Genomic DNA, 245,413 nt, shown 5'->3' with positions numbered 1-245,413 from the left:
TTTAAATAGTCTTTTTCGGGGAGAGGTGCCCATGGGTGTTGCACGTGGTTGTCAGAGAACGACTTTGCAGAACTAGTTCTCTCTTTCCTTCTTTACATAGATTCCCAGGCTCCAACCCAGGCTTCTGCAGCAAGCTCTTGACTCACTGTGTTAGTTACAGTTAACATCGCTGTGATGAAACATTGTGACCAAAAGCAACTCTGGGAGGAAAGGGTTTAATTTGGTTTACATATCCTGAATCACAGTCCACTGAGGGAAGCCAGTGCAGGAACTCAGTCCAGGCAGGAACATGAAGGCAGGAACTGGTGCAGAGGCCATGGAGGAAAGCTGCTTGCGGGCTCGCTCAGCCTGTCCAAGAAGTGCCCGCCTACTCACAACCTACCAAACCCTCCACATCAACCACTAATTAAGAAAATGTCCTACCAGAAAAACTGAGCCCTCGAGGTCCTGAAGAGAATGATACACCAACCAAGGACAATGCATGGAGAGGACCTAAAACCCCAGCTCAGAGGTAACCCATAGACTCAGTCTCCAAGTGGGGTCCCTAGTAAGGGGAGCAGGGGCTTTCTCTGGCATGAACTCAGTGGCAGGCTCTCTGATCACCTCCCTCTCGGGGAAGAGTGTGTGCAGCCTTGCCAGGCTATGGAGGAGGACAATGTAGCCAGTCCTGATGAGACCTGATAGGCTAGGGTCAGGTAGAAGGAGAGGAGGTCCTCCCCTATCAGTGGACTAGGGGAGGGGCATAGGGGGAGAAGAGGGAGGGTAGGATTGGGAGGAGATGAGGGAGGGGGCTACAGCTGAGATACAAATTGAATACATTGTAATAAATGATGATAATAATAATAATAATAAAACAATTTTGTAAAAGAAAAAAAGAATGTCCTACAGGCTTGCCCACAGCCTGATCTTATGGAAACATTTTCTCAGCTGATGCTCCCTCCCCTCAGATGACTCTAGCTTGTGTCAAGTTGACACAAAACTAGCCAGTGCACCCCATGGGCCATCTCAGATAGTTTTCTTACAGTACAGACACCTAGCTAACACATCCACTGAACAAAGTCTCCACGAGGCTCAACATTAGGGGGGGTCTTGTCTTTCCCCTCCTCTCTGGGAGCTGGTCATTGTCACAAACAGGCTGGAAGCCATTGCGCACAACTGGATGCACAAGAGAACCCCATTCGGTAAAAGAAGTCCTGAGCAGGCTCAGCTGCCCCAGGTGGAGCCTCAGGCAACTCTAGGACTCCAAGATGTGGATGGGTAGAAAAGGAGATGCATTGCATGTGGGCTTCCTTCTGATGAGCAGAAGCCAGCAAGGTATCTTCCCCAGCATCCTCAGATTTGTAAAAATTTAATTAATTAATGGCTATCAGGCTTTGTACAGGCCAGGGAACCTCTTGGCTTGGGAGCCTGTGACCCCCAACCTTTGTGAGGCTCTCAGCCTCTCAGGGGGTGCTTGTGGGACACCATGGGGTCCATAGAGATCTCCTAAGCTCTGTATCCTGTAAGCCAACACCCTCCAAGTAAATCACCCTTAACAGCAGCGCGACGCAGCATAAAGTTTACGGAGGGTGCACATAAATTTGGGACTGGAAATAGCAGAGTTTCCTGTGGTGACAGGCAGCAGGCCCGGCGTGTTTCTATGCCCCTCACCCCAGCCACGGGGCTGCAGCAGCAGCAGGGAACAGAAGGAGTGTCCGAGGAAGGAGAGGGCACCCGGTACCTGGCTGCATCTGAGTCCAAACTCCAACACTGCTTTTGGTGTTGTGGAGTCCGCTTGATAAACTGGAGGCAGCTCCCTCCAAACCCAGGCAGACACCTTCTCTCTAGAGGTTTTGGTGAACTACTGGGAAGGGGTAATGGGAGGAGAAAGGAAGAGAATATACTTTTGTTCTCTCGCCTTCTACAGAGTTCCACTTTAGGATCTTGCTTGGGGACCAACGACCTCTAAAGGGATGCACTAAAGCTGACATCCTTGGGTGCTTTGATTCTGATGTCAGCCTGGCCTTTCCCTATAGGTTTGCTTCAAGAGCTGCATTTTCAGCTCATCACTGTGGTATCTGTGAGCGCAAGGGACCATGGAGTCTGCAGGGCTGAGGGCATCTCATAAAGGCCCAAGCCCCAGACTTAGGTTCTGGCCTCCCCATTTCTTAGCTGGATAGCCTGAGCAAGTTTCGTGAGCTGTGATTTGGGGGTGACCGCCCTTACTGTGATGTTGGGGTAACAGGCCTTACCGTATGTCACTGTATGGAACCAGATCTGGCTGAAAAGGTAGTAGTATTGTTATAAAGAAAGAAAATCCCCAATCGTTCAATTTTACCAGTGACGACTCGGGAGCTAGATGCTGGGGTGGGACACTTGCTTGCTGAGAGAGACAGGGAAAAACCCAGCTGACCCTCCTACTCCACCGGTGCCCCGGAAGGAAAAAGCCCTTTCTCCTTCTCCACACTGTCTTAAATACCTACACCTACACAAAGGCCCAGAGCAGCCCTGCTCACAACAACCCAAGTGGCCATCTACTGAGGAATGGAAAAACAATGTGATAGAATGTTAGTCAGCAGCAACAACAACAAAAAAATCAGGAATCAGCACGTAGTGTGCTGTCAATGAGTCTTGATGTACTAAGGAGTGAGTACAAATGGCCACAGGCAGTATGATCCTATTAAATGAAATGTCCAGGGGAGATAAATGTACAGAGACAAAAGGTAACTTAGCGGATGCTGAAAGGCACAGCGAGGACAGCGAGAGCTAAGAGTAGAGGGTTTTGTTTTCCCTGGGATAATGAAAATGTTCTGAAATGAATGAGGGTGTTGGTGGCATGGGTCACTGAACATTTAAAATGCCACTAGAGTCTATAATTTCTAAGTATTCTTGACCACAATCTGTTTTTGTTTCTTTGATATAGGGTCTCCCTGTGTTTCCGGGCTGGTCTCTAACTCCTAGGCGAAAGCCATCCTCCTGCATCAGCTTTCTGAGTAGCTGAGTGTAAGGTGTGTACCACCATGATCTATTTTTATGGGCTGAACTGTGTTCTCCTAATTCATATTCTGAAGTCCTAATACTCAACACGTGACTTCATTTTAATATAGGACCTTTTACGGGGAGTTCTTAAATGAGAATGACGCTCTTAGGGTAAGCCTCGTTCTGTCTGGGGTCCAGATGGCAGGAGGCTAGGGTGCACTGACAGACACCAGAGATGTCTGCACAGAGAGGAAATGTCATCAAAACACTGAGACTGCCCTGACCATTTTGAGACAGGAGGAAACATTTGGGCACAAACCAAACCTTTGGCCTACAAGCATTTTGTGCTTATATTTCAAGGCATCCCCACTTGTGCTCTTTGATTGGCAGTTCCCAAAATAACTCATCCACATTGCGTGTTACCTTCTTCAATCACAAATAGCCTGGAATCGGTCGGTATAAAAGCAGCTAAGGGGCCAGAGCGATGGCCCGGCAGTTAAGAGTGTAGACTGCTCTTGCAGAGGCCCTGAGTTTGGTTCCCAGCACCCACATGGTCTACAAGCGCCTGTAAGTCCAGCTCTAGGAGACCCAGCACCTTCTTCTTCTATAGACATCTGCATACATGTACACATATGCACACATGTACATAATTCAAAATTAAATTGATCTGTAAAAATTCTGAGTTTTAAAAAATGTTTCTAAAGGCAGGTCATGTTTCTTAACACTTGAAAAGTTAGCTTTTATGAAAACATTATAATTATTGTTATCATTTATATGACTGTTTTGTATCATGCTGAGGGTCAGACCTGCCTGTGAGGTCAACAGCCCCCTCTGGACCTCCTTCATCAAAATATGAAAGTATTTTAAGTTTCTGAGGGGTCTCTCCCCTCAAATCCAGAAAAGGGAGATTCTCTAAATTTCGAGGGAAACGAGAATTACTGAGAAGTAAAATTTTGAAGTATTCGGTAGCAACAATTCTCAACATAAAAATTCCTCCAGCTGAATCTCACCAAGTAAGTCATTATGCTGGGACCCTTGATCCCATTCAACTAAAAAATTCATTCAACTAAAATTTTCATTAAGTTTTGGAGCTTAATGAAAAAATAATGTGGAAATAGGTTTAAAAATTTTTGGAAAAAAATCACACGAATCTATTTTGGACTGTACTTTTAAAAGTTGAAACTTCTAAGGAATTACAATAATTAACTTCATTTTCTGGCTTTGCAGGGGGAGACTTGAGAGGTAAAATTTAACCACAGTGAGCAAAGGGAGATGTGACCCACATTTGAACAGAGCTTCAAGGTTTGATTCTCGGGGAAAAGCGTGTTCTACAGGGAAATGGGAGCCGATTTAGACCCAGCTGATTCTGACACGCCGTTAATAAGTTCTTGTCGTAACACTCTGGCTCTTAGCTATAGTTTCTCCTGGTTCCTCGTCATTGTTTACTTGACTGGGTTGAGAATCACCATGGAAACACACATCTGAGCAAGCCTATGGGAGAGCCTTTTCAGAGGTAGCCGAGGAGGGAAGATCCACTCTGAATACGGGAGCGCCCTGCTATGGCCCAGGGTTCTGAGCTGAATGAAAAGGAGAAAGCCGGCTGTCCGCTACCCTACTGCGGACAACCAGCTCCTCCGTGGTTTCTCCCCCATGATGGGCACATCCCTCCCTAAATCATGAGCCAAATAAAACCTCCATTAAGTTGCATTTGCTCCGGGATCTTGTCAGAGCAATTAGAGAAATAACTAATACATAAGCCAGATATTAAAAATGAAGAAGAGCCACTTCCTTGACATTCAAGTCTATGCGACAATAGGGAGCTGGAACTCTTGTGTTTGGTAATTTTCCCAGTGTCACTTAAAAAAGGCAGTAAGCCCACATGTTTCTGGGTTCAGAGCCTGGTCTGTAACTGTGAATGTGCATGGTATTCCAAGACTTGGTCCTGATTCCTGTTTCCCTTTGACATAAGTTTTTAGTGCCCTCATACTAGGTGTGGTGTATTCTCGTGAACCCACTGCTATGTGCTTGGCCATACCTCTTGTCTCGTCAATACAATGCCAGAGATCATGACGCAGAAATCCTGGAAGAGGATGAGAGGCTCGGCTTGATGTGGTTACTCTGCTGATAGCTTTACAAGTACGAATTCCTTAGGGAGCTGTACCCCTCTTCCTGGGCCCTGGGACAAGGGTCCCCAGTCATACCTGGATTTGATCTGAAGCTTGTAGCCACATCCTAAAGGCAAGCCAGAAAGCAGTCAAGAGCAGAGGGTAGAGGCTCACCTACAGACTCGTGGTGGAAAGGGGCACACCTACAATTCAAAGCCATGGAGGGTGAATCTTTTCTGTGAGCAGAAGGTTACTAACTACCACAGCTGCTGTTTAATACTCTGAAAGCATGGTCCTCGAACACTTACATCCAAGTGTTCAGCTTGCTGCACAAACATGATGCCCTGTGTTTGAGCCTTAGCACCCACATTAAAAAAGAAAAAAAGTATCTGTAATCTCAGCACCGGGAAAGTGGCCCTAGGAGGATCCTTAAGGCTTGCTGGCCAGTCAGCCCACCTGAAGCAGCAAGCTCCAGGTTCAGTGATAAACTCTGACAAAAATAAAGTGCAGACGGCAGGGTGTGGTGGAGCGCGCCTGTGATCCCAGTACTCAGGAGACAGAGGCAGGAGGATCTCTGTGAGTTTGAGGCCAGCCTGGTCTACAAAGTGAGTCCAGGACAGCCAGGGCTACGCAGAGAAACCTTGTCTTGAGAAAAGAAAAAAGAAAACAAGATAGATAGATAGATAGATAGATAGATAGATAGATAGATAGAGCTGGAGAGATGGCTCGGGGTCTTCCTGCAGAGGACCCTGGGAATCCAACTCCCTCACACAAACACATGCAGGCAAAGCATCAATGCACACAAAATAAAAATAAATACATTTGAAAAAGAATAGCATGACATAAACAAACAAAGTGCAGGGAGATTGAGGAAGACCGCTGGCATTGATCTCCAGCCTCTACACATTCACACCTGCATGGGTACCCACAAACACACACCCACACAAAGTGAACATGCCACGAAGGAGCTCACTCGCAAACACTGACCAAGCAGTTTGATTAGACAACTCTGCATGAGACATGAAATTTAAGAATGTGTTAAAGCAGAGCGGTGTGGTGGCCTCTAATCCCAGCGCTTAGGAAGCTGAGACAGGATTGGAATGAATATAGAAGCAGTTCCAGGTCTAGATCTTGAGAGAATCTTGCTGCTATTCATTAAAACATGCAAAGACACACACTGGCTACAACGTTGGGAAAATGGGAATAGCAAAACTGTCCGTCCGCAGGAGGAAAGTTAACGGAAGAGTGAGGTTTCTGCGATCCTAGGCGTCACTTGTTATGAAGAAGTTGAAAGCCTGCAGCCAGGGCAAGTTCTCTGAGAAGCATTGTTATCAGGTGAAAGGCTGAGGTGTGCTGAGGTGTTATGGAGTCCCGTTTGGGCAACTTCAGAAGGGGCCACAGAGACACCAACAAAATGGATCTACCCTGATCGACAGCTCCCTCGGGAGCATCTAGCCCCTGGGGCAAATGTGATAACCCAGGACCTCTGGGCCTGAAGGTGGTTGTCTTAGGGTCACAGTCGCTAGGGTAAAATACTGTGACTAAGGCAACTAGGGGAGGAAAGGGTTCATTTGGCTTACGTGCCCTGAATCGCAGTCCACTAAGGGAGGCCAAGGCAGGAACTCAAGCAGGGTAGGGACCCGGAGGCAGGAGCATCTGCTGTGGAAGCCATGGAGGGGTGCTGCTTACTGGCTTGCGCCCCATGGTTTACTCAGCCTGCTTTCTTATAGAATCCAATTATCAAGCCGGGGTGTCCTCACCTACAATGAGGGGGGGCCCTTCCATATTGGTCAGTAATTAAGAAAGAGCCCCATGGGCTTGCTACAGCCAGATCTTACAGAGGCATTTTCTCAATCGGAGTCATCTCGGTCAAGTTGACATAAAACTAGCCAGCCCAGTAGTTTGGGTTTTAAGAAAGAAAGTGAGTACATGGCGATGCTGTTAACAGGGATGGAACACCCAAAGGAGGAACAGGAAAGACAGACTTCCAGATGGGTGACCCGTGAGGCACCTCCAGAGCCTAGAGGCTGTGTCCTCTCACACCTCGATACACTGACAGTGAGGACTTAGAAAAGTGAGCTCTGGAGTGCCTGGCTCCCCGGGGAAGGTCCCTGAGGATGGCTAGGATGGCCTCTTACCCCACCCTTGAGAAGGGAGTCAGGGATCTTAGGGGCGGGGAGAGGAGGTACATAAATTAGTTACATCTATGCAAAGAGCTCCCGAGGGAGAGGGGGATCTAAAGCGTGGCCTTTCCAGAGACAGGACACTGGACACCGCTCTCCACGGTGACACTGTTGAAAGAAAAGTTGAGGTGGGGACAGAAGAGGGTCAGATGAGAGTTGCCAATGTAGCTTTTGACCTTCCATCTATAGATCCCCGAACTTTTCATCTATAAAGCCCGTGCCTGTGCCCTGCATGTCTCTGACCCTCTGGGACTCTCCTGGATGTCAGGCTCATCACGATCAGCAGGATATTGGTTCCTTGAAGATCCTGTTCCAGCCGGGCCCAAGCCCCTTGCAGCCTCAGCTGCAGCAGAAGGACGGCAGCTGGGCACCCCACCTGGCAGAGCACGAGTCAGGTGCTTCCTGAATCCCCAAGGCCAGCTTCACAGCCACTCCCAGGAGACTTATCACGGGCCACTAGCCCGTCATCCCAGGGACTTGTTCAGGAGTACCACCCTGAGCCTGCCTGGCCTGACCTGGCTTGACTGGTTTCTCTAAAAGCTGAGGGGTGTCACATTGCTCATCCCTAGCAAGGGAAGACTCTCAGTGAGACAGTTGCTTCCTCAGATCAAGGCTAAGGACAAGAAAGAGCCTTGCAGGTTGAGCCCACGAGGGCTGGTAGGACCTGGACCACAAATGTGTCTCATGGAATATTTTCCTGTAGAAGGAAGGTGAGAGGACACAGGGGTAAGCACGCTGCTAGGCACCGAGGTTTGAGCCTCCCTCCCCTCCAAAAGCTGAACTCCTAACCCCAGTGTGACATCATCAAAAGGTGTGTACGTTGGAAGGTGATTGGGCCACAAACACAGAGCCCTCATTACAAGCAAGAGCTTAATGCAGCGGGCTGCTGTGATCTCCCTCATCTCTGCCATGCGAAAACACCACAGCAAGAAGATGGCTGCTGGACTGAAAAGATGGCTCAGCGGTCAAAGGCACTGGCTTCTCTCCCAGGTTCGATTCCCAGCATCACATGGCAGCTTACAACCGCCCGTGACTCCAGCCCTGGGAAGCCTAATGCCCGCTTTTAGCCTCTACAGACACAAGGTCTATACATACTGCACAGACAGACATGCAGGCGGAAGGTCTCCTGCATGGTCTCACTCATGTGAATGTTTTTGGTCCCCAGCTGGTAGCCCTGTCTGGGGAGGCTTAGGAGGTGTGGCCCTGCTAAGACATACGTCACTGGGCTTTGAGGTTTACAAGACATAGCACCATTCCCAGCTTTCTCTCTGTTTCCTGCTTGCTGTTGGCGATGTAAACTCTCAGTTCTACCTGCTACCAGGCTGCCAAGTTCCCCCCGCCCCCTCCATGATGGACTCTTATCCCTCTAGAGCCATAAGCCCAAATAAATGGTTCATTCTGTAAGTTGTCACGGCCATGGCGCCTTACTGCAGCAATAAAAGAACCGATGCCACCATACATGGAATATAAAAATAAAAAAACTAAAATAAAGAAGGTAGCTGCCTGTGGACCATCTCAGGGGCAGGGACTCACAGACACCAGATCGGTTGATGCCTCAATCTTGGATTTCCCAGAACAATGAGAAATAAACATTCCACTGTTTGTGAGTCACTTAGTCGAAGACACATGATCAGAGACAATTCCTGGCCTCCTGTTCAAAAAAAAAAAAAAAAAAACAAAACAAAAACCAGACAAACAAACAAACAAACAAAAAACAAAACAAAACAGAAACAAAACAGAAAAAGCCTGAATCAGTAAGTCTAGGAAAGGCCCAGGCCAGTCTTCATGAAGGTTCACTTAGGTGATGCCAAGACAGGGCTGAGGTCTTTGGTTTTAGGTTAGCTTGCTTGTCCTCTCTTCAGTCAAGGTCGGGGAAAGGTCAGGGGTCAGTACAAGAAAACATACTTTAGTTTAGACATTAGCAGTCTTTCCTTCTTTGAGAGGGCTCAGAACAAGTTCTCATTGTCTCTGTGACCTATGACCCCAAGCACAGTCCACAGAAGGAGAGGGAGATATGGGAACCAGGTAGGGGGCTGGGGGCTAGAGGTGGACAGTGGGACATTCGGCCATGGAGCAGTCCCTAAGCTGGGGGTATCTGGGGCTGGATGGACCCCAGGACCAGGACTACAGACCAGCTGCCAGAGCCACATCTGGAGTCAAGATTGTCCTGGGCAAGTCTTACATGCTGGCACAGTGCAGCTAACATCTCAGTGGCACCCTGTGCCTGAGGGAGCTGCAGGCGATTCGTGTATCCACATGTAACACACACACATGCGCGCGTGCACGCACACGCGACCTCCTCTCCCATTAAGCCTAAAGCTAGGAGTGCCTCTCGGCCCAGCTAAGGTGGCTCTCCACAGGCTCCCCATCAACATGGGAGTCTCCGGCATCAGGTGCTCCTGATGTCGTGGCCCAGTTTATTGCTTTCATTGGAGACCACAGCAATCCTGACACAGCAAAGGGGTGACAGAATTTTTACCAGACGAAAATCTCCAGAAAGTCTACTTTTAAGCGCCAGATCCAGCATCGTGGTTCCAATGAATTCAGGAAACAAAAACAAAACAAAACAAAATCTACGATTTATTTGAATCTCTGAGTCTCAGAACTTCTGGCCAAAAATGTGCCCTTTGATTTTTTCATCCCTTTAATTTGAAGCATTCTCTAAATGCATTTCCATTTTAGAAAGAAATAAAAAGCCTTATGTTGACATGTATTGAAGGAACTCAGATGGCAATTGAAGATTCTAGTTCTTGGATTGAGTTTAATGTAATATCTGGGGGTCTAAAACGTGCAAAGTTCCCATCCTGGGCGAACTTGAAGCTCTAGGACACAGACTAACATCCACACCAGACTAACACAGCACCAGATGACGAGCAGCCAGGTGCAGGTGCTCTTAGAAGGCAGCCGTTACTTGGTGTTAGGTCCTGAAGGATGGGTGAGCCTTTGAGGACAGAGCCCAGCATGACTGCGGGTGTGGGGCATTTTATGGAGCCATGAACCAGGGTAGGATGATGGGACAGAGAACAGAACTCTCTTGAAATAGCCCGTTGGAGGAGATGACTCGGGTGAGTTCAAAGAAAGAGTGTAGAGGCAGCGAGTCACGTGGTAAAACATGGCCACGTCTACCCTGCAGTTGGGTTAAGAAGCAGGGGCTGGGTGAGGCGGGTCCTTTAAACACAGGTCTCTTTCCAGTAGTGAGGATAGGAAAGAGAATGATGTATCGAAACTTGCAATTGTGGATGATTATTCTCCATAAAGGGTGAGGTTGGAAACGGAAGGGCAGGCTGCCAACACGTATCAAATTTCTGCCACACGCCAGGCATTTTTCTCGGTGCTGTTCGCAGATGTCTTTATGGGTATCTCTTGCCCCCTCCTCTCTATTACCTTGCTCTTTCTCTTGCTGATGTCATCCCCACCCCGCCTCCACCCCACCCCACCCCCACCCCTGCAAACTGTCTGCTTCTGCTTTCATGTCCTATGCGTATGACTTTTTTTTTTGTTTAATTTTCCTCAAAAGCCCGTTTTACCAGACGAGGACCCTGAAGCTAAGTAAGAGGCTTGGCGAGGTCAAATAGATTGCCCAGAGTCACACAGCTAGCTGGTGACAGAATTGTGCTTTGAATCCCAAATCTGTATGCATTCTAAGCCCTCACTTTCTGTGTAGCAAGACAGGAGAGGATACAGCTCCCTAGATCTGCAGGCACCTCAGTCATTACCCATCTGGGAGTCCCTCTTTTCTTGGGGTAATCCCTGTTAATAGCATCGCCATGTACTCAGTGACCTGCGCCCAAGTCTCTAAATCAGATTCCTTGTCAGTAAAACAGGGGTTCTAACAACAGTAATAATCATGACTAATAAGGGAGGCAGAGACAGGTGGATCTCTGAGTTCACGGCCAGCCTGGTCTATAGATTGAGTTCCAGGATAGCCAGGGCTACACAGAGAAATCCTGTCTTGAAAAACAGAAACAAAACAACAGAAAAAGACTAATGAGAATGATGTGATGCTCTGTTCCCCAAGACGGTGAGAATGAGCCCAGAGGGTGTTCACGAAATGCTCAGCCCTGAAACTGACACTTGACCCACAATGTCTACAGATCCACAGAGAGAACGCTGCTTCTAGACAGGGTCAGAGGAGTACGGCTGGGGACTTGCCTAAAGGTGGAGTTGGCAAGCGCTTTCTAGAAAGCAAGTATTCTCGGGGTTTTGGGTCAACCAGTGTTCAACATTGCCAGTGTTGGGAGAAACCAGTTTTGGATAGGACAGAACCTAATGGGTGTGGCTGCGTTTCTAGCAACCTTTAACGCACAACAGAAAGCAAGCCAACGGTGTCTTTTTCTGGCTTTTGCTCTCTGTTTCGCAGATCCAAGTCTGTTTAGCTCATGGATTTTTCTCAGCCGTGAGAAACACTGGTTGGCACGTGGGTAGATACTCCATAAATACAAAAAAAAAAAAAAAAAAAAAAAAAGGCCAGTGGGCCAAGAATGCTAAACTCAATCCTCAGCATGGAAAGGAACAAAAGTAAAGAATGACCAGTGAGAGAAAACAAGCAAGAAAAGGCAGCCGGAAAGGGGACAGAATTAGGGGCTCACCTGGGGATTCTGCTAGGGGTCAACAGGATGCAGGCTCCACCCTACGGTTTTTAAGCGAAGAGAGACGTGATGTAACAACTTACGGACTTACTGGAAAGGCTGGCAGGGGCTACCAGCTGAGCCACCCTGCTAGCGAGCGGAGCAGGGTCCTCTTGCACAGACCAGGAAGGTGAGATACAGAAAACCACTGCTACAGAAAACCACTGCTATAAAACCGTGACTGCAAAGTAAGGCCGCAGGGTAGCCAGGAAGCCCGGAATAGCGTGGGTTGCCACCGCCACCTTTGCCTGCCTGTTGGAACGTAGAGTTCAGCCACTGACAGCTCACCAACCGACTCTGGACATCCAGGAAGCTGGAGACAAGACAGCACTGGCTTCGTGACCTTGCTTCCCAGCAGGGCCTAAGCACAGGCGGTAGGGACCTGGCATATACCTCTCTTCTGCCTTCCAAACTTTCCACAGATACATCTGATCCATACAGTCTAGTTCACAGCTGTGATCTAAACAGGAAGGCGGTCTGGGAGACGCAGTTTTCATTGTCCTGCACACAGCATCAGGGGAGGCATGCGAGAGAGAGCTGTGACAGCCTACATGTCCTGGCGATGAGCTGCTACAAAACAATCCCAAACCTCACAGCTAGAATCCTAAACCTCACAGCTAGAATCCTCAGCCTTTTCTTTTGTTTAGACACTTGAAGTTTGGGCAGGGCTCGGTGGGAGCAGCTTGTCCCTGCTTTGCCATGAGTCAGCTGGGATGTTTGAACATGGGTTCCACTGTGTAAGCCAGCCCACAGGCCACCTGGGAGCCCAAGTCCTCCCCCACAGTCCCAGCTGGATTCTTGCTCAGCAGAGATCCACAGCCTCCTCTGTGCTGCCCCCAGCTGCTGCCCTGGGGAGCAGAGGCTGATGGTCCCCAGGAGCCTCTCTGAACTACAGATTTCTGAGCAAAAGAAGCAACTTGCTTCTATTTCTGCCATGAAGTTTTGGGGGTGCTCTGTGTTGTAGAAAAAGATTACCCAAAAGCAGAGGCTAGGGAGGGTGGAAAACTGATGGGATAATCAATGGGAAACAAAGCAAAGGAGTCACATTTGGGAGATGGTGACCCTGGGTGAGCATAGTCTCTGCCCTGGCACCCTCACATCCAGGCTTTCCAGCTCCCTAACTAAGATGCTTTTGTCGGCTTCACACTAGAGTCCAACCTCTGGCTAACTCCTAGAAGCCTGCCACTGTTACAGGCACTGCTACCCAGGCACCGTCTCCTGCAGAAACCGTCTCTCCACAATTTCTGCTCATGGCTTAAAAGGCTTAGATTTTAAAGTTGTTATTAACAGACAAAAAAGGCTGACCTACTTGAGGCCCCGATTTCCATGCGAGGTTCAGGACAACTCTGGTGATTTCACATGGCACGCACGGAGTTGTGCCGGTTTGTACTGCACAGTTTGAGAGGGTGGCATTCACATTGGAGTCATTATCTTTTTTGCATATTTATTGTAGCAATTTCCTGGCAGATGGCAGCAAAGCATGTTGAGGCAGGGTCTCCCTTTCTATTTGCATAGAGCTGATTGATAGCAAGTGGCAGGAGGCACAGGTATAAAGCTACTGTTTGACAGATCATAGGTGAGGGGCAGGGCCAGGGGCTGGGGGTAGGGCGGGGAGGAGAATTAGGGTCAGTGAAGGCCCTCTGCCCACATAAGATGGGCACCCGGGAGAGGAGTGTTGAGATTTGTCATATACAAAGCTCAGCCTTCGGCTGGCAAGGTTACAGAGGAGACAGGGCAAATCTCACACAGGAGGCCTGCTAAGGATGCGGTCCAGCAGCCACAGGTTTGCTTCTAAGGGTAGAGACCTAAGGGGTTATCGAGGCATGATGGCAAACACCCAAATCCTAGCGCTTGGGAGCCTGAGGCAGGAAGATCTTGAGTTTGGGGTCGGCCTGGGAAGCAGGCAGGTCTGCCTTTAATAAATCAACAGCGACCCTATGAAGGGAGATGCGAGGGAGCAAACAAAGGAGGAAGTAAAAATGTTCTGATTCTTATGGGAAGAAGTGGAAGGGGGAAGGGGATGGGAAAAGAAGCCCAATGAAAGCTGACTGCTATGGCTGTGTTCTACTGAAGGGCAGGGTTCTGTTACAACTACAAATGCCACACTGCTTCAGAAATTCTGTATTAGTCGTGAGCAAATATCATAATTCAGAGCAACAGTGCAGCTTCTGACTGTCAAAGTAGATTACATGACCCTCCCCCCCTTTTTTAAAAAAAATTTTTCAAACGAATGGTAGACTGTGAAACCTTTATGGTGGGAACAAGGCTCTCCATTTTGCATTTGCTTTGGAAAACAGAATCTCAGCCAAGCATAGCGTTTTGTTTCATCTATGTATCTTCCAAGGTCCCCTTTGGCTGCACGCATGCTGCTTTTGTTCTTGGCTTGCTGTTTTAAGTACAGCTCTGCTCCGTTTCAATTCTCCCCCTACTATTCAAAACACAGGAACTGTTTGAATCAGAGCAGACAAATACGGACAGAACGAAGCATCGCTTTCCTGCCCTCCAACATGGTGAGGTCATGGCTTAGCGATAGTAAAGACAATGATTAATGCCTTGCATTTTCACTTAGAGACCTTCAGGAATGTACAAACAAATATTTTCTGATATTCGGAGGTTGAGAGGAGGAAGGTGAAGTGCCTTGAAAGGCTTTTGCTGATTACTCTCTGTTTCCTCCTCCACTTTCTAATTGTCTCACAAGGATGCTTTGCTGGAGCTGCCCATGTTTTAAAATCAAGAAGTCTATCAAAGTAGAAAAAAAATCAATGCATTTTATGTAAAAGATGAGGGCAAATTATCATTCAGTTTTTAACAGTCCTCCCTCCATCACTTTGTCGTGCTTGATGTAATATGGCTAATTTACCAGAGAGCATTGTTCTTCATTCCCTAATTCTCTAGGCAACTGTTGTCGTGTGCTAACCATTTCCTCATTCACTCTCAACAGACCTTCAGCTTCAGTTAGGGTGGCTGGGGTTCTAGTGCCCCCATCTCCAGAGGCTTGCCATCCCTCCTGCTATCTTGAAATGCTCACTTGGGGGGGTGCTAAAAAAAATGAAAGGATTTCATTTGTGACAGGCTTCTGTGAATCCGTTTGTAAACACATGTAAAAGAAAAAAAAATCTCTGTGCTGTTTCCCCACAGTATTGCATGTGTGCTTTTCATTAAAAACACTATCTGAATAATACTCATTTCATTCGCTCTTGCTCCCAATTAGCTACCCATTGATTATTACACAGCAAGCACTGTGTAATTAACTAAAGGGAAAATATCCAGAACAAAACAACCAGAACACCTTGTGATTTGGGATGGTAACTTTCATGAATTTACATGTTGTATGATGCAGCAAGTGAAAGGGCGTGGCTAGCAGGCGAAGAAGAAGAATACCCCATCAAGAAATACTGAGTTAGTAGAAGCTCTTTGCCAGCGATTCTTGGACTCTCATACTCTCTATTCCCAGTGGCTCTTCAGCAGAGACCCTGGCACCAACATCCTGCCTGGAAACGTGTTTTTCGGGCTGGAGAGGTAGCTCAAGGAGTGAGGTGCTTGCTATGCATTCATGAGAAGGTGAATTTGGATCTCTAGGCCCCGTGTAAATTTGGAGGCAAAAGCATCCATCTGTAATCCTAGCATTTGCAGAAGATGGGAGGCAGAGGCAGGTGAATCTCTGGAGACTCCCAGGCCTGGTGTACAGTGACACCGCCTCTCCAACAAGGTGGCAGGTAAGGACTAATACTCAGGGTTGTCTTCTGACCTCCACATGCATGCTATGGTATGTACTTATACACACAGACACACACACACACAGACACCCCCCCCAACCAACTAATCCACCAACAAAACATTAAAAGCACCTTACCCCCTGTCCTTGAGAGTTAGTGCAGCTTTGCCTGGATCCATTTACTGACCAGCTTCCATGTTCAAATCATGGGAAGCAGGCGTCACCTTGAAAGGGAGCATTGCTGCTCCTATCACACAATACCTAAGGCTCTCTACTGCGCATTGGCTGGCTGAGTTCCTCCAGGAAGCCTCCCCTGCCGGCCCCTGATGAGCTGATGCCTCTCCTGCAGTCAGTCCCATCTATAGAGAGCTAGTTGCAACCAGCCCTCTGGGTCTCTGTCTTCACTGGGCTGTGAATATAAACAGTGTGTCTCCGAGTTTCCGGGACACATGATCTAGCTCACAATGAACATTCATCCAAAGCAAGAGATAATAACTAGTCCTCACGGGTACCCACCATCATCTCTGTCTCTATCAAAAGAGCGCTGACCCAAGGTCCCTCCCCTCGCAGCACAGGCTTCTTCCCCGTCGTCTCCATCCCTCCTGCTCTTACGTGCAACATCCTGGCCAAGAAGGCTGAACCCATCTCTATTTCAGGAGGCTCTAGTCCTTTCTTGCCTTTTCCTTTCATTAAGCTAACTCTTTTTCTCTTGCCTTTTCTCCCATTCAGCCATGAGGGTGTTCTTGGCTGAGTAGGAAGGAAATCAGAAACACCTCAGGAGCGTGTGTGTGTGTGTGTGTGTGTGTGTGTGTGTGTGTGTTGGGGGAGGGGAGCAGGGATACCTTTCTCATGTTCAGTCTCCACCACTTCATCCAGCGCTTCTCACATAGGCCAGAAGGACCTTGGTCATGAGAGCTGCAACAGGGGCACTGCAAGCCACAGGCTGGGGACACTGCCCATCTGGGTGGTTTGAAGCAGCATTTTATAGATGAAAAAACAGAGAAGGTTATCTTGGGCAGCGGAATATCAAGTTTCCATAAAGTTATCAAATTCCAGGGGGACCCCCCCTTGAGTGCATTGTCGACTGTACCTCATCGGTGCAGCCAGCTTGCCTGTTCCAAGAAGTCTGACTTTGTCCCTGTGGGTGCTGAGCGGGACCTAGGGAACTGTGCAGCATCACTGGTTGTGTCCGGTTCAGGCTGTGGACTGAGCCTTTGCAGTTGTCTTGAAGACCGATGACTGCACCGTGGTGCTGAGGCAGTGTTGCGGACCTCCCTCACGCTCAGCAGGCTTTTAGATAAGAGAGTGTCATTTGGAGGCAAACCTCACCCCACTGGGTGTGGGGCAACCATCCTTCTAACCATCCACCTGTGCCTCAGCCAGCGGCTCATCATTGTTCCAGGTGAAGGAGAGTCCGTTCAAAGTGCCAGGCCGAGTCTGGTCTCGAGGAACGAGCCCTGAGCCTGCCACGGAAAACCCAGTGAAAGAGGAGTCGTGCCGCTGAACGCTGGGGGTGTGACACGCGCAGCGACAGTGACACGAGTTCTGAGGGCTCCAGCGAGGAAAGCATTGTTCTGGCTGTTCGGGCCAGCAGCCGTTTGTCAAGCATTGCATTCTCACGGGACAGGTCCTACAAAATCACAAACCACTTATTTATATTTCAACCTTTAGAATTGTGTGCGCGCACACACATCAGAATGAACTGAGGATCTCAGGCATGGAAGGCAAGCATCCTACCACTCAGCTATAGGCTCCCACTTTTAATTTAAAATAAGGATATCCTGGTCTCCAAGCCTTCCCCATGGGACCCTGCGTATTTTGCATAGTGTGTAAAAATGAGGAATGGTTTGGATTTTGGTCATAAAACTTCTCAGAATATTGACATAAACACCAGTTATGAAGATTCATTTGATATTTAAGAGATAGTAAAGGCATTATTTTTCATTACGTTCTGTGGAGTTAGAATCTACATTTGAGCATTTAAAAAAAAATTAAACACAGATAATGATGCTGAGCTGCTTTTTCCCCCTCCAGGATCAAAGGCAATCTCCTTCCTTCCCTCCCTCTTCATCTTCCCTCCAGAAAGTGTATTTCTGACATTAGCCTAGCTGAATCCCACAGCGTAAGATACAGTGGGAAGAAAGCCAACAAAAGCCACCCGAATCTATTAAAATATCTCTCGGAACAAACTGACCAGATACCATTTTACTCAAATATAGCTTGTTAGGAAACGCCTGACCCATGCTATTTCTTGTTCTGCGTCACAGCCAACAAAAGAGGCGTCATCCCTTCTGCAGGGAAGCTGTGGTGCTTTTCCTCCTCGGCACGCTGCTGAGAATCTTACCTTCCCATGAAAGAGCCATTCCAATTACTATGACAGATGCTGTTCCAGCCCCACAGGAAACTGTAGACAAAAATTCCGTGGTTCTGGTGATCTTAAAAAAACAAACAAACAAAAACAAAAAACAAAAAACAACAACAAAACCCTCAGCGACAGAAGGGTTCCTGCTGTCTCCAGGTGAGTAAAACGCCCCCAGGCGCCTGGAAATCTTGAGACATGTGGAGGGTTTAGAGGGATCATGGTTGCCCCTGACTTTTCCCATGGAAATGCCTGTTGTCACCATGGCAAGGCCTTGGGAGTCCACTGAGCTGATGCTCTGACACACGGGAGCTGGCCACTACCACAGTCCTCACAATTCCTTCAGTCCTGCAGCCAGAATGTGTGGTGAGTGAGCCTTTCCACCGACATTTACTCCTGAGCTATGGAAACAGACTTCTCCAGTCAGCTTCCTATTTGATTTTTTTAAGAGCGGAAATAGTTTATCGGGAAGGCAACCAGCGTGAGTGAGCCTCTGCCAGTTGGAGGCTCTGCTAGAGAGTAAGTACTTCTGTCCCCCTTCTGAGTTACTAAAGAGAAGCAGTGACGACAAAGAAACCCAAACAAACAAATATTTTCACCTGCCTGACAGTAAATGGTATTTTTCTTTGTAGTAAGAGAGCTTTCTGGTAAGCAACTTCAGTCCCTGATCCCAAGGGCCATCACTTGTGAAGCAGAGGCTCATGGGTGGGAAGTGAGACTCCCTAGAGGGGACCTCAGTTAGGGCTAGCTAGCTCTCAAAAGCAGTTGGACTCTTAGAAAAACCTGATTTCCTTCTGAATGCATTTCTTCTTCTAGTCTTCAATGCTGCACACACATTCTGGGAAGTTCCAGGGCTCTGATCTTGGAAGTGTGCCCTCTGGCCGACCTATGTCCTTAGTTTTCCTTTATATACAAAAATCTACAGTAAGCTCACTTGATGAAATTAAAAGTTACATGAAATTAAGAGCAAATGTTATTTTTTCCTCAAAGAACTTCTGCTTAAAATGTTTCTTTTTTCAGATTTTTCAGTGAAAAAGCAAAATTTCTCTTATTTGATAATTACCTAATGGGAAGTGAGGTTAGAAAATAAAAGTTCTCTTTATTTAAAGAAATTTAGAGACAGTCACAGTGGTGCACTCCTATAATCCCAGCATTCAGGAAAGCAGAGGCAGGTGAATCTCACTTTCGAGGCCAGCCTGGTCTACTAAGCAAGTCCAAGACAGCCATAGCTACACAGAGAAACCCCTCTTAAAAAAAAAAAAATCTAGAACCTGTTAATGACTAGCCTGATGTCGTAAAAAGTGTACCTAATAAGTCTTTGAAATTCTGTCAATGGTATTCATAGCCAAAATAATAAGTTTTGATTAAAAAATGTTTTACCTTGTTTTCCCCCTAAATGCTAAAAAATCTTTTCTAAAGATCAATGTTCTCTCAGCAACAATAACATTTACCCTTAGGTGGCTCCGTAGGGCACCAGTGGCCCTCGGAACCTTAACAGGTTAGGGTGTGAGGAGCTGGGAGCTCCTCCTTGTCTGTACCTCATCTCCACAGACACGCTGGCCCGCAGGGTACCGTGGCAGACCCTGGCCTGGATGGCTGCCCACTGCCCCTTCCACCAGAGCTCTGTCTGCTGCTCCCCAACTTCACAGTGGCAGCAGAGCGAGGGAGACTATGGTCTCCTCCACAGAACGAGACACAGTCGATTCCAGTTACAGACGGTGCCGGAGAAACCACGGTGGTCAGGTCTGCCCCGTTTCGCTTTAACACCCCGAGCCTGCCAGAATATTGCTCTGCTTTTCATGGGGGAGGGGCTCCAGATGTTCTGAGTGTTTCTGTCATTTGGAAATCGCTGCGCGATGGCCCAACTCACCAGGTGACTCCGCACCATCTGGTGGGGGACAGAGATGGTCACAGAACGCCTAGGGTGCCTTCTGTGATGTACACAAATGAACAAAAAAAAATTTTTTTTTCAAATGTAAAATGCTCTCTTTTTAATTACTAAATTAAGAAAGTTAAACAATTTAAAAATGTAAACTCACAAATAAATCATTAACAAAAAAGGAATTAAGACTTCAGAGTTGCTATTCAGTATTAAAAAACTCAATAGAAATAGGAATTGACTTGTTGTTAAACATATGTAATTCAAGGTTGGTACAAACAGCAACTAAAAATGTAATACTTTTTTTTTTTTGTGCACCCCCATGAAATGTATAGTGCATAGTTATCGATGGAGGACTCCTGATGCGGAGAGTCATTCATTAGCAGTACAGGACATTAGAACACTTACTTTACAATGGGGACAGGTACCCCCCCACCCTTGCCTTCCCCGTAATTTTTAGTTGCATGAGAAAGTTTAGTAGGTTGTCATGACTACAACGCTATGGGTTCAGACCATTTAAATGTGGTTACAAGGTTTATTAAATAAAAGAACATTTGAAACACTTCAGCATTCATATTTGTACAGGGAGTTAGTTAGTGCGGCCTCCGTCTCGCAGCTCGAGTGGTCGGGACTGGCTGGCTGCCTGCTTAAACGCGCTCACTCCTGAAACGCCATTTCAGGAACCAATCACAGTACGTTGGAGCAAAAATTGGGTACTAAAGCCTGTGAACTCAGCTCAGGTACCTGAAGAAAAGAAGTCACGTGAACAACAATCTACAGGTATGATCAGGAACCGAAAAAGCACAATCCAAACGAAAGGGGAGGAAAAAAAAATCATGCTTTGTAGAAGTAAAAAAAAAAAAAAAAAAAAAAAAATTGAGGCCACCGGCTTTCAGAATGACCCCAGTGCTTTGATGGCAGGTTTCTGCAGCAATCCTCACGCTGGTCCTGTAGCTACATGGCCTAGGCTGGCCACAGTCTCCATGGTAGCACCCACACGGTGTATGTACAGGGACGTATGTTTTTATAGATATATATATATTCATATGTATAAAAAAGAAAAAAAAACCCGAACACCTGTCCTGATGTTTTGTTTTGTTTTTTGTTTTTTTTTGTTAAAACATGAAAAAAAATTTTATTGTTTTAGACAAAGAGGCCACTTTTGGAAAATAATACTTTTTTTTTTTTTAGTTGAATCAGGTGAAGACAGAGTTAAAATCACATAGGATTTGCCATTTTTTTTTCTTTTTTAAAAAAGGAAAGCAGTGGGATTGTTGGCACGGGAGCAGCTATTTACACTCAACAGAGGTTTGGCCTTTGACATAACATCGATACAATGCATTCCCAAGTCTGAGAAGTAACACGGTTCAGTCTCGGATGGTTCACAGAGGAGGTTCGGACAGGGGGGGACAAGTGTCATTAATGAGGGCCGTGGAAGTTCGTCAGCTTCGGTCACATGCAATCTGATCCCGGACGGTTCTGGCTGCTGGGGGCAGCTGGCTACGGAAGCTAATGGGGAGGGGTGGGGAGGCCTCTGGAGAGGTCTCTGAAGCGCAGGCTCTCACAGGTTCTCGCCGGGCTGGTACTGGGGCTCTGTGGCGGTAAAGTAGTCCTCCAGGAAGCCCTGCAAGTACTCGAAGGTGGGGCGCTCCTCTGGGTCCTTCTTCCAGCAGTGAATCATGAGCTCGTGCAGGGAGATGGGGCAGTCCTGCGGGCAGGGCATCCGGTAGCCTCTCTCCACCTGCTCCAGCACCTCCCGGTTGTTCATGCCTGCAAAGACAACGGGGCGGTCAGAGTGGGCACTCCTGGCCTCAGGCCCTCACCACAAAGTGTAAGGGGGCGTTAAGTCCGTCCTCTCGGGAGGGGAACCCCTGCCTCTAATCGGGTATCGCACCTCGCAGAAAGAATGGAACAAAGGAGTGAAGACCTCTCGGATGCAAGAGCCCAGGCGGTGAAGCTCAAAGCACTGCAGGTGAAAGAAGGCAGGCACAAAAGGCAACACATGGTATGGTTTCACTTCTGTAAGACTCCTGAAAGGCGAAGACTGCATGACAGAAAGCAGATCAGTGGTTGCCAAGGGGGAGGGGCACTGGTGAAAGGTCAGGGGGAGCCGAGAGGTGAGAAAAGCAATGTGTCGAATGCCCATACTTCCTGTGAAGGGCAAACAGCAAATATTTTTGTGTGTTGTCTGTGTGGGCTACATGCAAGTTTCTTTCATTCTTTTTTTTTTTTTTTAAGCCACTGAATGGATTTAAAACAAAACCAGGTTGGGAGCCAGGCATGGCCCGTGAGCTGTGTTCAGTGAGTGTGTAGGTTCTCGTAATCAAAACTCAGGAGTGCACTTTAAAATCACATTTGTTATGTGTGGACTGTATCTCAGTAGAACAGATAAAGACAGGAATAGGGGAAGAAGGTTTAGTGGTTACTAAGGTGTCCTGCTCTTGCAGAGAATCCAAGTCCAGTTCCCAGCGTGCACACAGGAGCTGACACCTCTGCACTTGCACGCATATATCCTCACAAAAACACAACTGAATCAAGTGTGTGCGTGCACACACACGCACACACCATGGATGGAGAGCAAAGGTCCTCTCTGGGCAGCTTCTACGAGCTCCATCTGTGAGTTTCATAGTTGTCCTGGGCACGGTGCCTGGGATCAGGGCTTGGCATCTGTCCTAGTGACCCCCACAGTGCTCTGAGGGTTGGGAACTATGACGGGGAGGCCCGGCGTCTCCAGGGCCTTTGCTTCTGAATGACCTCCATCAGGCCATCTATCATCTGAGACCTTCCTGGCCCTCTGCGGGAGCTGTCTAAGGCTGGCATTCAGGCTGGGCGGCAGTAACAGAAGACGTAGTGGGAGGCTGAGTGCAGCCTGCAGAGTGCCGGCATTCTTGACAGCACAGGAAATAGCACGCTTTCCCTTCTCAATTACTTCCAGGTACTCTCTTCCTTCCCTGCCTGCCTTCTTTCCTTCCTTTCCTTTTCCCTTTCTGTGCCAGGACCTTCTGAGCCTGTCATCTGGAATCTTCCCTTAATTTCTGACTGTCACTCTAGAGAACCCACATAGAGGCCACGCAGTCATCTTTAGCTCTGGCGGGGGGAAGGGTGGGGGGGTGACCATCTGGTGGAGATCCCGTCGCTCGGCCAGAGGTGCTGAGTCTGGAGCACATTCCCGTCTCCCTCAGTAGGGAACACTCGGGCTTCTGGGCTGATAGGTAATTCTCTTCATTGTATGTAACCTTTGAAGCTGGGCCTATCCTGGGTCTTCCTGGATGACAGCTATTTCAGTCACTTGTTTGTCCAAACTCCTGCGGGATGCTTTCCTATTCTCTGACCTTACAATTTCTGGAGGTGATTAAAATCTACGCATTCTTTTGGCTGTGTTTGAAGAAGACCTTCAATATGACCAAATAACTTCACTCAAGTCCGACCAGCCTTGGGAGAGGTCAGAGGTCAGAGCCCAGTGTGGGAGTGCCTTCTGTTGGGTGTGCCCTGCAGCTACTGGGCTCAGATCCTCCTGCAGAGCCAGGACCTAGGGTGGAGAGCCGGAGGCGAGAAGAGGCACAGGGACTTGCATCCCTTTCCTGGGTAGACAGGGGGTAAGGGACAGAGGACAGCATTTCCTTCGTCACGGTTCCAAACCCCAAGAAGCTCAGGAAATCAGAAAGCTTTTGTAGTTCACTTGGCAGCATAACAGATCTGAACTTGGCCACAAACCCTCCCCGATGTGAATCGTGATGGCTCGTCATTCCTCCTGGGTCCTGTCCCGGACTCTCCTCCCACGTTACATAACACATGGCTGTGCCTTACTGACTTTAAAAAAAAAAGTCCGATTCCAATGTGTGTCTGTTCCCGAGGGTTGGCGTGGGGGTTGGCTGAGAAGCTGGAACCCAATGACAGCCGCCCAGGAAGCTCACAGGATCTGGATGAGAATGTAGTCACACACGGGACTGACATTCTCTCAAGCGATCCTTTGCTGCACAACTCAGCAGCTCAAACTCTCAGTTTCACGCTGTTCCTGGAACTATGCACTTGGGACTGCAAGAACCTCCCCTGTCCTGGAACCTGCCAGGGGCCCCTGGAACTGGAGAAAAGATCCCTAGAGGCTTGAAGCTTAGAGGTGTGACAGGCCTCCATGGGAGCAGCTACAACCATCCTTCAATACAGCCCAGGGCTTTAACCTAACACCAGAACAGCACTACAGAATTCAATTAACCACTTTCCCATGATTCCTCGGATCTTAGGTCAGTAAATGTTTTATTTCATTAAAAACCAAACTCCTCAAATGGAAATATTTCCTTTCTTTAAACTTTTAATTCAGTCTCTGCCAGTGGAAAGTTTAACTGGCCATTTGGGTCAAGCCTATTTTTCCAGTGCTCCACCCAAGACTTAGACATAGCAGATGTGACAACCTGATTCAACCAGTCACATTTGCTGAGGTGGCCTCCTTTCTGGGTGGCTGTAGCCACGGACAGAGCCATACCTCAGTCAATAACAGGATGATGACTGGGTGGGACCTGGAGGGCCACACTGTCGGCTCTGATGTACACTCCTAGTTTTGCTACCTCCCTACCGGCAGCACCCGACCCCATCCCATTCCTCCTTTCTCTTCGTGGGCTCTCTCTCCAGCCCTCGAAAGGTCTGGGGAGCATAAGAACAGAAACTGAGTGAACAGAAACATACCAACAGCAGCTCTGCCAGAAAAGTAGGCTGTTAGACACTGCAATTGGCTGAGGGTGACAAGTGGAATGGGACTAGCTCCCTTCCAGCCAGCCCGAGGCCTGAATACACAAGCTGTCCTACAGGCCTGCCTCCTCCTCAACAAACCTCTGCAACAGTCCAGATGTTCCTACTCAGCAAGGATTCAGGTAGTTTTCGTTTCATAAACAGTATCTCAATTCAATGTACTATGGCAATATTAAAAAACAAAACCAAACCCATTACCCAGTTTGGTTTCAACCCTGTTCTGTGCTCCCACAGCTCAGGAGAGTGGCATGCCTCTGCTCTGTCCTTGTGGGGAGATCACTCTGGAGGGCCACTCTCACAGGATCTAGCTAGGCTGAGCTCACAGAAGATCTCTATAACCTGCTGCTCCGAGGTCTTCCTTCAAATCTTCCTTTTGCGTTTTCAAATGTGGTCATGGCTACTGCATCTCCAGGCCTGAGCACTGCAGCTGAGATTCTCTGGCCAAGTGGGTTATACTCCCTTCCTGACATCATGATTTATTCTTCCTGGGTCATTTTGCTGGCTTCCTTCTCAAACACAAGCAGTGGAGTTTCTAACTCTTCCTTTCAAATCCTGACTTTGTGCAGCTGCCAACGTAGATTCTCATGTGTACATACTTTTTCCTTTTGGTCCTTGCCTCTCCTTATCTTTTAAGCATCTCCTCTGGGCTGTGCGTGAGCTCAGCAGACCCTCCCCACTTCTCTTTTTGCTTCTTGAGGGAAGGAATAAAAATCGCTTTCATCGGTACACCACCGAAATAGATGAAAGAGATGACTGCACTTCCAGCAGGGGACCTGATTTGCTTCAGCCTCAGTGTCTCCTTTTGTCGAGAAAACACCCTGGCCATCACCCTACAGTCAGTTGCTTGGGACAAGGTCTTAGGAAAGAAGTATTAATGCTTTACCACTTTCCATCTGTGCAGCTTCTCAATGGGGACCTCAGAGCGGCCATATCTGTAGTTAGGGGTTTGTTTTTCATTCACGATGGCACATGGATTGAACCATGACTGGGGAAATCTGGATTTTTGCACTGTGTAAATAAATGTTATAACAATGGGAATGACACTCAGGTCATCTGATATCAAATTTCTTTTGCAAACTGAGTTTTTCACTCAAAGGGGCGGATACTATGTCGTGCATGGGTGTGGCCTGCTGTCTGAGGCCCCTTGCTTCTCTGCATAAGCTCTCTTAAAAACCCATCTGTCTGCTCGCTGTGGGGAGCTGCCACACGGGTGCCGAGAGGAAGAACGGCGGAGTTAATGGTGCTTGCTCAGCCCCAGAGCCTGCACTGCGCCATCGAATGTGCTTGTGTTATCAGATTATCAAGGGTTTTCCTCATCTTATAGGAGCAAGCAGGAGGGTTTGAGGGACGCTGGCCAGAGAGTACAGATGGAAATAAAGGGCTGACCCTGGAAGATACCGTAATTGCTAGTTTTGTTTACTGTTGCCCATCTTACTAACCACCTGGGGCTGCTGTTTTTATTAAAACCACTATATTAATAAAATCAGAAATGACGGCTGGGGGAACTACATCGCACAAAGGTTATTTGAAGCTGATAATCCAATATTATACTTTTTGGGCTTTTCTTTTCTCCTTTTCTTTTTCTTTATTTTTGGAGACAAGGTCTTGCTATGCACCCCAGGCTGATCTCAAGCGAATCCTCCTGCCCCCATCTTCCAAGTGCTGGGATTACAGGCCTGAGCCTGTTATAAGGAACATCTCTGTTCCAGAAGAGAAGTGAAAAAGAGGGTGAAGGTATCATCCTGGAAGGCAGGGGCCCAGCCTACACGGCTAAGACCGGACAGCAGCAACACACTGGGCTCAAGATGCACTGGGAGCCAAATGTCCCTTCCCAGGGCCAGCTGGCTTCACACACATTCCCATCCTCTCTCGTGCTCTGATCAGCCCTACTGGCCAAGAGACACCTTGTAGGGGCAGTGACAGCATGCCAGGCTCTCTGAAGGAACACCTTAAACTGAAGGGCGTTGACCCTGGGGATCACAGGCAGGCAGGCATGGCAGAGGACCGGGTGTACTCTGCTAAGGTTGGTGTTTTCAGGCTGTTTCTCATTCCGCCTCTACCAGGAGAGCCCATACTTTCCTACTTGAGAGAGAACCTGTCCCTATCAGCAGCCTGAACACAAGATCCCTGTCTGTATGGTGGAGGCTCACACAGAGGGAGGGGTGGAGCAGGAGCTTTGCTCTTCACAGTTGGCCTCTCTTACCTCTCCCAGTCATTACCAAGTGACTAGATACACTCAAGAAAGTCAAGCAGCTGACACTTGCTGAAGTCGCTTCAAATGCATGGATAGATGGTTTTGCTTAAGGGAACATTCCTCCTCTGCCAGACACTGGCAGCAAGTGTTCACCATGGCACAGCATGGCCAGGACTGCCTATCAGGTTACTGGAATATGGTATTTGAACACAGGGTCAACTTCCAAGAACTTTGAGGACAGATGGTACCTTGTGCGTAGGAACATTCATACCATGTCAGCCATGCACGAAGATAACTGAATACAATTACAAAGGCTTTGCAGGCTAGGGACCAACTTTAAAAATGTTTTAAAAACCTATGGAGGTTTTTTTTTTTTTTTAATTTCTCCCTCCTTTTATTCACCCACTACTTTATTTGCTTATACAGAGTCTACTTTGGGCAGACACCACCAGGAATCACAGAGCATTGGCACAGGCCTCTCAAGGAAGGCAGGGCTACTAGGAATTCCAGACTGAAGAACATATTGGCATATTGATGCGTGCCTTTAATCCCAGCACTTGGGGGATGGAGGCAGACGGGTAGAGAGTCTGGGGTTGGCTTGGCCACAACAGCCAGTTCTAGGCTAACACGGTGAGACCCTGTCACAAACAGATTTCTTGGTGTGTCCAAGATAGACTGTGAAGAGAGGGAGACAGCAGAGACGCCATTAAGCCAGACCCTCCCTTCACTCTTCTCCTCATCACCACTCACCTCCCAATTAAGAATAAACGCTCTCATCTACAAAACCCTCCTATGCCTAAGGCTCAGGGGACATTGTGGAAGAGGGAACAGAAAGATTTTAGGAGCCAGGGGATGGGGATTTCTACGAAGCTGTGTCTCCTGGTAACATCAGAAGCTATCCTTGCGAAGTCTCACCAACGTCACAGTCCAAACATGAACTGAACAAGGAGGACACCAATGGACATGCCAACTGCGTGGGGCCTGAACCCTACACAAAGAACTACAGGCAACCGAGTAAAGTTGGGAACGAGAGAGTTGGCCCTCCCAAGGGAAGAGCACACCAGCTGGTTGTCTAGTGCTAAATGGTCAGCCCTGAAAACATAACACAAGCAACACCGTATGGACTCAACAGGCTATATTTAGAGATATGTATGTATATGCAAATACACATGTGCATGGGGTAACAATTAAAAAAGTGGCCATGAATAGCAGGAGTGGGGCAGGGCAAGTGGGAGGGCTCAGAGGGAGGAAACACAAAAGAGAAATGTACTAGAATACAATCTCAGAATTAAACAACAGCAGTGGAAGGAGGAAAAGAATACTTGCTTACGAGACCCCACTGCAGGAGCAGGAAGGACCTCCTGCTCCATGGAGCTCTGCAGGTGTGCACAGTCGCCCTAGGGACCCACCTGGTCCAAGTCTAGCATCCACCAGAGTTATACAGAGAGCACCTCCCAGTGACTCGTCCATTGTCATTATTTCCCACTCAATACTACCAGCTGAGAGTGAATATATTCTACTGGTTTTTATGTTGTGTTTTTTCCAAGAAAAACATTCCCGAGGGCAGAAGTCTGCACACCGCTTCGCTGCTATAATCCTTGTGTCTAGAACAGCCCTCAACACATACTAGGCATTCGATGAGTATCTGCCGACTGAATGAAGGAAAAGCCAATAAGGCATTGTATGAGACGCAGCCTTCTGGAGTTATCCGGAGGGCAAGGGAAGGGAAGCCCTGGGCATCCTGAACCAGGACCAGAGTGAGATAACGCATCTGTTTTCCAGGATAACATTTCTCCTGGTGACAGTGACAGAATGGTGGTGGAAGAGGGGAGGAAGGGAGAGACCAGGGGCAGGAAGTTCCATCAGGAGGTCACTACCCAGAGGTGACAGCTTGATATAGGTGGTGGACGTGAAGGCAGAGGGGAAAAGAATTTGAGAAAGGTTCTGGAGGTGAAACAGCAGGCTAAAAGGCGAAGCTATCATCTTATTCACCAAGCCAGGATACAGCTCTGGCATCGGCACTACCATTTTTCCTGTACAACAGACACCTCAATATAAAAGCAGTTCTAATCTCCAGGCAAAGGATGGCTTCAAACCCTGCAGGCAGAATGCAGGCTGGACTGTACCAATGACAAGTGCTACCGGCCGGGGCTGCAGCAGTTGTGGCAGCAAACGGAGCTGTGCATTATAATGGTGACCATCTTTGTTACACAACTGGAAGCAGCCCTCCTTACTTGGTGCTTCCCTGTAATCTCAGCACATTTCAGCATTCCTCTTAAGGGTTTAAGGCTCTTGCTCAGTGTCAATGTGTCCTTCTGTCCTTCCGTTGTCTCCAGTCAGTGCAGGGAGTACCATCTTACCTACGCACAGCGTTCACTGCTAATTTGCCCTTGCTAAGCGGCCCTTCATCTGGCCTTGTGTCTCACATTACATTCTTAGCTCTTCTCTGAGGCTCACTTCTGGACTGACTTGCATGCTGGGCAGAAATGTGTGGGAAGCTTCTGCAAAGCTCACTTACTCTCTCTCTCTCACTTCACTGTCACTAACCAGCCAGAGCACCCTCCCTTTATGACAATGGTGACAAAGGACCATTCTCAGGTATGAAAGAACTCAGAAAAGTTTACCACCACCTACCATTCTCGAGAAGAGAACTATTTGAAAATACATTCTAGGCAACTGAGAAATGATGTGTCGAAGTGCAGGATGGAAGTTAACAGAGACCAGGGCTCTGTCCTGGACTCCTACCAGCAGGGAACAAGAGATCCAGTGCAGGAGGGTTGAGGTGAGGTGACCCTCAGTACACAGTGACTGACTGGCTGGACCACACCAACAACCACCGTGACATCTGGATGATGCTAAATGAGAAGGTTTGTGCCCTGGAATTGCTGTCCTCTAAACCTGCAAGTGCAATCCATTTGCAGAAGTTTCTCCCTCGAGAAGGGTTTTCTGCCACATTCAGAAGTCCAACTAAATATGATTATAGCAGAGTTAAAAAAAAGAAAAAAGCAAAGCAAGCAGGTCTGTGGCTACGAGAACAAGTGTGGGAATGGCGTCGGTGGCTCTCGACCCTCCCTCCCTGACACAGCTGCTTGGGCTATCCGCGTCTCCTCATGGCAGCAGAGAGGCCCCGCACAACTGGCTCCACCTTCTAAGAGGGTCAAGCACTTCACCTCGCACACCTCTTCGGGGAACCTCCCTACAGCTCCTTAAACTGGGCCGAAGCTCAGCCACCTTTGCAGGCGCCAGGCAGGCCTCGGCCTCCTCACTGTGAGCAGCCCTTGCTCCCCGTGGTCTGTTACTCGATTTCTCCCTTCCCTGTGGCCTGTGCGGATGGGTGCAGTTAGGGAGGGGTACACACACTGTCTACTGGGCCCAGTTCTCACTTACACTTCCTTTGCTCTCTTCGTGGTACTCTCAGGGAAGGGGCTAGCTCTGCCCCTGCTCCTGCTGCAGGATGAGAACTGGGGTTTGGGGCACACAGGGTGCACATTTAAGTAACCTACCCTCAGTAAGTATCTCATGCCTACCCTCTCTGACAGCAAGTTCCTTGTTCGGAGGACTCCATTATTTATCGGTTCACTGCTTTCCCTCCAGCACAAACAGTTCCTGCTCAGGACAGGGACTCGTCAGTGCCACCTGAGAGCTGAATGGCTTATTTGTACTATTTCCCAAGGGAACGCAGGTCACACCAAACAATGCCGAGTGAATGGATCCAGTCTAACTTGTAAACCCAGGTTATTTTCTCTGTGCTAAATCTCAACCTGACAAAACCTTGGGTCTCCAGATATATCTGCCTCCCTCTTCTGAGGCCCCACCTCCGGCTCTTTGTTTTGGCTTCCGTGTGTCACCCAGGAACAAAAAGCAGTCTGTGTTACTGGAAGGGAAGGCTTTACCAAAATGCAAAACATTAACCTTTTCCCGTGATTGCTTTTTAACACACCGGGTGTCTATAAACCTGGGGAGATTCAGGAAGAAATTAGTTCAAAATGTAGACGATAATAATTTTTTTTTTTTTTAAGAAAGTGCCTTCTCATCTTTAAAACCTGGAATGGCATATTTTCATCCTTGAGAAGCAATTCAAAAGCTCCGGTGCTGGGCCCCGCCCCCTCCGGGCCGCCCTTTCTTCTCCGCTGGTTGACTATTCCCACTTGTGCATGCTGGTAGCCGCCGCTGCTGTAGCATTAATAAAGCAGACTCACACACCCACCTCCCAACGCTGCTGCGGGGGCTTCGGAGGCTGGCACATTGTTAATTCTGCCTCATTGCCAACCCTGCTCCCTCAGAGGTCTCGAGACTGTAGTAGCCTAGACGGAGAGGCTCCTTAAGAACACTCCTCTGTTCTCTGACGATGACCAGAAACAATCAGACGAAATGAACAAAGGGATTACAAATTAATCGGCTCTTGCTGGCTCCTCTGACTGCAAAGATATGATTACAAGCCAGGGATTTGCAAGAGACCTACATTCCTCATTAATCTCTGCTATCGTTTCTATCACTGCGGGCTTCTTTCTTTTTCTTTCTTTCTTTCTTCCTCTCGCTCTCTCTTTCTTTAATTTTAGCTCCCTTTTAAGGCAGGGGATGAAGAGAGTGAGCCAGCTATGCTCTTGCTTTGCTCAGCAGTAACTAGAAAATATGCCCTTAACATTTCACAAAGCAGACTGTCCCTGCACTGAAGCTAGCAAAGCGTAAAGGTGAGGTGTCCCCTATGTCTCCGTCTGGCTAACTTAATGAATTTAAGCATGGCTAACCTTAACCCGTGGCTTTTTCCAGAGAAGCAGTACCTGATTATCCAGAACAACTGCGGGGTCCCAGGGACTCCAGTTCCTTTATAACACACGCCCTTTTGCTCTGCCCATTCAGCAACAGGCAGAGAGCGGTGGCTCTAAGCTGCCTTTCATGTCCCTCTGCTCCGGGGGCCATTTGGAGCTGGAGTCTCAGAGAGAACAGGTTCTGGCATCTGCCCGCCACATTTGCTCTGTGGGTCAGTGCCGCAGCATGATCAAAAAGCCGCAGCAGGAACTTTTCTCCCTCTCCTTCCCAGACATGCCTACAAACAGCCCTCGGGCACAGGCTCCGCCAGTGACACATGCTCCAGGAGCCACGACACCTGCACCCACTGACACAGGACAAATTCCATGACCCGTGGGACAGGAACTATTCAAACCAGCTACTCGGCCCATTAAAGTTGCTGCACAGGTCATGGTAATCCCGGGTTCTGCATTCCTCTGGCTAAATACCTTGGCGGAAGGCTGGCGCACAGGGCTCGGGAAGGAACTGGGCAGGGCCCCCACAGAGCGAAGTCAAAAGAGGACCTACTAGACACCCACTGCCCAGGCCTGTGCTCTTACCTGGGTATGGCACTCTTCCTTTGGTGACCAGCTCTGTGAGTAAGATTCCAAAAGACCACACGTCAGACTTGATTGTGAACCTCCCATACAGGGCAGCTTCCGGGGCTGTCCATTTGATGGGAAACTTTGCACCTGCGGAGGGAAGAGCTGGTTAACCATGAGGTGGAGAGCCTATGCTGGTGAGGAGGGGAGGGAGAGAGAGTACCAGCAAGTCCTCTTTAGGGGGACAGGCTGAGAGGGAGGACAGGAAGGGGGTGGGGAGGAACAGCCAGGTGCTGAGGTGATGTATGCCCTGGGCCTGGCTCGGTGACTTTAAGCAGGGAGGTGTGGCCTTACTGATGACAGTGACTCACTGAGGGTGGGCTCTGAGGTTTCAGTAGCCCATGTCAGGCCCAGTGGCTCTCTTCCTGTTGCCTGTAGACTTGGTGGTAGAACTCTCAGCTACTTCTCCAGCACCGTGTTGGCCTGGGCACCGCTATAATCTCCCCACCATAAACTCTCCACCATGATGCTAATGGCCTAAACCTCCGAAACTGTAAAGCCAGCCTCAATTGAATGCTTTCTGCTGTAAGAGTTGCCATGGTCACCATGTCTCTCACGGCAATAGAACAGTGACCAAGACAGCATGTATGTCTATATGGATGCACACATATATCTTTGAAATAGGCTGTATTTTAATAAATACACCCAGGGTCAGATCACCACACTCTTCTCCTGTGTCCTCTAGTACATAAAATCATTGACTGGACTTATGAGGCACCACAAATCCACAAAATTCCAGTGTCTCCTGGAGGGGGGAGGTGAATGGATGCAGCATGCCTGTGACACTGCAGTGGGCTTTATTTCCTGAGTTTCCTACACATACTGTAGGGAAATGAGCCTGCCTATGGCTATGTCTTGCTTCCCTCTACTTTTTCTCTCTAGAGTAGCCATTTTTTAATCCCTGGAAAGTTTTTATTCTGTACTCTATGAACACGTTCATCTCTTCCTATCTCTTAGCAGACAGGGTTCAAGTGAGTGATTAAGACAGGGCTTACCTCAGTGACTGTATGAGTCTGGTGACTAAGTATTCAAATATATGGGCCTATGGGGGCCATTCTTATTCAGATCAACACACACACACACACACACACACACACACACACACACACGGCAAAGGCTGTAGAACTACATCTTTCAAATGTCTCTGATCATCAGGAGACTCCTCTCCTCTCCACATCTAAAGGGTGGGGTCCACCTTGCTCATCATATTGCTGGAGTGATGAGCACAGATGAAGATGGACCCAGAAGCCTGTGTTTTTATATTAGGGTCAGCAACGAGAAAGCAGTTCCAGGCATTTTCTTGGACAGACCAAAGGAAGAATACAAGGATTCTGTTATTAGTTATGCAAAGAGGGACATGCTTAAAGCATACTAATTATGCTTAGGACTGCTAGAAAGCATACAAAGGCTGATAGAAATAAGAACTGTCACAGCATCATCTATGAAAAGTCACTGTGCAAAAGTGGCAAGTGATTAAAATCTTTAAATGATGGCGGTTTTAATAGCCAGAGGTGATAAATTACACCAATTACATTTTTGTTTTAAATACAGTACACCATAACAACCTTAGCAAATACACCCTGGCACTTGCCAGCAATGTAGTTTTCTTCTCTTATCTCTTTCATGCCAGTGTGAAATCAAAACTGAAAAACAAAAAAAAAAAAAACAAAACAAAAGACAACCCTGCAATTTCCCTCTGCGGCATCTCACATTAACACTGAGGCGGGCAAACAGTTCCGTCATTTCCTTTGGCTCTCTGCATTCCATTTAAAGAATTCTTGTCTCCATCTTCCCGTAAGTGCTGGTGGCTGCCCGCACAATCTGGGATTCTCTGAGCAGTCATTTTGTTTTAAGTTTCTTTCACGGCATTCTTCATACAGCCTTCTGTCCTTGGGCATTCTGTCCGTGCTGCTTGGACTCCAAGCCACTAGGCTTAGGGTGACAGGCTTTCCTCAGTGTCAAGAGCAAACTGCCCTGGACCAAAATTCTGCTGCCTCTGCCTTTCATGTGGCAGGATTAAAGGTGTGCACCACCACACCCAGGTTTTTTTTTTTTTTCAGAAAACTTAAAAAAGATGTATGATAGTTTCTCTTTCAAGACAAAAGGTTAAATTCAAGCAATGACAAGCTAGCAATGGAGAGAACGAACCAACGTTTCTTTTCCTACTCCTCTTGTTACTTCTGTTTTCTCCTTGTTTTAGCTTCCTGCCTCCAGAGGGCACAAACTTACCGGCCCCAGAGTGTGGCTTGGAAGGGCACCAGGCAGTTGTTTGTGCCCGGTGTCCGTTCACATGGCTGTAGAGGACGCAGGTGTGAAACCCATGTCTGAGGAGGGCATGTCCGAAGTCATCCAGCAACACAGCACACAGTCCCACAGGGATTCTGCTGGGGCTGCAGGAAGTGCTTAACGTGGGCCAAGTTAGAGGGGCTGGAGGGTTGGAAGGAGGCAACTCCCGCAGAGAGGACAGTCCACTGCCACCCTGTGGCTAACCCCTGCCTCTCTGCTCTTGCTCAATGGACTTCCTCCACCTGATCAGTAACACCTGGGCAGGTTTCCCAGCTCCATGCTGCCACAGCAGCCTGTGTTTGGAGTTGTTATGGCTTCAAGTGTGACAAGTACACGGATTGTCAGAAGTGTGCCCCGTGACGGTGCTCTCCCTGGACTCTCCCTGCTCTCTCCACGTCTTCTGGGCAACTGTGTCTCCAGCTCAGAGCCTGGGATGTCAGGCACACAGGACTCCTGAGAGAATCAACAGGATAACAGAAGCTGGCGATAGAGCAGCCTTCCAGCTTACCCCTCCGTCTGACTAGCCACAGTTTCTTATGGGTAATTTATTTGGTTTCTTGTCTCTGGGGTGTCTTCTCTTTGTTCATGGTGACAGTACCACTGTCATGTCTGTCATCATCTGGATGACAGTTTAAGGGCCTAACAACTGCTACCTACAACAGAAAAACATCTGTTGCACACTAATAAAAATTAAAATTAAAAACTTAAAAACTTGCAAAATCCACATTTTAATACTAAACACTGAGTACTGAGAACCCTTGTGGGTCTGGGTGAATCTGAGAGATGTAGAGGGGGGCCTCAGCTCTGCTTTGAGAGGAACAGGGGCCAGGTCCAGGGGTGCTGCTGCGACGGGCACTGGTTTTAATAGCAGGAAGACCAGGTAGCAGGAGTCCTTGCAGGACGGGCAGCAATCATTCCCACCTCAGCGGGCGCTGGCTCTTTTCATCTGAAGCAGGGCTTATAATCACCTATGCGTCAAGTCAGAGAAAAAGGAGTGGTGGGCTTCATTCAGTTATTCAGGTTTGTCCCTGAGAACATTTAAACAAAATCCCCATGTCACCATTGCTGAGCTGGCCCGCTCTCTACTGCCAGCATGCCTGCAGTTTTCCCCATACTGTGCTCTATCCGCGGCAGCAAACACGACCTCCTTCCTGTCTCTCTCCAATGTCCAAGTGTTGCAGAGGCCTCGGTGTTCCAGACTCTTCTCTCTCTCCACTGTTCTTTTGGAAATATGTCCTCTTGTTACTTACTATGCCTGTTGTCTGTGGGAGGGGGATGGGCACATTCAGATGTTTCTCATTCGAATTCTTGGTTCTTCATTTCCAAATATCTGCGGGACAAGGCTTCTAGGGTCTCTTGGTTTATCTAAAATATAGCAACTGTAAACTGGATTTACTGTTCACGATATCATCTTACTATGCGTAAGATTATTAAGAGATTTCCTGTAGACGGCAGAAAAATTTCACCAAATGACTGAGTTATAAATAAATTTCTTTCAATTCTAAGATACAAACAGAATTCCCCCTCATATTTTGTTTGTTTGTGTATTTTTTACTATCCACTTTCTGGGAGTTGATTGCTACGTTGCCTTCAGGCTTCAGGACAGAAAACTTAACCTGGGACTTTTCTTCCTTTTGTTATTTCTAGATTTAATCCATGTCTTGCTTTTAATCCAGTACCTTGCTTCCACTCATTGGCATGTCTCTCAACATCACCCTTTCCCGTTTCAGCTCACTGCAGAAGATTCCGGTCATCACTTCTGCTGAGTCCCCCTGCCTTGGTACACAGCCTTCAGTTGAGTGCCCCTCCAATTAATCCTTTTAAACTGCAGTTTCCTGTTCCACCTTCTTCAGCCATATGGGAGGGTCCCCACTGAATTAAAATCAAAATCCACCATCTGGTTTCCAGGGACCCACATAGCCATTCGGTTCTATTGCAAACACACAGTTAATCCAGTTCAGTTTGCTTTTCACTCCTGTGGCAGGTACCACACACCTGGCACGATTACACCTCCTTCTGTTGAATTAGCTTGTTTGAAATGCCATCCTTCCCTCCATTTGCCCAGCTACAGCCTTCTCTCTCTTGAAGACTCCTTCCTGTGGTCTTCCAGGAGAGCTGAACCAAAGCAACAACTGCATTCTGGGTCCCTACCATTATTAAACAGATGACAGGTCCTTGCTAAGTGTGCCACATGTCTGACACGCAAGTTATAGGTGCAAACGACGTTTCCGCTCTTCAGCCGAGAGAGCGACACATTGAAGAACACATGTAATGGGATCTGTATGAAAGGTGTCTGGCTCCAGAATCAAGAGTGCTTAGTATTCTGGTATGTGTGTGTGTTAAAGAATGAATTTAATGGAAATTTAAAAAAATGAAAAACAAACAAACAAACAAACAAACAAACAAAAAACACAAAAGGAGCTTCAGAGTTAGGTGGACCTGGGCTCTCTCAGGCTGAGTTTTCTTGAAAGCCCAAGCGTCAGTTTTGTGTCTGTAACTTGGGATGGCAGGGGGTATAATGGACTCAGCAGAGTGCCTGGTTCCTGAGAGCAAGCCGAGAGCTAAATGCAGCGACTACTGTGCTTGGATTGCATGTGCAAAGCATTGAGCTGCACTGACAAAGGCCCTCAGCACCACTCACCCTAGAAACCTCCAAAGAAGAAAAATGAAGAGAAGCCCCTCACTCATCCACCAACCACTGAGCATCTCGAGTGTCCACCGAGTCCCCAAGCACAGTCAGCGTAAGGCACCCTGGGTTCATCGCGAGTAGGGCACCTCCTGGAGGAGATTTGTAAAGCAGGATGAATGCGGCTCCTAAGCTGAACCTACAAGAGAGCTAAACTGTGGTACTGGCTTGAAGGGGATGGCACAGGAGATGCAGGGACTGAGTAAGCAAACTGGGAAAGCGAACTTCAGGGAGGGGTGGCAACGGAGAAGGGGTCAGTGTGACCCACGGCTTTCCCTGAGGCAGAAGGACCACTCAAGCCTGACCGGACTATCGCATGTGGCGACAACTCTGGAATTTTGGTTTCTTTAAGAACAAAGAAATATTATAAGGATATGTTTTTGTTTTAATTCCAGGTGTGGGGCTATGGGGCTGTTTTGCGGAAGCTGACGACGATTTACCTTGTGCTCTAGCAGAGGTGTGGTCTTGCCAGCTTCAGATAGTTTCTGGGAGTGTGTGACGTTTGGCGTTCTGGGAACTTTTCGGAGGGTTTGTAAATGCTAACACCCTGAGAGACAGGGTTGGTGGTTGGTGGTTGTTCGAGGGTGGGGAGTGGAGGTGGTGGTGGTTACAGTTTACTAGTAATTGTGCTCACAGAAGAAACAAAAGGAAAGACATTAGATTCAGGGATCTCTCTCTCACCCTTCTATCCTTTCTCTCCTATCAAGTGATAGGAGGTGAGAATAGGGGATGGGAGAGAGGGTGGGAAAAAGAAGAACCCACAAAGTGGCAAAGACTGGTTATAATCACATGTCACCAGCTCTTAGTGGAGCCCGGGACGGTTAGATCTTTCTTTCTTTCTTTCTTTCTTTCTTTCTTTCTTTCTTTCTTTCTTTCTTTCTTTCTTTCTTTCTTTCTTTCTTTCTTTTTCTTTTTTCTTTTTTTTGGTGCCAGTTCCACTGCGCTGTCTCAGAGAGAACTAAAGAACCAGGACATCGGGGAAAGCAAGGCCAGTGCAGAGCAAAGGATGCCAGATGGATCCACAGAGCATGGCCTTTGTCCTAACGACATTTCCAAGAAGAGCTTTAACAACAGATCCTGCTTTTCTAAACCAAAGAACCACCCAAAGAGCCTCTTTAACTACAAAGCCACAAACCCTGCAAATTATTATATACAATATTAAATAACGTGCAGTACTTGGGCTGTAAAGTTACCCTAGAGAATAAAAGAGATCACAAGCTACGCCTGTAACAGGAAGCTGATTACATGGTGAAGGGAGCAAGATGTCTAGGGTAGGATATCCTGTGTTAAGAGCTAGAGCAAAGCTGACCTGACCCAGAACTTTGTGGTGATTCAAATGCAATAACTATTTCCAACCCAGTGAAACTTGGCAGAGGAAAACTCCTAATTCTCACAACAGGCCAAGGGATGACATTCAAATTTCCCAAATGCTTCTGAAGTAATAGACGGAGTGTTTCCAGTTACCCCTGGTAATGCAGTCTGTTAAACTTCCACTTTAAGTTCACAGGGTTTAGTGTCATGTTTTCAGAATAAACATAAACGAACATCCAGTGGCACAATGGACTGGGATAATGTTGCACCGGAAATTTCAGCTTGCCGGTGGTAGGGAGTCTGGCAAAGAGCGTGACAGGGATTAAGGAAGAGTGCTGTGTCGTCAGGGACCTTGGGAGAGCAGGCAAGAGTGAAACCAATAGAGCCAGGGGCCAGAAGTTGGGCCTGAACATACTTTGAAACTACGGTCTGATTAACTAGGCACAGATCCAAGGTCTGGTTGGGATAAATCCACGGAAGGAATATTCGAGCTGAAAGGGTGTACAGGCTCCCAGGGGAGCTGAACAGTGAGCATGGATAGAGAGGTTATCTTGGCAGGGCCATCACCGGGTTAAGAATGCAGCCCAGCACAGACAGACTGAGCCGCCCTCAGAGGGGCCTCGCCCGCTGTGCTAGGCAGTGTCACCGGCACGGGTGTGGGGATACAGCGTGGGGAAGCTCATCGTGCTGGGGTTTGGTTGTGAGTTTAGAAAGATGTCCAAGAAGTTGTGCATGTACAGAAGACAAGCACAACTTGAGGTTGCTTTTCAAACTGTCCTCTGCTTTCCATCTGGCACAGTGTCTATGCTTTTGGGATCCCGGGAAGACTGGTGTGTTGGGCCAGGTACCCTTTTTTGGTCAGGAGAAAAAGGCTAGCTGCTGCAGGCAGTCTGCACATGTACTGTGTACTGCCTGTCCTTGGTTATCCAGATGAAGCAAATGCAGGTTCCTTCTGCCAGCAGGCCGAGCACATCGAGGAAGCCAAAAGACATTTCTGATGTTTGATGGCAGGCTGAAGTTCCTATTTACACACTTTAAAATCACAGAGGGTGGCCATCTGCTTCCTTACTCATGATCACCAAGAAACACGGGCTATGTGGACCAAGGTCTTGCTCCTGAGCATTCATACACAACTGTCAGCCAGCTCTGCCGAAAACAGCACAAAGGAGATGCCCTTCTGAGCACAAAGCAGGATGACCGGTGGGCTGGGCAGATAGAGGGAGGTGCTCAGGTGACCTGTGCTGGCACAGGCCCATCTGCATTCCCTGGGCCAACTCAAGAGAGCTAGCCAAGGATGCAAGTGGCAGAAATCAGTTCCCCTCCAACCTGCAAGCATTTTTAATCTTAAAAAGGACTAGGGAGAAATGAGTGATTTAAAGTCCCCTTTCTTTCATTTCATCTGGCTTTCAACACATCCCTGCTAGGAGGGAATGATGCTCCCAACTGTTCATCTCCATTTCCCAGCATCCGTCCTGCTCCCCTGACTACTAATCTGGGCTGAAGCTTCAGCAGATAAACAAAGCAGTCCCTCCCAGAAATGCCAGTGGTAGGAAGCCTCGAGACCAAGGCGGCAGAATACAAATGAAGATGACTTCTGCCTGGTGACAGAGGTTCCGCCAAACTCTGGCCCTGGAAGGTTCAGGGAGGCAGCCTGGCTCAGTTCTGCTCATCAGGATCAGCACACAGCCTCTGGCAGCTCTGGGGAGGACAAACTCCCCACGTGGGCCTAGGGGGTGGTATGGCCTGGTCATTTCACTGCAGCCTTTCAAGGGAACAAGGCAGTTTGATGCTTACTATCAAAACAATAGCTTGCATCGGGAAGGGGCTTGCTTTTTGTTAAAAGATGGTTCATGTCTTTAGCAAGGAAAAGAATAGAATTAAATTCAACAATTAACAGGGCTTTATCCTTCCCCCACCCTCTTTTTCTGCTGACATTTGCTGTTCAGGTCACAGCACACAGTGTGGGAATGGCGATGCTGCTGTTGACAGAGAACAAGAAATTCATACGCTGACGCTGACGGGGAGAAGAGGGAGGGCATCTCATGGTGAGATCAGCCTTGATCTGCCACTGGTTTGCAGGGGCCTCTGAAGCAGCTGATTAATAATTCTGCAGGAACCCTTGAGCTGGAACTGAGTCTAATCATCCCTGGTCGTGGTAACAAAGGAAGGACAGGAACTGAATTCACAGTTCTGCATTGTGAAGCTGGAAATCTGAAAGAAGCAGGGACCAGGTCCTTGCTGACTGTGTTTGTCAACCTAGCTGCCTGCCTGTTTGTGCTAAATGGGTACTGTGCTTTTTGAATCCAAAATCCGATTATATTTAATTAGCAGGGGCATCTGGGATTTCTAATACACAAAGAGTTATTAAAGTAACAAATCTTTCTAAAATATGTTCTCCAAGAAAGAATGTGTTAATTTATGCAGTAACAATTTTTAACGTGAAATAATGAACATGAAAACTGTAACAATTATGAATTCTTTGTAGTCTAATTTATATGTGAATTTTACTCCAGACAATAATCTATTCAATTTAAATGCTCAATACTGGGAGTATTTGAGCACACACATTTTTCTTCTACTTAATACCCAAAGTTTGGAATGCCCTTGTTTTGTTCATATATTCTAGAGACTCAAAGACTACACTGTCTTCACATTTGCTTCCTAGGCGATCATTTGGTTACAGCTTTTGGAACAAGTCAACCAACCAATCAAATCCACAGAGAGAAATTCCATGCTCTTGCTCTTCAGGATAAGTCAAATGGGGGAGGAGCCCAGGCAGAGCGCAGCCAGAAAGGCCCTGTGCAGCATGGGTTGCGTGTGCCACCTGTGGGTGGTGTTCTAAGTATGACCATTTGCCCCTACAGGATCAGCTGTAAAACTTGTTCATGCTACTGCCAATGGCAACAAGTTGTGTCTATTCCCGGATGGTAACGATTCTACCTATTTAAGGCAGGCTCTGAGGTTAACTTAGCCAAGGTTCCAGAGAAGATCAGCAATGATGCCAGGACTCATACTAAGATAACCTGACTTCATAGGTCATATTGATAGCCAGCTCATTCCTTGCCATCTTTTGGAGCAAAGCAGGAAATAGAGAAAGGAGGAGGGAAGTCCGTGGAAGAGAAAAGCGCTGTGGGGAAGAATGAGAAGTAAAGGGAACCAGACAGCTTTTGTCTTTTCCAATCCCCACAGCCACCTGAAAGGTGATTCACAGATGAGGATGCCAAGGCCCAGAGAAGCCTCAGATCTAGGACAAAGACAGAGCTAGCCTCTGAACACAAGCATTTCTAGCTTGGCAGCTCCTGACCATCTCCAGAGACAAGCTCACAGTGTGCAGCAAATACCTACAGAGCAAACAACCCTCTCTGGGGGTTTTTGCAGCAATTACAGTACCTGACTTCCGGGAAGCCTGTGCGTAAGTCTGAGGAGAGTGAGGAGAAGGGCAGTGGTCGCAGCTATTTCCACTGCTATACACAAACAGAGACACTCGGTGTGTGTTCTGTGCACCTGAGGGCTGTATTCCAGTCTTTAGGACAATGTCCCCACAGAGGAACAGCAAGACCTGTTTTACTGATGTCTAGGAGGATTGCTACCCGGGGTCCTTGTAAGCACCCATGTGCACATGTGTTCATGTGTGAAGCTGCTGAGCACACCCACCTGCTGTCAGATACAATAATTATATATATTCTAAATATAAATGAAAACCTATGCATGCACCTTGGGGCCATGGATAGTTCTGTTCTCTCTCTCTCCATAGCTCTGGCTGTCCTGGAATTCACTAGATAGACCAGGCTGGCCTTAAACTCAGAGCTCTGTCTGCCTCTGTCTTCCTAGTGATGGGATTAAAGGTATGCACCACCACAACCAGCCATGAACAGTTCTTAATAGGAGGAAAGAATGAAGTTCTGCCCAAGACAGGAGGATGGCAAAGGTTAGTTGCGTCATAGCTGAGTTCAAGACAGAGCCACGTAGATAGAACTAGAATGATGATTGTCCAGATAAAATATAAATGATGATATGTATACACAGACACACATACACACACACACATGCATCTATCCATCTATCTATCTATCCATCTATCTATCTATCTACCTACCTACCTACCTACCTATCAATCATCCATCCATCTTGTGGGCCACATGAAGAGTGAGACTGGGGGAACTGGCCTGGAGCTAGAATAAGGTTGAGAATGTTCAAAGCCTGAAAATCTCAATTTTAAGACCTGTAAGAGTAAGGATCGCTCTTTCCCTGTTCTGTGTCTGCATGCCCAGTGCACAGTCTTGTAACTACCTCTGCCTTTCTCGAGGTAGTCACATAGCCTGGTAACAAGGTCATGCCCAGCTGGCACCTGGAATTCCTCTCCATGCAAACTGAAGCAATCCTAGCACCTCAGCCCCAGCCAATGATGGACACTCACCAGAAAACCCCTATATAGCCCTTGTTCTCTGCCAATAAAAAGAGCTGCGTTACTGAAAGGGCTGCATCATCACTGCCCAATTAAACAGGTATCCTGCTGACCCACATGCCCAGCTAGGCTTTATTCCTTTGAGCCTAGCACCTGTATGCCTGGATGCCCGCAAGGGAAGAAGTGAACCTCTGAGCTCCAGAATGATGTTACCTGCCATCTATCTACCTATCTGTCATCTGCCTACCTGTGTGTACATATATATGCATGGCTTTGTAAGTTCCTTTCTTTTATTGATTACTAACAGTTCTTCCTCTTTAAAGTGTTTTTAATATAATAAAAACCCTTTCTGTGGAAGACATGCCAATCACAAAAAATCAGGATTATAAAAACAATTCTTTGTATTTTACCACCCTCAAAGAACTTTTTATAGACTACCTCCTTAATTCTCATACTACTCACATAAGGCAGTTACTGTTACCATCTACTCTTCAGAGAATAAAGGTGAGGCCCGAAGAGGTAGCTGGTTTGCTTGAGGATACCCTACTTGTCATCGACAGAGGGGGTTTAAGCCTGGGGGCTCTTGGCTTCTAACCTAGGTAAGCAATGCAGGTGCATTCACCTTTTAAATCCGTATCACCTGTCTGTGAGGCAGTAGCGGCCACTGCCAATCTAGGCCTAGCCAGGAGACAGAAGGATGTGCGTCTCCTGTCCTGTGTAACAGCTCCAGGTGGAATCAGCCCTGTTGTTTCTCAGCAGTGATGGGCTAGCCCTGGTGGGTGTGCTCAGCGGAACATGAGTCTGCTGTAAGAAAGCAGAACTGTCACAGGAGACAAGAGTCTCGGGACACAGGGATGGGGAAAGAGGCAGAACAAAAGAGCATGCTATGGCCACGTCATGAAGTGGCGGGTTATGAAAGAAGGAATCTGTAGGGCCATGCTCATTGACTTTCCTTACAGGCAGAGCGAATCTGCAGCGGCAGAGAGAGAACAGAGCCCTCTCTGGGGGCAGCTGCTGATTAGGGTGGAATGAAATGGTCTTCACAGGCATGTCTTCCCCTGTGAGGTGGTTTCAAGACCATATACCCATGTAAAGATGTATTCAGGTGAACACCAGATTTGTCTATTTTATTGGATGAATGAAAGAAGAAGAGGAAGAGGAGGAGGAGGGGGAGGGAGAGGGGGAGGGGGAGAGGGAGGGGGAGGAGGAGGAGGAGGAGGAGGAGGAGGAGGAGGAGGAGGAGGAGGAGGAGGAGGAGAAGAAATCAAGTGTCCACAAGAGCAAGTTGTTGTTAGTCAGGTCTACCTGATCGTGCCAGGTTCAAGTCCACTTTAGCCAGCCCTCAGCTACTTGAGAACTTAGAAGGAAGACCAAGTCTTTGGGGAGTTTTCCCACCCGTTCTCATTTTCTGTGAGAAAGGCCAGGTGGCCTGAGGCCTGTAACAGGGGAGCAAAGAAACTGCAGCTGACAGGAAAGCCTGGTGCAGAAGCAGCAGCTTGCTACCTCGATGCTCTGGGCCCAGGTGGGGGCTATGGTAACTACTGGAAGGATCCTAGGAGCAGAGATAGGGAGGGGAGGTGTCAGCAAAGCTCCGGGAAGGTGCAGGTGACACAGGCGGAGGCTGAGAGTTAGAGGACATTGCTGTGCAGCGGATCGGGGGAGGTAGCGCAGCTGGCCTCTCGGGGCTCAGAGGCCAGTGTGGATGGCTCGAATGCGACAAACTGCAGCTCACACTCGCTCTGTGAAGTTAAGATCTCCCAGACTTTCTCTCTTAGCTGACGCTGCCAGCTCTGCCCTAACCACAACCCACAACTGCCTCCTAGGAAGGGTCTGTGGCGTCTCCTCGCATGGAGACTGGGTCTCTGCAGTGCAACTGCAGCCTACCCGTTTGTTCATTCTCCAGCAGCCCAGTCCTGTGTAAGGCAACAAGAACAGTAGAAAGGGACACGAACCAGTTCCCACGAGCTGGGGCTGGCTCAAGCCTCCAAGTGCTCTCCAGTAACTGCAAAACACACGAAGCTGGTAAGATGCATCCTCACTTAAGAAGTAAGTTCTCTGCTCATGGAAGGACCAGACAGCTTGCCCAGGGCCCCAGGTCAGCAGACGGTATCACTGGGCTTTGCTGCCTGACTTTAATGTTCCTGTGTTCTTCCTCATGCTAGCCGCTCTCCTTACGTGCCCTTCGGTTTCCCCTATCTTTCCCTTCTCCATCCTTTCTTCCTTTGAGGTGGAGTCTTGCTGTTTTGCCCAGGGTAGTCTCAAACTCCTGGGCTAAAGAGACCTCCCCTCCTCAGCTCCCAGAGCAGCTGAGACTATACTGTGCGGGCCTTCACTATGGTGGGTGTCGTCATAACAACATTTTGCCAAGTTCCTGTTATAAACAAGGCATTCAGATGCCCGATATGGATTCTTTAAGTGACTCTGGATGGACAGAACTTAGGGCGGAGCTCCTAACTCAACCGGAACTGGGCCCAACTGTGAGCTGTCCAGGCAATTGTGAGGAATCCCAAGTGATTCTAGTTGCTTCTAGGATGCTGACAAGTGGAGGCTTCCCTTCACAGGCATCGGGCCTGGTCCTCGGCTCCTCTTTGACCTGGGGCTTCTGCTCAGAAACCAGGGTAGGGAGGGGCTGAGTGTGGGGCTTGTGGGAAGCAACGCCACATAAAAGGCCTATAACAGGGCTCTACACTGCTGTGGTGTTTGTGCCCTGTGTGTGTTTGTGTATGTGCGCGCGCACGCGTGCAGTGACAGACATTTCAGAGCACCCTCAGATGGGAAACTCACAACTGTTTTGCAAACAATTGTCACTCGTGGTCCTAAAATAGCTACGTTTGGCACATGTTCCAGAACACTGCCTGCACTCCCATAATCACGACGCGGCACGGCTGTGGCCTGCGGGTGACATAAAACCCGACTTGCAAATATTATTAGGCACATGGACCAGCTGTCTAGAGGAGCTTATTAATCCCCGGCAGGAGTGTCGGCACACAGCACACATGCCATCTGCAGAATACGTTGGCAAATACATGCCGGACCTTTCCATCTACCAGAAAGGCCAGGGCGGGGCAGACCCAGTGCCGAACCTGTAGGAACAGCTGGGCTGTCCAAGGCTGGCAAATGAAAGGCTCTCTGGCATGGACACATGTGCATTTGAGAGGTTGCCCCTTGAGGCTTTTTCCATAAAATAAAGGGGAAAATGGGACTTATGAGTAATTCTTTCCGGTTTTACATTCTGCTCTCAGATTCACTGATTTAGTGAGAGACGGCGGGCACAGCTCAAGAGCGTGCCTGATCAGGCGGACTGCACTGTTTTTAAAGCCTCGTCTTCCACTTGTGAGTTTTGGGATTTGCACGCTAACCCCGAGTCTATTTCCTGCCTCTTGCAGGCCAGGCAGGTCCAGGGCCACACGTTTGCTGCCCTTTCCTGGCCCTCAAGACAGCACAGGTTGCCCACATCTCCTTCCATACTGGAGTTCATCCGATTCTTGCTACTTATCCCTGCCCAGTGTTTGGTACGCATCTGAAGGCGTTGGGTAAAGGAAAGAAACAAGACACGATGTTCTAAAAGGGAAGGATGGAATCTTCTGCTTGGAAACTAAGTCAAGGCAGTGTTGAACAAAGGATTAAGGCCCGTCCTTGGGAAGGGGTTCAGACAGCAGTCTGCATGTGATGGAGCGGGAAGGCAGGGCAGAAAGGCAGTCGTGACGGGGAGTGGGAAGGAAGGCTGCATGGGCAGGCTGAGAGGGTCCTGGACAGAAGAGGGTCCAGTGTGTGAGAGGTGCCAGTCACCCAAGGCCACAGTCTCAGGCACCTTAGTGAACCTGCATGGCCTACAGGCCCAGGCCACGCCAACAGTACCTCTGTAAGCATCTGCCGGTCCACCTTCTCACTTACAGGTGGATCAAGGGTGTTAACCACACACTCTGCAGAATAAGTGGTTAAGAGCGACAAAACCGCTTTTCATTGCTTCCTCTGCTACTGCGGCTTTCTCACACACAGGAGGAAGCTCCTGGGCTTCCCTGGAGCCATTTTCTAAATCAAATATCCAGCCATCAACCTTCTCATGCTCTCCTTCAGGACCGAAGCTCTGCTCACACTCGCTCAGACCCTCTCGGCATGCCCTGTCACCAAAACCATGTCTGTGTTCCTCTCTGCTGAGAGATACAGCCTGCTTCTGTGCCCCCTAACTTCATGACCCCTACATGATCCCACATGGAGGCTTGCTGCATGGGCATAAGGCTTCAGGACAAAACATACCACACATTGGAAGAATTCAAACAGCTGAACTGTTTACACAACATACAACTGGGCATTTGGATAGTATCTACAGCCAGGCAGGATCCTAGTTTAACATTTTCTATTGTCACTCATTGCACGTGCATTCTGAGTCAAATAAATAGAGGAAAGAATTGGCATGAAATAATAAAAAAAAAAAATCAAAAGAAAGAGAACCAAAAAAGATTGCAGAAATGAGTGAAATGAAATGGGTATTAGTCATCAGAAAACTGTAGATAGCACTATCCTGTAATATATCCCAGTTACTGCTCGGCCTGGCTCAGGGTGACTAGGCTTTGGTTAACATCACCAGTGAAACTTACTCTCTGCCTGAGCTCCAGGCGTTAAGCCCACAGAAGCCTCCATAGTTGCTGGTCCCTCACTTAGCTCCACATCTGGACACTGCCATGTGACCATCCAGGAAGGCAGAACACATCTGGGGAATGCCTTCCTGGCAGCTGGTACTCTAGTGACAGTCATCCCGGTGGGCTGGCTGCTGGTTTGGTATGCGTTTTACCTAAGACTTGACGTCTACGAACTTTCGCAGGAGGTGGGTGGATGGAAGTAGACAGGGAAAGAAAGCAGGGCTTTTCAAGGGACCACCATCAACCAGCACCCTCTACCCCCAACCACTTCTTTTCCTCTTCACTGCTCTGCTCTCAAGGCAAGAGGCTGCATCGAGGGCCCAGGCTCAGGCTGGGCCTGGTTGGGCCCTGGGAGGCAGCTGCAGACTGAGGTCTCAGCCTCCGTGTGCCTCTGCAGGCTTTCTACTAGGTGGCACCCTCGATCTGGCGCTACCCCTCCTGTTGTGTTCTCCAAGCTTTGGCTCCCTGATGTTTGTTAGTTCTGAGGCATCGCACTATGTTCCAGTTTTCCCAAAGCCTGCCTGCTCCTTTGTAAAAGACTGTTATTACAGCCTCTCCCTGGAGTGCCGTCTGACTTCTGCTGGGACATGGCTGCCTGGGAATGAGCTATACCTTGTTTTCCCACAGCCTCCTTTTTCCAAAAGAAGAGCACTGTGGGCCTGAACACTTGCAGAAAAGGCAGGCAGGCCATGGGGGTTGGCACTCACCAAACCATTGCTGCACCTGTCTACTGGGCCCAGTAGTCCCCCACCTGAGAACTGTCAGACTCTTGCCAGATCAGAGGAAAAAGCAGGCAGCTGGAGGAAATGGAGGTGAGGAGGGAGGCTGGGCAGTGCAGAGATGCAATCAGGAGCCAGCGTCCTGGAAGCGCCCACCTTGTCTGGCTGTGTATTCATTGTCTTCGATCAACCGAGCCAATCCAAAGTCAGCAATCTTGCAAATTAGTCCATTTCCCACTAGAATGTTTGCTGATCGAAGATCTCTGTGGATGTAATTCATGCGCTCAATGTAAGCCATTCCTGCAGCAACCTGTGGAGACGCAGGGGAGGGGGCACAGCTGTTACACCATAACCCCTCAAGTGTCCATGCTGACATAGCCATAGCCTGAGTCAGGGCACCCTGTGGCCTACCTGTGCTGCCATGTCCACAAGATTTGGCAATTTCAGAGCTCTTCCTTCACCGTCTTTTAAGAAATCAAGCAAACTTCCTATGAGTGAGACATAAAGCAATTTCAGTTTACTCAGAAAGGCAAAAATTCCCAGTAGTGGCCATATTTGATTTCCTTATGTAAGTAAAAGGTAGTGAAGGGGATGATGCTATCAAAGGAAAAGGAAAGCTTTGTACAGGAAACAGAAACAAATTCCATGTTTTAAGAAGCAAGTTTTAGCTTCTGAAAATAAACTGCATTTGTTTTGTTGCTGAAGACAAGGAATTTAGTAAAACTAAGAAGAAATGAACTCCATCTCCCTTTTAATGTCATAAGAAACATCATGTTCCATAATGATCCATCCTCCATGATCCAGTCACCCTGCACAGTGGAGTGATGTGGGGAAGGACAGCTCAGGTGAGCACTGTGAGACGTACTGTTACAGCAGCTAACAGTTACTTGCTGAAAATGCACATTTTCGGGCTTTATCTACCGAATCAGAAACTCCAAAGTCAGACCTGGTGTTTGTAGAGGACCTCCAGGGGACCCTGGTGCTAGGGAGTTTCAGGATCACCGACAAAATTTTTTAAGTATCTGAGAAACATGGGTGGGGCAGGCGAGTCCTAATTAGATCACAGCCAGCCTCGCCTCTGCCTCAGACATCCCAGACTGAACAGGCACAGCTTCAGAGCCACACTTGTAAGGCTGCATGAGGCTCAGAACTGACACCAAGGCGGAGTTAATCATTTGCAGGAGCTGGGGGCACATGATGGCCATCAGCAAGTTTTTTTTTTTATGCTTTAATCATAAAGTTATTTACAAAATAACGCTGGATCCAAAGGGCAAACAATCTGCCAGGAAAAAATTCCAATTATATTTTAAAAGAAAGTACATGGAGAAGAAAAATCACACTGCTGTCTTCTGGTGTGCAATGTGCGGCCTTTTAAGGCTGTTTCTTGTTTGGCTCATTTATTTTTCCAAAACAAAGTGATCTCTGGCTTCATCCCCAACAATGCTGGTTTGATTATAATGATGTACACACGCACACGTGTGCACCAATACATGCGTGCCCGCAGGGGGGTGGGGATGATTGCGCGTCCTTTCTTCACCTGACATTTAAGGAGAAAGCTGGGGGGGGGAAAGAAGTTGAGGTGGGGAGTAAACTCGACTCAGCAACCATCTGCTACCGATTATTTAGCGCTGAAAAGGGAAATTTAACAGAAGCCACTGGTTCAAAATGGCAGGTCTCGCAGCCCTCTACGTCAGCTCTGGTATAGAACGGATGCTCTTGTTATGCAGAGGAACATTCCTGGTATGTAATGTGCAGAAGGGCAAGTATGTCTCTCAAGAACAAGGGGCAAACTCAGCGTTCCCCCCGCTTTTTTTAAGTGCTGTCCTGATGAAAATCCCTGGCCCACGTAGAGACTGGGGGTTAAAGCAAGTGGACAGCTCTGCTCTCTCTCTCAAGAGTCCCTGCAAGCCAATGTGAGGAGGAAGGAGAAGTGCTGGCCAACCTTTGTTCATGTATTCCGTGACGATGTAAATGGGCTCCTCAGACACGACTGCGTAGAGCTGCACCAGCTTGTCATGTTTCAGCTTCTTCATGATCTGTGCTTCCTCCAGGAAGGATTCCGGGGACATGGTGCCTGGCTTAAGAGTCTTTATGGCTACTTTTGTGTTTCCATTCCAGGTCCCTACAAATACCCCACAGTATTAAGTCAGTCCAAAGAGAGTCTCTTCGTGGTAAAATATAAGTCTGACCAGCAACTTTGCGCATAAAATCTGACTTTAAGTTTTAAAAACCTTAAACAATTCTAATGAGCAAAGACAATTGATTGCAAGGACTCTGTCAAGTATTTTAAGAGGAAAAATGAGTTTACTTATAGCTAATTAATAATTCGCTAAATTTTTCCATTTGATACATATCACTCTTTTTATGGCTTATGCATGTAATTGTGAATTTACACTAAAAAGCTCTGGGCTCTTATCTAAGTGATGGAAGTCCAGGATTTGGAACTGGCTCGGGTATCCAATAGCTATCCCTTAGGTAACAGGGAAAGCCTGGAAGAAAGCAGATTAAATCCCATCATAGAGGGTGTGCCCCTGCAGAATATGGCCACACACTAAGGATGCTTGGAACAGGCTTTCAACTGTCTGCACTGGATGGCATACTTGACAAGTCCTGCAGAAGTCAAGCTAAGTGTGCTCATAAGCACAGGCAAGGAGCACACTGTCTCCTTGCCCGTACTTCCCCGGCTAAGGTAAATCCCTCAGGCTTCCTTTGAGTCAGCCACAAGAATAATGGCTTCTATCATATGGGCTGGGAAAGCAAATGGCATCAAGGAAAGAAGAGAAGCATTCAAATACACTGTGTTTAAATACTTCTTTAAACGTCTAGCTGACTCAAAGGAAAGGCCTGGTTTCAGGCCATTATCAGTTGGCTCATCTGTAAAATACAGGCATGAATGCAGTTTTTTACTCTCTTTTGATTCTTAAATTAAAAGACAAAATTTTGGCTTGTTCCATCTCTAGCCAATGGCTTTGAAGGATGATTTTAACAAGGGAAACTCAAAATCTGCTAATTGAGATTATATTGCTTACAATTTGAAAGAGAATACAGGTTCAAAGGGAGAGTTACTCAGGTTTCACCTGTGACTTTCAGATCTATGGAGTCTGTGTCTTGAAGCATTTCTTATTATTCTGTTAAAACATACAATTACAACATGCACACTACAGGGGAGAACCCATGACAGAACCAGTGGCTTAAAGAGTTTGTTCAGCTCACAAAATCCCTGCCACTCAGTGTAAACTGGAATTCTGACAGCTTTTAAGTGGCCTCCGTGACTTAACTGTTACCATTTCCCACCTTAAGCACAGTGTGATCTTCCCTCTCACAGCCTGGCTAACTGCACAGGCTTCTGTCCCAGCACTTATGCCTTGGTGCTCTGTGTAATGATCGGAAGTTACAAAAGTCTGAAGATCAAATTTCTTTTAGAGTGCGATTCATCCTGAGTGTGTGATCTGATTAAATTCCTTAGGACTTACAACTTCAATTATAAGTTGGGTGGATAAAAAGGGAAATGTTATGTAAGTAGATTTTATAATACCTGAGCTAAAGTCTAGACAGGGATGTGGATTCCCTATTCTAGTGCATACTGGATAAAAGCTGATACGTTAGCATATCCGTGTACCTCCATTATCCATTTGTACATCTGTTTGTGTCTTCGTGGTACCCACTACCTGCTGTGCTTTAGGCATTTTAATTACATTAACTCTGTTAATGTGGATCAGACCTAAAGACCACATATTCTGTTTGTATCCCTTTAGACTCTAAGGAAGGGAGACTCCGATACACTTTGCTATCTTTTTAGGGATGAACATTTTTTTGGGAGAGGGTTTAAGTTTATGGATTGTCTGTAAGCAAAGTTGCAACTGTCCCAGAGGGTTATAAAAGCCATCTCAGCTGGCATGACTGACAACTAAATGAGAAAGTGTGTCTGGTGATCTAAGAGCTACAAGGGATTTTAAACATGTTTGATATAATCCTGAAAATAATCCAGTGAAGCAGCTATTACTCTGATTTTACAGATGAGGAACTGGGGCTCAGACGTATTAAACAGGTCCTGTATTTATGCTTACGGGTAAGGGTTTAGACCCATGCTTGGTGTGCAGAAAGCCCATGACCTTCCTCTACAGCAGCTCTCACACAGCACCTTACCGTCCCGTTTCACAGGAAGAGAGAGCACCACATTCACTTCATGCTGGCTTCCTGTTCTTGCAGGTGTTTAGTGAGCCACATGACATAGGACAGATGAACACAGCAAGGTGCCACCGGATTCTGCAAACCTGGATGGCCTGAGCCCATCTAGTGACACAGGTTAAGGGTCTTTGTCCCAGTGGTCACAAATGTTCAACACTGTCCCTTTCATTGGCTTTGAGATGCAGCCAAAACAGAACGTGCCCTCTGCCTTACCAAGCCACACTTCAGCGAAACACCCCTGCCCCAGCTTCTTCTCCAGAAACAACGAGTGGCGTGCAACTTCCCAAGCATCTTTAGCCAATCCGTAAGTTTGTGGGGTACAACTCGATGAAACCACAGTTAAGTTAAAACACAAACCATCAGCTTTCTCTACAGGAAAGGGAATTAATAAAGAAAACAGTCCTTATAATCCATAACCATGCATGCACTAGGAAAGATGGAAGGTGACCTGCCCCGAGGGGAACACTTAGCAAATACTTGCAGCTGGCAATGAAGGGTAAGGAAGGCACTCTCATTAGGTTGGAACACTCCTTCCACCAGCCAGAGCACAACCAGTGCCATCTGCCACTCTTGCTCATGTCTATCTCTTTTTTAGAAGTTCCAAATTTTTATATATAAAAATAAAAATTGAGTAATTCAAACTCTGTTTTCCTGGTCATAAAAAAAAAAATCTTTATTTTCACCTTCCATCTTTGATGTTTGGGATTTCCCAAACAAGGAAGCTAATCAAAGAGAAATTGAGTGTCAGCATACCCATCCATACTTCCCCAAACTGCCCATTTCCCAGTCTCTTGATCAACTGCAGGGATTCTCGAGGGATTTCCCAGACATCTTTGGTTTTGACAGACAGATCGGTAAGCCTTGGCATCCCTTTGTGACAGGGAACAACCAGGCGGCAGCAGAGACCTGCGGCTCTCTCTGAAGGAACGGGGCAGCAGCGGTGAAGGAGAGAAGAGCAGAGTAAGTAAGGACAGCGTGCCAAGGCAGGCGGCGTGGCGTCGGCGAGCGCTGCGTACACCACAGAAGATCCGACGCACACAAGCAAACATATTCATGAGGACATTCAACGGTGGAGTCTGCTGTTGCCCCAGGCGTGTTCCATGTATACAGATGCAGCCTGCTTTGGCTTCTGTGTACTTTAGTCTAATGAACTGGTATAACCTGGTCTCAAGTTCTGAAAACGCCCTTGCTAACTAATCTCAAAAACACATATAAAAATTAAAAATAAATAAATAAATAAATGACTGTCTCTTTCCATTCTGGTATCTAGATAGCTTAGGGGTTGAGAGAATCTTCCTGGTGCAAATATGTTTAGCATGTGACTGCAGTACAGGAGCTGTCCACTGAACTCTGGTTTGTGAGCACCAGTGGATCTTAAGAATACACCTGATGGGGGGGGGGATGCTGAATTTTCTTTAGTGACTGCTTTGTCCTCTGGACTCTATTCTACCAGTCCTGTGTGCCTGCATTGCTTCTTTGCAATTTTCCACTAAAAACAAACAAAAACAAAAATACGACCTTTTAAACAGTTTCCCATGTATAATTCAGGAGTCTGGATTCAAAGAAGGAACGGAAATTAACAGCATTCACAGAAACTTGGTGACATGAAAGACTAGGGAAACAGTAGCTATTGTTCAGGTTACTGAGATGCTGGTCCTCCCCTCCCCCCGCCTTCCTTTTTGAAAAGAATATAGCTTTGAGAATCTAGCAAAGGTAAGGGGAGACGGACTAAATGCCAACAGCCGGTAAACAGGCACACAAGGATGGGAGCCACACAGGGCCTGGACCGGTGGATGGACAACCCCCCCTCCCCCAGGTCCCTGGAAGCCCCTCGGATCCAAAGCACAAACTGTGGCTGACTCTTTTCTGGGAACCCTTATTTTTCACTCTTTTCTTTCTGATTGGAATCTAGTTCTGAGATGTTTAGGCAGGAAATTATTTATGTGTCAGTATTTCAAAGGCATTCTATGTGCAAGAGAGAAAGAGGGAAGAGGAAAAGCCAATATAAAAACAAATCTAACTCAAGATGGATTTTTTTCCCTGAGATTAAAAACTGTCTATTGCTCTTCATACCCGCCCTCTCCGTCAGCTTTATGATGTTATTAAGGCGCCCTTTCCAGCACACTATTTTCAAATGATCCAGGCCCTGGGGACCCCGCTGATGTTTGCCTGTAATGAAATATAGTTCAGCATTTGAAAAATCCTTATAACACACAGGCGTTTTGTGTATATCACTGATGCTCAAGGAGACTTTCTGCTCCATTTCTCTCAGTATTTCATTAGAATCCACACAGAGCAGGAGAGCTAACACCCGGATCGCTGGCTACTCGGCTACTGTTATTTTTTTTCAATTGCCAGAATCAATACATAGGCATTCTAATTGTTATTTTTTAAAAAAACACATTTTTGTGTGTGTGCTAAAAATAGCAAATATTTTTCACTGGTGAGGTAAAAAGGCTGGGTTTGGTTGCTGCTATCTGTAATTCCAGCATTCAGGGGGTTGACTGAGGAGGACTGCTCTAACTGTGAAAGATCACCTTGGGCTACCTAGTGAATGCTGGGATACCTAGGGCTACAAGTGAGACATTACTTTAAAAAAAATAAATAAATAAAGGAGGGGTCAGGTACACAGGCATTGTATAGCAGGACACACGTTAACAAGGAAAGCAAGTGTCACATATTGAACAAGTGCACACAAAGCTGCATACTTAAATAAAATGCATGTGAATACACATAGATCCAGTAATACCCAATAATTAAGTTGCCAAGAACAACAAAAGAATGGTATCACTTGACAAGAAGACAGTGTCTAATCTTTGTTTAAAGTCATCACACTAGCTGGGTGCAGTGGTGCACACCTTTAATCTCAGCAATCAGGAGAAAGAGGCACATGGATCTGTGCCTTTGAGGCTACCAGGCCTACACAGTAAAACCCTGTCTCAAAAATAAAATAAAACAAAAAGAGTCAACACAATAGAGGTAAGAGAGCTGTGGCCACGTGCAGGAAAGCCTGGGTGGAAAGCGGCACTTGGGAGACGGAATGCAGATTTACCCCTGCAGATAAATGATCATGAAAGGCAGGGATGTACGGGCAGCGCCATTGCAGTGCAACTGTCACACGAGGTTCCTTAAGGGGTCTCCCTGGGAGCCCGCCCGGTGACAACTCCTCTCTTTCTTTCCTCTCGGGGTTCTGCATTACACAGGAAACAAACTTGCAAGGACTTTCCTCATGAAAATAAAAAACTCAAATACAAGTTTCAAGATTTAACCTACTGCCTTCCACTTGGGGGAGCTTCTGAAAAAAACCACGAGAAATAGTATCTGTGGAAGTACAGCAGAGGGGACCACCGACTCACGTCTGTCAGAACGGGCACAGGGACGGCATTACCTAGAGACGTTTACGTCATTTGCCGTACCTCCTTCTCTTCCCTTCCCAGCTCTGGGCCCCCCCACCCCCCACTCCTTTCAGCTTCCAAACGGGGAGGGTGGTTATGGTTACCTGAGTAATGCTGTACAAGCTGCTGAAGCGTTTCAAACTGGGCCCGGGTTGTGATGTAGTATCCGCCATTGTCAAGCTTGCGAATTTTATAATGTTTGACATGGTCTCCTTTCATATCATCCCAGTCTCGTATGGAAAGTGAGTAGGCGCCTGGTAAACAGGCAGAATGTTAGTAGTGCCAGCATCGCTGAGAACCAGTCCGTTTTGTAGGTCTCCCTTATTTGACTATTCTGATTAATAATCATGAAAAAGACGCATGCATGCACACATACACACATATGTGCATACACGTGTGCGCGCACACACACACGCACACACATAGACACAGAGAGGGCCTCAAACATACCCATCGTCTCCATGCAGTAACAGGACAAAGACAACTCTTGTCCTGCCTGTGTTAGAAGATGTTAGCAATGACATGACTTTGTTCTTGGAGCTAAAGCTTCTTCGTTTTTCTACATGTACCCTTTCAGATTCTTGTGTTATCTGACACAGCACAGACCAAATGCCCCTGGGAAGGATGAGGAGCAGACTCCAGGTGAGCTTGCCGCCTGATTTCATTTCCCATGAGGTACCTGGGAGGCAGGGATGGTGGAGGGTAGGAGGCAGGGATGGTGGGGGAAGAGGCGGGGCGGGGGTGGGAAGCAGGGATGTGGGAGCAGAGGGGGTGAGGGCAGAAATGGTTGAAGGGTGGGAGGCAGGTATAGGGGGCACAGAGATGGGTTTGGGGCAGAGATGGTTGAAGGGTGGGAGGTAGGGGTGGGGGAGCAACAGGTAGTAGCAGGGAGGGAGGCGGGGTGGGAGTTTAAGGGGGGGAGGAGGCTCAAATGATAGAGGAACAGATGTCGAGCACAAAATGGAAGTCTGTCCTCTACAAGGAATCTCCAAAGTTCTGCTTTCCAATACTTCACAGGGACAGGCCACAGGACAGTGTGGCACATCAAGCCAGAGGCCACCATTCATTCCCTGCCCTTTTCACATGCTCTAGTGAATTATTAAACCAAAGGAAGAGGAAGTCCTCTGTTAATGAAACAAAATGGAATGAAAGGGGAAAAAATTAAGCCAGTGGTGGTGGCGGCATACTCCTTTAATCCCAGCACTCAGGAGGCAGAAGCAACCTGATCTCTGAGCCAGCTTGATCTACAGAGTGAGCTCCAGGACAGCTAGGGCTGCACAGAGAAACCTTGTCTCAAAAAAAAAAAAAAAAAAAAAAAAAAAAAAAGAAGGAAAGGAAGGCAAAAGACTGCCCCTTCGGAGTCACTGTACTCTAAGAGGACCTGAGCCTAAGCAGGGAACCGGCTGGCCTCTGCATCTGGAGGAGTCTCCCTGAGCCCTGAGCGTCTGTTGGGGCTTCCTGCGGTCGAGCAGGACTGCCTCATGCCAGGAGGGGCTGTGCCTGGCAAGGCCCTTGCACATCATGGCTAAGCCTTCCAATCCCAAAGACTAGTCCTCAGATTCCAACAGACTGGATTTGTCCTTTCCCTAGCTTACCTTTGGTGGTTTCGCTCTCTCGGATAAGAAAGGTACCTCTTGGGTTTCCAAAGGACAGAAGCTGTCTCTCAGCATCTTTGCGGCCGAGTTTTCCAAAGTACCACCTTAGAGGGAGATGCAGGCAAGAGAACAAATAAGACATGAGCAACGTAGTGTGTCCTCCACAAATGGCTTTGCCCCAGTGATGCCTCCCACCCCAACTGTTTCTCCCCCAGCGTCATCCATTTGTTTTCAGTGTATTTTTGATTCTACCCTCTCTCCATCTCTTTCGTTCTAAACTACCTACCTACCAACCTAAGTCAGGCTTAAATTGTGGGTTGTTTTCCTTCCCTCTAGACGACAGGAATTTATGTGTGAAAAGTGGCACCTGCATGCACAAGAAGAGAAACCTGCCACCTTGTTTGAAATGTCAACGGCAGGAGATGCTCCCACAGCTCAGCTCTAAGACCCTTGATTTCTGAGCACAACTACAATGCCTGGGAAATACCAAGACACAGCCCTCGCACAGAGAAAGATCGCCAACCAAGCATCATGTTTTAAAAAGGAACCCACCAAGGACGGATCGAGAAGGAAGTTGGATAACATTTCTACTCAATCTCTGATCTGAGGTGACAGTTGTCCTTGGAAGCCTGGTTTGCTTTTCTCTTCCTGTTCAGCAGGTGTGAGGACTCAAATTATTGAAAAGCATTTACCAAGCACCTGGCCGGGGATCTGTGGCAGGGCTTCTCTTTCACACAGCTGTAGGGAGGGTTTACTGTACACGTGAGATCTGTGCAGTTAATGGGCATGTCCGTAATGAGCCGGGGGTGTAGGCATTTTAACATTCCCTGGCAGCGAACTGATAGCACTTTTGTGCCTCAGTAGGAAGCCTCACAGGCCACCTCAGAATCGTCACGTGTCTTTTGTCTCCTCACCTGTGCTGCTGAGCCCTAACCAATGCCTGGTGGTTGGTCCACATCTCAGCACTGGGTTGTGTATGAGTAGTTAAGTGTGCCAAGAGCCCAAGGGAAGAGTTCTGGAGCATCCCAATAGAATCTGTGTGCAGGAGCAACTTTTAGGATATTTATCTATGGAAGCAACTGGTTTTAAGGAAGAGGTTTCAATTCAGCACCCCTGAATGTAGCTAGTAGGCCAATTTAGCACCCCTGAACATAGCTAGTAGGCTCATCAGATCCTAAGTGAAAGAATTTCACTGAAGAAAAAAATCCCACCACCACAGTTCTTCAGTGGCTCAAGAAGCACCAAAATTCCCTACAATCCCAGGCTAGCAAAAGCTGATGTAAAGGATACGACACCGATTATCCAAAAAAAAAAAAAAAAAAAAAAAAGTCTATCTTGGTTTGTATCAGTAACTCAGTTAAAATGCTGTGCGAAAGAATGGTGGAAGGGAGCTTGTAGACCAAGGGATTACACCTAACCCAGTAGTACTTTAACATAATGCTGATTAATTGCATATGCACAAACCATAGGCTTTACTGAAAAAATCCTACTCTCTACAGCCCAGTATTAAAAAAACCTTATCACTATAAATATGCAGCAAATGAGTTCTCAGTTAAATCAAAATAATGTTACTCTGTAGTAAGTTTTAAATTCTCAAAAGACACGGAAGATAATCTACAGGAAGATATCTACAAATCTGTCCTAAAAATTCAGTACAAATACATGTATTTACTGATAATGAAACACATTAATAAGGAGGGTGGAAAACAGCTCTAAGCCACCGAGTGCTGGAGAAGTAGAGACAGATCTCCTTAGTGTGGGGAGTACAAAAGAATTAAAGAGGATTGACTGATAGGACCGGGGATTTGGCCAGGGCGAATCATCTAATCCTCCTTGCCGGGCCTCCACGAATCCACAGGAGAATTAAAAGTGAGAGCTGCAGGTTGTGGGAGGCTGACTTTCTCCTTTCCCTTTTTGGTGAAGCAAGTCCCCCCTGGCGCTCAGGCGGAGGCCAAGATGCTGATGCTTGGGACCTCACCCATCCTTCTCCTTTTCCAAGAGTTCCTACAAGTGTCTCCGACTCCGGTAGGAGAAATTACAATGATCAGTCATCCTTAGAAAGTCCGGAGTCTCTGAGCACTTTCCTAAACTGTCTCCAGTGGGAGAGTGGGGTCAAATAACTGCTAGTCAGCGCCTGTCAGCCACAGAAACAACTGAGACCTCACTCAAAGAAAATATCGCTTGAAACCCACAGCTGCAGTATTTTCCAGGTTGTGGGGGCTTGCTCTATGTGAAATACTTTTACCTGGGGCCAAAAGGTATGCCTGCTCAGCGCTCTCAATATTTCTGATTATCAAGAAGGCTCCTGGCTTAACCTTTAATAATTATTTGCCTCCTCAGGGCTCCCGGAGCCGACTGCCGGCACACCACAGGCTCTCAATAAAACATGCCGCAGCTGGGGCCTCACCACGTTAGTTTTTAATCTAGAGAAAGTTATTGGGTTTTTATTTAGGCTACTCATATAAAGCTCCGAAGTAAGAAAACGGGTAGGCTGAGAGGAAAAATATGAAGTTAAAAACAGTGTATTCCATAGAATTGACCAAAATCCGAGCAACAGAGAGGCACTATATTTTCTCAGCCTTTAATAACTGGCAGATTTCTTCTCTCTCCTGTGCCAGGTCGCTGGCATTTTGGTGTGACAATTAACTTTTAAAAGCAGGCAGTTGGAGAAAACAATGATGACAACAACAACATACTCCTCTGCCTGAATGGAGTCAACAGGAGCCACGTAATTGCTAGGAATGTAACCAGTTTCCCCCGTTGTCAAGGAGCGGGCTTCCCACCAGTCTCCTTCCCTGCAAAGGAAAAGGAGAAGAGACATGAGTGCAGCATCCAATTCAGCATTCTGCAGTCCAATTCTGTGCAGTACAGAGTCCTTGTTGCCTCATCCCTTTGCCACACAACTTCCACAGTCTGTCTTCTCTTCCTCAAACTTACAACGTAGGCCCTAAGAAGGCCGAACGGTTTCCAACCCAAACCGCCGCCGTGAGTTCAAGCCAGGGCTGCCTCTTGCCTTCCGGTGAAATTATGCAGTTAGCCCACAGAGTGCTATCCTAACGTGCATGAGGCTCTAGGTTTGATACCCAGCACCACATAAGCCACGGGTGGAAATCCCAACAGGAGGTAGAGGCAGGAGGACTGGAAATTCAGTCATCATCAAGAGATTCTAAAACAAAATTTCCCTTGTGGGGCTCCCGGGAGGATGCACTTGCAGAAGCATTTTTCTGGGTAGGAGGCAAACCTGAATGAGCGTGTGTGGAAGGACTCATACCAGCCTCAGCTTACTTTGGGGAAATGCAGGATTGTTTGGGGGAAGGGAAGCTGGTTAGGAGGCCCAGTGCGGGATGGACACACGCTTAGTGTATCTATCTTGTTCGCTGTGGGAAGGCATGGCCTTCGGTGGGTAGAATGATCAAGGACACCGTAGGGCAGGCTTTCCTCAGACACTTTCAGCTGGAGATTATTCTAACAAACATTCACAGCTTTCGCTGTCTGAATCGGATGGAAGGGTGGGCAGCTGTGTAGCCAGGCAGCAGGAGCAGCAAAGTTCTCAGGGAGCGGGAGGCAGGGCACTCTCAACACTCAGCTTAAAGCCACTGCCCGTAAAACAGCCAGCCATATGCCTGGGTTCACTCGGGTTTTCATACAACAAAGAGCCAAAGTGGAGCGTGAGCTTCCTCCCAGTAACAAAGGGTGGGCCAAAGGTCATGTGTGACTTGGGCTAAATGAAGGTCTCTCCACCAATGAGGTCAGGAGTATGAGGGCAGGGGAGGACAGGGCTGCTAGCCAGCACATCAGGCCCCTTAGCCTCAAACCTTCACAGACCATCATCTCATTTTCTCCCCCGACCCCCATTTTTCCTTAGAGGTGGCAAGAGAAACCTCAAGCCTTTAATTAAAATCACCTTTTGGCTGGGCTGCTCACGCTCTCAGGGAAGAAAATGTACTGGCTTTGGGCTTATGTATAAGCATGTGTGTGTCTGTATGTGGAAGGTGCAGAGGAGCAGAGGTGCCCTTGGATGCCGGAGGCCTCTGATCTCCTAGAGCTGCAGACGGTTGTGTGACCTCTCTGATGTGGATGCTGGATACCAAACTGGGGTCTCCTGGAAGAGCAGCACTCGCACCTAACTGCTGAGCCATCTCTGTAGTTCTAAGGGATTAAACAACTTATTCCTTGGCTGGATGAGGTGGAGCAACATTTAGTCCCGGCAGGTGGAAAGTGGAGGCAGGTGATTATGAGTTCAAAGCCAGCCTGGTCCACACAGTAGGTTCCAGGCCAGCCAGGACTACACAGTGAGACACAGACAGACAGACAAAACAACAAACAAACGTATTCCTTAGCATCTTTCCTTTTGAACCCTATTAAAGAAACAGATAAACATGAGAGAGACATTGAGGTTCTCTTACCCAGAAAAACCCTTTAACCATAATCACATTCTATCCACATTCTTATTTGAAACATTTATACATATCAAAGAATTTACATAGATAAAGGTACCCAAGGAATGTAAGAGCCGTGTCATTTACCACATACATGGAAATTTATCCCAGCTACAATCTGTACATGCGTCCCTCCGCCTTGCAGTACAACTCATGACTGGGTGCTCTGTGGCGGAATGCTTGCCCAGTGAGCACAAGGCCCTGGCTCCCATCCCCAGCACCACAAGAGAAAACAAGAAGGTCACATTTTAAGTTGGCACGGTCCCCATTTCTAGCCTCACAGAAACGTGTGTGGTCGTAAGCCTAGCATGTAAGTGCGTGTGTGGAAGTTTGGAAACGCTCCTTCATTTTAATAGTGACAGTGTTTACTGCTCTGAAATTCCACTAGATGGAGACATTTCATCATTTAAAAAATAAATAGCCATCAGCTCCTCACTGCAACCTGTCTCCCAACCTGGGAAATGCTCCAAAAGGGCGAAGAAAAATTAAGTGCTCAATATACCGCAGGCTTATTTTCTAACGCATGAGAACCTTCATCAAGTTAGTTCTAATTGAACTAAAGAAAAGAAAGGCTAGCACCAATTTCAGGTGGTCTGGGAATGTCATGGGTGGGGGGGGCGGCGGTACATCTTGCTGCAAACTGTGACTCGGCATTAATGCAGCAGTTTCAGCTTTACGGTAGTACCGGCGGCCGGCTGTCTTGTTTTGGTTTAGGCATCTAAACAGTCAATCACGCGTTAGCACACAATAGTCAGAACTACAAACCCTGTGAGTTTGTAGTTCTTCTCAAGAAGGACACCGCCAGCCTGGACTTCCGTTTCTGGGCCAGGCAGGGTGTAGGAGTGACACACGAGTGACAAAGACTCAACGCATACAAGGCAGAGTCACATCCTGTGGCGTCTCTCTCCTCGGGCCTCATGGAGTGAAGACTCGGAACATCTCCCGGAAGTTGTTGGGCAAACAAACACATAGACGCTGTTGAATGCACTGGCAGCGCCAGTTCACCTCCACATACTTTCTGTACATCGTGCTGGTGTGGGGAGATCTCTAACACACCCCTTTCGCTACTGTTGAGCTACTGTAGTTAATCGGTGTTAGTGTGTGTGTGTGTGTGTGTGTGTGTGTGTGGCGTGAATGTATGGTGTGTTTGTGTGCATGTGGTGTGTGCGTGTTGCATGTGTGTATGTGTAGTGTGGTATGTGTGTATGTATGTATGGTGTGTGTGGTGTGTGTGTTTCTGTGTAGTGTGTTTCTGTGTACTGTGTGTGTATCTATGTGTGGTGTTATGCATACAGCAACGCATGGCAATGTGTGTGTGTGCGTGTCTGCAGAGCCCGGAGGTTGATAGGGGTGTCTTCCTCAGTTGCTTTCCACCGTGTTTTCAAGACAGGGTCTCTCACTGAACCTGAAGCTAGCTGACCGAGTGAGCCTCGCTGACCAGCGACTCCTTCTGATCATCTCTGGGTTACAGGTACTGCTGTCACATTCAGCTTTCGCCATGGACACCGTGGACTAGACAAAGTTCCTGACCGTGGACTAGACAAAGTTCCTGGGCCTTTCCTGCTGGGGACTGGACCAAGCTCCAGGCCTGACCTGCCTAGCTCTCTCCCCTGTCTCTAACGCTGCACTTCTTTAAACCGTTCTCGCAGTTCATCTGTTTTACTAACTCATACAGACTCCTCTTCCCCCATTCCTGCCTCTAATCCTAGAGTTCCTCACAGAGCCATGGTTCCAGGTGCCGGGCGGGAGGCAAGATGCTTCAGAGACCAGATGGAGGCAGGAAGTGGCTTTGCCAGGAGCAGCCAGCCTTGACCTGTCCAGGCAGGGAGTTCTGTATTCTTCCTGCGTTTGGCAACTGTACTTCTTACTCTGAGAGAGACTCTTTGTAACAACTTTTATCACATGCTTGGGTAATCAAAAAAATATTTTTAAGCTGGGCATGATCCTTTAATCCAAGCACTAGGGAGGCAGAGGCAGGTGGATCTCTGAGTTCCAGGACAGCCAGGACTACACAGAGAAACTCTATCTTGAAAAAAAAACAAAACAACAAAATTTTTTTTTCCTGATTATGACAGAAAAGAACTTTCAGATTCTATCTATGTAAAATATTGATTGCATTTTAAGGGCATGGTATTTCAAGATGGTTAAATTACTTGTTACAAAGTGTGAAAACAGGGAATGAATAGGTGAGCTTAAACCTATTTAAGCTTAAACCTATTTAAGCACCTATTCAGTGCGGAGTGAGCTCAAGCCTGCGAAGGTCCTTAATATGTTATGCTGAGAACTACCAACAGGTCAGCAAGGACGCCCTCCGCTCCTGTCTGCACTGGGGAGGGCCCTTCTGAGCACATCTGCCCCTGTACATGCTCTGTGGATGAGGGCCTCTCGATGGGAGGGAGGGTCAGGAGGGGGACATACGGGAGGAGGGGTGGCAGCTGCCCCAGGGAGAGCAGAGCTGCATCCTTCTCCTGTCAGTGCTGAGAGCCAGGCTGAGGGCGGTGGGGGAGGGAGGCCTCGTGCCATCTGCTCTGTGCTGTTGCTTTGTTTCCTTGCCTGGTTTCCCTTCCCTGTTATTATCCGTGACTCCAGGATATCGGTTTGCTGTACAAACCTTACTTTTCTTTTCTATAACCTTGAAAAGGGGGCCCTTAAGTGGCATGGAGGACGAAGGACTCCACTCTAAAGGAAAAGCCCCTCTCCAATGCTCCCCTCTATGAAGACGGGGTCAGAGGACCACAGGGTACCAGAAACACTAAAAGCTATGCATTCAGATAAAAATACAGAGTGGGGCAGGCGGCACCCTTCCCTTAAACATTTCTCTAAAATTCACCTTGTTGATATTGTAGAGGCTTTCCGTAACAAAGGGAGATGCAGGGATTGGCTTTGCCAGTGACTGACAAGGCCATGCCCTGCACCCGGGACACACAGGCCTGCATCAGGAGTGTGCACACACGCCCAGAATTACACTTGCCTCTTTCTACCCCTTCTACTTCTTACTTCCAAGGACTCACAGAGTTCCAAACTTCTAGTCGACCTTGCCATTTAAAGCATATTGTACAAACTGGGGAAGGTTTACACAAAACCCGATCAATAGACTCCAACAAGCAGCATTCAACTGAGACTCAAACTAACAATAAGCAATCATAAGTGGGAAGAGATCAAAGCCAAATCCCCCTCTCTCCGACTCTCCAGCCAACTTCCTCAATCTTCCACTGTCACTTAGATCCTTCGGCTGCCTTTGATGGCAGCATCTGGGCCTGTCCAAGGTCACACCTGACAACCAGACTCAAGACTTCTGAACCCTCCGTCTCACCCACCTGCCAGGACTGTGCATGGGGGCAGTTCCCTAACCTGTGCCCTGCGGCTCTCAGATGTCCAGTACCGACTGCGGTACATACCTCAGACAGTTGTTGTGAGGAGTGAGTGACGGCAGCTGTAACTTAGCACATGGCCCGTACATAGGAGCTTTCAATAAATGGCAGCTGCTTACTATTTTAAGAAATTCCATTGTCTGCAGGAGGCCTCTAGTGAGGGAGGCTTGGTTTGTGAGACTGCAGTAAAAAATGTTACATTTTTGAAAAATTGTGGTAAGATACATGTAACATACATGTATTATTTTTTACATTTTTAAGTGGGAAGTCCCAAGGCAATACGTCAGTAATTACAGTGCGGTACAACCATGGCCAGGCACGGTTATATGCACTTTGTACACATATTCTAATAGATTAAAAAAAACGAGACACAGCCACTCTTCTGTTGGTGATGACAGTGCTCCTGATTTTAAAAGTCCCTGGCATTATGTAGACAGCGCCTGCTGACACTGAGTTTCTAGCGTCTGCAGAGGTATTAGGGTTTGCTGTTGAGAGCTGGTATGTTCTCAGCGCACAGTGCTGAGAGCCGGGGGCACCCTCAGGAAGGGCAGGAAGTCCAGGAAGACAGTCTTCCGGTTACAAGGAGTTTCCTGGGGCCACACCCTCTGCTTCCCAGGGGCTCAGGGCTGTGTTAACTTCTTACCTCCTTCCCTATGTTTGTCTTTTTAGAGGGAAATAGAAAGCCAAGCTTCAGATGTTTTAACTACGATGAAGTCAGCCCAAGGAGAAGCAATCAGCCTGGGTGGTGAGAGCAGAACCCCTGACATGCCTAGCCCCGGGTGGCGGTGTTTCCCAGTGACAGGGAGCATACAGCAACACACCTGAGGTGCTAAGGCAGGATGCTACCATCTTCTTGGGAGCCTGGATTTTCCAACACTTCCCTTACCCATGCACACTGCCTAGGTGTAAGAGACCTAATGTTACAGCAGCTAGAGAAACCTGACCCACAGCTGCTCTTCCCCTACAAATAACAAGGTGGGGCTTGAAGGGAGAGTTTTACTTTCACCCCGAAGTTTGCCTGCTCCAGTTTAAGAGTTCCTAGTGGTCACATTTAAGACGCACTCTGCTATCTTCTCACAGAACACAAACACACTCATATTTTCACTCGGGGAACCACCTCCACAGGCTTCATGGTTATGGAGTGGGGGATCTCGTTGCTGACCTGAAGGGTGACGCCTCTGCCCGTGCCCACAGCTCAAAGCAGAGAGCAGCCAAGCTGTGTGCCAGCCATTTGAGAATGATTTGGAGGTAGAGAGACGGGATGGGGGTCAGTCAGGAACCAGTGCTCTTATGACTTTTATTAAAATGCAAAAACATGGACCCAGGGGCTGGAGAGCTGCTCAGGGGCTAAGGGTCCTTGCTCACAAATTTGTATCCCAGTAGGATGTCACAACCCAGAATGCTTTCTCAAGCCTATGACCCTAGTACTGTGTGTGTGTGTGTGTGTGGAGGGCATGTGTGTGATAGGACTGCTAGGGCTTGTTGGCTGCCAGCCAAGCTGAAACCCGGGCATTTCAGGTTCAAGGAGAGACCGGCCTCAAGGTGACAGAGGAGGACACCTGATGGCTTCCTCTGACATTGATGTGCACTCTGCTTTAGCATACAGGGCCCTGCAACACTGCTGCACTTTGTCACCAATTCACTCAGGTTGTATTGCCGTGAGCTAGAGAACTCAGTAAGCACCCTTTCCTTATCCTCAGATATCTGTCGTCTCTGCCACAAGAGACTTTCCCCCCAAAACCGGTGTGCTTCACCTCCCCTGATCCCAAACTTACGAGCTGTTCAATATTTGAAATTTTTCTCCTTTGTGAAAACTCAGGTCATCTTCCGTCCGTGCTTCATAGTCGTAAAGAGCCACGAATAGTGTCACTCCTGTCAAAACAAAGATGGAGATTATCACACAGAAAATCAATACTAAGAAATCACATCTTTGCTAAAGGCTCATCCTTTAAAATCTACATTTAGTTGCCATTTATAAACACATCGAGGTTTTGTAATTAATATGGGGGCATGGCTGGCTTTATAACATGGACTTGTGTCGGGGGGTGGGGAATGGGGGGATTATGATAAATGCCTAGAACCGAGCGATGTCTCGTTGGGCAACTTTGGGTGAGTACTGGGGAAGCAGCAGGGTTCTGACTGGCTTGGATCTGCAGCAAAGACTGACACCCTTTGTCCCCCCTCCCATCTCCCCTGTGCTAAGGCCCGGGAAAAATGTATCACTCTTTCAACTCAAGCGCATGCAGCACAGCAGTGAATGAAACAGGAAGGCCTGCTCTGTGTCCTGGTGATTTAGAGACGTCTCTGTAATGTCGTCCTCAACTCCCCCCATCCCAACCCCCCATGGAAGATGCGCTGCCCTTGGCACCTGCAGCTGTGGTAATGGTTGTCAGCTTGTCAGCTCTGAGGTCGTACTGCTAACACTCCCTGCCCCCTTCGAGCTCCACACTCTCTACTTACTTCTGTCCTCTCAACTGCTGACTCTCAGGGGCCCTTCCCCCATCCTACAAGTTTTCTATCGATCGCGAAAGTCCGCCCAGCATTCCGCTCAGTCTAGGGCCTACCCCGGGTGGCAGGCAGAATCCTGGGGAGGTCACAGCGCCTGCTGCCTTGGTTCTCATGCCCCTGTGCAGCCTCCCTCCCTCATGAACGTAATGGCTTGATTCAGACTAACACAACATATAAAGGGGACGGATGTCCCCAGCGCGACACATCTCTTCAGAGGACAGTGGCTTCTCTGCTGTTACGACCTTGCAGGTGCCACGCTGGCACAACACCCGTGACAGCAAACTGACCCCTGACCAGGAACTGGAACCTACCAACTCCACCTGAGGTAGAAAACAGTTCACTCAATCAAACCCTGCAGCCAGCGCACCCTGACCTCATCCCACCCCGAGTCGGAAGACCAGGCGGTCACTCCCAGATTCAGACCCACAGAAACACAGGTAACAAACATTGAGAACGTGGATGTGTATTGTGTAAGCTGCTAAGCGATGTGGCTGTTACTTGGTGCTTGTAACTGAGGGGAGCCTTTCATTTCTCTGTAGCCTGGCTTCTCATTTTGATTTGCACTCACTTCAAAGAGCCTGCCACCATGGCTCATTAGAGCGTGGCTTCCTCTCTCCCCAGCGCCACACTGCTGTGGAGATTGTCACGTGCAGGGAGGGACAAGCGCTTAAGGGTGGAACTTCTCTTCCACTTGTCTCGGGGCAGTCCTGGAGCAGGGCTCACTCAGTACTGTCTTCCCTTCTGAAGGTTTCTCTGCCGGAGTGGAGGAGTCTGACTTAGAGCAAACTGCGGTGCCTCCACGGCGCTGCCTACTCTGGCGTCATATTCCAGTAACAGAGGTCTCTTCTTTTAGTGTGAAAACAGAACCGAGCCATCTTTTTGTGTGGAAGACAGACACATCAAGTCAGACCTTCTACCCTCTAACTGGAGGAAGCAAAAGAGGCTGGAGAAAACGCAGACAGTGCAGACACTGCTCGTGGCCTTAGGGGACTGAAGGCAATGGCTGCCAGAAAGCCCAGGACACACAATGCAACCAACCAAACCACCCAAGGAAGGAGTATCATCTGCTAACATCCTGGGGCTCTGCTCTTTGAAAATGTATTTTGATATGTATGTGCTTTTGCCTGTGTATGTGTATGTGTGTGTTGTGTCAGAGCCTGTGGGGGCCAGCAGAGGACACTGGATACCTTTGAACTGGAGTTACAAGTGGTTGTGAGCCGACTGATGGAGGTGCTGGAAACAGAAGCTGGGTCCTCTGTAAAAGCAGTAAGGGCTCCTAACTCCTAAGCTCCTCTCCAGCTCCAGTTTTAAACTTCAGATCTTACAAGGAGTCAGACAGCCTCTTCTACCAAGACTATCCATGACTGTGGTACTTACTCACATGTCTGACCATGTAGCCCAGGCTGTGACCTTAATGAATGGGACAAGTACTCTTGGGCCTCACAGCCAGTCTTCACTGAATGACTGAAGAGGGATGACGCTCATGTTTGCTGAATTAAAGTTAGCAAACACAAAACACTCAGCACCTCTCACAGTGGAGGGGAGCGTGTGTGCTGAGTACACGTTTGGCTTTCCTTTCTCTTCTGTATCTTCGAAGGACAAAGGGCCCCAGACTGCCTGTCTGCTTCCTTTCCAGGCACCTGGGTGGGGGCGCAGGACACAGAGGTTTGGTGAGGCTCTCATGTAAGGTTGGATGTAAGGGTGAGCTAGCATCATTGTGGCACACAGGTAAACACAGTTGTTTTGTTCTATGGGGCAGACACTGACAGGGCAGTGCAGGGAAAAAGTGTCCGAAGGCCTCAGGTCAGGATCCTCTTCCACTCCCACTGTGTATGCTGGACGCAAAGAGCACCACTAAAGCCTCAGCAACGCCAGCTCTCTGCCTAAAGAGGCACAGGGGGTTGTCAGAGCGGACACGAGGCATCTGTCCCCAGAAGAGTGAAGAGAGGCTACATTCTTTTAAACTTTTGTAATAAACAATTTTGGAACAAATAATGCCAAATATCTGGTTGCTATGGTTCACACACTGAGAGAGGATTTGGAAGACTACAAATACACGAGACAATTTACAAGAACTGCAGGAAACATATGTATGTGAATGTATGCCAGATATGTTACGGAGCATTAGCTAAGTCAGCAAATAGATACGGCAGTGAAACCTAGCCCTGTGGCATGAAAGAAAAGGAAACCCAGGGGGAGGAAGGGAAGAGAGAGAATATGAAACGTCTTGGCACATAAAACTCAACTATAAAACACATAGCTGGGTGTGCTATTTCATGGTTGTAATCCCAACACTCACTAAAGCAGGAGAATTGTTAATAGTCTGAGGACAGCCTGGGCTACAAAGTGACAGCCTGCCTCAAAAATCACACACAAACACAAAACAACACACATACATAGATCATAATCAAACAGAAATGAATGAGAGGCTTGAGGGCTGCTCAGGCTGAAACACTGAGAAGTAGAGGCAAATGGTAAGAACATGATGCCAAATAGCCACACCGGCCAGGAAGTGGCTGTCAGGCTGAGGAGGGGGAAGATGACGGACCCCAGAAGTGAGGGAGGGGGGCACTCCCCAGCCAGGCCTGAGGCCTCTGCTGTAAGGACCCGGGTGGTGCTCAGGCGGCCCTGCTTTTAAGAGGCCACACTGGGTGTTCAGGGTGGCCAGGGTAGGGCCTTGGCTTAAGGCAGAGAAGGACGCTGCAGGAGACTAACGGTGCAGAACTCTCAGGGGTGTCCCCAAAGCCAGGCACACTGACCTTGGATACTCAACGTGGGTCTTTTGTTTTGAATGGTACGTGATGGATGAAGTTGACTAAGACTCCTCTGTTAAAATGTTAGTCAGAGTGAGTCAGCCGGAGCAGATACATAATTGCCAAAATAATTAAGAACACGGCCAAAGAGCTGGCCAGATGGCTCAGTGGGTAAAGGCATTTGCTGCCCAGGCCTGACCCACATGAAAGGAAAGAATCAGCTCCTGGAAGTTGTCCTCCGACCACCACACTCGGCGGCACACCTCCTCTCACCCCACCCACACAACCAGCAGCGGCTCCAAAAGCTCTGGTGCTCTTGGCTCCTCTCCCTGCTAGTGGCTTACCTGTCCCTCCTCTTGTACGAAGGGTCCCAGTGTGAGAGGAGGAGTTCACACCCCCAAAGACAGTGAGTCCCTGGCCCCCGGTGGCGTGGAAGTTGTTGTAGTTTGGGATGGAGGTCACACCGAAGCTGGGGTAGTGCTGAGGGGTGGGGTCTGTGCCATAGCGGTACCCAGAGCTCTGGTTCAGGCTGCCGTCCCTCTCCTCCGTCAGTTTCGCTGCTTCTTTATCCTTACATTGCACACAGCCCATTATCCAAATCCCTGATGAAAGAGAAAGGGGAGAGTTAGCAGGCTTACTGAAGCAGTGGCAAGGGACTAGTATTAAGACTCATCTCAGTCCTCTGACGTGCACACTGAGCGCTCTGGAAGATGGCATGATCACAGAGAACAATCCTCATGGGGTACCATTTCACTCAAATGAGGCCTGTGCCCCCTAAAAAATTCCACATTACCACACACCTGTCTGAAGATAGCCCACCCAGGTTTCTTATCTTTTTCTTCAGTCACCTTAAAAGATACTATGTAGCTGGGCGTGGTGGTCCCAGCACTTGGGGGGCAGAGGCAGGCGGATCGCTGTGAGTTCGAGGCCTGCCTGGTCTACAAAGCGAGTTCTGGTCAGCCACGGCTACACAGAGAAACCCTTTCTCGAAAAATCAAAAAGATAGTATGTAAGCAATAAAGCGAATTTTTCAACACTAGAGCAAAACCTTCCAACACAGCAAAAGTCTGTGAACTGTGAACAGCAGGTGAACTGGGAAGCCAGGGCACAGACCAAGAACTATTTACTACACACCCCACTGTGGGCACTAACTCTTCAGTCACAAAATGATAATAGTATTAAAACTAAGAAGTAGCTACCAAGTGGAAAATAAAACTGGGCAGAAGCAAAGAGGCTGTCATGTAGCCTCCAGAAACAGGAGCATTTGAAGCTGCTAATTAGCATTTCAAATTTCTATCAGTGTTTGACATTCTTCAAACCATTTAAAAGAGCGGCTGCTACGGTCTGGGTCTGGCGGTAGATGGAAAAGTTGAGTCATGTCACCCTCTCCTCCTCACACCTGCCTTCTCAAGGCTCCTGGGTAAATCTCTAAGAGCCAGCTGCTCCCATCTGAGTCCTGAGAGGCGTCCTCACCGCTGCTCCATTTTCCTCTCACGCTTCCTGCTTCCGCTCTTACCTTCCTGACTGGGGGTGTGGCCTGACCACTCCTGCCTTTTCTTCTGGACGTACAAGGAATCAGTGCCCCACTGAGATACTGTTTCTCTTTCGAAGCCTTCTTAGACCCCTTTCCACAAGCTGAGATAGTACTTTTCTTAAGTGCCCACTGGCTCCCTTGCTTTCCCCTACCTTGAGCCCCACTGTGCCATATTAAAAGATGGCCTGTCCACATGCCCCACTGCCCTGTGGATGAAGATCCACTTCCTCACAGATGTACTGCCAATGCCCACACACAGTGGCTGCTGAGTATGCCATAACTAAATGAGCGAAAATTCTGTACCAAACCCAACCTTACTTTCTCCCAGTGGCTTTCATTAGTAGTACATCCTGCTTTTTCTTTTCTTTTTGAGACAGAGCCTCACTTTGTAGCCCTGGCTGTTCTGGAACTCACTCTGTAGACCAGGCTGGCCTAGAACTCAGAGATCTGCCTGCCCCTGCCTCCTGAGTGCTGATCTCAAAGGTGTGTGCCACCATGCCCAGGCCCTGCCCTGCATTTTCTAATGTACTGACATGTATGTGAGGAGTGAAGATGACTCAGAGACACAAGGGAAGGAAACAGATGTTACCATTCTGGACTGTGAGTGGACAGGAGCAGGTAGAACTGGCAGTAGGTGTCCCCACCAAAACTCCAAAAAGCAGCTTTTGGGACCAGGGAGTCAAATAAGAAACACATGGCACCATGTCTGACACATTCTCACAGGGGAAGGCAGGGCTCAGGACAGGGGGAGGTCTGAGGCCACAAAGGGCAATTCCTCTCACTGCAGGAGCTGTCACTGGGTAAGGAGATGCCCTGTGGCCGTTCCCAAGCTCTGAGTTCTCCTAGACCAAGGCACAGATGGGCTTTAGACACGCTAGAGCTCTCACACTCTACACTTCAGCAAACACTTAGTGAGTTGACTGCGAGTTCTTGAGAACGGGAATGTTTATCAGGCAGCCGCCTACTACTTGAGCTGAGATCACCAAATCTGGAACCCATTTCCTCATAAATCATTCAAGATTAATTTACAGCAGACTGCGTCCAAGATGCTTTCTCACTTATGGTCAATGAATGATTTTAACAAGTTTCCAATGGGAAATGGGAACTATCTCCAAGGCATGGTTTACTGAGGGAATTTCATCATTGCTGCTGCTGCTCCTCCTCCGTCTGACTGATAAACATTAACTCTTCCCGGTAGACCACTGCTGTGAGGTTTGGCGAGGGCCAGACAGAAAACACATGCTCCAAGTGCTTTTTCTCTTGGGGATCTCACTGACTTGCTTAATCGGAGGATGCAGGCCTAGAACCACAGGGTCACGTTCACATCAGTCATCCCCGTGGCCAGCAAACATGCGTAGTAGGCAGTGTCTGGGGATGTTTTCAGTTGTCAAAACACAGGGAAAGGGGTACTTGTACATCTGGTGGGGTTAGGCCAGGGTTGCTGCCAAACGTCCTACTAAGCACAGAACGGCCACCTGCAACCAGCTCCAATGTTACTAGGGTTGCCTGGGAGAAATCCTGGTTTCCTTTGAAACCTACAACCAATGAGAACTTTCATTCTTTTTAATGCAACAAAGCAATCCCTACTAGAATTCCTACAGAAAACAGGACATTATATCTCTCCAAATAAAGATGGACTTCTAAGGTTCATCAAAAGAGGCCCACAGGGTAGTAAATGATTAACTGTACAGGTAGCATCAGGGAAAGGTATAATCCCTTTAAGTTAGGGTTTGGCTGCTGGTCCTTTGCTTCACAGTTGTGTGTGTCTCAAGTGCCTAGAACCGTGCTAAGCATGCAGCCGCATTTTAGAGATGTCAAGTGAATAAATTAAAACAGTGAAGATTAGTTCAGAGAAAACGATCTTTTGTGGAGGGAATACAGTGTAGGCATCTGACACTCCACGCTAACCAATGCTTCTGCACACATCTTGCTTGTTCCTTTCTCTTATGAAAGGGCACATATGAAGAATCGGCAGTAACGATGGAGATAGCAACATGCACGCACGTGTGTGTGTGTGCGCATGCACACACACAGAGACGAAACAAAACAAAAACAAACCAGAAATAATGCAGGCTCCAGACACCAAGAGTGAATCACAAAGATTCGTGAGAGAGCTTGTGGTCTTCTCCCTCACTCTTGGGTCAGGCAGCCTAACCATTTCTTGATGAAGACTCGGACGACGCTATATGGACCACATTCATCATCCTCAGGCTCCTTGCCATGAAGCAGACTTCTGGGGATTTGGGCCAAAATAAAGGTACCTCTATTCAGTTTTGTGTGGTGGTTTTTATGTCCACCAACATGGAGAGTACTATTCTCCTGGCTTTTGATTTGCAGGTCACTGCAGCACTATCAGTGCCACTCTGAAAACACTGGGGTCCTCATCAGTAAGACACCCTGTCAGGTCCATGACCCTAGTCCACGTGTCTAGACGAGCTGGGAGGGAGCATTTGGACTAACCTGATCCTGTGTGAATAGTCAAGATATCTGGATTATAGCCCTGATTTTCAATCCTTTTAAAAGCTGAGGGGCCCTGTTTCTATTATGCATAGAAGATCCAGTTTCCTTAAATTTATGTAGCCCTGCAGATCTTTTTAAATTAGCCAGCAGTGTTACACAACTGGAGAAGAAGTTGCCAGACACAGTGAAGCACAGCCACACCCTGCTCCTATGAGCACAGCAGCCATGATCCCTTTATGTCATGGTGTGGTCTCAAATCCCCCACACAGTTCTTCAATAGATGGAATGCGACCTGCAGTACTGGGGGTCTCAACTACTATAGGTGTGGTGTGTTCTGACCCAAGGTGGGCCTGGGTGGGCACACACTCTCAGCTACTGATGCCAGTCTGTGGGCACATAAACACCAACAATGCTTCCATTTCCTCAGCTGCCAAGCCAAAAGCGATGCCCAGGACCGCAGTCTACAGTTGCTGGGTGAGTGAGAGGACTTCAGGTTTGTGCTGATCTGGGAAACAAAGCCTGGCTGAGAACACTTGCGATGCTGGCAAATCCTTTTGTCTGCGGTACACTCTATGGAAAGCCCATGAGTAGGCTATTACCCTGGAGCCAACTTAGGAGGGTGTAGGGAAACGACAGCCCTCAGACTTAGTTCCCTACCCCTCTCCTCCTTGCACCCCCCATCCCTTCCCTGAGAGCCTAGAGGGTGGCCCAGGCCTGGGGAAAAACAGGTGAAGGCTGGCCAGGCAGAACTCTGACATGACTTGCTTCCTGCTCCAGCCTCACACTATCCCTTCTACTCTCAAATCCCCCCCCCACCCTCCCCTTTTCCTGGGCAAATCTGGTGGTGGAGGATAAGAACAAGGAAAGGGACTGGACTAGCTACACATAGGCAGTGGAGAATTCAGAGCAGAGCTGTAGGCCAGCTGCAGCTTCCCGAGCATACACTCCTCTCAAAGAACAGCGATGGCATGAGGACGAGGGTAGGAGGAGGCGGGGCGCAGCAAAAGTGAAGTGACCTTAGGAGAGGAGGTTCCAGGCAGACAGCTTTTGATGCTTGTGAAATCACGAACACCCACAGGATCGACCTGGGTATTTCACTACATTCTCAGTAGAGACAGTGAAGCCCTTGAGGAGCCAGGACAGCTGACTGCTAGAGCAGGATTTGGACAGTTGAATGCCACGCCTGGAGCAGTGGTGATGCAGTTACAGAACCTGCCATCCCAGTCTCCTAATTCACTAGCACATTTCAATCCTGTGCAAAGTGGCATTCTTCCTTTGTAGGACACAGCAAGGTGACCCTGACGGTGAATGTGTGAGGGCAGGTGGCACTGTCTTTTGGGGTCAGTCAGAAAGGTCGCAGGAGTTAGGAGGCTGGAGAAAAAGCAGGGCTACCTTGGTGCCTCTTGGCTACGTAACACTCCTGGAGGTCCCAAGGCAAAGGTGGGACCCAGCTGGGTTTGCATTGTGCAACTTGTAAGACCTTGAGGGCTGAGCCACAGACGCCTGTGGGGCTGGGTCCACCCAGCGTCACCATGGCACAGGGCTCTGCCCACTTGGAAAAACCTACTTGCTGCCAACAGGAGGGAAGAAATGAGAAGCTGTGTCTTGCTGAGGCTGTGCTGTCGTAGGCAGAATTCTGAGCTCCCTCCCAAGATTCCTGCCCCTCAAGAACACTCCCTTACAGTCCCTGGGATGTGGGAATGAGGCAGTTATCCCTGTGATCAACTCTGTGACTTGGCATAGCCAACTTTAAAAAAAAGACATTGTCCTGGTGAGCTGACCTCATCGAGTAAGCCCTGGAAGGTGATGGCTCTTCCTGGACATGCAGAGCCAAAGTGTGAGAAGCATTCAAAGTGAGGATCTTCTCAACTGTAGTTCTTAACCCGTGGTTGGACTTGTGGGGACCTCCAGAGCTGAGGAGTTCTCACAGCCATCCAGGGGGCACTCCCAGGACCAGAGCAACCCACGGCAACTGAGCTGGATCAAGAGCCTGCCTGAGTCAGAAAATGGATCCCTCCCCCCAACCAGGGTCTCAGGATGACAGCTCAGCTGATGCCCTGGTTTCAGCCTCGCTGAACAGAGACCCCAGCCGTGCTATGTCTGCTTATGGTCCACAGAACTGTGAGCTAACACACGAATGCTGTCCAAAGCTTGTCGAAGATGAATACATACACAGTTACGGGATGGAGCGCTGTAGAAACGAAGGCTCCGGATCTTGGTGGTTGTAGCCAACATGGTTAAGTGCTCACTGTGTAGCACCAGGCACTACACTGTGCAACGGAAAATGCAATCCCACCAAATTCTCCTAACTGCCCAAACATGGGCATTGTTACTCTCCTGTGCTTCACAAGGGAGGACAGGGAGGTCGGGCAATGTGTCCACAGCTGAGCTCAGGGTGGGGACAAGAGGAGAAAGCTGGAGTCCATGACTTGTACCCAAACCCATGAACAAAGCTGTGTTCTATATATGGAGCTCGAGCAAGTCCATGCAAAGGCATGCTATGAGGCAGGGAGGGGAAAAGCCTTGACGAAGGACCCTTACAGACACCACCTTTGGGGCGGAGAGAGCAGAGTTCCTGTTTTACCATGTCTCCCAGCCACACTTCGAATAGTTGATTCTATGGAGGTGCTGGGACCACAGTATGGATAGTGAGTCACCTCTTCCTTGGCATCTTAATGACAGTTTGAGCCAACAAAACTGGAGCAGCCCTCAATTTCCCGATCTTTCCTAGTTGTGGCAAGGGTATTTATACACACCACGAGGGAGGCGGTATCAGTTTCCCTTGGTATAAAAAAATGATCTCTCCTGTTGCATGATTCACTTTGTAGGCAAATTACCTCATAAAATGACATGTTCATAGAATCTGCCCCCCCCAAGCAAACACAAAGTAATTTTTCATGATGAGTCCTGTGAAGGAGGGCCCACCAAACACATCATTCTAACACTGCTGGGTCTTAGCTGAGACACCATGCATTGGTGGGAATGTTCACAATGCAGAGACTAACCGCATGCCGTGGCCAGAAAACTGGACCTACTACACATCAAATCAACGCTTCAGAAACAGTGTCTGACCCTTGGATCACTGGTGTGTTGATGGCTGCAAAGGCTTCAAGGGGATGAAGACAGATCTTGGCCCACCCTGCGGAGCAAGGGGATGAAAAAAAAATCATTCATAAAACACCAGGGCACATTAGGAAAGAGCCACATTCCTGGCACCTAAAATCATCTCTGGTTTTGCTTGTTCGGATAACCCCCAGGCTGAGAAACTGTGGTGTCTTTCGCCCTGTCCAACCTCCCACTCACAGTGCCTGGAGCTCTGAAAGCACTTAGTGGAAGGGAAACAAAAGCGCCAGACCCTGAGGGTGAGTGTTAACACTGCTGTCAGCTGTCCAGATGCTGGACGGGGTCCTAAACCTAAATGGCCAAATGAAGTCTTAACAGCAAATCACGGAAGGGCTCCAAGTGGAGGACAGGGATCCTTCTTGCGCCCGGTTTGCTTTGGATCTCTGAGTTGGCAAAAGAGCGAAGCTGCTGATACAAGGAAAGGTGTTTAACCCTGTCTATACGAAAGGACTCAGGAGGGGACAGGGCACCTCACCTTCCCAGTTCTTCCAGACCACAGAACAGACCCCTTTGGTTAACACTTCTACATTTTGTTTTGTGATGTAATATGAAAAAAACTCATATGCTTTACACATCTGGCACAGTGGAGTTTTAAGGGTATTTATAAAGAAACCATCACTCTATTTAATTCCAGAACACCTTCGCATCCCCAAAGATATCCAGTGCTCTAAGCAGTCACCTGATTCCCACCTTCCCTGAAAACCTCTAACCTACATTAAGTTTCCGAGGATTTGCCTAATCTAGATACTTTGTGTGGCTTTAATCACATGACACACGGTCTCAGTGACTTTCTCTGTGTCACTAGGCATAATGCTTCTAAGATTCATGCATGATGTAGGAGGTAGTAAAGTATCACTCCTTTTATCACTAAAAATATGTCATTGTACGGCTGTATCACACGGTGCTCACCCATTTAAAAATTATGGCCATTTTGGCTACTTCCTCTTTTAAATAATTCTGTTATGAACATTTACATACAAGTTTATTTTGTAGATATATATTTTTAAGGTGGATTTGTATAGCTAAGACAAACCAATTAGGCAGGAAATGGGGAACACTATTGGCAACACACAGTCAAACACACACACACATACACGCACATACGCACTTTCCACAGTAACCAGAGAAAGTATAGATTAGTGAGCGATTTAATTAGTGATTAAAGTCACAGATGAATAGTCTACCCAACAGTGAATGAGGGTCCTCTGTACTCTATGGAGACTTGAGAACTGGTACAGAAACTTTGGGTGAGCGAAAACTGGTAATGTCAACAAGAGGCCTTAAAACAGGCTTGCCTTCTGGCCTGTGAGTTTGTGCTGAGAGAGAGTTTATGAGGACATCATTTGGGAAACGAGAAAACGTGCAACTGTCGAACAACAGGGTGGTGGATATATAAGGCATTGTCCGCCACAGAGCGTGAAGCAGAGAAGAAGACAGAGACGTCCGCACTCCGAAGCAGTGTGCTGTGTCTAAGGGACACTGTGCCATCCCAGCTGTGAAATGGATGCCTGGAACGTGCTTCCTGGGGAGGCTGAAGTCACGGCAGACCGTGGATTGGATTCTGACTTTACTTCTCAGATTGTCTACACAGAGACTGTACTGTGAGAAGGTCCCACTTGGATAATAAGATTAAGTTGCCTTTATTCTTTGGTAGAAAATATCCCTGTTTCAGTTCCCGACTGAATCTGAACATAAGCTGAAAGAATCATGTATAAATGACATATAAATCTGGAGAGGGGAGGAGGGCAGCTAATTCAAAGCAATAATAAGAGGCAACTTGTGGAAGGCACAAGAGCTAGCCAGTCAAGAAAAGCGAGTGAGCTTTCTAATCCTCAGTGGGCAGTGAGGGGCTGTGCTGCAAGCAACTGCTGAGAACACACAGACACAGCTTCAGAAGCCTCATCAAGTCAGATCAAGCAGAGCCATGATGTCAAACCTGAGGACACGGTGAACAACCAAGGCAGGGGTGGGGGCAGGGTCAGAACCACGGGCAGGGGGACGGAAGCAGCTTTGGTTCTAATCCTGTGGGCTTGGAGAACCCACCCAACTAGGAAGGACGATCCCTAAGGTGGCAGCTCCTAGAACAGAGGGCTTGGATTTGGGCTGAGCTGTGCACTGGACAGCCCTGGGGGAGAGGGGGGAACAAGCACAGGGCTCTCTGGATGCTGGCTGTTGGTGTGATGCTTGTTGCCTTCACCCTCTCCTGCTGGCACACTTAGCTTTGCCTCTGAGCAATGCTTGCTTGAATCCTGGTAAGGCACAGAGGAGTGAGCAGCCCTGCCTTAGGCGACTCTGCTGAAACACTGACGGCCTACTGGAGACACCACTTCTCACTCCTAATAACCAGCCAAGCACGTTTCCACCTTCCTTGCCCATGCTCTGTGGAAACAACCACAGGAAAACAACAACAAAACCATGGGCTTCTATTCACATACCAGCACAGGGAAACAGGAAAGGCAGAGTCACACTGGGACTCAGTGGCAAAACCTGGCTCTCTGGCCTCATCTGCTTTAAGAAGAGTTGTAGCGGGGTTGGCTGAGGGCCAGGGGTCACAGTGTCACCTGGCAGAGGCACAAGCAAACACATTAGCACAAAGCAGCTGCCTGAACAGGCACCTTCAATGTCTCTTCTACGGTAAGGAGGAGAACAAGAATCTAGGAGGTTCCCTCTCAGGAAGAACACCCCTCCCACCCCCACCCCCCTGCTCTACAGATCCTTCCAGTTGTCATGGAGGTTCCTGGCCAGATGATTCCGCATGAGCCTCAGCCTTTCAGAAAACAGTGGGTTCTTTTTCCTTCTCTTTAAGCCAGGAGCTCTTGGTCAAGAACTCCTTAAAGAAGCAGACGGAGGGTGGGAGAGAGGGCTCACTGAGTGAAGACGCTGCAAAGCCCACAGGTGGGGAGTTTGATTCCTGCTCTCAAGTTGCCTGACCTCTACATGCATGCCATGCCTTGGAATGGAACCTTTTCCGGGGCACACACATAAATAAATAAAAGCATGATAATGAAAACAAAACAAAATAGAACAAAACAATCAAAAAGCAGCAGATGGAGCAAACCTGTGGGACAATGGACATGGTTTCCACACTGCCCCTTTGCATGGTAATGAAAACACAGGACTGCACATTGGCACTTCCGTCAAGCTACAAGCAGCACAGTAGCACACAGCAGCCAGGCAGGGATTTAGAATCTCAAAGCTCTGCAGCAGCTGCTCTGTGAGTGCCCATAAACCAGGCGGTTGGAAAGCACTTTCTGCTGGAATCCCCTGGCTCCTACAGGGATCTAAGAGCAGAGAGCAGCAAGGAAGGAAGTAGGTGTACCCCCCCGCCAGCCTCCTCCCACCTCTTCCACGGTGCAGAGCCTGGGGGGGAAGGAGGCTCCTCTCTGCCTCCCCTGAGTCCCCTGCCTGCTGCAGTCTGGATACGCAGTAAGAGGTCTGCATCTAGGAATACCGAGACCCGGAGGAAATTAAAGGAGGGAGATAACGCGGGGCAATCTGCAGGCACCCAACACTGCAGCTCTGAGAAAACAGCACCTGGGGTGACAAAACGGGCTGCTCTGAGGAGGAAGCTGGTGCTGCCTCAGCTAACCCACTTGATGGTGTGACTGAAGCCTGACAGAAATCTTGCCAGTTTAAAAAAAAATTAAATGAATAAAAAAGAATAAATATTTTATGAGCTACTATATATTTATATACACTGTTAATTCATTATAAATGCACGGTAAGGTAATCCCAACAGTGGCTTTTACTTGACATGTATATTACTATTAGTAATATTTTTAGTATTACCACTACAATTATCAGTGTTGTCTTGCAGAATAATTAGGAGCTTGGAGAATTCTGATACCATATAGAATTGCCCAGGGTCTAAAAACATACAGTTTTGGATCAAGCATGGTGGCCACATCTTTAATCCCAGTACTTCAGAGGCAGGACCTCTGTGAATTCTGAGGCCAGCCTGATCTATAGGCAGGACTACATAATAGAGAGACCCTGTCTTAAAAACAAAAACAAAATTTCTGTTCTGTTGACCTGCCCTTTGTTGAGCATGAGGTGTTGGGAGTTTCCCACTATTAATGTGTGGGGTTCTACATGTGGTTTAAGTTTTATTAGTGTTTCTTTTCAAATGTGGGTGCCCTTGTATTTGGGGCATAGATGTTCAGGATTGTGATGTCTTCCTGGTGGTATTTTCCCTTGATGAGTATGAAGTGTCCTTCCCCATCTCTTTTTATTAATTTTGGTTGAAAGTCTATTTTATTTGATATTAGAATGGCTACTCCTGCTTGGTTCTTGGGTCCATTGCTTGGAAAACTGTCTTCCAGCCCTTTACTCTCAAGTAATGTCTATCTTTATGACTTAGGTGTGTTTCTTGTATGCAACAGATTGTTGGGTCTTGTTTATTATGCATCCATTGTGTTAATCTGTCGTTTTATTGGAGAATTGAGATATACAGGGTATACACTCACTCATAAGTGGATATTAGACATATAATATAGGATAAACATTAAAAATTTAATAAATATTAAAATTTGTACACCTAAAGAAACTAATTAAGAAGGAGCACTCTGGGTAAGATACTCAATCCTTATTCAGAAAGGCAAAGAGAATGGACATCAGAAGAGGGAGAAAACAGGGAACAGGACAGGAACCTACCACAGACAGCCTCTGAAAGATTCTACCCTGCAGGGTACCAAAGCAGATGCTGAGACTTATAGCCAAACTTTGGGCAGAGTGCAGGGAATTTTATGAAAGAAGTGGAAAATAGTAAGACCTGGAGAGGACAGAAGCTCCACAAGGAGAGCAACAGAACCAAAAAGTCTAGACACAGGTGTCTTTTCTGAGACTGATACTCCAACCAAGGACCATTCATAGAGATAACCTAGAACCCTTGCACAGATGTAGCCCATGGCAGCTCAGTGTACAAGTGGGTTCCATAGTAATGGAAACAGGGACTGTCTCTGACATGAACTGATTGCCTGCTCTTTGATCACCTCCCTCCCCAGGGGGGTGCAGCCTTACCAGGCCACAGAGGAAGGTAATGCAGTCAGTCCTGATGAGACCTGATAGACTTGGATCAGAAGGAAGGGAAGGAAGACCTCCCCTATCAGTGAACTTGGGGGAGGGACATGGGTGGAGAAGAGAGAAGGAGGGTAGGATTGGGAGGGAAGGAAGAAGTTACAGGTGAATACACTGTGAATACAAAGTGAATAAACTGTAATTAATAAAAATAAAAAATAAAAAGAGAAGCTAAAAACAAAACAAAAACAAAACATCCAGGCGCAGAGGTGCATGCCTGTAATCCCATCACTTGGGGAGGCAGAGGTAAGCGGATCTCTGTGAGTTCAAGGCCAGCCTGGTCTACAAAGTGAATCCAGGATATCCAAGGCTACATCTTTATGACTATCTTTATAAAGAAACCCTGCTCGAAAAACCAAACCAACCAACCGCACAAAATTGTAAAAAATCACCAAAAGAATAGTTTTGACAGTCCTGAGGCCCAAATCCATCTTTGATACTAAGTGAGTCACAGAACAGGCCGGGAGGAGGGTGTGGCAGACTGCCCACCATCCACTACACAGCCCCTTGCCCGCTCCAAGGGGCAGTTTTGGTAGGCTTATGGCCATACAACTGAAGGCCGCATTTTCAGATTTTCTATCTAGCTGTTTTCATGTCGCTTCAGTTGGCGAGCTGACTGTAAATGGCTGTGAAAAACTCAGGTTCTTTATCTTTTAGGTAGAAATACCTTTATGTACCTTTCCCCCTTTCCTTCTTACTTTCTGTGGCACAAAAGAAGTATGTGGTGCTGGGAAGTCAGCTTGAACAGACAGAAGACATGAAGCGGTTAAGGAACGGCTTGGCATCAGGACAGCAAGAACCTTGGATGGCCTTTTTCACCTTGTTTCAGCAGCTCTAACCTTCAGACAAGGGAAGCATGCACATCTGTCATGTGTGAGCCCTTATATTTAAGAAGCAGGGGTGTGTATAAGGGATAAGCTCTGTCCACTGTAACAGGCAGCCTATGTCTGAACATATGGGAACAAAGAGGAGGTGAATGTAATGCAGAAATCAAGCCTAGATCTATAGGGCGTTTGTCCTTTTCCCTCTATCACTGGCCGCCAAGCTCCTGTGAGTAACAAAACGGCAACAGTGAGTTAGAGCAACACTTCTCAGCACCTTGAATGCGGTCTCTTTCAGTCCTCAGCACAACCATGGCCAGGTATTTCCGGTGAGAGACACTGGGCTCACAGAACTGAAGCATCTGCCTGGATTCCCTAGTTTGTGAGACTTGGATGTGAGTCAACATTACCGCAGTTAGAGCTTCTACGTACTATGCCGTGCTGTCTTTTGAGTGGTATACTCTGCACTGAGACATCTCCTAGGGGCAGGCAGGTTGCTCCCTAAAGGTCTCTGACATCTTAGTCTCAGGCTCTTGCTTTAGAAGGACCGGAAGCAGTGGCATGAGCAGTATCAAGGATGCTGAGTGGCCGTGTGGCCTGGAGTATGTCTTTTTAGCACTCTGGAGCCTACTTTCTTCACTGATGAGCAACGGGGCTTCACTGAGAAGATTTACCAGGGTTTGTGTTGATGCCGACATTCTTGAGGAAGCCAGAGCTTCTCTTCACAGATTCAAAAAGGACCATGGGGCCCACAGACCAGTATATTACAGCTGTGTCCATACGCTGAACCTTTGGATGTCCAGAGGATTAACTCTGACTGTGAGTGCTCAATCGTTCTCGTTGAACGTTGCTGTGCCCTCCAGTCCTTAGCTTACGACCTGTGCTAGGCTTCAGGTGTCCTCACTAACTGCAGTTTTCAGAAGAGCTCCATGTGCCCTTGTGGCTAACATGAAGGATGACTTCTGGTCTCGCTCAGGGCCTTCTGCACCTGCCTCCTCCATCGGCTTAGGAAGGTTCTGTTCATTCTCACTGTCTGGTTCTACTGGAGAAGTTGCTAGGGAAAGTTGTTTTTCTGAGCTCAGATGAGGAAGTAAGAAAACAATAACACGAGTAAAGCAACTTCTTCCACCCCATCCCTCAAACAAAAGATACCCAGAAATCACCATGGCAATAAATCACCAGTTCTCAAAGGGCTTCATTTCCCCTTTTCATTTTTGTCCTTCTGCCCATATCCTCATATCTACATTCATCTCTGCTTCCAGCCTTTACTTGGCAAACACACTTTGATCCCCTCTCTGCGACAGGCACAGCACAAGGTGAGCTGCCCACAAGAAGCTCTGAAGAGGGAGACAGACAAGCACAGCAATGGCCTTCAGGCAGGAAGTGAGTTGAGGGGGATAGTGATTTAAAAGGTGATCGGCCACTAGCTCAGAGAGGAAGGGAAATGCCACTGGGGATGCAAGAATCAGCAGGCTGGAGAGCATGCTAAAAGCATGATGCTCTCTGGCTGCCCTAAGTAGCCCTATGGCTGATTTAATTTTTGTCCTTATTTATAGAGCACTCAGATACGTGCCAAGCCAGGCTCCTTGGGTTTTTGCTTAAGAGAAGCCCACAGTTAAATGGAACTGAAGCAGGCAGATGTGAAAGCGGAGAAGCAGGCAGAAGCCGGGTCGTATGTGTTGACTCTACCGAGTGCCTGTAGTTTACTCTGTGTAGCATATAAATTACCTCCTTTGATACATCAATAGCTTCATGGTGAATATGATTAGTGTCACTATTATATACCAATGCCACTTTTTTACAGATGGGGAAGTCAGTGGAATGGGGTTAAGTCACCTGTGTCAGGCTTCCCAGCTAGTTCAAACTGGATTTTAGCCAAGGCGTGGCTGAATCTAAGGCCTACACTCTTAACCATGGGCTGATAAGCCAAAGCATTTGTAAACTGCCCAGCGGATGGTTACCCAGGACTTTGTGGGAGTTAAAGTGGGTCATGACAGAAACACAGAAACTGAGGAGAGAAGAAGGGCACAGAGAGCCAGTCAAGAGGCTGAGAGTGGGAGGACTGTGTGTAGGTGGCCGACAGAGACTTGGCTAAGAGATGAGACTCCCTAAGCTGAACAAATGACTCCAACCGTCCTGGCTGCCCATCTATGCATAATTCATGCCTCATAAATCATCCAGTGCCAGGCTGTGTGTGAGGATGAAGGTCTTGGCCCTGGGTGCCTGCAGAGATGACTTGCCGTGGCTTATCTACGGTGCACTCTTGGGGACCCCTGCATTGAGAGAGCCTGGTTATCTTGTGGGGCTGTGAGGAGCGGGGGGGAAGGAAGTTTCTTGCGCAGCTGCGTTGGTGGTAGCTTGAACATGGTGAGGACAGACAGTAGCAGGCGGACATGTGCAATGCAGGAGGGCATCAGAGAGAGGCTCCACTACCCACCACAGAAGCCTGCAGCAGCTGGTGCCCAACAACGGACTGGTTTCGGGGTTACAAGTGTAAGGGCCCACCACCCTTCTCTCTGCGGAGAGTCAGCTCTGTCAGGTCGAACCGGAACGCCTTTCTCACAGCACACAAGAGGCAGTTATTTCTCGGTTCTGAATGAAATACGCTGTCTGGCCTTCAGGTACGACAGGCGGGCTGTATTCTCAAACACAGGGTCAGTGCGGCAGGAGGGTGGGAACTCGCTCACCCACAAGCAAAAGTCATCACTCGGAGGCTCAGGGAAGCATAAAGCAAGCTGGCCTGCTCTTGGGAACAAGCCTTATAAGACTCCAGGTGATGGGGACTGGAAGAGTGGCTTTGTGTTCTGCTCCAGGTCTGGCTCAATGCCACGCAGACCGACTCTGCAAACAGCAAAGGTACACACTTGGAAGATGTCAGCCGTCAGTTCTGTCATCCCTCTCTCTGACAAAGGCCGACTGTACAATATCAGATCTGACTAGGAAAAAAATGGTCCCACGAACAACAGCCTACTTCTCAGTGTCTCCTATCCCCCAGGGCTGTCTTTCTTCTAGATACATAGATACACAGCCCTCTAAGCAGGCTTCTCTATTCCCTGCCATCTCCCTTTCTCTCAAGATCTGCATTTTCTCCATGGCTTCTGTGCTAAAACAATGTTGCCAACAACAATGGACCCTCATAACTCTTGGGACACAGTCTTGCCAAGCTCTGCTGTCTTGGAGGCCTCTTACTCAGTTTTCTTACGTTGTCAGGGTATTGCAACTGTTTCGGTGGTGTGCTTGGCTGACCTGCCTTCTGTTCCTTGCTACTTCTCTTGTGATTCAGACATCTGACTCTTTAAGCTAAAACAGCAGCCTTAAATGTCTCCTCTTTGCTTGACTGTTTCTTGTGAACAAAACAAACACATACAATTTTATCTTCCTTTTGTTGTACCAGAGTCTTTGGCAGCCAAAGCCAGGTGACATAACTATCACCAGTCTTTCTTTCTTTTTAAATTAAAAGTTCATTATAAATAACTTAGCAAAAAAAACCAAACCAAACAAAACAAAACAAAACAAAACAAAACAAAACCTCACCTGATGCTCAACCTAAATAAAACACAACACCTGCCACAAATATCATCCTTCATTTCAGTGCTGGAATTCCAACACAAAGAGGTCATGCCCATTGGCAAGGGTTTTCAGTCTGCTAGGGGGAGGGGCTGGTGAGCATGTTGAATGAGGAGATTCTTTTACAGCTTTGGTAGTGTGTAAACTATCAAAACTCTAGAAAAGCAACTTCACATCTATTGAAGATGAAGTTGACCTTTCCTATGGCTGTTCTATTCCTAGACACAAACCTGAAATAACAGTGGCTAATAAAGCAGAGAGTGTGTGCCCTATCCGGGATGGGGCTTAGGAACGTCAGGAGCACCCTTTTCCATGGCTCACAGGCGCAGCCCCAGAAAGCTCACTGTAGGAGTTATGGAAATGACAGCACTTCCAGGCAGGCTGGTGGGCCAGGCCAGAGGCTTCTCTTCCTTCTCAGGGCCTGGCTGCTGGGGAAGCTTAGCTTGGTGTTTCGTTATTCAATCCCCACCTCAATCGGGGAGGAGGTTGGAGTGTAGAGATACATCCTCCAACAGGCCTGAAGTGTCCACACAGGCTGGCTGCTCTTCGGCAAACACTTCCCAACGTCCAGATCAAGTGGCATTATGGCATCATGTCAAAGCAAGGTAACAGCCTGCCTCCTGCCCCACCCCTTTGCCTCTTTTTGTTTAGGTTAATTATGTGACAGTGGCTCCTTATGCTCATTTCCCATTCATTTTCCCAGGCAAGAACAGCTTCCATCTCTAAGCTCCCTCTATTTCTAAGAAAACATATGGGGAAGTCCACGAGTTGGCCCTTGTTATGTCCACCCAAGGGTTCTGTTTTGGAATTGAAAGAGCCTCAGAGCAAAGAGCTGACCACCACAGGGCTATTGTTCTCTTAGGTTTAAAAGTATCTCCAAGGTGTCAAAAGCTGTGCAAGATCCAGTGGGCCAGTGAACATCGTCCTGCCACTCAGCACCAGTGACATGCAGAGGGTAGAGACAGTTTGTTTAGATTGTTAACTAAGAGCAGGCTTCTGACAATATGCCTACATGGGGGAGATTCTGGGGACTGCTAAGAGGAAACTGAGGGGCTGAGATGATGGAGACCCAAATGGAGTCTGGGATAGTTTCAGGACAACACCAAGTGTATTTCCACACACTGAGTCCCAGGCCCATGGCCTGCCAGCACTCTCCTCCCATGTGGCGATGCTGTGTGATGACTGCCCCGCCCATTTCCAAGAGGCCCCTGGCCAGCACTTCATTATTTGAGGTTGCGGGGTAGGCGAGGGATGGGAGTGAAATTTCCATCCCACTCCTTCAGTTGTAAGACAGGATGACCTCTATACCTCCTTTTCATCCTCCCTGGTTTTAGAAGGGCAGAAAGCCACAACTGAGAGGGAGGCTTCTAGTTTAGCTAGGTGGCAAGAATGCCACTGGCTTCTTCACTCTAGCATGTGGAGCATGCCAACTCCATGGCTCTTTGATCAGTGACTGGTGAGAGGCAACTGGTACGGGACCACTTTGATATAAAAGTAGAGTAAAGGAATGGCTGGGCCACGTGGCACAGGCAGGTGTATAACCCCAGTTATTGGGGAAGTGGGGACGGGAGGAACACAAGTTCATGGCCTGCCCGCACTGCAGAGAGTGAATGTACATCTAGTTGGACAATGTGGAGAGAGCATGTCTCGAAAGCAACATGAAGACCCAAAAGAAAAGGGATGAAGACATAGTTCAATGGTAGAGACTTGTTCAGTCTTTGGAGGCAACTTCCTGTGCCTCTAATGAATAGACATCTAGAGGCTTTCTGGAGATAGGTAGGCACCTACAGCAAACATCCAGCCACCTCCTAAACAGAGATTGCACGGAATGAGTTAATTCATTTGACAACAACAAGAGTTATTATGATAAAAAACTAAAAAAGAAAGTATTATTTGTTGTGCACTTGTGTTCAATACTTGAGACTAAAGATGATAATGGAAGTACACAGTGGTAATATATAACTCAGCAACCAAGGTAACGGTACTAGAAATAAGAAAAAACAAAACAAGACAAACAAAATATTCAAATCCAGAAACAACTACTTGCTTATGTCTCCAGACAGGGCCTCGCTTGCCTCACTCTGGGCTCAGCCTGGGGAAAGTCATCGGCTAAAGGTGTTAAGTGACTGGAAAGCAGCCAGTAAAACAATTACAGATGAAATGAACTAACAGAGTCAGGAAAAAGTCTCCACAGGCCTGCTACTACTGGCCAAGGACTTCCCCTGTTAGACACTATGCTGAGAACAAAACTGTACATAAAGACGCAACAACACTCATGTCAGTGCTATCCACGATAATGAAAAATTGGAAATAATTTAGGCGCTCACCCACAGGGACTTAACAGAACAGGCCAAACAGACTCCTATGTAGCCATGACAGTGACAGTGCGGCAGACTGCTATGGTCAAGGGGAATACGCGAGTTGCAAAACAGCAGCAGAACTACGACGGCTGGTTCTCATTCTTGCCCTGTGATCCGTCCTCTACGTGACAGCTGGAGGACAGTTTCAAGCTCGCCTCCAGGCTGGCAAAGGTTTCCTACTGCACTGGAAATAAATTTAAAGTATTTTAGCAGTTCTGCCCTGACTCCCACAATTCTCTCCTGTCTCATCCTCCTTCCTTTGTGCATCCTCTCCAGCTGCATCGTGTGCCTGCTCTCTGAACACACACCTCTTGACTCAGTCTATGTCAATGCAAGCTCTGCCTGGCTGTGTGCCCTTAGCATCCTCAACTGTGTCTAGCACACCCTGTGCATGGATGTTGTAATATCCTTACATGTGCGCAGATTAACAAGCAGATACGCCTTCGCAGAAGCACACATACCTGTAGTCCCACCCAGCTCCAGGGAAGTGAAGACCTAAGACCCTTTGGGGCTCTCTGGCAGCCAATCCAACTCTATCAGAGAGCTGGAAATAGAGCTCAGTGACAGAACACTTGCCTAGCATGTGTGAGGCCCCAGGTTCAATTTCCAGTAACACACACACATGTACACACATACCCATACATGCACACACACACACACACACACACACACATATGCAGACAATGATAGAGGAAGTATCGACTTCCACACTCCTCTACACACACATGTGAATGCAAGCCCCCATGTATGTACACAAAGGAAGGGGTGCAGGAAGGGCACTGAACTGAAGACCGAAATTCTGAATCTTTCCACTTTCTTCTTTTTCCTTATATTCGTTTTCTCTAACAATAATACTAACAGACTTATTTTTACATATTGTGTATGTCTGTATGTCTGCCATGTGTCTGCAGGTACCCTCAGAGGCCAAGAAAGGGCATCAGATCTCCGGGGGTGAAAATAATGGGTGGTTATTAGCTGTCTGCTATGGGTGCTGGGAACTCCACTTGGGTCCTCTGCAAGAGCAGTGAGCACTCTCAGCCACAGAGCCATCGACCCGGTTCCCATTCACGCTTTCTTTTGTGGTAACACAAATAAGGTTTTCCTCGTTAATAAGGTTTCCCCTCATTCATTCATTCATGTTTTAGAGTGTGTTCATGCAATGCTATCACAGCTGGCTTAAGACTAGACATCAGAAACAGAGACGATCTTAGATGTTTGGTTTCATGCCCTTCGAGGGAGATGAGGCTCAGTGTGGGGAGAGTCTGTGTGTGTGTGTGGGGGGGGGAAGCCTGCTGGCTTCTGTAGCTGAACATGAATTTGTCCAGTGAGACTTTTCTGAATACCAGTGGTTCTCAACCTTGACGCTGTGACAATCACCTGGACGACCTGTGGGAACACACAGGTTGGGCCCTGCTGAAACTTCTGATTCAGGAGTAGGTATAAGGAGGGACCTGAAAGGTGCATTCTGGCAAGGCCCTGGGTGATGTGGTTGCTACTGGTGGAGGCTACACTTTAAACCTACTGGACCCTGCCACATTGTCCTTCAAGGGTTCCTTCAGTATTTCTGACTCACTGTAGAAAGGATACTAATTTAAACAACAGCTCAAGCCAAAGAATTCTTAGGAAACCTTGTTCCGTCCTTTCCCAGAAGTTCCTACTAATGGAAGGAAAAAGGACAGGAAAGTCCGTATTACTCTAGACGTCATGCTTGAATAATCTACATTTTTATGTATCTGTTTAATCCTTTTTACTACAAAACAGCAACACAAGGAACAAAACAATCAGGGAGATTATGGAACTCAGGAGACAACGGGATTAGTTCAAAGCCAGAGCTTCATAAGACTGAAGCCTGTGCTTCCTCTTTAACTTTCACAGTGAAATCGGTTACTAGTGGCATGCACTGTATTGAATCAATGCTCCCAGTGTAGAAACAAACCATCCCCAAGACATTTTAGTATGATGCCATATGAGCTATGTTGTCACATGCCTGAAACCTCAGCTGCTTGAGAGGCAGAGAGAGGACTGGATTATAAGTGCTTTGGCAACATAGTGAGAATAAAAAATAATTTTTCCCCAGTAACTTGCGTCCCAGCATGAAGATGATTTGAGTTGATACTTATTACAGCGAGTCTTCCGTGAGGCAAAGCAGTGGCAGGTTTTATCATGGCACAGTGAGAATTCACACACAACCTGTGGGGAAGAACCTCATGGGGCACTATCACAGAACATGACTACCCACAACTCCCAGAGATGAGAATGTGGGGCCGGGGAAAGGCCTCAGCTGGTAACAAGGCCTCAGCTGGTAGCTGGTAACCTACCTAATGCACTGAGGCTGACCTTAGATGCCCAGCACCCACATAAGCCAGATTACAAGCCAGATGTGGTGAAGCGCCATCTGAGCGTCTGGAGCCAAAGAAGCAGAGATCCCTGAGCTCTAAGGATGAGTTCTACTGATACCATGTCTCAGAAAAACAAGTAGGAGAACCTGAGAAGAAGAACCCCAGTCTACCTCCAGCTTCCATATACCTGTGCACGCACATACACCCGTACCTAGAGACCAGCACACACAAGCATGAACTACTGTGCATGGACACACATGCATGCACACAGATGCATGTACACACACATGTACAAACACCTTTGGACCTCACACATAGATACACTATAGGAATGTATCATTTTCCATCTTAGGCAAAAGTAAACTAGAAAGCAGTTACTGCTCCTTTTCTACTCACTAAAGAAATGAGACAAGAAGTCTAGGTGACCAAGTCCCCTCCCAATGTTTTACAATTTGTCCCACACTGTTAAGGGTCAGACATGACCCCAGGTTTGACAAAGTCCTGAGGTCATAGAGAGACATGTTGACACTCTCTATCACTATACTTTTGACTGGAATTCCGAGTTGTGACCAAGGTTAAATTATTAGCGGGTTATTTGAGGAACAACAAATGACAATGTGGTTTTCTGTACCAATATCCCTGTATTTTTCTTACCCTTGTAACGTACGTATGTTACTCTGGATTTCTGAAACAGCCGCATAAATACGATTAAAGGAAATATTTACTGAGGAATTCTGGTTATACTATCAGAGGAACCAGGTCTTCATACAAGATAGCTCACAGCTCATGTGATCAGTTTCCTGTGCCCTCTGCTCAGAGCCTTTATGTCTCCTCTTCAGGAAGTACATGTTCTAACTGTGACAATTTGCCAGAAAGATAGTGGAGAAAATCTTAAAAGGAAGGTACTTGGAAAGAAGGAATGGGGCAGAATAAATGAAAAAATGGAGAGGAACCCTGAGATGAGTCCCTGAAAGCTATGACAGATCAGACTCCTATGGAGAGTTTGCAGATACACCACTGTAAATATGTCTGAGGTTTTGTGGGCCTGTGGTCTCCTCAGCGAAACAAGTCCATTCAACAGGCAAAACCCAGTCCTTTCCGGCGTGTTTGCCCTGGTGTGCTCACTCCCAGGATGATGTGTGTCCTTTCATTTACTATGGAAAAATGGGTGCCCGTGAGATTGTGGGAAGTAACCCCACCTCTCCAGGCAGCTGTGCACCAGCTGTCTAATGTGGACTCCAGGGTGGACTGTTTAGCACGAAGCTGGAGAAGAACCATCTTGTTCTCCCCAGAGGCATGGCGCTGTCACAGCTGCTAACACAGCGTCAGCAGCCGGGGCATCCTGGCGTTATTAGTTTGCTCGTACATTTTACATTTTACACTGACCTAGCAGAAATAGTTGTCTTGTCCACCAGCCTCAAGTTTGGGGACAAAGCTTTCCATCTGCACTAGTGCTCACATCTGTGTCCCTGGGGGAGTTTATGAAAAGATATTCTCTAACCACTGTGTGGACAGATAGTTACTTATTCTGTAAGTTCAAATACATTTCTGCAGCGGACAGCTACTCTGCTTCTCACAGATTTCAGGGCTCTCAGCCTGGAGTGGTTTCTGCAGAAAACAAAAGAATCGCTACTTGGCAGATGATCCTCTTTGGGCCTCAGGGAGGGCACTCAGCTGGAAAGATCTGTTTTCCTTGGAGTTAGGAAGCGCTTTTTCAGCAACTATTTGATCTTTCCTGGGAACTCGCTCTTTTCATCACTTTCCCAGGCTGGAGGGAACACATGGCTCCTGGCATGGCCTCCTGTTATCACTAACCTGATGTGAAAGCTGCAAAACCATCCGGTTTTTATCTCCCCACGGTCTTCTCATTTCGATAGGGACAGACGACACAAATTGGCATATGAGAAAGGTGTTTGGAAAGTGCAGGGAGCTAACTTATCTTTCTCAATGGTTGTATTACAGTTCTCCCACTCACCCTTACATTGTTGGTGATATGTTCTTGTTTTCTTCTTAGACCTGGGCAGGGATTTCCTTACGTAGAGAGGGCAAGGTGGAAAGCACAAGTCAAGTCAGACTACTGTCAGGGTGTCGTCATCACTTGGGAAAATAAATCGAGGAGAGAAGGGCTGGAATCCCATAAAATTATCCTAGAAAGTCTGCTTCGGCTGGAGCAGCCTGGTCCTTAGCTGGCTGGAAGGCTGCAGTGCTAAGTGAAGAAAATGAATGGATGATGGACTCATTCATACACTGCTTACGAGACAACACTGTGCGTCCACATACCACACAGGGTACAAAGAGGTAAAACGTATCGGCACTGTAGAAGAGGGTTAGTGCAAGAGATGGTGGCCACACAGACAGAACATTTCTGCTCACCTACCTAGACAGTGGCATTCAGAGAGCTTAGGTATGCTGTTAATCCTGGCTGGGGGGGGACCTGAGTATAGTTTGGATGTGGCTGAATGTCCATTGTGATTGTGGGTTGGTGGTTCTGGGAGGTGGCAGAATCTCTGGGATTTGGGCCTAGTGTACCCTTCGTAGATAATGTAGTAGAATTGTGTGTGTGTGTGTGTGTGTGTGTGTGTGTGTTTCTCCAGAGAGTTACCACAGCAGCCAAAGTTGCCAGTTCAGTCCAGTCCTTTCTGCTCCTAGTTTGAGAAGCAGTCATGCACCTCCTCCTATCATCACCATCCTCACGGTCAGGGGCTGGTCTATGCTCTGCCATTTAGACCTCCAAGTTCTAGAACTGTAAAGCAAATAAACCACTTATTGCTTAAGTGGCCTGCTCAGGTATTTAGTTATGACGATGTAAGTGATTAATACAGAATCTTGGGAAAGCTGTAGAAAGGACCAGCTAAGGATGGGGTGGGTGAGGAGTTTCCTGGGCTGAGAAATGGCAGCAAAAAAGGAACAGATGAAGACTACTCCAGGGAACAGTAGTGTCAGCTGGTAAAGGGTAGGGCCTAGTGGGAAAGAGGGAGCAGGCCATGGAGGTTTCTAAGCAGCAGCCACACACTGGATCTGTATTTTAGAAAGATTAAAACTATGGGCAGGTTAAGCCTGAGGAGAAAGCAAGGAAGAGGAAGATTTAAATGAAAGCTAACTAACGCATTTCCCAGTTCTTCATGAAAACTCCTGGTTTAAGAGTGTTCTCTTCCTCACTCTAAATTAACACAACTCCAAAGCTGGTCACCTCAGTTCAGCCCCTGGGACACACATGCTGCAAACAGAGACCCAACTCTTGCAAGGTCTGTCAAACTCCCACATGGCATTGCCACATACACACCCACAAGCACACACACAGAAAATTGAAAAAAATATAAATAAACCATTTGGGGAGTAAATATATACTGTCCCCCTAACAGAGTTCCAGAGATTTCTGTTTCCCTCACATTACTCATGAGATACCAGTTTCTGACACAGCTCAGTTTCTCACCTGTGAGTGGCCTGTGGCTGTCTTGAGGTATCTCATAAATGGAGAGAATTCCCACAGGCCTGGGAGGCTGAACAAGGCTTGTGGATCTGTTAGCCCCCTCCCTGTGCTATCTTCATTAGTCCTCCTCTTCATCCTCCAGCTTCAGTTTTTTTCTTCCTTCTACTCTTCTCCCTCGCTTCCTCTTGCAAGTTCAGGCATAACTTAGATACAGTGCAGTATAGACTGTGAGTTTACAGGTCAGTTGCCTATAATCTTTAACAGGCTATACATGAACAACAGTCCTCCATCACCACAGAGTATCGTAATTACTCTAGAAAGATCCCCTGGTGCTCCTTTGTAGCCAATCCCATCCTAGCCAAAGGCTGTAGTTCCACCATAGACTCGTCTTTCTCTGGCCCAAATTTTCATATAAATATAACCACAGTGTATGTGTTCTTTGTGTCTGCCTACTCCACGCAGCACATTCCTGACATAGTTTATATTCCTGAGTACTGTGGTAAGTTCCATTGATTTATTTATCTCAGTAACTTGTTGCTTAGGGCTTATTCTATGGTATGACCCACTGTTATTTTGACAGGCTTTAATCAATCTCTTTCCTTCTCTCTCTCTTAGTATATAACCACTTATTCACAGCAAAGCAAAATGGAAAAGATAATGGTACGTGTGAGTTCCATTGAAATCATCGACTGTTCTCCACATTAAATGTCATCCTCAGAATCCTCTAAATGCAACACAGGCTAAACTTAAGTCATGACAAACATGAGACAACTCCCTCTGTCTTAGTGTTCTAACTCTGAATCGCAGAAACAGAAGGAAATGGTCCTTAGTGGGACCAGACACATAAATCAGATGATAACTAAAATACTCAAAAAAAAATCACAACGTGAGGCTGGGGAGATGGCTTGTCGACTAAAGGCACACACTGCTCTTTCAGAAGGAGCAGGTTCGGTTCTCAACACCCACACGGTGATCACAACCATCTTTAATTCCAGTTTCAGAGCATCTTATACTCTCCTCGGAACCAGGCATGAACACAGCTCACAGGCACACATACAGGCAGAACACTCACACACATGAAATAGACATTTCAAACCGTGCCCACAGAGGCTCGCAGAGGCTTGCCCTCCCCCCACTGTCCATTTCCCTTATCAAAGCGACGCTGTGGGAAGTAGACTGACACTGTTTAGCTGAGAAAGGAAATGATTACAAAGCGGTAAAGAATTTGTAGTTCCTTCAAGAGAATCACATTCGTGCCAGGGACCACTCGATGACTTCATGTATGTTGAACCAAGAGATAACACACGGAAGCGTCGGGGAAGCCCACGAGCTCTGGCCAAAAAGGTCTCACAGGAGAGCGCAACGAGGAGGCAAAATCAGAGAGGAGGTGGCAAGGTCAGAGAGGCACAGCCGATGCTGCAAAGTCTCAATCTAAAGACACGCTCTCCACTCAGTTTAAAGGAAGCCCCGCAGAAGATCCGCAGTGACACCCTGTCTGCACCCATGCCAGAGTTTACCAAGGAAGCTGGGTACAGAAGTGACGGCTTGGAGAGCATCATTTGGGTCGGTTCATCCTCCAACATTGCCCGCTGCTTGTGCTGTCAAGTGAGCAGTCTCGTTTAGCTCCAACCCACCTACCCCCCTCGGGGAACGATGGCGTTTGACACCGCCGTGCTGAAGGCGCACCACAAAGCGCTGAGCGGAGCCCAATCTGATTCCGAGAACCGTGTGGATAACGTCCCATAACAAAACCTGACGCGCCCTTCCCACTTCTAAGGCTAGTTGCACTGCTGGCTCTCTATTGTTGGGGACAACTTAATATTTGCTGAGCATCAATTATGGGCAGGCACTGTGCTTTTAAGTTTCGTTCTCACAAGTCTCTCAAGTGGCACTGCTATAATCAGTTTCGAAGATGAGCAAAATAAACAGCCCGGGCTTCAGTTTTCATTACCATTCTCCACATTGCCTTTCCTCAGCAGGATCAAGGAGGAGGCTGGGAGATGGGAAGACCGTGCCTGAACAAACAGAACACACAATGCCTTCCCTCTTTGATCTTTCTCCTTATACATTTTAACATTGCGTTTTGTAATTAGGTCAAAGTGAGAGATGCCACTGCTGAGAGCTACAGTTAACACTGAACAATTATTTCTTACAGGATTGCTAATTAGACTGACGGGATGCAGGCTCTGGAACGTATAATCATTCTGATAGCCTTCTTCGTGAAAGGCATCTCATAAATGAAAGCCATTCGAACACTTCACAGGAAGCGGCTGCAGCTGCTAAGGGGGCGTCTCGCATTAGAAATGCAGCGTTTCACGGCGTTATGCCCTGGACTCATACATCAGATAGTGAGCCGTCTCCACAAGAACAGGACTTGCCTCCAGGAGGGGCTCTCATTTTAGAGTGTTCACATTGGGCTTTACTGTCTCAGCTTTCAGAAGACAACTGTGGCATATCAAGAATAAAAACTCAAAGAAGTGTGAGCTGGAACTGAAAGACGTTTACCTTTCCAAGGATAAGGGTGTGTGTCTGGGTGCACAGCTTGGGCCTGATCAGCTGCACAGGCCTGCACTGTTTAACATAGCAAATGAGCATTAACCACACATGCCTGGTACAACTTGGGATGGGATGTAAGTGTGAGGCATATAAGCAGATCCTAAAGCTTGACATAAAAAAGGATACAAAATACCTCAATAAAATTTAAAAAGGGATTATTTATAGAAATGATGTTTTAAATGTGCAGACTTAAATAGAACTTGATACCAACATCACTGTTGTCTGTTTTTGCTTTTCCAATGTGGCCACTAGGAAATTCAGAACTATCTCCCTTGCCTGTTGATCTTGTCAATTTGACTGCATTTAAAATCACCTTGAAAACACACCTTCTGCTGTGTCAATAAGAGTGTTTCCAAAAGGACTTACGTGAAGAAGGAAGATGCGCCCTGAGTGTGGGTAAGTGGCCTCCTCCCCACAGGCAGGGGCCCTCAGGAATGAGAAGAGAGTGAGCTGGGCTTACACACTCGCTGGTCTCTGCTTGCAAACTGTAAACATAATCTAAGCAGCTGTTCCAAGCCCCTGCTTGTCATGGGCTCCCGCCATGATGGACTGCACCCTCAAACTGTGAGCCAGAGGAAACCCTTTCTTCCTTAATATTAGGGTGCTTTACCAGGTAGTTTGTCATAGCAACAAGGAAAACCATCTACCAAGCGCTTTAGCTGACATCCTGTCTGTGGGACAGCAATTACCATAGAGACTCCATGACAGAAGACAGCAGCCCAAGCTGCAGGTTTGTGAGCCAGCTGCAGCAGAGTACGCTCCCCTGGGGGGGACCACGAGGACGGCAGAGCAGGGTGGGGGGACCACGAGGATGGCAGAGCAGGCAAACCACACGCTGTTCTGCCCTGACGTGACAGTGAACTCGGTCAAGCTTTTTGCCATCTCTTGGTTTTAACCTTTACAGTGGTTGATTCAAATATGGTTGAGGATGTCGTCTTGAGATGACACTTTCAGTCTCTGGCAATTCCTAAAAGCTAGTACTTTGGAGGTGAACATGAATTAAACATCCCAGGTGCACACCCCTCACAGTCACTTAACCACATGCTGCCCGCTTCTCTCTCATGTGTGATATGCCTTTACGGCTTTCTGGAGCAACAGCTGTAAGTGACAAAGATAATCATGTTTATGGTGCACAGAGGGCTTTAGAGGGCTCCCCTAAAGCAAGAGAGAGACACTGTTTTCTCTATGGACTGAAGTCTCAGATGACATGCTTACAGCAGCAGAGAAGAGCTGCTGAATCATGCTGAAAGATAAGGGCAAACTACTCTCCCCAAGGAGGGGAGTAAGGCAGTTACCCATTAGTTTGGCCTCTTTCCTGCTTCTCTTCATCATCAAAAGCATTTCCTTATTTGTGAGAAATTGTTCTGTCTCTTTTGGGCAGATTACATAGATAATAGGGTTTTTTTGAGACAGGGTGTCTTTGTGGAGCTTTGATAGCCCTAAAACTTCCTCTGTAGACCAGGCTAGCCTTGAACTCAGAGAGATTGGCTGGCTTCTGCATCCTAAGTGCTAGGACTAAACGCATGTGCCTACACATTTTGTTGTTGTTGTTGTTATTCATTATTTCAGCCTTTTGATCTTTTTTTTTTTTCCTGGAAAAGTTTAGTAAATTTAGGTAACTTAAATACTGACTAAGCTAAAGGTTTCAGCATAATATCACATAAACAGAATTTTATGTCCCTATAAATGTTTTACAAAAACACATACTGGAATCTATACGTGGAAACAAATGTGGAATTAAGACAATGTCATGATAAATGAGCCACAAAATGAAAAAGACACCCCTTGCTTTATCATGAAGATTTCTAGAATTTCCAAACACCATGAAAGAAATCTGCTGACTCATATCTCATATAGAATCTTCCTGTGTACCCGGTGCCTCTGACAAACTTCTGACCAGGCAGAATCTCCATGTCCTTTGCCCTTCTCTACTTGGTTCCATGTTCTTCCTAACGCCTCCTGCAGCTGGAGCAGCACATGGGATACTGCTCAGCCTAGCCTGCACTGGAGATAACAAAAGACACAGCTGGTGAGAGGGATGTGAGGCACGCTCACTTACTAGGTTCATGGGAGACAGACTACTGGCCAACTCGTGACTTACAGAGAGTCTCCGTGGCTCTGCTGTGCAGGGTCATCACAGTTTTGTCTGGAAATGGATAAAGTGACCTTACATTCCTTTTTAACTGCCATTATCTACAGAACCACATTTGACAAAACACTAAGAGAAGCAGATTAAGAAGAACGGTTCTATTGGCTTTCTGATAGCACCACGTAATTTTATTCCTTTTTCTTGTTCGACCTCATTTTTACTATTCACTATTTGGGCAGCATGGGGCCAGGGTACAGGATGTCTGGAAACTATAAGGCATACTAATCTGCCTCATTTCTCAGTGAATTCTTTCAGCATCTTTGTGTAGCATCAGGAAGGATGCGGCTCCCTTTCAAATTCAAATGAGGCAAATGGGCCCCCGGGAAAACATCATGAGTAAATCATTCTGTAGCCCTAGGAACCCCAGAACTACTCTCTCCGGTAGGGTGATTATTTCATCCCGGGCTTAATCTCTACTTTAAACCTCAGATTTCTGGGTCCTATGGCTCAAAAATAACAACAATCAACCAACCAATAAACAGAAAGTGTGGATGTGGTATACTTTAAATTCTGATTTCTGGTGTTGAAAAGTAAAGTGTTTACAACATCTTATCAGAGTAATTGTGTGGCACAATCTTTAAGAAACGACGAAGATATCTTTCAAATTACTTCTGAATTTTGAATAGTGTTATAGGAAAGCCCACAGTACCTTCTTCCTAGATGTATGTTCATAAGCTGTACAACTAAGGAGCGATGCATGTATAATGGGAACAACAAGAAGAGACTTCGAAAAATACCAAAGCAAAAGCATGGGGAAGACCTGGGAGTAATGGTAGTCAAACCTTTGAATAACACACTTTGGAACCGATTTTATTAAGTTGGTCAGTGGAAATTCATGATATTAGCAGGTTAGTTATCCTGTCTTGGGTCAATGCTGCCTCCCCTCCCCCCAACATGACCAACTTCCTACCTAGCTCCTTGTTTATCTATGCATCCATCCAAAATAGCCTGTTTGGAAACAACCTAGGAACCTACCACAGAGGGCCTCTGAAAGCCTCTGCCCTTCAGACTATCAAAGCAGATGCTGAGCCTGATGGGCAACTGTTGGGCAGAGTGAACGGAATTTTAGGTAAGAACTGGGAAATAGTAAGAGCTGGAGAGGACAGGGTCTCCACAAGGAGAGCAACAGAACAAGAAAATTTGAACATAGGGAACTTCCCAGAGACTCATACTCCAACCAAGGACTATTCATGGAGATAACCTAGAACCCCTGCACAGATGTAGCCCAGGGCAGTTCAGAGTCCAATTGGGTTACATAGTAATGTGAAGAGGGACTGCCTCTGACATAATCTGATTGGCCTGCTCTTTGATCACCTCCCTCTGGGGGGGAGCAGCCTTACCAGGCCATAGTAGAGGACAATGCAGCCACTTTTGATGTGAACTGACAGACTAAGATCAGAAAGGAGAGGAGAACCTCCCCTATTAGTGGACTTGGGGAGTGGCATGCAAGCAGAGGGAGGAGGGAGGGTGGGATTGGGATGGGAGGAGGGAGGGGCTTATGGGGGGATGCAGAATGAATAAAGTGTAATTGATGAAAAATTTAAGAAAAAAGGGAAAAAAGTAATTTAAGAACCTTAAATGACTTTCAAAATTGGAGGAAAACATGGAGTTAGTCAATTGGCATGGAGCACGTCTCGCCCCTGGGGGCAATGGTCTCCTGAACCTACTCAGACCTCGGACACCACCACTGCTAGTTCTAGAACTGACGCAGGATGTTCCAACGAGGGGTTAAGGCTTCTCATAATATTTCCTATAAGCCCACACCTGTTTGTCTATATCCCCCATTTTTATTCATTATTAGCCAGATAGAGCCAAGTAATTGTGGTAATGATACTTGCTTTTTTGCCCAATGCTGGAATGCTAGTAAAGTTAGGTATGCCCTGGTTACTCGCATGCCTCACTGAGTGCCTATGCCCATTGATGCCCCTCACGCTATGACTCTCTTCAGACAGAAAAGGGATCTTGGAACTACAGCCACCATTGTTACTACCATCTCATTGATGGCTGTTGGAGCTACCACCAGGGCATTAGCCATGAGTCATACTGGGCAGACTGCTCAAACCCTGAATAATCATTTAGCCAATGTAGCTCATGCCTTAGTTGTACATAAAGGAATTAATGCTCAACTAAAAGGAAGCTTGATGGTGTTCAATCAGAGGATTGACCTCTTGCAGGAGCAAATTGATACCCTATGGCAAATCGCTCAACCTGGCTGTCAATGAAAGTATGCTGGACTTTGTGTCACTAGCATACAACATGAGAATTTTTCCTGCGCTGCAAATCTGTCTAAACAATTGTCGAGCTATATTTTAGGTAATTGGACTGGAGAATTCGATACTACGATGGAGCAGCTGAGAGTGGCCATTGTCACAGTAAATTCTACCGGAGTGGACGCAGGACTAGCCAGAGGATTATCAACATGGATTGCTGCAGCCATGAATCATCTGAAGGAATGGGCGGGCATGGGAGAGTTAGCAGGCCTTCTGGTGTTGGTCTCCTTGGTTTGCCTGTGGTATATATGCAAGATTAGAGTCTCACAACAGTGTGATGCAGCCATGATCATTCAGGCCTTTACAGCCATTGAAGCAGGACATTCTCCCCAAGCATGGTTGGATACCATAAAAAGCTAAACTGATACGCTCAGGATGCGAGGCTAAGCACTGCACTCAGGGTCAGCCGCTTTGGACCCAGAGAAGAGCATGTCTGATTGCATGCGGGTTGATGCCCCAGGTCCCGCCTCTGAGAAAAAGGTATCGGACGGTCTGATGCTCTTTGGGTGGATGACACCTAAATGAACATCTGTACAAAGTCCCAATTTATTTCTAATATCAGAGATCAGACCTCTACTCTTGCCTGATGCGTCTAAAACAAAAAGGGGGAACTGTAGAGAGCTGCAGAATGCTATGCCTTAAAGATGGAGCTGGTTTCCGCCTTCCACCTTCCTGATGGTGAGTGCTCTCTGTCACGAACAACTCCACATTTGGCTAAGGCCGAGGATCTGGCTTGCTTCCATGTATGTGGACCTATCTGCATTGCCCCCATGGCAAGCCTGGGTTGGCTACCCAGAGGCTATTTAAGCTGTGGGCTGGCTTTCCCCGGGGTCCGAGGATTGTTCAATGTTCCTGAATAAACTGCATTGAAAAAAAAAAAAAATAAATAAATAAATAAATTTTAAAAAACATTTGCATAGAGAGGGGACTTGGAGAGGGGCATGGGAGTAGATGAGGGAGAGAGAGGGTGGGATTGGGAAGGAATGAGGGAGGGGGCTACAGCTGGGATACAAATTGAATAAACTGTAATTAATATAAAAATAAAAATTCAATTAAAAAAATAGCCTGTTTACTACTGGTGAGCAAAAAAAAAAAAAGAAAAAAAAAGAAAAAAAAATGAACACAGTCATCCTGCCCAGAGCAGCTTTTGATAAAAGGAACAAATGATTACACATAAAACACGGTCACTTGACAGCGCTAAGAGGAGCTGAATGAAGGAAGAGGTGTCTCCCGGGGAAGAGATGCGGCAAGGCTGAGCTGGGGAGGAACACCTGGTTAGGAACAAGTAGGTGGGGACACTGGTGGCCACAGGTGGCAGGAGACAGGGAGACAGGGAGGAGGGAGGAGTCCACCAGGTGCCTTAAGGGTTGAAGAACAAGGCCACTGTTTTGCTGGGAGCTGATAAGCCACTGAAGGGAAGGATCTAGATTCGGAGCTCTGGCAGCTCCCTGCAGGATGGGTCAGCATGGACAGAATCTGGGACAGGGGCATGACGAGGAAGATGCTTTCATAGTTCACGTCAGTCTTGACTTAGGAAGAGCAGATCAGGAAAGAGGAATGGAAAGACAGACAAACTCACTGTCAGTTGGTGGACTGAGACATGGACAGGAGGACTCGCTGGATTTCTAATAGCTTAGTTGACACACTCTGATATTGGATAATTTATTGCTAGCAGGGGAAACTCAAAAAATGTGCAAAAATAGTTTTAGGTGAACTTCAGTCCTATTTCTATTCTCTAAGTCTCAGTAATAATTAGTTTCTTTAAAGAAAAAAAGCATATTATGAAAAAGTCTCAAGGTATGGCAAACTGATGAGAAGCTGTGTGGGAGAAATCCTGCTTCAGTGCCTTGACATTTGGTCTTATCCCTCAGGCAGGGGGATCCCGTCCCAGTTTCCGCTTTGACAGGGATCATAAGTGTGGCTCTTCATGAACTTCAGCATCAGCTATGGCCTCTCATGACACACTTGATACACAGTGTACAACCTGTGTGAGGAGAATGGAAACAGGAGTTCCTCCTCTCAGCAAGTGGCACTTGAGGCATGAAATGGGGCTCTCAGCTTCTCAATAACCTTGTCAGTCTCCTAGCTGAAGACACAGAAAATTAACTTGGGAAAGCATTTAGATGAACAGAGTTCTAGAGAGACAAGAAACGCTGTAAGTGACAATATTAAGACATAGAAACACCTTGACAGGCTGGAGTAATGGCTGACTACTGAGATGCGAGATGCAACAAAGGAAAACATGAGGGCTTAAACAACAACAGGAAGTTACCAAGTAAAGGATGGGGGAGATGTAGTTGGACCAGCAAGTGTGACAGAGATGTTGGGGATATTAGCTGAAAGTAATTTCCACTTGAGTCAACTGTATAAGACTGCTGCTTAATAGTATGCTTTATTGTGGCAGTTAGTGAAATACAGTGTTAACTCCAGCTTCACTTAGGTTGGGGTTCAGAAACAATGAGAAAAGTAGGTGCTTTTGATATGAACAAGATGGGTGAAGTTACTTAACATACAAGTCACGCTTGACAAAAGAGAGGCTTTGCTGGTCAACACTGTGTCTTACCTGTAGTCTCTACTGAGCTACTGAGGTTGGCAAGGACAAATAGTACCCTGCCAAACTAGAAGTCCCAAGTGCTGGATTGTAGCAGGTCTGAACTCTGATTCTTTAAACTGCAATGATGTTGCAATTTTAGGCATCAAGGGACTGATGTGCTCTATCCCTCCAGATACACACTGCTAAGCTATATGAAGACACTGTACTTTCTGTTTGTGTGAAGAGGGGACTGGACCCCAACCTGGGTTTGCTTTCTTGGCGAAAGGATCATGAGGGTGAGGTAGCGTGGCCCTAGACCTACAGACCACTTGTGAGCACAGCAGGGTAGGCAGTTCCATGCAGAGCTGGTCTCTGAAACTCTCTCTCAGTGTGTAAATGGCGATTGCTACTTCCAAATACAGCACTTACCTCATGTTGGCAAATGAAGGCCACTATTATCTCTGTATTTTCTATGAGAAACACAGAAAGCCAGCCAGCATGATTTCTAAATGCTGTTTGATTATATTTTAAAACAGGAAGCTTGCTGCTGTGTACTCTTTCCGCCCCTGAGCAGGATGCTGCTTATCTTCAGCTTAGACTCTGTGAACCTTGTCCATGCTGGAAAACAATGGGCAAGAACCACAGCCTCTATGCTCACGCTCACCTGCTCATCCGAGTCACACTAATTACCAAAGTTCTATGGTGCAATTGGTTGCTTTCTGCCTCAGAACAGGATCTTTTCTTTTCTTTTCTTTTTTTTTTTTTTTTTTTTTTTTTTGCAGGGAGGTAGATCAATTTTATGTGGGTTGAAGGAGGGTTATAGAGAACTTTGGGAAGGGGGTAGGAATATCCAGGGTGGCATCAGTCATTGGCTGAAGGGCTAAGGTATGAAGATACCTCATTAACAAGGTGACACATTCCACGAACCCCAGGTGCTTGCCGAGTGGGTTCTTATCCAAGAGGAAGGGAATTGGACCTGTAATTTCCCTAAGGGCTGCATGACATTCCTCAGGTAGAGGATGTGGGGCTCGGGATCCCACAAGCAGAGAAGAGGAAACCTTGCTGGCAAAGGGAGTCCTCCATTTTTCACCAAGCTCAGAAATTTCTGGTTGATTGATTAAACAAAACAGAATGAGCCAAGGGTGAGACCAAGCTACATTACATTACTGGGAGCAGTGAGCGAGGGGGAAGAGAAAGGGGAGTGTGTGCTGGGGATAGAGGGGGAGAGAGGGCAGGAAGGGAGGAAGGGGGAAAAAGTGGAAAGGGGGCAGAGAACCAAGATGTCTGGTTACATAATAAGGGCCCTCTGGGTGAGAAGCCCCACGGGCAGGGTATGGCAGCCACGCCCAACAAGCAGGTAGGAACTTTAACATCCTAACCTTTCCTTGGTAATAAATGATTAATGGGCAAAGAATCTTTTCTGGCTACTTCTAGCTGGCATTGGGGCATTGATTTTGGAAGGTGGGGCAAAAAGCTGGAATGTTGGTGAAGTCCCAAGGGCAGGCTGTTGTATTTGCTATTCAAGATCTGCGGCTTGGGAAACTATAGGTCCAGATGCTGCAGTCTGTGAGGTTTAGGCCGGAGCACCTGCGTTCTGGATGCAGCTCTTGAGGAAACGGGATGCTGTTATCCAGAAGGCCTTCTCATTAGGCTCCTGTGGTGTCAGTGGCTCTTGTGGGCACAAGTCCTGGGGCAGCACTGCAGCATCAGTCTTCGGGTGCTGGGTCCAGCAAATCTGAGAGGCCTTTCCATGGAAGAGAAATTTGGGAGAATGGCTGACCTTATTTTGTCTAGGAAAACAGGATAGTCAGATCTCGGGCTGTCATATTTGTCTACAGTTCTGTCAGGGCCTTAGCAGTGGGCCAGTTGGGGCAAGCTTGCCCAGTATCAGAGTATCCAGGCGGAGTCATCTGTCGTTGTGCCCAAATCTTTCTGGGGGCCTTGGGGTCACTGCTAGAAGCTGGGTCTCTATCACACTAAGCTTTTTTTTTTAATTATTATTATTAAGCATTTAAACATACTATTCTGCAGATTTTCTGACAGGCTTAAGGACCATGACCTCCGAACAAAGGCCTGGCTTTATTGTGGATGGACTCCTCTTGCGTGGCCATAACTTTACAGAAGAGTCCAGAGGGTGGTGGGCCAGTTGGGGGACAATGAATTTACTGAATCCAAAGTTGCCTCAGGCGGAGAAGGAGGTGGGAGAAGAGAGGCGGTTGGTCCCCACGTTGCCGAGTCACCGAGCTGGGTGCTCAACTTCTCTCAGGATTGAAAATGACGGGCAGAGAACTATGAGGTCAAGGGAGTGGCTCCACAAAGTCCAGCTTGCAGAGCTCAGCTTGCCCCTAGTCATGGGCACCAGCTGATTGATTAAACAAAATGGAAGGAGCTAATGGCTGTATTATATAAACGCAGGTTTCCTGGGAGCAGCAAGGGAGGGGGAGCATGTGCTGTGGGGGAAGGTGGGGAAGAGGACAGGAAGGGAGCAAAGAGGGAGAAAGGGTGAAAAGGGGGACACCCAACCAAGATCAGAGCACGGTATTTTCCTGAGAGCTTGTCTTAATTATTTATCCAGTAAAATATTTCTTACTATATATAAGCATACCACAAACATATATACACACAACCTGCCCCTACATACATGTGATGCACGTATAATTTAGTTCCTCAAGCCTTGACTATACAGAATCTAGAACTTGTTCACAGAAGAGTAATCACGCTGGAGAGAGTTAAGATTATGTTAGTAAAAACTAGCAGAAAAGCGGAAATGTGCTTCTCTTGGAGGAGACACTTGAAGCCCCCTTTAAGCAAGAAAACCCAAAACCAGATGGGGCAGGCATTATACAGAAGCCTATCTCTCCTCCAGCAGTGTGAAAGGCTGAACCAAGATCTCACAACATGCTCACCATCCTTCTACACCTGCTACTGGGTCACTAGCCCCTTTCTCCTGAGTGACAATTAAGACAGGATCGAAGTTGCCCAGGCCTTAAAGTCTGTAGTCTTGGAGGGCACTGAACTTGTGATTTTCCTGCGCTGGCCACTCTAGATTACAAGCCTGCACTACCAGGCCTGGCTCAGAACTATTTCCTTATGTCTCCTTCCCTGTGGGAATGTGCTAAGTGCGGTAGAGAAGAGCTAGACACTAAATTGTTCTGCTGGAGTTTGGATTGATGGGGGGGAGGGCTGGATGCATCAGTACTGGATGATCCCAAAGGTTTCTTCAAGCACAATATGGTTTTCCTTTTCTAAAACAGCCCATGGTGTTGAAGACAAAAATCATGCTCTGAGACCAGGGCTTCTGAGAAACTAGATTCCTGGCTGATTAGAAGCCACAGAAAGAAATCCATGTTCTGAGGGGAACAGGCAACTGGTATGCTCACACGAAAGGCAAATCATGAGAAAGACACAAAGAAAATGACAACATTTGCAGAGATTTTAACAGCAACTCCTTTAGAGACTGATGGCCTAGTAAGGATGGAGAAATCGGCACACATCAAGTTTCACCTAATGTGCATTTATTCAGAAGCCACTCTTCTCAGCCCCACTACAAAAAAAATTTTGTGGGACCCATATAAACACTCTTAGACTACTTATTTTTTGTCATTGTCAGAAACCCTCAGCAAAATGACTATTACAAACTGTCATCAAAATAAGAGGAATCAACAATCAATAATCTATCTCAATGTCAATGGGCTCAATTCCCCAATAAAAAGACACAGGCTAACAGAATGGATGAGAAAACAGGATCCATAATTCTGGTTCATAAAAGAAACACACCTCAGCAACAAAGATAGACATTACCTTAAAGGGCTGGAAAAAATCTTCTGAACAAATGGATCCAAGAAAGCAAAGCTGGAGTAGCTATACTAATATCTAATAAAGCAGACTTTCAACCAAAATTAAGCAAGAGAGATGGGGAAGAACACGTCATACTCATCAAAGGAAAAAAAAAAATCCGCCAACCTGACATCTCAATTCTGAACAGGTATGCCCCAAATGCAAGGGCACCCACATTTGTAAAAGAAACATTACTAAAGCTTAGATCACACATCAGACCCCACATTAATAGTGGGAGACTTCAACACTTCTCCCTCACCAATGGGCATGTCAATGAGACAGAAACTAAACAGAGAAATAATGAAACTAACCAACATTATGAGTCAAATGTACCTAACAAAAACCTACAGAATATTCCACTCAAACACAAAAGAATATACCTTCTTCTCACAGAGCCTTCTTCAAAATTCACAAAGTGAGCCTCAATAAGATTTTTAAAAAATGTATTTTATCAGACTATCATGGATTAAAGCTGGACTTAAACAACAACAGAAACAACAGGAAGCCTACAAACTCATAGAAACTGAACAACTTGCTACTCAATGACCACTGGGTCAGGGAGGAAATAAAGGAAGAAATTAAAAACTTGCTAGAATTCAACGAAAATGAAGGCACAACATACCCAAACTATGGGACTCAATGAAAGCAGTGCTAAGAGGAAAGTTCATAGCACTAAGTAGGTGTATAAAGAAACTGGAGAGATTTCATACTAGCAGTTTAAAAGCACCCCTGAAAGCTCTAGAACAAAAAGAAGCAAATATACCCAAGAAAAGCAGATGGTAGAAAATAATCAAACCCAGGCCTGAAATCAATAAATTAAAAACAAAGAAAACATACAAGCAATGAAACAGAAAGCTGGTTCTTTGAGAAAAATCAACAAGACAGACAAATCCTTAACCAAATTAACCAAAAGGGAGAGATACAGTATCCAAATTCACAAAATCAGAAATGAAAAACGGGGACATAACAACAGACACTGAGGAGATCCAAAGAATCATTAGGTCTTTCTTCAAAAGTCTGTACCACAAAATTGGAAAATGTAAATGAAATGGATGATTTTCTTGATAGATACCACTTACCAATGTTAAATCAATATCAGGTAAACCATTTAAACAGACCCATAACCTCTAAGGAAATAGAAGCAGGTTTTTTTTTTTTAACTTTTTATAACTGTGATGGAAAATATGCCACATTAAACTTGCAAGAAAATAAAAGAGTAAAAGACAGTGGAAGCAAGAAGCAGAAAAGAACAAAAAAAATTCAATAAATTCAGAAACAAAGATATACTACAGAAGATGGATAAAAAATATTTGAAAAATTAACAAAATGTAGTAAGTCACCAAAATGGATATAGAAAGCGACAAAATGGGCACACATTAGGACGGGAATGAAAGCGTATAGATGGAAGATAAGAGCACACTATGGGCACTACATGCTATGCCATGAAGTTTCAAGGTTAGTGAAAAGAAGAATTTCACAGAAAAGTCAAATATTACATAAAGAAAAGAACCCCAAGCAGTGATGTTAACTGTTGAAGAAACGGATTCACTACTTAAAAATCTACTGACTTCCACCAAAAGCACAAGGCTCAGTTGGGTTTAGGGGGAGAGGGGGAAAAAAAAATAAAAAAACTTTAAAAAAAAAAGAAAAAAAGAAAAGAAAAGAAAAACAGAACAATTCAGTAGCCCATCTTCTTTTTTTTTTTTTTGCAAATGTAACATTGTAACATACCTACATAAACTTTGCCAAACTTGCTCCAACCATGCACGCATAGACTATATCGTGACAAATTTCCGTTGTAACGATAATGCAGTGTTTATTTTCTTTTATTGTGGGTCCTTATTTTCTACATTGTTGCAGACAGGGTCTCTATGTTGTCCCCTGCTGTGTACAAGTGATTTTTCTCAAGGTTTAGCTTCCCTGCCCCATTTCCTGGATGAGCGCTGCGATTTAGCTGGGTGCTACCACCCACGCCTAGTTTTATACATTTTGGGGATTCAGTTTTAGGGCCTCATGCTTGCAAGCATCCTACTCACTACGCATCTTCCCCTCCCCCCAGTAACGCAACTGTCTCTTATGATGCTGGACGGAACTCAGGGCCTCACAAATACTCAGCAAAGACTTTATCCTGAGTCGCACAGATGATTATTTAATATTAGGGAACTGATAATACTCATCTCTGTTATCAGATTAAACAAGAAAGACCCTGTGATCCTAAACAGTAGATGCTAAGCACTGAAAAAAAAATTTTGCTCTTTGTTATTTTTGAAAACATAAAATCTGAGTAAAGTGCAATCAAAGGGGAATTTTCTTTTCTAAAAAGGTATAAAAATACACATATATGTACACACATATACATTTATTATATACATATACACATATAACTTGAGACAGGCTCTCACTGTGTAGTCTGAAACTTGCTTTGTAGACCAGGCTAGCGTCCAACTTTCGGGAAATCTGCCTCTGTCTCCCCAGTGCTGAGATGAAAAGGTGAGGGCCACCACACTCAGCTTCTATTTTTAAAATATGTATATGGGTGTTTTGTCTGTGTGTGGCCTGCCCATGAAGGCAAAGGTCAGAAGTGCAGATCCCTCAGAGCTGGAGTTACAGAGTTGCCCAAAGAGGGTGCTGAGAACTGAACGCAGGTCTTCTTAGCTGCTGAGCCAGTTCTCCAGCCCCAAGGGGTCCTTTATCACCACGTCAGCAACACCCCCTGCACCATCGGCAGACCTGTGCAATCCACGCTTCGTAAAGCTGCTGCACTGGCATAGTCTCTGCCAGAGTGCTAAGCCAGCAGAACAAGAAGACCGAGGAAGAAGAACTGCTTATACAGAAAACCCACAAGAACACGGATAAAGTTTGGTGACTGCTAAGAAGCATTAGTTAAACTGCCACGTATCACTTCAGTATGAAAAACTGTGCAGCGCTGGACAGAGAACGTAACTTAAGAGGAGAGCACTGGCTTCTTTCTCTTGATCTTCATCTTCTGCTCTTTGCCAAGCACCTCATCCAGATAAGAAGAGGATGACAAAAACAACTAAGAAAAACAAGTAACCTAATTACTGGAAAAATATGAGACAGGGACCATAACTCATGGAAGCCTTTCGAGATTCCAATCTATTCTATGGCTCCCGTGCAAAAATTCAAGTTCAACTTATTCCTAGACTCACAGGTAGAAAATACAGGCCCCTGCATCTCTACCTCAAACGAAAAACAGGGCTGAGAGGGCTCAGATGGTAAAGTGCCTGCTGTACGCACATGTGGACCTAAGCACCCAGCACCCACCTAAACGATGGATATTGTGGCTTCCATCTATAACCTGGGCAGGGGGCACAGGTGAGTGGATCCCTGGTGCACTCTGGCTAGCCAGTGTGATGCAGTCATAGCTCCAGGTCCAGGCAAGACTCTGTTTCAAAAACTGGGATGGAATCCCAGTACTAGGGAGGGAGAGGCAGGCAGAGCTGGGTGAGTTGGAGCTGGTGATCTACACAGCAAACCCTAGGCCAGCCAGGGCTCAGAGTGAGATCCTTTCAAACAAAACAAAACACACATAAACTATGGTGAAGACAGGTTACAGAAGGCTATCAGCATTCACTTCTGGCTTCCACACATGCACACACACACACACACACACACACACACACACACACACACACAGGGTGGGGGAGAGGAAAACAAGGCTGATACCTTTCTTCTACATGACTCAGAATAATGTCAGCAGGAACTGAGCCTCCAAGATGGCACCCACACTGGGAAGGAGACAGGTGTCGTTAAGGGGGACACTGGTAAGGTAGGCAGAGTGATGAGGTCAGAAACTTCCTTTATCTTCTTGGAAATACTGTTAAGGATAACTTTGAAAGAAACTGTTCAAGTCTCATAAAGTGAGGCACCACGTGACATCTAGCCATCAGAACTACTTGATCCATGGTCTGGACACCCAGTCCACACTAGGGTGTAAGGACCAACGTGGGAGTGGTGGGTGTGGGGCGTGTTGCTAATAGTCTTGGCCTATTTTAGCACACCTTTCTTTCCTGAAAGGCTGGTGCACTGTAATTCTGGATTAAGTGAGAACACAAATGAGGTTTACAAGTAATACTTTCTGTATTCATCTGGATCTGAGTCAGCTTTTAATTTAGTAAGAACGTTACCTGAAGATACCTCATGAAGAAGTTCCTTTTAAAACATGTTCATAGCCTAAATAACTGGAAACAACCAAAATAAACAAAACTTGAAAGACTGACCTCCTATCTGGTCGGCTGGTTAGCTAAATTCAGACACAGAAAAATATGTATGATGCACCATAAAGTTGTTTTAAAGTAGGATATAAGACGCCTGGCATAAGTTTGAAATCATTTTTTAAACACATCCAGATTTACAGCAGAAAAAAGACACTGAGCAAAATACTAACAACATATGTGATTATCCTTGTACAGCAGAACAACATGTCACTTTCGCTGGATTTCTGTATTTTTTAACTACTTCCCACTGGGAGTGTGGACTATTCACATGGGTACTATCCCACAATCATGAAAATACCTCCATTTAGCAAGGTCTTTAGAGGTTTCAGAAATAATGACTAATCCCCTTCTTGATGGTCCAAACCAATAAACAGCCAACCGCCCTGATGACAGCTTTGCTGGACTCAGGTCTCCCAGTGTCCCCAGGAGACGCTGAAAAGATTCTGGCCGGCCCAACAAGACACCTCCTTCCCTTACTTACTCTCCACACTTGGCAGCACCATCAACAGAGATGACAGGGGCCAGTCCAGGCCGTGGGGCTGCTGGAACTGTGCAGCACACTGGGAGCAACCATGTCCATGTCCCTGGCGCACTGCTTCCTGCGCCACAGCTTTCTCTGGCTCTGAAGGATGGTTTTAAAGCTGCCATGTTTCCTAGCGATCCTCCACTGCCCCTAACACGCCTTCTCCCCGCAGCTGCCCCACCGGAGTCCTGCCCTCCGGCAAGGCTCCTTCCCATCTCAATCTCTTGGGTGACCCCTGACAACTGGTCATTTGTGAGCAGGTATACAGTACTGCAGTTCTCGGCAATATATCCGGCAATATATCCGTTCTCAAGGTCAGAAGATCGAGCATCACAGTGGCATGATTTTACCAAGCACTTTTTCATGTTCCACGTGCAATCTTTCTCTCCTAGTCTGTTGGACTCCAACAGCCTATTTATTTTTCTTCTGTCTATCTAACTCTTAAAATCAGAAAATATCATTTTTCCTGATCCCACTTCACTCTCTTCCTGGGAGACCTTTACCTCTCATTTAGCTATGAAAATGAATGGCAAATCCTGAACACAGACATCCCAGGACAGCACCTCATGCCCTTGCCTCATAAGGCCCAGGATGCTGAAGCCTCTGTGTCCAGTCCCTATGGGACATTTTCTTGCTCTGGAGTGTGTTGCTGCCATTCGGACTTCATCAGACTATGCTATACACTCATTTGTCTGCCTGCTTTTTCTCTTCGGCACTGTTTCCCCAAATCTCACAGTTCTAACGGCCTGCTTCCCCAACTCCTCTGGGTGTTCCCTATAGCAAGAGCTGCCTGCTGCAGTTCTCTATTGCCAGAGATTCTAGCAGTGTGATCCATGTGTATTTGAGAGCTATCTAGCTGACTGAAATGAGAAAGGCAAGGCAGAGGCTGCAGGTTTCTCTCTATCTCCTGCGTGGTCTGACTAGAGATGGTGAAAAATGCTGGTGGGGCGGGGCGGGGCAAGATGACTCTGGCTTTCCTATCATGAGTAGAGGCTTCATTTTTTCCCCCTGAGCCTGTGTCCTGAAGAGAGAGTGATGTTCATAAAAACAGCTTTTTAAATTTGTGGGACACTGAAAATGTGAGGCACTATCATCCTGCTGTGCCCCGCCCAGCCCTCACTAGGAAAAGTTTAGTCAAACAAAGTCACCAGGTGTCACCACTTTCTGCAAGCTCCTGCCGCCGGCAGCAATAAATAAAATAAAAAGTAAAAAAGGACAAAACAAGCAAGCAAAAAACCAAAAAAACCTGACAGCCTGACAATACCCAAATGGAAAAAAAAAAAAAAAAGGAGCAAGAACCACACACCCAGAGACAGTGAGCAAACCCACACTGCCTGGAGGAACCCTCTAATTGCCTCCACACTCCCCAGGCACCCTTCCAGCTGCTTCCATTTAAGGAAACCCAACCACTGGGCTCCTGGCAGCTGTGGAGGTGGCAGGACATTGTCTCCAGTGCCTGGCTGGCTGTGGCAGGCAGGGATGAACAAGGACAGGGGATTCACAGGCAAGGCTCAACTGAGGACCCAACACCGAGCTTAATGTGTGATGTGCAAAAGTGAGCAAACAAGCTTCTCAGGACAGTGAGATGGTAAGAAACAATAAAAATCATTCTGGGAAAGCGGAGTTCTCTTCCTCTGCCATCTGCCCATAGCATGTTAAGTCTCATCAGGACTGCCTGGATCCTTTTCCTCTGAGGCCTAGTAAGGCTGCATCACCGGAGGCACTCATGACAGAGGTAGCCACTGCTCCCTTTACTCGGAAATTCACGTGGAGACTGAGCTGCCAATTGGTACCTCTGAGCAAGGGGTCTAGACCCTCTCCATGCATGGTCCTTGGTTGATGCTTCAATATCTGCAGGACCCTCTGGGCTCAGATTTTTTAGCTTTGTTGGTTTCCTTGTGGGGTTCCTGTCCCCTCCATGGCCTTCTCTCCCCACCACCCCTCTTCTTCCATAAGGGAGGGTGGGACTGGGAGGAGTTGAGGGAGGAGGCATCAACTAAGATATATAATGAATAAATTGTGAAAAAAGATGAAATTAAAAAAAAAATAAAGCTAAAACAACACAAAACAGTCATTCTGGGAAGAAGAGCAGCAGCAGCCTGTGTGGGCAGGAATGCTGCAGTGGCCCACTCATCTCAGCAGCCTGCCAGCTCCTGCAGGAACGCCAGGCTGCATTCAGGCTTCTGGAGGGGAAATGACCGGAAATGCAGGCACCCACGCTCTTCAGCATGGTGGGACTAAGCCTCCCCGGGCAAGAATTGCCAGCGGCAACCTCGGTGCTTAGAAATGCCAATTTCTGACTACAGTCTCACTCTGATCCTGTGTCCCCACCCTCTTGCACAGGAATCTCACCATCTGCCCCCAGCCTTCACCCTTTCTTGGGTTCCCACCACTCACACTCAAGCCTCTCTTAGGCAGTAACTACACAGAGAGTATTTTAAAAAAGAAAAACCACCGCCACAAACACACACAGGATCTTGGAGAACAGACAGTCCACATTCACATGCTAAAACAACCGTGTGAGCAGAGATGTGTTCACACCATCAGCTGCTGGTGGCTAGGACATAAGGGCAAAGTCCTTCTCCCCCATCACCTCTACAATATGCAACACCTCTGTCGGGGGGGGGGGGGGGGGGGGAGTGGCACTTGCTATGAGCCAGAGCCAGAGTGAGTCCCAAGGAACCTGGGCAACTTTCCCCAAATCTCAAAGGCACTGAGGATGGTGTTAGGACTTGCAGCCCAGCCTGGTTGCGAACTTTACTGAATGAAGTTTCTTTCATTCATGGAGGTGCTTCTCTGTTATTGAGTGCTCTCGGTACCGAAGAACAGTTGACTACTGTGAATACAAGAGTCACTTTTCCAGATTCAACTGCAATTTGGAATTTGGAAAGAGAAGCTGGAAGTCAGTGAGAAGGGTTGTTGTTAAAAATTTCTTGGTTGGCCCATCATCTGGGAATTTGTAAGGACCATGGGGCAGGGGAGGGGGGAGTCTAGGTGGCTGCTTTTGCTTCCCCAGGTGGTCCCTTCCCCCAGCAGACTGCAGCAGAGATGCAGAGCCTTTCTTGAGCTGGAAAACACAGGTTCTGGGACACAAAAAGCTCTGTGCAGGGCAACATGAGGGACGCACAGGTTGCCCCCTCAGGGTCTCCCTTCCCCTTCAGCAGAAAACTCGTCATGTATCCCCTGAACTCCGAGAACCTCTGCCTCCAACCATTACTGCCAGTAAAACCAAGTACATAGCAGTTACTGCATAGGCCAGCTCACCATCAAAAGAGGACAGGGGCGAGGGGAAGGGGAAGGGAAAAGGGGAAAAGGGGAAGGGAGAAAAGGGGAAGGAGAAAGGGGAGAAGGGAAGAAAAAGGGGAAAGGGGAGAAAAAGGAGAAAAGGGGAAAAGGGGAAAGGGGAAAGGAAAAGAAAAAGGAAAGGGGAAAGGGAAAAGGGGAAGGGAAAAGGGAAAAGGAAAGGAAAGGGGAAAGGAAAAGGAAAGGGTAAAGTGGTTATGCTCTTGCATGTGGGAATAGCTTCAGCACCTATGTTGTATGTACACAGTGTTCCTTGGACAATGATGGAAAAATATCACATGGAATCTTACATAAGTAACCTACACTGAAAAAAAAAAAAAAAGAATCATCTTTCCCATGTTTGGTCTGGATTTCCCAAGAGCAGCTCAGTGAGGAAGCTCCCTGGGCAGCAGGCCCATGGTGGACAGGCCCATGGTGGAGTGGCCTTTCGGGAGATGCTCCACATCTGCATCGGGCTTTTCATTCTCCCATCTCCTCTCTCCTGTTGAGATGATTAAGGTGAAAATCTGAGCAAGTCTCAAATCAGTCTCATGGGGCAGAAAGCAACAGGATAGTCATTCCGGAAAACCGCTTTTGTCTCATCCACTGCTTGACAGTTAAGACAAACTCTGTTCCGTTAATAATCCCAATGCATGCATCAACATTTTATTGTTTAAATTTTCACCCCTAAAAATTCAAGTTTTGCTCTGAGCATCCAAAGTTACCACTTGGCCATTATGATTAACATTATACTGTGATCGCTTTACCATTTGCCTGCCCATTTGGCTATACCATAGAGATTTCACCAATTCCTTTTTTCAAGGTTTTCAGTTGTAAGGGTGTGGGTAGATACATGCCCTTACTAGCTGGGAGACCTTGGGCAGATATGTAGTTTCTTGGTGCTTCAGTTTCTACACATAAAATGTGGCCAGCAGCATCCCTGACTGCAGCAAAGGGGCTGGCGTAGTGTGGGAAATACATGCCCCACTCCAACTCAGGACAGGGTCACAGCCAATTTTAGTTCTCAACCATAAATGTCCTCTGAAAGACTCCACACAACAGGGGATCGAAACAGATGCTAAAACTCACGGCCAAACTTTGGGCAGAGCTCAGGGAGTTGTAGAAGAGTGGGGGAACAGAAGGACCCAGAGTGGGCAGGAGCTCCAAAAGAAGACCAAGAGCTAACGAATATGGGCTCATGGGGGCCTGCAGAGACTGATGCACCAACCAAGGACCATGCAGTGAAGAGGAAGGACCTAGACCCCTGCTCAAATGTAGCCGATTGGCCGCTCAGTCTTCATGTGGGTTCTCTAGTAAGGGGAGCAGGGGCTGTCTCTAACATGGACTCTGTTGCCTGCTCTTTTATCACTTCCCCCTGGTGTGTGGGGGTGGGGTGGGGGGTATTGCTAGGCCACAGAGGAAGAGGATGCAGGCAGTCCTAATGAGACTTGATAGGCTGGGGTCAGATGGTAGAGGAGGAGGACTCCCCCTTTCTGAGAAATAGGGGAGAGGGACAGGGACAGGAAGAAACAGGAAGGGAGAGTGGGACTGGGAAGAGAAAAGGGAGGGGGCTACAATCAGGATGTAAAGTGAATAAATTACAGAAAGAAAGAGAGAAAGAGAGAGAGAGAGAGAAAGAAAGAAAGAAAGAAAGAAAGAAAGAAAGAAAGAAAGAAAGAAAGAAAGAAAGAAAGGCATAACAGCATCAATTCAGATAGAAGATTAATCATGGATAGCATGTGGCTGGAGCTGGTGAAGTAGGTCATTTATGCTACTCTGTTTACTCTTGTAAAAGTTTCTGTGATGAAATGTTTTAAAAAGAAACTGGTCACTGATTTTGTCAAGTAAAATAAAAAATGGAATCTATTATTTCCTGTGTTTGAAAGACTTAATAAGCAGCCTGTGAGGAAGCGATAGGTGGTGAGGCTGTGGTTAACGACTCAGGGTTGGGGTGCCTATCATCTCTCTTGATGGGTGCTGTGGGAAGGGGGCAGGGAGGAGGTGGGAGCTCAGCTCGGCAGTCTGTGAACGCCTCCCCCCAGGTGATCTGGCTCACTCCGGGTGAGAACGTCTGTGCTGGCAGAAAGTGCAGAAACCACACTTTCCAGCATGTTAACTGTGAGAATCAATACTTTGCATAATGCAAAGCTGAGCCTCCAGCTAATCTGCAGGGTGAAGACATGGTGCCCAGGCCCTGACGGAGCAGAAGAATCTTATCAATATAAACTTGTAGAGCTAAGGAGTCCCTTCAGTGGCCCTCAGACTTTGGGACCCGAGAAGATGGACAGTGTTAGGTGTGGAAAGGCGCCATGTCCTTTACAGCACACTGCCGCCCTCTTGTTCTAGTCCCCAGTTCCTTCCTTTCCTGTGGAGGCTCATTATCGCCTCTCCCTTCACAGAAAGGGCTGTGCAGGAAGCAAGAGATGGACAGCATGTAGGGGAGGAGCCCCATCCTGGGAGCAGGAGCACTCTTTGTGGGACGGGATCCCATAAAGGCAGCTTGGTTGGGTGGGCTACCACAGGGACCAGAACCCTTGGCCATTCAGTGGACTTCCTGAATAAGGCCAGAGGGGAGAGAAAGTTCCTGAAAGCAGGCCCTTTGCACATGTGCACACAGTCAGCCTGGGAGAGGTTTTGTATTTGTGGATAGTGGACTGAATCTTGTCCCCTCAGAATTCATGGACAGAAAGTCCTCTTTCTCAATAAGACTATATTTAGAGATAGGAACTTTTAAAAAAAGTGGTTAAATAAGTTCACAGGTGTAGGTCTTTCAAAGACAGGGAGAAAGACTGGAATATAGATCCAGAATGCTTACCCATGATGCACAAGGTTTGGCTGGATCAGACAAGGAAGAGGACAGGAGCCTTCCACAGGAGGCCTCTGGAAGACTCCACCCATCAGGGTATGGAAGGAGACACTAAGACTCATAACCAAACTTTGGGCAAAGTGCAGGAAACCTTATGGAAGAAGATGGAGGTAGAAAGACCTGGAGGGGACAGGAACTGTATAAGGAAACCAACAGAGCCAAAACAAAACAAAACAAAACAAAACAAATACCTGGGCCAGGGGGCCCCTGCAGAGACCAATAAATACTTCAACCAAGGACCATGCATGGAGAGGACCTAGATCCACTGTTCAGAGGAAGCCCATAGGCTGCTCAGTTTCCAAGTGGGTTCCCTACTAAGGGGAGGTGGGGCTGTCTCTGAACTCAGTGGCTGGCTCCCTGATCAGCATAGGGGGAGAAGAGGGCGGGAGGGAAGGATTGGGAGGAGATGAGGGAGGGGGCCACAGCCAGGATACAAAGTGAATAAACTGTAATAAATAAATTAAAAAAGAAAAAAGAGCGGATATGTCAGTCCATTTCTGCATCCCAGCACGTGGGTGGTGGGGACGGAAGAATCAGAAGTCCTGTACTACACAGGGAGCTCTAGGGTAGGCAGTTTTATTTATTTATTTATTTTTTCTGTCCTTTTGTTTTACAAGACAAGGTTTCTTTGTGTAGCCCTGGCTATCCTGGAATTAGCTCTATAGACCAGGATGGCCTCAGAGGTCCATGTGCTGGGATTAAAGGCGTGTACCATCACCACCTTTTCTTTTAAATTTTTACTTTATTTACTTTCTGAAACAAAACAAAACAAAATAAATAAAACTAAATAAAATAAAAGAGAGGGAAGAACCCTGACTTAGACCCAATATTACAGAGAATGTGGAAGGAAAATTGCTGCAATTTCAAGGCCAGCCTGCTACATAGTGAGACGAACAAAGTTCAACAAAACAAAGCAGACTTAAAAAGTGATACCAAAACAAGAAATAGCAGCCAGTGTACACATACAGAGAGGACCACGTGAGGACCCAGGGAGGCCATTGCCGCCTATAAGCCAGGGAGGCAGGCCTCAGGAGGCACCTCGCGTGCTGGCATGCTGATCTCAGTATCCAGACTGTGAGAAACCTATTTAGGCTGCCCTAAAGTCTCAGGCATTCTGTTACAGTTCCCTGAGCTGACAACTATACCAAAGGTCTCCGTGACAGGGCTAACCATCTAAAAGTGACCTGTATTTATCTCTCTGATTGCGCTAAAGGTTCTAGAACACGTTATACCCATTGTTTTATTGTTGTTTTCAGCAACCATAATGAAAAAAGAAGCAGTGTGAGACTTTGCAGATGGGGAATTTCCAGTCTGGGGGGTCATGAAGAAGGTGTCATTTAAAACCAGCTTTGCATATAATAGGGTGTGGTAGGTGCTGGGAACTAAACCTGTGTCCTCTGCAACACTGAACAGTTAGTTATCTTAACTGCTGAGCCTTCTCCCCAGCCCCCCAGAAGGACCCCTGAGGGGATGGAAGGAGGTCCTGAAGCCTGGTGAGGGTACAGGGTTGGGTCTGCTGCTGGACTGCATATGAAGTGGAACAGTTGACTGAGGTGGAGAGATGGCTGGACAGAAATCACAGAAGGCCCTGAACGCTGCTTCCAGGCTAGGGAGCAGGGCCAAGGCTGACTGGAAAAGGTCCGAAGGAAGAGGACACTGAGACTGACACAGGGTGACGAGGGAAAGTAAAGAGAGTGACATATGTTAGCACATTCCTTATCTTCTTTTGTCTGTGAAACAACAGCCATTTTGGACAGTGGGAAAACTGAGGTTCATAGAGGGGGAGTCTCTTGTGCAAGATTCAACAGATAGTAACAGAACTCTGCTTCAAACACATACTTGCAACCAAAGAGATTACTCTGTCCATTGTTCTGTTTAAAGCCCCAAACCAGCTGCACGGATGGCTTAATGGTGTGTGCCATGTCTGACTGGCCCCTGACTACCCAGGGCGATGAATGACTCTTCCAACCATGCACTCTAGATGTAGACTCCAGAGGGTGGAAAGTCAAGATGGCCTCTGTGGTGGTGGATTATTAAGTTTGAGAAATGCAGAAGTTGTATATATACACAGATTTCAGGACAAGTTTTAGGACACAGAATTTTAGGCCAGGCTCCCCACAGCTCAAGTCTCCCTAAGACCAATGGATACAACTGAGTTGGAAGCAAGTGGCTCTTACACTCTTATCTGGGCCCAGTTCTCAGGACACTGACTGGGACATTTTCTTCTCCACCAGGAGATACTAAGAAAGGCTCCAGGTCAAGGGCTGCTCAAGCAAATGTTGTCTGGTCAAACCCTTTGCTATTTCCTTTCCCTTGTTCCCCCTCTCTCTCAGCTGTTAGTATAACGCTCAAAACGAAAACAGTGTGACTCAGGAGCACCTTTGAAAACTAAAACCTAGGGATCAAGACACTTGTCTGGAGTCAATGATAACCTCTGGTTACTTAGTAGAAATATAGCCATTAAAAGACACCGTGACATGAGCACCAGCTATTCACTCAAGGAAATAAAGATGGCTTCCACCCAGGAATACGAAAGGAGTGTTGTGTGTATGAGAGCAATGCTTCAGGGAAGGGGTGGGAAAGGAGAAAGGCCTTTCGCACTGCTGTGATTTCAAATCACCTTAAACCTAGAGCAATTTATATGCCAGGTTTCAGGCGATCTGGGAAGAGCAGGAGCCAGACACACAAAGTTACAACCTCAAGAACACAATACAGAGGACCAGGATGTCTCTCTCGGGCGAGGTGCTGGCTGGGTGCCACCTTCCTTCACTTGCCGCGTGACCTCAGAAAGGACACTGCTGGTTTGTCCTGCATACCACTGAGAGCGGGGGAGACCTGGGTCTGGGCTCCAGTTAAGAATATGAGACAATCTTTGCCCTGTCCAAAGTGCAGCTTTTACAAATCAGAGTTTGTATGTGGGTGAAGCTCGCTGCACAGGTTCCAGCTGCTTGTGCCCATTCTCTTGCCAGCCTCCTTCCTGCTGATCATGGTCTAACAGTTCATGCAACAGGGTCAGCAGACAAAGACTTGACCTCTGGTAGAAACAGAACCTGACCTTTTCTGATGCTCTAAATGGTTTGGGGGAAGTATTGGACCAGCCGTAAGAAAACAGTGGGCTGGGAAGATGGATTAATGGGTAAAGTGCTTACTATACAAGCATAAGGACCTGAGTTAGGACCCCCAACAATCGTATTTGTCGGTGACCCAGTACTGGGAGTGCACAGGAAGATCACTGGGGCTCACCAGCCCTCCTGTCTAGCCAAAGTAATGAGCTCCATGGTCAGTGACAAACCACATCTCAAAAAGTGAAGTGAGAGGGAACAGAGGATTACATTAGAGCTAATCTCTGGCCTCCACATTTACACAAGGGAGTGCATGCAGGCAACACATACAACACATACATTCATGTAACATACATACATACGACACATACAATGAAACAAAATAGCAAAAGAGAGACATAAAACAGGGTGTGGTAGAGATGTCTAAAACCCAAGTTACTCTGAAGGCTGAGACAAGGCTGCAGGTTCAAGGACCATTAAAAAAAACTGAGACTAGCTTGGGCAATTCAGTGAGGCCCTGTGTGTCTCAAAATAAAAGCAGGAGAAGGGACTAGAGCTAAAGCTCAGTGATAGAATGCTTACGCTTGTGAGGCCATGGGTTCAGGCTCCCAACACCATCCCTTCCGAGGAGGCGTTTGAGCCATTTAGGAATACATTATACCTCTATGTTTTATATCACCAAGAAACTACTAAATAACATATAGTTAAAGAGACTTTTCATTAGGAAGGGTCTTCAAGGAAAAAAAATGCATTATAACATCAACTTGGTCTTGAAAAAAAATGCCATCTAGTCATCAAGTTACTTGGAAGAAAGAGAATCATGGAAACTACCATGGAGGGGGGGGGAAAAAAAAGAAACATGTTCTAGCATGCACCATCATTTCCAGGCAGTAGCCTCCCTGGCTGGCTGGGCGGAGGCAAACTGCTGAGCTGGCAGTTATGGTCACACTAAGCGTCTCCCTGTAATTAGAGTGCCAGGAGAAAACGGCACAAGGAGGAGAGAAATATGTGGCCTCAGAGTCGGGGGAGGCGAGAGCATTGATTAGGTTTCTCTGGGGAGACTCAAGTAAAAGAACCAGCTGGTATGGCCTTGGACTGCTTCACTGCCCGGGAATGCAGCCGGGAGTTGCCGTGAACACACCTGAAATGTCACTCTGTCAAAGTGAGACGTGCTGGAAGATTAAGACACGTGGATTTCAAGGATATAGAGGTTATCTGGTAAACAATAACATTTGGGGCATATACTGGGTTAAATAAGGTATACTATAAAAAAAAAAAACAAGTTTACTGGTTTCTTTTTACTTTTTTCTACACCTGCTGTTGAGAAAAATGATTCGCAGTCTGTGCTGGGTTTCTACTGTACAGAGCTGGTTCAGGCTGCAGCTTCTTCGGTGAGCCAGAGCTAGCAGTGGGAGGGGCGTGGCTGCTGGAAGGCTCAGGTGGTTTGAAGAAGCACGACAAGCCGGGAGCTGACCTGTCAGGTAACACATTCGGGCCAGCAGACAATTTTCACTTCAGGAAGCATGAGGAGTAGTGCCAAGGGACTCAAGATGATCAAGTCTAATTGGCAGGGTGCTGCTCCCCTGTGCCTAGAAGGAGGTTAATCTGCTAAACGGCAGAAGGATGGAGTTCTTGCACAATGAAGGGACATGACAGGAGTTCAGTGTCTGTGCTGCCACCACTCCAAAATGGAGTAATTCTAGACTGAGGCAGGGTGAACCTCACAGGCTCTCAGCCAGACCCCTCCTCCGTTCGGTCTGCTCATGGGCACACACTCTAGCTTTTCCTGTGCAGTACACACGCTGAGAGGTGCAGAGAGACGGTGACCACAGAATGGGCAAAAGCAAGGCTCGAGGAAGTTTGAAAAGGAAAAATCCTATGATACTCAGAGGGAAGTACTAGTTAGAGGAGACACAAGAAATATCTACTTCTGTGCTTTTAATCTATTCATCAGAAATCTAAGGCTCTGATTTAAGGAAATCCAATGTCTTAGCGTATTAAATAATCCAGCTAAATAATGCCTTCGTGAAACTCAACTTTCCCTTCTTTGCAAATCTAACAACCTGTGAGGCAAAACAGTATCACAGTTTCATTCCAGTATAATAGCTTCTTGCATGGAAAAGAAAATGCTAAAAACAAACATTCAAAGAACAAAGAAATGATTCCATTTGTAAACAGAACCTGCCCCAAGGCTGCCTTAGCTAGCACTGGCGAGGCTGTAAACAGAAGCTCAGCTCCTAAACTTCCAATGAACAAATCGGTGATGTATAGTGAAGTCAGGATGGGAAACACAGAGATCCAGACTCGAAGCAGGGCCAAGCCTGCTCATCTGAGCTCTAACATACCTGTTCCTTTCAGAAGTAAGGGGCTTCCATATTCCCAGACAGGCAGGATCTGCAGCCTGAGGCAGGAACTGCAAAGAGGGACCAGCCAGAGGGGAACCTGGGCATGGAGGCACTGAAAATAACCTGGTCAAGCATGCTAGATAGAGGTGGCTTGATTAGAACTCTACCTCCCTGGCCTCATGACTTTTGCAAGTTACTTCAGCCATCTCAAGTGTGTGCTAGAAGAAAGTGAAAGAAATTCTACATGCAAGGAGGCTGTGAGACATTTAGCTCATCAGAAGCCCTCTGCGGAAGTTCCTCCCTTTTTATCCCTGAAGACAAGAGAGAAAACTGTAGTACAATCTATTATTATAATAAAATCTAGCTGACTACCACAGAAATCAAACATGAAGGTGTTTATCATATGATGCAAAGAGCTCAGGACAAGAAAGAACAAAAAACATCACAGTTTTTCTTCCAAAATAACTACAGATCCAAGCAAAGATTATCCAGACACACCACCAGAGGAGAGAAGGCCAGGATCTGCACCAAGGACAGAAAACAAGTTGACATCGCTTGCCATGTGACGTGGCGTCCTATTAGACACAAGACAGCACTTACGACACATTCCTCCTGAAAACTGTGTAATCTCTATTTTAATAACAACCCTCCAGAGCTGATGCTTTTCAGGAAGAGAGGAACAGGTTAAATCACCCCATGAAGAAATAGGTAAGACCAGAGTGTGGCGTGCCTGGGAGGCATAGGCAGGCAGAGCTCTGTGAATTCGAGGCTACCTCAATCTAAATACTGAGTTTCAGGCTGGCCAGGGCCTCACAGTGAGGTGTACTCATCTCAAAACATTAAAAATAGGGGGAGGGGTTGGGTAGATGGGGAAATTCGAAGAGGGATTGGGATTTGGGAATACTATGCTGGAGTAAATAAACAGTATTGTGACACAGAAGAGTGCTGTCTTTCTTAGGTTAGACATGGCATAATAATTAGAACTGAAACATTGAGACATTTGCTCTTTCTAGTTGGCTCAGAAAGCAAGTAAGCTATATGTAACATTTATGTATGATTGGAAGAGAATAAAGTAAATACACTAAGTATGGAACAAATGGTAACTTTAAGTAAAAGGATTATAGGGGTTTGTTTAACCACTTATTCTACTGACCAGTAGGTTTGACACTGTTTTCAAACATAAAACGTTGGGGTGCCGGAGAGATGGCACAGCATTTGAGAGCATGCTCTGCTCTTCCAGAGGACCTGGGTTCTAGTACTGACACCCACATCAGGTGGCTCCCAACCACCTGTAACTCCAGCTGCTCCAAGGGATCCTACAGCTCTGGCCTCTGTACACCTGCAGCCACTCACACAGACACAGAAAGAGACATAGTTAAACATAGTAATATTAAAAGTTGGGGAAGAAAGGCAACCAAACAACCTCCAAACACAGATGAAGGTGGGGTCGGAGCAAATAATATCATCACCTCCCCCTGTGAGAAGCTGTCTACTCTGACATGCAGGCCAACTTCCCCTCATGGACTGTCACTCAGTATTTCATTTTATCACTTTAACAAATTTTGCACGTGCTCATTCAAGCCAACATGCTGTTGTTTTAGCTTCCTTGCTGGCAGACACCCAAACCAAACCTTAAGCAATGCTCTGTCAGCAAGCTGTGCTAATCCTAGAGGCAGGATGAAGCCTCAGACCAAATCCCAAACTCAGGATGCTGACACCTACATCTCTATCAGGATGCTTTCTTAGGAAGTGCAAAGAAATCCTTCTAACCACTGAGCCATCTCTCCAGCCTTATCAGGACAGTTTCAAGCTGGTAAGATTAGATAAAGTCTGTAGGCAGAGCATTTTACTGGACTCATATCTTCCTCCAAACAAGTGTCCATTCTCCTGTGCTGGGCCATGATGGGAAGGCAGGTGCAGGGATTGATGAGCCATGCCTCGGGTGTCAGTGAATCTGTGCCCACGAACAGCGTGCTGTGCTGAGTCCTGGTGCACGAGCTACAACGTACAATCTGCACAACTGTCGCCTGGATCCCATGTCTAGCATTTGAGGACCTCCATGAGCCTTCGACCCAGACGGCTAAGGGCACCTGGATTCCGACTGTGAGTGTGCACCTGCTTCCACCGTGTGTTGGTCATACAGCACCGAGCCGTGCTTCTAAGCACGGTGCTGTAGATGCCATGACGGAGCCACATCTTTCCCAGGCTCTGAAGGCCAACTCCCTGTCGACAGTGCCTGCAACTCTTCAGAGGACAACAAACACTCCCACAAGTTACCAAATGCCCCCGCCTTAGACAGGCAAACTCAGGAGCCTCCGATTTTATCTGCTGATATGACTCCCCATCATCCAAGAACTAGTTTGGGAGGATCAAATGCTTTGCAGCTCTTTATAAACTTGGAAGAGCCATCTGAATGGCATCCAGACACACGGCCTCACCGGCGAAGCCGAGGCGGGGCTGGCCACCTGGATCCCAGGTGGTTCCACTACAGACTTTTCAAACCAGCCAAACACTAGCACACATGACAGCTTCCGAGTCTGAAATCCGAGTCTGAAGATACCTCCCCTGGGGAAGTGAGCAGTTGGGGCTTCTACGTGTTGCTACAGATTAAAACCACATTATGGCGTGTGCCATAGCGTGGGGGCAGATGGCAAAGCCATGGGCAAGGCAGCATCCTGGAAGCCACTTCATGGAATCTGGTTCAGGGTGTTGCCAAAACTCTCCTGGAGTGAAAATGACACCTGTCTCGGTGAACAGGTGATAAAAGGACGGTTGTGGATGACTTCAGCTATCAGGATTGTAACACAAGGAAGACGATGGCTCCCTGCCCTCCTATACACAGGTTGGTTTTCAAAGTGACTACTTTAGACATCTTTTTTATAATTAATTAATTTTCGTTTTTTGAGACAGGGTTTTTCTGTGTAGCCTTGGCTGTTCTGGATTCACTTTGTATACCTCGAACTCACAGAGATCCACCTGCCTCTGCCTCCCTGAGTGCTAGGATCTCAGGCGTGCATCACTGTGCCTGCCTTAGATATCTCTTGAAAGGGAATCTTAGAGGCTGGGTCAGACTGCAGCACACACAAGTCTCTTGAAGTGTAAGCTCCAAGCAAAAGCTGAGACAGGGCAGGGATTCTCAGACCTTCTAGAGAGCCTCTTAGCAGGAGGCCAGGCCTAGCAGGAGGGACCCAGGACGCGCCACTGTAAAACAAACCTCACCCTGGTCCCTTTCTAGAAACACCTCTGGTAAAAGGCTGCCTCCAACCCTACTCATGGTTGGTTCTTGCTCTCCTCTGGCCTTCACGATTCAGGATTCAAGGAAAGTGCTTCAGCCCTCGGGACTGGTTAGTGCTTGGGGTTGCAAAAGTATCCCCTTTTGTCCATTTCTCTGCTCCTTCACATCATGTAAAAGACAAGCTGATTTCATTGTGCTATGTGATTTCTCCCTTTATCAATCATTTTTAATTAGGCGTAGAAAATGCTGACCGAGCAGAAAGTCCTGGCCTCTTTCTCGGGCTGAGATCCCCATGTACTAGCAGAGTAGTGAGGCCACAAGAGGCTGTGAACAGGAGGCAGAGTCGGTTAAAGATGTGTCTGGTAGATCAAGAGAGAAAACAGATACCCACTCTGGACCATGATGCTCTGAGATGACCCAGGGCAGGGGTCTGGTGGACCTGAAGCCATAACTGAACAGTTTCCTTGTAGACACTTACCCCATATAAAGCACAGTGTTTTTATGGTCCCTTTCAACTCTGTTCACCTTCAGGACTTCTGTACATCCCTCCGAGTTCCACTCATCTTAAAGACATGGGCTGACAGCACGAAGTCCCTCAACCTCTGGGCCTGGCCATCTGACACAAGGCTTTCAGCCTTCCTGTGGCTTTCCAGAGCACATTTCCACCGTATTCATGTGTGTGGAAAAAATAGAAGAAAGGGAAAGAAGGAATCATAAAGCCGAAAGAAGACCAGGCCAGAGGTTTTGGTAAGAACATATCCATGTCCTCTGCGTATACCACACCCTTTCTGGGAGATGTTACTGGCCTGGAAGCTGGGTTAGTAGGACCTAAAATATGCCACACAAAAAGCACAGTGGCCCTCCCAAAATAGGACCCATAATTAAGTGAAGTCTTTTCAAGAGGATTGTCCTGTATCACAGCTTGACATACGTTGCTTTTATCTACCAGCTTCAGCAAATGCAGCCATACTGGACCACGAAAGCGCTCAGCAACTGACACTTAGGCCAGACTGCTGTGTCACTAGCAAATGGATGCACATAAGCAGTCCTGGGTACCAAACACTGGATCGCAATCATCCATAATGAGACCCCTCTCCTCCCTAAGCACACTTCCATCAGACCAGAATCACTACCCTTGATTCAAAATGCAGGACCAGCTCGGACTGCAGAGCCATTTCATCTGAACTCAAGCAAACCAAGGAGGCCGGGAGCTAGTGCAGAACACGGCCCCTTCTGTGTGGATGCCGAGGTCACACTGTGAGAACCTCTCTTTCCTCCTGTGGGCCATCAGTCAGCATGCCTTGTCTGTCTGAATTAATTTAGGTCCACTTTTGCTTGGAGTCAGGAGTAACAAAGGAGGTAGCTTGTAGGAGCCATCGCAGGCCTGTGTATTCTGAGCCCTTTTTAGGTGTGTGTGTGTGTGTAATTAGATTTTAAAATAAAAACTCTTACACCAACAGGCACTTTAGACATGTTACTGGCTCCAACATCAGTTTCTCAGCCTCAGTACCACTGACATCTGGGATCATTTTCTGGGTGTGTGCACATGTGTAGTTCTAGTTGTTGCGGAGCATTTAGCAACATCTCTGACATCACCAAATATCCTCTAGGAAGGCAAGGTGACCCCAGATGAGAAGCACCGTGATTCATCTTTCATCCTGCTATGGCCCAGAGATGAGGAAGAATCTTGGCTTCTCAAATGTATTCACAAGTTGCAGCTTTAAGAATCTTAAACTTCTTGACTCTTAATAATGAATCAGAACCTGAGAACTCGTCTGTACCTCACAAGAGTGGTACATAGCACTCCCACTGCCTCAGCTACAAGTGCCACAACTGGCTCTCCTCCGGACACAGGGGAACACACACTTGCTCCTCTGAGCTCCTGAACTGCTCACCTCCTTTCAAGAGCTCTGTTCTTTGAGGAGCACTCACCAGGAAGGCTGTGCAACCCGTAGCGAGGTGCTCGGTACTGAGAGTGATGGATGGGAGGGAGTTTAGGTATTCACTAACATCTACAGAGGTGAGGTATTCCCAGCCAGATCCTGGCAGTCACAGTGCTTCGGCGCTGGGCACGGGCAAGAGGGGGAACTGTAAAGCAGGGGCCTCTCCCAAGAGCTTCGTGGGATGGGGCAGCCCACGGACAGAACCCTAGAGGGAAAGAACATACAGCAAGGGGGTAGTTGGCTGCACAGGAGAGAGGGTGGCCGAGGAAGGGAATCATCTAAGCATGGTGGACTGGCACGTGGGACGCTGCGGTGACCTCCTAGAAATGAAGAGTGGCAGGTGCAGTGCTACTCAGGTACTTATCACATCACTTCCGTGGGCCCCACGCTGTGGTGGCAGAAAGGGCTCAGCCTAGGTCGCTGTCCCACACACAGTCCAACGTAAGGAGTAGGCGGTTTCTCTTTCTTTCCACTCTCCCTCACGCCACTTTCTTTTTAACAAATTGAGGTAACTGTCCTCTGTCTCAGAGCGCACTCTTTCCGTCTTTCATTCACATACAACAAAATTCAGTCTCTTCACTGTACGGTTCTGCGAGTTTCTACAAGAGCCCACAGTTGTGTAAACAGCACCACGATTAAGATATGGAACAATATGATCACTCTTCTCAAACAATTCCCTTGTGTCCCCTAATTGTTTATTATTTTATTTTTCATTAAGACAAACATCTGGGTTCAGCACAATGATTTAATGTGCATATACAGTGTCTAATGATCAAACCAGAACAAGCATTCCCAATGCCTCAAAAGAAAATACTTCTACAAGCTTGGGACTTTTGTGTTCTTTTTCTGGTTATTCTGAAATAAATCTGATAGTGTTATAAACAATACTTCCCTTGAGGGCTAGAGAACAGCGGGCCTACTCCCTTCCAGCCTCACTGTTTTACACACAAGCAAGCAGCCATAGGCAATCTCCTTATCTCTGAGAAGACATACATCTCCTGGTTAGACATTTTGCTGAAGAGACTTTTTGGCTCTTTAGAGATTACCATAGAGACCTCCTGAGGCCATGGCCATGTCCTTTATTCACAAAACAGACAAGTGACCTTAATGTTAGCATTCTCTGCAGCACCAACACAGTTAAAGGCTTCAACCCAAAGCCAACTGTTGGTTCAATAATTGGGTAGTAAAATCAAAAGGAAGCTTTGAAAGTAAAAGACCATACAAAAGGATCGTTTTCCTCACTCATGTCCCTTCCTACTAACATGAATGAAAAGGGTATCAATAGTATTTTAACCAAAAGCTCAAAGGATGCCACCTCACAAGGTTGCAAAGATGACAGGAAGGGAAGCCAAGTTAGCTGTGCTTGTCTGAGGGCGGGCTTCCAGGGGCTCCAGAAGGAGGCCTAAGTCATGGGGGGTGGGGGGACCCATAGACCCATAGCTCATTATGGAGTAAATGATGGAGAAATTGCTGTGTTGACCCCTGGGAAATCATGTGTGTGAACAAGTCATCTCTCAAGTCTTCCTGCTGGAAACATGCACCTTCTGAGTGGCTTGTTTATCTTCAGTGGCAAGTGTGGCTCCCAAATGAGGCTCCACCATTAGACATGGCTGCTGTGAAGCAACTACTGGGCCCCAGCACTACCCGGCTCACTCATTCCCACAACCTCCCCGTGACGCAGGAAATATTAAAGGCCACCACTTACAGAAGGCCCTGGGACTTGGAGAGGTCATAAGACAAAGCATTTAACCTAGATCCCCTGACTCCAAAGACTGCCTCCTCACGCACGACCAGCAGTCAAGTCCTGACTGCGTTCCTTGGCCTCTGCAGTTACTTCTCCCAGCCTAGGGCAAGCTCCCAGGGCAGGCAAGCTCCCAGGGCACTGCGCTGCTCCCTTCCATTCATTTCCCATTCTTCATGTAGCCAACCTCTCTCTCATTTCAACACACAGGCTATTTCCAACTCCTAATTTTGGAGAGGATGTTCTTCTACCTGGTGCGTTTATTACTCCTATTATATAGCTGGCCTAAACATAAACTAAATCGCCAAGGGTGTCCCAGGCCCCGCATTTGAGCTCCCCCCCCCCCAAAATCCGTATCACTCAGTAACATTCGTTTTTAACAAGAAAAATGGCTTACTGTTAGAAAACACTGCTTTGGTGCCACACTTAACTAAACACTTCCACTTGAAGTTTAGAGCAGGTCCGAAAGATGCACAAGGGAAGGGCGTGGGCCTCCCCTCTTCACACCATTTTACAACTCAACGTGTTAGAAATGAACGTGACAGCACTTACCCAAATTTCCACCAACTATCACCAACTTTATATACACCACATGTCTTCTAAACCACCGGGAGGACTGACTCTGAAAAAACAATACAAATAAACACCTTATTCACAATCCGCTTTAATCCACCTGGTGCTCTCTTGTCTGTGCCTCTTCGCCATTTGGGGTACCCATCCACACAGCCAACTCCCTACCAGCTGCCCCCTGGCTTTGCACAGGAAAATGAAACCAATTTACAAATCATCTTAGCATACACGAATGAGGGGAAAACAAAACAAAACAGTAAGCAATTGAATCAATCAGAAACTGCACTTACAAATACAGGAATCTCCAATCCTTGAAAACAACCAAAGTTAAGAGAACAGTGGGGAAACGCCTGAGACTACACTGGCAACATTTTCCCCTGAGCCAATGCCTCTCCTTTCTATCATAACACTCTCCCCTCTGCCTAGTTCTGGGAGGTCCCAGGCTACTCCCTCTGTCTTCTTCAGCCTAGCTCGCTTCAGCCTCTGTAAAATAGGAGCTGTGGTAACTGACTTCACAGTGTCACCATTACTGCGTCAACGTCATCGCACAGAGGACACACAAAGGCTTGGCACAGCAGCAGGCACTAGTAAGTGCAGTAGGAGTGTAGGCTTTGGCTGCCATGGTCCTCACTGCCCCAACCTGAGACCTAACAAGGCTTTTCACCTCTGCTGCACTCCAGGCCCCAGACCTGCTGCTGAGCCGGCTTCCGGGCTGGGACTCACTCCTCCTCTCCTGAAGTTCCACCTGGTCTGCATCGTGCCTTGCCTGCAGAAAACCCACGCCAGCCTCCAGTTTGCCCCTCTCCACACACTCGCCCTGCTCTGCAAAGCATTTTCCAAACACCTTTCACACGTATTCTTCTTCAGAAAATAAGCCTTCTATCACGTCCCGTCACCCCCACGTTAGTATGCGAGATTCCGTCAGCCTGGACTCATACTTGTCTCAGCTTTATTTCTGTGTCTTCTCAACCAGGCAGGAAGTGCCCTTCCTGGCCTCCATGTGCCCCATCCTTGACAGTAGGAGGAAGGCCCAGGCATTCTTTCAGGCCAGAGTTATCCGCCTTTCTGAACTATGTCAGTCTACAGAATTTTTTAAAAATTCTGAATGGAATTTTTATCGTTATTGCTTGTTTGTTAAGAGTATAATATCTTTAATTACTTGAAATTAACATATGATATGCACAGTATTTAAAAGAAGTAAAATTCATCCAAATTTAGTTATCAAAATATTTAACAGCTACATAGTGAGACTTTGTCTCAAAAAACAAAACAAAGAAAACAAAACTAAACAAACAGAAAAAAAAAAAACCCAAAAACTAAATCCAACACCTAACAAAGTTGAGATGGACTTTCTTCAACAGTTAAATGATTTTCCTGCAAAAATCTAAAGTAAATGACATTAAGTATCTTTAAATGAAAAATGGTAACTCAGGATGCTCTTAATTATAATATAACATAAATAGTCACAATTCTATTCACATTCTTTCTAGACAAAGATAAACATATTATATAACAAAAAGAAATGCTGGCTTTCCACTCAGGGGTAAGTAAAATGAGTAGTCTTCTTCCCCACTAGGTCTCCTGAACCTTGAGTTCCAGCCACGGTCTCGGTCCTTGCTGGGCCAAGAATACCAGACTGAAGCCTCTCCTCACTTTCATTATCTTTCATTTTCTTGATTTTCCTAATTTAGTATTACCTTAAATTTTTGTTTTTCTAGTCTTTTAAATTATATTTTGATATAATACTTCATATTTTAAGTTTTAGGCATTTTCACTTGTAAGGGAGAGCCTCATTTTTTTCTTTTTTTTATAACACCCTCCCCTATCACCAGCATGGTAAGGGAGGCATTCATCAGCACTGTCTGAATCAATCAGTGATTAAGTACACTGACTGTACAAGCTTGGCTAATAATAATATTATCTCATCTCCCGTTGGCAGCCTGCGAGGTCCTGAATGTGTAGATGGCCACCTCAGGATTCTATATTTAGAATGTAAATGACTGAAGTTAGGCAACAAAATGTCCTCGTCTTTTTAGAGACTGGATGCTTATCAGTGTCACTGACTGACAGGTCTCTGAGAACAGACCAGCTGTTCGAGTATTTGCTGATAAGTAACACCCTTGATGCCTACGAGATGAGGATGATCCCTTGCTTTCCTGGAGAATCAAGTCCAGCGGCTTTCCTCAGCTGGTCCAGAGCAGCTAGGAATCTTCCCCCCCCACACACACACACAGGGTCTTGCATAAAAAGGGTGGTGAAGCCATGCTGGTGAGGCCAGCTAGCACCACTTGGCACCCACTGGAAAACTGGATCAAGATCTGACCTCCTGTCAATCACACAGATGTGAACCTGTGGTGCTGGGGTAGGTAAACAGACAAGTGGGTGAAATCCCATAGAACTTCCCCAGCCGTGGTGTCTCTGCATATGAGACCAGAGATGACAACCACTCGTGATGGCCTCAGGTAGGTCAGCTTAACATCTGGCCACATCCTTCATTCCAAGCCGTACGGCATCTGTGATGAATCAGACTCGTGATGTCCATATTATGCTTTTTGTTTATTTTTTTCACGTTATGCTTTTTAGCTAAGTACCTTCAGTAAGGGATGACTGTGTTATCTTTTGTCAAAAAACAAACAAAAATCTTCCTTTTCAAATGAAGAAAAGCATAATGATTTTCTCCATTGAGAATCAGTAAACAGGGCACAGTGACCAATTGCTTTGGCAGAAATTTACCACTGGCAGTACTTTTCACGCCTAACATCATGTCAAGTGACTCTCAGGCCACACGGCAGAGTGTTCTTCTCTCCAGTAACTCCCATGGCTGATGAGCTATCTACCAAAGAACAAGAGGTGGACTTGGCACGTGACCTTTTCTATACCTCAGCACATTTACTGCCATCTCATTAGAATTTGGTATGTATTAGTTACCGGTAAAAACTAACTGAAGGATGAGTAAGGGGGAGGTTTAGTCTGCTGCATCTTCAGCGTTAATGGGTACGCCCACACAACAGTGCACACACACCCCCGTGTACTTCCTGTTTCTGAGATACAGCAGAGGCTGGGTGTGACTTCTGAGTTAAAGGCAACATTCTCAATACACACTGTGAGCAGGTACAGCTCTCCTCAGTGCAGGATTATCCTTGCTTTCTTCCTCCTAAGGGAGCCCTCACATACTCTTCCCCAGCCACTGTGCCTCGGGAGCAGGGGGGCACCAACCCCAGTGGGGGTGGGGCATCTGAATGGTTTAAAGCTTTGCGGGACATCAACCCACCGTCATGAGCGTCTCCTGGACATTTCTCGGGAGTATCAGCCCTGAGGCGGCTCTCAAACCAAGCTTTCCCGGGTGATCGATGCGTATACTAAGGTAGGAGAGGCTCTAACTCAAGAGACCCACAAGACCCTTAACAATGACCGAGTCAAAAATAAACATGCAGCCCAACGTGAGACAAGACTGCCTGACTAGGAGCATCCCGCTCTTCCGGGAGAAGCTTTGTTTGTCCAGTGCTGTGTGCGTGTGATGCCCGGAATAATGCAGCCTGGGGCTGTGGCTGGTTCTGGACAGGGAAGCACAGTCTAGCTGACCAAAGCACCTCTGAGTTCCTTATGCACTCCTCATTGGTTAGTTCTCCTTGAGTGGAGTTTCGATACCTCGCAAATAAACGGCATAGAAGGGAGAGAGTGGCAGCCTCAGTGTTGGGAAGAGCTCAGGGCAACTCTGTGCAGAGATTCATTCTATTTGGGGAACTGACCCACTAGTGCCCTGGTTATGACGGCGGCCTCTCATCTGTGCTTTTCCAAAACCTTTCCAAGTCAGCTGGACTCCATCTTCTAGAGGAAATGCTGAGCACTTTCCAAATTATCTTAAACGGAGTGGTCAACAGTTGCCTTTTCCCAAGAAGTCACATGGATGTCATTTCCTGCAGAGACAATGGGAGACTAACTGCTCAGCCCTGGCCTCCAATAGGAAAGATATGTAATTACTGAAGGGTAAAGAGGAAGAGCTTGAGGCTCTCTGAGTCTGTTTCTGGATCTGCTCCAGTTAATTGTGGGATTGGGTGGGTGGGTAGTGGGGAGCCCTGGAAAAGATCAGAGGGAAGTATCTCATGCAGGCATTTAGACCCTTGCCCATGTTGCTGGCTCTCAGTAAAGACCTTTCTGAGAAAAGCAAACAGACTGGCCACTACACAGAACCACATATGGCTTTAGTATAATCTTGATTCACGTGTAGGGGTTGTGTATAGTTGTGGCAACCGACATCTCTGGTGTGTCCTAGCTTGTTAGCCACATTGGGGAGAGGGGTATTCTGGGCTTGGAATGATACGGGGGAGGGGGTGTTATGGCGGCCTGATAAGAATTAATCTTCTCTCGGAGTGAGCACACTGACTGTCTTACAGAATGGCTGCCCAGCTTCTACCTCAGTAGTAGACCTGGACCCTCTCTGCTTTCTCTTTCCTGCCCTCCTCTCTACTTCCAACTTCCCCAGTCCCAGCAGCATCCTGTGCAATGAATTTCAAAGTACTTAGCTACCATACTTGGTTCCTTACACATCAGCCACCTTTATCCAAAGGGAAGGAACTTTCTTTTGGTCATTGTTATGATCCCAGCAGCAGTCTTTCAAGAGAACCTAGTATGCACTAAGCATTCAAAAACATCTGATTTCTGGTTGAATAAATCAATTGGTCTTGTGCATGTAACAAGGGTATCAGTTTCTCTTACAGTGGGGTGCTTTCCAAAAAAAAGAGGTTAAAAAATGGGGCTGACAAAAGCTGTTGTTTCTTCTAGGACATGGGGTAATGGCTGGAAAGCAGACTCTCCCACAGGGTCACTGAGTCACATCCATTCAGGAACGGTGGGGTCTATGACATTGCTAGAAAATTGATGACTACTAGGTATGATGACACACACACCTGTACAGAATCTCAGAAGGGGGGAGGGGCAGTTAAAAGCTGACACAAATTTGATGTCAGCTTGGGCGACATACTAAAAAGCTTTGTCTCAAGATAAAATAAAGGCAGCAAGTAAAAACCAAACCAAAAACAAAAACAAGTACCCATTTATACTGTTAAACACAAACTCTGCTCTTAAAAAGCAAAGAGTGAGGGCCGAGAGGGGCAGTGAGCTCCTTCCCTTCCCTCCCTTCTTCCTACTGTTGTTCTGTGTAGTGTGAAGTAAAGGCACATACTAATACAAGATTGAAAACTCAGCCTGACTCCTCCCAGCTACAATATTCTCTGAAGACCTGTAGCCAAATGGTCTGAAAAAAATCAGAGCTTCGGATGATCAACTAACACAGTAAACAAACAAGAACCCAGCAGGCCCCATCCACTGCCAGCGCCAGGAAGGGTTTCTAGGGAACCATGCCCACTCTGACTGTCTGTAGACCCCCCTGCTCCTTTTTGGGTGGGAGTGAGGGGGTACAATTAATGAGGTGCTTTGGGGAGGCCGCACTGACCCACTGGCTAACTCTCCTGTCAATTCTGGCTTCCCTCCAATAAGCAGTATGGACTCAAGCAAGGCTGTGGTGGTTGTCTTCTGACCTGGGAGAGGCAGGCAGAGAGGAGAAGGGCATGGGAGGCACTGGGCCAGCAGGAAGGAAGTACTGACCACAGACTAAGGGAATGTGAAGGTCAAATTACAAAAGCCGGCTGCTCCTTTTATTTCAAGGACCAAGAGGAGACAACAGAGCCACTGTGAGCAAGGCGTCACAAAACCAGGAAAGAGCTCACTCTTGGCCACTGTGAGGCCAAGGCTAGATTCCTGAGACGGTGGCTCGCAAATTAGACTGGGAAGTACAGATTGGGGGCTCCGTGGGCACTCAGGCATGGGCTGTTTATGCAAATGTGTGTCTAAGCCAAAGGGAGTGCTGCCCTACCACCATAACCTCCGGCAATGCCCAGGCAAAGAAAACTTAAGTTCCTATTATTATTACTTCTGTAATAATCAAGGGTACTCCGCACGTTTGGGGTTAGAAATAAATGAAGTAAATGTCGGTGAAACAATTCGTTAACTGTCAAGTGTGAGGCTGACTTTCTGAGTCTCTAAAACCCGTTAGAATGAAATACGTGTGTGCAGTAATCGTATCTTTCTTCCTAGGGCTGAAATCACCCCAGGCGGCAGGTAGAGTGAGAACGAGAAGCAGACACTGTTTTTACAGCAATCGTTTTTGCTGCCGAGTTGCCCTTTAGGTCTGGCTATTTCTAAGACCTGCGATCTAGTCTGGATTCGAGACGCTGCACTGCTTGATCAAGTGCCCCTGCTGGGCACGTGCCCTGGCTCCCAGGCTAAACACACAACCTGGAGTGCTCCTGGCAAGGTTGGGGAAATGCACTTCTGCAAAATTTCACATGCAGCCCAAAATGGAGGACAGCAGCTAATCACACAGAATCTTGGATGTCAGCGGTGACCACATCAAGCTTGAGGGCAGCTAGAATACTAAAAGTATCTTATAATTTAATAATTAGTTTTTAGTACAGAACCCAGCAAGTCTCTCACATACCCAGTATACAGACACACAATCTATCACACACAGAGACACACACAAACACATATACATCCTTATTTGCACCTCCATACACACATATACAAACATACACATGCACACACATTCACATGCTCAGGTGCGTGTGCACAAGGCTTATACTGAATTCTCCTTATTAGAAGTGCAGCAGAGAAGGTTTCACTGTGATCTCCACCTTCCCTGAGCGTCTGCCAGGCCCAAGGTTCTAAGGGCACTGACCGTTAGAGATCCACTTCCCTCCGAGCCTGCTCCCACATCACAGCCTCTCCCGGCCCATGTTAAAATCCTCTGTTACGGCACCAATGAGCCAACACCTTGCTGACCTTCTCTTTACCACAAGCCTGTGTTAACCAACCGAGGATGTTTTGAAACAGCATGCCTCCCACGAAGGCAGCGTTTCTGAAGTACTTATTTGATTCGCCCAGCTCTGGAGTCAATGAGACCGATTTAAATCTCTCCCTGGTAAGCTTAGTAAAGCTGAGGAAAATCCTTAGTGATGTGAATTGTGAGTATGAAGCAGAAGCTTTGCTTCTGTCCCTTCTTGCTTTTAACGAAAGTCCAGGGGAAAGCGAAGCCTTTACCAGGATGTGGGGGTGGGGCTTGCTCTGCTCAAGCTCCAGGACTGAAGGACTGTGGTGCTCAAAGTTTTAGACGTCAATTCTCTCACCAACTGAATCTTTATTTTTAAATAAAAAGGATAACCAGTATGTTACTTTTCTAAAAGGAATCAATAAACAGAAATTATCAGGATATGCAAAGAACTGAAAGGATATAAAAAAGGAAAGAAGACTTCATCAGGCACAGAGATTCTCTATGGAGTAACGGTGGTCACAAGCAGTCATGAACGGTAGAGGCTCAAGCAGTATCAACAGAACAAAAAAGTCCAAAAGAGACGGAGGTGTCACTCAGCCAATGTGACGACAGGACGGACTGTCAGTCCACAGGCCTGGGCTCCCTGAAGGTGTAAAGCTGAGCTATAGCTCTCCAATGTTGAAATCCTGACCTCCAAGAACCTCATAAAGCAGCCTTACTTGGAAACTAGACATCTTTCTTGTACGTTCAGATGAGGTACTATACGTCCTGCATCCCGTGGGATTTTTTTGTAACTAAAACAAGAAGGAAATGGACACAGACACTGTAGGGCAGAAGGTCGCGTGCTGAGGATGACAAGAGTCAGAAGACGCATCTGGGAACAAGGAGAGGACTCAAGAACTTCCTGTCCCCACCCCCATGAAGCAGAGAACACTTCCTGCCAAGCCTCAGAGGAGGCACCACCCTGCTCACACCTTAACTTTGGTCTTCTGGCCTCCAGAGTCTGTTTCTGCTGCTTCAAGACACAAGTTTTGCTGTACTTGTTACTTGTCCCAGGAAGCAAATACACACATCATCAGTATCTTGAAGACTCTATATAAAAATTAGTTCTAGATTTAAAAAAAAAAAAAAAAAGCCCAGAGAACACCTTTTAAAAGATTTTTAAACCAGGAAACAAAAATGTACTGACCAAAAAGGAAAACTACCATAATTTGAATTACACTAAAATTAAGAGTATCTTAATGAAATGACATCAATGGAATTAAAGGGCAAGAAGAGGTAACTAGAGTAACAACAGTACACGTTACACAGACACACACACACACACACACACACACACATCACTGAGGAACAGAGATAATCTACAGGAAATAGGCAAAAAGTTAAGAAAGCCAGGGAATAGCCAACACACTTTACGTGTTTTAGTCTAATCATCAGAAGAAGACAAATTAAAACCACAGTGCCCTTCACCAACGTGCACTGGCTGGGCTGGCTAACCTAACCAGGACAGACTTTTCCTCGCCAGGAAAGGCTGGTGAGGAAAGAGTTCACACACACAGATCTTCTTGGGACTGACACTCAGGAGCCCGTCCTACAGGGCAGACACTGGCCCACTGAGGCACTACTGGCAATGGTTTCAAGCTGGAAAGAATGCAAACGTCCACCTGCTGCAGAGGAGCTGAATGAATTCTTAGGCAGTCGTCCGCAACCTGGCTGGGACAGCAGCATGAATGAACGATCTCCACCTTCAAGCAGGGGTGCCTGTTGTTCATATAAAATTCATTATAGAAAAAAGCCAACCTTTGTTATTTGAAAGCATCATTACCTACCAACCACACTTGGTGGAAGTTCCCTACGAGAGACTGGAGGGGCCCAGGAATTTCCAGTATTTGAGTTACTTCCTTTTCCACCTGGCTGCTGCTGACAGGGTAAGCTCTCCTGAAAAATTCATCATCAGTGCACTTAACCATTTTCAATTTTTTTATGCAAGAATGCTATACTTCCATTAAAAAAAATACTAGAACTCTTGGCATTAACCCAAGGAAATTAGAAATGAAACAGAACTTTCCTAAGCACTGAAAGCAAAGGAACACTGCAAATTAACTTAAACAAGATAAGATAATTCAAAGATTTGGAGTGCTAAAAGCTTCAAAGTGCCATTTCATTAAATTGGAGGTTTTATTCACTGAAGATGACTATCAAGGTAAAGACACTGCATGCGAGGACAGTTTCAGAACAGTAATGTCTACTATTTTCATTCTATATCTTGATTCTGTAAGTGAAAATTTAGCTACTAAAGTCCAACTTCATGTACATCAAAAATGTTTTTCTGGAACCCTGATTTACAGCCTACAACATCCTAGAAGGGAAATTCATGAAAGGGGGTATTTTCGGCCTACAGTGCATGGAAGACACTTGAGATTTCCTTCTGGAATCTCTGCATGAGACCAGCCCATTCCTGCCTCACAGCAACGTGTAGATGGTGAGTATTTCTAAGGGCTGCTCAGCAGAACTGAAAATGGCTCCCAGAACTCCATGCCTGCTTCTGAATTTCCTGCCTCTTCGGGTGCTCACACTGACACACACAGCAGCAAGTGGTACTGACTGACCTCAGGGCAGCCAGCTTCACAGGGAGGGAGACGTGTTCCTTTGGTTTGGGGACAACCTGTTCTTGGTCTTCCGGTCAGAGTCCATGGCTATCACTATACACACATCAAACACAATAGCCCCAGGGACCTGGTATGTAGAAGGCCGGCCAGACTGGCCTTTGCAGGCAGCTCATTTCTAGGACCCCCTGGAGGAGAGGTCCATTCTGTATTTAGGCCAACACCCTGAGAATGAAGGCCACCTGCACAGGACCTGAGAGAGAAATACGCAATGGCTCTATCCCACAGCCCTACATATTATGCTATGAGAGGAATGCACAGGCCAGAGGGTGAGGGGGTTCCTGAGGAAGAAACGTCGCTCGGCTAACCCTCATCCTGAGAGAAAGGCTACACAGCCTGCCCCCACAGTCATTTGACTCCCCGCATCCACAGAGTGGACATTAGTCACTCTGTTTCCCCAAATAATCAGCTCCCCAAAGAGGAACACTTCTCACACTCAACCTCTGCTGCTCCTGCCCAAACTTTCTGATGCTAACCCTACCCACAATTCCACCAACTGCCAGAGAATGATGCTGGGTCCTTTAACCCCTAGCCCGTAGCTGAGGGTTAAAAGAATGATAAAAGAATGGCATGTGCTTTTCAAGTAATTCTTTATCATGGATTCTGAAAATGGGGATAAATGACAGAAATCAAATATGATAATCACCTTAGACTTACATGGACAGAGGAAAACCACTCCAGTTGGCTCCTTTAAGGGCCTTTTAGCTGAAAGACTGAGTTCTGCCACTAGTGCAAAGGGGTCATGAGCTACAGCTGTGGCACGTTCTGATCTGGCTTCGTCCATCCCATGAATTAAGAATGGGTTTTGACATTTGTAGGTGGTCGGAAAAGAAAAGAAATTCAAATTTCAGTGTTGATAAATGAAGACTTATTGGCCACACCCATTTGCTTCTGTTTTGTCTGGGGCTGCTTTCAAATAATAGCAGGGTTGTCTCAATGGAGACCGTGTGGCCTACAAGGATGAAAATACTTATAATCTGGCCTTTACAAAAAGTATGTGCAAGTCCTAATCTAAAGTAATTGCTGGGTTTGCAGAAGGCTTTTGTGTCTCCTTCAACAATTTCTGAAACAAGTCAAACACAAATCCTAAAGGAGGTGGTGATCCCCCATGCAGGTAAGAGACACAGCCCTATACAGCTCTCACCCAACCTATGGGAAGCAGGCTACAAAATTCAACAGTCATGTCTACCATGTCTTTAATTAAATAAACAGTTTAAAGGCACCACGAGGGACTGCACTGCACCCCAATCCTGTGTTTATGGGAAGTCCTAGCCCCAGGGCATCTCATGGAGCCAGGCATGTTTGGAGATGAGATCTTTAAAGAGGAAGTGAAGTTAAAATGAGGTCAACGGAGGAGGAAGTGAGGGAATGACAGAGGGAAAGGACAGACATCTACAGTCCAAAGACGAAGCTTTAGAGAAGCCAACCTTCCAGTTCCCAGAAGTGTGAGGGAAAAAAATTTCTTTTGCTGATGCTACCCGGTCTACAGTGCTGACAGCTAAAGCTAACCCTAACAAAGCAAGAGGTATATCCGCAGTTCCGCTCTGAGGAAAATGGTTCTCAGTCAAACATGAATATGATAAACACATAGTTAAGTTCTGTGTGTCACCGGGAAAGTTGAAACTGGAGAACACCTTGCTGGAGGAAGAGATGTACATACATACACACATACCTATGTATGCACACAGATACATACATACATACTTGCAACAAAATCCCCACCAGAGGGGTGCTGTCATTGGGCCTAGCAGAGGTCAGAGTGAACACTGAGGCATGTTGGCTCATGGCCTCACCAGTCCTACCTGTCAAGTCACAGTCCACAGCTTCAGCTGACAATGACATTGAGGCATAAGGAGAGGAAGCCAGGTTTATCTGCCTCAGAGCTCACGTGACTTCTCACTGTGACTTAATCTCCACGTCCCCAAGACACAGGTTACAGTGCAAATCTTAGGAGAGGTTGGTGCTGAGAATAAATAAGACAAGACAGCTAATATTTACTGAAATTTATTGTCCGCCAGGTTCTGTAACGAGCTTCACTCTATCCTATCAAGAGCATAGGTTCTAGCACTGGTTGGCAGGTAAATGAAGGGAGCAGGAAGAATGAATTAGTTGTTCAAGATTAGATTTAAAAAGTGCCTGGAGCTGCACCCCCAGGAACCTGGTGGCCACAGTGGCCTAGCATCTCAACCACCATCCTTTTGAACTGTCTGCACGTGTTGCCAATGTAAAGAAATAACTGTTGTCTGGAGGCCCTACTAAAGGAAACAGGAGGGAGGGAGGGAGGAAGGGAGGGGAGAGGAGGAATAGAAAGGGAAGAGGAAGAAGAGAAGGAGAGGGAAGAATGTCCTTTTTTGCTCATGCATCCATTAAGTACTTTCTGAGTAGATACTATGTGTCAGAGAGCAAGCCATGCACCACCAAACAAAGCAGACAGAAACCTTGACATCATGGCCACTGCAAGGGTAAGAAAAACCCTTAGAAGCAGGATTTTACCACGTGGGTTACAACCACACAAGTAAAATTCACATGGGTTGAGGACACAGGCAGATGTAAAACTGAGGAAGGAAGATAAGAAATTTCTCCTGAATTAATTTTGTGGCACCAATGATTCATCCTAGGGCCTTGTTAAGTTCTCTCACTAAACTACTTCCTATTTTTACTTTATGAATGATTAAAGTGCTTTTCTTTTAAATTTTTATTTAGAATCTTTTTATGCATCAAAAGCCTACGTTTTTATTTACTCAACTCTACTCCTGTATCAATAAATAACTAGAGAAGCAAACACTTCAGTGCTAGGCTCTTTGTAATAGTGCAACTTACGAAACTAACTACAAGAATATTTAACAGTGTAGTAAGAGCATAGGGAATGGCTAGATAACTGGGCTCTTCATATGGAAAACATTACAGTTCTTTCATCATATCACAAATTATTATATTAAATGAAAGAAGCAAGACCACAGCATATACAGAAATAACTACATTGTACTATTGTCATCTTGATGTTGGGGTGACTAAGAAGTATTTCATCTTCTTTATAGCTTACCATCTTGTCTACAATGAAAACTGAAGTCAATAAAATTTTAAACTTTTATTACGGAAGTTTACATGAACAGGAAGATCTGCCTCTACCTAATACCTCTACGTCTACTGTTCCTCTGAAAACTGCTGAGGGACTTGGTCATTAATCAGAGGACTCCCGAACACCACCCTGGTGTCAAATACTAACAATGCTATGTAAAAAGTTTTTATTAATTTACATATTGTATGTGTAGTGTCTGTGTTTTGTGGTGTACGTGTGCCATGGTATGTTTGCGTGTAGATCAGAAGACAACTGTGGAAGTCGGTGCTCTCCTTCTACCATGTGGTTTCTGGGGATCAAACTCAGGATGCGGGGAGTAGCTGCAAGTGCCTCTGACTGCTGAGCCATCTCACCAGCCCTAATACGTTCTAAATTCCCTCCCAAAGGAATTTCAAAGCACATTCAACAGCGGCCAAGGACACTGATTGCCAGGATGAGGTGAATGACTATAATGAATTCTTTGGCTGTGACAACACATCCATTTAACAGATACACACGGAGTTCCAGTCATGCTCCAGGCACCCTGTCAGGAGGGTACCACAAGGTCAGATTAGGTCTCTGGGAACAAGTCAGCCACAGGGTTGACGCTGGTCCTCTACACCTGACCTCAGCACGATGCAGCCAAAAGGCAGGGCAGGGCAGGGCAGCAATCCTCATGAGGCTCTAGCCCAGCCTGGACACTGGGCCCCCGAAAGACTCCCTCATTTCTCTGGTTCCAGCTGCCTCATTTGTAAAACAAGCATAATTCTGACCCAGTTCGAAGTGCTGTGGTGAAGAATAACTGTGAAGCATTCTGGGCTTGTTTTCACCTTTCCAGGGCCGGATGGGTTCTACATGTGGATGAACCATGCTGCTTCCTTCCCTGGAAGACTTAGGTTTACTCTTAAAGAAATGGGGCTGGAAGTGAGGCTCAGTGATTAAAGGAACAGTTCACATATTTTCTCCTTCCACATATTCAGATTAACAGTAACAGAAATCTTCCCTGGGAAGACAAAAAAGTAAAGGATTTCAAAGTTGTGGGAAAGTACACCCACATTCTAAGGGCAAAGCTAGGTGTCATGCAGCCAGTCAGGGGACCAGTGCAATTGTGACTGGCACTTTAAAAATCTCTAAAAGGGTTTGAGGGCTGACTGTAAATTCACAAGCCCCCAACAGAGGTAGTCACTTTAACTCTGGTACTCATTTTATGCAGGAGCTAAGGGTATTTTTTTTCTGGTTACAAGGTACACATTTTTCTACAAGTTCAGATTTTCTGTGGTCCTCCTGCTATAGTGAGGACTGGAAAACTGGAATATTCGGACGCTCCACAGGTAATGAGAACCTGAGCCGCCCCCTCCCCGCCGCCCCGCCCCTGTATCATGACAGTATGTTACCACCCAGCTAACACTGGCTGCGGACCCTCAGAGGAACACAGCAATGGGTACGGAGCTGAGCCTGCTGTCTTCCTCACTTACTACACCCGTGTTTCCGAGCCTCCTGAACTCCAGCTCCCCACTACAAACGCGCAGGCAAGATGGACAGAGCTTGCAATCTGTACCCTAGGTGGGGCGTGCTGTTGTACCTGTGACAACAGCCAAGCCGGATTCTGAAGGACACGATGAGCGTGCTGGGATAGACTCAGTAACTGCTCTACTTTACAAAAGGGTGTTGTAAAAATTACCTTTAAAATGCTTGCTGATGCCCTGTGGGTATGAGTCACTTTGTGAAGCAGGATCAAAATGGATCTCTATTATGGGTTTCTGCCGGCTCTTTGATTCTAAACAACTTTATTAATGTTAATAGGAGTTATGCACACATCAATGAGAGGATAAATTCCTTGGGTTTAGGGGAGCTTCAATTAGTGATCTGTATTAGGCAATGTAAAATGCTTTTTAATTTTCTTTCAAGTAATGAGACAGCACCCCAGCAGGGTGAAAATGAGGCAAAGGGCAGGGGGAGGGAACAAGCTCTGCAGGGCTGCTCGCTCTGCGTCACTCAGGGGTGCAGCAGGAGGCAGGGACACAGCTTGCCAAAGGGACCGAAAATGCGACAACAGGAGGGTGGAAAAGGCGGCACAAAAGACCAAGCCGGCTGCGGGAGGGATTTACTATCAAGAGCACCTACTGACAGCAGCCGTGGTCTGCAATTTTGTCACCACACTCTTCCATTTTTTTTTCCCCTAGAGCGTAAGTTAATACTGTTCACTGACTTGCAAAAATATCATGACAAAATCGAACATTCAAGTTGCGAGGACAATGCGGCTGGTTCCCAGTGAGCAGGCTAACGTGCAGGGCCTCGAAGCCCTGCCTGGAATTTCAGGAGACTCAGCTTTTAAATCTCCACTACACAGGCCTGGGGAAGGGTGCGGGGGTGGGGGTGGGGGAGGTCCTCCACAACTCTTCTCATGGGAAATTCGTGGCCAGATTACTGTTATCTCTAAGGATGATGGGTAGGATGCTGCAGAGAGCAGCCCTAGTGGTTTAAATGTCTAATTTCCATGATTTAAAGGGAGAAGTGATAAAAATTTAATCTAGCAATCTCCTCCATTCGGTTTTTATTGTTTCGTAGCTATTGCCTTATACTTCCTTGCATTTTACCCTCCTGCTTCACAGATAGTATAAAAAAAAAGACCTTAGGCAGCAAATAATAAAATTCCCAGCATGAAAGACTGGAGACAGATGTGAGGGCATGGCTGGCCCATGGCTTCTGGGAGCATGACTTTGTTATTGGGTGAGATCTGGAAACCTGGCCTGCACTTTGGGAGGCCAGCCAGCAGATTAAACCCATCTTCAGTGAAGCAAAATCTTGAGCTCTGGGAGTAATGGTGACTCCTGCTTGATAAGAGTGCAGATCACTTTACTTTAGGGTGTCCGGCAGTTAGGCATCTTAATGCAAGTGGTTTCCACCATAATCAAGATAGGATGCCATACACTGTGGGCCTTTCATGTAGGATTGGCTGGCTTTTCAAGAGAAGTCACTTTTTTTTTTCTATAATATTTGCCTTTATCAGCCTGTAACAGAACAAATGCTAATTCTTAAGAGTATAGTTCAGCTGAGCAGTATTCACAGCGAACATGTTGGCTGAGGAAACATTTGGATAATGCTGGGATGCAAAAATTCAACATAACTTCCACACCGGCCATATAGGTGCCTGGGAACACATCACTCATTCTGAAGTATCAGTACCTCAGGGGTGTCTCCAGCATTCCAGTATGAATGAGGGAAAAAAAAAAAAAAAGTGAGCCAATTACAAAAATAGTGTGTCTGAGATGGTGACAAAAACACAGCCTGGCTTGTGCACACTTTGCTTCCGCTGCTGCTAGGAATCCGTGAGGGTCCTGCAGGCAGCCTTCCTGCTGAGAGACAGAGTGAACGCTCAGCCTGTGCTTTGGTTATCATCTCCCGGCGTGAATCTGCTGGGCCCCAGAGGAAGCTCAGGTTATACGTTCTGTGTAGGTGACCGTCAAGAGACTAAACATTGAACATGTCTCAGGGCTCAAAATGTTTGCAGCCCACTTGGGCTTATCTTATTAATAAGGCTCTATAGACATCATTAATCAGCTAAGGAAGCGATACTTAACTTCTGTTTACCGAGACGGACTTACAGTAAATCTCTTAGGTTTTTCACCATGTATGTTTTGCGTAGCTGGGAAATGGCAGTCTGATACAAGGTGACCGGAATCCAGAGGATTCTAAGACACGTTGGAATTACCACTGCTGCTTACCCAGTTCTGTTCTTACCCAATAAAACTGTTCCCAGAATCCTCTACCTCCAAACATCAAAGTGCCTGCTTCCACTAAACTGTTTGAGCGTATGCTACTGTTTTATTTCTCTGAGCAATCTTTTTGGCCAACTTACTTTTTTTAGGCTTTCCCAATTCAGGTTATTCTCGGGGGATCATATTATTTGGTACCTGCAAAAGTAGTCATTCACTTATCTGTAATATCAGAGCTTTATCAAATGTAAGCGAGGATCATAAACTACAAAGCCTTTAGGATCACAGCCAGTTTCTTCCATCATATCCTCAGCTTTTTAGTTTCATCTTCTCCAACTTGGCAAGAGGAGTCATGGGATGTTAAGGTCATAGAACCGTAGTTCTCAACCTTCCTAATGCTGCAATCCTTTAAAACAGTTCCTCATGTTGTTCTGAGACCCAACCATACTTTCTTGTTGCTACTTCAAACTGTAATTCTGCTACTGCTATGAACTACAATATAATTATCTCATACACAGGATATCTGACATGTTACCCCTGTGGGGACAGAAACCCATAGGTTGAGAGCTGCTGTCATAGAGGGAAGTCATGTTTTGAAACACTGACTCCTGGGATAGGTATGGAACAGAGCCCCCCAGAGGTGAAGGGCAACAGAAGATCCCGAACACTACGCTGTCTCTGCCTAATGTTAAACACTATAACTCTTGCAATAAATAATAAAACAACTTACCAAGGATAGTTTCATTTCTGTCTAAATTCCAGTCTAAACGTAGGATTACCCAAAGGCAGAATCCATGGAAGGCAGATGCACACAGAATTACATCTTCCCTAAGAGCACTGCACTGATATTGGATATTTACTTACCAAGGAAATACAGGAAAATACATATCAAGTTAGGAGTGGGATAAACCACATAAGAAGAGAACAAGAGAAGGATCATCTTTCCCACGAGTGACCTTCTCCCTCCACATCCTTTCCCACATGCTGAGCTCCTTGAGGGACACTGCAGGGTGGACCCAGTCACTGGTGTCACTGGTGGCTTCTCATCCTCCAATTATAGTTTATGTCAAAGAGCTGCTCAAGTAAACCAAGTAAACTTCACAAGAACATTTCATTCCCATGAAATTCAGAGCCCAAGAAGTGATGTCACAGACCCAACAATACAGAAAATGAAGGCAATGCCACTCTTGATGGCTTATCGCCCAGAACCCAGAAGTCCAGAGGAATGGAGGGTGGAGGGTAAAGCCTTCTGAAAAGAGCCTCCTGCCTCTACTCCGCCCGAGGGTTTCTTTCTTCCCAGCTGGTCTCTGGGAGTTCTACAGAACAACCTGTCACTTTTCAGCCCCAGACAGGATTCGAGCACAGCACTCTAGAGCCGCTGAATGTGTTTGCTGAGCCAGTACGGAGCACACTCTCAAGTTTCATCTTCATGTCACTGAGTTTCTGGGTTTGGGAGACACACACAGCATGTCCCATATTACACCCACTGTCACGAGTGATGTCTTTGTCAGCTGGCGACAAAGGGTTACCTGTGCAATGCTTAACACAACAACAACAACAAAAACCAGGGCTGCGACCACAAAGGACTCTGCCTGCTGTAGGGACACTTGAGAAAGTCACTAAAAATCCACTGAGTCACCACCACTGACAGAAGTCAGTGACGGCTGAAGAGACTCTGACGCCACTAGAGGCCTCCTTGTCCATTGCTTCTTGAGTCCTCAGCCTCCTTATAAAACCAAGATGGTGGGTCAGGTGACTCTCGGCCTGCATCTTAACTAGAAGAACACTCTAGGCGTCTGTCAGTCACAGCTGTCTGAGGAGGCCTCTGAGGCCCTCTGCCAGCTGGGGCAAACACCAGGTGCAAGCCAGCAGGTTGGTCCTACAGTACATTCTTCACGGAAAGGCAAAGCTTGGATCGTTAACTTTTCCACCAACTAAGAGCCTCTCAGCCACACCCCAACCCTGCCTCTGCCTGGTCTTTTCATTACTAACTAAAGGTCTCACAGAGCTGTCCCAATCTCAGGTGCACAGACAAGCAGAAACACCACCAAGTAAAATCAGGACACGAGGCTGAGCTTGAAACCAGGCACACAATTTGGGGCACAGTTATATTCAAACCAATTCACTGTGTGTCTCCCAACAGTCCCTGCTTCAATGACAGTTATTAACGAAATGTACTGAGCTATGTTACGAATCAGAATCTAATCTTTGGTTTATTTTTTTGTTTTTCGAGACAGGGTTTCTCTGTGTAGCCCTGGACCAGACTGCCTTTGCCTCCCAAGTGCTGGGGTTAAAGGTGTGTGCCACCACCAGCTGGCTTCACTATGTACCTCAAATTCAAATTTAGCTGGACATCTGGTATGTTTCTGTTGAATCTGGCAACCCCACACATAATGCACGCTGCCTCCCTCCACCCACTGGTCTGCCCTACAGTCAGACCCACACTGCTTTCTATGGGTTCCACTTAAGCCTTCCTCTGTCCTACAACTGTTCCTTTCGGATGCTCCTACTGGTTTCACATCCCTGCACACTCTACTTAGACCCCTTCCTCTAGAGTTCTCAATTGTCTACTGACTACCCTTCCAGCCACAGTGCCCGACCCTGACGCCCACAGTCAGTTAGGTGGAGCCAATTCACAGTATCACTCATTGCTTAATGACTCACCCGCTCTCTCTGAAGCAACTGCCTCTTTTTATTTTTTATTTTTCTAAATAAAAGGTCATTTATAACCGCAAGTTAAAATGATCAAATTACAAGCCTTCTAAATACTGAAGTGAAAAAAAAATGTAGGCTGTGAAAGAGAAGCTGGGGTAGGGGAAAGAGCAGGGCAGGCTGGCACTGCTCAAGCCTTGGCTCTTATCACATTCTTGTACAGGTCCTGATTTTCTTTTTTAATTAATTAATTAATTATAGTTTATTCACTGTCTCCCAGCTGTAGCCCTTCCCTCAAACTTTCCCAATCCCACCCTCCTTCCCTCATCTCCTCCCATGCCCTTCCCCAAGTCCACTGATAGGGGAAGACCTCCTCCCTTTCCATCTGACCCTAGCCTATCAGGTCTCATCAGGACTGGCTGCATTGTTTTCCTCTGTGGCCTGGTAAGGCTGCAACCCCTGAGAGGAAGGTAATCAAAGACCCAGCCACTGAGTTCATGTCAGAGACAGTCCCTGTTCCCCTTACTAGGGACCCACTTGGACACTGAGCTACCATGGACCACATCTGTGCAGGAGTTCTAGGTTATCTCCATGCATGGTCCTTGGTTGGAGTATCAGTGTCAGAAAAGACCCCTGGACCCAGATTTCTTGGTTCTGTTGCTCCCCTTGTGGAGCTCCTGTCCTCTCCAGGTCTTTCTATCTCCCCCTTCTTTCATAAGATTCCCTGCACTCTGTCCAAAGTTTGCCTATGAGTCTCAGCAAGCACCTGCTTTGATACCCTGCTGGGTAGAGTCTTTCAGAGGCTCTCTGTGGCAGGCTCCTGTCCTGTTCCCTGTTCTCTCCTTCTGATGTCCATCCCACTTGCATTTCTGAATAAAGACTGACCATCTTACCCAGGGTCCTCCTTCTTGCTTAGCTTCTTTAGATGTACAGATTTTAATATATTTATCCTATATTATATGTCTAATATCCCCTTATAAGTGAGTATATACCATGTGTGTCTTTCTGGGTCCCGCTTTTCTAACAGTTCTCTTTCTCTCCTGAGTTTATAACAGCTTTCAAGGGGATGGAAGACAGGCATGCACACCCACCACACACACACACATACACACACACACACACACACACACAAAGCAAGGAGCAACAGGAAGGGGAGGGGCTTGTAAGAAGAATCACAGCAAGAAGTTTCTGTGGACTTATAAACTGGGGACTCTTACACTTAGCTCCAAGTGTGTGGCTACACTCTTAAGACTCCAGGGTTCCTCTGATTCAGACTGTGGGCAACTCAAAGCCCCACTACTCATTCTCTTTTGGACTACTTGGTGTTCACAGAGGAGTATCATGCATTCCAGTGCCTCCAAATATTTGAACTGTGGTTTAAAACAAACAAGCAAATGAAACAACAACTCCGGAACCCCCGAAGGCCACCTCAGTCTCCCCAGAGCCGGCAAGTTTAGACAGCGCTAAAGATGACCAGTGGAGGTGCCTCCTGCGCTACAGTGTGTCCTGTTGGTTCAGGTCATTTCCTGCAAGAACCTGTCTCTACAGTATCCCATCAAAGATGACCCTTGCCCTCAATACCCATAACTGCGCTGGTCGGTTTTTTGTCAACTTCTAGGGTCCTCTGAGAATAAAGAGCCTCGACTGAGAAAAATGCCTCCATCAGATTGGGCTATAGGCATTTTCTTGATTAGTGATTGATATGGGAGGGCCCGGCTCACTGCGGGTGGTAAGATCCCTGGGATGGTAGTCCTGGGTTGTATAAGAAAGCAGGCTGAGCGAGCCACAAAGAAAAACAAACAGTGAGCAGCACTCCTCCACAGCCTCTGTGTCGGTCACTGCCTTGAGCTCTTGGGAGAACACAGACCCTTTCCTCCCCAGTTACTCCTTGTCATGGTGTTTAACACAGCAAACTAGGACATCCACCCACTTGCAAAAAGGACTTCACCAGATCCCACAGAGGAAAGGGCAACTAAATGACAAAGTGGGAAAAGTACGCAGTATCCTTCTCAAGCCATTAGCCCTTAGCAGACCTCGAGCTGCTAGGAAGACAGAACTGTAGCATGTCCGTTACTGAAGGTGCGGCATGTAATTACTTAGTTGGGATTGAGAAGTTCATTCTGATAATTTTGCAGACCCATTTCAAGAAGCTGGGGCACTTGGGCCTACCCCCACTGACTCAGCACCTGCCAATGGTAGTCTTGCCAATGGTACGGGGTAGTCCTGAGATTTGGATGTGAGCTGCTGAGAGGCTCTGATCAGAATGGGGAGGGGCTGGGGACAGGGAGTGACACTCTGAGAATGTCACACATCCCAAGAATTTTACATTCTCATTTAATCCTCTGGATATTTGTGGGAGAAACAGATCCAAGCAGGTTTTTAACTCACACCGGGCACCAGAGCTCTTTCCCCCATATCCATCTGTTCCACTTGGTCACTGAGCTCCAGCTCCTCGTCCCTGGGGTCAGCACGAGGCCACTGCCTTCTCTATACATGCGCTTGGTAGACACAGACTAAGCACTTCACGGGCTTATAACAAGGGCTCTACTGAAGGGGTTCACTTCAACAGAAGGCTTCTTTATGTACTCTTTTGCAGCAAAGCTGTGTCCATTCTGAAGGTAATTACATTTCGTATCTTCAGACACAGTTAGGGAGTCTACAAGAATTGTCTTAACTTAGCAGATGAGGGTGAGAACGCCACCACCAATGCTGAGCTTTGCCCTGGATGATAGGATAAACGCCTCAAGTTCTTAGACAGGGAGCCAGAGGTAGCTGGCCCTTGCTGCTGATGTCACTGCTGTTTACAAGGAGGTCAAAGAGAAGTTACCCTCTGTCTCTAATCACTCACTCTCACCCTCTCCTCCCACCTCTGGCCTCTGTTGGTCCCTCTCCCTGATCTCTCTGATAATTCTGATTTATAACCGGAAGAGATTTTACCAGCCCAAGCTAAGCTAATATATGTAACAGTGACCCCAACTCCCACCAAGGCTCTGTGTCCTTTAAGTTATCACTTACAATTTGGAAGTCCTATGGGTACAGAACCTACTACTGTTAATGCTAAGGTCAGAGGTCCGTCCCCCTGAAGCAAGTATATCTTTGTCTTGCAAATGTATCAGATACATTTTGCAGGTACATTTTGTCAGTCAAGGGAGGTAAGGGGCAGCACAGTCCAACTGTGACCATCTTAGGAGAACTTAACAAATGAGATATTTAAACAATGAGCATGGTACAAACAAACAAACAAACAAACAAACCATGAGGCCTGCTGTGGTCCAGCAGGAAGCCTGCTGAAGGAGATTCCATTACACCTCAAGGCCTGAAAGACCTAGAGAGAACAGATCGCTGAGCTGGGACAGAAAGGCATAAAAGCTGTTAGGGAAGCATTCCCAAATAGAACTATTCTGTCCTCCTAGGGCCCCTGCCAGTCAAGAGAGATGCCTACCCCTTCCCTCCATCCCCACCCCCACCGAGGGGGCTCAATACTTCCACTTCCCTCCTTCCTGTGTTAAAGCCAACCACAAATGAGAGGCAAAACCCATCAAAACAGGTCACTGAAGTTAAGCTGCTGGGGCAAAAGGGGAGTGTGTGAAGGGTGCAAAGATGTTTGTGGAAAATTAGAGCAGAGACCATCAGAGAGTGCAAAAGGCCTGCCATAGGCAGGAAGCAAGCCCACACCCACTCTTTGAGAGCACCTGATGCTACAGGTAACTGAACAGTTCTATTGACATTTTCACAAAAATACAGCTTTGTGTGGGCAAGCACATCTTAAAAATACAGTGACAATGCAGTCCTACTTCTCCAATATCTACAGGCACTCATTCCTGTAGATATTCCTGTAGAAACAGTATTTTACTTTAGTCACATGGGAAAAATCTCCCTGTGTTTTATGCTAAGTTCCGGTTCTTCCAAAAGAAGTAAAAAACAAAACAAAACACACACACACACACAAAAAAAAAAAAAAAAACCAAAAAAAAAAAAAAAAAAAAAAAACCCTACTGCAGTAAAAAGAATTCAGATCTTTAGGTGGAAGGTGTCGTCAGGCTTCCATCAATGCCCTAGGGCCAACAGCAGGTGTCCTTTCCTCTCCTTTTTCTTTCCCTTAACTTCACTCTTTGCCCTCGCTCTCTCCCTCTCCTTTCCTTTTCCCTCTCCTTTCTCCTTTCACTTTTTCCTCTCTGTTTTCTCCTTTTTATATGTATGGTTTTCCAGCTGGATTTATATTAGCAGACAAATGCATCAAGTCCCTCCAGGCATAACTGGCTTAAGGGACAGATTCACCCCACTGGCTTCGACCCAACATGAAACAGCCCAGATGCCCCTCAGCTGAAGAATGGATAGAGAAACTGTGGTACATTTACACAACGGAATACTATTCAGCTATTAAAAACAAGCATATCATGAAATTTGCAGGCTAATGGATGGATCTGGAAAAGATCATCCTGAGTGAGGTAACTCAGATCCAGAAAAACAAGCATGGTATATACTCATTTATAGATGGATATTAGCCATATAATATAGGAAAACATACCACATTCCACAGACCTAAAGAAGCTAAGTAACAAGAAGACCACAGAGGATGCTTAATTTTCACTCGAAAGGGAAAATAGAATAGACACCAAAAATGGTTGAAGAGAGGGAATAGACGGGAGCCTGCCATAAATGTCCTCTGAAAGACTCTACCCAGCAGGGATAGAAGCAAATGTCAAACTCACAGCCAAACTTTGGGCAGAGCTCGGGGAGTGGGGAGAAGAGAAGGACCCAGAGGGGACAGTAACTCCACAAGAACACCAACAGAGCCAACAAATCTGGGCCCAGGGGGCCCTGCAGAGACTGATGCACCAACCAAGGAAGATGTATGGAGAGGACCTAGACCCCTGCTCAGATGTTGGCAATAGGCAGCTCAGTCTTCATGTGGGTCCCCTAGTATGGGGAGAAGAGGCTGTCTCTGGCATGGATTCTATTGCCTGCTCTTTGATCATTTCCCCCTGGTGGGAAGGCCTGGCCAGGCCAGAGGAAGAGGATGCAGGCAGTCCTTGATGAGACCTAATTGGCTGGGGTCATTGGTAGGGGAGGAAGGCTCCCCCTTTCTGAGAATTAGGAGATGAAGAAAGGGGAAGAAGGAGAGAGGGTGGGATTGGGAGGAGACAAGGAAGGGGGCTAAAACTGGGATGTAAAGTGAATACATTTTAAAAATTTAAATTAAAAAAGAGGTTCTCAGGAGAAAGCATGCTTGACTGATACACTCAGCTGAAGGAGAGCACACAGGGGATGCTTTTAAATCTCCCTTTGTGTGCTTCTTCTGGCAAAGAGGAAAGAGGCAGGCTCCTGAGTTCCCTGGATGGACCAGGTACTGCTACATAGTGGCACAGGGGGTGGCGTGTGATTCTAAAAACACCTGAGGTGATTTCAGAGCACAGAGAGGCTACATGGCATGAAATAACCTAAGACCACAAAATGGGAGCTCCCTCCCCTTTCAAGCTGTCAGACACCAAGCTCTCAGGTGGCTGCTGCCACTCTGGCAACACTCCTGTGTAACACACCCGATGACCCTTCCTTCACCAGACATGCACCCTCATGGGCTTGGGTCTTCTCTTATTTCCACAGCATCTCTTACTTGCAAGGATGGATTTCAATTTATCTACAATGACACTGGTTTTCTACTTAAGGCAATCATATGAAATTTCATCTAAAAATAAAAAAATTAGCTTCTAATAGAAAAGATAAATCTGAGAGACTATTGTATTGTTGGCAGATGGGGTACACAAATGACTCAAGTTTGGGAAACACTGATACATAGAAGCATAGCCCATGAGTCAGAGACACTGGGTTTTAGTTCTAATTGCCACCAAGTAGGCAATAATGACTAATTTTATCGCCTTATAAAGAAATAGTTCTTTCATTGAAGGTAGTAGTTCCTCCGGACAGAGAACTGTAGCTCAAAGAGAGCAATAATATTTTAGCAAACTCTACTTTGTAACCTGAGTCCTGTCTCTTGTGCATAATATAACAGATGCCTGCGCTAAATGACTGAACATTAAGGTCTGAGGATTTATATTGATGGCAAAATGATAATAAGAGAATGTAAGTTTGAAGCGAGAGAAGTTGTTCCTCTTGCAAAGGATATAACAAGGGCCCTTTGGCTGTCACTAGAATGTGAAGATAGGGGTATGGAAAAGCCTCCTCTGATTCACACAGGTCTCCACTGAGAGTCTTCCAAGGCCATCAGGGGAATGAGATTACAAAGGCAATCTGTCACGGTTTGTGACTCCTTTTGATGTCAGGCTGGTAAGGCTATTGTGTATTACTTCCATGGCACTGATCAGAGGAATCGCTTCCAACAGTAGCCTCCCACATGAACTGTACATCTGACATTTTTGTTCAGCTCTGTTCCATCCCAACATACCCCAAACCCTTAATGCTAACTTCTGGAAATGAGCCTATGTGCACACTCACGGTTCCTTCCAAGTTGAGAGCTCAGGAAGCAGCAAACCAACCGGTGCATCATGTGTCTTCCAACAGTGCGAGTGTCCAGAGGCCCAGCCCACTTCCCACATGCTTGCACACCCCTGTCCCCTGCTCAAGCCTACCCTGTGGGTGAAGGCAGACATGGAACCTGCTAGGCTATACTCCCTACTCCAGGAGGAGACGTTTGAATCAAAGTATTCTATGCTTCTTAACATTCTTAACAATCCTGTACATTCCTGCTGTGCTAAATGTCATATCCCAGCAGACCTCACTCTGGAACCGGGATCCTTCTCCTGTGCGCTGTTGTTTACTTGTTTTAAAACTATTTCTACAAAGCACCCATTGTTCTCTACTCTCTGTATCACTGCATGATACACTGACAAGCTACTGCTCCTGCATGAATAAAAGTGTTTTCCCCAATGAACGACAGAGTCGATTGGCACTGGGAGCAAGTCTTGTTCAGCAACAACCCATGTATGTGGCAAACACAGCTAAACCCTGGCCTTCTGTACCCCGTGAACCTACAACTAAATAGTCAGCAGCTGTTAACTCTAGGGGCTCGGTTTAGACACACAAGACAGAGGGATGCTTTTCACGATGTGTGCTCTCACTTGAGAATTTCTTTAGACTTACTAAGTTGCTAGAATGGCAGGGAATAGATAGGTTTTCATTTCATTTAAGTCATCAGGTTTAGAAACAAAATCAAAGGCTTGAAACATTACATAGTATGTCATAGCTGATTTGATGATGGGAGTAGTAACATGATGTTCTGATCTTCAAATGTAAGCCTGGCCAGCACTGGACATCACAGGCTCAAGTGCTTCTGCACCCTTTGTTCTAACTGACTCCAGTCCCACAAAGAGGTTTGTTTGAGAACAAAAGGCAGTACAAGGTTTCTCAGACTGTATCTTTTACTATATATACTTTTGGGTGACTGTCCCATCCTTGTCCCCATGTGGCTGTAGCTATCTAATGTATGACTGGACAGAGATGAGTAACTGACTTAAGACCTATTCCTCTGTCGGGTAGGAACCTAGAAATAGTGTGGCCTGGCTTAAAATGGAAAAGTCACACCAACCCGACTATTCTGCAAGGAATCTGGACTTGAAGGCTGATACTGGCTAAGCCGACAGACATCCTTTTTGTGATCCACTGGGGCCAGGTTCCACAGGGCTACAGTTGGTCTGCAGACACAAAGAATGCAGAAGACAGACAAAAAGACAGAGAGGACATGGAGGCTGCAGACAGCACACAGGGAATGGGTTCTGTTCTAATGGCTTTCTAGCTCCCAAGAGGCTTCCTCAGTGATGTTTTCTGTTCCTAATTCTGTTCGATCTCTCTCTTTAAGAGCAACAAACACTGAAGATAAAAGAAATCATTAACTTTGCAGATGGGTAGTCTTTACCCCTCTATCAAGAAAACTTCTCTTTGCAAGAGAGACCATTATGTAAAACACACTCTCTCTCTCTCTCTCTCTCTCTCTCTCTCTCTTTCTCTCTCTCTCTCTCAAAATGCAGAGTTATGGAACTAAGTTCCAAAGACGCCATCTACAAAACATTCCTATACCTAAGGCTCTGGAATGATTGCAGAAAGGTGGCAAGAAGATTGCAGGAGCCAGAGAACCAGGAAGTTTGCTATAAGACTGCCTCCTAGGAACGTCAGAAGCTACATCATAAAGTTTCAAATGTTAAGAGACAGTTTTCTGGGTAAAATCATCTCAGAAACAAGTTCCATCTTGCTGACAGGGTCAAAACCAAGTTCATATTCCCAGGCCCTGGAACCCAGCTCCTATCCTGCTTCTTCAGGTATTTCTTGTTTGTCTGTTAACCACTAATGGATATAAAGAGGGAAGTTGCCATTATCGGTTATCTAAGCTAAGGCACACACATAAATGTGTTGCCTGTCTTGACTTAAAGCTTGCCCACTCCTTTGGATACCCAGGGGGAGGTGATCAGAGAGCCTGACACTGAGTTCATACCAGAGAAAGCCCCTGCTCCCCTTACTAGGGATCCCATTGGTTACAAATATTTAATGGGCTACATTAAGCTTCTGTCTCTGAAGTGAGTTTCCACTCAGAACCCAACACAGAAATATTTAAGCAAGAGCTGAACAAGGACAACAATACAGATGCTATTATGCCTCAAGCCTACACAAAGAGCTACAGGCAACATTAAAAAAAAAAACAAAACAACAAAAAACAAACAAACAAAAAAAAAACACGACTATGCGTGGGAAAAAGTCTTTTCTAGGGAAGACCACACCAATTGGTTATCCAATACCAAATGGTCAGTCCTGAAAACATACATGCAAGTAACAGGCTGGTCCACAGCACAAGTGACTAGCGAGGGATTGTAGAGTGATACCAAATGTGCTAACAGTAGGTCAAAGAAGGCTGGCAAGCCTTGACATGGGTCCTGAGGATCGGAACTTGGGTCCTCATGGTTGTTTAGTAAGCATTTTACTGACAGAGCTATCTCCACAGCTGTGTGTGTGTGTGTGTCTGTGTGTGTATGAGTGTGTGTGTGTGTATTAATGACTGTATTTGGGGTAGAAAATATTTCTGTAACTATAATAATTGTTAGAATTATTTGGAAAAGTATTTGACTATTTGAAACAAGAAGACTCTGGACACGAATCCCTTGGTGGGTGTGGGGAAAGCAGGTTGGTATTTGGTGCACCTGATGCATGAAGACAGTGGCTGGCTTTCCAGGTAGCCCAGCTCACCAGGAATACTAGTTTTGAAGCTGCAAACAAAAAGAGGAAAACTTTGTTTTGATGCCCAGTGAACATGCTCAACGACCTTCTTAGCATGTGGACGGTGTGTGCGACCAAACCAGTCTAAGAACAGCTTTTGCGAGAGCTTCCTATCCCCTCAGATGGAAGTCACACAGGCTCAGAGCTACACTGGGGAAGTGAGAAAGAGACAGCAGCTGCAATCAGTACTGTGTCTCCGTGAGTATGTAAGGGGCCTTAGGGAGAGCAGGGCTTTGACTGGGCTGGCAGGAGGGAAAGGTGCCAGGCCTCCAGGAGGAGACAGCACAGATGGAGATGCTTCAGGGGAGCAGAGCAGAAATGCCCAAGGCGAAAACCCCAGACTTTTTCATCTAAATGAATGTGTTAATGGCTCCCAGGGAGCGGGTATGAGAGGGCTTAGCACATATGCCTTCTCTACTGTACTGGCTGTAAATAACCCATGTGCTCGTCTGTGCCATCTGCTTGGTGTACATTTTGTGGAACTGTGTAGAAAACAATGAGGCAGAGAAAGAGTAAATGGCTACTAATATTTAAGTTGATACTCTGAAAAATCAAATATGCTCACACAGCTAAATCATTACCCTTCTTTGCTACACCACAAGTGTTCCTTTTTCTTTTTTTATTGGGGCCAGGGCAGGACAGCGGGTAGCTACAGAGTTTCCTAAAGGTCAAAGATCAGATCACAAACAGAATGAAGCTAAAAGACAAATCTCCTATTACTGGATTTCATGCACCTTGGAGCAATTACACGTAACCAATCCAGGCTACAATTTTTTCAGCGGCACACAAGGGCTGTTTGTGATTTGCTTTCTGAGTACTACCTGACAGGTATCTCTAAAATATCACATTCTTTAGATAAAAGACATGCGATGCTTTTGTAGAGGGAGTCACACCCTGTATAAAGCGCCTACTGCGCACGACCGAATATTAATTATCTTCACATCTTCATGCACAGAGTGAGGCTGCTCAGACACGTGTTAGTTCCTCGCAATTAGATAAATGCTGGAAACAATCCATGCACCCAAACCACTGCCAAGTGAACACTTGCTTCACTGTTCACCTCCATCCTAAGCGGAAGGGGCCTGCAAGAGTGAGTGTGTCACAGTCGCAGACTCGGCGCCGCAGGTAAGCGTCAACGCTGGATTCGTATTTCTGAGCTGGGTACTGGCTATTTTCCCTCTTACAGATTTGCAATTACCCGCAACCTACTACCTCCTGAGTGATTTGAAAGACTTGATAGATTTGAAAGGCTGCATAAAACTCCGCACGGGTCAATGACCGGCCTAAGAAATACAACCTTCACAGGGGTCCAGCCACATCTGTTTCATTTAAGTGTGTATCTCGTCTTGATGGGATCCCAGAAATGACTGAGGTTGGGTCTTAATACAATGGGTCCCCAAGTTGCTCAAATGCTTCTGATGGCTTTCAACTCTAGGTGCTTGGAAGAAAGGGGTGGGGATGAGTACAGTGGTTAAGAGCCAGCATGCAGGCTCCTCAGACAGCCCTCACATGCAGATGAGGAACTGAGCTGTCAATGAAATGCCTCACCTCCCCAGACCTGAGTTTTGCCATCTGCAAAATGGAGATAACGGTAACCCCTCTCTCACAAGGTTTCCAAAAAGTGTCAAGTGAATCAGTGAAGGTCTTCCGATGGAAAGCTCATGCTGTGTGTCATCTAGACCTTCACTGTGTGGGGCAAGAACCCACCTGGGTGCTGGGACAGCAGAGGAAAAGAGGTCTCCCTTGAATCTTGAACAAGCTTGAGGATGAGTGGGGGTACCTACTGCTACGTTATCATGATAGAAGTGCCAAGAATGTCCCAGTGAGACGGGAGTGTCACCGCGTGTAAGGCACCCTGGAAGCAGGCCCTTACTTCTCATTCTAGCCCAATGTGGGTGCCTCACCGCCATCTTCACGTATGCTAGTTCTGCAAGAGAAGGTGCCAGGCCTGCTCTCAGAAGCTGAAAACTTAAGGCGAAAGTCCCACAACACACTTAACACCAGTTTTAGTAAAGACTTTAAAGATAGGTCAGAACAGCCAGGCATGGTAGCACAGGCCTTTGGTCCCAGCACTCAGGAGGCAGAGGTAGGCCGATCTGAGACCAGCCTGATTCACATAGTGAGCTGCAGGTTAGGAAGGGCTACATGATAAGACCCTGTCTCATAAAAAGCAAAACAACAACAAAAAAAGTGAAAAGAAAATAAAACGTAACTATTGGGTAAACCTTAAAAATGGCTTAGGTTTTATGGATTAAGATTCCATTCCAAAGACATAAAATGGGAAGGAGAAAGATGAAAAGTCAAGTGCTAAGGTCACTTCCACTGATGAGGCCTATAACAGATAGGCCTATAACAGATTCTCCATAACGCAAAGTAAAAACCCTGAACATGAAGAGGTCAAGGTTTGTTTCTTGTTTCCCACTGGAAGCTTTTGGAATCAACTAAGAGAAGGGTATAAAATAATTAAAACTGTGAGTTTAATAGAGTTAAATTTTAACATTTATTTCAATGAAAAACAGAAAATAATTAAGAACCTGAAACAGGAAAAGGTACATGGAAAAATTGTGTGTGCATAATATATACAAATACACACAATGTAGAATCAGACTAAGAGACCATAAACTCTGAATTTCACCCAGAGATGACAATTTTTCTAGGACTCAGTAGGCACTTTAAAAATACTCGCTTGGTATGAGCCTTTAAACCAAGTCAGTGCTTGGACTCCAACAACAACGGAAGGAATCAGCAAAGACAACATCTTACACTGAAATGAACACACATGGACATCAGGTAGAGAGGGCAGAGGTACCAGTGGGAGCTGACTGTTAACTATGTAAGGACAAGAACAGAGAACTGTCCAGAAGGAGGAGGAAACATTCCGGGATAAGCTGTGTACCTAAGGCAGTGGGCTGGCTCTGTGTGTGTTTGTGTGAGCACACATGTGTGTGCATATGTGTGCATGTGTGTGTGCCTCTGTGTCTGTGTGTGCCTACGTGTGTACGTGTGTGTGCATGTATGTGTGCCTGTGTGTGTATGCATGTTATGTGTACATGTGTTCGTGTGTGCCCATGCGTGCATATATGTATGCATGTTTGTGTAGACGCTTTAAGGACTTCCCAATACTTTCACTGAAAAAAAAAATAGCTTCTCTTTAAAATAAATTTGATAAGACAGAATTTTAATATTCTAAGTTTGATTATGCGATTAGCTATCTCATGAGGTTTATTTTTGGAAAAATCTAGCCTCACCGATTTCTTGGCTGTCAGGAACAGGAACCAGGACCCAGGGAGCCTCTGTCGCCCTCACCCATGGCTTCCATGCCTGAGTGCATCCCCATCCACGATGGCCAGGCTGGAGTCCAGACAGTAATGCCTGCTGGGACTCCTACTGCCAAGAACACAGCATCTGGCCTGATGGGCAGATGATGAGCGGTAAGACCACTGGAGGAGAGGACTCCTTCCATGCCTTCTTTAGTGAGACAGGTGCTGGCGGGCACACGCCCTGGGCAGTGATCACAGACCTGGGACCCACAGCCACTGATGAAGTTCACACTGGCACCTAATGCCAGCAACTCCACCCTGAGCAACTCATCACAGGCAAGGAAGATGCTGTCAATAACTGTATCTGTGGCCACCACACCCCTGGCAAGAAGATCACTGACCTTGTCCTGGACCGAATTCCTAAGCTGGGCACAGGCCTTGAGGGCTTCTTGGGTTTCCATAGCTTTGGCGGGGAGGACTGGCTCTGGGTTCACCTCCCTGCAGATGGAGCGGCTCAAGCCGACGTTCTCCATTGACTCCCCAACCTCCCAGGTTCTCACCTCTATTGCTGAGCCCTACAATTCCACCCTCACCACCCTGCAGCACTGACTGTGCCTTCAGGGTAAGCAGGGAGGCCATCTATGACATCTGTTGTAGAAACCTCAACACTGAGGATCCAACCTACACTGTAACGGCCTTACCATCCAGATTGTGTCTGCTTCCCACAGATTTGAGGGGGCCCTGAATGTTGACCTGACAGAACTCCAGACCAAATGGTGCTGTAACCTTGCATTCACTTTCCTTTGGGCACAGACGCCCATCATCTCTGCTGAGAAAGCCAACCACAATCTGCTTTCTGTAGCAGAGTTCGCCAACATCTGCTTTGAGCTGGTCAACTAGATGGTGAAACGTGACCCTCGCCATGGTAAATACATGGCTTGCTGCCTGCTGTACCGTGGTGATGTGGTGGAATTTCGGCAACGAGTTCTTTCTCTTTTAGAGTATGTCTCATCATTGAAATTTCCCACAGTAACCAAGAGAGTAACTGAAGGGTTTATTAAGTATCAAGAGTGTGTGGCATCTTTATCTTGCACAACTGACTGCCTGGCTTTACAAGATGGGCACCACTAACCCTGTACATGTAGAACCGAGAAACTTTACACCTGAGGTGTGAGGAGCTGGAATTCAGGCGAACCTGGTCTCATGATCGCTGTGCTATTGCCGTGTTACACATGCGAATGGCAGGGGAGGAATCCCAATATTTATAAAAATACACCAATACTAAAGTACAAGCTAAATGCAGACAATATATTTGGATTTACCTACAATATTCATGTTAGCTATTCTTTAAATTCCTTTGATTTTGTTATGTTTTCCAAATTATGGTATGAAGCATAACCAAATGCTAAAACTGACTCCATTTAAGGTAGTGACATTACTACATCACGCTTGCAGTAAGAATTCAGTAACTATACCAGTAGGCAACCTTTCATTAATACAAACCTGAATGTGAAGAAATAACAATATAAAAACTCTCTTTAGGAGGAATAAAATTACAATGTAAAAAACTTCTGCTCGATAGATCAGGCAGAGGTCATAGTTTCTCAGTAAAAATTTTCATCCACTGATACAGAAGCTTTTTGATATGTTACAAGAATTCATCACAGTGCTGACTGCAAGGCCAGAACAAAAAATAAAATTAAATAAAAATAAAATTGGTGAATGAACAGCACCATATGTAAATTACTAAGATACAATTACACGATTGAATTTTAAAATAGTTTTAAATAGGAGGTTCTAGATGATTGAGAAGTTAATTTAAAAAAAAATGGTGCCAAGTACCACAAGAGTAAGAAAACTAATATTTGCTAAGATGTTGTCTTTTACTTTTTTTTTTTAAATAACAGTGTGTGCTGGATATTTCTGCAATTTTGTTCAAATGACTACAGGACCTGGAAAAGCTGTTGTTGCTATTGATGCATAACGTATTGCTATATTTTTATATAAATACTGATCTTTTAATATAAATATTTACATGAATATATCACTTTAAGTTATGTAAATGTTAGGTGTGATGTCAGCTTTTGAGGGAAAGTACTCCAGTTTACTGTGCTGTGCTGGCACTGGACATAACTAACAGCCATATTGATTTAGAAACAGTAACATCAATTTTTCCATTTTTAATTTACTCACTTTTACTGTATGTGTATTGCTGTTTTGTCTTCGTATGTGTCTATGTGAGAATGTCGGACCTTACAGTTATAGACTGCTGTGAGCTTCGAGGTGGGTGGATTTGAACTTGGATCCTCTGGAAGAGCAGTCGGTGTCCTAAACTGCTGAGCCGTCTCTCCAGCCCCAATTTTTCATATTTGAAGGGGTGATGCACTGTATTAAACATGGCAGGTCTTGTGCACATGGGTCTGATTACAGAAACTAAAAAGATATTCTTTAAATAACGAGAAATTGCAATGTAAAACTATATTCATTAGCCAAGAGCCTGCAGTGCCTCATTAAATGTTCAAAATAGACTACGTTAGAGAGTCTGGTCCCCGTGAGGAAAAGCCTCTGTGTCCCCATATGTACAGAAGCAGATTTCTGGGCCAAGGGGTGGAATCTGGATAATTTTTACTTTTTTTTTTCTTCCTGTGTGTTTCAGTACTGTTTGGATTTTCAAACAAACAGGCAGGCAATGCCCATATGCTTTCTATTGGTTGGTGGAGACCCTGTTCTTTAGCTGTTGTCCCAGCCAGCCAAGGTTTGGAGGATGGTAGCAGTATCAAGGGATGGGTGACAGAGAGGACAAACTTCAGACAACGACTTCCTGATTTCTCAGATGTTGTGTGTCCACACTCCTCTTCTCTAACAAGTGGACAGAGGCACATGCGTGTTAAAGGCACAGATGAGTGGCCGAGTGACCACCCAGCCATCTTGCCAGTGCTGAGACTGTACCTACTGTGCTGGTCTGGCTAATTTTCTAGCTGACCATCACTACTGAAGGATGGTCTCCTGGGTTCTGTATTTAGCCAAGTGTATTCACATTGATGATCTCCATCTGTTAGCTCCACACACAAAGACTCAGCTTACTTGACAAAGAAATACCGCTTTTCTTAAAGGCTGGATGAGTCTGAAAGTAGACACCCTGTACTAACAGCCCATGGTTTCTGATCACTCTTTTCTTTCTATCTAGGAGAAAATTCGAGCATTGCCTGACAAACAACAGCTAAGTGTCTCTTTGCAGATTCCATCGAGAGCAATGTGCGTCCTTCACTGGGTAGCTGGCCTGGTCCCTACAGTGCTGGGCTGCAACGCTGGCCAGCCTCAGGCCAGCCTCTGAAACCCCGTATCTGTGCACGTGTGCCCTGAAGAATCAGCCGACTGTGAGAAGGGCAGAGAGAACACAGAGGGCCTGATGACTGGCAGGCGTCCCGCTCTGGGTGCCCATTTATCTGAGGTACTGAAGTGTGATGAGATTTCCTCATGCCAGGCTGAAGCACAGGGTTCACTGTCCTGAGAATAAACGTTGTGTTCTCAGTCCTGCGCAGAGACAGGCAAGGTGGGGGGCTGAAAGAAACCGAGAACTACACTGGCTACACACATTCCTTCCAGCTCCTAGGTGCAGTATCAGTCCAGCAGGGGGCTGCTGAGGACAGCTACAGCATGTGCCAAACACGCAACCCGTTCTGCAGACCTGAGGCATGAGTGCTTGGGTTAATCTGTTCAGACTGATTTTGGCCTTAAAGTCTTGATAGACCTTTTTCCCCCTTCTTTTTGAGACAGGCTCTCACTTTGTGGCCTAGCACCTCCTGGAGCTGTGCAGCTCAGACTACTCTCTTTTTCTTTCCTTTTCTAAGGTATGTTGGTGCTCGAGAATAACCCCGCTGGCCTGAGCGCTGAGTTACCATTCTCTGGTAGTGACTGATCTTTGCCATCACACTTGCTTGATGGCAGTACCACTCATTTGCAGGATGCCAACCACACTGTGATTGCCACAGGCTGCTGACAGGGAGCCGTGGCTGTGGGCTGCCCCGGGGGTCTGGTCCTACCTCAACGATGAGACCTGACCCTGGGCCTTGCTGCCACAGCATTGCTCACTAGATCCCTGATGCAGCTGTCACGTGCCTTCTCTATGAGAGCTGTCTACATTTGAGCCACAGTTATTTCCTAAGGGATGCAAAACTCAACAAACTACAAATAAACAGCACAGGCCATGACCTCAAGCTGTCAGGCTGCTGGGTCCCCTCCCACCCTGAACTGTAGCACATATGCAGGCAGTTCTGACTTACAGAGGTGGCTTGGCCCCCTCCTCCGTCTTTTCCCACTCCTGTAATTGCCTAACTCAGTCCCCACGGACCTCCCCGTGGCCAACCCTCCACACCCCACTTGGACCCTGGCTCTAGAGTTCACCAAGCTTCAAGGATGTACTCTTAAAAAGTTCACTAGCAACCTCTGCCAGCCTCGGGCCTGACTTTTAAGACTGAATGACTCCCCTCACCCGCTGGACTATGATCCTCTCTCACAGAAACCACCCTCTCTCTTCCTGTTGTCGTCAGAGGTCCAGAAACCAAGAGCCAGTCAAGAGAGTTCCTCTATTTTGCCTCCTTATCCTACTTGCTACTCGCAATCCTGCAGAAAAGTGAAACACAATTTCCTAGCAGAGCCTGTGAAGCCCAGCACACTCTATACATACAGGGTATCTGTATGGGTACATCCGCTTATTTCTCTTTTGTTTGTGTCATTTAAACACAGCTTATTCCAACATGTAATCTGGAGTCAAAGTCTCTCGCTGCATCTCCAACTGTGGTCTGTTGAGAGCGCCTGATACTGAAAATTCTTTCCTCTCTGCCTACTTTAAAGCACAGATTTCTCCAACACCTTCACCACAGTAAAGAGAGCTTTCCACCATCCCATAACCCTGAGGCAGATTTCAATTTTACACACACACACACACACACACACACACACACACACACAGCAGAAGTCTTTGTGGACCCAGTTTCCACATTTCAACTTTGTGCTTGTTTACTTATTTTTTAAAATTTGTTCAAGTGGGAGGAATTACATGATAAGGATTCCAACTCCCTCCTGGGAGCAAGCCCATCTCCCCTACTTTCTCAAATATACAAGTAAAATTTTAAAATATTCCATACACTCACCCTTTCGTTTCTTCCAGCGGGCCTGGTGATGAGAGCTTTTAAGGCTATTTAAAACTCTCATTTCAAGTCAGGAGTAAGAATCTCATCTACTTCTAACAAAAACAGCTTAAGGATCAACTCTAAACAGCCAGTGTTACTATCTCCGTCCCATAAACCCAAGAACATTACAGGACCATGACACAAGCTGAGAAGGCGTCCCCCAGCTATCAGATGATGGATGTTCTCACTGGTTTCTTCGCTAAGCAGAGCTATTAACAGCAGCAGGGCACTAAATGAAAACCCTCAGCAACAGACTCAAATTGTGTCTGACAAGGCTCACTTCATGAACCTCAGCAACTTCCTACTGAAGAGACGCTGTTTTTATGGGAAGCCCTGTTTATTCAGCCATTGTGCATTTATACTCCCTTGACACATAGATGGTACTTTTATGAAGAATGAATTGCATACAAAATACTATCTGCTTTGGCAACACGCCAAAACATAAAACTTGTTTAAGACATGCAAAAACAAACCACCAGATGCCAATGCTTCTTGCAACCAAAACAAGTGACATTTAAACTTCTCTTTTGAAAAGCAGGGTGGTTAAAGCCTGCTACTGGCTCCTCATTAAGATGAGGAAAACAAAATTAATTCAAAACCAGTAGGAAATGACCCGAGAAGCAGATAAACTGTAACTTTTTAACTATTTTTTTATTCATTTTTTTCCTTTTTCTTTTTTTTTCTTTAAAGATTCATTTATTTATACAGTATTGTACCTGCATGTGTGCCTGCAGGCCAGAAGAGGGCACCGGATCTCATTATAGATGGTTATGAGCCACCATGTGATTGCTGGGAATTGAACTCAGGACCTTTGCAAGAACAACCAGTACTCTTAACCTCAGAGCCATCTCTTCAACCCCCAACTGTAACTTATAATAAATATATTACTATGTTGACTACGGAACTTAGAATATTTAAATTTGGATTTAAATTATTGCATAAACATTATATGCATGGCTAAGTTAGAATGATTTAACTGAAAGGGTAAGACCACCGCATTCATTTGTTGACTTGGTGAATATATACTGACAGGTACTTTGATACAATTCCAGACAGCTCATAGTCCTGTGAAAAACACACATAAAAGCAAGGACATGGTAAGTACTGTAATTATTGAAATGCCACGCTGAGAAATACCAATACTCAAGCAGCTGGTAGGGAACAAAGTACATGAAACAGAGATGGATTCATGCTGGCCAGGCGCATCACTACATTAGAACGCAGTACCGTAACACGATCCCGCTGATGTTAAACAACAACGCGTTATACTGCGTGGAAAGAATCAGAAGATATCACATCCGGGAATTAATCATGGTTGGCTCTAGAAAGGGGAGCAGGAGACGGCTTTGAATTTATCTGATGAGAATTTTGCTTGCATGGGTGTCTGTGTGCTGGGTGCTTGCCTGGTCCCTATGGAGGCCAGAAGAGAGTGTTGAGTTCTTTGGAACTGACACGCAGGCAGTGGTGAACTGCCATGGGGGTGTTGTCAACTGAACCCAAGTCATCTGCAAGAGCAACAAGTACTCTTCACAGCTAAGCCACCTCTCCAGCCACAAAAGGTGGTTTTTAAAAGGACTTTTTTTTTGGTATATTATTTGATTTTTAAAATCAAGTTTTCGGTGTAACACCTGAATAACAGTAAAAAAAAATCATTGAAGCTGATGGTGGAGGAGATGGCGGCAAAGCAAAAGAGATGGATGAGGGAGCGAAGGAGGGGCCCTTCGAACGGGAAGAAGCGAGTGCTGGGCGTGGCAGCGGACCAGGTACCCAGCAGACCATCTATCTGGCTGTGCGCAGTGGAGCCCTTCACCTCTGATCTGGGACACAGCTGCGTCACCACTGCAGCGGGGCCAAACAGTATGGGAAACTGGCTACAGAAGACTAAACGCCACCTGTCACAGGTGACATGCTTGAGCATGGTGAGCTGGGACAAGCGAAACGAGGCCACTGCCTCTGTCTCTTTCACCTCCATTATAAAACCAATCATATTGTGTTTGTGAATGCCAACCAATACCTGTGCTCAGAGACCACAGTCATGGGAGCTAAAATGAATAAGGGGGCACCCAGGAACCACTTATGGGGAGGCAAAATCAAAAATGTGTCTGTGCCGTACCTCAGTAAGACTTCCTACAAGCTTGGTACTGAGGAGAAAATGTCAGACTAAAATGTGTGTTCTCCTGCCCTCTTCCCTTTTTCGGAATGAATTTTTTTTTACGTGGTACTCTTCCATCGTTTTAAATATATGTGACATTTGAACTAAAAAGTCCCCTCCTCTTCCTTTCAGGATTCTACAGTCACATGCTCTGACCCCTTACATCATGCTAACATGACATCAGTTGAGGTCTGTAGTAAGTGTTAAAATATGTGTCTGGGTGGGACTCACAATGGACTGGTAAACGTTTCAAGGAAACCTTAAGGAAGTGCAGAAAAATCCCACGCAAAATAGTGGAACCCTAAAGCTAACTTTCAGTTTATCACATTTCCTCAGGAAACAACTTCCCATTTGCAGCTGGCTACAACACGCCCAACCATTCATTTTAATGCTATTCTTAATCAGCCCAGCATATCGCTGTGCCTCAGGACCTGCGAACAAGCGCATGAAGTCATTACGAGCCACAGGGAAGCACAGTTTTAGCAGGACAGCATCTTCACAAAGAGCTGAGACTCTCGTGTGTAAGTGTGTGGTCTTTAAAGTCTTCACTGCAAACGATGGAAAATGGAAAGACATCCGTTGTGAGATGTGTGCTAGCAATGGCTCCGGGGCTAGCATCACTGGGTGAGCGGTTGCCACAGGACTGCACTGCAGCCTCAGGTCTTCACGGCCTATTAGGGGCAAGTTCGGATGATAGTAAATGAATGGCCCTCCTTTCTCCTGGGGCATCAAGCACAGCCTCAGGCATGCGAAAGGACCTTCTCTGTACACCAGGCTGAACTGTGTACTGAAGTCTGTAAGAGAGCCCAGAGGGCGCCCCTGACGAGAGCAGAGAGGCTGTCCTATCTTAACACTGGGGACATGGCCAGCAGACTCCCTCCCCTCCCGTGTGCCGAACATTCCCATCTCACCCTGTCTTCAACTCACACAGCCCTGCTCTGGGCCATCCCCCGCACCCGCCTACCTCGGGTCTTTGATTCACTTGCTTTCAGCCATTACTCTGGGTTTGTGTTTGTCTTCTTCTCTAGACTCTTTTTCCCTTCTTGCATCTGCTACTCTTTCTCTACCACCACTCCCTGCCAAGTCCACACAGCTTTCAGCCAAGGTGCTGCCACCAAATGCACCCTAGTGCCACTTTGCCTGAGGATCCTTACTCCTATCAAGTGAGAAGCTCACTCACTGAGCCCACATGTTTGTCAGGGACCTTCTTTATCTTCCCGGCCTTGTGCCGAGGAACTGCCTGTTGTTTTTTTCTCCGTGTGTTGCAAGCAGTGCCTTTGCTGCCCAGATTGACCATTAGCAACGAGCGGGTATTAAAGGACAGGAAGAGCCGACACCTCCGATATGTTGAAACAGGGCCCCAGAGAGCTTGCTAGGATCTCTTTGGACTGAGTGTTCAAACAAGATGAAAATTCTACTTCCTGAGGCTTTGCCTGCATGCTTTTGTTTTCAATTTACCTACTATGCTTCCAAGATGTATGCTAAATATGTTTGACTGCTTCAATGCTAACAACAAACAGTTAGGACTTTTATCTGGCAATTAATAGAACATGGGATATTGAAGGTTTGTGTTATTCCGAGGTGCATCATACAGAAGGAAGACGGATGATTTTATGGTTCGAGACCTGGGCTCCCAGAATTTCCTCTACCACACAGTACTGGCCATTGACTGAAGATAGCGACGCCTGCCACACGGCGTTTCTGTGAGGATTACATTCTGTGAGGTAACACAAGAGAGAGCCTAAGAACACAGCCCTCGGCAGCTGCCCGTGAAGTTGCCAATGCGACTTCTGTGCTTTCCTCTGTCCACCCTTCAAGAAGGTCTTTCCTAATCTTGGCCTCTTTGTGATGCAGAATCAGGAAAAATGGTGGGAGGGACACGAGCCATGGTTAGGAGAGTTTCGGGGGGACACATGTAAAAACTGGAGCGTGTGGGGAAAGCTGGAGGGACAAAGGGGGACTTGGCCCCGTGTAGATTCTGTATCCAACTACAGCACTGAGAAATCCAGTCATCACTAGACTATATAAGGCCTTATACTACCATTATAAAATTATACAGAAGGGGTGAAGTGAATATCTTGCTCCTATAAATCAAATAAATGTGGAGGTGGAAGTGGTCCACAGGTAAAAAGGAGGGGAGGTGTGAACCAGGGTTTCTGTCTGGTGAAAGCAACTTGGGAGGCACAGGAAGGCGGCCACTGCCAGTCAGAGGCTGGAGGCCAGGCCAGTTCCCACCCCTGACTCCCTGGCTCTGGTGAGTCATTAGCATCTCTGGGTTGCAGTTTCTTCCCCTGTAAAATGACAGGACGGGAGGACTGCATTATTATGGCACCCCAGTTCGCCTTTAAAAACTGGTCTGGAAGATTTCCAAGAGCTGGGTCCTCCCTTCTTTGGCTTAGGTCACACCTTAGGCCGTAGTATCATGCATATATGTGCATCTAGATGTGTGGGCACATGTGAGAACACACACATACACAGACACACACGTTTTGGAGGTAATCCTGCACAAAGCATTAAACCATCTACAAAGAAAGCTTCCTAAGGGAGCATCTGATCTGAAATGATACCCACTTATGTCCAAACAAGAGAACCCTGAATCTAAAACAGATTTCAGAAAAACCTCAAAGGAAGGTTAATAGCCTCCCCATATGCCAGGAGCATTCCCCATTTCCCTTACCAGGACACTTGTTTTCCTGTGAAACAGATGCCCTTCTTACGCTGCCTCGTTACGTCTCAGTCATCACTGCCTTCATCTCATCTCTCTTCCCCAACTAGGCTAAGTAGCCTTGTTCACTAATTTAGCCCAAATGCCTAGAACAGCACTTTGCTCATACCAGCCACTCTGCTTGCTTTACAGTTAGACACTAAATTCTGTGTTTAATCTTTGGTAAATGTCGAAAACCCATGACGCTGGACCTCTTAGAGACGTGCATAGATGAGAAAACAGGCTTGTGGAAGAAGCTTGCTGGAGTCTACCCAGAATTTCCCTTTCACATTTGTCTAGCCACCTCAATATATATACATACACACACACACACACACATATATATATATACATATATACATACACAATATGATATATATATGATCTTGGGGAAACAGAGAACCTCTGGCGTGCTGGTCCAATGAAGAAGGCCAGTTCTGAACTCACTTGAAGCAAAGGCATCAGAGAATAAACTGTAGCATTTACTTACAGAACAGCAAAGGCCCACAGAATAATGATAGTTTTGCATAAGTGGCGGCTTTCATCTAAGGATCTCAGAACTTATGAGGACCTTGCTCCACTGTGTGAGGATGTCATTATCTGTTCTTGGTCAAGTGGGTTAAGAAGCTGGGTGCTCCTTGACATTACTGCAGGCTGGTTTAAACACACTGTAGGGCCCTGAGTCCTCATCACAGTTTTACTCAACCTTATCAACATCAAAAGCAGCTTTATAACATCATCACAGTGACAGCAGCTTACCTTCTCTTAGGTGTCCCTACATCTGTCACATCTCATGCTAATTCAGGTTGCAGAGAAGTGATGGCATTAGACACTAGGGTGCCGGGCCGACAGAGCCTAGGACTTCCTGAGCTTATCCGAACCATAGCTACACCTGAGGTCTGGGAAAGACAAAGCAACTTGCAGGCTTTGCCTGCCCACACAACTGCAGTGCTCTGAATTCCTCCTCAGTTATTTAAGACCTACACTGCAGGCCAATTAGAGGGAGTTACGACAGGAGGCCCTGCAGGATCAGTCTCTGAGACCCGGCGAGACAACATTCTTCCTCCTTTTCAGGTTGATGAGGAAGCAGTGGATTTGAAGCTGAAAGCTTCTCATCACTAAGCTACCCAAGCCCTGTTTTTACAGGCAGGAGGGCTCACCCTTTCATTCCCCTGACCTGAGATGATGAAGGCCAACAGGTAGAGACCAGTGCCACAGGGTCCACTTCCCCATGCTGTGCTCACAGCTCTGGTCTTTCTCGTCACAGCTGGCTGTGTATTCTGTGAGCTCCACTCTTCTACAGTTTCTGGGACTCTGTTGTTCATCTTCTACTCATGCCAGGAGCATCATGACCTAGCTCCCTAGACTTTCTCCTCAGGCTCTGGCCCTTGAAACAAGTGGAGATTTTTTTTTTTTTTTTTACTTAGCTCAAGATTCCTCCAAGGTTTTTCAGACACCCATATTCTGTATCACATGAAAAATAATTTTGTGACCAAGTGAATTTAAGAGACCTGGGTATAAAACATGTTAAACAATCGTGGGCTATGGAATATTTAAAGACATTTGCTGTCGTGTCATGGTTTGAATGCTTGCTATCTTCCAAATGCTCATGATCTGACCACCCAGGATCCAGGTGGTGCTGCTACTTTGAAGTTCCAGAAACTTTAGAAGGTCAGAGTTGGCTGCTGCCAGTGGGTGTACACCCTCGGGGCTCCCTTTCTGTGTGTGTGTCCTGGGCATTGTGCTGTGAGTTGTACTATACAGTCCACTTAAGTGAGGCACCTAGAAACGGAATAAATATGAAGAGCGAGCAGAATGTCTGCTGTCCGGGGCTGGGGAAGCAGAAGGACAGGAAGTTACTGTTTGAGAGCAACAAGGTTTCAGCTTTGCGAGGTGAACTGTCATGGCTGCAGAGTAACACAAATATACCTAAAACGCTTCCACACACACTGAAAAGTTTCCTGTCAGGAGTATTTCATGTGTAAACAAGTACAGTAGATGGCTTTCCTTCAGCAGAACTCTCAGAGCCTTTGAATGCTGTGTACACTAGAAATCCTCAAGACCGGAAATGCACCAGCTCACCCTGCTGCACAATCCGTTTTTCACAGACTGTCTTCAGGGACCTGTGTGCTCTGGAATGAGGAATGAGATGCTGACAGAGAAACTGCTAGAAAATATCAACTGCATCACTTCCTAGCTGATGGCCTGGGACAGGTACAACTTTTGGCCTACAATCTCTCACCTGATACACAAGAACAAGGCCTGTGGGACTTATCTCACTGCCTCGTGGTAAAATCTGGTGTTTTAACAAAGTACACAAAAGTACGTGAAGTCTACCAAACGCTATTCAAGATGCGGCTGACAACAACTGAAAGCAGAGGTGAGCCCCTGTGCCTCATCTTCTAAGCGGCCATTAGATCCCCATAAGCACAGCAACAGAAGGGAAAGAACTGCAGCCTGGGTGTTGCATTATAGCAAAAGGGGAGACCAGGAGACAGAAAGCCAAGGCTAAGAGTCTGACTTTGCTGCTGTCCGATCTTGGACACTGGTTACTCTGACCTGCTGCTTGCATGGCTGTCAAAATGAAGTAGCTGGGGAGATAATCTCAAAGGTCACCCACAGCTGCCTGCACCTATGAAATACTGAAACAGACAAGCTGTGAGTACCTGCCCAACTCCTTCCTCAGATATTTAGGGGTGGACCCTGTGCCTGGCTGGGTGCTAAAAGGAAAAACAAATGGAAGTCTCTGTCCTCCTGGGTTAGCAGAGAGGAAGCCACAGACTCCTCATGGCTGCCATCAGGAGAAGACAATGCTCATGCAGGTCAGCCAGGGACTTACCTTCTAATTCTCTTGGTACTTCTCCCTCTCAAATTTCTAAAGGTATTACAAAACTGTATTGATTCCAATGGAGCCAAGCAGACAGTGTAGGATAGCTGCTGAGTGGGCAAAGCTACAGATCTCCACAGGGACAAGGATGCCTGGAACCATCTCCTACAGAGTTCAAGGACTTTAACTACGCAAGGCATGAGATACCCAAGCATTGTCAGTTGGCAGCCTGACCTCCTACCTGAAGACCCTCTTCTGCGGGCAGTGTGTCAGCAGTGCAGGGAGATGGGATAAAAGTTCCTGGAAGGAATCTAGGGAAACTGTCTGGTGAGAAGGGAAAGTGCTGCATCCCCTGTGGACAGAGACAGAGATGCACCAAAGATGACAAGGAAGTGAGAAGCAAGGTAGCACACACAGAAGGCCCTGGCTGGCAAGGCATGGCTGGACGAGGCTGTCAACAGGATAGTTTGGGGATGAGGATCCCAGTACCGGGAGATTGGGGACAGTTTAAAGGACAGAAGTTGAAGGCCTGCACTAAGGTAGCACTGGTAACATACGGGATAAAAATGGCAGTGCTGTCAAAGGAGCACATGTCAGATATGCCTGTCCAATGGGAACTCTACATGCCTCAGAGGTTTGGGAAGGGAGCAGTTGATGACTGAATATTGACTGAGGAAGCAATAGAGTATGCTCTAAATCAGTGGTAGCGGAAAAGAATCTGTGTCATACTGAAACATAATTAGGATAATTGGGTAAAAATGTCTGATCTGTAGACAAGCAGACTTCTGAGAAAAGAGGTCGTGGGGCACTAGCACAGATCTGTATAAGTTGCCTTTCTAGAATGGATTTCTACCTTCTGCTCTTGAGTGGGCAGTCAGGATGGCCAAATACTTTTTGAAGTGGTATATAGTATTTGTGCTTGGATGCTTTCTTTTCTATTTGCCTAAAAAATCTGCTATGTTAGACTATATTATGATTAATGTACAAAGCTGGGTGTGGTGGAGAACACCTTTAGTTCCAGCACTTGGGAGGCAGAGGAGGCAGGTCTCTGAGTTTGAGACCAGCTTAGTCAACACAGAGTTCTAACCAGGGCTACAAAGAGAAATCCTGTCTCAAAAACAAACAAACAAACAAATATATAATAAGAATTATTATTATAGGAAAACTATCAGCAAATATAATAGTAATAATAATAATTATTATTATTATTATTATTATTATACTAAAACTATCACCAAATTTAAGAAACATGGATGAGTTCTATTCCTATTGTCATATCAAGTTAAGGTACAAAACCCTAAAGACTTTGATCAACATTTAATTCAGAAGTTTTAAAGTTAAAAATGTTAAAAAGCATACTTCTACTGTAATAGGATCTTGCTATATAAGCTAAGCTGGCCTTGAAGTTGAGACCCTGGCTCAGCCTCAACAGTGATGGGGTTACAGGTTTATACCACCATCCCCTGTGCTCCTCTTAAAAGCTTCAACCCTTGCCGGTATAGGTTCCTTATAAAAACTAACGTGAATGGCCTTTCCCCATCTGGATATGTTAAGACCTGTCTGTATTCACAGCTAGATCAAAGACTCTGCCAAAAACAGCCACCGGCACTACTTTTGACAGTCACAGCCTTTCAGTCCTCCAAAAGGATGTGATCAAGTGGACTGCACAGTAATGATGGTAAATGTGACACGCTTTGTTACTATATATAAATGTAACATATTCTCCCAACCCATTTAATTACTTCTCGTGTAAAGCAGTACAATTAACAAATCTGTCTGAATTCTGAAAATGGGAAAAGCCCTCCTGTCTCTCTTAGGTAGTTTTACAATCCTAACAATAGACTTAACGAAGGCTTTTAGAAGAAAGACGATTACGTTAAAATGACGGAGGCATGTAAAAACTCATCACAGAGATCCTCTTGCTGTCTGATGGGCTGAATGCTTCATCAGACCCCAGAGAGGAGGAAGAAAGGATAAAGTGAAACCACCGCTATCTGAGAGAACACTGTGGGCCTGAGGCATCATAGTGTCCATGAGTCACTGGGGACTATGTCCCATACCATAAGCTCAAGAGAGGAGTGTAAGCATATCAGGGGAATCAGGAGATGGCCTGAGGAGAGCTGCTTGCTCAACGTGAGCTGATGTTATACATCCATTTCTTGATGGGTGCAAATGATCATGCAAATTAATATGGCATTTTCCCGCATACAAAAGAGAACAACCCGGATTCTACCTCCTGAGCTGCCTGGAGCTGCTGGAATCCACTGTATTCAAGGGCCTCCAGAGACAGTGCCAACTGACTGGTTTGTATGAAATCCCCACCCTGTATTCTGGTTTGCCTCATACTAATTTGGGCTGGTATAGGGCCATGAGGAACTGTGGCCTTGCACAGAAAGGTGCTTTTTTCCCATTAACCCATCTGTAGAAGAGCCTGGAAACTGAAGGGATCCGGATTTGCTGTTGCTGGTCTCCTATGACTTGAGTTACACATCTCATGACGCTGATGGTTAAAATATACAACGGGATTACTGAGTCATTTCTGGACTCTTGAGATAGGATGGCCCTTAAGAGACTGTATCTCTCATCTGATTCTCAGAATGCCCAGTAACTTGCCCTGGGTCACCCAGGGGCAGGGGCAGAGTCTGCTGTTCTGGATGGGACATAAGCTAGAGTCTCGGATGCTGCTCTGAAGAAGACCAACAATGCACTTCCGTCACCTGCTGCTTCAGACATCCACGAGTCTGCGGATCTAGGTCTCAGACCTCCAAGTCTGATCTAAATAGATGGAATAACTTGAGCCAACAGGAATATGGGCTTTACTGGACAGACAGATGCTAACAGTGTTCCTGAAACCCAGGGTAAAATTAACCAGGGGTTTCAGTCAATCTATGGCTGGCTGCTACTGCTCAGAAACTGGTGTTCCTCCTGTGTCTTAGGTGAAGTTACACTGAAGGACATGAAGCACAGGCGTGTCAATGAGCATCTCTGGTCCTGTTCCCAGCAGCCTGGCAGTCTCAGTAGCACCACAGTCTTGAAAGCTCAGTTTAGCAACTTCGGGCTCACACTCAGCTCTGGGAACCTTAGCCCAACCTGCTTAGCAAAAACACGGATTTCCTCCTCACCCAAAAGAGAGGTGAAGCTAACGTGGATGGCCTCAAATTAATGAGCATATTTCTGTTAAAATGCACATATTTAAGTTCACAGCTGAAATTCTCAAGTTTTAGGAAATTCAGTTGTTCAAATTTCCTCTCTTGTCAATATGTCTTAGTCAGTGTTCTACTGCTGTGAGGAGACGCCGTGACCAAGGCGACTGTGAGAAAAGAAAACATTTCACTGGAGGCTTGCCTACAGTTTCAGAGGCTTAGTCCACTGTCATCACCACAGTGGCATGATGCAGATCATAGTTGATCATGATAGCATGCAGGCAGACATGGCGGTGGAGTAGGAGCTGAGGGCTACACCCTGATCCATAGGCAGAGAGACAGAACAAGGCATGAGCTTCTGAAATCTCAGAGCCCACCCCCCCTGACCCACTTCCTCCAACAAGGCCACACCTCCTAATCCTTTCATAGAGTGCCACTCTTGGTGACTAAGCATCCAAATATATGGGCCTATGGGAGCCAATCTTATTCAAACCACCATGTCACATAAAGCCAAGTAGCCTTTCTTACTCTTCAATCATTTCTCTAAAATTATCACCAGTTGTCAGTGCTAAAACAGAAGTCCCAAGAGGACGTAATCAGAGCTAGGCTACAACAGGACAGAATAGAAACCAGAGGAAAGGACATAACTCACGGCTTCTGGGTGTGGACTGGGTGAGGCTAGTTTCACCAGGGAAGGATAGGAACCAGAGTGGAGAGAGGGGGCGCTGGCAGGCCGACTGGCAACACCCTTGTGAGTGGGGAAAATGAAACATCTTTTAGTTCCTGAGACAGCCAATGCCAAGCAAAGAAGCTTGCCCATGGCAAACAGCTGCCTAGTGGGAGAGCAGCAACTGGAATCAGATTGACTTCCCTTAAAAACACCCTTTTAATTAGTTTTATTATAAAACTATATTATCACATTAGCAAACACAGAGAAGGAACTCCCATAATCTCAAACTCCAAATACAACTGTTAGCACTTCAATGTGGTTTCTGTAGGCTTTTCCCACATAGGAATTTTGTTTTCAAAATTAAGCTCATATTCCATAAGTGATTTCCTATCCTTCTTTCTTCTTATACAACCACCTAAATATCTGTCCAACTTAGTTTTTCGTGTAGTCAACATTTTAACTAAGACTGTACCTTTACTCCATGGGGTTTTACAGTTTACAGGATGCAAACTCCACCATGGGACATGAAGGTTCTTTTCCACCTTTCTGACAGTGTACAAATATTACTTACATTTTCCAAAATTGGAAATGTCACCATCAGAAGTCTCAAACAGACAATACTGTTTACTAGTCAATACATAATGGAAAGCCACAATGTACTTATCTTGAAGATGCCAGCATCAGTGATCTCTCTGGCCTGGAATCAAATGTTTCTGACAAATGTTATTAATGAAGAGGGTCCAAAAATAACAAGTTAAAAAAAGCTGCCCTTCTCAGCCTCCAGAGGCCATGTGCTTTTAATGGTTTAATGCTCCACTTTCCATTTCAGTAACAGCAACAAAAGAAGCTATGTCTCCCCAGATCTACATCTGGAAGAATGGGGATTCTCTGAAAAGCAAACACACCCCTCAGGCTTAACAATCAGAGTGGTCAGAATTTGCAGTCAATCAGCTCACCAAGGACTGTGTCATAGCTCAGAGCAATTTGCTATTCCATCATGCCAGAGACTATTTTTTCTTCTTCTTCTCTTTCGGGTCAAGTGAATGAGGAGCCCTGAGAAGTTCTGACTTTTCATCAGGTAAATCTAGGGACAGCAATGTCAAACCCAGTATAAGTGTGCTGAATATGAAAGACACAGAGCATGGCTGGCAGGAGGAGCCAGTGTGACTGGAGGGAGGTAACTGGCAAAATACTGCCATGCTTCTGTGGCTATCTGTTTTGAGAGCCTCCTTAGAATCCAAGCCACCATCAGTTTGACCTGGAAACAGACACATCAGCGCCTGACAGCACCTGCTCCCCAGTCTGCACCCTACAGGTGCTGCCAGGGAAAGCTGGGTGAGAAGAGAACTGGGCATGTCCACTCCATTGAGATGAAATCTGCTCCCTCAAGGCAATGCCACTCCTGTCTATGAGGTACCTTGTCACTGTTTTCCCAGTGATAACGTAAAACCCACTCCCTCCTCTTCATTATCCCATGGTTACTCCTCTACAGGAAGTTGTTCTCCATCACAGCCCAGCGTTTGGCTACTCAAGCTTTCCATTCCCCCCCCCCCGGACTCCTCTCCCCTCTTCAAAGTTACCTTTCTTCATAGGAGGATAAATTAATTTCATGTATGGTACCTTTCTTGAGAAAGGTCAATGGTACAAGAACGCTATTTACGATGGCCCTGGGAGAAACAAAACTTCACGGAAGGGTATTTATAGAGATTGACCCAAGCCTTGAACATGCTAGGAGAGTACTCTAAGCACTGAGCGACATCTCCAGCTCCAAATCAAAACTTTCAAAGCAAATGAGAGGCCTGTGAGATGGTGAAGTGGGTACGGGTACTTGCTGCAAACCCGACAACCTGAGTTTCATCCCTGGGATCCATAGGATACAAGGATAACTGACCTATAACCTCCGTGTGTGCATGCATACACACTCAAAATAAATAAAAAACCTCTTAAAGCAAATTAATTCACTCAATTGTTTCAACCTTAATTTCTCCCATTTAGCAGCCACTTGTGGAACACACATAAATCGTACCTACTAGATCTAGGAAGTCTGCTACTTCTTTGAAATAGCTCACAGCATCCGTATCACAACATGGAAACAGAACAGAACATCTTCATTTTCCTCCAGTGAGTTTGTTTCCACCAGTTACAGAGGCTATACGGAACTGGGACACGAACTTCTAGAGGGATCACAGGAAAAGTGAGGGAAGGCTGAAGTCAGGGCAGAGGGATGCTGGGGAGTACACACAAAGCTCATCAGCTAGACACAAAGACAACTGGGGTAGAGCTGGGCCAGGCAGTCTCCAGTGAGAACTTGTGAATGCCACAGGAAACAAAGTAAGCGACTGAGGGTGAAGTACCAGGTGAACGAGGAGACCTCCAAAGTGAGAGGTGACAAAGACTGGAAGAAGGGAAGGCTACAGGAGAAAAGTCCAAGTTTGGTGGTTCCTTCAAGTCAGCGAACAACACTGTCAACTGCAATCCAGTAAGGAGACAAGTTGACAGCAAAGGAAGCAGAAATCTGCCATGAGCTGTCTCAAATCAGTACCGATACAAAAGGAATGGGTGTCCGTGGGCTAAATGTCAGGGGTAAGGATGGCTGCCTAAGACTTTGATGATGAACACAAGTAGTAAGATGCTCACTGAATTGGATTATACCTTCCAGAGACAGATGGAGACAAAGAATCAGAAAAATCACATTTCTGAAGCTCTTTACTTTTCACGCCAACCTTACTCTGATAGAGCAAGATCTACAGAACATAGACATCCGATTCTATTTTCTTCTTGGTCACCAGAAAAAGAGGGTACTATAAGAGACACCACACCGGCCCGTGGTCAGTATTAATTAAATTCAAATATGAAGAGCTACAGTGAATATTCTGAGGTTTTGTTGTAGCAAACGATGGGCTCTCGCATATGACCCAGGGCCTCCTGGCCTAAGAGTCTACGGTAGGCCACCATAACTACTAAGCCACCTGCCATAGCCCAGGGCTATCCAAATCTTTTCCCATTATCAAATTTGCTTTTACTTTTTTCCATAAGCAACACTTGAATACACTACCAGCTCTTTCATAAAGGGAAAAGGTGCTTCTTCTATTTAATGATAGAATAACAGGCAAAATGGCAGTTAAGTAACTTTTCAGATTATCTTTTCTCTGGTCTAGAAGGTCTACTTTCTAAAACATTCTTCCAAGGATGGACAAAATCATCCCCAGGCAAAGGTTCTATTTGCTTGTTTTAAACTAATGTAGCACTGAATCTTGACAGGGAGCAACAGAAGAAAGCCAGGCAGAGAGGAGGGCTTCCTCTGGCCTGTTGTACAAATCCCCTACCCAACAAAGCTACAAGTAGGCCAAGCCCCGGCAGGCTCTGCCCAGTGACGGGGGAAGGGCAATAGTGACCAGCTCTCACTTGGGGCTCCCCTGCCAAAGTTTGCTGCAATAGGAGCCACATCTTTGGATGGCATCTGTGGTCACCTGAGCACTACATGGTCTGTCAAAGCTGTGGACATTCAGGCCCCTGGATCTATGCAGCTTTTCTACTCTGCAACCTTAACTCCCTTGATGGGCAAACTGCTGATTCATGCCTGTTAACATGATTGTACTCGTTGAGATTCTCAATTCTTTCCTTTCGCTTTACATTCTGACTATACTCAGTACTGACTGGTGTATGTCATAATACGTCTTCCAAGCAGTAGCCATATTCATCTGATATGGGTTCAATACAGGACACACAGAGTGGGAGGACCAGTCTTTAATAGAGGTGATCCCTTAAAAGAAAGAGCGGGAGATGGGATGGTAGCTGGCAAAGTGCTTGTCCTGCCAGCATGAAGAGCTGAGTGTGACCTCCAGAACCCACATGAAAACGACAGCTGTGTTAACTCACACTTATAATCCCAGCACTGGGGAGGTAGAGGCAGGAGAATCCCTGGGGCTCCCTGGCCATTCAGTCTGATCCTACTGGACTCCAGACCAATGAGAAGGCTTATCTCAAAGGAGGTGGACAGCTCTGAGGACGATGACATCCTGGCCTTCCTGTCACATTTATGTATATAATATTCATTCAGTCATTCTCTCTCTCCTTTCTTCCTCTTCTCTCTCTCTCCATTTCCCTCCCTCTCTCTATCTCTCCTTCTCATTCTCCTTCTTCTCTCTCTCCCTTTCTCCCCCCCACAAACACACACACACAGCTTGCTATATCTGAGCACAGAATTCCAGCCTCCTTTAAAAAACAAAGCACTCACCACCTGTGCCAGGCAGTTTTGTGTTGACCTGACACAATCTAGAGTCGTCTGAGAGAAGGGAGCCTCAACTGAGAAAATGCCTCCTTAAGATCAGGCTGTAGGCAAGTCTGTAGGGTACTTCCTTAATTAGTGATTGATGGGGAGGGCCTAGCCCATGGTGGGTGGTGGCGTTCCTGGGGTGGGCTGGTAGTCCAGGGTTCTGTAAGAAAGCAGGCTGAGCAACCACAGGAGTGAGCCAGTAGGCAGCTCACCTCCATGGCCTGTGCATCAGCTCCTGCCTCCAGGTTCCTGTCCTGCTTGAATTCCTGTCTTCCTTCCTTCCATGATGAACAGTGATGTAGAACTGTAAGCACAAATAAGCCATTTCCTCTCCAAACTGCTTTGATCATAGTGTTTTTGTCACAACACTATGAAGCTATCAAACACTTGAATATGTGACAGGAAACAGGCTCAGAATTTAAAACCACAGACACCAATGAAGTATCTCTCAGCAACGTGGCTAACCAGGAAGCCTATCAACTCTCCCGTCCCTTGTCACAGACATAGAGGTCAGGGCACTGTCACATGAGTTAGGTGCTAGATCACAGGTCTAGGACACTTGGATGCCAGCAAAGCAGCAGGCAGTCATTCAGAGGACTATCTAGGTAAGCATGATGGGAAATCCTAGCCAACTGACGATTCATCTTGGTGACTGAGGAGAAACTAAATCATTAAACCCCAGGGCACCAACATCCGAGGAATGCAGTATTCTGGGGAGGGTTTTGCACATTGTTCCTCAATCAACAGTTTCATTTCAAATTGTCCTTAAAAGAACTCATAAATAATAAAACAACAACCAGTTAATTGGGAAAAAATTAAGAGATTTCAAAGTATTTCAGCAAGTTAAGATAAAAGCCAAAAGTGATCCAAAAACACACACGCACATTTTTTTAAAGAGATAAATCTGCTTTTAGCTTTAACAGGTCTACGTGTAAGAGGCCCGCAGCACCTGCCTCTCACCCTCCAATCTGCTCAGCTAGACAACCCACCTTGTTTACCAGCTCTGCCAGCAACTCTCTCCCAGGATTTGTGAGGATGAGGATCTAGGCCAAGGACATCAATTTTATGGCTTGGACATCAGCCTAGGGCTTCCTTTTAGTCTTTAGGCTCAAGCTCCTATCCTGAGCCTTACTCTATTAAGTAGGAGGCTAGACTCTCTTTGCATCAGCCTCATACCTGTAGCCTGATCATGGCCCCATGATTTGCTCAGCCAGAGAATTCTTCTGCCAAACATCTGTCCATATAGATGAGTTTCCCTCATGCCTTGCTTTACCACATTATCTCAACAGCCTCCTGTTCACTGCCTGGTAAGACCTTCCCTATGAGCAAGGCCCAACTCACTGATGTATTTTTCCTCTGGACTCTAAGCTGAGTACATCTGGCTATTGACAGCAAAGCAGCTCCTCTAGCAGCAAGAAGAAAGGAAATACTTAAAATGGATCTTTACACAACATGAGCTCAGTGCAAACTGGAGATGTTTTGGAGGCTGCTCTGACTAATGTTACTAGCTCTCAAGATCTGGGTATACCTATCTGTGTTGTGCAAACCTACCTAACTGGCTAATTAAACAGGGTATACCTGGGCAGGGCAGAATGGGGTAGGAGGTGCTAAGGTTCCCAGGCTTTTACATTCAAGGGAGAATCATGGGAAACAGACAGATGGGAAGAGAGGAGGAAGGAGGATGACATGATGGGTTAGGGTGGAAGAAAGCACACAGGCCAAAAGAAAGAACTCCAGTAATGGCATGGAAAGGCCCAAATGAAGAATACAAGTACCATGGGATTATGTATGGGAGGTAGACCAGATGAGGAGGATTAAGGCAGATGGCACTGGATGGGGCTGGGAGATGGATGGTGAGGATGTTGAAACAGTGTTAAGGAAAATATCTGCCTGGCCCAAGTAAATAAGGCAATTATAAAATCTAACAGGTATGTCTTATTATTTGTGATCGTGAGTTAATTAATACCACCATGATAATCGTAGGGCTAATAACAAACATTACATAGTCCAACACTCATTTTACTTTATTTCGTTTTATTTTACTACAACCTGGTTAACCAGGTTAACTGCAACCTGAGTTAACCACGTAGCTTGGCCCCCACTGATGGGGTGTTTGCAGAAAGGTACAGATGATGACGAGATGGACACAAAGAAGGAGGCTATATGAAGACAGACAGAGACAACAGGACAGGCCTCAAGCCAACGGACATCTAAAGCTACCAGGAAGAAGGAAGGAATGGATTCCCCCTAGCCTCTGGAGGTAACATGAGCCTGTAAACAACCTCGATACTGAACTTCTGATCTCTAAAACTGTGAAGGAATACATCTGTCATTTCAAGCCACCAAGTCTGCAATAATTTTTGATAACATTCACAACAAACAAAAAAGGTTTCCTGTTTAATAAAAATTGGTTGTGGGCTGGAGAGACGGCCCAGCTTAAGAGCACTGGTTATTCTTCCAGAACACCAGGTTCAATTCCCACCACCCATATGGCAGCTCACAACTATCTATAACTCTAGTTCCAGAGGATCTGACACCCTCACACAGATGTACATGCAAGCAAAACACCAATACATGCAAAATAAAAAAATTTAAAAAAAAATTCACTGTGGGTTAAAAGTGGGCAGTAATAACTTTCTTTAAGGCAAAATATTGAGTCTGTAGGCAGATTCAGTATGCTCTGCTTCTAGTAAGGGTTTGGGGGCAATGATAGACATCTTTTGAGACAGCCCTTGTATGGATTTTTATTAAGAGTCATTCCTTGACATCCAATTTCTGCAGACAGTAAGTATATGGAAGGCAGACAAGTGAATGCGCCAGCCTCTGCCACACAGTCCTGACTGCAGCAACACAAATCATGAGGTATCTCACAGCTCTTGGGGATGGTATCTGTGTGAAAACAAACGGAACCAAGTAGGTGAGGTCCTGTTATAATGGGGGCAACAGTCCTCCGACTGAGGCCACATCATGCTCCATCTTTTGGAAGGACGAATGCCGATGAATGCTGAATGAGACGGAGAATATAATAAAGTGATCCCTAAACCTAGGGCTCAGCAGCAGAAAAGGATGAGTATCCCACAGGCTTCCTGGTACCAACTGCCGGGGGCATGCTTTCCCTGAAGTCACTCTCATGCTGTTCCAGGGGACCACCACAGAGGAGCAGGTCAGGTTTAAAAAGACAGCTGAGGTATGGGGCTCTCATTGTGTCTGATAAAAATACTGCTACTATTTTTATTACCATAAGTAAGGGTAAAGAAAGTCCCTTTAAATTCAGTGAAGAGAAAATGAAAGATGAGTATAAAACTGCCAGTTAAATTGTGCAAGGCTAATGACTGTCTTCTGCTTGGCTGAGCTTCAGGGCATCACCAGCAAGTGGGAAGAGCCAGGCGCACGGAGTCTGCAGAGCGCTCTTCGGTCTGGCCACTTCCTAGGTGTCAGTCCTACAGCAAATAATTTCTCTTCCACTGAGTTTCATTTTCCTCAGGGGCAAAATGGCACAACGGGGCACAACAACACTGACCTAGAACAGAGGCCAAGCCTCCGATGTTTGCTAATGGTTCAGAACGAATAGATAAAATGTTCTATAATCTATGTCAGGACTAACAGTCCACCTTAAATTGTTCCTCTTTCTTTGAATTATAATTGATAGTATTTTTATTTGTAGCTCTTCTTTTGCAATTATCATCCATATCTGCCCGGGTTTATAGTGTCTAGAAACAGGGATTGTTTATTATCTTGTAAAGTTTATGCTGGCAGAGGGCATGTTTTTTCTTCTTAGACAGTAGCACTTTTACAATCCAGAGATTTATGTAAGAGAAAGTTGGTCAGTTATTATGGGTGATACATAACTACTATTTCTGGTCAGGACTAAAAATGATTGCCTTTGAGTCTAAAACAGAACTCAATGCATGCTCCACCATTCAAAACTCACTGTTGCTTTTATCCCTAACTCAAAGCCATTCTCTTTCCCCGACCCCCAGTTAGCAGGAGGGTGGGCTGTATGAACCATGATCCTCAGAGAGACTCTGAGGTTGGATTTGTCCATAGCCCTATTACTAACAGAATGGGTCAGTCCACCTGTGAGCCATCCCTGCTCAGAGGCAGGGAGAATGTAAGCAAATATGGCGTCCTACAGTCCCCTAGGTTGGGCAACCTAAACACATGTGTCAGACAGTTAAAGGGCGTGGTGAACCTGCACACAGAGGTTGTCCTCTTCAATCCCCACTGATGGACAGACAGGACAAGCATGGGGTCCCCTCATTCCATCCAGGCAATGATGGCTTCCTTAGAAGGAGGAGCTCTGCAGGGTTCTTCTTCCTTCTCTTCCCTCTCTCTCCCACCTCCTTCAAGCAACCATCGCACGCACAGGGAGATGGTTAATCCTAAACCATGCCTTTCCCCAACTGGCACTGGAAGCATATTTGCATGACTCCTTCAAACTAGCATTTTGAAACCTCTGGGTGATCCAGAACTCAGGAAATCCTTTGCTCAAACCGAAGAAAGACCTGCTAGCCTTTCCACCTCTGGGCCAGCTGTGCAGCAATCACACACGTGTAGTTGCAAACTACTGAGACTCTAGGTGTAGCCTCTGATTTCAAAAGCCTAACTATTTGGAACTAGATTATTTCTTTTCCCACAAGACTAGTAGTTCCACTACAGAAATCCAGGCTATTTTTTTTTTCAATTCCCTTGGGAGTTGAGATGAAACCAAGGAAAAACTGAAACTGGAGCAGCTCTGGATGTGCACACCAACATGTCTCACCAGGTTCAGGGGAAGGAACTCTCCGGCAGGACACTTTTCTGTGCACTTTGCTTTCGAAGGGCACTCTTGCTTTCGAAGGCCACGCTGCCTTCAGGACAGGCAGGGTCCTTGTGGTCTCCAGTGCGGCCTTCTAGCTGTAGCGAGTGGCTGGAAGGGCAACACAGAATTCTTGATCTTCCTGAGGTGCGGAAGTAGCGGTGACTTCGCTGGCCCGGAAGACACTGGAAACACTTCTAAACTTGAGAGACAAAGGCTACCCAGGGCACAAGGAGGTCAACCCGCTGCCTGGAAAGCAGCTATGCCTGAAGTAGGTGTGTCATCAAATCTATTTACATCAGGTTTTAAACTAATAAAGCGAACGAATCTATTTAATCATATTTTTATACAAAAAGAAGTGTTTTTTCTTAAAAATTCAGGTGAACGTAACTTCATTTTGAGATGACACATTCTAGATATTTAAAGTAGCAAATGTAAAGAATCCACACTCAGAGGAGTATCCCCAGACTACTACAAGAATCAGTGCAAACAGTAAAACTTCCTTGATACTTTCAAATTTGTTCTCTATATTTCTTCTTTTATCTCTGGATTTGCTCTGATTGCTCAGATTACACTATTATTAAGAATTATCTATTCATTTGTCTGCTTGACACTTTACACTTCTGGAGAGAAAGCCAGAAAATGGTTAGCTTATCTCCATTTGATGCTATTAGCAAGCATGATTTCCACAAATAAAATCCCTAGCTGGAAAAGAGAAGCCCTTGTTTCTAGAATGCATAATAGGATTGCTTTTTAATATTTTGCTACATACCATAGTGATTTCCACTGGCTCTTACTACCCTTTCATTTGGCTGTCATTCATTCATTTGTGCCTACAGCTAATAGTTCTGAAGGGCTTACTACGACCTAGGTATTAAGTTTAGCACAGATCATGATTTTGGCCTGACAAAGACTACAGTTCAACAGGGAACACAGTTCCTACAATAACTACAAACTGCAATGGCAGCTTTGAAAAAGCCCCTGGCAATCAGCCATGAACTCGGGTAGGGGTGCATAGAGTAGCTCTTTGGAAAACGACACTGCTTCCTTACAGCTTATTCATGAAACTTTCTAGCAGGTGGCACACAAACACACTGATTCAATCAAATACTCTGTCCATTCCAAGGAAAGGTATGGAAAAAGAAGGTTCTGGATGCAGACAGACCTCACTGGGATTCCTGATAGAACCACAAAACCTGGAGCAGCTCAGAGTGGGGGCCATGTCCACACAGGTACACACTGCTAGGCCAGTGTGACATGCACGAAGCACAATATTCAATCAGTGACTGACATCCCATCATTCAGAACCGACGCTGACTTATGGGTGAGCTTCCGCATTCAAAATAAAGTTCGCTTCCCATGCAGTGTTCTGTCTTCAGAAAAATCCACAACCAAAGGAAGGAAGTAAAGACATCCATCCTACAAACAAACACCATGATGTCAGAGTCCTTTCTCTGCTCATATGCTTATCAGGAATCATTTGTTTATGCAACGGAGGAACTCCTCTACCGGACTGACTTGGCATGGGTAAGCAAAGGAACGAGCTGGCACATTGTGCCCAACAGTCCCCTAACAGCGACTGGAAAAGATTCTGAATTACGGCTTCTGCTAAAGGGGAACTCCCGTAAGGCATTAGGTGATTTTGAAGTCATCAGGTGCTTGACTGAGGATACAGGCAGAGCCCTTTAGTGACAGCTAGAACCCGTATCACCATCTACCAAGTATCTCCTACCTCTTACTCAGCATCCCTTAAAATCATCCCACTATTTGGAAACACCCACAGGAAAGCAAAGTCCTGCTCAATATTTTGCTGGACACCGGGGCTGTGACCTTGGCCCATTGGGGCATCCAGCAAAGCCTAGCTTCCAGGAGCCCCCACTCACTGGTAGACCTTACAGGGAATTCTGTCAGCCCTTTTGGTACAATATATGTGTCAAAAAATTCAAATACATATGGTTTGTGTTTCTAAATTTAAAACATGAATAATTTTACTACGTTCTGAAAAAGGAACAACTTTTTTGGGTTGGGGGTGGCAAGGAGAAAAGAGAAAAAGCTCATCATATAGCCCTGTTTGGCCTTGAACTCAGAGATCCATCTGCCTCTGCCTCCTAAGTGCTGGTATTAAAGATGTACAACACTATGTCTAGCTGGGACCACTTTGGTGGGGGGGGGCAAAAAACAAGATTACATTAGCATAAGGTCTTGCAGAAGGTTAAAAGAACTAAGACAAGAGTTAATTCTGTCACCCTTCACTTGACTCCACTTATTGTCTGCCTGGGATTAGGAACCTAGATTAACTCTCTTGTAGTTGTTACATGCTAGGGCCCAATCCCTCATGACTCACTTTGCCTGAGCAGAGGGTGCATGGCAAGCCCACTGCCTGGGCAATGCCACCTTTCTGGAGCAAGCCCTGAGCTCCCAAAGCTCTGCTGTGAGCCTGGCCTGACTGATGAAGGTCACACAGTGCAGTGGCCTGCCATAAAGGAGAGCCTTTTCAACTCCTAACCTCAAACCCAAGTGCACAGAGACTTCCAAAGGCTTCCTCTGTCTCCTCTCAGCGAGAGTCCTTTGATTTCCCCATGACCCTCTTGTTTGTCTGAGCCGAAAAGCTCACAAATGAAGCAGATCACAGAAGTTCTGTAGAAGCCAGAGGCATTTGTAAGATAAAGGGTCAGGGGAGGCTTTTGATTACTCTAGATCAATATTTCCAGAAAATATATTTTTTTAACTTAAAAGAAAAACACATCACCCAGATTCAAAGGGGCTCTAGGTCAGGGATAAGACCTTCTACCACACTGATATTCAAAATGAGAAATAACTCTAGGTCACTTCTGATGAGGACGATGAAGTGGCAGCCCTTGAGAGGCCAAGGAATTGAAGACTGAGAGCTGATGGAAATCATACTCCAGGCAATGCAACTGGGCAGAAAAAGACTGCCCAGGAGTAGCCAGTAAGGCTTACATCTGTTCAAGAGAGAGGGATTCAGAAAAGCTCCAGCCACACCTGCAGAAAGATGGAGGGGGTGGTTGCTTCACACAGTCCACCAACTGCTGTCTGGATAGCTCGGCCCTTTCGAAGCTTCCAGAAGTCACTCCATCACACGGGTACCCCCGTCACCTAAGGCGGTCTCTGCTACATCCTTTTTTGCCTGCACTGAGTTTGATAGAATAACTAACGCCTAGTGAGCACATGCACAAAAAATGTCAACTGAATGAAAGAATGTGCCATACCTGTAATCCCAGTACTTGCAGGTAAAGGCAGGAGAATCATGAGCTCAAGGTCATCCTCAAGTACATAGTAAGTTTGAGTAGCCCTAATTCAAAGGCACAACTGGGGCATAGTAAGATAGGCAATCTGGGTGTGGAGGGAAAGGTGACAAGGCCCTAACTGGTCCAAAGACAGAGCACTGCCCTTGAAAGGCTCAGCAGCCACACCACAGGTGCCCCATTTTACTTAGGGAGAAGAGACCAAACTTAGAGCTGAAACATGTTTTTACCACTGTGCAAATTGAAGTGAGCTAGGATTTTCTTTACATTTTGTGCGACAATTTTATCTCTGAGTCAACTTCCCTCTTGAAAACGTACAGAGCTTAGGTGTGGCACACCTGTAATCCCAGGACTTGCAGGTAAAGGCAGAAGAATCATGAGTTCAGTACATAGTGAGTTTGAGGCCACCATAAGCTGCCTGAGACAATGTTTCAAAAAAATAAAAAATGAAAATAAAAAAGAAAATAACCCTTATGGATTCAATTGCAATCACAGTGCTCCACTGAGAAATGCTTTCTAATTCACAAGGCACTTGCCTTCAGCACAGAACTGTTCAACTTACTTTTTCCACGTCTAGATCAGCATCCTGTTCCTTCCAGACACTGAAGAAAGAAAAAAAAAAAAAACATTAAAAAAGAACCAAATGTTTTCTGTATGTAAACCACCACAAAGCACCACCATATAGTTTCCATGTGCTGCAGACGATTAATTTGCCCACTAGTTCACATAATCGCTGATGTCGCCACTGACACTTGCCTGCAACTGCAAAGACCTGCCACCAAAGGAAGCCAGCGTAAGATCTTAACTTCTAGGGACAGGAAGGACAAAGGGTGGAAATAACGAAATTACAACCCTGTGCTCGTGCGCACACATGAATCCCTTCTCGGGGTCTCTGAAGTCATCCACGGCTGGGGTTCAGTGAGATGGCTCACACCTGCCATCCAAGCACTCAGAAGGCGGACGCCAGGGACCACTCTGGGTCAAGTGCAAGTTTGGCTACACAGCGAGACCCTAATCCAAAGGAAAAAAAATACAACAAATCTCTCTCCAGGCCCTAGGCCAAATTAGCTCAATTCTCCTGTCTTTGTCAAACTAGGCAGTCTTTTCTTTTCCTTCTTGAGACAGAGTCTCACTGTGTTATCCAAGCTGGCACTGAACTCAAGCTCCTCCTGCCCAGCCCATGGATGCTCTGAGGCTACAGGCATGAGCCACAAAACCTGCTGCAAGCCAGCGCTTTGCAACAGCCTGGTTCCCAAAGGCCCTGCAGGTCCACTACCTGTTAGACTTGGCATGCTTAGTTGAACCCAAGATGAACCTAGGACCTTGTGACATAACTCCTGGCATGACTGGGTGCTGATTTTGATGCTACCCATGCCCACTTCAGCCTGTCCTTTAAAGGGGTGACAGAGGAGACTTCCAGCTTGTGTTACACTCTGCCTACAACCTGTAGTATTATGGTGTGTGGCTTGTTACTTGCCTTTAGCTGTCTGAATAAACGTTCTGTTTTAGCAAACTATCTTAAAAGAACAATAAAAATGGGTGAAAGATTTAAGTAGAATGTGTAAAGTCAGAGTTGAGGAATCTGGAGGAAAAGGAACAGAAACATTTTTCCTTCCTATCCTAGTGTGACTTAAGCTTTTGCAGTATGGTCTTTATTGTCTTTCTTCCTGGTCCATGGTTTAAAACACTATCATAATGAATTACTATTCCCATCAAAAGCATCCCCTCCCACATAAACGAAACACAGTTTTTACACTGTTTGAAAAGATGCATAATTAACAGAAGCATCATTTCATTAATCAGAGATGACTCCAAATGGGGAAGGGGGAGGTAACTATGGGGAAGAGAATTAGAAAAGCATATGTTATCCTCTGCAGATGGACATTCAAATCATGAACCCACGGCAGACAAGCAGGAGGGTTGCTACCATTGAGGCCCATCTCTCTGGCTTTTGAGATATGCCGACCTGCCCAAACCACGATGACACCACAGTCTATGACCTTTGTGCCAGCTAACCCACTGGGAGGGATGGAGAACTCTACCAGGAACTTAGCTCCTGATAACCAGAGAAGGGTAATTGGGTGCCACATGGATGTCCAGCTGATGGTAGCAAACTCTGCCTTCCTCTAACACTTCCACACAGGTCACAGCAGAGGGCTTTCTATTTTCAAATCAAGTGACTCCTTCATCTGATAAAGAACACTTCAAGAGTGCTCACCTTTTCCAGCAGAGAGGGGGGTTTAATCTCTCTCTCTCATGCTGCAAAATTGCGCAACACCAGATGCCCAATGCATAGCAGACTGGGAAAGAACGCGCCTTCCTTGCACGACACTCCAGCAACTGGTACCAACAAGAAAACTGAAAGCCTATTTGGAGCTGGAGCTGCTGGCTCACTACCTCATAGTCTCACCCATCCATATACACAGACAGTACCATCCAATTTCTTTTTCCGGCTTATTAAACAGATGGAGTTAACTAACAAAGAGTCTATGAATCTACCATAAACCCAAAGGGAGATGCCACAGTTTTGACTTCAAAGCCTCCCATGCAAGACAGCTTGGCATTACTTTTATGCATCAACTACCTTGTTTCAAAGAGAATATGGATGGGTAAAATAAATGTAAAAGAAAATTTTATGCGGCAGCCTCATCCAGAATGAAGAGTGCCATTTGCCTCCAAAACCATACATTGTTTCTCTTCAAAGCTGTGTTTTTGAAAGTTAGAGTAAGTTTTATCTATAAAATGTTTAAGTGAAATAGAAATATTTTAATTAAAAATGATGTGCTCTTCATTTAAAAAAAAAAAACTGACCAACTATCCTGATTTATCTATATCCAAGTCTGACTGTAGGAAATCCAAATTTTAAGTTTCCAGGCTTAAGGCAAGATAAATCTTCCTATGTGTGCCAGTAGATGGGGTCATGCATATGTAGATAGAGACATGCATATGTAGAAAAAGGTATGCATATGTAGATAAAGATATGCAGTGACAGAGTAACTAACAAAACTGTACTTGTTCACACATTATAAATAGTTGCCTGCATACGCGGTGGTGGGATTTGGAATAGTAGGATAGTCCCCGTGCTTTTATTCCGTGCTGCAGGAGTACTGAGGTTCCGGATCACAGACCTAGCTAAAGTGACCCTGACACCCACGGAAAAGGATGATCATGAATGCCCAAATATGTGGTCTACTGCAGGAATGGAGACAAAGGACAGACCGCACCAAAGCCGTGGTACAAATCCTACCAAAGCTACTTACATACCCAACCGTTTAGGCCACATAATGCTCCATCAAGCCTTGGGGGAAGGGGAGATACATAAATACTCTAACAAGGAAACAAGATCTTGGCATGAAGGCACAAGCCTGTAGCCCCTGCACTTGGGAGGGGTGGTTGGAGGGCCAGGAGTTTAAGCTCATCCTTGGCTTCATGGTGAACTGGAGGCCAGCATGACCACAAGAGACCCTGTCTTTAAAAACATAAATAAATACTAACTAAATAAATGCCAAGAGTTGTCAAGCATTGCAGTCTCCTGCCACGGCCATCTTCCAGCTTTCGCTGATCTGGAACTGCCAAGCGCCTGAACCATGGAGCAGGCACACAGAGCAGCCAGTGCATAGTCAGAGGAACAAGGTAAATGGCTGAGTGGCTTGGTAGACCCTGGGTAGACAGACGCTGAAAAGCTGAGGGCAGGTAGCTGTGGACAGCAGGCTGGGAGACGAGGAGCAGGCCAGGCTGAGGAGTCCTGGGAGGTAGGAGCACGCCTCTGCTCCGGGGTGTTGGGATTCCATCTCCCCTGTCCCAGGAAGGCACACAGAGAGATGCGGCCCACAGGCTTTACTACGCTGGGCTGAGCACCGTCATCCCCATATTACCCAGCCCGCGGGATAAGTGTAATTTTCTACTCATCAGTCTGCAGCCATCTTTGAGCCTTCCTTTGCCTACACTTCTGTGTAGAACAAACTTTCCCCACCGCCATGTTCTTACTCTGTTTGTCACTGTTTTCCTGTTAGACTGGCAGTGCAAGGGAGAGTTCTGAGTGCTGTGCCCTCTGGCACACAGGGGCTGCTGTACTGTTCCTGCTGACAGATGAGAGCACTGGTGACAAGGCAGGTGGTGACAGTACAGTGTACAAATCACCAAAAATGATTTGTGGGGGGAAAAAAATTTCCCAATAGGATGTCCGCCATTTATTTTCATTTTAGAGCCTCGGGACTCACTTTAAAAGAGTTAAGTTGTCTTCTGGGTAATTGTAGGTTGAGTTTGTGGAGGACAATACTAGCTATACACTTTGCCTCCCCACCCCCACCCAACACACACACACACACACACACACACACACACACACACACACCACTCTTCATACAGGAAGGAGTGAGGTTGGTTTGACTGTGCAGGCAGTGACTGAGAAAAACGAGGTGTGCTTTCCCCCTATCATAGCGTCTTCTTCATTCCACTTTCATCCCTTCTCACTGCTGGCAAGAGGTTTAAAATATTCATTGACCTGCCAAAAACCATCTACACATTACTGGACACACAGTCACATCTGAATGGCTTCTTTCTGCTCCACTGATCACAGCTCTATTCAGCCACAACTAAAGTGGGAACCTCAGAGCCGTACGTGGTGTGATGTCAGTGGCAACAGAGGATAAAATAGCCATTTGATAACAACTTCCATATCACGCCTGTCAACGGAGACAAGTGTTCCTTCGGTTATTCTTAACTTAGACTCCAAAGCACAAAAAAGACCAGGCAGGGCCAGGCCCTGCTGTAACCCCACAGAAAGCTGAGGCCCAGACAGAACGCACACAGAAGCTCCTCAATACTCTCCAGTGCAGGGTGACCCTGGCTCCCTGCCAGGGGGCGGGGGCTAGGGAGACAGGAACAGGCCCACTTTAACAGTGGCTCCCCCAGGCCTGTGCAGCTGCAGACAGACATGCAGTGTCTGGAGTCCTCCCACAATCATGGATGCCATGATGGCCTATGTGCCCAATAGCTGGATCGGGCCCAGGGACAAGTCCCAGCTCAGACAAGGCCCTTTATAGCAGGGTTTTTCCTTAGCACCCCATTCCCCTAAGAGAACTAGATTTTCCGCTAATCGTCCATTCTGGACCCAGCCTAGCTCATTCTCCTAGGTTGTGCTAGACACACAGACCTAACAAGGTTAAACTCGATGGCAACCTCTTCTCCTGACTCCCCCACTCCAGTTCAGGCAGAGTGACAAGTGTATGTCTAAATGGTGACTTGGGGCAGTGACAAAGCTGGAGCACAATGATGCTGCCTGCTGGCATCAAGGGGGAAAAGCCTAGTCTGTAGTAGAGGCAAAGATGGCTGCGGAATACCTCCAGTCTCCCGAGCTGGAGTCCGACACAGGCTTCAGCCAACGCTGCGTGTACTCCTTTATGCTTTGTTTATGTAAGTAGATATTCACTATGCCCCCTTAAGAAGGTACCACCTACTCACTGAGAATTTTGTAAACCACAAAAGTCAGGGGCTGAGGCTACGGCCTGGTTGGTGAAGTACTTCACTTACAAGCGAAGGAGCTGAGTTTAATCCTCAGAATCCACACTAAAAACAGCCGGATATGCTGACACATGCAATCCCAGAGCTGGCCAGGCAGGAGAGTTACCTTGGCTTCACTATCCGGGCAACCTCGTCTCTTCAGGAGTTCTGAGCTAATGAAAGGGGGGGTGGATAGCATTTCTGAGATGACAAGCGAGGCTACACACACATCCCCCGCCCCCGACACACAAATCTGGAAGCCATGTTGTGCTGGAGTTTTTTTCTTTCCAGCCAGTTTTTCTGTGCACATATAACATTTGTGCAATTATGTACTTGTGCAAATAGAACATTTAATGCCAACTCCTTCACCCTGACTATCACCCGTGGGAGGAGCATGCTAAAGAAGAACAATGTACTCAGATACCATCAACTCGGAGTGGATTTCCATCAGGAAGGAGCAAAATGCAGTCTATACTACCGAACGCTCCTCGCCACGGGCCTATCAAGCACTCTCTAAAATAGAAAAGTCTGGTCCCTAGCCAGAAGAGGAAGCTGCTGCCTGGGAAACCAGGCTCTATCCCTAGCCCTTCTATTTATGTGCTCTGTGATTGGGCATGTGAGTGCAGTCATGTGACATACTAAAACCCTTAGGACCAGGCGGGAATAAATATGCAAAGCAGGTGAGATGAGGCTGGGAGGAACTAAAGAGTCTTCCCAAGGGGGTCATCAGACACCACGCTGCCTGCGCAGTGGGCTGCTGTCATTAGACTTTTTTTTTTAATCTCAGTTTTTATGTAAAACTGCCCTGTTTGAAAGTATGAGTCTATGTTTTAAAATGTAATTCTACATTTTAACTGAGGACCATGCCTCAGTTTCTCTTTCTGTTGTACAGGAATCCGAGTGACACTTGCTCAACCACGGAGATTTATTAAAAGCATAAAAGAGGGCTGTACAGTCGTATACCAAAATAACCCAAGTACACTCGCAAGCCCTGAGCGGAGTGACACAATTCCTCATATCTGTTTAAAATCTGGGACCAATGTAGGAGGGACCAGGCGTTTAACAGAAACGTTTGGAAGTACACATGCACACAGCGGCTTCTGAATTTAACATCTTTAGAGGGTGTGGCCAACTGGTGATTTGGGATCAGAGCGTGGCATTCAAGCCTGACCGGAAGGTTCTCCTAATAAATGCAATGTGGAGGCAGGCAGCGTAGACAACCAGCTTAAGAGGAACTACAAAACTGGAAGCTGGAAAGTGGGACAGAGGCCAGATAAGAGAGGTGAAGGGAGCATGAAAACATGTGCATGCTAAATAATGGCCACATTACAACAAAGAGACACGAAAGCCCAAGTACTGGCCAAAGGACTGGTGTCAGCAAAATATCAAATTGTGCTGGATGCAGCAAAAATTATATTAGTCTATTAAGAAGTCAAGCTATAATTACAGAGGTTTTCCAACACACACACACACACACACACACACACGACAGATCTTCACCACAACACACACTGCCCTATATTTTGCACTGTGCCAGTTCTGTATCTGTCCCTTTTAGCCTACTTCTATCACAGTCTCCCTTGGCTGAAATACATTAGTTACTATGGAAACAATGTCAGAGTGTGTAAAACCGTTTACTGTCCTTGGAAAGGCACTCATGACAAAACTGAACAGGGGCATGCTTAAAAGAGAGAAGCACCAGAAAACAGTTGTTCGAGAGCACAGTTTCAAAACTGTGACTTCAACGTATCTTCTACCTCAGTGCCCTATGTCCCCAGCAACTTAGGCCACACCCCCCTCACCCAGAAGAGCACCGTGCCAGGTATTATAGGCCGCAGGGGCTTGAAACAAAGTCCCTCATCTAATGTAGCTGCCAACAATCAGCTTCCTTTAGCTCACGCTCTCATCCAAGAGATGGAGAAGGGCTGGAAGATGGCAGAGTGGAATGTATTGTCCAGGATACACCCTTCTCTCTTAATGGTCTTCGGAGATAGAAATAACACTAGAAATCTAGAGATGCAGGCCTGGATTTCCTTACCACCACGGGTAAGAAGAAATAAGGGAATTGCCTTCAATTTCTCCTTCTAATTTTAAGTCAAGTTTACTACATTAAAACAACTGTACAGGAACCAGTCACGGTGGTGCATACTTGCAACACCAGAACCTCAGGAGCCAAGGCAGGAGAATCTTAAGTTCTGGGCCAGCCTGGGATACACAGTAAGACCCTGTCTCAAAAAATTTTTTTTCCAGTTTTCAGTTTAGTTTTGCTATATCTTGTTGTTTTGTTTTTTTTTTAATTTAAGAGAAGCTAGATGTCTCTAATTTTATGTAAAATTGCTCTGTTTAAAGCATGAATCTATATTTTTAATATGTGTTGTGTGCATTTTAAGTTCTGTGCTCTAGATATGATATATACAAACATATACATATGCAAACACACATGCACAAACCTAGCAAGAGTCATGTTAGTTGCCCCGACAAAGAAAGCAACAGATATGTGTGTTGGGGGGAGGGGGTGTGTGGCATGAGGAGCAGGTCTACATCTTGTCACAGGAGGACACTGGGGGAAATGATTTGACTGTGACAGGCTTTCTTCAGACCCCACTCTGCTGCTGTGGAAATGAGCCTGGATGTGTGAAGGGTGGGAAAGGGCAACAGAATGAGGCTGCGGGAATCATGCAGTCAGTGGCAGAGGAGGGCACAAGGCAGGCTGGGAACTGCGACATCTGACTCGGGTGACTGTGGAGTGGGGTTTACTGTCACTCATGGTAAGCACCTGTACATGCTGTTTCACTTCAAAAGCCACCTGTTACAGGGTGCAACTCACCCTACCCACCGGGCCTGGGCCTCGTAGTCTCGCTGTGCAGGCGCTTTCCTGACACAGAACTGCTCACAGCGAAACTAGCGGCACAGTGAAGGGAATTTGACTTCGGCGGTGGCAGTCTCTTTCCTGTCCCTCCCAAGCATGGCACAAGTAACTTTCCCTTCAATGACAACGTGCAAGCTGTTCCCGGGCTCACAAAAGTCCCTCGGACAAGAGAAATTCAGGTCAGCCAGCTCCATCCAGTCTTGACTCGCGGTGACACAAGCATGCCGCACTGCTGGCCCTGTCACACAGAGGATGTCACTGTGCCACAACCACGCCGAACCTGAGACGCACAGGACGCAAGCCAGGGGAGTTCAGAGGAGACAGAGAAAATAAAACAGGTGGCCATCAAGTATCTGCAGGGATCAGACCTGCTACAGAGCTTATACGAACTGGTCCCTCCCCTCCCCCCACTCCTTGCTTTTTAGAGACTGGGCTCCTCTGTGTAGCCTTGGCTGTCTTGGTCTCATTTTGTAGGCCAGGCTGGCCTCGAACGCAGACATTCATCTTCATCTGCCTCTGCCTCTGCCTCTGCCTCTGCCTCTCGAGTGCTGGGATTACAGGCGTGCACCACACCTGGCAAGCTGGTCTTTCTCGTTCCAGTACTTCCGTCATTTATTGAATGGTTATGCTGTACACCCAACCCCAAATCTTGTTTTTCTAGAAAGTTGGAAAGAAATGTGAATTAGAACCAAATGCACGTTGATATTTACTATCCACTCTGGGAATACCCCAGACTAAATTCACACACCACATGTCTGCTAACAAAGTACCACACACTACTTCAGAGGCCAACAGCTACTGCAGTAAGACTGAGCTTCACCCGTGTGCAGGCAGAAGCCTCACCAATGTGCTCCTCCAGCAAATGATCTGTTCTAAACTGGTTTTGCTCATTTTGAGACGAGGTTTCTAGGGGTGTACATGTGTGTGCTGTGGAGTGAAAGCTTTCTAATATGTTCCTCTATTAGAAGAAAGCCTTCATCTCATGCCAAGGGAGGTCGGGTTTATACTAGTATTGCCATAAGTTTTAGAAAGGGTCAATTTAAATAGACAGGAGTTCCCATATATCTTGTGGGATCAAAATAAACCTCCTGGAAGCTTCATCCATCACAGGTGAACTGTTTGTGGTTGCTGCCATGGTAAGAGTTCTGCCCAGGAGTTGAAATGACTTCTTTTTGACACAAGCGTAAATTTTGTGATGTCAAAAACTATGGTCCTACTTTTCAGATTGTAATGGAGCAGAGAGTTCCTTAAATTTTGGCTACGATATACCTAACTCATAACTGCATTCAAGCAAGTGGCTAAATCCTACTAAATACAAAAGGAAATGAGGGTACAGAAATAGACAGATCTCACTATACACTCCTTTAGAAAATTTGATTGACAAAATTTTTGTTGAATGCAAAAGCCACTTCACGCCTCCTATTCAGCTGGGTAGCACAAGTGTCAGAAACCACACTAACTTGACCTAATTCAGAATAACACTGTGCTTGGCAAGACCTCTCAAGTTGAGGTGTAGTTTGTTCCAAGCCAGTTGGAAATCTCCGAAGAAAGCACTCAACGAATGAAGCATCTCAGCTCTTGAGGCCAAGAGCAGAGTGTGGTTACAACAAGAACAAGGCAAATGAGCAGAAGATGCTGGAGCTTACCCCAGTAAAAGCAAGGGAGGAAGCCGGGTGCCTCAGCCTCCAAGACTCCACTCTGAAACCTTATCGTGATAGCTGGGAGTCTCTCGCCTTGTGGTAAGCTCTTGCTGAGCTCCTGGCTGTAAGTGAACGCAGTATATGCTCTTCACTAGGATGGAGTGAAGTAGAGGAGACTGTGGTCCTTTCTTGTCCAGTCAAGGCAAACAGAAGGGCCACAAAATTCTCACTTATTTCACTAAGTTGGGAAGATATTTGCTGGAGGCAGCAATTCTGAAGTAAGGAGGAAAGATCCATGAAACTATCTGGGCAAAACTGTTTACACATTTCATTATGGGGGTTGAAAAAAAAATGCCCGGGAAGAGGCTCCATTTTAGTAGGATTTGCTCTGCGTGCCCCAGGGACTCCGCACCTGCAGAAAAAGCTACTTTCTGAAGCAGAAATACTACGGTGTGTGCTAAGTGCTACTCACAGGTATTGATTTCAAGTACTCATCATAAACATAACTCTGAAGGGATTGCAATAACTTTATGGGAAAATTAAAAACAACTCATTCTTCATTAAAAAAAAAAAAATACCAGTGAGATAAGTACTAAAAACTGACTCGAGTAAGTAGCAAAAAATAAAACTCTACATTCTTGCTAATGTATAAATTCTCAGGATAAGAGACTGTTTCTCTAATGTGTATATTCAAATGTTTTTAACTTTTAGAAATATTATTTTATTTAGACCTTAAATAGAACTATTTCACAAATCCAATTTTTTAACTTGACAACATATCAATATAGATACATACAACTTTCTGAGCTCTGGACTTGTATTTAATGACTCTTTTCAATTAAATCATGGTACCCCATCTCTAACTCTCCTGGCTCTTGCTGACAGACAAGGGAAAACATAAGATGTATTTATGGTTTGAAATTGGCTCAAAGTGTCACAGCAATTTTCTGGCAGGAAAATCCATAAGCATCGTCCCAACAGGCAGCACACCCCGACACACACACAAACATTTCCAACCAATGTGTGCTTTTGAAACAGGCCTAAAAAGTTTCCTTTCAAAAATTACTAGGTATTTCAGGACATAGCAGGTTTTCAAACACATCTTCCTAAATGTAGCCTCATCCTTGTATGAATGTCAGTGAGAAATGAAATGTAATTAAAAAGAGTTTTTCTCCCTCTCATTTTCAGTGTTCTGGAAAGTACTTATGAATTATACTTGGAAATGAATCCCTGCATAACCGATGCTTTATTTAGTACATGGGGATTGAATAGAAATGAAGGGCATCTCCCCTTGTGTTTAGGGACATTTTCCCCATGACTTTTAAATTATTGAACTAGAGAGAACTAGAGAGAAATTTTACACACATAGTAGAATTTCTCCTCCAATCTTCAACATCAGGGGAAGTCTGAGAAAGGCTTGAATTTCTAAAATTGTTTCTCTGGGCTGAGGTTCCTCCTTCCACAGCACTGGGAAAAATTCCCAGTAGCTAAGGCCTGAGAAGCCAAATCCCTACCTAAGATCTGTGGTTCCAAGGAGACAGCTCTAGCCGGAAGGGTACAGCTTCTCACTTCTTGTTCAAAGTAAGCCTGATTCAGGTATGCTAAGCCATGACTTCCTCAAAGAAGAGTTTTTTAAAGAGCGGATGGATCCCTTGCCCTCCCACAAAGTAAAAAATATAGCCTAACTGCTTGGGCTTAAAGTGCACACTCAACCATGTATTTTAAAATATGCTACCTGTATTTCTTAATGGTTGGATCCAACGTAATTATTAACATTGCATTTCTGCTTATGACAGAAAACTATCACCTTGTTATGGTCTCTCAGGAGTTAATATTTCGGTTGCTTCAGGCAATTAGTCAAATTAAACTCCCCTCTTAACTCTCAAAGCCACTTCCCCTCCTCCTCCCTCCTTCCCCTGGGGAAAGATTACAGACCAGGACAGTAATGAGGACAGTTTGGTCCAAGCCCTGATCTCTAAGCCCTTGCTGGCCCCTATGGGACAGCTCCTCCTTCTGTCTTTGGGTGTGGGCTTGGGGCTGCTGACATTCTGGTCAACTCCTCATTAGGGTCTGCCAGTATCTGTGGCCACAATCCCAGCCAGTCTCCAGGGGTGAGCCTGGAATACTTCCTCTCTGTACCCTCTACTCTGACCCCGGAATTCTCATCATCTCTACACCCACTCAGAGAGTAAGGACAACCCTCAGGATTCTCCCCTATGCCATGTGCAAGCTTTGGGATACCAAGAGAGGACAGGAGCTCCAGGATCTGCCTAAATGTGCCCATGGCAAAGCACACACATTTCAGGGTAGTTTCTTTCCAAAGTTACACACAGGTAATGAGGCACCATGTCCTCTGCCTGCTGGGATTGCTCCTGAAGGACCCCTTAGAAGAATTCCCGAAGAAGGGACACTGGGTCTCAGTGACCATCTATTCCTGTGTCTAGACTTCTCCAAATCTCTGTAAGCTCTTCTCACTAACCCAAGCAAAGATTTCTCCCCACCCTCCACCAAGACAGTGTTTCTCTGTGAAACCTTGGCTGTCCTGAACTCACTTTGTAGACCAGGCTAGCCTTGAACTCACAGAGATCCACGTGCCTCTGCTTCCCTGAGGGCTGGGATCACAGGCATCTGGGCCTGTTCCTGGCTAAGATTTCTCCTTTCTATTCAGAGAGGAACTTCCCTGTTCCTCCCTTCACAGCCTCATATATCCATACCTGGCCTTCTGAGGCTTCGTTCCTTGGGATTCATAATTATTTTCCTTCTAACAAAGCCTGCCTCTTAAGGGAAGGTTTGGCTAACTCTGATCTCTGAAACACACTTGAAAGGCCTGCTTGAACATCAAAAGCTGAGCAATACATCCCTTGTCTGTGGCCATGTTCTGTAGTCTCCTTAAAGTAAGAACCCTTGGCTTCAGTGGGGGAGAGTCCCAGGGCAACAAGAATTGGGAAGAGTCGAAAGAAAACCGAGTATCAGTCGGAAATATTATTCCCGCTAAACCAGCTGCACATGATGCAACCTCTCCTGGGTCCAGAACACTCATGACGTATAAAAGCAACGCATGTGCATATCCTTCTTTCAAAATATCTATAAATGCTTGAACCGAGGGCAACAGAGGCCGATGGGTTCCTAGTCTCAAATTCTTTACCTCTACCATCCTTTCTACTGCTGAGTAGATATCCAGTTTAACAGAGAGCTACCCTAGCATCAGCATCAACCGGGAACCTTCCACCTCCCCAGGTTTCCTTATTTAAGCCTCTCTTTCAACACATGTATTGTGTTAACTCCCCAGCCAGCAGACCCTTCCTTACCACTCCCAATTCAAGCCTACAACCCACCCCTGGTTTCTACGTTCAGTTGGTTCAACTTTTGTTTTCTTTCGTTTCTGAGAACATCCTGCTCGCTTGAGTAGTCAAATCAATACTTAACTCTAGGTCACCACAAAGCTGGCTTTTCCATGCAAACGTTGCAAAAGCTGCGTTAAGGAGAACCATTAAAAACCTCCAAGTTCCAGTGGGGTGCCAGTCCACAGGTACTTAGGACCCATGCAGTCACAGCTGTCCTGAAGCTGAGTGCTCTCTGAACCTTCTCTGCACTCTCAAGACCTCGTGTGTGCACTGCTCCACCTCCTCCTGCCGCACCAACATCTCTCTCGTTAGTAGAGGAGAAAGGGCAATAAGAGCCCAGGCGGATGCTCTAGAAGAGCAATCTGCCTTTTCGGGTGCAAAGGACAATTGTTGCAGGGGCGGGGCCAAGGTGTCTCATCCAATGAAGAGAGAGCGCCTGTCATAGTTGGAGGGTTGAGGAACAGGAAACAGGAACAGGCAGACTGGGAACACAATCGCTTCCACGAGCTGGACTTTTCGGCACGCAGCAGTCTGGGGGGAGCACAGTAGGACTGCAATTTCACAAGCTTCAGGTCTCTCTGGATCATACTTCCAATAGACGAGCTGTGACCGTCCGATGTCCAGGAGCTGCCAGCACTTACGCCTGGTTGTTTCCTTCTACCACATTGTTGGCTTCTTCCCAGCCCCCCCCCTCACTGGCCTCCACAGAGTAACTCAGCCTCTAAGGGAACTACCTCCAGCTCTAGCTGCCCAGAACCAAGAGTATGTTCAGTACTGACAAACCAGTGCGAATTCCTAAGAAAGAGGGTGACAGCCTTTTCACCCAAGATAGAGAACACAGGTGGGATACAAATTACTACCTGAAAACAGAATATGGATTCTAAACTGTATCCATAAGCACAGTGGGTCATCTGAGGTACTGCCTAACTAGGAACGTTTTCTTAAGATACATCCCCATCTAGAAGTAGTACTGAAAGCACGCAAGAACAGTGCAGCCAGCGAGTGCAAGATACGCACCCGGATACGCACCTGGCTTGCTATAGTTTTACACGACCTTTCAGTGCGCTGCTACTAAAATAGACAGGACTGACAATGACATGTACAAAAGTGGCTGAACATGAACAAAATGAGAAAGTGAATCAAGTGCTGGCATTAGAAGCCAACAAAGGGTAAAGTCCATCTTTCAGAACAGTACGTGACCCCCCTACATTTACGGTAGAGGGCAGGGACATTTCAAACCCTAAGCTGTGCGTGGCTAAAGCAAAGAAGCCCCCCCACCCCCTCTTCTCAAAGATCACAGAAGCATTTCAAACCAGAATGAACACCAGGTACGCTCCCTTTTGCTTCTGCAGCTGTCCTACATCTACAGAAAATGTTCTGTCCGTGCCAGCACATGAAACTGGCATTCAGGTGAGGGCTAGGCAGGGGAAGCCATTAATGAGGAACCCCGGTGCAGCTCAGAGGTGGTTCAGAAGATGCTTAACAAATGCCTAACAAACACCGCCCATGGTGCTGTTGTGTCTTTTGTCAGAAAAAAAAAAAAAAAAGACTAGTCTGGTCCCTCCTGTAACCATGGAAAACATTTTATAAAAAGCTCATTTCCTACCATTCCTTTGAAAGACACACAAGGCGGGGGGGCTGAAGATGAGCTGCAGTGACAAATCCTTACTTTGCAGGACCTTAAATCTAGTATAGAGCCCTCCTCCCCTGCCAAAGGCATTCTTCAGAAGATGCTGCGAGGAGAAGGTACTCCCACAGGCAAAGCTGCCTTCTGTATGGCTCAGGCGACTCTGTAAAATGCAAAGTCCAAAAATGGGCAGGTCCGTGGCAGGTGAGGCTGTTTTCTCTGCCTCAGAGGCTGTGGGGCATGCCTGTAGCCTCGCAGCGCCTTCTCTTTCACCATTGACTACTATATGCTTCCAGTCCCCTCCAGATGTGGGACCATTCTGCACATTCTCTCTGGTCTCACACGTCACTCTTGCAGTGTGGGAACCTCTCCCCAATGTCTTATCTCCCTGTCTCCCTCTGAAAACTATGTTGGTGAAAACCTAATGGCAGAAGGGGAAGGCCCAACTACTTTCCTGACCATGCTAAACTTTCAGAAAAAAAAAAAAAAAAAAAGAAAAGAAAAGCTAAAACTTCTGAACAAAGTTCTTTAGATTGATCCAAAGACACCTAGGACAACTGTTAAACTTACACCATAGTCGGTAGGGAATGCATCTTCTGCCACCAGAATGCACGGAAGCTCACTGCTCAGGAAGATGCCAGTCTAGTACCATGATATCCAGGAAACCAGCTGCAATCAAAACCTTGGCCTATGGCCCATCTAAATAAGCATTACTGACCTTCCACTTGTGAGTGATTCAGCTACAAGTTACAAGTGGACAGACCAAAAGATGCAAGAGCAAACAACACGCTAGCACCAAAAGAACCAACAATCTCTTGAAAAGTCAGGACTCCCACAATAAGGACTTTAGGATACTGGAGAGCTGGTCATGGCTAAATAACAGCTGGAGTATTAACGTGGACAAATCATAAAGCCTTGGATTTCTCAGATCAGGTTCTAGCTAACAACACAAGGCATCACATTTTAGAAAGCTACTGAGATATATAAATGTTTAATGTAAGAAAATGAGGAGACTGGGATTCTAGCTGGGCCTTGACAAATGGGAAGAATTCCAAGGGAAAGACTAGGGGCTCAGAAAAGGTCAATAAAAGCAAGAAATACATGATCCATATTAAAGGTAGAATGACTGGACAGACATCTTGGCTAAGCAGTGAGGTGTGCCAGGTATAACCGAGGCATGACATGGAGAGTGCAGTCTTAGAAGGCCATGTTCAGGAATCCAGTCTTTCTTCTCCTACACTGTGGGTGGTTAGCACCCAGAAGGAACCAGCATCAACATCAGCTCCTGCTGACAAGGATCTGGGCCTCCCCAGTCAATCTAGAGCATGGGAGTGAAGCAAATGTTCTTTGCAAGCCAGAGGCAGAAGGATACATACCCTGAGAACGTGGACCAGACCGCAGCGTACAAAGAACTGGCACAGAGCGACACTGTCAGGGAGGAGACAATGAGAAGATAAGAATGACAAAACGTTAAGAGTGTGCTGATACAGCTCCAGAGCTGTGTCTGAGAACAGTAAGATGCTGTGTTCACATTTCTAGGTTAGAAAATAAACTAGAGCAAAGTGACACCCTCCAAACTGAGAGAATAACTGGGAAAACTGGGAACAGGAACCAATGCTTTTAAAAACACTCAATTGCGCAAATAAATTTAAAACAAAAACCAAAGTTCACAAGCAACAATATCTGAAAATGTCATGGCTTTTGAACTGATACCACACTGGTGTGGAAATGAAGGAACTGATAGGGAGCATTTGCCTTTCAGTGAAGTTTAAACTGGACAGGTTGTCACAGACAAACAGGCCCAATCACTTTTGGGGAGGATTAAAAGAAGGATTGGGGAAAGCTCCCTAGGCTTTGTTGTGGTAAAGAAAAACTGGCTCGTTTTAAATTTTCCGTTAAAGCCCTACTTTTCAAAGCAGATGGACTCCTTACACAACTTCTAAAAAGCCTACTATTTTGGGGTACCTCAAAGATGGAAGCACTGAAGAAAATAAAGATTGAACTCACCAAATAAAACTCCACTAGCACATTCAAAAGAAGCAGGGGCTTAGGAACCTTTAAGGTGCACGTTCAGAGGTCTTCTTGTGTCAGAAGCCAAGGCTCCCCCAACTCTGGCTGGGGGCGCGGGGGGGCTCATCTCTAACAATCCCCACCTGCTCCCCACCACTAGAGCTGGGCCTCCATTCTGGCTTCAACCCCTGCCTTCTCAAAGTTCTTTCTCCTGTATTCTCACTGTTCCTCCCAGCTACAGAGAAGATCTCAGAGTGTTTGACCCTGGCTGGCTGACTGGAATCAGAAAGCAGCCTGGGAGCACACACTCCAGCAGCGTCTGGGCACTCTGCAATCGCTGACGTAGTGTGCCCTTCTTCTGATGGCAAACCTGGTTTTATTACCTGTTCGCTGTTCTACAAGGGTGGACAGAAGTACAGAAGGACCAATGCTTGCAATACACTGGCTCTGTGAGGCTGGCATAGAATCTGCTGGGTACGCGCGCTCCCTCACAGATCACAATCTCCTCTGAGAGATGGAGCAAAAGGAAAGTAAGGAACATAGGCACTGGAGCCAGACCCCCTGGGTTCACATCCCCAGCTCTGCCACTCACTGGCATGACAAAAATCACATAACCTTTAGGCTTCAGTTCTCTTGTTAAGCGGGGCTAATGATGTCATGGAATAACGCTGTGTGTTACCCTGGTAAGTCACCCCCATATACCCATGATTTGCCAAGTGCTTACATGTCACTGTAAAAGTCCAGTACTCCTTGTCCCCAACCCATTTGACTCCCTCGGCTGCATGAGTCAGGCTGTGATGAGGGTGACAGGAGTTGGTGAGCTTGTGTTGTGGGAGCCCTGAGGGATGGGGGGGGGGGGCTTCTCAGGAAGTGAGTCCTCAGCGGCCACGTCAGGAGTGAGCTTTTCCACAGTGGGGTAAAGGTGCCTGGACATGCCCTACCTATCACATGACATAGCAACTGCAAAGGCAAGGAGGCAGGAAAGGGGTATTACAGCCTTCAGAAGCAGGAAGCACCCAGGCCTGGCCTCACTAGCTATTAGCTGTGTGACACGCGCAAGTGACCTCACAGCTTTGAGCCTCTGTCGCCCCATGTGACTAATGGGGATAATAATATTGTGCCTGTCACATGGAGTTGTTATGATTAAAAAATTACTGTGTGTAGAATGGCAAACACAGGCCTCTAGGGCTCAATAAAAGGCTGGCGTTATCTGTCCAGCCACATTCAGACAAGAACGCGCAGCTGTGGAGAGCAGCGTGCACCTTTGATTACCCACAAAAATGGTGAGGAGAGTACAGGGCCAAAGCCTGCGAACCCCAGGAAAAGCCTTTTGAATAGCGACAAACAATCAGCTGAGCCTTTCTGATATCATTTTTTTTCTCCCCAAAGCTTATAGGAAATAGGTGCTCAAGATTTACCTTCCCAAGACAGCATGGTGTCGCCTGAGAAGGTTGGCATACTAGTGCAGAATGGGATGTGTGCTTCCTGAAGTGGACCCAAGAAGACCAAGGTGGCTTCCCATCTCAAGGGAGGCCCAGAGCAGGCCCTTCACAAACAGGCGGAGACCAACAAAAGCGCTGGCATCCAAATGTCACAACTCCGAGTCCAGCAAACACTGTTAAAGTTTCATGAGTCAGTAGGCATTATCTTTTCTTCCCACGTTTTTATTAGGCCGTAAATCCAGTTCAATTTATATCCTTCTAGGATTACTGCGTCCTAATCAAGTCCAGAGTGTCACTTATCCCTAAGCTGTCTATGCTACATGTCCCCCAAGCCCAGCTAGATAATGCTGTTGAGGCTACTTAGGTTGTTTGAAGAGCTAAAAATTAGATTTGCTCAACTACAAACTCTCAAAGATGGTCATATTTCTATAAATAACCCAGATCTTTTTTTTTCTACAAAAATCGAATGCATGGTTTTCTTTCTAGTTTTCTTTTTCTTTACAGAATCAGGATACATTTTAAAGTCGAAGTCAAGAGGCTGAAGTGTAAATAGGTTACAATTCTGGTTGTCTAACCAAAACAAAGAAACCCTTTACAAGGCTGGCTTCAGAATGTCTTTATGCTTCTGTTCTCAAGGATAAAAAAGAGTCTGTATTTCTTAAGAAGACTCAATGAAAATGCATTCAACCACACCAGATAAGCGAATTTCCTACCTTTCCTAACATTCCTTGCTCTGAGACTGACAGTCGTCCATTAAATCTCTTTATAAACACTCAAAACACCCTACACACACACACAAATACAGTGTTGCTCAAGATCATGTACATAAGAAAGCATTACTGTGATCTCTAAATGCTTGTGTATGCGTGTGTGTGTGTGTGTGCATACACACACACGTTATATATAAACACAGTTACATATACTAACACAGTTTACTGATATGTAGGGCGTGGTTCTAAGTGCTTTATACTCGTCAATTCTTTCAGTCTCCATTTAGAGATAAAGAAGTGTAAGCAGAAGAGGCTCATGGTTAAGAATGTACACTGTTCTTGGAGAAGATACTAGTTCAGTTCCCTGAACCCACATCAGGCCAGCTCACAACTGCCTGTATCTCTAGCTTCAGGGGATCTGACACCTCTGGCCTCCTCACACACCTGTACTCACTGCATTTGCCCCTCCCATAAGTATTTTTTAAGATTAAAAAAAAAAATCAAAGTGTAGAAATATAAGGTCACACATCTAAGATGATCAAATAGGGACTCCACCTAAGCTCCGGACTCTAAACCCCATCCCTCTCCTGAACTGAAGGGCTCAAAAGCTGGGGACTTCGGCACTCTGAGCAGGTTACCAATTCTCTCTGGATTCATTTTGTCCCGAGTGAAATTAGCGTGTTGAATTATATGATCCTTAAGATTCCAGGTCCCACGGCCTGCAACCTTAAAAACTCTGAGCGGATTCCTCGTGATTGTATGTCTGACACCTGCACTTGTCCATGGAGAGGCAGATGCCAAGACTGCTATTTCTCGGTTCCCTGGATGATTCTCTGCTTGGTTTTCCAAACTTCCTACGCTAAATCCAATAGCACTTTTCATCCTGTATCCTGTCACCTCTCTGGCTCCAGCTACTACTAAAGTTCCTGGCTGTCCCCTATTTGGGATCTCCTCCACTGAGGGCCTGCACTCTTATTTCTGTTACTGGGCTCACCTTGGCCACACCTATTCTTTCTACTGCCATATTCTCCCCCAGAAACATATCCATGGCTTTAAGTATTTTGCAATTTGCTACTAGCAAATATTTATTTGAATCTTAGTCTTCTTCCCTCATTCCAGACCCACCCATCCAGTCACCTGCATCCAAAGTGGCCACAATGAAGCTACCCTTCTGGTACCTTACTGGTCTCTACAACTCTCCACCTCATCCCACAGCGATTTCTCTTCTGTGTCTCAATCTTTCTCACTCCATCTCTACTAAACACTTTCCCTCCAAGCCTTCATCTGCTGTTCCCAGCTTCTGCATATATTCCTCCCAGAAAGGCTCGTGTCCACCTCAGGCCCAAACCCCACACTACTACCAAGTTATGCTCATAAAACACAAGTAAGGCTCATGCCACATCTACTTGAAACTCAGGATGAGCACTTTTAAAAATGTTTTCAATTTCTCCTTCAGCTCTGTCTGATCCCTCGGCACATCTCTCCCCTCTGCTCCCACCTAGTTTTGAACTAGTCGCAGCACCCAAACAGTCGTGTATGTACCTTTTGACACACACACATATTTTTTCTGATACAGCGGACTTCCCACAAAACTCAGGTAACCAATTCTTACTCCCATAGATCTCCTCCTGCACCTAGTGGCGCAGGGCAAGGATACTGTAGCCACACTAACTGAGCCTGATCCTGACTCTTCCCTAACAATTATGATTTTAGATCAGTTATTCAAGAAGTATTGAAACTTCTAATTTTCCTTCCATAAAATGGTGATTACTGGAGACACTGGTTCATATCATTCTTGCTCAGATTAGAGCTTAAGTAGAACATGACCCAAAGTGAATACTCAATAAATGTTAACTATTATCTATTATTGTCATCTCTTCTAGTAGACTGTGGGCTTCAGAAGAACAAGGAGCATTCACTGCGATAGCCCTATCTCCTTGCTTCCTTGTACAAAAGAGCATAGTAGGCTAATTTTTGTAGAACGTTAATTAAGTGTAAGGAAACTTACATAGCAGGGTAATGTTTGTAGAATATTAATGTAATGAAATGGCTACTGAAGAAATAAACGTACATTATCAACTGTGATGACTAACATGAACAGAACTCCTACAATAGTGTGGAGGTCTATGGGAACTAGGAGCCATTTGGGATGCTAGCAGTTCCCCTACTCAAGATCCAGAAGCATAGTCAGCTTCCATGTAATATGCTGGATGCAAAGACACAGCCAGGAAAGCTGGTGATGGAGTCTCACCTGTCCTACATTCTGAAGGGAAAGAGAAGTTCAATTCCCAACCAAAACAGTAATCATCATGAAAAAACTGTGTCAATGAATAAGCTGTTAATATGAGTTTAGTCCTCGGTAACTGGTAGAAGACTCTTGTATAAAGCAAACATATATAAGACTCTCACTCCCTCATTCACGATGCCCAGCTCCCATAAAACCCCCTCCTTACTGATATCAGCAGGTGTCCATTTCTTAAATTCTTAAGGAAACTAAAATAAAATGGTAATGTGATTTGTAAGGATCCTCTCTAGCCACTATGGCATCTACAGAATTTCCAGATTAAAAACTAGGCCCAGATAGGTACTTGTAGGATAAAAAACAAAAAACAAAGCAAACAAAAAAAACAAACAAACCACAGCCAAGTTCACAGAGCCGGCATCAAATGAAGGTATGGCAATGGACTGCCCAATGATAAATGGCTCCCCAAATGACAAAAACCAAAACATGCTGAAGATGAAAATACCTGAAACTTATAAAACCAAAGCAACAAAATAACGGTGGCTTCTGTTAAGTGTTGAGTGTTGTGCAAAGCTGTTTACCAAACACACACTTCTTTTCCCTTTCTTTGGGCCCATGGCTAAGCTAGACATCTCAGATTCTCCGGCACTTAAAACATGGCCATACAGTCAGCCTTCTCCTAAAGACTGAGCGGAAGTGATGTGTGCTGTGCCCAGACCAAACCATTTTAAAGGTAGATACACCCTCCCCCACTCTCTTTATACCACCAATCTGTCAGCTGAAACAGGTTCCAATGGAAAGCTGTGGCACAATGGAGGACTGGGACCTACAATCACTCACTGTATAGAAGAAAGCCACATACTGAACAGAAACACCTATTTTGGACTATCACATGAGCAAGAATAAATATCTCTTGTTTTTGTACCACTGTATATTTTCAGGCCTATAATAACCACTAACATGAATCCACTTAAAACAGATGTTGGGTACATATCATTGACCTAATTCACATTTGTTGCACATGAAATGAAAACCACCAAGAAATACCAACTAAAGCAAAACTTGAGAGAAAACAGGACAAGCCAGATTAGGTCCCCTGTCCTCTGCACGCACAGAAGACAAACATAATATGTGATGACAACATTGAAAGACAAATTTGGAGACATTGTCTGTAGCAGAGGAGTTGGAGAAGGTTTCTGAAAAGAGATGACATTTGTGCTGGGCCTGGAGGGTAAAGGCTTCAAGAACGTCAGATGAGGTTGGAGAGTCCAGATCCCTGGAAAGTGGAGGACATTTGTTCATGCTCAACCTTATCATTAGTAAGTGCTTCTACCTTGGTCAGTACAGCATAAGTTTATTGTGTACTGACTTTCCTTTCTGGGCCTGGTGTCCAACACACCAGCCTTGTTTTCTGCCTTTCTATACATACTGTAAAAAGTTCCATGAGGAATGTCGGAGTGTCATACATCACGACTCTTTTCAGATAAAATGGCTAAAGAATAACTTGGAACAGTTTTGTTATTCTCAACAGCCAGGGCACCACAATCCGGGAGTCGGCAGCTACCGCCTAAATTTTGATATGCCACGCCTGAGGCTTACATGACATTAACTTTCCCACATTCAGAGGAACATCTTCATCCCCTGCTCAGAGTTAACTGCACCCTAAAGCTTGAGGGTTGAGACCACTTCCTCTGAAGTCAGCTCATGAATGCGTGGTGCTCACCCGGCAGAGACAGGGAGGCAGAGCACAAAGGATGCCAAGTATTGTAGTTGCTCTGTGGTAAGAGAAGGATGTGGCATCCGAGTCAACCTTGAAGCAGGCAAGTGGCATCTCCAGTGGTCTTCCAAATGCCAGCCCAGTCCTTGCCCATCCACAGCCCCAGCTTCTTAAATAAAAGGGCAGAGCAACACTGCTGGGCAGACCAGAGCTCATTTCAAAAGACTTCATTCAGCGAAGTGGCCTTGGACTTCAGAGAATCCAGTCAGACCGCCTCACTCTTGTTAAAAACAGTTTGAATCTGACTCCGAAACAAAATTCTTCTGAACCCCCACTCCACCACCAATTTATCCCATCTCAGGTATCAGTACCTATCCCCCAAAAAGAAAAAGAGGGAAAGAGGGAGGAGAGAGGTTTCCTTGAAAGTAAAGCAACTCCTGAAACAGCTGAAATAATCTCCTCCCTTAAATAGAAGAAACTGCAGTTGCCACTCAACGTTACCAGTCTGTGAACACTGCAAAATGCTTGCACCTGCCACCCGGGATCTTTGAGCTTTCATTTTTTTTTTTTGTAAATGTGGCAGAAAGGCCTAAAGAGATCAACTGCTTCATCAGAAAGAAAGGGAGCCCCAGAGACGAGACACAAGAAGCATGGTGCCCTGGGTACTTTATGTGTCTCTTCTCTATGAACTGAAAGGGCTCTTTGTGTCACACTCTCTCTCTCTCTCTCTCTCTCTCTCTCTCTCTCACACACACACACACACACACACACACACACACAGAGCGACTCTGATTTATTGGGGGAAGGAGGAGCAAAATGGGTGATTTTATTATCCCTCCTCCCAGTGAGTTCCAGCCAGGGCCCAAGCTTGGTGGCCTCTTTCTAGTCCAGTCCCTTCTGCCTGTGGCCGCAGAGATAAGAGAGCCTGGAGGAGACCAAACAAAACCATCCACCGACCTAGGGAAGTAGGGAGGAAATCCAGCGAGTGGAGAAGGGAGGAGAAATGAGCTTGAGAGAGCAGAACGGGTGGGGGACAGAGGAAGAGGAGGCAAGGCAGGCCAGGCACAGGGGAAAAGGGAGGGGTGGGTGGGTGGTAGTACAGGAAGGGTGAAGGTGAGAGTGGGGGAAGTGCAAGGGAGGTTCCAGAAATAGGCAGGAGGATGCGCTGGGGAAGGCGAGGGCAGCCGAGGGAGGAGGCCGAGAGGTGGAGGAGTGGGGCAGGGGTTGGGTGGGGAGGAAGGCAGCACGGGGCATCAATTATTAAGTGATTACATCATCCCTGACATTAAAACAACACACACAGCCCGGGTCCCCGCGGGGGGCCGCGAAAGCAGGGCGGGGGCGGAGCTGGGCCAACCTCGCCCCCAAGCCAAATCCTATTTTTTTTCACCGGGCGCCGGCCGGCGGCCGAGGAAACATACCCCGGTGCCTGCGCAGCCTCGGGGGCCGCACCCCGCATCGGTGTCCTGCGTCGCGGGGCGCCCCGGAGGCTGCGCGGTGGGACCGCAGCGGGAGCAGCCTGTGCGGGGGCGCTGGGCCGGGCGTCTCCGCAGCATCCCACGGCTCCGCGCATCCCCGGCCCCTTACCTGCGTGGCGTGGCGCTCGGCTCCGGAGCACATTCACATGGTCCTCTCCCCCGCCCTCCTCTGGCGCGGCCCTGGAGGCTCCGGTGGCTCCGCGGCGGGGCCCGGGAGCTCGTGGGCCTCGCGAAGCGCCGAGGGGGCGGCGCCGGTGTCCCCGGCCGGGCTCGGCAGCCCGGTCCTTCCCTGGCGCGGGCGGCGGCTTTGTGTGCGCCCGGGGGAGTCCTCGGAGCGCTCGGGCTCGAGGCGGCCTCGCTGCGCTCCCGACCGGCGGGCGGGTCTCGGAGGCCCGGCGCACGGCGACCCCTCCTCCTCTCCGCGGAGCCCCCTCCCCACCGGCTGCGCTCCTGACAGATGGCGCAACTGCACCGACGCGCCGCCGCCACCGCGGCTCCTCGCAGCTACTCTCGCTGATGCTCGGGCTGCTCCGGATCCCGAGGGGTGCGAGTGGGGGCGGGACACGTCCGGAGACTGTCAGGTCGCTCTGCCCTATCAGGGAGCCCTCTGGGAGCTGAGGACCGCGGCCATTGGTGCGCGCCTCGGAGGCGGGACCGGCATGGGTGGGGCCACCCAGTGGGTTGAGCGTTACTGTGGTGGCGGGCATCCTGGCGTGCAGGCAGCTAGGGTGTGCGAGAGGATGCGAGGTTGGTGGTGGAGGAGGAGGCGTGTGTCTGGGGATCGTGTGGAGTTGGGAGTTGGCGGGGTGGACAGGGGAGAAGCGGAGGGAACGAGCTGCTTTCTGCTTTGCTGGTGGAGGCTGGCACCTGCCACTCCGCCCCACAGCCATGGGAACCAATTTCTCCAGAGAAATAGCCTCGCCTTTGAGAGTGGGAGGATAAAATGGAAAGGTGTTGAGAATGGTGGTTGGAACTTAAGAGAAGTGAAGATCAGAGACTGGGAAAGCTAGAGCCCGCAAACGCGCAACGAATAACAAGGAGAAATTCATAATTTATTAGCCTCATTTTATTGGGCACTCATATATGCCCCCCCCAACACACACACACACACACACACACAAAACCAGGAAAAGTATTGCTAAAATGCAAAGGGCCTGTGACAGAGAAACCCAGAACTACCCAGTAGAGATTGTTTGAGCTCTTTCTCCAGCTGTTTAGCAGGAACCTTTGCTTGTCTGGCTTCTTAGGGCATTCAGGCTTCTCTGGGCTTTCTTGTTTTCACTCGATGCTGAGCTGAGCTATTTGCTCAGATTTTCCTTGATGAAATAATAGCCGGCTTGGTATGCAGTTGGTCTTTATTTCCGATCCAGCTTTTCTATGGCAGGATGTAGCTTCATAAAAAGAAACACTTCGCCTTCCTGATTTTCTTTAAAGGTAATTCCTGTTTACTGAAAGCTCTGTTTTAAGACATACTCGGAATCATTTTCCTTAATGATTTTGGCAAGAAACTCGCCTCCCCCCGTTCCCCCGCCCCCCCCCCCAGCATATCCCATCTTCTGAGAAGTACGTTTAAGCAAAGCAGCCTTGGCTTCAGAGCTCAAGGTCTGTGTTATCTTTCCTGCCCACTACTTTTTTTCCCCCCTGTAGTTTAAAAATACTGGCGCTGACCTTTTTTAATATGCGGTGCTTATTCAGTAAGTGATCCATGATGGATGAGGAAACTGAGGAAAAGAGAGTGTGACACTCAGGAATTCCATGTCCAATCTCTTCCCAAAACCCAGAGCAGATGGGATAAGTCACCTCATGGTTTATAGTTTCTTCAGAGGAGTCACTTTTTGGCATCTGCAACATAATAGCTTCTCCATGTAATTAGTGGACAAATGAAAGACAAAATGGGTAAATGACAAATTAACCAACTCCCAGCAAGACTCCATTCTATGTTTTTAGTTCTTTACTTGCCTTGCTTAAAAAAGAAAAAAAAAAAAAACAAATAAAACAGCAACAACAACAAAAACTCTTCCTAAGTATAGCTTTAAAGGGATTGGGTCAATTTTGTTTTCTTATTTTCTTACAAGCAGTATCTATTAGACCAATTAGAATGTAAAATATCTCCTAGATTTTGCTACTTGGTTGGTTTTTGTTGGTTCTATTTCTTTCACCTTTAAGTCCTCTGTTTCTATTCTGGTGTTCTCTTTTTGTTTTGTCTAATCTGTGTTTCCAGTTTTTGTTTCAATGTATATTTAATGTTATTAGAAACACTTTAGTGTTTCCCATCTTAGTAGACTAGTTTTCTTATCAATCAACAGGAAGATAAAAATAGTTACTCCAACTAAAAAACTATGTGCAAAGGAAGGGCTAAGGAGATGGCTCTGAATAAAGAAAGGGCTGGCTGCTGAGAGCAGGAGAACCTGAGTTTGGGTCCCAGAATTAGACATTTAAAAAGCTGGGATGGTGGCAAGTGTCTGTAGCTCCAGATCCAGTGAGAGACCCTGTCTAAAAATATATTAAACAGTTTAGAAAGCCTGACATTGACCTCTGGCCTTTACAGGCATTACACACAAGGGCAAGTACACTCATAAGCACATACAAACACCTATAAACACACACACCCCATGCGGAGACACACACGTGCACAAGGGAAATGAATTCCAAAGTGACCATGCATCAGCATATGCCCAACGGACTGGACATCACACTACACAGATACTTCTCAGCCGTGTCCATTGCCATTCTGTTCACAATAGCTAAGACTTTTAGGACAACCTAAAAGTTCTTTAGCTGAAGAAGGAGTCATGAAAATGTGGGACATGTACCCAGTGGAATATTCAGCCATAAAGATAAGGGAAACCATGAACTTTTCAGGCAAATGGGTGGAACAACAAAGGATCATCTTGAGTGCTGCAACTCATACCCAGAAAAGTTAACATCACTTTTTTTTCTCATTTGTGGTTCCCAGTTCCAAATTGTCAGACGTAAGTGCATCACATGGAGAAACTGCAAAAACCAGGAATGTAAAACAAACTGTGGCAGGAGTGGGGAGCAAGGGAGAAGGAAAGAGCAAGGAATAGGCAGTTTGAAGGGAGAAGAGGGAAAATTTGAGGAGGGGGGTAATTAGGGAAAGAGAGCAGAGAGTAAATGCAGAAGAAAAAGGTAGGTGAGTAAAATAATAAGAATGTCTAAAGAAAAAGTCATAGTCATCTTATTTTCTATCTATGTAAAATTAAATATAAAACATGTCTGTGTATACATATACATTATTTGGTTTAAATGAAATCTCTCCCTTGGCCTGCCCTGCCCCTGCAAGAGAAATAGATATCTAACAAAACCCTGAACACCAGGCATGAAAAGTCCTTTTTTGCATTGTTATTCAAGGTTGTCCAAGAGATTCCCAAAACACTTTAGGATATTGCTGTCATCCTTAGTTGCCTCCAAGGTTGAAGGTAAGTCCCTATTTTGGAATGCACCATGCACTTCAGACAAAGGACCAAAAGGACATGAGCTGAGTCTAAGATGAACGCCTCCTCTGTGATGACTGTCTTTCATGGTACCAGAATGTGTCATGCAAACCTCCAAGGGAGGAAGCAGCCAGTAGTCCTACCCAGTTGTGATGCCTATGAACTGCATCAATGACCAGAATGGCATGATAGTCCTCAGGGTGCAATAATGGCACACATGTCTTGGTGATAACCAACAGCTCCCTGATTGGACTTAAGGCTTGCACTTGAGGCATGCTCAACAAGATGGAAACCAGGCCTGCTAAGGGAAACCTAAGGCTGATGAAGTCAAGTATCTTAGATGAGAAACTATAACAGCCACCAAACTAAACCAGTGTAATTCCTAACTACATTATAAATATTCCAGAGGTAAGTGTTCTTCTCATCCCTCATCAGAGAAACTTCTCTTTGCAATAGATGAAGACTGTTGCAGGAAACCACAACCAACTAAAATGCAGAGAACAAGAGAACATGTAGTGCCCATTCCCAGCCAACACATCTGCAACACAGTTCCTGCACCTGAGGCTCGGGGATCATTGCCGAAGAGGAGGTGGCAGGATTATAAGAGCTAGAGAATCAGGAAGTTTGCTGTGAGATTTTTGTCTCCCAGAAATGTCAAAGAGGTTACACTCATGAAGTCTCATCAACATGCATACCTAAACAAGACCTGAACAGTGACAACACCCACTGAAATGCTAACGTGTCAATGGAAGGAGGAAAGCTGAAGGGACCTCAATTCTAGATAAAGAATTATGGACAACTGGGGAAGGCTAAGAGCAGGAGAAACCATCTTCTCCATTTAAGGACCTACCAATTGGTTATTTGATACCAAGTGGTCATCCCTGAAATTATATACGTACAGGTAATGTTATTATATTGTCTAAAAAACATATATATGTAATATACGTATTTATCTATATATACAATTATGTTTGTGCTTTTTCATAGACAAAATATGTAAGTATATACGCAAAATTTATCTTTGAGGTTCTCCAAGTTAAGAGATTAATAAGTCAACTTGCTAGATACTGGAAAACAACAGTGTGAGACGAGCAAAACACTGAGCATATTAGTCAGGAAGTGACTGACTACCTGGGTGTGGTGGTGCAGGCCTGTAATCCCAACACTTGTGGAGGCAGAGGCAGGCAGATCTCAGGGTGTGAGGCCAGCCTGCTCTACAAAGCGAGTCCAGGACAGCCAGGGCAACACAGAGAAACTGTTTCAACAAACAAACAAATAAAAGAGAGTTTTTATAATATAGATGAAAAAATTAAAAATATATATATGGCTACTGCTTTCATGAATTCAAATGGCATATATCATCAGGTTGTCATTGGAAAGACAATGGAAGAGAAAAATCATTGTATCAGTCAAGGGTTTCCCTTGAGAGATCAAAAGCATACTACAGCTAATGAAACAGACAAAAAATTTATTAGGAGATTGTCTCATTGAATTGATAGACAGACTTGAGAACTAAGCTCAAGAAAGAACAAGGATCCAGAGACATACCTGAGAACTGGCCAGGACACCTCTCAGGGGGCCCCCATGCCTCAAACACTATAGAAGAACAGGGCCCAGTTATGTATCCTAAGCTGTCTCCTCATCTTTGTCTCTTATGGAAGATTCCAGTCCTTGGGTAGCACTACCCAATGGGCTTTTGGGACACTCGCTGTACCTTGGACAGAAGAGAACTGAATACTCAATCCCTTCAGTGTATATGAAACATGATGAGGCCTGGCCCCTAACCAACTCAGAAAGCAGTACTCTCCCCAAAAGAGAGTTGAGGTGTTACGCCAGAATTATTAAACTGATTGTACAGTTGCTTACCTGAACCTGTGTTCTGGCACTGTTGTTACTTGCTGGAATGTCTTCCTTTCCACTCATGGTTTGTCCTCAGCCAAAAGGTGCCAGGCCAGAGCTCTTTTGAGCTTTCTCAAATGGCCTGCCTGAACACAGTAAGAATGAGCTCTAGGCTTTTATTCCGTCTACATTTCTCAAGGGAGGGTTAATTGTCTCCGAGAGTTAATTATCTAGGATTTACAGCCGGTCTTTTGGCATTAGGGCTCCTGAGAAATGGGAAGATTGATGGAATATTACCTCTTCTCCTACCTTAAGGTCCAGCTTAAGGGGGCCAGTCAGTCCTAGCCCCTTCTGTTAATACCTTTCATGTAGGAGACTCTGGTGGTGGCTCCTGGCTCACAATGACTCCCCTTCTTCCGGAACAGCTTCTACTATCCCCAAGTGGGCTCTGGGTGGCTATGGCTATATAAAGTGAGCTTCTGTCACACCCAAGCCTAACTATAGATTAGACACTTCTCCCAGAGTGATCCGATTATTAGTTAAACTGAGAAATCATAAATTAGACCTGAGTCATGCGAACGTGAACACATTAGTCAGGAAATGCCAGTTGCCGTAACTAACGACCCTTATACTTCTGTGAGTTCATGGAAAAGAAAATTGTGAGGCGTGTTTTAGGGTCTGTCCTCAAAGTGACACACCTTGTTTCTGCTCTGCAGTCCGTCACATGACTGCACCTCTATGCAAGTGAGCCGGAAACATAGTATAGTGGGTTCCCAGGCAGAAGAGGAAATGGCTTTGCTGAGTATCTTGACTATATTAGGAGCTTATACAAGCAAGCAATGCTCAGGGAGACAATAGGTACATAACACACTTTCCAAATCCATTTTACATTTCACATAGATATGTACAATAAATTCACAAGATGGTTCTAAACATTAGAAGTGTGACCAACTATCACCCTCTAAATTTCATTTTCAACATTGCAAGGGAATTTTTTTTTCCTAAGGTATGTGTCAGATGGCACCAATCTTGAGTTTGCAACCATCTGTTGATAGTATGTGGCGGCTATAACTTATTCCTTGATGTATGTGCTCCTTTTTCTGTTGCTGTAATAAAATACTCCAATAAAAGCAACTCAAGGGAAGGAGCTTATTTTGTCTCTCAGTTTGAGGTGACAGCCCATTGTGGTGGGAGAGGCATGGGGACAGGAGCTGGAGCTTGCTTTGTGTCTACACCCCAGAAGCAGAAAATGATGAATGCTTGTGCTCAGCTGTTTTTTGTTTTTTGTTTTGTTTTGTTTTGTTTTGTTTTCCTTCTTATGAGGACCCATCGAAGGGAATGATACTGCCCACTCATGGGTAGATCTTCCTAGTCACTTAATCTAGTCGAGATAATCTCTCACAGGCATGGCCAAAAGTTTGTCTCCCAGGAGACACTAAATCCTATCAAGTTGATGATCACCATCAACCAACACACTTGAAAAATCCTGTACGTAATTTTTATCCTTCAGAAATGTTAGTTTTATCCTTTCAGTGTGCATTACTCACAGTTTTCTCCAGATTAGTAGAAGCAGGGTCTGAGTCATCTATACGTAACAAGAGATGAAGAAGAAAATGAACATTCTCCCCACGTCCAAAAGGCATAGTCCACTCTAAGGCACGATCCATTTTAAGGACCCCCCACTTACTCAGTCGACATGCAAATCTTCTACAGACTTTGTGATTACAAAATTGCCTAAGCTGTTGTCTTTTTTCACACATGATTTAAATTTTCTATCACATTTATTTATTTGGGTGTATGCCACAGCATATGTGTGGACAACTTGTGAGAGTCAGCTCTCTCCCTCCACCATTTGGGCTCCAGAGATTGGCCTCAGGTTGTCAGGCTTGGCAGTAGTCTCCTTTCTCACTGAGCCATCTCACTATCCTTCATGCATGAATTATCCGTGTGCACAAATCTCTCTGGCCACCTTGATCAGGAGAAGATGAGGGTTGGGTGGACGCTGAGGTATCTTAGCGAGCCCGACATGATGGCACATAGTCGGATCTTACGAAATATATCTATGTAAAAATACACCCAAGTTTGTGTACAGATGTAGAGTTGTGTGGTGGTGTCAGAACCAGTAATAAGAGCACAAATGCCTGCCTGGAGTGTGAGTCTGGAACCCTTGATCCCTCTCTCACCACCCAGATTAAAGCTTCCTGTCTTGCAAATCAGGCTCGGCTGCTCTAAGATCTTAAAGGGCCAGACTCACTTAAGGCAGCAACTCGGCTTCTTATGAGCCAGGGAACCAAAAGGCAGTGAAAATAAAGCAGTCGGAGAAGATTACAAATATACGACAGATGTCATTCTGGAACTTCGTCAGTCGAACACATTTTAAACCAAGAGAATCAACTCTACTGAGATTAATTTTTTTAGAATACCTCTCAACTTAAGTAAAAGTAAGATTTGTTTCATCTTGCATTCTCCTTTCTCCCCGCCACCTGCCCCCAGACAGGGTTTCTCTGTGTGGCCCTGGATATTCTGAAACTTCCTCTGTAGAGCAGGCTGGCCTCGAACTCAGAGATCTGCCTGCTGCTGCCGGTGTTAAATGTGTGCAGCACCATGACCTGCTCAGCTCTCTCCCATTTTTTAATTGTTTGGGGGAAGGCCTACGTGTTCTCCTACACTAACTCTCTCTTCCTCCCTCCTTAAAAAGAGAAACAGGAGCGTTCTATTTATACTCCAATCTGAAGCTACACAAAGGTATCCTTTTCAGCACTAATGCTTAATATTGTTCTGAAAATTCCTGTAAATACAATAAGAAGTCACACGTATGAAAAACGAGGAGACAAAAATTCTCACTATTTCCTGTTAATGTAATTGTCTACCTGGAAAGACCAAAAGAGTCAATTCTAATAGTATTAAAATAAGTAAATTCAGGATGGGAGCTGGCTTCTAAAGATGCTGAAGTGAGGTTCTAAGAGCAATGAGTGCAGTAAAAACTGCACAGAGTCAATATCCTTGAAAATTAATTTTTTAATGTTTAATTTTTAATATGTGAGTGTTCTGCCTGCATGTATGTCTATGGACCATTGGCATGTCTGCTGCCCTGCCCAGGTCAGAAGAAGGTATAAGATTCCCCCAGGACTGGAGTTACAGGTGGCTGTGAGCTGCCATGTGGGTGCTGGGAATTGAACCCCCATCCTCTGCAGGAGCAACAATACTCTTAACTGTTAAGCCTTCTCTACAGCCCAATTATTTAAAAAAATTTAATTACAAGCTCTTTATTAAACAGTTGCAGGTCATGCCCCTGGCCAGGTGGTAGGTGTGTGGACCTGGCAGCACACTCAGTCCAACTTCCAAGCCCGTCTTCTGACTCCAGCAGCTAGGGCACAGCTCCCTCTCACACCGGGCTTTTCATGTCATGGGTGATGGAGTGCCTGCCAGTCTCTAAATTCCACGAGCACCTGCATGCACTCTTCCTTTGAACTGGTCCCGCCCAGCACTCTGGTTACCCTGGCAGCTTGATGGGCTTGCACATGACTCATGACCATGATGGTGGTGATCGGGCAGAAGTACCTGTAAAATTATAAACATTGCCTTGCAGTACAGTATACATTACATATATGAGGGGTGTGCACAAATCTATATGTTATACCTGTGTTTGTGTGCATACACACACACACACACACACACACACACACACACACCGTAATCTGTTGCCTCTGAGAGCATATATGTAAGACAATTCCATGATTATAATTATTGCATGTCAAAAACTTGTGTTTGGATATATTGCTGTATGGACATACAGCTGCCTATAGTTATAAAATGAACAATAGATTTCTTATGTGTCTATTTAGAAACCATAGTTTAAAGTGGTATTTGTAATACACACTAGAAACAAAAAGGAATCATGTCTTGGTTTAGGTCTCCTCAGCTGATACTGAGACCAAGATAAGCGTTAGGGATATTTATCAAAGAGTGGTTCCAGGTACCTTAGTCTAAAAGTGAGGATGGGAAATGGGGATGGGAAAAAAGTGGACAGAGACTGCATCAAGCTGTCTTCTTAGGGTTAAATATAGCACCACCCCACTGGGAACCCTGTCATTCCAACAGCAGGGGGGATGAAGCCAGGCTTTTACTCACTCCTTCAGCCAGGTTTCCCAATGAAACCAGAACAATGCATATGTGCACAGAATTTAGTAGAGGAATTGGCTTATCTGGTTTGAAACTGAGGAACTGTATTATCTACCCTCTGCAAAGCTGAGACTCAGGAAAGCTGGTGCTGTCTGAAGGCTAAGGATGTGAGTCTCAGAGAAGCTGAGGACTGATGACTCAGCAGAAGCAGATAAGAAAAGGAGAACATCTTCATTCCCCCTTCTCCTCCTATTTGGGGACCCAGGTGATTAAATGGTGCCCACCCACATGGGAACAGAAATATGCTTTATTCACACCACTGATTCAGGTGATGGTCTCATGTGAAAACAACCCCACAGGCACACTTAGAAATACTGCATAAGCTCAGCACATCATGCCTTGGCAAATGGACACACAAAATCAATCATCTCTCTCATGCACTCAATACCACTGCCACTGAGGGTATCGCTCTGGGTTTCCAGCTTGCCCTGCCAGCAAGTTGAGCGTCTTCTCACAACTGTGGGTCCACCACAGGGGCCCACACACAGGGCACACAACCAACTGCCCCTAGCCAGCAGGTGTGAACACCAAAGCACTTGATGAATCACTGTCTCCTGTGTTCAATTAAAAGGAAATAGATGTATTTGTAAAAACCACACATTTTTACTGAGAATCATAAATTTAAAAAAAGAATTAAATGGAAAGATGGACCATGTTCCTGGGAGAGAAGACTTAATAATGTTAAGATTTCAATTTCCCCAAATTAAACTATATAAATCAAATGCAATTTCAATTCAAAATCTATTGGGACCTTTCTTTTAAGTGTATCTAGAAGGGGAATAAAAACATGAATGAGAAGAGGGAAGACTCTGAAACCTTTTTTTATACTGTTGATATCGGCTTTATCAGATGATGAATCAGAATGGCACTAATTCAGGAACAAACAGACAACTAAAGGTAGCATTCTTCAAATTGCTAGAATACATCCAAATACTTACAAGCATGTAAATAAGTTTAACATGGTATCTCAAATAAGCCATCAATGAAAAGAGTATTAAATAAAAATGATTGGGGTAAAGTAAGTCTTAACACAGGAAAGCATAGAACAAATCCAGCATGAACTGGAGATTGAAATGTAAATAGATGAAACATTAAAATACAAAATGGAAGAAAAGTGAATGTGAGCATTGATGAGCTCCCTGGGTAAGTCCAGCACAAGCTTGGCATCTCAGTTTATTTTAGAAAGACAGGCTCGAAAAAAATATCAACGTGAAAACATCTGTGGGCCAAAAACATCACAAAGAAAGCAGAACAAAAGACAAAGTACCAGTGTGCTTAACATTTAAAATGCAGTACATGCATGCAGTCTTTTAAAATTTAGAAAATTTTTTAAATGCTGGAAAAGCTAAGCAGACAAATATTTACCCATTTATCTCACAAATATCGCTTCCTAGCCTGTCATATGGGAGGCACTGTACTAGGCACTGGGGTAAGCTGCTGAATAAAAAGCCATTCTCTACTCTCCCAAATCTTTGAGTGTAACGGTAAGGTGTAATTGAGAAGAAGCAAATATGTATGCAGCTACACACGGCTGTAAGTGCTGTGAAGAGAGCAATTACCTCGCGGTACAGAATGTGAAGGAATGCTTTGATAGAGGCCAGGAAAGCCTCTCTGAAGAGTTTAAAAGAAGCTTGTTAATTTAAGGGGGTGGAAGGAAGTGGGGAGAATACTCCAACAAGAGGAAACAGCATATTCCAGCACAAAGGCCCTGGAATAGCAAGACAAAGCGACACGAAGAGCAGAAAGGAGGCCAGTGTAGAGGGAGGGGCCAGATGCATGGGGTTGGAGACATCAGAGCCATAGTGAAAGCTTGGAGTTCAGTTTATGCGCTTTTATGCATTACGGGAAAACAATGGAGGACTCGGAAGGGTGAAAAACCTCACCAAGTTTTACATTAAAAGGCCTAAGGTCTGGGAAGACAGCTCAGTCAGAAAAGTGCTCAGTCGCGCTGTGCAAGGACCTAGGTGTGGCTAAACATATGCCTGTATTGTGGCTGCATAGGCCTGGCAAGGTATATATAGGTAAAGCCCTAGAGAGCAGTGGCCAGCCAGTCTAACCAAATGGATGAGCTCACCGATAGGTAAGATCTGGCTAAAAAATAAAAAGCAAGGCAAAGACTGATGGGGGTAGATTCCCAATATTAACCTCTGACCTACTCAACAAGTTCAAGTGCACCTGCACAGATTATATGTACACACATGAACGCGTACACCTACAACACACGAAAGTCTGTCACAGAGACAAAAGGTCAAAGTGATGCAAAGATATAAACAGGATGATGGATGAGCCAGAACGTTGCTGTGGTGGCCTAGGTTGAGGTAGGTGACATTGGCTGTACAGAAGTTATAAAGGGGGAATGAGGTCATCAAAGCAGAGGCTCCTACACTGGGACACAAGGTCAGGAAGATGAGGAGCTTAAGAAAGGATGGATACATAGTCAAAGAAGAAAGGAGGAGCCACCACGTAGGAAGGTAAGAGTGTTTTAAAGAGGAAGCGGTAAATGGTCATTCTAGGTGAAGTGGAGGTCATTAGTGATGGACAGGAGAGGCTGAGACCAGGTACCAGGAAGAGGTGCAGGCAGAATATATAGTCATCCATGGTATCCGAGGGAGACTATTCCCAAGCCCTCTTGGATACTTAAATCACAGTTACTGGAGGCAATGTTTAAATATAGCCTGTCTGTGCATGTCCTTCTGTAGATTCGAAATTTGGGGTTCCCTGTAATACCCAATACATTGCCAATGATATATAAATAAGTGTGACGCTACGCTGCTTGAGGGAAAATAATTGTAAAGCTGCATGTGTTTTGAAAAGAGTCAATCGAATACATTTTTTTTTTTTTAAATTCGTAGTTCTCAAGCTCCATGTTGGGCGCCATCTGTAGGCTTAGTTTTTTTCACCAAGCCTACTTTATTTGGAGTTCTTCAAAGCTTCTGCCTCCCTTCTTCCCACTGGCCAGGGGTATGGGAGAAAAGAAGGTTATTAGGAAAAGGGGGTTATAGACCTTTTCAGAAGTAGTTTACTCTTTGTTTGTTGTCTGGATACCAGCAGTCCAGTCCAAATACCAACACAAAACATGAATCAGCACAATTTAACAGATCAGGACAAGTCAGTGAAAGACGGAAGACTCACTTGGATTGCCTCGAGAAGTTTTCTGGAATGTCTCTCTCTGAGAAATAAAGTGTCAAAGAACAAAGACCAGCGCAGGGATCTCGATCCAAAAACCGTTTTCTCATTGACTATGGGCTTCTATATAACTCCTCTCCTCAAAGTCCACCCATGGATGTTTTCAGCTGGCGAAAGTCATGCCCCTGGCACAAGACAGCTTCTAGCAAAACATCACATGACATATCTGAGTCAACAACAAACAAACCACACACACAACAACAACAACCCAGAAACTTCCATTTCAATTGAATCCAGGAATACAGAGATCTGAGCATGGTCCTGAAGAAATGCTAGGGTAGGCATGCCTCAAAATGAAAAACAAATAAATGTTCACAAATAAACAAAAAGCGTTTCATCTCAGCAGTAACATGAGCAGCAAATTAAAAAAGAGGATAAACAACTTTTTTAAAAACTTATCAATTGGCAAAACATGGACTATGTTCAAAGGGAGTGTGTGTGCTCTTTCACGGACTACTATGCAGAGATTATAAATTCGTATCACATTTCAGCCTCTTGCTAACCAGTTTGACTCAGCAATTGTCCTGCAAACACAACTGAGGATATAATCATGGATGCTGGCGAAATGGGACTAAATCTTTGTCCCATTGACATGTAAAAGAAGGACTGTTGGAAACAAAATGTCCAAAGAATAAGAGACTAATTGTGTTATGAAATGAATGGGATTTGTTGCTCTTTTTAAACAAGATGTCTAGTCAGAGGCTGATGCTGGCATTGGTTCGTCTTAGTGGAATCATCAACACAGGACTCTCTTTTCACACCCCCCATGGCACTACAGCTTTTCATTTCAGGACTTCTCCCTCATGGCTGCAGCATGGTTGCGACAGCCACCATTCTGACGTTCGTGTGTCAGAAATGGTGGTGGTGATAAAGAGACCTCTCCTTTCCACAGCTCCAGTGTTTAGGGTTTTACCAAGACTAGAAACTTCCTCGCTGGAAAGATCTCCCTCTTCTCCCTGTCCCCTGCCTCCTCCTTCTCCTATCTTTCCTCCCCTCCCTTCTCCTCTCCTCTCCTTCCTCTTCCCTCTCACTCTTCTTTCCTCCCCACCTCCCCAGAATCTTTCTTGCCATCAAAGGCTCTTGCTAGGTATATGAAATTAAGGGGGGGGGTTGTTGGGGAAGTAACCTAGCTCATGATTCCCTGTCATGTTCTGGGCTTCTGTTTATTCTGTTATCCTGCTAACTTTCTCATCAATCCTGACAGGAACTCCATGGAAAGGATGCCCTAGTCTCCATCCTGAACATATCTACTCCTTGATTAAGTTAAAAACACAGGCACACATACACACAAAACAAACAAACAAACAAACAAAAAGCCCCCACAAACCTTATACCTTCTTTGCTTCCAGAGTTCCAAAAATAAATAAATAATAATAATAATGAAAAAAAAAAAGTCAGTAACCTTGAATGGCAAATGGGTGTTTGGAGCGTTCAGCCAAGCTACCAACATTTCAGTACATTAAAACTTATTGAAACTTGTATATTGATTACATACACCAGAAATATGAAAGGTTCTGTTACCTCAGCAAGCATGAGGTCATTTTTGCTCCAACCAGCAAAGTTAAAAGGGCAACTTCCATGGTTCTGGGCAGATCTCATTAGCATGAAGCCATGCTTGCACCCCCTCCCCCAATTATTGGTGCAGACTGGATTTCTCCCTTCTCCTCTGCACTGCCCAGTGTTTTCATCTTTCCCAGCATCATTGTCTTGGAATTCTGCCTACATTTCTGGTAAATCTTTTAAGAGTCAGGATTGCTCCCAGTTCTGTTCTTTTGAAATCTATTAAGAAGGCTTCCTCTTTGCTCACCCATGCTGTGTGTTCTTTCATTCTTTGTGTTCCCATAGCTATTTCCACTGTGTCTTTCAAGTCACACAATACAGCAAGCGGAGAGGGGAAACTGGCTGAGTATTTTCAAGATTGGAAAATTGGGCCTGTGCCAGAAGGTATGAGCCTGTTTCCCCCTTTGCTCATCTGTGTGCTCAGATCCCTGGGGATGGGAGAGACAGGGGCTGGAAACAAAGACAAAAAAAAAAAAGCAAAACAAAACAGGAGAGTTTTCTTGTGGGCCGAAGCAAGCAAACACTCATTTGCTCTTTTCAGGCTCTCCTTCAGTATGAGGTCGGAACTCTCAGACCCCTGAACATCTGTGTAAGCCAAAGCAACAATGTATCATGAGCTTTTTTGAAAAGAAATGTTATTATTTTACCTACAGATCCGATTCTTGCTTATTTTCTTAGCCCGTGGTATCTTCCTCGTTAGGTTTAGCCTGGCTCATCTTCAGGCAGGAAGATGGCGGGTGCCTGTTCAGCAGGATATGTGAAGACAGTGCAGCCCCGGGATGCCACCCCATCTCCAGAGAGAGCAAACTACCTCAGGGAGGCAGGGACACTCTCACGCGAGCTTTGCTTTTCAAAGCCACTCTTCCCTTTTGAGGCAGAGTTAGAGGAGGCTCGGAGGATGGAAGTTCTTTCACAGCACCTCGAAACCTGCTTGGGACTTCAATCCTGCTAAAGCAAGTGAATTCAATGGAGCAGGCTAGTTTTCCGAAGATTTAAAAACAATGCCAAGAGTTAGGCAGCAGCGAGGACAGCTGACTCCAGCCATGTCGTTCCAGGGAAAGGTGATGGGAGTTTTACTCACACGCTTGGCAGAAAACCTGGCAGTTTGCCAGGTTAAATACCTCTAGAGGGGGATCTTTGGACAATGATGACTCGGAGCAAACTCATCTTTTGCTTAACACTCACTATTCTGTTAGCCTTGATTTTCTAAGGTTCATTTTATCTTTATGTCTGTGTGTCCATGTGTGCCTGCACAAACAAACATGCACCCTCACTGGCGTGTGAGGGGCTCGAACACGCTCACTTGAGCGGATGCTTTTGCAGAGGACCCAAGTTCAGTTCCCAGCACCCGTGCGGTGCTCACAACTGTACATAACTCCAGTTCCTGGGGATCTGATGCCCTTTTCTGGACCCAACAGGCATCATGGACCCACGTAGTGCACACACATACATGCAGGCAAACACATACACATGTAAAATAAAAGTGACCAGTTACTAAAGGAAAAGAAAATCACAGTGAGCGTGTAGACAGAAGAACACCATTGCACCAAAGCATTTCTTCCACAGCAGGAGGCTTCTCAGGCAGAACAGAAACCCATTTCCTTTGGGAAATCAGGCAATAGCTTGTAAACCCACAAGGAGCTTCCCAATGGAAGGGCTCTAGGAATATTTGCTTTCATAGAACTCGTTCTATTAATCATCTTGCCTTCTGTCTTTACCTGTTGGGCATACTGGACCTTAAATTGGCCCTGTTGCCAAGCCAAAGCCAGCTCCTTTCTTTTCTCTCCCTGCGTCTGTTGGTCTATCAGGTAGATTGGTGACACAGCCACCTTAAAACAAAGGGAATCTCCCCACATGTCTTCTAGCCCTGTCCTTTTCTTTCTCAGCTGTGATCCTTCGAAAGCTGGTTTACTCCCAGTCTGTGTTCTAGCCTGGCTTACCCCTGTTTACGCCCCAGGCTGCTTTGCCTCCCCAACCCCCCTACCCTCCAGAGCTTCTTGTCCTGGCTGAGATGGTTCCTCCTCGGAATGATCTCTCTAGACCCATGGCCTTCACTTCCCTGCTTCCCTCTTGTATTTGTGTGTGCCTCACCTTCAAACAGTGGCCTGTCCCCACCTGACTTCAGCCTTCTCACCCCTGTCACATTACACTAATCCATTCACATCTTTCTTGGGCAGAGTCCCTGCCTGCTGAGTCCACAGTCCAAGGGTAACCGCTTTAACATATATGCTAATGACCACTAAGACCAAGTCCAGCCCAGACTTTTCTTTTAATCTACTGAACATTCCTTCTTAAAAGTGTTACATCCATCTCAAACCAACATATTGAAAACAGAACTTGTCCTTTCTCTGTCCCTACCTAAAACATTCCCTTCGGAAGTTAGTGGCTCCATTTACTCAGACACTCAGGTTAGCAATTCAGGAGTGTTTCAAGTCTTTCTTAGCATATGCTTCTAATTTGTCATCTATGTTTCTTTCTTTCTCAATATGACGTCACTCTGCCCTCAATGTCCACCTTAATTTAGATCCATATTTTTTCTTGCCTAATGTTCTCCCTGCCTTTATAACCACCCTCTCATTCTCTTCCATTTTCTACAATACCAGCATGATCATTCCATTTATGCACTCAAACACCTCTGTTCCAGGTTCATAGAGGCCCTAAGATCTGTTCCTAGCACCCATGTTGAATGGCCCACTACTTCCTGTAACTCTAACTCCAGGGGCACCTCCTCAGGCACCAGCAATCACTTGTACCTTGCACACACACACACACACACACACAGACACACACTTAAAAAAATACTAATCATAAGTCTTAAAACAAAACAAAACAAAAACTTCTGTTGTCTCTTTGTTTATGGGAATCCCAACTCCTTGGTGTGACATGAAGAACATGTTATGTTATGAAATGTCCTCTATAGGTTCTTTAGCTGGTGGTACTATTTGGAAGGCTGTAGTTTAAGAGGTGGAGCCTTGCTGGAGGAAGTGGATTGCAAGAAGACAGGCTTCAAGGATTAGAGCTTGACCCAGTTTTTCTTGTCTTTCTGACTTACCCAGATGCAACAAGTGCTGAGTCCCGTCATGTTCTCAGTGCCACAGAACTCTGATGTCATGCCTTGCCCACATGGTTGGCGGTATGCCCTTCAACCCATAAGCTAAAGCTCAAGTATTAGTTGCATATCTGTTTGCTGTTTAAAAAAAAAAAAAAAAGCCAGTAAGCTGGTGTGTTGACAAACACCTTGATTTCCAGCACTCAGGGAGGATAGCTGTGAGTTCAAGGCCAGCCTGGTCTACTAAGTGAGTCCAGGATAGCCAAGGCTACACAGCAAAACCCTGTCTCAAAAAAACAAAACAAAACAAAACACCCAAACCAAACAAAAAAGCCAATAAGAAGCAAGCTTGAGAGGAGGAAAGATTCGTTCTGACCTAGTTCCTGGGCATCACAGTGGCTGCTTCAGACAGTGGCGCCTGAAGCAGCTGGTTACAATGTATCAGCAGCCAGGAAGCAGAGAGCGATGAACCTAGTGACCAGATCGTTCGACCCATTTCATTAGTCCAGGGTTCTAGTCCACAGGTTGGTGCTGCCACATTTAGGATGGATTTCCCCATCTCGATTAACCTATTCTAGATAACACCTCACGTCACACCGGAGGGCTAACCTAAAGCAGATAATCTTTCACGGACATATCCAGAGGTGAGTCTCATGGGCCACCCTTGATCCTGTCAAATGGACAATACTAGCCATCACACCTCTTCCCTAAGTTACGTATTCTGCGCTTCACAAAGTTCCACAGCACGGAGATGGTCTCTTCTGAGCATTTACAGAAAAGAGAGTTGCTGGAGCAAACTGGCTGTTCTCAGCAGTCCCTGTCTTTGCATACACTGTTTTCTCTTCCTCACAGCCTTTCCTTTTCTCAGCCGTCTACTCCTCGCTGTTGGGAACGGGAGGCATTTATTCTAAGCAACACCCCTTTGTTTTCAGACTCCATTTAATTGCAGGGAGAAACTAAGTTCAAGGTCCCAGGCACTAGCGGAGCTGGAAACCTCCTAATAGCTCAACAGCTCCTGTTGTAAGAAAACAGTTGTCTGAGTCCAGACCTCTTAGGGACAACTTATAAGCAGAGAGTTGTCTACCCATCTTGGGGACAACTTCTCCATCTTGCTGGCAGGGTAAAACTAAGTTTATGGTACCAATTCCTATCCTGATTAATGGAAAACCCTTAGGTCAAAATATGGTTGGACAATGCTCCATTGCACCCTGATGCCTCTCGCTTTATGGTTTGATCCTTTAAATATGCTGTGCAATGTCCCTTCAGGGTTGCAGCTCAGTTCCGAGACTGTTCTACAGCCCTGATCAATCAGTAGCTGCTCCATTACAGTAAATATTTTGTCACCTGCATTGACCTGGTGCTTGAGTTACATTGGATTTAAATGGACCCCATTCACTTTCCTCTAAAACAGTTCACCAGGAAGCCTTGGGGCCCCACTGTGGATAAGATCCCAAGAACTCTCCCCTCACTGTTTGTGTCAAGGTCTTATGTACTAGGGACTCTCGCAGGGTGTTTACTGAGTGAATTAACTAATAAATGATGACTGTAACCTCCCAATTAATTTTAGGACCATACAGTGGTAATTCTAAAAAGAACCCTTTTCTTTTTCAAAGCAGATCTGGAATTTATTAAAAAAGATTTAATACAGATTTTAAAGCACAAGGGTTAAAAGAAAGAGGGGTCAACCCCTGGGGAAGAAAATGAGACATTCCCAAAATCATGAGGGTGAAGGGAACTTCAGAAAGCAATTTTATTGAATATCTAATTTACAGAAGAAACCAAAAACTAGTAGGTAGATTCTAAAAGCCCTGTTTCTTTTCTTTTACACACTTTCTGAAATGTGTATTTTCGTATCTCTTATTTTGTGGAACTAAAGTGTGTTGATTCATTAGAAAGGTTTAACTGAGAAATGATGAAAGTCAATCGAGGGCACTAACATAGAAACTGTCACAGGAGAGCACAGAGTCCTCGCTGTCCTCCTGGACACAGCTCACTAGAATTCACCTAGAGCATGCACAGCAGGCTTCCTGTTGTTCAACATCCCTGCCTTTAGCTGATATAATCGCCATGTAAACACTCCTTAAATCGGGTAGGTGATAAGCGTTCTCAGGTAAAATTTTGGTTGTCTTTTCCTTTTGCTTTGTAGTCTTCTGCTTCTAATCGTCATCAATATCCACAGGAAAAGAATGGGCATAGAGTTTGTAGATACACTGGAGACCAGCGAAAAGCTACAGTATAGGTTTCAGGTCATATATTTAAGAAACAAAAATAAATTGGCACACACAGCTTGGAACAATGACAGGAAAGCAAGGATGTGGTGATTTCTAAGTAATTAAGAGCTACTTTAAAAAGGTTGTAGGTTTTCTGTTTTGTCTGTATTAACCATATTACATGTGTTCAAAGAGATTAAAATAAGAGAAGGGTGAAATAGGGAAAAAAAATACTAAGTACCAAAATGAAGTCAGTAAACAGGCTCATCAAGAAAAGCAAGAAATGGGGCTGGAGAGATGGCGCAGTGGTTAAGAGCACTGATTCCTCTTCTGGAGGTCCTGAGTTCAACCCCCAGCAACCATGTATAAGGAATCTGATTCCCTCTTCTGGTATGCATGAAAACAGACCATTCATATACAATAAATAAATAAGTAAATAGATCTTTTTTTAAAAAGTAAGAAATGAAGTCATTTCTTACAAACATTAAATGCTGAGGGCCACGCATGATTTTAAGTGTCACGTGTATGATCAGCCCAATAACTCTCATAGCAACCCAGCAGGGAAGCTGTGATGTTTCATTCCAAGTGTGAGTGTCCATCACTGAAAGGGACAGGCCAGAGCCTCTTTTAGTTAAATCTTACAAAGATATGCACTAAACGTGCTTCCTGAAGATAGAGCGCACATTGATTATTTCCTCCCACAAAGACTATAGTTTCCTGGTTTATGTTATATTCAGAATCGCTTAGTTATCAGCGATATATAATTTTGGTGCTTTTTTGTCATTTCTTCTCCCTCCCTCCCCGTTACTTGTCATCACACGCTTCCTCCCCCGGTCCCAGCAAGCACTAGCCTGCTTTCCATCTCCATGACTGTGCCCACTCTGCCATTGCACATTAATGGCACTGTCCAACACGTGGCCTTTCGTGTTCGGTTTCTTTCCTTTTCTCATGTTTTCAGTACTGTCGTACTAGAACTTTATTTCTCCTGAGAGTAGAATAATATTCCAGATTTTTATGTATTTATTCATCATATGATGAACATTTGGATTGTTTCTATTTTTGGACACCAATGTGTCAGGTGCTATGACAAGTTTGTGTGTGAAGGATGCACATTTTCAAAACAATAACAATTTCCAGACATGTCCTAATGGCTGCTCCTGTGGAGAACTGGTCCACAAAGCTCTCAGTAAAACGCTGTCACATTCTGTGGTTCAGTACACTTGGTTGCCCATATGTTTCCCTGTCCTGTTCGAGTCTCATTTCCCAACAGAGACACCTAGAAACCTCGTTTGGAGAAGACCCTTTTAACTTTCCTGTCCAGTGTTCCTCCAACTTCCACGACGCTGCGGTTTTCTTTCACAGAACAGGGTGGACGTACTCTGAGTTCGCCATGGAATGCATTTTGAGAAATGCTACCTCAAATATTGAGCAAGAGAGCCTTTCAGGAGAGAGGCAGAATGGAATCATTCCAAATGCTTCCTTCCCTTAATCCGATCCAGCATCTTTGCATATGAAATGCACATTATAATAATAGCAATAACATTATGGCCCCATTTCTATTTTGGGTTGGGGAAAATAGGTTAAAATCTTCCCTTTAAATATGCCTCTTTTTTTGGTTAAAAAAAAAAAGTCACCACTAGGTTGCTGTGGCACCCTTGCCATCTGTCACAGCAGCAGCAGCTGAACACATCAGTCAGCAGCTGGTCAGGGCAGGAGTGACAGTCCCTTTACCATGTGGTTCACCCATCCTCATCTCTGTGACTTTCCTAGAACCTGGCATAGAGTTTGGCAAACAGTTAGGCACCCAAATTGCTGATGAAGACATGGGTGTGGATGACAGATTTATGACTGTTTCTGATTTTGCACAGATGAAACTGAGAATCCCTCTGACACATTTTATAGGAAAAAAAGATCCAGGAACCCTGAAGTGCTAAGCAACCTGCTTCAGGGAGCAGTGAGGCACCTTAGCCAGGCTCAGCCTGTGTGCCCTTCTGCTTTGTAATTTTTGCATTCTAACATCTACAACTTAAGGTTGGGAACTCATTTCTCAATCTAAATTTCAAATGAAAAAATTTAAATTACATTTTTTTTTAAATAAAAGAGATCTGGGCTTTAGTTGTGCTAAAGGGAATTATTCCCAAGAAAGTGAGGTCTGAGGTTTTCTTTCCTTTGGAATGTTGAAAGCTGGGAAAGAAAGGAAGCATGCATCCTTGTCCAGGTGTAGAGGTGGCAGGGCTTCCGCACTGAACAGCTTAGAGAAAGACGAAGACAAGGGCAAACATTGTGTAGTGCTGAGCATCTCATCCTCAGTCCTCGGCTCTCCTTACTTACACACCCAGTTTCTACAGTGACAAAACTGTCACTGAAAAAAGGAATGGATCAAGATACAATCTGTGATAGAAAGCTTGAAAAGATGGGCAGGTTGCTTTGACCTTTGTGAGTGGACTGGGTCCCTTCACTGTAGTACTCAAATCAGGAGCAGCGGGAAAACAGTGCTATCTGTGAGACATTTAGGTTGTTTCCAGATTCTGGCTATTACTAATAAAGCTGCTTTGAACATAGTTGAGCAAATGTCTTTGCTGTATGGTAGTGCATCTTTTGACTATATGCTCAGCAGTCTTGAGGCAGAGCTCTTTCCAATTTTCTGAGAAAGCACCAGATTGATTTCCAAAGTGGTAGATCTCCCTCAGCTGAAGAATGGATAAAGAAACTGTGGTACATTTACACAATGGAATACTACTCAGCTATTAAAAGCAAGGAAATCATGAAATCTGCAAGTAAATGGATAGAACTAGAAAAGATCATCCTGAGTGAGGTAACCTAGACCCAGAAAGATACACATGGTATGTACTCACGTATAAGTGAATTTTAGCCATACAGTACAGGATAAATATGCTACAACTCACAGACCCAAAGAAGATAGGGTACAAGGAAGACCCAAGAGAGAATGCTTAAATCTCACTCAGCAGAAGTGGCTGAAGAGAGGGAACAAGTCAGGAGCATAGCATAGCTGTCCTCTGAGAGGCTCCACCCAGCAGCTATATGAAACAGATGCTGAGACTCACAGCCAAACATTCGGCAGAGTGTAGGGACTCTTGTGGAAAAGTGGGAGGAAGGATAGAAGGACCTGATGCCAGGAGCTCCACAAGAAGAACAGCAGAGCCAACTAACCAGGGACCAGAGGAGCTTTCAGGGACAGAAGCACCAATCAAGGACCATGCATGGACCGTACCTAAGCCTTCTACACAGATGTAGTAGATGGGCAGCTCAGGCTTCATGTGGGTTTCCTAGTAAGGGGAGCAGGGGCTGTCTCTTACATAAACTCTGTTGCCTGCTTTCTGATCACTCCCCCCTGGTGGGGCTGCCTTGCTAGGCCAGAGGGAAAGAGGATACACTCAGTTCTGATTTGACTTAATTACCTAGGGTAGGAGGGTGGGGAGCTCCCCTTATCTGAGGAATAGGGAAGCAGGGAGAAGGTAAAAGGGAGGGAGGGTGGGACTGGGAGGAGAAGAGGGAAGGTGCTATGATCGGGATGTAAAGTGAATAAATTAATTAATAAAAAAATGCTGTGTACTATGGAAGTCTGTGTTCAGAATGAATTAGACACTCCCAAGGAATAAAAAGTCTGCTTAAACGACTCACTAATCATAAGAGTATGCTAAAAAATGACTTAGACTCAGATTTGTATAGGAAATGTCATATGTGATATTAAGTGTGACCTCAGGGCTAGGGATGTAGTTCAGTGGTAGAGCACTTGCCTAGCATGCACAAGTCCCTGGTTTCATCACCAGCAAAGAAAAACAAAAAGAAATTAAGTGTAAACCCAGGAAATCTCTTTTCCCTCTTCATCTCTTTGTCATTTTGTGTATAATTTTGACATTCTTAAAGATGGCAAATTCTAAGTCAGTACATTTTGTAAATCATTCTAGAGGTCATTTTTGCCAGTTTTCATTTAAAGTTATGAAGGTGCCAAACAGGTCATCTGGGTCCTTTCCTGGGCCCCCACAGCTCGCTTGTCCTATTTTTCTGAATTAGAATATGAATTAATTCCTAGCTTTTTCCCCTTCACTTTCACGCTAATCCACTGCTCTTCGCCCAATACTTAATTTGATAGTAGCACACTGTGCTGTCTTAATACCACATTTGGATAATAATAATAGCATTTCTCTCTAACACTACCATGGTACTGACCTCAGTATCCAGTATAAATTCTTTCTGAATAGAACAGAACACCTTAAATAGAAGTTCCTTTTCTGGGAATGGGAATCAAGTGTGAGAAGCGATTTTTCTATTATTTGTTTAACAGACACCGGCCAGTAAGGGAGAGGCCAATGCTGTCCCTGTGTGGAGTAAGGCTTTCCTTCCTTGCTCCTTCCCCCAGTGATCAGAGCCCGTCTGGAAGGGTAAAGGAATTTGGTCCCCAGAAGCAGAATTTGCGGGTTGGCCTAGAGACCAGGTCACTTAACCCCTTGCATTTGTCCAGCTTTGCCACTTGTGCGCATTTATTTACTTAGAGGAGGGAGGCGACCTTTATCTGACTTGGCTCTCCTCTGCAAGATAATCCTTTTTATTGCTCGACATCCCCTTACCCCACAGCAGAGAAAGAGGTAGAACAAGCTTTGACACACGATCCAGCTGCTCATTGAGTACGGTAGGCTTCCTGCTTCAGGCTTTTGGAGACATGGAGGACTACTGGATTTGGACTGGGGCAGTTTTGCTTTGGGGTAGCTCATTCATCAGCTGTCTGCCCTCTTCAAGTCAGTCACCTTCTAGGGACTTGAATGTCTCTCTATAAGACATTTCCAAGTTGGATAAACTCTACCCACAACAAAGCAGCTCAGTGAATTGTTAGAATAATGATAATAAAAAGTAACACCCTTAAAGCACCTTAGAGATATTCCAAAGACCCACACAAATACAGATACTGGGTTTGTTGTTCAAATCATTTGACTATATTCTTCTAGTTTTAACAAAGAGATCTGTGGTATCTTATTCTGCTTTCTAGTAATGAGATAAACACTGTGACCAAAACCACCTTGGTAGGAAAGGGTTCATTTCATCTTATACCTTACCATCCCTTGTGAAGGCAGGAACTGAAAGTGGGACCCTGGACACAGAACCCAAAACAGTGTTTACTCACTTGCTCCCATGGCTGGTTCAGCCTCCTTTCTAATATAACCCAGGGTCACCTGTCCAGGGGTATACAAGTCTCAGTGTGCTGGGCCCTCCCACATCAATCATTAATCAAAAAAAAATGCCCCATAGATTTGCTTAAAGGCCAACCAATCAGATGGAAGCTTTTTTTTTTTTTTTTAAATCCTAGTTGAGTTTCTTTCTTCCCAGATGACCCAAGTTTATGTCACATTGACAAAAAAAACCTAACCAGCATATGTAGGAAGTAACAGTTTTCCTGATGGATGAAACAGATTTTTGGAGGCACAACATACCCATTGACAATTAAGGAAGTAAGGGAAAATCTGGAGATTGAAGAAAAAAATCTGGGTCAGTGTTCCTTCAGAGCAACATAGGGTAGTGTCTTATTTAGGACTTCCATTTCTGTGAAGAGACATGGCAACGCTTATAAAGGAAAACATTTAATTGGGGCTGGTTTACAATTTCAGAGGTTTTGTCCATTATCATCATGGTGGGAAGCATGGCGACATGCAGGCAGACATGGTGCTGGAGCTGCTGAGAGTTCTGCTTCTTTATCCAAAGGCAGCCAGGAGGAGACTCCAGTGTGTTTTACACTGGGCAAAGCATGAACATAGGAGACCCCAAAGCCTGCCCTGACAGTGACACACCTCCTTCAACAAGGCCATACCCCCTAATAGTGCCACTCCCAATGGCCAAGCCTTCAAACATGTAAATCTACGGGGGCCATGCCTATTCAAACCACCACGGGTAGATTATTTAACTTCTCAAGGGTGAGATGGGGAAGTGATGCCTGCTCTTCATCACTGTGGTTAGGGTTGAAGGAGAGCTAAGGAAAGCACCAGTGGGGTTGGCTGGAGTGTCTAAAGCCTCAGACTTTGGAAATGTATTTGTTTCTGTCATCTTTCAGAATTGGTCTTGAATCCAAAAAAAGGTTCATTCCTTTCCTTTTGAATAGATTCTTGCAAGTCAACGCTTTTGAACAAAATGCTGGCTCTGCCTGCAGAAACTCTTATTGCCTGTTCTCTAGATGAGGAAGGAAGGTTTGGGATCTCACTGAGAAATTAATACAAAGTGTCCTTCTAAATTGTTTGGTTTTCACTCTACCAGCAAGATGAATTTTGTACTCCAGATTCTTGTCAGAGATTCGATAATGAGTAAACTTTTATAACACATACTGTGGCTGAACTCAATTAAATTAACATTTGAAAGCAAAAACTTCAAGGCCATACTCGTACTAAATTCTAGCCGATTTTAGTTCTATCTGTCTTTTCTAATTTGATTCCCTTTTAATTTAATCAGAAGTTCTTGAGTCCAAATGTCAGAGATGAAATGAAAATGTCTGTGTTCAGTCCTGTCTTTTTATGGATGGAGACGTGTAAGTGAGTTGCTGGTACAGAGCCCAGGTCTCTGACTGTCAGTGCTGAGTTTTATACCTGCTGAGCTGTTGATCTAGCTTCCATTTCCTTTTCCTCTCTAAAAACTTGTTATGTAAGGAAAAATGGAGGCATGCATTTTGAAGATGTATTTCATGAAAAACAAAAATCCTGGTTCTTCCTCGAGCTTAAAAAATCAAGCAACCTGCCATCTACTCAGAGGACTCACAGCGGACAACACAGTCCAATTAGAGAGAACAACACAGCTCACATGCCTGAAAGCATGTATTTCTTCCCGTCCCCTTTGACGGGCTCTATTCTGATTTCCTAACCACGAGTTAGCTTAATCTGCTAAGCCATCTCAGATCCTTTAGAGAATAAACAGGTTGTGAATCCTAAACAAATTAAACAAGTGGGATCTCTGCAAGCCTGGCTTGGAGCTCCTGTTGGGGTGGTTATCTATAACCCTCTTTCCCAGCTTCCTTCCAGGGGCTTCGGTCACTGCATCCCGGAGGACCAGAAAGCTCCAGTTTACATCTCTTTGACAGCCGTGCCGTGGCTCTCTAGACAAGAAATGTTCCAATTCATCTTTCTCTAAAGGTGAAATGGGTGCAGTCAGATACTGAACTCCTTAGAATATATTTTGCCATTTATTTGGTCAGACATCCAACCTTCTGTCCCCTTATGCATAGGAAGTTGGACAAAATGCAGCTTGAAGTTGTAGGAATTATCCCCCAAGCACATTTCTGAGACTATAAAGTTTCCCTGCCCAACCACCCAAGGCAGAAATTTTGTTAATATAGTTCCTCTGTGGAGCATCCCAGGACTGAATAGTTCTTTAATATCTACAAGCCAGTGTTTTTCAAACCTGGTACACAGTAGAAAAAACTGAGAGGCTTTCAAAATGGGATGCTTGGGGCCTCCCTTCCAGATGTTATGGTCAGTGACCTGGGTGTAGGATCCAAGGATGTTAAAGTGAAGCCAGGGTTGAGAGCCATTCTTCTAAGTATGGCTTTAGTCAACCCTATCTTTTCCATAACATGTTTCCATTTTGTGGGTCTCAGATATTACTGTATCCCTCGTGGAATATGGAAATAGCTCCCAAATTCACTTCCCTGACTCCTGTCCCTTCTGAGCTCTTTATCTGGTACAGCTTATGCATTTGTAACACCAATTTGGCTTTTTAAATCTCTTTGGCTTCTTGCACCAAAGTGTCCCTCTTTGCCTTATGTAAATCTTCTACATTTGCATAATGGCAATCACCAGCTTTATTAAGGATCTGCTATGTGTCAGGCACTGAACCAGACATAAATACAGCATTTCATTCGATGCTCACAGCAACCTAAAAGGTAGCTGGGAGCATTATCCCCGAGTCATGAGAGGAGACTGAACATTTCAGAAGTGAATTGTCTCAGAGACAGTGTGCTGGAGGAGGAATGGAAATGCAGGTCTGTCCATGCTCCTAGCAGGTCCAGCGTTTTGCCACTTGTCCAAGTTAAATGCAGAAGATGAATGTTCAGGTTTGCAGCCTCTTTTTTTTTTTCAGAGATCTTACTAAAATACCTGGAAGGATAAAAGGAGGCTTCTACTTGTAAGTATAAAGAGGGTAGGAGAGGGGACACTAGTTGAAATATTTCAAAGGACAGAAAAGGGATGGAGAGGGGTCTTGCATAACCATCTAGAAAGCCGAATGTCTTCCAGGACAAGCGGAGCCAAAGAAGAGAGAGTGATTTAGCCCTGGAGAATCCTGGAGGAGCTCATCAATTGGTAGAGCTGAGAGTGTGGGATGCTGAGGAAGAGTCTATTCACCTTGCTTGGAGCTGGAGCATAGAACACTGGCAGATACATAATCACCCCCCGGGCAGCAGGCAGATATGTTATTTTAAGAAATGGTTGAGAACAGGGACAGGATTTGGAGACCACATGCCCAGCATAACAGCATGGGGAGGAAATTATCTCAAACTGCCCGAGCAGGTCTGGAGATGTAGCTCAGCTGCCACACAGTTTGCCCAGCAAGCACCAACCCCTTTGTTCAACACACAGAACCACATAAAACCAGTTGTAATCTCAGCGTTCCAGAGACAGA

At 46.1% G+C, this 245,413-nt stretch overlaps 1 protein-coding gene across 8 annotated transcripts; it reads right to left on the bottom strand.

Moving 5' to 3' along the window:
• Positions 1-20,069: 20,069 nt before the first annotated feature.
• On the bottom strand, positions 20,070-217,862 carry Fyn (FYN proto-oncogene, Src family tyrosine kinase). Of its 8 annotated transcripts, XM_021657251.2 has the most exons (15): positions 217,429-217,859; positions 209,097-209,148; positions 193,301-193,340; positions 132,293-132,362; positions 70,795-71,052; positions 66,965-67,061; positions 60,076-60,174; positions 57,380-57,483; positions 55,889-56,038; positions 53,143-53,307; positions 50,144-50,323; positions 48,613-48,689; positions 48,358-48,511; positions 32,113-32,244; positions 20,070-21,597 (listed from the first exon to the last, which is right to left on the bottom strand). In XM_021657251.2, exons 5-15 carry the CDS (start codon positions 71,039-71,041, stop codon positions 21,389-21,391), a joined length of 1,614 nt encoding a protein of 537 aa, XP_021512926.1. In that variant the 5' UTR covers positions 71,042-71,052; positions 132,293-132,362; positions 193,301-193,340; positions 209,097-209,148; positions 217,429-217,859; the 3' UTR covers positions 20,070-21,388. The 8 variants fall into 8 exon arrangements, with proteins under 8 accessions (XP_021512926.1, XP_060229339.1, XP_021512924.1 ...); XM_060373356.1 differs by lacking the exon at positions 132,293-132,362 and having other exon boundaries at positions 217,429-217,860; XM_021657249.2 differs by lacking the exon at positions 209,097-209,148.
• Between the last annotated feature and the right edge of the window lie 27,551 nt (positions 217,863-245,413).

This window comes from Meriones unguiculatus, chromosome 20, assembly GCF_030254825.1.
Source record: "Meriones unguiculatus strain TT.TT164.6M chromosome 20, Bangor_MerUng_6.1, whole genome shotgun sequence".
NCBI classification, from domain to species: domain Eukaryota; kingdom Metazoa; phylum Chordata; class Mammalia; order Rodentia; family Muridae; genus Meriones; species Meriones unguiculatus.
This window is presented reverse-complemented; position numbering and strand designations above follow the sequence as displayed.

Bases quoted from the DNA above. Each gene is read 5' to 3' on its own strand.
- Fyn (XM_060373353.1), bottom strand. From the start codon at position 217,461: ATGTGCTCCGGAGCCGAGCGCCACGCCACGCAG. The intron at 60,175-66,964 runs GTAAGTTTGGGA...TTTCCTTTGCAG, and splicing joins TTTCAAATATTGAACAGCTC to GGAAGGAGACTGGTGGGAAG. The intron at 50,324-53,142 runs GTATGCTGACAC...GGGTATTTGTAG, and splicing joins GTTTGGGGAAGTATGGATGG to GGACCTGGAATGGAAACACA.